Source organism: Conger conger, chromosome 11 (assembly GCF_963514075.1).
Source record: "Conger conger chromosome 11, fConCon1.1, whole genome shotgun sequence".
NCBI lineage: Eukaryota > Metazoa > Chordata > Actinopteri > Anguilliformes > Congridae > Conger > Conger conger.
The window spans coordinates 42,091,255-42,317,435 of NC_083770.1; the positions used below are offsets into that span (position 1 = coordinate 42,091,255).

Sequence of the window (226,181 nt, forward strand, 5' to 3'; positions counted from 1 at the left end):
ACGTGTGTGTTTATATGTGTGTGTGTGTGTGTGTATAATGTACGTGTGTGTTTATATATATGTGTGTGTGTATAATGTACGTGTGTGTTTATATGTGTGTGTGTGTATAATGTACCTGCGTGTGTATAATCTACGTGTACGTGTGTGTATTATTACCTGTACGTCTGTGTATAATGTATGTGTACATATGTGTGTATAATGTATGTGTACACATGGGTGTGTCTATAATGCACGTGTGTGTGTATTATGTACATATGTGTGTGTAGTGTACGTGTGTGTGTGTATATAATTATGTGGCAGCAGTGCAATGCATACAATGATGTAGATACGGGTCAGGAGCTTCAGTTAACATCAACCATCAGAATGGGCAAAAAATTTGTGACTTTTACCATGGAATGATTGTTGGTGGCAGACAGAATGCTTTGAGTATCTCAAAAACTGCTGATCTCCTGGGATTTTCACATACACTAGTCTCTATAGAGTTTGCAAGCAATGGTGCAAAAAACAAAAAAAAATTCAGTGAGCAGCAGTTCTGCAGAAGGAAACGCCTTGTTAATGAGAGACGTCAGAGGAGAATGACCAGACTGGTCAAAGCTGACAGGAAGGTGACAGTAACGCAAATTAGCACTCATTACAACAGTGGTATGCCGAAGAGCATCTCTGAATACACAACGCATCATAACTCTAAGTGGATACGCTACGGCAGTAGGAATCGAAAAAATAAGTCTAATAAATACCTAATAAAGTGCTCGGTGAGTGTATGTGTGTGCAATGTATGTGTATATATGTGTGTGTGTGTGTGTGTAATGTATGTTTGTGTGTGTGTGTATGTGTAATGTATGTGTATGTGTGTGTGTGTAATGTACGTATGTGTGTATATGTGTGTGTGTAATGTATGTGTATATGTATGTGTGTATAATGTACGTATGTGTGTATATGTGTGTGTAATGTATGTGTATATGTGTGTGTGTGTAATGTACGTATGTGTGTGTGTGTGTGTAATTTACGTATGTGTGTATGTGTGTAATGTATGTGTATATATATGTGTGTGTATATTGTACGTATGTGTGTATATGTGTGTGTAATGTATGTGTGTGTGTGTAATGTATGTATGTGTGTAATGTATGTGTATGTGTGTGTGTGTAATGTACATATGTGTGTGTGTGCAATGTACGTATGTGTGTGTGTGTGTGTGTGTGTGTAATGTATGTGTATATGTATGTGTGTGTATAATGTACGTATGTGTGTATATGTGTCTGTAATGTATGTGTATGTGTATGTGTATGTGTGTGTGTGTGTAATGTATGTATGTATGTGTGTATAGGTGTGTGTATAATCTACCTGTGTGTTGCAGAGCGCAGACACGGTGAAGATGCTCTCGGCCAGTCAGCAGACTCAGGAGGAGGTGGCTCGGACCAAGCAGCAGCTTTCCTTCGAGGTCGACCGCGTCAGGCAGGAGGCCGACATGAAGGTGAACGAGACTGCCGGGGTCAACCTGGGGTCAACCTGGGGTCAGCTGGGGTCACTTCAGGGTCACTCCGGGCTCATCCACCCCTTTAACACTAAATCGCGGTCATACAATTCACCTGCAAGTTCATTCAGTCTCTTTGCGTTTATTCAGCTGTATGCGTGCTGTACCCTCTTGCCCAGCTCTCCCTTAAAAAGGAGAAAAATACATCTTTCTCCCTCTGACCTCTGACCTCTGACCCTCAGCTGGAGGAGCAGAAGTTTGAGATGGACAGACTGAGGCAGGAGCTGGAGGAGCGGAGGGTGGAGGTGCTGCGGGTCAAAACCAGCCTACAGAGCAACGAGAGGGTGCGTCTCTGTCCGCCCGTCTCTCTGTCCACCTGTCTCTCTATCCGCCTGTCTCTCTGTCCGCCCGTCCACCTGGACTCTACCTGCTTCACAACACACCTGTACCTGTGTCAGAACACACCTGTACCTGCTTCACAACACACCCGTACCTGTCTCAGAACACACCTGTACCTGTGCCAGAACACACCTGTACCTGCTTCACAACACACCTGTACCTGTGTCAGAACACACCTGTACCTGCTTCACAACACACCCGTACCTGTCTCAGAACACTCCTGTACCTGCTTCACAACACACCCGTACGTGTCTCAGAACACACTGGTCTATGTGAATGGGGGTGTGAACACACGACTTCAGAAATTCAAAGCAAGTACCCCGGTGCCCCTACCACTGAACCGAGGGGTAGTTTCAGTCCAGCTGGAGCCTGACATGTAGATGGAGTGAGTCACGTCCTCTGGTGGGACAGGGAGGCTGCATGGTAATTGGACGCCGGCCGCAGATTGCTTGTCTATGCAAATCACACATACAAATTGCCCGTCTTCCCAGTAAATGCAAATGTACTGCGCCTGTGCTGGGCAGGAAGGGGAGGAGCTGAGCGGCACATTAGCGGCGCTGCAGGAGGAGAAGGAGGCGCTGGCGCGTTTGGCGGTGCAGCAAGAGGAGCAGCTGGCCTCCCTGCAGACGACTGCGCAGCTGCAGCTCACCTCCCTGCAGCAGGAGAGAGAGAGGAGCGCCCGGGAGCTGGGCGAGCTGCAGGGGAAACTGCAGGAGAAGGTGAGCCAATCAGAGACTGACACAACATCACAGAGCCAATCACAGGCTGACACAACATCACAGAGCCAATCACAGGTTTACACACCATCACAGAGCCAATCACAGGCTGACACAACATCACAGAGCCAATCACAGGTTTACACACCATCACAGAGCCAATCACAGGCTGACACAACATCACAGAGCCAATCACAGGCCAACACAACATCACAGAGCCAATCACAGGCTGACACAACATCACAGAGCCAATCACAGGCTGACACACCATCACAGAGCCAATCACAGGCTGACACAACATCACAGAGTCAATCACAGGCTGACACAACATCACAGAGCCAATCACAGGCCGACACAACATCACAGAGCCAATCACAGGCTGACACAACATCACAGAGCCAATCACAGGCTGACACAACATCACAGAGCCAATCACAGGCCGACACAACATCACAGAGCCAATCACAGGCTGACACAACATCACAGAGCCAATCACAGGCCGACACAACATCACAGAGCCAATCACAGGCTGACACAGACCACACTACTACTGAATCACAGACCCTGGTGCTGGGGCTATTGAAGTGCTGGTGTTGGTGTCTGTGTCCATACTGAAAGTGTGTGTGTGTGTGTGTGTGTGTGTGTGTGTGTGTGTGTGTGTAGCTGAGTCGGGAGGAGCAGCTGCAGCAGAAGCTTCTAGAAGAGCAGTTTGTGCTGCTGCAGGGGACGGTCTCCGAGGCCGAGAGCATCATACAGGACGCAGCAGCCAAGCTGGACGACCCGCTGCACATTCGCTGCACCAGCTCTCCAGGTAAACGCCTCCCCCAGGTGACCCCACTGTTTCACACAATTCAGACCGGCGTGCGTGGCTATCTGGGCCTCAGCAGTGGCTGCTTATGGGATCTGGGGGAAATAACCGAAGTAATTATCATAAGTGTTACCACATTTATTTTTAAACCTGAAATCGCTATTTTTAACATATGCTCCTCCTCTGTCCTCCTTCCACCCCCACCCCCCTTTCTCTCCCCCCCCCTCTCAGATTACCTGGTGAATCGTGCTGAGGCGACTCTGGGCTCTGTTGATAAACTCAAGCAGGGTCACACAGACTACCTGAGGAACATGGCAGGTACAGAGCGCTGCTCCTCTGTTGGGCTGAAGTAGGGCAGGGCATCTTGTGTTTCAACCCCGACCATGCTGGTCTGTGCTGCCCCCTGGTGGTAGGAAACCAAACCAAACGCCAACCCGTAAAGTATTAAGCTTAAGTTTAAGATCAGTCTCATTAACCTTTTTAAGGCGTGAGGTCACAAATATGTGAATAGAATGTTCTTATCTGAACATTTTAATGCTCATTTAGCAGTCACTGCTGGTGACTAATAGCACTGGAGTTAGAATTTAAATGTTGATAAAATGAGATTTTGAAGATTTAGAATGTATGTGTGTGTGTGTGTGTGTGTGTGTAAAGTTCCTGTGTGTGCGTATGTGTGTGTGTGTGTGTGTGTAAAGTTCCTGTGTATGTGTGTGTGTGTGTGTGTGTGTGTAAAGTTCCTGTGTATGTGTGTGTGTGTGTGTATAAAGTTCCTGTGTTTGTGTGTGTGTGTGTGTAAAGTTCCTGTGTATGTGTGTGTGTGTGTGTGAGTGTGTGTGTAAAGTTCCTGTGTTTGTGTGTGTGTGTGTGTAAAGTTCCTGTGTTTGTGTGTGTGTGTGTGTAAAGTTCCTGTGTATGTGTGTGTGTGTGTGTGTGTGTGTAAAGTTCCTGTGTGTGCGTATGTGTGTCGTGTGTGTTTGTGAGTGTAAAGTTCCTGTGTGTGTGTGTGTGTGTGTGTAAAGTTCCTGTGTATGTGTGTGTGTGTGTGTGTGTAAAGTTCCTGTGTCTCTGTCGTTTCAGACGCTAGCGGATTGCTGCGGGCGGTGACTCAGTTCTCCCACCTGGCCTCGGACACCATCGTCAACGGCAGCGCCACAGCCCACATGGCCCCCACTGACCACGCGGACCGTGAGCCACCCCCACCCTAACCCCACCCTAACCCCCACCCCCACCCCCACCCTAACCCCACCCTAACCCCACCCTCACCCCCACCCCACCCGAACCCCACCCAAACCCCCACCCTCACCCCCACCCCCACCCCCACCCTCACCCCCATCCTGTGTGACATTACCCAGCATGCTCTCTGCTCCCCAGGGCTGATATGTGATGTGTGATGTTACCCAGCATGCTCTCTGCTCCCCAGGGCTGATATGTGATGTGTGATGTTACCCAGCATGCTCTCTGCTCCCCAGGGCTGTTATGTGATGTGTGATGTTACCCAGAAATGCTCTCTGCTCCCCAGGGCTGACGGAGAGCTGCAGGAGCTGTGCGTCTCAGAGTCTGGCGTTTCTGCGCGAACTGAAGGCCAAGGCCACCTTGCAGGGGGCGGATCCGGCCGCTACCCGCTCTGCCCTACAGCAGATCCTGAGGCTCGGCCAGGTGAGGCCCACACCTGGGGACCCTTCACCTCTCTGTCTATATTAGCACTGACCTCTGACCTGGTAGGAGGGCTGACCTTTCACCTCTCTGTCTATATTAGCACTGACCTCTGACCTGGTAGGAGGGCTGACCTTTCACCTCTCTGTCTATATTAGCACTGACCTCTGACCTGGTAGGAGAGCTGACCTTTCACCTCTGTGTCTATATTAGCACTGACCTCTGACCTGGTAGGAGGGCTGACCTTTCACCTCTCTGTCTATATTAGCACTGACCTCTGACCTGGTAGGAGGGCTGACCTTTGACCTCTGTGTCTATATTAGCACTGACCTTTGACCCGGTAGCAGCACTGACCTCTGACCTCATTGCAGCAGGGCTGACCTTTGACCTCTTGGTCTGCCCCACTCAGGAGCTGAGGCCGAAGGGCTCGGACATCCGGCAGGAGGAGCTGGGCGACCTGGTGGATAAGGAGATGGCAGCGACTTCGGCGGCCATCGAGGAAGCCGTCCGGCGGATCGACGTGAGTGGCGGGTGGGCGGGGCCTATTTCAGCCAATCTACTCGCCGTTCACCGAACAGCTTTAATTATGGAAGGCTTTGATTAATATTTTCTGGTTAATATGGCTTCTCACGTGAAGGCTTCAGTGTTGATTGGGATTTCCGACGTGCTCCGTGTTTATCGACAGGACATGATGAACAAGGCCAGGACAGGCACCACCGGGGTCAAACTGGAGGTCAGCGAGAGGTCAGTATGGGGTCGCGCCGGTGCAGGGTTTCATACAGAGACGTGCTGTCGGGAGGTCCTCCAGAGTGGAGCTCTGTGTGATGTGCAGGAGGAGCAGGAAGCTTGGTCACAGTTCTGTTTACTGTTTTTCTTCCAGAATCCTAAACTGCTGCACAGACCTGATGAAGGTAATATGGCTTCACTGGACAGGGTTTTCACAGGAATTGTTCAAATATATCTCTCTAGTCAGAGGAAAGTTTGCATCTATGTACACTAAAGTAGCCCAATACTCCCGCCTCCCTGACTATTGCACTAAAAATAACTACGAGAAAATGTTTTGTATTTATTTTTTTGTTTTCATTTATTTATTATGAAATGTTATTTGTGTGGGAAATCTGACTACAGTGCATGTATAGTGTCATCATTATATGAGGTCAGGCTGCAGTTCTGCTATGATGTCATCAGTGCGTGAGGTCAGGGAGCTGGATTTCTAACTCAGAGATTTGAATCCTTGGCTGGGCCCCAGCAGGTGCTAAAAGTGCTGCAGTAAATATTGTGCTGTGTGTAGCCCCATGAACCAGGCTAACTATGTCTCTTTCCAGGCTATCCACATCTTGGTTCTGGCCTCCACTGACCTGCAGAAGGAGATTGTGGAGGGAGGGAGGGTGAGTTAGTGCTTGCACAGAGGACGCAGAAATGTGGAAATTCCTCAGCAAATTGACTCGCCAACAAACTCACACGCTGTTCTCCAGGGCGCAGCAACGGTGAAGGAGTTCTACGCCCGGAACTCTCGCTGGACCGAGGGGCTGATCTCTGCGTCCAAGGCTGTTGGCTGGGGGGCCACTCAGCTGGTGTGAGTGTAGAACACACACACACACACACGCACACACACACTCACACACACTCACACTCAGACACTCACATACACACACTCACATACACACATATGCAACCACTCACACACATACACGCACAGACTCACACACACATGCGTGCGCACACACACACACACACACACACACACACATGTGCACACTCACACATTCACACACAGACACACACACACACACACACACTCACATACACACAAACACACATATGCAACCACTCACACACATACACGCACAAACTCTCACACACACACACACACACACACACACTCATGCACACTCACAAACAGACACACGTGCACATTCACACACATACACAGATGCACACACACAGACACACGTGCATATTCACACACATACACAGATGCACACACACAGACACACACACACACACACACACACTCACACACTCACACACACACACACACACTCACACACACACACACACACACACACACACACACTCACACACACACACACTCACACACACACACACTCACACACACACACACACACACTCACACACAGCCGTAACCGTGACGCTGGGTCTCTGCAGGGAGTCGGCTGATAAGGTGGTCCTGCACACGGGGAAGTATGAGGAGCTGATCGTCTGCTCACACGAGATCGCCGCCAGCACCGCCCAACTGGTGGCTGCCTCTAAGGCGAGTACCTGCCCTCTCCTCTCTCTTTCTGCCCTCTCCTCTCTCTTTCTGCCCTCTCCTCTCTTTCTGCCCTCTCCTCTCTCTTTCTGCCCTCTCCTCTCTCTTTCTGCCCTCTCCTTGGTCTGCGTTAAATTGGATGCGTGCGGCAATAGGAAGCCAGTGGATGCCAATGAGGAGTGGGGTGACATGAGCCAACCTGGGCTGACTGGTGATCAGGCGGACTGCAGCATTCTGGACCAGCTGGAGGGGCTTGATGGCACAAGCTGGGAGACCGGCTAGGAGGGAGAATTGTCCTCTCTCTCTATCTCTCTGTCTTCTCTGTCCTATTCCCTTTCAGTCCTCTCTCTCAGTCTCTCTGTCCTCTCTCTCAATCTCTCTGTCCTCTCTCTATCCCTCTATCCTCTCTCTCTGTCTTTCGCTGTCCTCCCTCTCTCTGTCCTATTCTCTCTGTCCTCTCTCTCTTTATCCTCTCGTGGTCCTCTCTCTCTCTCTGTCGTCTCTCTCTCTGTCCTCTCTCTCTCTATCCCTCTATCCTCTCTCTATCTTTCGCTGTCCTCTCTCTGTCCTATTCTCTCTGTCCTCTCTCTCTTTATCCTCTCTTGCGGTCCTCTCTCTCTCTCTCTCTCTCTCTCTATCTCTGTCCTCTCTATCTGTCTGTCCTGTCTCTCTCTCTGTCCTTTCTTCTTTCTGTCCCTCTCTCTCTCCCTCCTCTTCCATTCTATCCTTCTTTCTATCATGTGGTCTGTTCTCCTCTCCTTTCTCTCGTTCTGTTCACTAGAGTCAGTGAGTGTCGATTCAGTAAACGATCATGAATTCAGCTCATTGAAAAGGAGCACAGAGCTGTATTACTGAGCTCAGCTGACGGCAGTGAAATTAAACCAGCGTCTCACTGCACTGCTGCTATGATGGTGAGAACTCATCTCTTTACTCATCCTCTCGCTTCACAGCGTATTCATTTAGCAGGCGTTTTCAGCTGGAGCACCTTACGAATATTAGCACGTTAGAGCCACGGGGATATGGCGGAGGATAATTAACACCCTTGCGCTAATTAACCAGGCAACGAGCAGTGCTGGAGTCAGCTGTACGAACAGCGCAGTCAGTCCTCCTCATGGGTGCTGAGCTGGCCTGAGAAGGGACTGTCAGCAGGTCTGAGAGAGCCTGAGGAGAGGAGGCCGGGGCGCGTCGTGAAGAGCCACAGTACACGTGCAGGATGTCCGCAGGGAGCTCCTCCTCCCACCAGGGGTCATCAGAGAGGCAGTGGTGCCGGGGGGGGGGGGGGGGCAGATACCAGACACCCCGATACCCTGACGTTCCCCAACAACACCCTTCTTCCTGCGTTTCGTTCTCTTTCTCTGTCTCTCCCTCTCTCTTTGTCATTTTTATTTCATTAAAATGAAAAAGCGGTTGAGTTGCGTACACCAGCTCTGTTTCAGACCACGTAAAGTGTTTGATACAGAGAAAGCGTGTTAAGCTGAATGGTCTTCACTCTCCCCTCCCCCCCCCCTCAGGTGAAGGCGGACCCCGGCAGCGTGAAGCTCTCGGCCCTGCAGCAGGCCTCCCGCCATGTTAACGAGATGGCCGCCAACGTGGTGGCCTCCACCAAGACCGGCCAGGAGCAGATGGAGGAGAAGAGTGAGTGTCACCGCCTGTCTGAGGGAGTGAGAGTGGGAGAGAGAGGCACAGACTGCGACAGTTTGGTGTGGTTTATATTGTAGTTTTACTAGTTGCCGTTTTCTTTTTATTGTTAATGAAGCGCTTATGCCAATGAAACCGATTTCAGTTTGAGTTTGTGCCACCCCCCAGGCACCCTGGACTTCTCGGGCCTGTCTCTGATCAAGCTGAAGAGAGAGGAGATGGAGTCACAGGTCAGTGTGTGTGTGTGTGTGTGTGTGTGTGTGTGTGTGTGAGTGTGTGTGTGTGTGTGTGTGTGGTTCCAGGTGAAGGTGTTGGAGTTGGAGATGCAGTTGGACAGTGAGCGTGTGTGTGTGTGTGTGTGTGTGTGTGTGTGTGTGTGTGGTTCCAGGTGAAGGTGTTGGAGTTGGAGATGCAGTTGGACAGTGAGTGTGTGTGTCTGTGTATGTGTGTGTGTGGTTCCAGGTGAAGGTGTTGGAGTTGGAGATGCAGTTGGACAGTGAGCGTGTGTGTGTGTGTGTGTGTGTGTGTGTGTGGTTCCAGGTGAAGGTGTTGGAGTTGGAGATGCAGTTGGACAGTGAGTGTGTGTGTCTGTGTGTGTGTGTGTGTGGTTCCAGGTGAAGGTGTTGGAGTTGGAGATGCAGTTGGACAGTGAGCGTGTGTGTCTGTGTATGTGTGTGTGTGGTTCCAGGTGAAGGTGTTGGAGTTGGAGATGCAGTTGGACAGTGAGCGTGTGTGTGTGTGTGTGTGTGTGTGTGTGTGTGGTTCCAGGTGAAGGTGTTGGAGTTGGAGATGCAGTTGGACAGTGAGCGTGTGCGGTTGGGTGAACTCAGGAAGAAACACTACGTTCTGGCCGGGGTTCCGCTGGACCAGGTTGCCGAGGGCAACGGCTTCACTAGCACCCCCCCGCCCCTCTCCCCCAAGCCGACCAAGCCCCCCCTCATGAAGAAACCTGCCATTGCACAGAAACCCACCATCCCTCCCAAAAGCACAGTAAGGTCCGCCAAAATAACATCATAAAATAACACCATCATTTGCAAGTCAGGCTTTTGTGGGGACCCTCATCTGGCCCTCCAATCCAAATCCAGCCCTGGTTTTCTTTATTCATGGGCAATTAACTGAATGATTATTGCAACTGATTGGCCAGACTGTCTTCACACCTGACTCCCAGAGGGAGGGTGGAAAACCAACCATTCTCGCCCTCAGGGAACATGATTTGATGGTTTTGGTTATCATGTGGGCACCTGTATTACCACACACTTTTCCTTAATCCCTCCCTTCTCTCTTACCCTACTTTAGTTCAGGTAAAGACACCTGCCAGGAGGCTGCTCCGATTGGCTGACGTCCCCTCTCTGGCTCCGCCCAGCATAGATTGGCACACTGGTCAGCATGACAACTTCTGTCACGCAGTCTGGGACACTATGTCTGAGGAGGCAGAACATCTCCAGTCTCATTCATCTCCATCCCTTTACCTCTCTAAACTGAGCCTCTCTCTCTTTCTCACTCTCTCTCTCTCTCACTCCCTATCTCTATCTCTCTCTCTCTCTCACCATCACGTGACCTTACAGCTGGTGAGGTGAAACCTTCTAGAGAAGACATTGATAGGCTGTCAGATAGAACGCGATCTGGAACTCGAGCAAACTGCTTTTTTTTTATACAGCCACACCCTTTAATGTCCCTGCGTCCATTGTTCCCGAATGGTGTAAATTTTCAAACAAGGGTAAGTTTTTAAGTGTACTCGGGGTGCAATACTACGGATGAAGATGTTCATTTCAGGCCCGTCTGAGTGAACACTGGAACACGGACAGCAGTGTGGAGGTCGAATCACAGCAAACGTTTCTCGGCGTGACGCAGTGACTTCCGCGTAGCGGAACGCCACGTCCACGTGTGAACGGGCTGTTCACAACACTTTACTCGCTGTTGTTGCTGTAACGACTGAGTCCTTGAATGCACAATGCAAAAGAACCAGTTGAGTTCGCTCCTTTCTCTTTTCACTACAGGGTGCTGTGAGCTCTGAAGGGTTCTACCTGCCTTTTATAGCGTCACATAATCACACACGGCACACAGAAGTACTTGTTCAATGACTTTTTTTTGTAGAAGTCTCCTCACATGCTACCTACTTATGTTTTTCTGATGAGACTCTCCAAATATCTGTCATTGTTTCTTTTTTTTTTTATATGTAGAATAGGAAGTACTAATTCTAGTCATTGCAGTGATTGTCTGCTGTATCGGTAAGAAAAGAATGTTGGCACACCACTTTGAAAAGAGACCACCCGAAACCCTCAAGTTATTTAGTTCTGTTATGAACTTCACCGCTCTCAAACACAACCAAACTGGGCCACATACAATCCTGAAATGCTTTAGCTCTTTAGATTCAGGTAAAGCACTCCCGATTCTTGAGAATCTTAGATAAAACATTTTGCCACTCAAAACATAGAACTGATTTGAAAGAGTAATTTTATTCTCAATATTTGGTAAGAATATTTTGGCTGCCCGTTTGCATCAGGCGAAAGTTATTTGCCGTTTCTCCAGAGTCTTTTCCTTTCGGTTTTCTCATGACGCTGTTGTACGGAGATCTTTGGACACCTCGAGTGCTTTCTTAAAAAGGGTTTTTATTAAGTGCTGCCCCCCCCCCCCCTTTCTCTTTGTTAAACATGTCTTTATACTCTCAGATCTATTAATATATTTTAGTAAAGATTACTGTGGTATCCTGTAATAAGTGTAAATGTCAGATGACCAATAAATGTTTAAGAACAATAAAGTTTGGCCCGTGTTCATTTGGGAGATGTGATGGCTTATGGGAACTCTACCACCATGAAGATGAGAAAAGTGCTGTAAACTGAGGCTACAGTACAGCAGGGCCACTAAGGAAGAGTCAGTCATATCTCAGGGATAATGCTTGCGTCTGTCCGTTGAGTTTAACGCAGATGCCAGTTTTATCAGAGTAACTAGCACAATGTATTTTGTGCTCGACTCAAAAGACCTGCACCAAATACCGTATGTAATAGTTTTTGGATTTAAATATTTTTACTCAGCTTGCTCAGATAAAGTGTTAATTCACAAAGAATCAGTTGTCTACAACCATGAATATCAAGTCTAGTAAATAGTGGTAAATAGTCCAAGTCAGTAAGTAATGAGGTAAGCAACTACAGTATCAAGATGAACACAAATGCGACAGTCCTAGCTTAAAATATAAAGTAAAATACAAATGTATCCTGTCACCCTATGCCGCCCCCGCCCCCCACCATTCTTTGAACTCAGGGGTTGCCGGGTTCATTCCCAGGTGGCGTGCTGTGCCACAGCAGCAAATCATAATTAAACATTCAGCTGTACAAATTAACACCATGTTAAAAGTTTAATTTACTCGGGGTAGGTGTGTCGGCTCAGCAAGTAAATAAAGAATGTTAATAGAAGATTAAGCCTTGCTGAGTTCAGCTGCGGTTTTATTCCGTGTCTCTGACACTATCAGACCGCATGAGCATACAACACAGCAGCCGGATATTTCTTAAATAGATTTTTTTGTGAGATTAAACTCTTGCTTAAAGCTGTGAGGGAATGACATCTGGCAGCTTGCAGTGAGGTTATTGGAATGACACGAGAAGGGCGGGTGGAGTCGGGGCACGTGATTGGAGAACACGGCACACATTCCTGCTCTATTGAAGCGTGCTGCTGGTACACATCACATGAGAAGAGGTCGGACCCCCCCCCGAACTGAACCATAGCTCCGTCTCATTATTGATGCCTTTTCTAATGCCCCCGCCCCCCCCCCCCCTCTTTCTCACTAATTTGGAATGTCCCACCGTGTCTGTCCACTCATCCGTGTGAGGTCAGTTTGGGCGCAGACGGGCGTGGGCTCTCTCGAGCATCACCCGTACCACGCTGCAGACCGCCGGTCAGGCTCACACAGACATGAGTCACAGGAAGCCTCTTCATGTACAGCTTAGCAAGGGAACTTACAGACTCCTGTTCCCCCAGCAGGCACCTCCCCCCACTCGCTGGGTGTCACCCTGCTGGGCGACCAGCCAGGTGGAATTGGCCAACTTTCACAACAGGCTGATGCACACAGGACCTTAACAGGATTTACCCTGTAGTTTAATTAGCTGATTGTTTGTTTTTGCAGCTGCATGACCTACTGTCTATGGCAATATTTTCCCTGGCTCTGGATAAGAGCGTCTGCCAAATGCCATTAATGTAATGTAATGTAATTATTATTTCTTCCACATGCTTTTGTTATAATCACCCCCTCCCCCCCTCCCCCCACTCTCATGTTCTCCCCCACATATGGTAAATCATATTGTATTTCTACAATACCATGATATGGTATATGTACAATTGATGCTTCTCATTCACCCATTCATAATACACGTGACCGGATGCCATGCAAGGTACCAACCAGCTTGTCAGGAGCATTTAGGAGTGAGATGTCTTGCTCAGGGACGCTTAGACACACCAAGGACAAACCCGACTGCCAGACGACTGCTCTTACCGCCTGAGCCAATGTCGCCCCACGTAGTGCATAACTCCCACTCAGGCTTCTCTCAGACTTGGGCCTTTAGTTTGGAGGATGTGCAGCTCACTGTGACCACAATGCACGGCAGCATTTACCTTAGGTGAATCATTCACCTTAGGATATTTAAACATCCTTTCTCATTCAGAAATAGCACGAGATGTGAAATTGTACTTACCTCTAGGGTCTTTCAGCGAACTTATCCCTGGTTATGGGTATGCACTTTGTTGTACGTCGCTCTGGATAAGAGCGTCTGCCAAATGCCAATAATGTAATGTAATGTAATGTAATGTGAAACCCAACACATCGAATGCTTGAAGTGCACAATTGACCCTTTAAGCCGTCGCCAACTAAGACCACCATTGTGAGAAAATATTTTCCTGGAACTTCTTGACCAACACAATCATTATTTCGAAAACTATGTACACACATAATGTATTGTTTTAAAAAGAAATAAACAATTGCATTTTCATTGGCTGTTAAATCAGCTTGGGTTTTTACTTTGAAGTCAATGGGCGAAACGCTCTTTTGCACTCAGCAGCCATACTTCCGGATGCTTCTCTGCTTAGGCTGGCCAAGGGCCTGCGTTCCTGTCCAGTTTATATGCATGTCTATGGCAAGTAAACATCAAATTCAATGGAAGTACTCTTGTTGTACTTTGGAGGACCAAAAATGCTTCAGAGCACACTTTCCATTCCCAGGAGTCATTGCGTTTTCAGAGCTGACAGCAAAGAAGAATTGGACTTTTAAATAATCAATCAAATACAACGGAATGTAAGCTATCTAGCTAAAAACTACATATGATAGCTAACGTCACCGACTGGAGATGACTAACGTTAGCTGCGAATATCACGTTTTCTCTCATCTTAACCACAAATTTGTATAGCAAATATGTTCTTCATAGGTAGCTAGCTAACTGTCACTTCAGATGTCAGTCACTTCTGCTAGTCACCGCGCTCAGGGCATATTCATCAAAATCAAAGAGTGCAGACTGTGGAGAGCATGTGAGTATGGAACACTGAAGTATGGGTCCCGTGGGTCAGGATTCTTCTGATTTGGGTGCCATGGCAACAGACTAAGGGAGGTGAGCGTTTTTAGAGGTGAGATGGTTTTAAAGAGAATGAAAGATAAGAAGAACAATCAAAGAAATGTTAAATGTTAAAATGACGCAATACAGCAACTCAGATAAACAGTGTGTGCAGCAAAGGGAGCCAGGAAAGGAGGAAGTCCATACGAACAAGAACAGGAAGTGAACCTGAAACAAGCTCAAGGATCGTCTCTGGGTGAGCTCTGACTGCATGCCGACATCCCCGGTCTACTTCCAGGTTGCTTTGCGGTTCTGACCCGATAACGTCTTTACAGATGGCAGCTCTCTTGTGTTGTTGCGGTGAGAAGATAAGAGGGGTTTCACTAACACTGTGGACAAGTCTGCGAGAACACTGTGTGTGAGAGTTAAAGAAATCTGTCTATTAAGAACTTTTAAATCACATTTACCCACAGCGACAAAGTCACAGTTGATCACCATTTTGTTTTGATGATGCAGGACATTTTTATTTGTTTTTCAACTGGAAAAAGGTGTTGAAAGATGACAGGGAATCAGTCTTTTTTTTCCAGCGGTGTTAGCTTTACTTGAGGGAGTTCATGAATTTGGCCACATTCTCAAACACCTCCTCTATCGTACCGTCACCAGCAACCTGATCAGAGAAGAGAGCAGGAGATGAGTGACAGTATAAACATAGACGTATTGCAGAAAATACCTATTTCCCCATTTAAGGCAGAAAGTATTTCATTTTTTTTCCTGTCTTAAAGGTGAGACACTGAGATAAGATATCAGATAGAAGAATAAAACAACCAATGTACTGTACCACAATAACATGACAAAGCCCAGCTTAAATAGAACGTATAAGTGACAGAGCATAAATATATTATGCGCCACTGGGATGGTGTGTTTTTAGGGTCTCTCCCGTCACTGTTCAATATTCAGATATTCAGTCAGGCTTAAGCGGTGGCGAGTCTTATTTGGGATGTTATTTTGAGTGCATAAAATGCGTAATTCTCCACTCTATTATGTCGGCACGATATGATTATTATTATTTTTTACATTTCTAGTCACTGGAATAGTGGGAGAGGGAAAAAGAATGCTAAATGAATTCTAAATTGTTACCAAACCATGTAGTTATTGTATTACCTGTAACCTATACATATGAATCCATAGTTTATTGTAAGATATTGAATATATTTCCTTAGATATTTTCCATCAATATATTGATATTGAAAAAAAAAACTAAATCAGGATATTGTTGGACCCTACTGAACAGGACTAATCGGCCAACAGACCTGCATTTGCATACAGCCGAGAAGGCGGGACAGCATTAGGGACCCACCTTACAGACGATGCCCTTGTCTTTATAGTGGTCGAGGACGGGCTCCGTTTTTTCGTAGAAGAGCTCCACCCGTTTCTTGATCGTGTCATAGTTGTCATCGGTACGGCCGCTCGTCTTCGCCCGATTCAACAGCCTCTCAATCATGGTCTCCTTGGTTACGTCAATGTACAGCAAAAGGGTAGGCTCTCCAACCTGCCAATCAAAGACCAGAAGACAGATAAAAGAACTATCCACCAATTGGCACTGTAAGGGTAATTTTCTTCATCGATTCCTAATTGACAATGTGTGTTAACATAGAGACCACGTGATTAAAAATAACCTTTTATTTTTTATCTTGATTACAATTAGACCACTTTCTGATTTAAGTGTTTTCTTAAATCAGATTGTCTGCTGAAGTGATTTACACAAAAAATATTGATTTGATTCAGTTTTTAACTATTCTGCCAAATGACTAAAATGTAATGTAAAATGTATAGTACATTTATTTAGGACCTTTCATTGAATTATGAATCTTATCTGTACAGAATGTTATACAGGTGCCAACAACTTTTGCACAGTACTGTATATAAAAAAGGGCAATTTCCCTAACAGGCACACAGCACATGCACTAGCTGAGGTGAAAAAAAATAAAAGCACCACCCCACTATAAACACAAATGAAATTTATTTCATTTGACCTGCTGGTACTAGCTTGTGCATTAATCCTCAGTGATGTAATTTAAACCAGCGTGCATTTAGCTGATTCTCAGTAAATCGACAGATCCATAATGACCTCTATTTAGTGGCTGACTGACTGTTTTATCTTTCTGCCTTTTTTTACCTCACAGGTGAGGTAAATTCTATGTTTGAACTCATTTGCAAGTAAAAAAGCATCTGCGTACTGTATGTGGGGCCAATCAGAAATGCATGTAATAGTGAGTGAAAATGGACTGTCTGTGATCAGAAATCACTCCAAATGTACGCATATTTCTGTTTAAATGCAACATTTAAGTGTTCAATTCAGGATCTGCGAAGTTCAGATTCAGAACTTGGGTTGTTAATGAACAACTAAACTACCAGCTCTCTATTTGTATTTAAAGGTACAATAGGTATTTTTGTGTTAAAACATTGTTACAAGACAACTATAAATCCCTTCCTATCCTTGAAAAAGGCTCACTGAAATGTTTACTCTGCCTGTGTTTATTGTCCTTAAATTATGGTTTGGAATAAAGTGTTGTGCTTTGCGTGTGTTTTTGCAGCAATTCCTCTCTAGACCGTTAGAAGTCCGAGATTACCGCACCTTTACCTTTACTGCACCTTTAGTGTTATAAAAGTTCACAAAGCTCAAACTGCGTGAATATGGTTCAGAAACTATATATGGTGCTTAATAAATATAATCTCTCTGTAGCATCTCCTCAACCTCAATGTATGTAAATAGCCTACAATGTGGACTAAACTAAAATAATAAGACTGAACATCCCCCTGACCTCTTTTTCAAATTCCTTTCCTTGTGTGACATTTCTGGGATATCCGTCGATCAGAAAGCTACTGGAGGCACCAGCCTTCTCGATCATAGCAAGCCTAAGCATCTCCAAAACGGTTTTCTGTGGGGAGACAGAGAAACACACATGTACACACATGCACTGACAGAGCTACAGTATTGTAAAAATGTCTGAGGCAACCCTAGACTTTATTATATATATGTTCATTTTTTTGTGTGTTAGTATAAAATAACACATTTCAGATATCCAAATATTCATTTTCAAATGTATTTAATTTTACTGTATTACTGTATTTACTGTATTTACTGGTCACAAAAAATATTGATTTGATTCAGTTTTGAAGTATTCTGCCGAATGACTGAAATGTAATGTAAAATGTATAGTACGTTTATCTAGGACCTTTCATTGAATTAGTTTTGAAAGAATCTTGTATGTATAGAATGTTGTGCAGTATGTATATGTGTCCCTGTGTGTACATGCCTGTGTGTGTGTGTACACATAGTTGTATTTATTTGTGATTAGGCGTGTATGTGTACATATTTGTGTGTGTATGTGAGTGTGTTTGTATGCCTTTGTGTGTGCACCTGTGTCTGTACGTGTGGTGTGTTTGCGTCTGTGTTTTTCTGTGTGTGTGTGTGTGTGCGTGTGTGCCTGTGTATTGTGTGTGTCTGTGTTTCTTTGTGTTTGGTTTTCTCTGCGCTTCCTTGCTGAAAAAAACAAACAGCTGGTGACTGGTGTACCAGTTCAGACAAGCTACCAGCACTAGCTGGTTGACCAGCTCATACCCAGCTAGACCAGCTTATGACCAGCTCAATTTTCAAGTTGGTCCAGCTGGCATAGCAGGATTTTACAGCAGGGATGTGTGTCCTTGCTTCTCACCAGGGGGACCAATTGTCCCTTTTCCATGATGGCTGCCAGCTCCTTGCCCTTCGCGGACCCAGACTTGACCTCAGCACGCAGAAGGTCACCTGTGGACAGGTGAGTGTAGCCATAGTTGGCCACAATTTTCCTACACTGTGTGCCCTTCCCAGCGCCAGGTCCGCCTGCAGAACAGAGGAGGATTACGGAACAATGAATCACAATCATTTCAGCTCAAAAGCCTCCAAAAGTCCTCTTTCTGAAAAGACCATACGCTGTAACAGAGTATCAGTGTGTTCCAGTGAGTTCCACTGATACTGAATGGGGAGGCTACCATAAACATGAATTGGTCAGTTGCTAATAGTTTGCCCTAATTATTTGATATGTTTCTGAGCTACATTCAAAGCTTCCATACATGTCCAACATAACCATTCATTTTTCTGAATCGATTGAAAGAACAAATTGCAAATTGGAGCAAATGGTAAATGGACTGCATTTATGCATTTTCCAGAAACTTGGCTACACGAAACACAATTAATGCTTCTCATTCACCCATTCACACTCACAGTGAAAGGCTGCCACACAAGGCATCCAAAGACAAAAAACACAGATTAAAATTTAGCAAGCACAACTGCCAATCATGTTTTAAGGATGAGATGCTTGACTTTTAATAACTTTAAGACGAGAACCTGGTCATATAGCTTTTAAAAAGTATTTAAAGACAAGCTGAAATCAAAATGAACTTTTACCTCAATTTAGTACATAATTTCGGTTATTGGCAATGAGTGGGCAGACCAGCCCTGCACGTGGTTGGTGTGCGAGTCTGACTGAGCAGCTGCTGCAGTAACAACTTTGTACCACCGGAGGGAGCTCAAACCGAGGACATGCCTCCAAACGTTTTAAAATACGGGAGATCTTTCCGGGGTGGTAGAAAACAAAAACAAACAGCTAAGACAATGTTAAGATGGGAAAAAAAGTCCAACCACACTTTGGTATTGATCATAAAAATAAAAATAAAAATTCACAATGAAATTGTATCCACACAGCTACTTGTGATTTATGTCTTTGGGAGACAAATTTTTTATCCCCAATGACCGATACTGAAGTCTATCTAAGCCTTGCATGATGTTTAGAAATACACTCACCGAACACTTTATTAGGTATTTATTACTTATTTTTTAGACTTCTACTGCTGTAGCCTATCCACTTAGAGTTATGATGCATTGTGTGTTCAGAGATGCTCTTCTGCACACCACTGTTGTTATGTAATGAAGTGGATGGGCTACAGCAGCAGAAGATCAATAAGCCTAAAAAATAAGTCTAATAAATGCCTAATAAAGTTCTCAGTGAGGGTAAGTAGTCTTATTCTTGCTTCACAACACTAAAGAAAAAACCCTTCACTTTTATACAATGTGTTTTCCAGCTTTTGCAGCACTGCCTAAATTGGTTGTCTAGTATAATGAATAAAACATTCTCCTTTAATGATTTATATATGTTATATTACATTCATTTAGCATGGTAGGGGCTAAACCAGTCAGATGTAGCAGATGGCTAGGTGGCCAGTTTCTTTATGAGAATTCGGTAAAGGACAACAAAATTGCTCTTTTAAAAAAAATGTGCCACAGTATCTTAAATAACCAACGGTTCAACGTGTTATCCAAAGGATGGAACCTTCCATAGTACGGTGCCCAGGTCACTGACGAGTTCCCTCTACAGGTCCACCAGCACCTCTTCTAGCATCAGCTTACCGTTTTACAGGTGCCCCATTCAAGCACTAAACAAGCCCACACCTCCTTAGCAGGATCAATGTCAATGTCAAGGGTAGAGGGTTGTACAGATGCTGGCCACACATTTTGACACATTTTGGCCCACTTTCAAATGCTGTTTCTATAGCGTTCATTCTGGCTATTTTCATCAAACCACTGAGTTTTCCCTGGTTCATATCCTAACCTTATCCATTATGACCTGCACCCACATTGGCCCATTTTGGATAAGATCGGACACCCTATATATATTTGATATGACACAGTCACAGTTTGAAGAAAGCAGTATAGTACAGTAGCCTGACTTAGACTTACCCACAACAAAGATTATCTTGTGGTTCTTCAGTTCCTCTGAAAGACATGCAGAGGAAGGAGAGTGAGGCATTGCTTCTGGTTTTGTTATTGTTATAGGTTATGCATAGGGCGTTTGTTCTGAAATGATATCTGATGACAGCCTCCCTTGACTTATTTAACTTTCTCTGCTCTGCAGGGAAAGGCGTTCACAGTATCAGAGCCAGACTTGGGTCAAATACATAATTGTTTTCGATTCAAATACTTTTCTACATTTACCGAGCTTGTCTGGTGATTAGTTACCTATGACATACTCCTAAAAAGAGCAAAACTCGGCTTCTGGTCGTCTTGGTTGACTCAATTGCACCAGGTGACAAAGTATTTTGAATCCAAAACAGTTACGTATTTGACCCAGGTTTGGCCAAGACGTACATTCCAATGGCTCCTGTGCTGCTCAAAGGCATTCCAAGTGTCACAGTGGGTAATGTCTTTCTCCTCAACTCTTTCTGCTGAGGTCTTGTCTAAATGTGCATACAGTAAATGTGGATCTGGATTATCTGGATTTGAAATATCTAGTCACTCCTGAAATATGACACAGGAGTTCACTGTTTCTTTTGGGATTGAAAGCTCCAAGTCTTTTTGACTGTAATGGAATTCCTGTCTGAACACATTGCCAAAAGATTTGTATCTTGGTTGGTTGAGACTTGTCTGTGCTGGCTGAGTTGGTTTGTGCAGAACTATGTGCTTGGTTGTGTTTGACTGTGTAGAACTTAGTACACAGTTGTCTTAGTTTGTGTTGTATTACTTATTCGTGTGTGGTCTTCGTGCCACCCTTCCAAAGAGTTTCTTGGTATAGAGGTGCCATTTTACGGTTCTTTTTGAGACTTGCTGATCCCAAGATGCAGCCAATCTCTGCAATTCTTAAAACTGTGATGCTTGGGTTCTTTATGGCCTCCCTCACTATCTTCCTCACCATCAGTGGGTACAACGTGCACTTGGGTCCTCTTCCTGACAAGTTGGGAACCATTCCATATGTTTAAATTGTTTATTTTTATTTACATTTATTGCCCTTACATTGCTAAGTGGTATGTTTAACCATTTATGTATATTTTTTAACCATTACCAGACTTGTGATGGTCAATTACCGTCTCTCTCTTTTGAAATGACAGTTCTTTGGCTTTTCCGATGCTGCTGGATGGCAAACATAAACAATAAACAACCTCTCTGCTGCCACTGATGGGACTGTGTTAGCACTGCATCTGATTTGTGAAGATATTTGGCTGTGAGGAAAAGTTTGTTGAATACTTACCTGCCATGGTGATCTGCTGCGTGAAGAGAAGTCCCCCTAACTGAAACCACAAGAGACAGCGTAGGGCAGTTAAGCAGAAGCTTCAATGTGCTGGAGTACAGAACCAAAACAACAAAAATGGTGTTACTCTCAGAATACTTATGGGCCAGACTGTAGATAATGTGTGTGTGTGTGCGTGTGTGTGTGTGTGTGGGTGAGGATGAGGATGGTATAGTTTTCATATAGGCAAAGTGTGGTATACATCTTGAGTGTATATGATGCGTTTCCATTTTGTTGCACCATGGGAAGGCTTCACAGTACATGAGTGGCCACCGTATAACTTCACAGCATGTGTTATAAACCTTTTTCTGAAAGCTTCACAACATATGTTATGGCTACTGACCATGTGTTATACTGTAGATATCAGGGATCAGTGTGGTTCTGTTGGTACTGTAAGTGCTGTTAAACTTCCACAGCATCTCAAAGCATGTCTAATAGACATTGATCACTGTGAAACTATTAGGCTGCTCTCCCTTGATAACATATCACACTCTAATCCAATTGTGTCATGTTATCAGTTTTAATGTGAAAAGTGTTCATCAGGACCTTTTCTTTTAGTGTTAGTTTGACTATGAAATGTGAAGTACTGTTCTTTTTCAAGATCATTATTCTTTCTTTAAGTTTACATGTTAAACATGAAAATGAAAAACTTGAGCTAAATACCTCAACTTTAATCTCAACAGACCACAATGTCTTCCAGAAGGCCTCTCATATGCAAAAATATGCAAAATAATAGGGATTAACATTCTTAATAAAATATGAAACTTTACATGCCTAACATGCAAACTAATGAAAATAATAATCCTTTGAAAAAGAGTACTTCTCATGTTCAACATGTAAACTAAAAACAGTAATTCCTCCCATACGAACAAGAATCTTGGGGTGACTCTTGATAACCACCTCACCCTGGCTCCACATGTCTCCTCCACTGCCAGAACCTGCAGGTTCTTCCTCTACAAAATACGCCGTATCCGTCATCTCCTGACGCTCATCACTTCCCGAGTTGCCTTGTGGCTCCCTCATTACCAGCACCAGGCGGTTGAGCTGCATGTTCACACCTGTTTTCCGTTCTGGTCCCTCAGTGGTGGAATGACTTGCCTACCACTGTCAGGACAGCAGAATGCCTCCCCATATTTTGGTGTAGACTAAAAACACACCTTTTCAGACTATACCTTAAATCCTCCCTCCTGATATCCTCCCCCCCTTCCGATATCCCTAACCCTTTATATATATATATATATATATATATATATAAAAATTGATATACATTTGCACTTACGATGACTGTTGTCTTTTGTTTTAGAACAGCTCTTCATGTGTGTTTTACTACTTATGGATCTGATGCTTTTAACCTGTGGAAGAACCTATGCACTTGTAAGTCACTTTGGATTAAAAGAGCAGATCTTGAAAAATGTTTCACAGTCAAATTACCACTAAAAAGGTCCTGATGAAGAATGCATTTGTACGCTTTTGACATTAAAAATAATCACACTCCAACCTTGTCATGTTATATGTCATGGAGAGAGAGCAGCCTATTAGTTTCTCAGTGATCAATGTCTTCTAGAAATGCTTTGAGAAGTCATGGCATCCATCCATCCATCCATCCATTATCTTAACCCGCTTATCCTGAACAGGGTCGCAGGGGGGCTGGAGCCTATCCCAGCATACATTGGGCGAAAGGCAGGAATACACCCTGGACAGGTCGCCAGGCCATCGCAGGGCACACACACCATTCACTCACACACTCATATGGGCAATTTAGACTCTCCAATCAGCCGAACCTGCATGTCTTTGGACTGTGGGAGGAAACCGGAGTACCCGGAGGAAACCCACGCAAACACGGGGAGAACATGCAAACTCCGCACAGAGAGGCCCCGGCCGACGGGGATTTGAACCCAGGACCTCCTTGCTGTGAGGCGGCAGTGCTACCCACTGCACCATCCGTGCCGCCAAGTCATGGCATTCGATACCTAATACATGCTGTGAAGTTTAACAGCACTTAATAAAAATTGACATCTATAAGACATGCTAAAAAGTTTCGTAGCACTCAATATCCATAACATATGTTGCAAAGTTACATAAGTCTATAACACATGTTGGTAAGTTACACAGCAGCCACTCCCATACTGAGAAACCATACCTCACATACAGACACTCACAGTCAACCTCGCTCTCTCATTCTCTCTCTTATTTCTTACGGACCTCTCACTGAAGCAAGTGCAGTCCTTCTTGTTCAGGCAGCCCGGGTCCTGTACTTTGCAGGTGTCCACCCCACTGCCTTTATACAAAGCTCACACGCCTTCCAGGGTGGGTGTGGTGGCACAGAAGGTGAATGCAGAACAACCTGTCTGCCTCTAATTTATCTGAGCTCACTGACTGTATGCCTTCGGCCAAGCCGTGTTTACTGTACAAAAGAACACGCAAAGAACCTCAAAACTCAAAGCCACACCGCTGGTCCTCACCTCTCCCCTGGAACACAACGCCCCTGCTTCCTCAAGGTATTCTGGGAGAAGTTCTGGCTCAGAGAATCCTGATACACACAGACACACACAATAACGAACGTGTTATTGGAATACCGAGTACAACCTGCAACCAACTAACTTTCTAACTAAATGTGCCATTGACATCCACAAACTAATGGATATAATCTACTAGCATTAGTGTAGTTACATAACATGACATTACAGGCATTTAGCAGACGCTCTTATCCAGAGCGATGTACAACGAAATGCAACATGTTATACATGTTATAGCATGTATAGCATAGCTTGTACAGCTTCATGGATCATGACATTGTTACACTGTTTGCAAACTATTTAGAATGACCAAAGATGAAATATGCAATCATATACTACACATATATCATATACTACTCTAGTGGGTAAATACATATGACTTGCCCAACAGGAAGGATTAGGTAAATAAAAGGTACAATGAACAATTTGCATCTGCAGGGAAATGCCTGTAGCGTAGTGGTTAAGGTAAATGACTGGGACATGTGAGGTTGGTGGTTCTAATCCCGGTGTAGCCACAATAAGATCCGCACAGCCGTTGGGCCCTTGAGCAAGGCCCTTAACCCCACATTGCTCCAGGGGAGGATTGTCTCCTGCTTAGTCTGATCAACTGTACGTCGCTCTGGATAAGAGCGTCTGCCAAATGCCAATAATGTAATGTAAAAATGGTTCTTATTTAATTTATTATGGCAGTTGCCTGTAGAACTTCTTGATGAAAAATGTTGTTATTGTAAGATGTGGAAATGTATGTTAATTTCTTCTGCTGGTCTTAGATGTGCACGCATGTGAGTGAACATTTTGTTTTATTATTTTTTATGAAGTGTTGCTTTCACTTTCTCAAGTTTTCACTGCATTTGCGCACATTTGATTTGATGTGTTTGACAGAAAATTATGCTGTTGATTGGTAATTGATTGGACAGTTGTATTACAATGGTCAGGCAACTATTGTACTAACCTTAAGGTGTCAGGTTTGATTTCCAGGCCGGACATTGCTGCTATACTCTTGAGCAAGATAATGTAAACTATTTCAGTACTATGTAAATTGATATTATGTAAAAGAGATGCAAGGGGCAATTCATACCCTTCTCATACCCTTCCCTGTATCCTGCAATTACATGAAAAAGCCATGCAAATAAAAACAAAGTAACAGTACTCACTTTAATCCAAATCCACTATCACAAATAAATTGCATGGAGTGTACATAGCAACTAATACAATTATGTCAATGATGTGCTTACGTTTGAGCTAAATTATTTGAGCTGTTAATGTAGCTAACATTACGTCAACTTGCTATCAATAACTAGCTTTAATGCTGCAAGCCCTTGCTTCTGAAAAAATGTCAGAAGAGCCAGAGCACAAGAAAGCAAAATGCAGCCAAACAAAGCTTTAATGTTACATCCCCACCATCCACAACTCTGTTGGAGCTGGGCCTCCCAAACCCTACAAACTTTCACGTTGAGATGCTGGAACTACCATGTCTGGAATCAACAATCATACCACGTCATATAATTTATCATGTGTCTTATGTTTGGTCAAGCAATAAACCTAAACCTATTGACCATGTCTGCATGCATTATACACTCAGTGAGTATTTCATTAGGTATCTATTAGACTTATTTTTTAGACTTCTACTGCTGTGGCCTATCCACTTCCAGTTATGATGCGTTGTGTGTTCAGAGATGCTCTTCTGCATACGACTGTTGTAATGTGTGGTTATTTGCCTTACTGTCACCTTCCTGTCAGCTTTGACCAGTCTGCCCATTCTCCTCTGACGTCTCATTAACAAGTTGTTTCTGTCTGCAGAACTGCTACTTGCTGGATTTTTTTTTTTGCACCATTCTTTGCAAACCCTAGAGACTAGTGTGCATGAAAATTCCAGGCGATCAGCAGAAATACTCAAACCACCCTGTCTGCCACCAAAAATCATTCCACGGTCAAAGTCACTTTGATCACATTTTTTCCCCATTTTGATGATTGATGTGAACTTTAACTGAAGCTCCTGACCCGTATCTACATGATTGTATGCATTGCACTGCTGCCACACAATTGACAGATTAGATAATGGCATGAATAAGTAGGTATAATAAAGTAAAAATGTTCCTAATAATGTTATCAGTGAGTGTACATTGACTTGCAGTCACAAGGTTCGCTGATTGGAGAAACGTGCTATTTGTGTTAACAAGTAGATGTACCTACAGTAATAAAGAGGCCATTGAGTGGACTTGAGTGGAATTATATTAACATTTGTATTATTAGACACACAATTGAGGCAGACCACATTCTATATGAAGTAGCCATTTTGATTTGAGCGAGGCTGAATCCACGGCAACAGAAAACCTGTGCAGTTGACTGAGGTATGGAACGGAACACTGACACTACGGTACTGACTATTATACTGGAGCCTTCTCATTGGCATTCTCTTTCACTGAGTGCGTGATCAGCAGGTCAACATGCTGGGGCTGCATGCGCTGACTGTTTTTTTTATTTTATTTCTTTTGTATCATTAATTTGGACAAAGAGTGGGGCCTCTCTGATTCCCAGGCTGGTTTTCCTTTCCATTTAAATTTTTATGACTGTTTGATGTTAAAAGAGCAAAACCAGCACACTGCTGCCCCATGGTGGTCAGATATATCCCTTTCCACATCAAGGAGGATAGGGGCCACCAGGTCTTTAACCCTTGTGCGGCGGACATATTTCTGTTACTCAGGACCTTTTCGCGGGTCTGGTGGACCCATACCATTATTGGGGTCTTAAAACAATACAGTCATAACAATTTATGTAAAAATACTTCACAGATGTTGGTCTTATCTTAATTACAAGCAATATAGACCATAACATATAGCATATATGGTTAATATGTGCCATTTACCCCTGCTAAATCACATTCATTAGTATTCGTTTTTTGGGATGAAATGTGATTTTGGTCAAACAAATCAATAATAATCAAAACTGGGAGGAATAAATCATGTTTTTCTTCAACAAATATAAAGGAGAGAAGGCTTTCTTCAATATTGGTGTTTATTGATTTAAATAAAATTGAAATTAGGATACAGAACACAAATTTAACAATGAACACATGCCCACAATAAGGCGGAAAACAGCAAAGCTTTCTGGGGCCCAGCCACAAGGAGGGGGCAAATGCAGTCCAGTCATAAAAAACTGGAGGGCCCTTTCACTGGACTTTAGTTCAGAGACCCAGTCATTACTCAAACGGCCCTGATTGAACACAATATCTACACACCACACGAGGGGCACAGTCTGACAGTGTGGATCTAAATCTAAATCTAATAATCTAAAGGAGAAAGTACACACGCACGCAGGCAAGCATGCATGCATGCATGCACGCACGCACGCACGCACACACACAAACACACACACACACATAATAGTCCAAGAAAGGAGGAAGACCAGGTAAGGGTACACAGCAAACCCTATACTTATAAAACATATAAACCTCATACTTATAACCTTCGGGTCCAGTGGACCTGAATAGCCTGTATGTAATGTAAATGTGTAGGGCGGTGCACAGTATGTACTCAATGAAAATGAGTTAATTTACATGTTCTTCACAGAAAATGAGCCAAGGGTTATGAGTCAAAGGTTGAAAAAAATATTTGTTGTATTATTTTTATTTTAGTAAACATTGAAAACGGGTCCCACAGTCCCGAACCTCTTTAGAGGGTTAAGGCAGTGTATTTCACAATCCAATTACTTCAGAGAATTTAAATTATAGTGTTCCAAAATATGAGTAAAGTATGAGCAGTCTTTGTGGTTGTAGTTTAGCAACCTGTCGACAGCAGGAATTCTTCCAGTTTACAATAAAAATTAAAAAATTACGGATCATTCGCTCCACTGTCCAGAATGTTTTTCTGTTCCACTGAAATAATTGAGTGAATGATATTGTTAACTTAATTACCACACCACTAATGAAATAATTACTTTCAGCTAACTAAATATTAGTGCCTGTCTCTAATCCATGAAATGTCACTCTGTGGAATTCCTTTGTGTGGACAGATGACTGAAAGTAACTTGTTTTGGCGTCTGTGAAAAGGGACATTGAATATTTTGGACATGTTCATCATGCATTTCGGTTTATATCTTTCTGTGCGTAAACTTCTCCAGGAGCGGTTGTGAAATTCACCAGCCCCTTCCCCCCACCTGCTGTATGCAACGCAAAAACTGCCAAAAAAAACTGGAACCCTTCCCCCAGATGCACTCTCTCCTTACCCTCTGCCTGAAGTACCTTGGGGAACAGTCTGTCATTCACCACAGAGCTGATGTCTCTGAATATGTCGTCCTCGTCTCGATCGGCATCAATCTGGATGGAGGAGAGACGGCGATGAGTGCCCTGCTTTCCTACCCCCCCCTGGGGGCGCTCTAGAACTAATAAAGCCAGGCCTCGAACTTGCTCTCCAAAATGAACGTCCAAGTGTGCAAGCTAAACAGGAAACTGGCACTAATATCTAAGAGCAATGAACTGAATGTAGTACATTGAGATAATGACACATGGTGTATTCTTTTTTTGGAAAACAAAACCTGACTGCAGATACAAAAGATTTCTGCAGTTACACTAATGAATTGTGGGAGCTTTGGGGGATGAATGGCTCTAATCCACAGAGTTAATTAACCAATAGGCAATTCTGAGGCATTGTCTGATTACTTACTAGAGAAGAGCGTTGCCCAGGCAACAAGCTTCAAAGCTTCAGGGGGCGGGGTTCAATTGAATATAAAAATTCTACTCTAGTGGGTAAAGTGTTTATCAAAATGGACCTGAAGAGGCAACTCAAACAGCCACAGAGCAACAACTGCAATAAAAAAAAAACAAAAAAACAAGTTCAATCAAATAAATCCCCCTCTGTACTCTCAGAATGTTCTTAAATAAAACTTAATATCAGTGAAGTGCGAATTTCCACTAGCTTCTCTCAAAATATCTCCTGCTTAATTTGTGGAGGAATCAATATTCCGGCGAACTCTCAAGGGGGTCTTTCAAGAGCGCGGCGCGGAGACGTACCCGGACGATAAGTGCCCTCTCCTGGTAGTACTTGGCAATCAAGCTGATGTTCTGCTTGAAGGTCTCCAGTCGTCTCTCGATGGCATGGGTGTTGTCGTCAGGGCGACCCTGCTGGGCCGCCCTCTTCTCCAGACGCTGTCGGAGCTGCTGATTGGAGCAGGCCAGCAGGACAACCAGGTCTGGGGAGCCAATCTGGAGACAGGTGGTGTGGTAATGCGGTTTGAGTGGATAACAGGGCAGAATTGTTCTATGGAACGGCACCAGACCTTGGTCAAATACGTAATTGTTTTGACTCAAATAGTTTTCTGTGTTTGTTTCATCTTGCCTAGTGCAATTGAGCCAACCAAAGAGGACCAGAAGGCGGGGTTTGCACTTTCTGATAGTACTTCATAGGTTCCAATAACCAAGACAAGGTCAGTAAAGTGTAGAAAACTATTTGAATCCCAAATAATTCTGCATCTGTGAAATACAAACACCTTAGCCTTAGATTAGCATTCTTGGTTCAAAGATTTCAAACGACAAAGTAGCACTCATTTACATTTTACATTTTAGTCATTTAGCCAAAGCTTTTAAACCAAAGTGACTTACAAGGCTGTGGTTTTCATGCTTTAGAAATGGCCGTGCCCACCTGCTCCTCAAAGGTGAAGGCTTGGGATATCTCCCGAGGGAATCCATCGACAATAAAGCCCCGGGCATCCTGCTTCTTTATAAACTGTTGCTTCAGCTCCTCAATGGTGGTCTCCTGGAGGAAGGGAAGACAGGAAGGCGGATGCTGATTTGACAGCTCAGAAGATAGAGAGGCACTGATAGGTCCCCAAACAAAACAAAAAAAATGGATTGAGGCCCTGTGTGAGGGTTGTAAAATGATACGTGAAAAAAACTAACAATTTTCACAATCATTCACAGTCAAATGAAACACTAAACCCATTGCATGCACTAGATTATTCGCAGCAGGGATGGACATTTCCAGTCCTGCAGAGGCAGTGTGTATGCAGGCTTCTGTCGTCACCAATTACACTGGCCAAATTAGCCTATAAGCTGAGCACCCATAGATTAGACCACAAGTTGTTTCATGTTACGACACTCGTGAACTTATCAAGAAATGTAGAGATAAAATATCAAACAATAAATGAATAGGCAAAATAAATATCTCAATAGCCAATAATTTGGCATGCCATCCAGAAACAGACATGGCCTTCCTTGCCCTCCCCTACCATGCAGGGAAGATTGTGCAAATGTATGTATTTAAAACCTTAAAGATAAGCTTTATTGGGAATGTTATCGTACTTTTCTTTTGTCCTCAAACTCCATCAGCATTAGAATATTCACTTAAGAACATTCTAATCATGTACTTGTGATCTCGCACCTTAAAGGGTTAAAAATTTAATTCCAGGTTTGAATGTAGGGTGGTGCCAGAAAATAAATACACTCATTAAGTAGGCCATAGGCACAGAAAGTTCAGAAGCCTCTGTTATAGAGAAGCTGTGCTGTGAACATGCATACAGTACATCCCTCGGCGAGCCCCGCCCCCCTGCCTGTGGTGCCAGCTCCCCATTGGCTATGATCTGGGCAATGAGCTCCCACTTCCTGTCGCTGGGGGCGTGGTGGAGCAGCTGGTTCCGCAGGATCTCGCCCACCGACACGCACTCGTAACCGTAGTGACCTGCCATCTTAGTGGTCTGGGTCCCCTTCCCACTTCCTGGTCCCCCTGAAGAGAGGGGAAAAAGAAGAGGGCAAGCTAACCTCAGATACAGGCATAGCTAAGGCGCACAGCAAATGGTTTGTACATCAATGTTTGGCACCATGCAAATGTGTTTAAGTGTCATCTGTAGTATAAAAGCATGAGTGATGAATTGTGATGGTGTTTGGTGCGTTCTTGCTGGTATGTGCTGTGTTACACTTGCATTTCCTGCTTCTGTGGCTTCTATCTATTGTATGTGATCTATACTTATGCAAGACGTGTCAGACCATCAAAGTTGATTATTATACAGTATCTTTCAGAGTGCACTATATCGGTACACGGCATCATTTCCTTATTCCATATTCGCCTTATCGCTCTGAACAAAAATCTGGCTCAGGCGGTAAGAGCAGTCATCTGGCAGTGCATCCTGCCCTGGGTGTGTCAAAGTGTCCCTGCGCAAGACACCTAACCCCCAAATGCTCCTGAGAAGCTGGTTGGTACCTTGCATGGCAGCCAATCACTGTTCGTGTGTGTGTGTGTGTATAAATGGGTGAAACATCAATGGTACAGTGCTTTGGATATAAAGGCGCGATATAAATTCCAACCATTTACCATTTATAACATGATTCATTTCATACACAGAGAACAGGGCCTCCTCACAGTGAGGCCCATAAGTATTTGGACATTGCAGTATTTACATCCATATGATGTGAACCGTGTAGGAATTACAGCCCTTTAAAATGTTGTCCCTGTCCAAATACTTACAGACCCCGCTGTATGTGATTTGTTTTTAATGATACTGTGTGACATCCCTGGGAGGGACATCATTTCTTGTCACTGGGAGCACTGCCAATTCCAGCTTTCACTGACATTTTATTTGCCTACAGTGAGAAAGCGAGTTAATTAAACAAACAAACATATCATATCAGCAAACACATCTTCACTGTTCATCCTCATGGGATCCTAGCAAAAATAACAAAGACAAAATAAACCAGACACAGCAAGTCAGTCTTTCCACTCTTCAGCTGTCCAGCTTTTAATCCTTGAGCTTTTCAGCCAAGTTTCTTGTACTTTCCCGCATTAGGACATTTCTAGCTAGTTCAACCATTGTGTATTGCTGTAACAGATTTCTTACTACATTTATGTTTTCACCATCCTACCTCCCCCTCTATAACCAGCTTCCTCCCTATTGGTTTTTTTTTATTTTTTCTCACCACTGATTCTTGCCACTGATTGCCTAGGAGTGCTAATGGACAACAGGCTGTCCTTCTCCGAGAACATTGCTACAGAGACCCGGGCATGCAGGTTCTTCCTGTACAACATCCGGAGAATCCAACCCTTCCTCACCACCTACTCCACTCAGCTCCTTGTACAAGCAAAGGTCCTGTCCCGCCTGGACTCTTGCAATTCTCTACTGGCTGGCCTTCCAGCATCCACCATCAGACCCCTACAACTAATCCAGATACCAACTAGTCTGGTATCCATTTTTCTCAGACATTCACGTCACCCCCCTGCTCAGCAATCTCCACTGGCTGCCTGTTATGGCTCGCATCAAATTTAAAACTTTGGGGCTCACGTACCAGGCAGTTAAGGGAACAGCACCTGTATATGTTCAATCACTTATCAAGGTGTATACACCAGCAAGACCCCTCCGTTCTGCTACTTTCGGTCACTTGGCACCTCCCCCTCGCCGCACCTGGACTACTGAAGACTCATCTCTTCAGGCTGCACCTTTCCCTCCCTACCTCACCACCATCATTATGAGCCTTGTATATGCCGTAGATTATAATTACACTTTATATATAGTTATATATATAGATAGTCGTATTGTATTATATATTCTATTATTGTACTCACGGTATTCCAGCTGCCAACCGTGGTATGCTAGTTTGTAAGCTGATGTATTCTTCAAGGGTTCCAATTGTATCTGTATGGCCACACTAGGACTTTGAACCGTACTGTCCTCTAGGGTCCTCTTCACACTTGTTCCTGTGTTCGATCTGCACTGTAATGTAATGTAATGTAATGAGGGTTTTATAGTGTGTTTTATAGGGTGTTAAATAGTTTCCTGACTCCCTCCTCCATGGAAAGTGGGCCAGTAGGCACGGCCAACAGACCTGGGTGAAATACGTTATTGTTTTGGATTCAAATCCCTTTCCGTGCTCAATTGATCATGCCAAGGAGGTTAAGTATGTCATAGGTTCCCATACACCAGACTTGCTCAGTAAAGCATAGAAATGTATTTGAATCTAGAACAATTACCCAAGTCTGATGGCCACAGATACCCTTTTCTGTAGTGACTTAAAAAGCAAATAAATTTCCTCGCTCTCTCAATAAAACTTACGTGAAGCTGTCAACTTCAGCAAGGAGGCTCTTACCAATGACAAAGATGATGTGAGGGCGTGGCTTGGAGGGATCGAAGACGTCGTACTCCTGGATCAGCCCGGAGGTCTCGGTCATGTCAGAGTCACTCTCTATGGAGTACTGAGCCTGGATCGGGGGCAGCCGCTCGTACCTGCGGTACGGCCCCGGCCCCGGCCCCGGGCCCGGCTCTGAGAGAGAGGGAGCAGAGGATGAGGAGTTAAAGACCTACATCTGATCAAGGCTGTTTAGCACCAACACATCAGCATTTTTTTTTAGATGTTCTAGACCAGGGCTGTCCAACTCCAGTCCTGGAGGTGCACAGTGTCTGCTGGTTTTTTGGTGTGTTTCAGCACGAGAGATACATTTCACAAGTCTTTCACTGGCACACACCTTGTCCTCAAGGCCTTAATTGGCTGCTGATTGAAAGGAAACCACAAACACCGGTAGACACTGCGGCCCTCCAGGACTGGAGTTTCTAGGCCATGCAAGTTACTTTCAACTTTTTACTTTTTACTCATTTTGAGTACAGTACAGTACCTCTGCTTCCATTCTATTCCATGGCAGTGCCTACAGGCTTTAATGCTCTTGAGGCACACCCAGTGCTTTTCGTTTTCTAAGGAATGACCTCCCGCTTGAATGGTTGTTTCATTGTAGATTGGAAACCCTCTCCGGATGAACATTTGTTTTGACTTATGCAGTTGTACATGCTATTTCAAAGGTACTTTGTCATGTAAAATGTGATCGTCTTCTCTCAGCTTATCTACAGTATATTGACCCTATAGGGCAGTGGTCCTCACTCCTGCTCCTGGAGAGCTGCAGGGTGTGCTGGCTTTTTGTTGTTACTCAGTACTTTTTATCAATTTATCAATTATGGCAGTTATTTGCACAGTCATCTCGCCTCTCTTGGTTTCTTGGGTCTGAATTGGTTGTTGGATATTAAGGAGAAAACACCCTGCGGCTCTCCAGAACCAGGAGTGAAGACCACTGCTATAAGAGCATAATAACTGTATAAATCTCATACTCATACTTCAGTTTGACCAGTATATTGAAGCAAATTTGAGACCTTAACAGAAAGAGATATCGGTATGAAGTCTGTCTAAGTATATAGTCATTACATTACATTAATGGCATTTGGCAAATGCTCTTATCAGAGTGACGTACAGTTGATTAGACTAAGCAGGAGACAATCCTCCCCTGGAGCAATGCAGGGTTAAGGGCCTTGCTCAAGGGCCCAATGGCTGTGCAGATCTTATTGTGGCTACACCAGGGATCGAAGCACCGACCTTGTGGGTCCCAGTCATGTACCCTAACCACTAGGCTACAGGCCGTCCAACAATGCCAATTATGCCCACGGTGGGATGCCGTCCACAGTGAGTCACGTGGTCCCCTTGCCCTTACCCGCCTTGTCGGGACTCACCAGGCCGGAAGGTGGCTTTCTTCCCCTGCCCCACGCCAATAGGGGGCAGTGGCCGTCGGTCGGGGGTGATGAAGGCGTCCCAGGGCACGCGTTCAGGCCCGCCCAGCTCCCGCGCTTTCTGCAGGCAGCTCTCCAGGAAGGCGAGCGGATCCTCGGGGCGGTGGTACATCAGACCCGTCAGCATGCTCTGTTCGGGGGGAAGTGACATCAGCGTGCTCCATCAATGAGAAGCAGCGAGGACAAGGAAGTGATGTCAGTAGGTGTGGTCAGGCAGGCAGGATTTTTGTTTTTGTTTTTGTATTTGGCAGGAAGTATTTGAACTTGCTCTATCGGGGAGAAAGTGATGTCAGTATGTTTTGCTGACATGTTCTTGGCTCTGCTATTAGGGCTGTGTGTCAAATGGTCCAGTTGTTCACTATAGTGGACTAATAGGGAACTACGACATCAAACCCGTCAGCATGCCTTGTTGGGGAGGGAATAACGTCAGCGTGCTCGGTCAGTGAGAAGGAGATGCCGACTCCCTCTTTGTTCAGAAGGAAGTGATGTCAGTTGGTGTGGTCAGACAGGCAGGATCTTTTTTTTTTTCGGGAGGAAGAAACTTAACTTGCTCTATCAGGGAGCAAGCATTACATTTTGCTGACATGTTATTGGCTCTGTTATTAGGACTGTGTCTCAAATTATCCCATAGTTCCCAACAGTGGACTAAATAGTGTGTCACCGAATTTATACCAAATAGCTATATAGGGAACCGGTGGTCCATTTCAGACACAGTCTAGTTGCCTATGACTAATAGTATGCTGTGGGACTACACAGTAGTCATGCTTGAGTAGTCGAAGTCTCCCAGATCATATCTATGCTATTTCCTTGTGGGCTGAGAGAGGAACAATATTCCCTCTAGGCTGGTTTAACAACAACAACAACAAAGGTTTTATCAATAAATTATAGCTAAGTGAGCAGTGCTGGGTCATGAGGCCCAAAACAGATGATACTTCTGTTTCAGATAAAGGTTAGATAAAGGTTATGAAAGCCTGCAGAGAATATGTGTATGCTGCATCATAACAGTTGGATAACAGGCACCTCTCCCAAATGCAAATAAACAAGCACACTCAATCGCAGGAAGCACAATGGCACACACACAAAAAAAACATGTTTCTGAACAACAGAAAAAAATAAAAAAGGACTGAAATTTCCGTGTGAGCTTGAGTTGCTGCCAGAGATTGACTGCCTGAAAAAATTAACGGAGCAAATAACTAGCTCTTCCCTCCATGTGTGCCTGCACCCCACCCCTCTCACATTCCACTGTGCCACTCTCCAGTTTTCAGTTTTCCCCTCTTCAGTAACTATTTGGTGAAACCTGACAAGTTGGAAAGCCATTACCCTCACAAGCAAGGGACTGTACAGAGACACCTGAGACTCTGCAATGCTAACAAACACGTTCAGTGTCCCACTGCAATTTTAGGGCCACGGTAGCCCAGTGGGTCTGCTCAGCTCCATAATAATGCCCATAGTCTGCTGGTGCATTTCAGAGGTAGGCTGGGAATATTAGCACTCAATGCTCTCCTCTGTTCCGAATCCCTCCCTTAAGCCAGAGTCACAAAGAGGAATGAGCGCATTAAAGAGCCTGCATAGTCCCTTTTTTCTGAATGTTCAGTATTCACAAAGACAGAAGATGGGTGCTTACTCTTCTAATTTATGAATATGAATGATGGGCGGAGGATAAGAATGAATGAAGAATTTACTAATAAAACAAGATGCCTTCATGAACATGTTGGTTTATCAATAAATGCTTCATCCGTTATTCTTCACCCATGTGTGAAATAGAGCCTCTTTTTTAAAATGTATGAGAATATAAATAATAAAATGCCCTTTTGATTAAAAGTAAGACCTTTCTAAACACAAAAATCTTAAATAAAAATCTCAAATGAATAAAAACAGGCTTAATATCACTGCAATTCCATGTGTGGGCTGATGGGAATGCTAGAAACCAGGCTCTGAAGGAAAAAACACCCACATGTGAGAGGGAAAAGTTCACACATGAGAATAACCATACCTCCCGCTTGTTTAAACGATAAAGAACATGTTACGACAAGCAGAGGAAGCATTAATCAGACCTGCTGGTGAACTGGAGTAATCGCCTCTTGAGCTTTGCAGGGACACTGTGAGCCAGTGGTCTTCATTCCTGGTCCTGGAGAGCTGCAGGGTCTGCTCGATTTTGTTTTTGCCTGAATAGCAGCAACCACATTAGATCCAAGAAACCAGGTGAGGTGTAATCAACTGCTTTCATTGATCAATTAAGTGCGGAGTAACCACGAAAGCCAGCACACCCTACGGCTCTCCAGGACCAGGAATTAAGACCACTAATGTAAGCCTAGAAACAGAACTGCAGGAGAGAGTTCAGAATGACTGCCTCCTACTGATTGGTGCATGAGCTGTTCTGCAGTCTCTCGTGATTGGTTGACACATTAGTACAGTCATAAGATGATCTGTCTGTTCCCATTCATCAGTAAAAGTGATCTCTGTTTTGGCCTGCCCTGTACGGTACTGCTTTAGTGAGAGTGTGGCTCCATCGTGTCTAGGATAACCATTGCTTAACCAACCAAGATCGATAACTATAAAAATAACTATAAATATGTTGTTTTAAAAATTGTTCTAACCCAAGTCCAAACCGCAATGACAGTGGTGAATGGTACCGTTTGGATCAATTTTTTCCAGCTGCATGAATGATAAAACACTGATTGGTTATGGTTATGGTTATAGTTCTTGGTGTGAACGGGCCTTTCATGTTGAGGGGACGCACATTGACACGCAATGTTTTTACAACCCAAAATCCAGCACAGGGTGTCCAACAGGACCCCATGACCTTATCTACTGTAGCTCAGTCAGTCTGTTCATCACACAATACAAAGGCTGCCACTCTGCCCCCTGTTGGTAATAACAGGGCATGCATATGCATTTAGCCCAAAATGGGGCCCTTGCAGTGTACATTTGATTTTGACGTAGACACGGAACAATGCTCAACAATTATGGCAAACGCTATGGCTAATGGGCTAATAAGCATTCAATCGCAGACGAACAAAGCAATCCTAACACCCAAATGATACCAGAGTCGACATGCATGCTGTAACCCAGCGCAGGTCTTCACCAGAAGATAATAAACCTGAGACAGAAGCAGCATCACACTGCGCCTCAATTAGAGCCGTGCAATCAAAATTATAATTGTTTACAAATTATGCAGAACATAAACAATCGAAGAACACGAACGCTTTGATAGGAGGCCTATTTTATTAAGTTGAGATTTTACAGGAGTATTTATCTCATAAGCAGTAATGTTGTACCGTCTGCTACAAGAGGATTTAGGCCCTTGGAGACCATTTTTATTGCACAACTTGAAGGCAACAGAGAAGAGACCGTGTAATTATCCGGCACTTGGGTTCTGAAAAGCCACACTTCACATCAAACATGTTATTCGAGCTTATTGAAAAACGTGAAAAATGCGAGTATACATAATCTTAATGTGTCCTGGTTAAGATTTGAAATCCATTTTTAACTGCACAGGGTACACAGCAGAATCCTTCTGTCAGCACCGCATCGCTCGCTGAATAAAGAGCTAGGCGCATGCCTACATTTAATCCTGTCGCATTGTTTTCATCTAACCCGGCAGTTGATTTACATTTACGTTAATGGCATTTGGCAGACTCTCTTATCCAGAGCGACATACAGTTGATTAGACTAAGCAGGAGAGAATCCTCCCCTGGAGCAATGCAGGGTTAAGGGCCTTGCTCAAGGGCCCAATGGCTGTGCGGATCTTATTGTGGCTACACTGGGATCGAACCGGCGGCACGGATGGTGCAGTGGGTAGCACTGCCGCCTCACAGCAAGGAGGTCCTGGGTTCGAATCCCCGTCGGCCAGGGCCTCTCTGTGCGGAGTTTGCATGTTCTCCCCGTGTCTGCGTGGGTTTCCTCCGGGTACTCCGGTTTCCTCCCACAGTCCAAAGACATGCACGTTAGGCTGATTGGAGAGTCTAAATTGCCCGTGTGTATGAGTGTGTGAGTGAATGGTGTGTGTGCCCTGTGATAGACTGGCAACCTGTCCAGGGTGTATTCCTGCCTTTCACCCAATGTATGCTGGGATAGGCTCCAGCCCCCCTGCGACCCTGATCAGGATAAGCGGGTTCAGATAATGGATGGATGGATGGATGGATGGGATCGAACCACCGACCTTGCGTGTCCCAGTCATGTACCTTAACCACTACGTTACAGGCCGCCCCACTCATAAACACTCATGAAAGCCTTAGATTAGCAATCGTGGTTTAAAGATTTCAAACGACAAAGTAGCACTCATTTACATTTTACATTTTAGTCATTTAGCAGAAGCTTTTAATCCGAAGTGACTTACAAGGTCGTGGTTTTTATGCTTTAGAAATGGCCATGCCCACCTGCTCCTCAAAGCTGAAGGCTTGGGATATCTACCTTAACCACTACCCACTGGCAGCATTTGCATTACAAGAAGAGATGGATTGAAGTGGAGGATATGATTTAATTCTTTTTTTCAGCAAGCCGACTGTTTCAACAGCCTTGTGCATCTACATGTGCAGGCATATAGTACTCTCAGATATTCTCCCAGTCACAAGAACGTAGAAAAACCCTTAAACAAGAAACTGTATATACAGGTAAATGCATACATCTGCATGCATGCATGTGTCCAACGACACAAACGATTTCCTCACCAGAGAATGTAATTCTATAAGTGTAGTGTACTCCATAAACCACGTAACGCTCTGAAAGGAACAGGTTTCATTTGTATTGCAATGCACTGCCTACTGGTCACACAATTGAGTGTTCATCCATGCACTCCTTTGGGACCCAGTCAAAGGACTGTCTGACATTTCCAGACCATATGCCAGGTTTTCATTTAGCTAAGATTTTCCTTTACAGTGCCTCTTTCGTTTAAACGTGCTACCTATCAATTCTGTTTCAACACTGCTGTTCATATCATCTTATACATATACATTGTCTTTGGTTTGAAGGACTGTGAAAGAGATTTTGCTACATTAATATAACATACCTCACCCAGCAGGTTGTGTACCATCATATTCAATAGGTTTACTGTATCTATGGGCAAGAAGTGTTCACGCTAATCAAACCAACTGTCAGCATAATTCAACTAAACAGTGTGTCCCTCTATGGAGACGAGCCTATGAAAGTATAAGAATTGGTGGTGAGAAAAAGGGTGGAGGGTGATCAGATGCAGTCTGAAGAGGAGAGGATTAAGCTTGGATGACAAGCGTCTCTACTGTCGTGACCAGCATCGACCTCTATTCCTCATCCTCTTCCTCCTACTCTGTTTATCAGTTCTAACTGATCTTGACCCCGACTCCATAAACTGCTTTTTATGGCTTCGCTGGTGCTACAGTGTGCCAAGTACATTTTTCTGGAGACAAATTCATATTTCTGTGATCTACCAAAAGAAAAAATCTCAGTTGAGAAAGTTATCCAAAATGGGTTGACTTACCACATGCAGTGCTGTGATTAATTGTTCCCTCTTTTTAGGTAGTCATGAAATAACTTTTCGGCCACCATTTTGAATTTTGAAAAGCAGTGTATGGAGACAAAGCAGGTCTGTCTGTTATGATGTGTGGGATCCGTGTGCGAAGGTGAGAATTGTGACGAATTTGGGCTGCACCAGTGCCAAGCCCAACAGCTCTGCAGGGCGGAAAACAGAATTTTGGATGTACCTTGGTCCAGGAAGGAAGGGATTTCAGTCAGGGGGTTTGTCCATTCATCATGCTGTATTCTATAGGGTATAAGCTTGTTGGCCTTCCATACTCTGCTTTTCAAAATTTTAAATGGTGGCCAAAAAGTTATTTCATGATAAGTCATCGATCACGGAAAATAAGCAGGGAAAGATTTATGTGATAAACAACCAGCCATACAATTAATTGGAGAGATAAAATATGTCACGACAATGTTTCCCATTCCCGACAGTAGTCAAGCTCCGTTACATCTAGCAATTAATTCAAACGTCAATAGCCGTCAATAGAATATATACACATTTTGTCCTGCGCTGGATACTTTTTGTTTGCATGGCAGCTGATACATTGACATCGCCACACGCAGTGAATATATTCAATGCACTAAACACGTGTTTTAACTGCGCTGTTTAAGATCTGCCTCTTTCGCAAAAAATGCGGCTTGTAGAGGGTCCCATTCGCTGATTGTGTAATGAGCTGTAAATAAGAAGTTTCATTTCAGGCAGACTGCAACGCACTCTCCTCAGGCTGTATTTTGCTTCATGAATGCAAATCTGGCCCTAGATATCTGACGATAACATATGTCTGCACATTGACATGCTCAAGGCCGTTGAAACGGCCGGCTAGCTGAAAAAACAAAGAATTAAATCATACCCTCCACTTCAATCCATCTCTTCTTGTAATGCAAATGCTGCCAGAAGCGGCACTGCAAATTTACATGTGAATTCCCAGGACAGGAAGAAAAAACTTGCTTTTGAGAAATCAAAACAAAACAAAAGCCAGACAGCTGTGAGAAGGTCAGAGCTCAGCGGAGGAAACTAGCAGTAGAACATGGTCTTTTCTCATTGACTCCATCAAATCCGGCCTCTCAGGCCGCGACCTACCATATTTGAACTTGAGTTTCACCGTAACACGAGAAGAAAACATTTTCACTGAGCTTGTTTTTCCTATAACTTTAGGTCATTGACTTTGATGTGAGTCATACAGTAAATTACTGTAATGGTGAGAAAACAACATTGCATTTTTCCAAAGTGTAAAACAACACTAAATAATTATAGAACAATCAAATGTATCTTCCCAGTGGACTCTTGCAGCCACCAAGATGTTAAGGTGAATTTCTATGGGATTCAGAAACACAATAAAATTCGGTCCTGCTAAGGTAGAGATGACTAAGAGACCAGTGTATGCTTGTCAGTGTGTGCATGTTGGGCATTGTATATCTTGGGGCATATGTGACTGTGTTTGTCTTTGCATGCGATTATGCACATAAGCATATGTGTTTATGTGTATAAGCATTAAAAGTGCATTTATCCATGTTCAGGTGAGTGTGTGCAAGAATCATCATCAAGTATATGAGCTTGTACATAAGCAGTAGTGCATGAGCCTATAAGTGTGTATGCACGTTGTGTGTGACAATATGTGCGTGCATGCGTGTTTGTGTGTGGCACACAGCTGTCAGGCTGAGTGACATCACCACAAAGTTCACTGAAGCCTGATATTCACCAAGCGTCTGACCTTCTCCTAATGAGAATAGAAGGTAATAGACTTTCTCCAGAAGAATCCCCAGACCGGGACTGCAGGGTCATCCTGTAAAAGTGTTGTCTCAATGCTTGAGTGGGTATGGGATCCAGCCTGTGCCGGCACTAACCACGGTCGTCAGCCCCGCGTGATTGGTGCAGTCGAGGGAACGCCTCAACCAGCCGGCATCTCTCGTCACGCATGGGCGCTTCCAGTTGAGCTACGCGTGAAGTCTCATGTCTGCGGATGAGTTAAGATACATTTTAGAGAGAGCTTCAGGAGATCTGTGTTTTTAATATTCCTTTAAGTTAGAATTTGAGAGAATTTGTCACCCGCTCTTTCATAATCGGTTGGAAGTCACGATGGCCAATTTCACATAAATCGATGTTTATGTAAAAACTTTCCATTTTTGGCTGTTTTAGGCTTTACTTGGAGTACACATTCTTACCTTTCATAATCTGCATGTCTTAATACCAAATTCAGAGTAAAACTATAGTATAGTTTTTAAGCTTTTAAATGCAAAATGTCAAAGTGAAAGTAACACCGGAGTTGTGCAGTGTTTGGCGGTTACCCAACTTCTCACCGCTCATCAGTCACACAATCACGACCACTAGCGACCACTTTTTATTTTTTATTTTTTTAAGATATTTTTTAGGCCTTTTTCAGCTTTATTGGACAGTGTATAGTATAGAGAGACAGGAAGAATGGGAGCGAGAGAGAGGGGAAGACATGCGACAAATGTCAGACGGTCGGATTCGAACCGCCGACGTCGCGGCTCGCTATGAGCATCTACAGGCTGCGCCACCGAGACACCCCTAGCGACCACTTTAATGTCTTGGCTTTCACAATTTATATGTCTCAATGTCAAATTCAGTTTTTAAATATAGTTTTTAAACGTAAGACGACCAGGTAGCAATAGAGTTTCGCATCATTTAGAGGCTAGCCAGCTTGTCACAGTTCACCAGGCTAACAAACACATCAGCTGCGTTTAAGGCAAGTCGGATTTTTGTTAAAAATGTATTTGCACTGATGTTGACCTTCTGCTAATCGATGCCCACCATCCTCTGAGGTCCACGCAGCCCGGGTTTAAGGTATCTCCGCCCGGACCAGAGCCAGTGCTGGCTAAAAAGGGGCTAGAATTGCTGTGGCCTCATTGAGACGTGGAAGAATTAAGCTGGCCTCTCCATTTGTAGGCTAAGTCACAATTCTCCTACTGTCAGACCAGGAATAAAAGAAAGGAACACGTCTCTGTGGCTGTCACAAGCCTAGTGGCATGCAGAGAGGTGGCTTAACTGCTGGGTGGTGTTTTAAATATGTACATGATTGTGGGTTTATATATGAGGAGAGAGTTGGCCAGCCTACCAGCTCCATCGCATAGCCTCCCCATTTGAGGCATATTTATACAGGTGCATCTAAAAAAAATGGAATATCGTGCCTGACCAAGTATTGAGTGCATAAATTAACATACTTTTCAGAAGGTCAACATCTCTAAATCCTTAGAAAATCCTTTTTTTCAATGGTCTTATGCAACATTCCAATATTATGAGATACTGGATTTTTTTCCATAATCCTCAAGATTTAAAAAAATTAAAAATGCTTGAAATATTTCATTTTGTAGGTAATGAATCTAGCATACCATATATGGCATACCTGTTCAACTAAAAATCTAAATTTGTACAGCTGCATTACAGCCTCGACCCATGGAGGAGTTGGAGCAGTTGCAGTTTGGGTCGGAGGATCATGGGGTTTAATGTCAGGTCAGGCCCTTCCACTGTATCCCTGGAGCCAAGTAGCAAGTGCCTATAATCAGGTGTCTGACAGAAGTGGATTGTGCCAAGAAAGGTTTTTGCACACCTTTTGGTCTCCTTGAATTTAATAGGACCCCCTTTGGGCTCTGTAACGCACCTGGTACCTTCCAGCTATTAATGGAGCGAATGTTTCTCTTCGACTCTCCAGCAGCACCCGGGGCAACTGGAAAGTGTCTTCTCTCACCTTAAACAGCAGGGCCTCAAAGTCAAGCTGTCAACATTTCTTCATTTCTTTCAGTCTTGTGGTCTCAGAACAAGGGGTTTCTACCGACCCAGATAGCATAGCATCAGTGCAAGACAGCCCAAAGCTGGCAGAGCTGCAGGCTTTACTTGGGCATTGCCAGCCATTGCTGCAGATTTGTGAATGTTTTACCAAAATCGCAGCCCCATATTGTCACTGAGCTAGTTTGGCGATGGAGAAAGGGCAAGACCCCTAGGAGCAGAGCGTTCCAACTGTGAAGAAGCCTTTCAGTGACTCAGCACTGGTCTTGGTATATGCTGACTTCAGAAAGCTGTTCATCCTGAAAATAGATGCCAGCCACAGTGGACATGGAGCTGTACTTTCCCAAAAGCAGGGGAGACAACAAAGGCCCTTCACAAGTCACGGACTCAAGCCCAAAGACTGAAACATGATATATGCTCTATGGAACTGGGAGTTTGCAGCTTTGAAATGGAAAAAGTACCTGCTGGTGAATTCCTCTGTAGTCTACACATACAGCAACCCGCTAAGCTATCGCTAAGACAGACAGCTGAGCCGGGAGCAGGGGAGCAGTGCTGGGCCCTCAACTTAGATGTGAGGTATCTACCAAGGAAGTGTCCAAGAAAATGCAGATACCAGTCTGGTTAATAAGTGAATGCTGTGGCCCCAGGGACAGCAGTACTAGTCCCACTTTTGGGACCATTCTCACTACGAGGTCAGGTTCCAGCCAGCTAGTCACTCAAAGTGCAGTTGTTGCATTCGCTCTTGGATAGAGGAATCATTGATGGAATATTGACAGAAAATTGCTGCATTGATGGAAAATTTGCTTTTAAAAGCCACAAAACAGTTTCTTTATCACAGAAAATTTCCACATAATTTCCACAATGATTGTCCATAATACATTAATTTAGGGTTAAAGTGATATTTTAATCACACTTTTCGTGTTGATTTCAAGAAAAAAAGTGGTTGCCCTCCCTAATCTTCTACTGCATCAGCTATATACCAAATGGGGGCAATGAAGTGCTGTGGCTATATTTATGACCAGGCATGGGCAAGGATGTTGAACAGTGGAGTAAAGAGTTTGAATAATGTGTTACTTTGCTGCATTGTGGCTTTGAATTGTAAATAATGACGCTTAGTTAATGACTTAATGAAATTACTGAATCCAGAATCCGCAATTAATTGTTCCAGAGCAATGCCAGCCATTGTTCTTTTTGCATTTTATTGTGTTTATACTGACAGTGTTTTTAGTCTGTGCAAGGGTTGTAATTCATCTTAAATACAAAGTAAAGTAAATTGTGGTCAGCTCTACTCCTCCGTTGAACGAGGGGGCACCATAAGTATACATTTAAGCAATTAAATAGTTCAATTTCTTTGCCTTTGCAAAAAAAACATCCATTAATGTGGTTGTTTGCTCTTTATTTTAAAGAAGGTATCAGATCAGGCACCATCTAGACACCGGTACCATTTTTAAGGTACTGTTAAAATACTAAAGTATTTTAGTATCTGCATCAACAAAATATGAAAGAAACTCATCCCTCGTAACTATCATTGTCTGAATAGTAAAGTTTCAACACTGATCCCTGGCATACGCTCCACATAATTTTCACTTTGCATTTGAAGCTTAAATTAGTTCTGAAACCACTTTGAGATGCCTATTGTAATTACAGCCAATTCCAGTTTTACAATGGGGTAAATTCAAAGCACCATTTTCAGGAGTTTAGGAGAATAGATAAAAAATTGTTTTTCTGCAAGTAAAACCTCTTATTGCTTTCTTAAAATTAAAATACTTTCCCTCACTTTTTCTTTTTATTACGTTTTGCATCTTGTGGAATTAGCTTTTGGCATAAATGTATATATTGTATTATATAATAATAATAATAATAATAATAATAATAATACATTTTATTTCTAAAGCGCCTTTCAAAACACCCAAGGTCACTTTATAGGGAATAAGAATAGAGCCAAATACAGAGACAAGCAGTACAGAAGGAAAAAAAAAGAAAAGGTACAGAACAAAAAATAATTTAAAAACCAAAAAAAAAAAAAAGACATTACACAGAGTTCAGTTACTTACAAAAGTGCACTAAAAAGGCTTAAGTCACAAAAACCTGGTTCCAAGAGTTCAGCATCAGGTGAGCCAAGATGATATTTAAGCAGGAAAGCAGAGAGGGTATCAGATGAGATGGCAGTACAGAAACTGCCATTGTGGGTTTATATATGAGGAGAGAGTTGGCCAGCCTACCAGCTCCATCACATAGCCTCCCCATTTGAGGCATATTTATACAGGTGCATCTAAAAAAAATTGAATATCGTGCCTGACCAAGTATTGAGTGCATAAATTAACATACTTTTTGAAGGTCAACATCTCTAAATCCTTAGAAACTCCTTTTTTCATTGGTCTTATGCAACATTCCAATATTTTCAGAAACTGGATTAATCCTCAAGATTAAAAAAAATTAAAAATGCTTGAAATATTTCATTTTATATGTAATGAATCTGGAATATTTTACATTTACATTTACATTTTAGTCATTTGGCAGACGCTTTTAATCCAAAGCGATTTACAAGTGCATAGGTTCTAACATAAGTTAAAGCATCACATCCATAACTAGTAAAATAAACATGAAGTGCTGTTCTAAACAAAAAATACAGTCATCATAAGTGCTTTTTTTTGGGGGGGGCGGGGGCTAGACAAGAGGGATATTGTAAAGGGGGGGGGGGGGGTGGGGATCAGGAGGGAAGACTAAGGTACAGTTTGAAAAGCTGTGTTTTTAGGGGGAGGGATTCTGCTGTCCTGACAGTGGTAGGCAAGTCATTCCACCACTGAGGAACAAAAACGGAAAACAGGCGTGAACATGCAGCTTGACCGCCAGGTGCTCGTAGTGAGGGAACCATAAGGCGACCAGAGCTGGCAGACCGGAGTGGTCTAGCTGGGGAGTAGGGAGTGATTAAGGATTGTATGTAAGGTGGGGCAGTCCCCTTAGCAACCTGAAATGCCAACACTAGGGCCTTAAAGCGGATGTGTGTGGCAACTGGAAGCCAGTGGAGGCCAAGGAGGAGTGAATGAAATTACGGGAAACGTTTCCACGATATTCCAATTTGTTTTAGAGGCACCAGTACATGCACTGCTGCCAGATTTCAGAACCTCATTCTGTCGGCAACCTGATGGTTGAACATATATTCCCAGCAGAAGGAAAATGTATTATTATTTTTAAAATATATTCCCTCGACCCCTGCCAGACCTCTCTGTTCCACTACCTCAGGATGCCTGGTGCCTCCCCCTCACACTTGCACTTCCCAGTCACGACTGCTGTCTGTTCTGGCCCCAAGGTGGTGGAATGACCTTCCTCTGGAGATCAGAATAGCAGAGACTGAACACCTTCAGGTGCAGACTGAAGACACAACTTCAGGCTGCACCTTGCCCCTCCCCTCCCCAACTCCCTGTAATTACTAATTAACCATCATGTATGTATTGTATTGTAATTATTTTTATTACTCCTTGCGTTGTATTTGGCAAAATGGTGTTATTGCTGCTTCTTGGTGGGTTTGTTCTCATCAGATTCATCTACAGGGTTCAAGTTTTTTTATATGGTGGTCATATTTATATGGTTTTTATGTGTTCACTTCTAACACTTGGAACTGTGCTTCCCTCTGTCTTTCCCTCTTCAGCACGCTCGTCCCTGGTTATGGTCATGCACTTTGTTGTACGTCACTAACCGCGTCTGCCAAATGACTATAATGAAATGTAATGCAACCTCAGAGATGCCCACCCCAGTGATGGTCAACGGAATGGTATGAACCCAGAATTAGCATGAACAAATACGCCTTTTGAAACTTAAATACTAAAATATACAGCGTAGATTCCCTCCGCTATTATTATTAGGGAGGCTTCCCTATAAAACCTCCCCCTAAAAACAATGGGGGAAAAAGGACATGCAGCAGGGCTGCCCAACACTGTCCCGGGAGATCTGGCGTCCTGCGGGTTTCACTCCAGTCTAGATATCTTGCTGAGCTGCTAATTAGTAGAAACAATTAGTGTGTGAAATTAGTAGAGCATTTAGTAAAAAAATTAGTGTGTGCCAAATTAGGGTTGATATGAAAACCCTCAGGATGGTGCACCTCCAGGACGAAACCACCTGGCTGCTGCAATCACAGGTTACGCAACAGCCGTCCGTTCAGGGGCCTGCAGTAAGTGCAGCAGTGCCTGGCCCTGCATCTCAGACAAAACCTGCGAACCGTGTTTTCAGATTACAGTGTCCTCCCATTCCTGCACACGGCCAGAGAGGACGCTCTCCAGGCACAAGGATTTATGGATGGATTTCATAACATCGTTTTTATAACATTTTATAACGGATGGCATTTATAAGACTCTAGATCACTTTTTTTTCCTTTTTTTGCTGTAAACGTGTCTGTATGCCAACTTTATAGTGAAACATTTTAATCCATGCCATCATTTCACCATGTATGAAATAATAACATTTTAGCATGAAAAAACTGGTAGAAAACTGTGTTCTGCTGCCTATAAAGTTTGAAAAATGTTTTCTGTACTCTGGCCACGCCCAAATCATGTCTCAGTGCACCCTGTTCATGGTACCTCTACAGTAGGTACTCAAGATATCAAGTCAGAAAATTGTTGACACCCACAAATTTGTCTGTTTACTATTTTCACATTCGGAAAGCTAGCTGTTACGTGTCAGTTCTACACAGAACACTACTGGCACCTGACTGGTTAGGGAATACGTGATGCAAATGAGATAGACACACCTACTCTACCCGCCCCAAAAATGCGGAGCCTAATTTCTCTTTCATTAAACCTGGAAACCTCTGTGACGTGTGACTTGTCTAGCACGATTTCGATTTACAAGCTCGACACTTAAAAGCGGACGGATCCGCGTTTCTCGATTTCGCCAGGTGAGTGGGTACAGGACAGAATGAAAGAAGACGTGCTGTGAACACACGAGGTCCATCCGTTCCTCTACAGCTCTCGCCGATGACTCTCCAGCACTGATTGCCTAAGTTAGGTGTTCTTAGTGTAACCCTGGGGACCGGTGATGCCGATAATGGCGCGATAATCGCGGCGGCGTGGCAATCAGCCTGACCCGGGGAAGGATGGAGGGAGAGGCGTGAGTGGGACGGTCACGATGATGCGGCTCTTCGGTGCTGCGTCTTTGGCAGGGGGGGGAATGAGGAAAGGGGAAAAACAGATGCAGCAGAAGTGAATTCTCGCACGTACTCAATCTTGCTCTCTTTATAAAAATAAATCCGGAGATAATGCGTTGATCCTTCAGGAGCTGGCCAGTGGTTCAGAACTTGCCCTGTGCTCTGTATTCCTACACACGTAGTATACACCAACGTGCACATACACACTCAAACACACATACACACACACAAATACACAAGTACACATAGACACACACACACATACAAAGCACACTCACACTGACATGCATACACACTCTGACACACAAACTGCACAGCAAAAATCTGCTGTGAAACAATAACGAACACTGTGTTTGTGAATGAATGCAGACAGGGGTTTGAGATCCGGTGCTGCTCACCCACACAGCTGAACCCAAACACAATATGCACAGAAGTAGGCGTAGTGCGAGTGAGCCAGCTTCTTTATCGGACAGGAACATGAGAGACAGAGGGAGGAAGAGAGAGGGGAGAGGGAGAGGGAGAATGAGAGAGGGATGGGTGGGTGATGGGGGCGTGTCTTTTCTCTACAGAGAAGCTCTTTGGCAGATATGCGTCCTTCAGAGACCCTGTGAGTAGCTCAGAGGGGGTGCTATGAGACGTGAAGCGTGTTGGTTTGGGGAAGATGAGGGGGAACGGGGGAGTCCAGATCAGACACACCAGGCAAGCTGGTGTAATAAGACTAATAAACAGGCTGCAGCCTAGTTATGGAACTGAGCACAATCATGCTATAACATGCTGTAGTTTTGAAACTACGGCAACCGCTTGGAGGAGAACAAAAATATAATTAAATACACTAAAATATAATACAGCTATTAACATATGTTTTATTTTCCAACATGTGTAAAGCAGTGTGCTCCAGTAATGCTTCAATGGTTTAAAAAAAATGATTTTTGACCATTCCTCTTTGCAGGACATTTCAGAACCATTGATATCCTTGCCTTGGGATAGCCCCCTCTTTAGATCAGACCACATGCTTTTCACCACAGCCTGGAGACTGAGATAGTCATTGCAGAACATGGTTGTTTTCACATAACCATTTGATTTTGATTTATTACCCAACTTACAGTTACCATCTGTGCCTTCGGGATTTTCCCCTGCTGATGGTTCACAAAGGGAATTTTCATGCTTGTTACCTTTTTTCCTCCATTTTTATTAAGGCTGGCAATAATTGTGGAGCCCACTGTATTTGTCAGACCTTCCTATAATCTAATATCCCTTTTTATGTGTGTTTGCTGCCATATGTGTTCATTATTGTAATTGTAAACAAATGCATAAATAGAGTAAAAAAAAAAGATAAATGATTGGCAAGTAAACAGAGCCATGTGCCGCTCTGCCATTCGTGTGTATGCAGCAGGGGGTTGTAGCCAGAATCCAGACTAAAGCAACTAATTTGTTAACTGGATTAGTGTCAAATTGATGTCTGGGTCTGACACGCTGTCCAACATGAGAACATCTGGTGTCTGTCACTCAGCCTTCTCAACACCCTCATACTTCCACCCCTGCAACCCTCCGTCTCTCTCTCCAACAGGTCTCCAACACCTGGAAAGGGGATCAGCTGCATGAAAGGTTAATGGTATAGCAATCGCAGGATTGTACCAGGTGCATGGGCTGGTCCCATTAAAGTTGGTCATATGACCAGCCTTTAACACCGGTGTTTGCTTGTTTGCTTATGTTGTTACTCCCCACTTATGTACGGAGTATGCCCCACGTTGAGTTGGAAGGTACAAATCACCTCAGATATTTGCATGCAAAATTGTTTGGAAAAAAGTGCTTAAGCCTAATTGCATGGTGCAGAAATCGCTTACTTTCTGATAAAGTGGCTGAGGCAAAGCCAAGATCCATCCATCCATCCATTATCTGAACCCGCTTATCCTGATCAGGGTCGCAGGGGGGCTGGAGCCTATCCCAGCATACATTGGGCGAGAGGCAGGAATACACCCTGGACAGGTCGCCAGTCTATCGCAGGGCACACACACCATTCACTCACACACTCATACCTACGGGCAATTTAGACTCTCCAATCAGCCTAACGTGCATGTCTTTGGACTGTGGGAGGAAACCGGAGTACCCGGAGGAAACCCACGCAGACACGGGGAGAACATGCAAACTCCGCACAGAGAGGCCCCGGCCGACGGGGATTCGAACCCAGGACCTCCTTGCTGTGAGGCGGCAGTGCTACCCACTGCACCATCCGTGCCGCCGCAAAGCCAAGATGAAAACTGAAAATGATCAGATGGAGAATTTTGTTCTCCAGTTGATTTGTTTGCTCGAAAGATATGTATATCATTGTGCATCATTCAGACACAAATATAAAGAAGAAGAAAGCATCTTGGTGATGTGGTGCATCGCTGCACTGTGAAGGTGGGACATTGGTCCAGGGTCTAGGGTCCAGCAAACCAAATCCATAGTAATTTCTAATACCCAAAAATGTGCTAACAAGAAGAAACATTGACATGTCCATTGCTTACTTAGAATTTCTCTGGAGGAATTTAATTGTTGCATACAAAAGTGCTTGTACATTGGATGGCTATTATCCACACTTTAGACAGTGGATAATAGTCCACTAATAGTCTGGAACACGATCAGCCCAGCTACGAGGTTCTCTAACCAGTACTGGTAAAGCAGTCAAATGATACAGCCAATGCCCCTCTCTGTGTGCAAGCAACAACAGTAGAACTATAAATGGAAATTTGGACACAGTTCTGTCTGGAGACACTTTTGTCGTATGCCAAAGCATTAAATCAGCCTTAAGCCTTCCTCTCAGGCTCTGCTCTGCTCACTCATCCCCGTCTGAAAGCAGTGGCAACGCTCAGAAATCTGAGGGATCAACAGGTAATCCATGACATATGGGAAAGAGGGAGAAAAGGCCTGCGGTGTGTGCATGAATGAATATGACTGCATGTGTGTGTGTGTGTGTGTGTGTGTGTGCGTGAATGCAGATAACAGTGTGTGTGTGTATGTGCGTGTGTGTGTGTGAATGCAGATAATGGTGTGTGTGTGTGTGTGTGAGTGCCTATGTGTATGTGTTTGTGTGCACATGCGCAGAATGTGCATGAATGCAGATAACAGTGTGTGTGCTTGTGTGTGTGTGTCTATGTGTGCTTGGACATGTGTATGTATACAGTACACAGTGAGACAGAGAGTTTTTCTTGATTTGGCTCTGCAATTTTTTTGTAATCAAACAATCCACATTAAAGTGCAGATTGTCAGCTTTTCTGAAATTCTGAAATTATTTTTCAATTTTGGTTTCACCATGTAGAAATGGCAGTGTAGCTTCACCGGTGTTTTGCATGGCAGCCCATTGGCGTTGGTGTGTGTGAGTGAGTGTGTGTGAGTGTGTGTATGAATGGGTGAATGAGAAGCATCAACTGTACAGTGCTTTGGATGAAGGTGCCCTGACTGACAGACAACTGCTCTTATCACCAGAGCCAATGTCACCCATGTTATGTAGTATATTTGTACATATACCTACGCATACCATCCATCCATTATCTTAACCCGATTATCCTGAACAGGGTCGCAGGGGGGCTGGAGCCTATCCCAGCATACATTGGGCGAGAGGCAGGAATACACCCCGGACAGGTCGGCAGTCCATCGCAGGGCACACACATCATTAACGCACACACTCATACCCACAGGCAATTTAGACTCTCCAATCAGCCTAACCTGCATGTCTTTGGACTGAGGGAGGAAACCCATGGGAACACGGAGTGTTATATATACATATGATTACTGATTGATATTTAATAATATGATTGAAATATAGACATTCATATTATTACCATTATACCATCACACAATTAAGATACATTTTATTTGTATACACCCCACACAGAGAGATTGTTATTATATACCCACACTGAGAGAGATTGTTATTATATACCCACACTGAGAGAGAGAGATTGTTATTATATACCCACACTGTGAGAGATTTTTATTATTTAACCACACTGAGAGATCGATTATTATTATATAACCACACTGAGAGAGATTGTTATTATATAACCACACTGAGAGAGATTGTTATTATATACCCACACTGAGAGAGATTGTTATTATATACCCACACTGAGAGAGAGATTGTTATCATATAACCACACTGAGAGAGCGATTGTTATTATATAACCACGCTGAGAGAGATTGTTATTATATACCCACACTGAGAGAGAGACTGTTATTATATACCCACACTGAACAACAGAAATGAGAGTGCGCTGCTGTCCCTAGACCAGTGAATGACTGTACTGCTGAATCCATGTCAGAATAAACAACCAGCCGTGTGTATGGGTCTGATTGACATGGAGAGAGGGATGGGAGACAAAGTAGTAAACATGACTACTTTCTTTCTGGTTCCCTGAAGTGGGGTACGTATGTATAAAGTGTGCTGTACTACATGGTGAAACCAACATATATAATAAAATACCCATTAATAAAAGCACTTTATCCACATGTGAATTGCTTGATTGCAAATCTAAGCTTGTGGAAAACAATAAAGAAATAAGAAATTGTCCGAAAAATATGTCCCAAAAAAGGCATGTGTGTGTGCATGTGCATGTGAATGTGCAGTATGTGTCTGTGTAGTGTGCCTGTTTGTGCATAATATGCATGTCACTGTGTGTGTGTGTGTGTGTGTGTGTGTGTGTGTGTTGTATGCATGTGGTGTGTATGCACCCTCTCCTCCCCATGCTGCATTTGGAGGACAAACTTGAGCACCTCTGTCAAACAATCGCTGCACCCCACTCGGAGGTCACCATGGCGACGGCTGGAACGGCTCATCGCCCTAGCATCTGTGAGAAAGGGGCTACCCACCAATTGCTGCTTTCATACTGCACAACAAGCACCTCTGCATTAGTCATACCTCCTCCAAACACATTACGCAGGCTGGCTGCATCCCTCTCTGAAGACCATGTCCACAGTAGGTAAACACAGCTGAACGCAGCCGTAAGCCACAGCAGCATGCTAATATGGCCAGCCTTGCGCTGAAATCCCAAACTGGATTTCTGTACATCCCATGCCTGTGGCCATCTGCTCATACCATGTATAATTTGATTCCACGGGCTCAGAGCGAGACTGCATTCAGCTCTCATTATCGCACGTGCAACCTAACATCTAACATTCCCTCCGCCCTGGAGACTCCTGCTCACTTACTATGGGATGCAACAGAATGTGCCAGAAGGGGATGCAAGACTTACAATAACAGGAGGTCACTTCTAGAGGTGGTTCAGATTGTGTTCAGCCCAATCCGGTCCATGTCTAAGTGCTCTATCCTCTAAACGAGTGGAAAGAAGGCCCGGGGGCTGCCAACAGTTTGTCCTACTGTTAACAGGCTTGTGGTCGCATTCTTTGTGCTACAAGGAAAGCCCTACAGAGTCTTGTTTATGAGGTAAATGGGGCAAAGAGCCTGCAATCTCTCTATCTACACCTCTTAGTGACTCTCACTTTAACTCCCTCCCTCACTGACTCATTCATTCTCTTTCTTTCTTTCTTTCTCTCTCACTCTCCCTAAAACACACTCGTTCTCTTATTGTTTCTCTGTCTGGCTCATTTTCTCCTTGGCTGCAGCTCCATTTCCCTGAAGTATTTCAGATTTCAGCAGATATTACTGGGAGAAAGGCATCCCTGATTCCCTTCCCTCCAAAGCCCCTTAAACATGGATGCCAGCCTAGGACTGTATCTGCACAACCTGCCGTGCAACACCCCTGGGAGGGAGATTCAGCGGCACAGGTTTTAACAGCAATGTTTTATTGAGAGAAACTGAGGGAGAGAGAGAGAGAGGGAGAGGGGGAGAGAGCGAGAGAGGGAGAGAGAGAGAGGGAGAGGGAGAGACAGAGAGAGAGAGAGGGAGAGAGAGATGGAGACAGAGAGAGGGAAAGAGAGAAAGTAAGAGAGAGAGCAGCCTGCTTTTTCTGAGTAGTATATAAGCATAGCTCATGTCGGTGGTTGAAGCTCAATAATGGCCTTGGCTTAACTCGTGTACATTAACTTGAGGAGGAAAAACTTCCACAGGACTCCGATGTAAAAAGGATAAAACAAGTGTTTATTCCACGGTTTGTAGTATCTTCTTACAGGAGCATTCAAAGCTAAGTTATCCTAATCAGAAAACTGTACTACAATAAGAAAACCATGTGGCTCGGTTCTTGCTTGAGCCTCAACTAAAAACAAATCCACAGGTTCACCCTAAGCAAATACAAGAGCCTATATCTCTTAAAGAGACGGTAATCTACATTACTATTCAAACATCCATGTTAAACAAAATACAGACTGTGCTTATTTATTGAACTAAACATATATAAATGCAACTTGGCTCCCACAGTAATGTGCTTGGCAGCAGCCTTTAAGAGCACAGAACATAGCAGACAACTAGGAGCTGAAGCCTTCCATTGTCCGAACCTCACACAACAATTACCACCCGCAGATACCTCTCATCAAAATTCGGTACAACTTTTCGAGAGCAATTCTATTTTGAGCACAGAGATTTCTCTGTGATTAAATGATTTCTATTGGTCCTAATAATGGAGCAATTATACAGCTCTTCGTCCACAGTGATGGCAGGTGGCAAGCGGTGACACAGCATTCTCTTCTGAACTGCTGATAAAAAGCTGCAACCGTAAAAACTTCAGTTTAACCTGCATTCTTCATTCTTTTGAACCCACAACATTACAGTGCAAGACCAATATGCCTCATTCACAAAACGTGCATACGATTAGGCATGGTATATGCCTCAGTGTCATGGTATATACCTTGGTTTGAAAAAAGGTCACAGTTCTAAAACCATTCATATCTCTCCTGTCATACCATTCCAAGTGTATGAGCTGTTTTTTTTTCCCCCCACGTTAAAATGACTATTCACAAAGAGATATCTGGAATTTGCAATATAAGGCCTGAAGTACACTGGACGAGTTGAGTTGGTGGTGCCTAGCTCACTTCCATCCAAGGCTAGAGATGTGCCTGTTTGGTACGCTCAAGGTGTGTTACAAACATACATAAAGCTTAGAGTATATAATATATAGACACAACGACGGCAGTTGAAACCTATGGGTAAAGATTCCGTCACCCAGGGCACCAGGGATATTAATGATGTTCCACACATTTTCTTTTGGTAAGCCTATTGTTTGGCCTATGTCTCAAATAATTGTTGGCAAACAATAACAATAACAGACTCCAAAGGCAATAAAAAGCCAAGAATCATCACTAGATATTGAAATCTTCCTTCCTGCACGAAGGAAGCGATTGAATACACCTGACAATTCAGAAACTGCTGAGAAGCAAACTGCCCAATTACTTTTGGCCCCCTAAAATGGGGGTACTATGTACAGTATGGGGATAAAGGGATGTCATTCCTTCATGGATCACCTGATATGGGTGTAAATACACTCAGATTAAAGGTGAGTGTCTGCGCTTTAACCTCATAGTCATAGTTTCATTTCAAATCCAATGTTCTGGAGTACAGAGCCAAAAGAACAGAAATTGTACCACTGTCCAAATACTTATGGACTGCACTGTATATATATATATATATATATATATATATATATATCCATCCATCCATCCATCCATTATCTTAACCTGCTTATCCTGAACAGGGTCGCAGGGGGGCTGGAGCCTATCCCAGCATACATTGGGCGAAAGGCAGGAATACACCCTGCACAGGTCGCCAGTCCATCGAAGGGCACACACACCATTCACTCACACACTCATACCTATGGGCAATTTTAGATTCTCCAATCAGCCTAACATGCATGTCTTTGGACTGTGGGAGGAAACCGGAGTACCTGGAGGAAACCCACGCAGACACGGGGAGAACATGCAAACTCCACACAGAGAGGCCCCGGCCGACGGGGATTCGAACCCAGGACCTCCTTGCTGTGAGGCGGCAGTGCTACCCACTGCACCATCCGTGCCGCCTATATATATATATATATTACTAACAGATATATGTTCCTAACAGATTTGAATGTTTTCCAAAAGATGCATGGATTTACTATAAGTAAATCCATGCATCTTTTGGAAAACATTCAAATCTGTTAGGAACTATCTGAAGCCCACACCAGGTAAATGGTAAATGGTAAATGGTTGGCATTTATGTAGCACCTTTATCCAAAGCGCTGTACAATTGATGATTCTTATTCTCCCATTCATACATGCACTCACACACCAACGGCGATTGGCTGCCATGCAAGGCACCAATCAGGTGACGTTCCAATGATGTAACTCTCCCTTTCTATGGCTCTGGAGTTTCCTTATGCTAATCAACAGGAACAGGCACGCGATTCCCACATGAATTTTTTTTTAGAAACTTTTATTAACAAAAGAAGAAAAGTTATATGAATTAGGCCCATATTCAGCAGAATTGCGTCTGGTTTTTGAAATATAATATTAAATTTCATGTTTCAGACACCTTTATTGTCACCTCTTCAGAATCAGAATAGAACATTGACTAACCATTTCACTAAACATTTTCTGCAGTTCTGTTTCAATAAGTCAATAAGGTCAGAGCTCCATTAGTAGTAACAAATTGCATTTCACTTTCATTATTAGGAGAATGAAAGACTCCTAATATCCAAATGTGCGATCAAAGCTAATATCCTGAGTCTATTGCAGGAGACCTAAAACCATTTAGTAATCATTTGTCCACACAGTCAAATCCTGTTTCAAAATGTTTCAGTGGATAAACCTCAAATTTTAACATCAATTTGTTACACCTATAGTTTTTAGGTTTTAGGTATTTAAATTGAAGTAAAAATATTAGGTTCATTCAATGAAGCATTTTTTCAGTCTTGATGTCTGCTTTATTTTCTTAATATATTGTTCAAAAGAAAAGAATGAAAACTATTTCCTATAACCAAATGCTGAATCCATGTCAGAATAAACGACCAGCCGTGTGACATGGAGACTATAAACCCTTTCTCTTTCATCTGAAATTGTGGTATTATAACATGCATAGCCCACATTCAGTCTAATTGGCTGTTTATGCTAAATTCTGGAGTGGAGCGTCAAATTTAAAATACAACATATTCAATTAATATGAGAACTAAGGATGCTGTGTTGCCTAAATATACAATTTCAAATGAAGGCCAAAGGGCACAGCTGGCAGATTGAACGCCCCCTCCTCGAAGGCCAAATAATGGTTCATTTCTGCTCCTGGCTCAAAGATCTGAGCAGTGTGCTGAGACAGAAAATGTGGTGGTTGTGAAGGTAAAGATAATTATCATAATAATCAGTCTGGCTTGCCCAGATCTCATCGTGGCTACTTTCACCACAGATGGAGACGGGCCCCTAGAGGTGTGTTCTGGCCTCTCCGAAGCACGACAGTATTTGGGAAGCTAGCAATGAGTAAATATCTCACCGGAGGCACTTTCATTGGTTTACTTCTTTAACAATAAAGCAAGCTAGATTCTTTGCTGTAATGATGTAATTAGTGGGCAATGTCAGTAAAAGTCTGTTTCTGTTTGTCTCTCGTGTTAATTTTTTAACATTTCGGTTTCAGGGATATTGGATTTTTCCCCCGCGTGTTTGTTAGCCTTGAGTAACAAAAGAGCCCCTTCCGTCTTTTGGGTGCGTGCACAGTGTGAAAGCAGGATGTGAGCAGCCTCTCATCCTGGATCAATGCGCCTTCCTCCATTAACAGAAAACCAGTCTTAAAAGTTTACTTTTTAAACTACCCCTGAGCAGCCTCACGCAGAGGTCAGTGCGCCAGCTGCCTCCTCCTACATCACATTTAATGAATGTCCAAAGGATATTAATATTAGCATCTGATTAATTAAAAAAGGGTTTGTCCAGCACTGCACCTGTGCCCACAACCCTGAGGCCAGGCCAGGTCACATGTGGTTAGCTGATGGAATAGACAGTGTTTTATATCAGTGTGTAGCACAAAACCCCTGCTATGATTTCTCCACAGGGGAGCTCTAGCTTACTTTATAATATACAATCAAAGAACAAAATGAGACAAACACTGAGACCCAAGTGCTTTCCTCTGATCACCCTTTCCCATTGCCAGGCTGCAGCTGCACCTGCAACACAAGCCCTGTGTGGTGCACTACTCCCTGAAGGAGCATTAGTGGTCATTATCAGGCATCGTTTTCTATTATTACTTTTTTTTTGTAGTTTGTATTTTTTATTGAACCCTTCAACCGCTTATTACTATTTTATTTTATTGTTATTATAAATTACATTATGTAATTTCAAATCATATAAATATTTATCAAGAAAAACCAGGCCCAGGGCATTTCCCCGGACACTGAATGTTGGAATGTATAGATATGTATTTTATTTTAAAAAAGAGATACCAATTAACTGTCTCCAAGTGCAGTTTGTTTGCTCTTTTTCATTGAGGGGTTCCAGCAAACCAGTAGGGGAGACCCGAGGTGCTCATTACACTTTTTACTCACTTGTAACTCACTCAATTTAAGCACGTCATAGAAGAGTCATGTCAACACTAGTGCAACCATTTAAGTCTCAGGTAATTGTATGCATACCTTTTAGCCTCTTGAAATAATATAAGAAAAAGTTAGAAACTCACAAAGACAACCTGTCACTTGACACGGTTGGTTGACATGACAGGGTTGGTTGTCACAAAATATAAATATTGTAGTCACCAAATAAGTTTTAAGTTTGAAAAAATGTGAAATATCTATTACTCAAACATGTCTATTTAGAACACACTGGCTGTTTAAATTAAAGAAAAATATGCCCGGATGTTTTTTTTTTCTTCTGGTTTTTCACCAACCTTTCAAAGCAATTTTCTCAACAAGGTAAGGTACTGCTTAGATAAAAAGCACATGTCTTTGATGGACATAACCAGATAACATTTCAAATGTGTAGGTATAGACATTTGCTTTAGGCTATAGATTTGACATGAGAAATGACATGTGACAACATTACATTACATTACATTAATAGCATTTGGCAGACGCTCTTATCCAGAGCGACGTACAGTTGATTAGACTAAGCAGGAGACAATCCTCCCCTGGAGCAATGCAGGGTTAAGGGCCTTGCTCAATATCATTGTGACTACCAACCCCGGTGACAACCATCTCCGGTCTCCCCTATGCGGATATTTAGAAGTTCAGTCAATTGGCTTCAAGCGTCATTACGCGTACAACTAATTGCATTGCGCCTTTCCACAGTGTCTCCATATTGACACTATTTCTACTGTCTACATGACCAAATAAACTTGCGTAGCTACAGTACGTCGTTGTATGGTCCTCCGACTTTGACCACTTCATAGTTTACTTACCTCTATGAGAGCGCGCTACTTTGATATCTCTCCTATATTCAACACTTGGCAAAAAAACATGAAAACCGATGTTTGTTCAATAATAACCTCAAGATTAACTAAATAAGTAGCCTATGTGAGAGCCTTTTTTTTTTTTTTTTTACTCTTGATGGATTAATACAGTGAGCGAAACAATTACAACAAAATAGGCTAATCTGCTTGTGTCCACACACAGGAAAGAAAAGTGATGGTCCAGAACAGTAATGTGAAGCGTACGGATCAGCGTTCTAATGTCATATTCGTGCATATGGAGGAAACAGAGCAGTCACTGACTGCTCAATGCTAATCGGTGTGGTCATTAGCATAGACCAAACAGCTTAGAGTAGCTGTTGCGAGGTAGCGCACTACAACTGGGTCACTAACGATTAGTAAGCTTCTGTGCAACAATGCTAATGGTAGGCATTACAAATAACGTCGGTTTGGGTTAAATTTTCGCGTTCCACCCTGAAATCTTCCAATAAACAGACGAAGCGACAGCCACACTGACGGGGTGATGTGTGCATATACAGTACAAATGTAATGTTCTTTCACCGGGTAGTTTATAAGAGGTAACCTTACTATTGTCCATCAGTTTGGTAATGGGAACAATTTTAACCATACTATTAAGTATTACTTAACTTATTATATCCAACAGGCTACCTATTTATTGAAAAAAATGCGGAAGTATTCACAATTCTGAAAAAACAACGAAAATTGTATTAGATATAATACATTCCTACCTCAAACAGCTGCGGGATCTCTCGTTTGGCGAGGTATTCTTTGGCGTCACTGGTGTTCATCGTGCTTGCTGTCCTCCGTTCTTCGCGTCAAGTTCTTGTCTGCTGTCAATTAAAAAACTTGAAGGAATCACAGTGGCCGCATGTGGTGTCCTGACTTGTCAAAAGCACTGGATCCTGTCCATCTGAGCTGAGCGTCAGTCACGCATACCGCTGTTCTTACGGCTGTCACTCACACCGCGCTCGCGCTCTTTTCGACGGAGTGGGCTTATTTTGTAATTTTATTGTAATTTTTAGTACTCAAAATGTTGCTAAAATACCCAGCATTTGTCCACATCTGAGTGTCTGTTATTCTACGCAGCTTCGTCTAATAGAAAACACTGACTTTTAAAACAGGTTGTTAGGCAACGCCTCTTTATCCCCCTATCCGGTCCGTCTCTCTCCCTTCTCCGGTACCTCGGAGGGAGTAGATGTCAGGAAATTGGGGGGTTAAATTCTTCAAATAAATACGCTCTGGAACTCTAGGCATTTTCGTTTCCTTTAATTGGTCACAGAGTATTTACGGTCAAAGGAAGAACGTTATATGGTGGAAGTCTCCTGCTGCGAATCATTTTAAATGTTTGGATTTACTGTACTGGCATGCCATGCTTGTAAAATGGAGCAATGTTCAAAGGAACAGCTGCTACAGTAGTTGTGCAACTTTCTTTCTAGTAGACTACTTTTCCCCGCTGCTTTTATGGAAACTTGTTCAGGCAGTTCAGGTAATTTTGTGTGTAAAAGTGTCCCCTGCCAATTACAAGTCAAAATGGTATTAGCTTAAGTCACCAAAAGTAGGCTTTTTGGCTACCAAACATGCAATATTTTTCTATGAGAGTGGGGCTGCTATTCAGGGTTGAGTTGATATTAAGTGTTGTGCACATTCACCTCTGTGACATATGTATTTTCCATGCCACATTTCATGGCATTGTCTGCCAGTGCCTTCACAGATACCAAAAAAGTGACAGTTAACACTTCAGTTGGCCCACATACACTGTAGCAGGGTGGCATTCAACATCCAAATGCTGTGATAAACCTTAAATCTGGCTTGTTGCAATTGATCCACTTTTGGGCCAAATTTGAAATGTCACACAAACCTTACATGTATTTGGCTGCATTTGGTCCACTTTTAGCCCACCATACATTTACCACGGCCATAACTGCCCCTTAAGTGCTAGACTCATGTTTAGCTTGGAATATTCTGCTATCTGGGTTGCCTTGAATCTTTCACCGAAACTATTCTAATATAAGTTGTATGTGTCCATAAGTGCCTCACAGCAAGGAGGTCCTGGGTTCGTGCAGAGTTTGCATATTCTCCCTGTGTCTGCGTGGGTTTCCTCCGGGTACTCCGGTTTCCTCCCGCAGTCCAAAGACATGCAGGTTAGGTTGATTGGAGAGTCTAAATTGCCCATAGGTGTGAGTGAATGGTGTGTGTGCCCTGCGATGGCCTGGCGACCTGTCCAGGGTGTATTCCTGCCTTTCGCCCAATGTATGCTGGGATAGGCTCCAGCCCCCCTGCAACCCTGTTCAGGATAAGCGGGTTAGGATAATGGATGGATGGATGGATGGATGGATGGATGTGTCCATAAGTATAATTGTCCATATGGCGTTGCAGTATATTTTCCCTTGAAATTCAAGTTGATCCTTGAAGAAGGTTCTCCTAGATTATAGGAGAACGGTTGTAGTTACGGGCTGGCCATTGGGTTGGGCATCCACATTTGATTGGGGCTTGTTAAAATGCCTCATGAAGAAGGAAAGAAAACCCTTCACAGCTGAGAGCTCTTTGATAGCATATACATTAATACCAACTGAGCATCATTTGAATGCCATAGCATGCTTCAGCATTGCTGCTGAACATGTGCATTCCTTTATGACGGGGGTGCACAACTCTTGAGGGTCGGTCTTGTTTTTAATTTGCTGACAGCCCTTTGCCAGCAGCCACACTATCCTGCACGCAGCTCCTGCCAAATGGCCGAAGCTAAGCCGGTGTGGGCTTGGTTAGTACTTGGATGGTAAATGGTAAATGGTTGGCATTTATATAGCGCCTTTAGCCAAAGCGCTGTACAATTGATGCTTCTCGTTCACCCAATCATACACACACTCACACACACACACACACACACACACACACACACACTCACACACCGACGGCGATTGGCTGCCATGCAAGGCGCAGTGCAGTGATGGGGATAATGTGCTGTAGGAGCCGCTGTCTTTCGGATGAGACATTAAACCTAGGTCCTGACTCACTGTGGTCATTAAAGATCCCATGACACTCTTCGCAAAGAGTAGGGGGTTCCCCGGTGTCCTGGCTAAATTCCCAACCCTGACTCTTTCGAACTGGCACCTAATCCCCTGGTTCAATTGGCGAAAACATTGTTCTCTCCCTCTCCACCTCAGCTGGTGTGTGGTGAGCGTTCTGGCGCAGAAATGGCAACTGTGCATCACCCAGGTGGGTGCTACACATCGGTGTTGTTTGACGCGAGTTTCCCCCTCAACACTGTAAAGCACTTTGGGTGTCTGGAAAAAGCGCTATATAAATGCAATAATCTATCTATCTATCATACATTACCCTGGTTCAAGCCTGTACTTGAGCAAATCATTAGGATACACTTGCAGTCTGCAGCTGTAGCTGGGACTCGAACACGTGTGAGATAAGATATGATCAATGAAATAATTAGTTGGCACAAAATCCTGAAATGGATTGGTCCTTGTTGTGCACCCCTGCTTTATGACCACAGTCTACAGTCCACAGTCCTTTTGCAAATGGATACTTCCAGAATGATAATGCACCACGTCACACAGCAGGCATGATTTTGAGCTGGTTCCATGAACGTGAAAGTGACTTGAGGTTGCTCCAATAACCTGGACAGCCCCAGATCCCAATCCAATCAAGCTTCTTTTCGATGAGGTGGAACCGGCATGAATGTGTGGACATAAAATCCACAGGAACTGTGTGATGCCATCAAGTCAACATGGGCCGAAACCCGTAAGGAATGATTCCTGCCCCTTGTTGAATCTACGCTGAGAGACTTCAGGCTATTATGGAGACAAAACAGGGTCCTAGATACAGTATATAGCCTCTACTTAGGTTATATGGTGCAAGCAATTATTAGAAACAAAAAATAATAATGATGGAAAAAAAGCATACACACTGCTCTGTGAAAGAACTGACTTGAGCTGCCACTGCTGTTGCTGCGAAACCCCTCGCATGCTGACCTTTAGCGAGGGGTGGGAAAAGCTGGAGGCCAGCCCGCGATGTGTGCAGCACAGCTGCTTCACGTGATGAACTGCCTGCGGCATGGCACAGCCATGAACTACAGCACCACCTGCAGGCTGTATTCGGCAATTGCTCCTTTGTGTGGCGCGCCAAACTAACGGGCCGTTTGTGACGTCGTTTACTGCTCCGTGAATCCTTTCTCTCTCCCAAGCCCGTGAGAAAGCCCAGGACTGCGTCCTGCGTCTCGTAACTTTTGCGGAAGCTCTATTTGTAGCATTTGAGTAAGCAGGCCCTGTTGTAACTTTTCAGAAAGCGGCCTCAACAAAGCCAACAACTGAAGCAAACACTCCAAACATGGAGTGTACCCTCGCCAGTAAAATACAGAGGCCGTGATTAACATACCGTATGAGTGATGAAACACTTTTGCATTATTTCCTATACTAACGCATAAATAAATCCTTCTTTTTTTTTTTTTAAAGGTTAAAGATATCCTGCACATAATATTTGTTGCCAGTCAATCTCCAGTTAGGGTTTTTTGAAGAATGCAAAAAAAAAAAAAATAATAATAATAATAATAGTAATAATAAGAAGAAGAAGAAGAAGAAGAGGAAGAGTAGTAGAGCAGTACTAGTAGTAGTAGTATACACTGAAGGGAAATCTCACCTCAATCACCAAAACTCCATCTAGCATCGCACCAACCTCACAACCAAGGAAAGACAAGAGATTTTTTGAGTCAAAGTTTTATTAAAATGAAGAGGACTGGTCCTCTTGAACAAAACAGAATATAAATACAAAGCATTATGTCCTGTACATGTGGCAGTAACAGCTGAATGTGTACCAACTGATCCCAGAACAGCCATGAGCCACCGAGATCAGATTTCAAATGGAAGTTTTTGTCTGCTTTCTCTACGAATGAACAGCAAGCAAACCAGAAATATGGCAGCTTTGTTCTGAGAGAAGGAGAACCGGGGATCTTGGCATGTTGGGCTGTGAATGATTACAGCAAGGGTCGAAGTCTTGGACTTTTTTTTCACCGCAAGGTTCAGTAAACTATGTTCCCTTTGGCTCGAAACCTGTAAGTTCTAGGAGTCCCTGTTCTTCCTCAGCCATGGTGTATCTGTTGCAGTGGGCTCTCAGGTTATGATAACACCCTGGGAACACATCAGTGGCGTGCAACACCGCCTTTCTTGAATGACTTTCTTTTGTCCTGCTTTCAGGAACATTGACAATAAAGAAATGGATTTATTCAGTCTGGCTAAAGTGGAGCTTCTCATATGTTATTAGGGGATTCGTTCATGTTCTCTTTTTTTTGTGTCAGCAGGAGGAAGGTCAACGATATGAGTGATCAGACTAATAGTACCTCAGATCTGGGATCTGTGGCCACTGCTTTCCTTTTTTTTTGGATATAAGCACTTGCCACATATGGCCACAGGTCAAGAGACTGCCCACTTGTATGCCATGGAGGGCCGAGAGTATGCAGGTTTTCACTATACCAGCTTTCACTAACTCGTTCCCTCTTCTGCGTTTGAAGCTGTGTTAATTTGTGAAATCAGTGGGTGTCATGATAGGTTGGGGGCGATATTAGCTCAGGAGAGCAGTTGGAGCATCTGGCAGTTGGAGAGTTGCCGATTCAATCCCCTGCCCTGGGTGTGTCGAACCCTAATCCCCAATTGCTCCTGAAGAGCTGGTTGGTGCCTTGCATGGCAGCCTCTTGCCATTGGTGTGTGAGTGTGTGTGTGTGTGAATGAGAGGCATTCATTGTAAAGCGCTACATAAATGCAGTCCATTTACCTCTTAGATTGGAATGAAAAGGATCCAGCTCTAAAGGAACCAGTATTCCTTCCATCCGCTCTACTTCATTTTTCTAGGAGGCTCCAGCCACCAATGGGAGTTTCCAGTGCTGGATTACAGAATAATTCATGAAGAGGGATCTTGAAGGACCTTCATTTCTACTGTTGCTGTCCTTGGCAATGACCCCATTTCAGAAATATTGCAAGAGCCATCAAATTGGAACGTTTCATCTTTCATCAAAACATCAATCAATCCTTAATTTCTTCATTGCCATTTAGTTTTCTTTTTTTTCTGTATGACTGACCACTCAATGAAATGAATAAAACCCTGGAGATCAATTGCAGCTTAAGATGAAATTCATATCTTGTAGAGTAATTGCAACACAATTCTTATCCTAGCAAATTTCCTCGTAAAACCCAGCGATTAATTTTGTCCACTTTATGGGACATAAGTCTCTAGTCTTCATCTCAACAGCCAAATATTCTACTATGCTGAAATCTCCACTACACAGGATTCAATCAAATTAAATAATGAAAGTATTTTTTCACGGCATTCAACATTTTTTTGTCATCTACGACATTTGTATTATGCCAAAAAATCAATACTTTTTTTCTGCCAGTTCTCAGGAGGATTTTGCTAAAGTGACTTGTTTTGGAAAAATTGATTCGGCTCTGAATCCCAGTATATCTATCTCGCTCCCATTGTCTTAATAAAGAATACAAACTTCCCTTTCTGAGTGTAAAACCTGTTCTCGTTCTTAGTTCAGTCTCTCTCTCTTTCTCTTCCTCCCTCTCTCCCTCAGCACAGAGCTTTTCTGATATGAGAATGCAGAGCTAACCTGGTCAGCCTACAGAATCCATATTGTGTCCATATTTGTGTGAAATCAGCACCATTATACCGCTGCACCAGGTACACTGCGACTGCATGTGACATGTATCAGTGTCGCTATAAGGACATGCTTTTGCAAGGTGCAAAAAACAACAGCTGCACATGAAGCCTGCAAACTGTGCACCTTCAGAAAAAAGGTTTCCAAAAAGAACCCTTTGATTCCAACCCTTGGGCTCCCCCGGACCAGGAGTGAGGTCCAAGGCCAGAGAGGAACCCCTAATCTACAGTCGGTCAAGGGTTCTTTCAGGAGCTTTCACACGTCTCACCTATGATAGAGGGTTCCATAAAGAACTCAAAATGGTTCCTCTGTGGAGACACGCGAAAGAACCCTTTTTTCTGAGAGTGTGGCCACACTCAGAGGGCTCAGTCTGTATTTTAAGGGGGGGGGTTGGGGGAAGATGGGCATCCCTACTATAGCTTAGAAATCTGCGTACCGTCTCTTGTTTTCACAGTAATGTTTTTCTACGTATATATATGCTCGACTAGTTAAATAAATTACGTTACTGCCCATGTCGTGCGTTCTTCCAAAGCACCGCCGTCTCAGGGATTTCTTTGCCTCTAAAACTAAACGGATTGAGAGGGAGCGAAAATAACTAGGCGAAATAAAGCCACGCCCAAAACATGCCACAGATAAATAATAACGAGCAAGCATCGCTGCTTCAGCCGCGAATCACTTTTCCTTTTCCGTGTTCCCACAATGCACTGCACCCCGTGGATTTAATTCTTTCCCTGTTTAAATGAGCAAATCCAGAGACAAAAAAAAACATGACAGAAGAGCTACTGCTTAAATTAACACTGATATACTGTACATGCTCTTTAACTGCCCACAGAAATACTGTTTCCCCACAAACACCAACTTTATTCATGCACCTTCGCTATACCCCAGAGGTGGAGAAATCCAGGTTCAGAAAGTAAAAGCTTTTTCCCCAGCACTTTGTTTCAGTTGCCTGGAATTAGCTAATTAGCATAATTCTTCAGCCGGGAGGTAGAGCTAAAGAGTAAAATCAGTTCATGGGTGGAAGGAACACACGGCACGGCTTTTGTTTTCTGAGCCCTGGACTTTCTACCGCTGTCTCCGAGACACAGATCTGATCTCCTTCACGTCTACGCTGTCAATATTGTCCTTCTATTGCCCTCTCACAGTTCCCTTGCTCCCTCGATTCTACAGCTGCGATAGGTTTTCGGATGAGTCCCTGTCCGAAAAGGGCCATTCTGGGGGACGGGGGACGGGGGTGGACGAGGGACGGGGGGTGATGAACGGGATTGAGGGAGGTTGTCCTCGAATCCCAAGGATCTGAAACCTGATCTGGAGCGACCATTCCCCCCCCCCCCTGAAAATACATTTACGGAACATGTTTGTGTTCCTCTCCTCCACCCGCGGGGAGATGAGAAATAAAAGGATTGGATTCGGTGGGCGAGGTAGGAGGGAGGTGGGGGGGGGGGAGTTCAGTCAATGCTGGGTGTGGGTCGGGTATGGGCGCGGCTCTAGCTGGAGTCTCCAGAAGGGGGCGACGGCGGGTCGGAGTCGGGCTCGTCCTGCTGGTCCGAGGGCAGGTGTACCCGCTGCTCGTCCATGCGCTTGGCCTGCACTCTCTGGATCAAACTGAAAAAGTCCTCGTCCGGAACCGTGGGGGCCCGCGGGCCCACATCCGGAGGGGAGCAGCGCTGGTCGTCTATCCTGGAGGACTGGAGAGAGAGAGAGAGAGAGAGAGAGAGAGAGAGAGAGAGAGAGAGAGAGAGAGGGATAGAGAGAGGGAGAGAGAAATTTTAAATGACCACAAAATGCTCCCCTATTTATTAAAAACATGAACAATGCATAGCGGCAAATTATGTCACAGCTTGCCATAAACGAGGAGGAACAACCAGTGAGCCTACTTGGGTAGGCCTGTACATGTGTGGCTGTAAACTGTATGTCCACATATACTGCATATTCAATAGCATATGTTAGAGTTAAAGGCACAGTCAGCAAAACTGCCTGGGGCTTCCCAGTCAGCCAATCAATTTCAATTCAACACTGTTCCTTGGCGCAAATGTCTTAACAGGAAAGACACACCTTGTGCGTTCAAATATGTTTATACAGTATGTGTAGTACGTAATAACATTGACCTGGTGCAATTGGGCAGAGGACCAGAAAGCGGGATTTGCAATTTTCTGAGAGTATTTCATGGGTTCCAATATACCAGATAAGCTCAGGGAGGTGTAGGAAAGTATTTGAATCCAAAACAATTACGTATTTGACCCAGCTCTGTTATAATCTTTGTAGAATCAGTTTTATTTTATTCATATGAGTACAAACCCGAATTTGATTTGAATCGATATGAGTGAAAGCCAAAGCAAACTGGGGCAACTAGTACAGAAAGAGAATCGGCGCGGGTGCAGGTTAGGGCACGTTCTGGTTTAGCCCAGGAATCGGGGGTGATGTTGGAGGGACGGAAACACGCCGTTGTGAAGAGGCGGAGTATGTGCCGGGAGGCGCACCAGCTCGCTCGACTGGCCTCACCTGGCACTTGATGAGCATGTTGAAGAAGTCGTCGCCGGGCTCCTGGGGGTCTGCGTCTCCGCGCAGGTGGCCCAGGTTGTTCTGGGTAATCCTGAGGCCCGGAAGGTTGCCCACGTTGGCCCGCTGGTCGTCTAGCCGGCGACTTTGGGAGCTGGCGATGAGGTCAAACAGCTCCTCCGTCTGTGGCGAGGAGATCAGGGAGCAGGAGTCTGGCCAAACAAAACAAAAGCCCCCGATAAATGAACTCAAAAACACGCAATAAACGCACAGTGTAACGTACACACACACCCAAACATGCAATAAACACACAGTGGAACATGTACACACACCGAAACATGCAATAAACACACAGTGGAACATGTACACACACCCAAACATGCAATAAACACAAAGTGGAACATGCACACACACCCAAACATGCAATAAACACACAGTGGAACATACACACACACCCAAACATGCAATAAACACACAGTGGAACATACACACCCAAACATGCAATAAACACACAGTGGAACATACACACCCAAACATGCAATAAACACACAGTGGAACATGTACACACACCCAAACATGCAATAAACACACAGTGGAACATGCACACACACCCAAACATGCAATAAACACACAGTGGAACATGTACACACACCCAAACATGCAATAAACACACAGTGGAACATGTACACACACCCAAACATGCAATAAACACACAGTGGAACATACACACCCAAACATGCAATACACACACAGTGTAACATACACACCCAAACATGCAATAAACACAAAGTGGAACATACACACCCAAACATGCAATACACACACAGTGTAACATACACACACACCCAAACATGCAATAACAACATATTGGAACATGCACACACACCCAAACATGCAATAACAACATATTGGAAAATGCACACACACCCAAACATGCAATAACAACATATTGGAAAATGCACACACCCGATAAGGACACAGTAGAACATACACACCCAAACATGTGATAAACATACACAGAACTGCACACAGAGTGACAGATGACAGACTGATAGAAAGACGGGCAGAGATAGAGTGGCAGACTGACAGAGAGACAGGCAGAGATAGAGTGACAGACTGATAGAAAGACGGGCAGAGATAGAGTGGCAGACTGACAGAGAGACAGGCAGAGATAGAGTGGCAGACTATAACAGAGAGACAGGCAGAGATAGAGTGGCAGACTGACAGAGAGACAGGCAGAGATAGAGTGGCAGACTATGACAGAGAGACAGGCAGAGATAGAGTGGCAGACTGACAGAGAGACAGGCAGAGATAGAGTGGCAGACTATGACAGGGAGACAGGCAGAGATAGAGTGACAGGCAGGCTGACCAATGAGGTCCCCCAGCGGTGAGTCAGGGCTGGAGGAGGCCCCTCCCTCGGCCCTGCCCTCATCCTGCGGCTCGTCGAGATGGCAGCGCTGGTCGTCCATGCGGCTGCTCTGGAATTTGCTGAGGAGGTCGAAGAAGCAGTCCTCATCAGAGGGGTCCCTGGCCAGCTTCTGAAACAGGGGAGCCTCTGTGAGTGTGTATGTGTGTATGTTCAATACAAAAATGGATCAGAGGTAACTGATGTCTTTTTAGACTGTTAACCTGAAGCCTGTGTCAGCCTGACAGGAGTATAATTGTTATTTGTGAATAAATGTTGACTGCAGAAATTCACAACTATGCGGTAAAAGCTATATTCAGAGAAGAAAGTGTGTGTGTGTGTGTGTGTGTGTCTGTGTGTGTGCGTGTGTGAGAGAGAGAGAGAAAGAGAGGGAGAGACAAAGAAAGGGAGAACATTTTGTGTATGCGATATGTGCACATGGGCGTAGGTGCGTAAAAGAGCAACTTCTGCATACCTGTGTGTCTTTCTGTGTAAAAGTGTTTGGGTGTATTATCCGTGTTTGAGTCGATTGTGTTGAGTTATAAGTCTGTATATGCTAACTGCATTTAGGCAGTGTGATTGAGGGCATTGTCCTATAAAACTCACCTTGAACAAACACATTGGAAACTGGGTCAGCTAGTGGGAATGTGGGCCATCACAGACAGAGAAAGAGAGCCTGGAGTCTTTGTCATTGTGTGACATTGCGCAGCTTAGAGCTTTGAGGCCCTTGGCAAGTTTAACTTCCACAATGTTGTATCTAGGCCACAGATTAATCGCTATGCCATGCCACAATCACAGATACTAACAGAACTGGGAGGACGCGACGTAAACCCAAAACTGCCAAAATGTAGAGCCGGTTATCTGCGTGCGTGAACATTAACTTCATCCGACTGATCTCGCCTGGCGCAACTGAGCCAACCAAGAGCTCCAGAAGGAGGGGTTTGTGCTTCTTGAAAGCATTTTATACAGTAGGTTCCAATACACCAGACAAGCTCAGTAAAGCCCAGAAAACGATGTGAATCCAAAGCAATTACGTATTTGACACAGGTTCAAAAGGACACGCTTTGAAGCCAATGCAAATACAGTAAGACAGCCGGCCAGACCAGACTAACACAGGTGCTATCTAATCCAGGGGGAAACCAGCAGTGTGCATCAGTTGTGGGAAGCATTATACTGGGCATTTAAACTCGCTAACCTCAATTAATTGAGGCGCATGCCCGTCCTGCACATTTGCGATAACATTTCCCCCCCCGACAAATTGCCCCTGTGTCAGTCTTCAAATAAACTGACCGAGAAGCGACGACTCATCTGCACTGGAGAAAGCTCACTCTCTGTTCTCAGCTCTCTGCCGTATGCTGTGTTGCTGGATTCTGCTACATTACATGATATCTGTATAATATACAGTACGTTCCTATCCATAACAACATAACTGACGTGGCTTCGAACTGACATTTGGAGGAGCAAGGACATTCCATTTCCACAATTTCCCTGTCTTCTTTGTCTAGCCTGTAGAAAAGGGTAGGACAGGAAGCTGAGGGGCAGGGTTAGATGGGGGAAGGTTTTGAAAGGATTGGATTCCGATTCATTGTTTATAAACGCCTGTCCTTCCATCGCCAGTCATTTTGGCCTTTTCCTGAAGGTCACATCTCCTCGCAGCCAATCGCAGCTCTGGCCTCTGCTCATTAACATGCAAGCCAAACAGCCAATCGCAGCCTGATGAAAGATAGGCAGCTACCTAAGGCACTGTGGCAATTAACATGGGTCACCAAATCCAGGAAAAAATTGAAGATTGGGCACTGAGATCGATTAGGTGGAGAGCCGTGTTTACTGCACCTTCAATTTCAGCCCCGAACAACACGGGGAACCCCCTCCGCCCCCGCCCCCCTGGGGCTCTGTTTGCAGCGCTGGTGTTATCTCACCCGCTCTGAGCTCACGGCCGTGTCGAAGCGCACGTCCGCGCGGCGTTATCTCCCGCGCAGACACGCTGTCTTCACCGCTCTTTTCATCCCGCGCACAAACGTGACCGAAAATATCCGCCGCCTCCTCCCCCGCCCGGGGTCACCTCATCCGGCATCGGATCCCGTGAGATACGGAGCTCCAGAGGTCGTTCAACACGTCCTCCACACGACGAGGCCAGGCAGCCGACGGCTCCAAACCCCAGCCGCTAGCTTCGCCGATTGATATTACGTCGCCCCCTAGTGACACCTATATTTCCGCTCCAATTTTCCTGTTGGACTCCATTTATGTTTGACAGCAAATTACAAATATTTCCGCTCATATACTGATGTTCGACCGATGCTACATATTTTTTGTATGGTCTTAAAATTTGATGCAACAAACTAGACATGGTATCTGTGCCGAAGTTGTACTTGTGCAGCAAACATCTTTGGTGCTAGCTTATCCAAAACATTTGCGGCACTTTTTTTGTCACTTTTACTTACACTATGAAAAAAATGCTTCTGCATTTTTCATTGCAACACCAGAGAAGTCATAGATCAGCGTAAACATTTTATGGGTCGATTAACATGGGGTTGACAAAACGTGACAGATTTTTATCACACCAGATCATTTTTTTCGCAGATTTTTCTCACGCCGGCTTAAATTCTTACATTTTTTACAATTATCACCAGAGGAACAGCATGCAAATGCATGCAAGCAAAGCAACACGCTGGCCATCCCACAGCCTCACCTGCAAGCCAAACGCATCAAATCAGGAAATGCGTTTCGGACTACCGATCAACCTGACAGCCAGTGACAACCAAATCCTACACTCCACCCTCCTTTTGACAATGGAAAGAACCCAAAGAAATCTGAGCCAATTGCAGGTATCGCTGTTCTGACTTACATTGACCCTAAAAGTCAATGCCTAAAAATAACCGGACAACCACTGTAGAACTGCAGTAAAAAAAGCCCCCTAGGGCACATTTGACTCCATGGAAGGACAAAATGACGTAGGGTTGTGTGCTCTTGTCAAAATGAAGGATATCAGAGGACACACTGCCTCCAGGCACCACAGAGCATCTGCCCTCCGCTTTCCGGAAGAATCCCTCAGCACCGACTAACTACGGTCCAATCCTGCCGGTATTGAAGCACCAGTCCAGCCGGTCCTGGTCAACCACAGAACCGCATACAAGAAGCACCAGCAACCAAAGGTGACCAGGTAACATCTAATCACCTCCCTTCACTCTCAGAAATAAAGGTACAGTTGAGGTCCGTTTTTTGTTCTTCAAGGATCAAATTTCACAAATGTACATATTCCGTTTGGGCACAAATGAGTTCATTTTCCAAGCAAAAAAAGGTAAGAAAAATATATATTGTTGGTATATATTAGCCAACAACATATACCAAAAGTATATATTGTTGTTTAGGGGTACAATTTTATGAACCGGTAGGGTACCGCCCCAGTGACAAGCATTTGTACCTTTTAGGTACTTTTCGTACCTTTAGTGATCATGTGGCAGCCCCCCCAGCCAGCTCCGCTGAGTGACAGCAGATAACGGCCTTTTTTAACTGAATCACATCCTAATTAACACCCTTCCCAGAGTGACCCTGTGGGCAATCAGATATGTCATTTAATGAAAACCTTTTTAGCCATCAGCCTTTTCCTTTAACACGCGGCCAATATTCCATACCTCATTAGTCGCCGTGCAAAATTTCAATGAATTCCGCAAAACGCTAAAAATAAAATGAATTTTATTTATTCAACAATTTTCTCAAATTAACCTGCCTTACTTTAATGCATCAGTTGATGAGATTTGCTGGAAAAGCAATGATTTAACTCAATTTTGCTTTGGATTAATATTCTGACAACAGTTTTAGCTATATCTTCAGATTATTAGCATTGCAAATATAAAGTTCCACACTGGTCTTACTGAGGCAGTCAGAGAGAGGCCACTAAAGGTTGTTTAAACAACAGCAACAATTAAAAAATAAACTAGGTCAGAAGGTGTAATTGGGTTAGGATCGACACAATAAACCCACGCCGGAAATCAGCCCATAACCCCACCAGGGCACACACACACACACACACACACACACACACACACACACACACACACAAATACTTTTGAAAAGAAAATCACAGCACAATCAATGGGCAACAACTGCACTGTCAACAACACACACAATTTAACTTTTAAATTCATTTTCTCACATTTGTTTGTCTGTGAAGAGGCTCTGGCTTTTTCTTTCTTAAAAATGAAATGATTCAAAAAGAACAAATTGTTTTAATCACGAGCAAGCAGGGCTAACTAGCAGCACACAGCCGGTGACTGTCGCCCATACTCTCTGTCCCTCCCTCCCTCCTTCCCTCCCTCTCTCTCTCTCTGTCTTTCTCTTTCTCCCTCTTTCTCTGTGGGACACCTTTCTGCCAACCCCCAGCCGGGTTCCCACGCTGGTAAAATGTCTCATTACCAGCCTTGGGGTTCGTTTGTCAGGGTCCCCCGCCCCCAGTCCTCCAGAGAGAGAGAAAGAAAGAAAGAGAGACAGAGACAGAGACAGAGAGAGAGAGACTGAGTGAAAGAGAGAAAAGAGGGAGGGGGCAGCAAGGGTGTCGACACTATCTTAACCCCCACCCCCTCCTAGAAAAACCCAACACCCCCCCTATAACAGAGTGTGCTCTTACTGTGCTCCTGCCAAACGTACGTACTCTCTCCTCTCTCCTCATCAAACGGCCGGCTTCGTCTCGTCCTCCGCTCCCGCTCTTTCACGCTCGCACCATCCTGATACTAATGCTGTCCTTATTATCTCACTCAGGGGGAGAGGGAGGGAGAGCGAAAGACACAGAGAGAGAGAGGGGGAGAGAGCAAGAGAAAGAAAGAGAGTGACAGAACAAGAGGAGAGTGAATGAGAGAGCAAGATAGAGACGGCGAGAGCAAAAGAGAGAGAGAGCGCAAGAGAGACCAAGAGAGACCAAGAGAGAGAAAGAGATAGAGGGAGAGAGAGAGAGAGAAAGAGAGAGAGAGAGAGAGAGAGAGGGGATGGGGCAAAGTTTCTCCCCTCAGCTTACATCACAGTCGCTATAGAAACCAGACCACCAGTTCCAAACCTTGCTGCTGGTGCACACACACACGCACACACACACACACACACACACACCCACAGTCACACACACACACACACACACACACACAAACACACATTCCTGCATTGCTGCGTCTCACTCCTGGACTCCCAGGGGACCGCTCTCCTCTCACACCATTGGCTGCTGGGATAATTGGCGCTCCCACATTGGTTCCCGTCACAGCTGAGACAGGTCCAGTTGGTGGGGCTCACACCTTTCAGCAGGAGGACAAACCTGGTTTGGGCGGGGACCTATATCCTGTATCTCACACACTGATCCCGGGGCCAGGTGAAATTTAGGAAAGCTGCGCTGGTACATTTGTCCCCCAGGGGCCAGGGGCATCACAGAGCATTCACCTCCTCTGACATCACAGTGTGTTCACCTCCTCTGTCTAACATCACAGTGCATTCACCTCCTCTGACAGAACAGTGCATTCACCTCCTCTGTCTGACATCACAGTGAATTCACCTCCTCTGACAGAACAGTACATTAACCTCCTCTGACATCACAGTGCATTCACCTCCTCTGTCTGACATCACAGTGAATTCACCTCCTCTGACAGAACAGTGCATTCACCTCCTCTGACATCACAGTGCATTCACCTCCTCTGACATCACAGTGCATTCACCTCCTCTGACATCACAGTGCATTCACCTCCTCTGACATCACAGTGTGTTCACCTCCTCTGTCTAACATCACAGTGCATTCACCTCCTCTGACAGAACAGTGCATTCACCTCCTCTGTCTGACATCACAGTGAATTCACCTCCTCTGACAGAACAGTGCATTCACCTCCTCTGACATCACAGTGCATTCACCTCCTCTGACATCACAAAGTATTCACCTCCTCTGACATCACAGTGCATTCACCTCCTCTGTCTGACATCACAGTGCATTCACCTCCTCTGTCTGACATCACAGTGAATTCACCTCCTCTGACAAAACGGTGCATTCACCTCCTCTTACAGAACAGTGCATTCACCTCCTCTGACAGAACAGTGCATTCACCTCCTCTGTCTGACATCGCAGTGAATTCACCTCCTCTGACAGAACAGTGCATTCACCTCCTCTGTCTGACATCGCAGTGAATTCACCTCCTCTGACATCACAGTGAATTCACCTCCTCTGACATCACAGTGCATTCACCTCCTCTGACATCACAGTGCATTCACCTCCTCTGTCTGATATCACAGTGCATTCACCTCCTCTGTCTAACATCATCATGTATACATGGCCTCTACTAAATATCATGCATTGTTTTCATGCAGCAAGATCATTAACTGCAATTATATATTCATTTTTGTAAATATTCATTGAGGTGAAAAGCTGACAAAATAACAAATATATTGTGCTAAAACAAAACAAAAAAAATAGTCAAAATTAATTGTATAGAATTTTGACATGAAATCTTTCAGTAAAAAAAATATATATATATCTGCCAGGCTACACCAAGAGTCAATGCCCCTATTTGCCCCAACAATTTAAGACAAAGCCATAACTGACCATTTCACTATACTACGTCAGTAGTACACCCGCTGTACTACTGACATTCAATTTGTCAGTGAATTACGGACACTAATTTCAACAGTAGGGGGAGCCCCAAAACAACACTCTCAAGAAGAACATGAACAACTAAGAATTCTAAGGAAAATGCCTGCTAATTTAGGCTTCTGCATAGCCATGCATTTGTTTGGACTTCTCATACGATGGTCTAGTCCTACTCTTAGTACCACTCCCTATATCAGGTGAGAATGCATATCTAATTGGTGTCCAGTAGTTATTTCCAGCATTTTAAACATTCTGTTTTCTCAGAGGGATTTTGGGTATATCATCCCAGACCCCTGCAATGGTCAATCTGACAAGATATGATTCATATTACGACATGCTATCAGGGAACCAATCAGATACTCATGAGCACATTGAAGCTTCCTGCTGACCCTCGGGGAGGCACCAGAAGGGGTGTACTCACCGGTGTGGCCACCTGCAGTCTGATGTCATCAGCGTCCAGCAGAGACATCCTGTCATCACCCGGCCGCCCCAAGGGCTGGCCCGTCTTATTGGCTGGCCTGGAGCTGTTGCCCCGCCCCCCTCGGGAGGAGTCGTCCAGATGATTACAATCGCCGTTCTGTTCCTGAGGGGGATTGAGATGTTTCATCAACCACACCACTGGCAAACCAACCAATAATAATAATAATAATAATAATAATAATAATAATAATAATAATAATAAATCATCAGAATCATAATAATAAATAAAAGATAGTGCCTTTCCAGAGCCCAAGCTCGCTTAGCAAAGTTAAAAGGGTAAAAAACAGTAGGTACAGCACATACAGAAGGCAAACCGGATACAAAGGATAGCAATACGGAAGGAGACATAACACAAACAAACAAACTTGTGAAACAAGGCAATAGTGGAGGTAAGGGCAAGTAATATTGAAAAGGAGGGTCTTGAGTAGGGATTTCCATCCATCCATCCATTATCTGAACCCGCTTATCCTGAACAGGGTCGCAGGGGGGCTGGAGCCTATCCCAGCATACATTGGGCAAAAGGCATGAATACACCCTGGACAGGTCGCCAGTCCATCACAGGGCTCACACACCATTCACGCATGCCGCTGGGCAATTTAGACTCTCCAATCAGCCTAACCTCCATGTCTTTGGACTGTGGGAGGAAACCCACACAGACACGGGGATAACATGCAAACTCCGCACAGAGAGGCCTCCGGCCGACGGGGATTCGAACCCAGGACCTCCGCACAGCGAGGCTGCAGTGCTACCCACTGCACCATCCGTGCCGCCATTCGAGTAGGGATTTAAAAATGTAAAAACATTCTCTACGAACACTGATCAAAGGTTAGGCAGGCTGCGGTGAAGGAGGCGATACCTTTTCAGATGAGTACTTCCACAGGTCCACACTGTCCATGCTATCTCTGGAGCTCAACTTTGGTCTGGCACCTGAGGAATGTTGACAAACAGACAGGTGACTTCAGACTTCAAATACATGAAGGTGAGATCCATAACATACAAGTGACCAACACACTGAGTTCGACTGAATTTTTAATGAAAGGAATAATTTATTTAGATTTTTACAGTTATTGTAAAATGTTATTGTACATATGCAGTCCCTATGTATGCGAACAGTTGGTACAATTATTTGGCCATGCAGTCCAGCACATTGGATTTGAAATGAAACAATACACAATGCATAGTTTACACAAAACATAGTTTAAAGTGCAGACAGTCCCCTTTAATTTGAGGGTATTTACATATTTACATCCATATCGAGTGATGCACGTACAAATCACATCCCTTTTTATTCATAGTCCCTCCATTTTAGGGGACCAAAAGTAATTTGACGGTTGGCTCCTTAGGTGCTTCTGAATAGTCGGGTGTATTCAATCGTTTCCTTAGTGCAGGTATAAAAAAAAGCTATCTAGTCTTGAATCTAGGCTTTTGATTGCCTTTGGGCTCTGTTATTGCCGTTTGTCAACATGAGGCCCAGAATTGTGCCAGTGACAGTCAAGGAAGTCATTATGAGACTGAGAAATAAGAAAAATAATAGATAATTCCCAAACTCTTCCAAATGCGAAGAAACAAAACTATAAAAATCAATAAAAAACTTATAACACCATTATAGTAAAATTAAGTTCATTGTTATTATTATTATTATTATTATTATTATTATTATTATTATTATTATTTACGTTTCTGCCACTGGATTACTGGCCTCTGATTTTCTCAGTCAATTCTGAATCCATTCTTTGCTATGCAGCTGTTGGGATAAATTAAAGTAGCGCAGAAGTAAAACAGACGGATGCCCCGTGCCAGGAGCCGTGCCAGCGGTAGTGCGCAGGGTGCCAGCTGAGTGCCCGGGGCGGGACGAGCGATTAGCACGGCACACTGAGACCGGCGATCGTTTCGGGTTCAAGGGTAACGCCACGCTACTGCCCGCGGACCCCCGCGTCCAGAGCAAAGCTGGCAAACTCGCATCAGTCACACGCGCTGGACTCTTATGGAGGTAGCTGACCCATCCGCAGACGTCACTGTGACTGTGTCAGTAGGTGCGATATAGACAAGGCTGGAAGCAACAAGAGCGCTAGTTTGTCATCCCAGCTTGGATTCAGGACACTCAAGGGAGGGTTGCAGATCACAGTCCCTTCTTTTTTTTTTTTTTTTTTTTACTGTAACTCTTTAAATTCAACAGTCAAATTGTACACAAATTAACTGACAATGGATCAGGTACAAATCAAGGTAGGGCCTATGTTTTCTTGCTTTCACCAGACCTGGGTCAAATACGTCGTTCAAATGCATTTCTGTGCTCGATCTTGTCTGATGTAACTGAGCCAGCCCAGAGGACCAGAAGGTGTGGTTTGAACTTTTTGTATATTTTATTATTGTATTCCATATGTTCCAGCACACCCGACAAGCTCTGTAAAGACTAGAGAAGTATTTGAATCCAAAACAATAATGTATTCGACCCAGGTCTGGGTTTCACTCATTCTCCTACCAGTGATGCACCACATGCATTACTCTGTTGATCTACAGATCAATTCTTTTGCTGAAATATGGGATAAAACCACAGACCACAGAGTTTGAGCATGGGTGCTGTGCTCACAGTCGTCAGAGTGCATTACTGCAGGGTGCGATTAGCACGCCACGCCGCCAGAGTTAAATGTCAAGAACTTGCTTCGGCGGACTGTGTGCACTAATGCTCGTGCTCTGTATTGGGGAAGTGTGAGCAACGCCAGACCATTTGTCGGTCTGACAAATCAAAGGCAGAGCTCCCGCTCACAGCGAGAGGGAACCCTGATCAATTCCTGTCAGAATCCCATCAGGGGATTAGGTGATGCAGCGGGTAAGGAAATATAGCGGTTGAGCTAACGGCTCGCATTGACCGGCTAAGCTAACGGCTCTCCTTGACCGGCTAAGCTAACTGCAGCAGTGCTGCCGTTGCTGTAAATGGTCCACTCCCATCAGAGCTGATTTTGTCCCACTTTGTTTTTAGTATGTTTGAGTAACTGTTGTTACTTACAGTTATGGAGAATGCATCTATCTGACCAAACCTTCAGCTCATTTATTCATACATGCACGCACTCACACACACACACACAAACACACACACGCACACACACACACACACACACGCACACACACACACACACACATTAACTTTATCTGAAGCCCAGCTGAGAACCCTTTCTCCTTACTGATAGATCACCCAGGAAAACAAAGGTCACGAGACCACAAAGCCCTCGACTTCACTGACTCTCTAAAGTACTACCATCACTGTGCAATTTCAAAACAACACATAAATAAATAGGCTACTGTGCGTGCCCTCCAGGGTTTATAACTGTATGAAAATAAGGCATGTCAAATATAACATCCAAATTATATACACTGCCACAATATGGTGTACGATTGCAGCCCTTCATGTAAAAAGTACATGTATAACCCATACTTTAGTATACAATATTACTTATTTACCAATCAGGATGGCTTGCAGAATGAGAGAAGTTAAACCCACAACATGTATACACCAATGAACCAAAACATTATGACCTTACATGCTGTTAGTCCTCCCAAGTGCTGCCAAAAAAGCTCTGACCCGCTGAGGCACGGACCCTACAAGACCTCTGAAGGTGCCCTGTGGTATCTGACACAACGAGGTTAGCAGCAGATCCTTTAAGTCCAGTAAGTTGCGAGGTGGAGCCGCTGTGGATCGGACTTGTTGTTCCAGCGCATCCCACAGATGCTCGATCAGATTGAGATCTGGGACATTTGGAGGCCATGGCATCACCTTGAACTCTTCTTCATGTTCCTCAAACCATTCCCATTAATGCCGTGTGGCAGTGCGCATTATCCTGTTGAAAGAGGCCACTGCCATCGGGGAATATCATTGCCCTGAAGGGGTGCACGTGGTCTGTGATGATGTTTAGGTAGGTGGCACGTTTCAAATTGACTTCCACATGAATGTCCGGACCCAGGGTTTCCCAGCAGAACATTGCCCGAGAGCATCACACTCCCTCCACCGGCACCAGGTCTTCTTCCCACAGTGCATCCTGGTACCATCTCCCCCCCACATAAATGGTAAACACATACTGGCCATCCACGTGACGTAAAAGAAAATGGGACTCATCGGACTAGGCAACCTTCTTCCAGGGTCCAGTTCTGATGCTCGCACACCCATTGTAGGTGCTTTTGGTGGTGGACAGGAGTTAGCATGGGTGCTCTGACCGGTCTGCAGCTACACAGCAGCATACACTGCAGGGTGTGATGCACGGTGTGTTGTGACACATTCCTCCCATAACTTTTCTGTTGGTTCAGACCAGATGGGATAGCCTTCATTGCCCTTGTGCATCAATGAGCCTTGGGCGCCCAACACCCTGTCGCTGGTTTGTGGTTTGTCCCTCCTCAGACCACTGTCGGTAGGTACACCACTACTGACTGGGTACACCACTACTCCGACCCAGTCGTCTGGTCATAACAATTTGGCCCTTTTAAAACTTGCTCAGACCTGCCCTCCAGCATCCTACACGTTGACTATGAGAACCAACTGTTTACTTTGCGTCTAATATATCCCATATCTTGACATGCACCGTTGTTATGGGATAATCAACACCTTTCACTAGTCATAATGTTCAGGCTCATTGGTATAAACAAGAAAGTATTATACCAACCATAACTTATGGGCTGCCCTAAATAACCCAGACCTACCTCATCCATTTAAACCAAGACGTGTACAACTGACAAAAATGTGTTTTTCTCTCCGTCTGTCAGCAGCCGGGAGGGAGGGAGGGAGGGAGGGACGGAGGGAAGAGAGAAAGATGGGCAATGTCACCGCACCTTGGAGGAACATGCCACGTGACAGCTGTCCGGGTGTATGCCTGGCACTCCGCTTTTATGGATTAGCCCTGTATGGCATCCTCATTCATTACATTACATGACATGTCATGTCATTATTGGCATTTGGCAGACGCTCTTATCCAGAGCGACGTACAGTTGATTAGACTAAGCAGGAGACAATGCAGGGTTAAGGGCCTTGCTCAAGGGCCCAACGGCTGTGCGGATCTTATTGTGGCTACACCGGGATCAGAACCACCGACCTTGCATGTCCCAGTCATTTACCTTAAGCACTACGCTACAGGCCACCCCATTCACATGACTACTCCAGTGTCCAATGCTATTGTAAGATGGACTAACATCGCAATGGTGCACTGATATTAACAGCTCACGTGAATGTGATTATTACGGTTATATTTTATTATTTGAGCATCCCGATGCAACACAAAAAGACCCATCTTGGGTTCTCCATTTTGTTTTTCCTCAGGATTCTTCATTGAGCTCATCTCAAGTCAACAGTCCAGTAATAGCAATAGCTTGAGCAGCCAAGACAAGCCAAACTATTTACTTCACAAACTAGCTTGTCCAAAGATGGCTGCACCCTAGTGCTAGTAGCTTCAAACAAGCAACCTTTAGTTTATTTTTCTAGCAAATACGGGTCAATTTCAGTTTTGACTGCAGGGCTGTATCTTAAAAAGCAAATGGAAAACAGAATATTCTGGTTGGAAATCCAGCATCTGGCAACCCTAGTGTGTGGACCAGGACAGGGAAGGGATGGTGTCGATATATATTTATGCACACTGACTCTCTGCATTAGGAGGATCTCCATTGGATCCTACTGTTGCTGTCCGAGCTGTCTGGAGGCGGTGCACGTGTGTGTGTGTGTTTGTGACTCCTCCGGCATATTTTGCTTTGACAGGAGTGCATGACTCTTCAGAAGAGTCAAACACAGCCATGGGTGACTCGCCCTGGCTGCCGGCAGTGCCCCATTCCCCAGTTTGTGCAGTGGGTTTCAGCCGTGACAGTCATGCGTGATGGTCATGGGAGGCGAAACTCCATCTGCTCACACATCTGCTCTGATTGGTCAGCAACAGCAATCTACTGATTCAGTCGGGATGAACAGCAATCCATTGATCTAGTCCAGCTGATCTGCAGTCCATGATTCATTGGCTCTCAGAAAAAGAATTATTCCAAAAGTAACCGTGTAATTCCATAGAAGAACCCTATCTAGTTCAAGGGTTCTTTTTTGGGCATGTTGGTTCTTTATCTGGGAGCTTTCACACATATGATAGAGGGTTCCATAAAGAACTAAAAAGGGTTCCTATGGCGACAAGCCAAAGAACCATTTTTTCAGAGAGTGTATTACATTTGGTAAAATCAGACAGCATTTTTGATCTTTAATATCATATGCATGTAGATGGAGCCCATGCGAGCTAAACAACCTTTATGCCATCAATGTGTGCTAGAGGCAGGAAGACTGAAGGCCAGATGCCTGTACATCATCAAATCTGGGGATACAGATACAGCCTACACTACATCATTTCCAACAGAATAAAGTCCATGACCAGAACATGAAATTATTACTTTAAAAAAAAAAATGCTTCACATGCGAGGAAAAGGAATAACAAAATTCATTTTTTTGTTTTCTGTCGGCCATTCTTCATTCTTGATGTCAATGCATTTTTTTCCTCAACATATTTAAATGTGGAACGAAAGATGAATGAGTGAGAAAGTGTATTTTTCTCTAGCGATGAAATATTCAAATTAATCATGAGCATTGTCTCCAATCATTTTTAAATCATTCCCTTCATGCGCTCTATGAAGAGTGACCACCAGAGGGCACTCTGAGACTGAACACCAGAGGGCACTCCAGAGAGCTTTCTTTCCTGAGAAACATTCTTTACAGTACACGCCCGGTTCATGGACATGCACCCTGCGGCGCTGGGAAAACGTTGCCTCAGGAACCTTTAGGAAACTGTTTCCACAAAATCATTGATTAATATGATATAATTTTTATGATTACTATTGTATTGCTGTGCCTTAGTCATGAAGACATACCACATAGAACTCAGTGGACAATCATTTTTTTAATTTTAATTCTATCCTGAGTCACTGACATGGTGAACTGCCTCAAACACACTAGATTCCAAAGGGCATTGCTTATTTGAGTGCAGTCGCTGTCGAAGCAGTACCCTCCTGGCACAGGTAGCGTGTGTGTGAGTGAGACTTGCCCTTTTGAGGTGGCAATAACCCTGGAGACCGACACCCTCCCTCTCTGAAAAGTGCCAAATTATTCAATGCTCTGTTTGGCTGCCAGCCACAGACATTGATGGTGCGGTCAAAATACGAAACGTGCTAAACATGCTACGTGGCTACTGAAATCAGTTATATTGTTTATTTACTAAAAGAACCTTTAACTTTTATTAAGTAAAATAACCTTTAGGGAATTACTCGACAGAAAAGGCAGCCAATAGAGCGAACGCCCTGTAGCGTTTAACGACAGAACGCCCCCTCCCAGCCCTGTAGTTCGGCAACGATGGAAGCGATGCTAACATTCCCCTTGGTCCTACCTTGAGCCAGGACCTCTTTTCCGCAGGGCGAGAGCTGGCCTTCGCTGACGCCCAGAGCCTCCATCAGCTGCTCCACGTTCATTCGAGCCGTCAGCTCTCCGTTACGGTCCCCGATCTGAGGAAGGCGGAGCATCCTTTGGACGAGCACTCTCGAACACCCACAACCCCAACAAATTTTGGCATATTTTTATCTTTGAAGCCATTGCTCGGGCAGAATTCCGCCCACCTAACCTCCTGTCGAGAATTTCGATGTCCGCAACATCGCCCACCCCCAACAGTAGCATCCATTACACACTTAAAAATTCATTACTCTACTATGAAAGACAGTAAGACCGTGGTTTTTCCCAGTATCACTAATATACAGGCACACAATGTGGCCTGCTGTGTTCTGAAGTGAAGCATCTTACAATAAGCTGAGGCTATGCGAAGACTGGAGATGGGGGAAATGTGGCTGTAGTGCAGGGGTGGGGGGGGGTTTACAGAGCATCTACAGCCAGGAAGGACACTGAATTAGAGGTGGGATACAACTGAGCAGACAGCATAGGACTTAAGACCATATCAGGTAACAGAAGAGAGAGAGAGATAGAGAGAGAGAGAGAGACAAAGAGAGAGAGAAAGAGAGAGTGAGAGCGAGAGAGAGAGGGAGAGAGAGAGACAAAGAGAGATTGAGAAAGAGATAGAGGGGAGGGGTGGAAGCGAGAGAAGGGACACAAGGCTCTCTCTCTCTGTGAGTAAGATGAAGCTAACAGGCACTTACACAGAGCCCACAGACACATGCAAGAAATACACACCCCAGCCTGAGTGCTGACCCGCCTCCCCTTCGACAACTTTTACAATTTAATGCTCGGTTCCTATCTGGGGTTTCCCGCGCATGGAGGCGCCTCTCTCCGTACCTCTTCAGAGATGTCCAGATGTTTCCGGGCGTAGTGCAGCGCCTGCCGGTGGTTGCCCAGGGAAACGTAGGCATTTCCTAAGCTCCAGCAAGCACGACCCTCTCCGACCCTGCCCACACACACAGCTGTGTTATTATGGTGGCTGGCGGCTACTCAAGGTTAACGGACAGAGCTTGGCATGGAGGTGTGGAGAAGGCGGGCTCGATCAGAAATATAAATTCTTATATAAAATGTTCTGAGGCAACTTTAAGAAGTGAACAAGGTTTGCAATATGTGCATGAGCCATTCTATGCTGCCATTTGGATTAAACCTCCCTCTTTCCTACTTTTGAATAATGTACGTTATGTACGTGGTTATACTGTATTCATTCTAATTTTAGAAAATTAGCCCCTTCATACTGTGACTAAAAGACATAATGAACAGAATTGATAATTCCCTCTTTCTCGCACACACAAACACACATGTAGGCACACACACGCACGCACATACACACATGACAATACAATTATTTAGCTGATACTTTCATCCAAACTTACAGTTGATTAGACTAAACTGGAGACAGTCCCCCCGGGAGCAATGCAGGGTTAAGTGCCTAGCTCAAGAGCAAGGCCCTTAACAACAACTGCATGGATCTTATCGTGGCTAGACCGGGGCTTGAACCACTAACCTTCCAGACATACACATATACACATACAGAGACATACACATATATACTGTACATATGAACACGCACACACACCCACACATACTGTACATACACACGCACACACACACACACACACACACACACACAGACATACACACAGACACACACAGAGACATACACACATATACTGTGCATACACACGCGCACACACAAATACACACAGAGAGACATACACACATATACTGTACATACACACGCACAAACACACACACACACACACACACACACAGACATACACACAGACACACAGAGAGACATACACACATATACTGTGCATACACACGCGCACACACACACACACACACACACACACACACACACACACGCAGGAGGGGTCAGTGACAGAGCACATGGGAGCATACCTGTCGGTCAGCTCCTGGGCGATGAGGAGGTGTTTGAGGTGGTAGTCGATGGCGCGGTCGTAGGCCTGCAGGAGGGTGTAGGTGTTTCCCAGGCTGTAGCAGGCCTGAGCCTCCATCACCCTGTCCTTCAGCTGGCGAGAGAGCTGCAGCGTTTTCCTGAAATGCAGGTCGGGGCCAAATTTACCCATGACACACATTCGAGGCAATATTGTCACTTTTAATGGCAAATTTTATGTCTCTATGTCTTTCAATTATCCATTCTGTATCAGTTGCTAAAGGCATGTTATCGAAAAAGCTTGATCGTTATAAAATCAAAAAATGCTTCAAGCACTTGGAAAAAAATGTCAAAATGTTATCTTGAATTTTGAGGAACTTGTTCCACACATCCCTTCTCAGTGCCTTGCATCGACAGTAAAGTTTTGCTGGTCATTTTGCTGCTCAGCGGACATTTCGACAGATTACATTCTGTAATGGCTGGCTGTGGCTACACTTACATCAGCATTAAGCCTGTTTATTGGGCCTGTTTATCGAAAGGCCTCTCTGATGTCAGACCGTCTGCTCACCTGTAATACTCGGTGGCGGCGTTGAACTGTCCCAGGAAAATGAGAGCGTTGCCTAGGTTACTGTAGGCACGACGCTCTGCTGCCTTGTCACCAAACTCCTTGGCAATGGAGAGCCGCTGCAAAGGTGGGGAAAAAGACAAAAAGTGACCTTGTGACCATCAAGAGCCAACCCAGCTCCGCAATAGGGTGATGACCGGAGTTTTACTGCCCTGCTTTAGAAATAAGAGGCTGATTAGCATCTAAACTGCTGTTCTCGCTAGCAGTCTTTTTAAGAATTGCTTCTCTGCGGTTTTATTATGTCACAGTTCTTTGCATGATATAAATATGAAAACATAATAATAATTATAATTTGATAATAATAATTTGATACATCGACAACTCAACCACAAGGGGGCCGAGTGGATAGGGTTAAGTAGATTAAAAGTTTCTCAAAATGCAGTGTACTTAAAATCCCTGGATTTCCAGAGTGTGGTTATGCCCGAAACTACTGTGTCCTGAAAATATGTACTATCGAGTATGCATATTGCATACTGTAAATCCATACTATCCTCCATAAAAGAGTGTCTGAGAAAGGAATGTAGGAGAGACTCACCTCCCTGTGGAACTTGATGGCCTCCACAAAGTTTCCCAGCAGGTAGTGGGTGTTCCCCAGGTTTCCAAAGGCTCGGCCCTGAGCTGCTCGGTCTCCCAGCTCCTTCACGAGGGACAGATTCATCCTGAAAGACACACCAGGGAACAGAGAGCTGCTATAACAACAACAACAAAAACAACAACAACAGCTAACAAACACAAGCTGAATTAACAGATTTTATTCAGGTTCCATGCATAATTTACAAACTGTTTATTTATGCATTTATTATCATGATTATGAGGATTATGTTGATGAAGAAAAAGAAAAAGAAGAAGAAGATGGTGATGATGATCATGATGGTGATTAATTTTCGACATTTATTTTTTTTAAAAACAGTTTGGGAGGGGGGTGGGGGTGGGGGGGTAGGTGTGAAGTAGACGCCTCAAAAAGATGAAACAGCAAGAACACAAAACAATAACACGTGTATAAATAATGAAATAACACCTCTCTGATAGTGTCAACCCCAGAATCCCTTCTTCAACAACCTCGCACAGAAAAAGAGAGACTGTGTATGTGTGTGTGAGAGAGGGAGAGAGGAGAGAGGAGAGAGAGAATTCTGTTTTGCAACCTCCAGAAGAATTGCTCTCTTTGACAAAACCAAATTAGTTAAGCCAAAGAAAATCTATGCAGTTGGGCCCTGAGCAGAGAGCATAAGTCAGAGGGGGAAGAAATGGGGCGGGGGGGGGGGGGGGGGGGCAGGCAAAGGCTCAACACACGATAGACACCATTTCTCCCCGTAGCATAACCCTGCCGTGTAATGAATATTGTTACTGTAACTGCACTCGAGATCCATACATATTTATCTCACAGTACTGACACATTGGTTGTGAAGTGTTAGTTGCAGATGCTGGAGTGCTAAATGACAGTCCGGGGAGAGCCTCAGTTGTAATTGGATTTTAAAAAGCCCACAGGAGCGGCCTGCATCTGATGCCCCTCTAGCCTCCTTAATTAAGGATAATTGGTCCTGCTCAGAGCACTGAGAGGTGACAAAGACAGACACCAACGGGTCCTCTTGTGACTCCTTCAGACCGTGTGCTTAATGAGGTTGGGGAACAACTGCACACTGCAGCACAACTTGGGGTCAGCAGGGGCAGTGCTGTCAGATATACACCCTGGCAGTACTATATGTGAAAGAACAGAAATTGTAATCTTAAAAAAAAAAAAAGACTTCAAAATACAACACTCCACTCAAAAGCTAAGTGGGAAGTTTAAACTTGTCAGTGAATTAACTATAAAATAATTAGCATTCAGTGTGTTTTACGCCAAAAAAGCAACAATAAAACATTCAAATGAGTCATTTTACCAACTGCATTATATAAGCAGAGATTCTGGGAAATGGACAGAACCCTCGCAGTAAGGCTGCATGCAGTGAGTTCTGCAAAAGCATACAGTTATGCCCAGAAAAACACAAAACAATACACGCAGGGTGGAATTAGGCCAATAACCAGCACAACAATACAGCATCCCAATGGCATCCAAAAATAAACTGAGAAATTGTGTGACACGTCTTCCTATCATTTCATCACCCTGCAATGCCAAAGGCTGATCCCATGTTAAAAAAATCTTCTGCAACCTACTCCTGAAGCCCACAGGACTAACACCCACTAACAAGAAACAGCCTCAGATACATCACCCTGAAAACGGTGCGTTATCCAGCTTTGAAATGAGCCCACAACCCTACTCGAGAAAACACATAACATACACATATTCTAACAAAGTACAACAAAAGCATGAAGTACAATCCAAGAAATGAGTGTAATGATCAGAAACAGGAGGAATGAGTAGGTAAACAAATCCAGAGAGCCAAAGTTTTGTTGGAATGTGAGTTTTTTTTCTTTTGGCACGTCTGATATTTTGAACCAGCAGACGGGTTTTTGGCATGTCGGAATATAACATGCAATTTTCAAAACACTGCTTACAAAGCCATCCATACAAAGACAACTGAGTGCTACACCAACTATTTCCACCCATGCAGACGGAGACCTTTCCCCTCCCTCACAGCAAAACCCACTCTGCTCGACTATTCTTACAGCCACAGCGCCATCTGCTGTTCATCCTGAGAATCATAAAGTAAACGTCAGATCACCTGGACTTCAGTATCGCCACTAGAATCTGTGATCCTGATCCTAAAATTCGGTAATCCAATTGTACATAGCATCTAGATAATTTTTTTTGGGGTATTTCTAAATTCTAAGGTGCTCATTAGGATAGTTTTGAAAATCCTTCCTCAGAAAATGCTACATCAGCAATGAGACACACTGTAGTGAACTATTATTTTAACTAGGGAATTTTGATCAGTAAAAACATTATGCGCTCAAAATAGCTGTTATTTTTATTAGTGTTTAAAGTTAAAGTGTTTGGAACTACTTGTATTATTAAGTGAGACATTGAATTTTGAATATTAGTCCTATTCATCCGCAGTAGTACACAATACATGGGCCAAAGTCATTCCAATTTCAGAATTAAGTTTGTATAATTAGTCCAGTTCATCGGCTTGATCATACAACTGATCTTGTATCTGGATCAGAATGATCCTATCTGAAAATTATTTCAAAAAAATTATTATTTATTTTAATTCTTAATTAAAAGTTTTGAAAAGGGACTCACCCTTCTGCAGAATAATTCCTTTTACATGGTATTTTGTACACTGGCCCATGATGACTTTTGAGAGGGGTTACATTTTGCAATGGGTAAAGGATGGGCATAAAGTGGACTAACAGCTAAAATCAGTACAGTTCTAAAATAAAGAGTACAAAAACAAAACAAGTTGTAGCAAGCCAGCCCTACATTGAGCGTTAGTCAATACAAAATTCTGGAAGGTAATGGAACTTGAGATGTCAGCATAGATCATCAAGCTATCGGCAGAGATGAGCTTGAATCAAAGGAAGTGTGAAGTCTGGAAATACAGCCCAGGTCCCTAGGTATGGAAACGCACATCTGCAGGGTAGAGCGCATGCTGGGAAACTCACTCGTAGAACTCGGTGGCTCTCTGCAGGGTGTCGATGACGTCATGCGGGAGGTCTCCTGGGTCCTGGCTGCTGCCCCAGGCCTGCTGCTTGCCCTTGGCGTGGAACACATTACCGATGTTGTACAGAGCCCTCGCCTCTCCCACCTGCAGCAGAGAGGGGGAGAGAGACGCTAAAGGAACGTTCAGCGCAAACATGCAACCCTGCAGCTTGTGGTAACTGTTAAATGCAGTTTTACAAAAGCAGGTTTCATTAAATGCCCGTTGACTTCCTGCCTCTTCTCCTTGTATAGGAGAGAGCGAACATGACAGGTGAGCCAAAAAAAAAAAACCAAGTGAGAACCCGGGAGAGTGGAGAGAGCAAGAGCGAGAGAAAGAGAGAGAGTGAGTGAGTGAGACAGAGAGCGATTCAGTCCCTATGGATATTGAGCCCTTTTTTTTTGCTATCCGAGATCAAATTGATCTTGTTGGTTTAATCCCGGTTTTTCAAATAATTATCAGAGAGGATCATTCTGATCCAGAAACCCCAAGATCAGGATTACAGAATCTAGATTTTCAGGAGAGAGGAGAGGGGAGGAGAGAGCGAACATGACAGGTGAGACAAAAAAAACAAGTGAGAATCCCAGGAGAGTGGAGAGAGCAAGAGCGATAGAATGAGAGAGAGTGAGAGAGACAGAGAGAGATGGATGGACCTTGTATATCCCTATGGATATTGGCCATGTTACAAAATGTAAATCTAAAGGCAGAGAGGGAGGAGGAGGCTTGAGGGAGACTAAAGCCATTTTTCTCAGACTCCGACAGCACGTATGGGAAGAGAAGCCCAAGCAAAATGTCCACTTCTGAGTGGAAAATAAAGTTTAATTATATTTCAAACCAACAAACCATGTTTCTGTACTAACAAGAACCAACAAATTGTTCACCAGCATTATTTTTAAACAGTCTACATGCACACATGCAAATATTTTCCAATGACCAATGAGAAACAGGAGACAGGCAGAGGGGAGTTTTTTTTCCCCTGAATCTGACCAATGAGAAGAGCAGAGGGTGTGAGGGCGGTGTGCATACCTTGTCTCCTTGTTCATGGGAGATGTCCAAGTGCCTTTGGCAGCAAACCACCGCCTCATCAAACCGCCTCAGGACCTTCAGCGTGTTCCCCAAATTCCCGCTGGCCTTTCCCTCCCCGATCCTGTCCCCTATCGTCCTGGAAAAATAAAATAACCAATGCCAAGTGAACACTCCTTCTTTAACATCCACTGGATAAAATGTCCTGCACTCGAATCTTAACCAATAGATCTTTCTACTGTGCTGTATCTCTTCAACATTATATATATATATATATATATATATATATATATATATATATATGGTATTAGTATTCATACAACATAAAATAATATCAATACCAAGTGTATATATATATATATATATACACAATTGTTATTGATATTACATGACATTACATTAACGGCATTTGGCAGATGCTCTTATCCAGAGTGACGTACACTTCATTAGACTAAGCAGGAGACAATCCTCCCCTGCAGCAATGCAGGGTTAAGGGCCTTGCTCTAGGGCCCAACGGCTGTGCGGATCTTATTGTGGCTACACCGGGATTAGAACCACCGACCTTGCGTGTCTCAGTCATTTACCTTAACCACTACGCTACAGGCCACCCTGATATTATTTTATGTTTTAATTTAGGGCCTAGAACACAACGTAAAAGGATAAGTTAAGCTACACTTTAAAAAAATGTTCCTAAATGTTTTGTCGGCAAAATGGTTTCCAGCTTGACTCATATGATAGAGGGTTCCAGAAAGAACTAAAAAGGGAGATAAGCCAAAGAACACTTTTTTTTGGAGAGTGCATGTTGGACAACAATGGTTTATAATTGTTATAGCATAACAGAGCTGGATAATAATTGGCTGACTATGCTCACTCATCTTAGGGGTGATTTTTCTGCTCATAATCGCTGGAATATAACCAGCCAAGCCCAGTCGGTTCATCGTGACCGTCCCGGTGGGAAGCCTGCGGGCTCAGCCCCGCTCACCTGGCGAGGGTGAGGTCGTGCCGGTGGTACTCCAGGGCCTTGGCGTACTCCTTCAGGTAGAAGTAGGCGTTGCCCAGCTGGCTGTAGATGGCGCTGAGGGTCTTGAGGTCCTCCGTGCCGACCTCTACGGCGGCCTCGAAGAAAGCGGCCCCGCCCTTGAAGTCGCGGGCCTTGCAGAGCCGCTCGCCCTCCAGTGCCAGCTCCAGGCACGATGCCTCCATCCTGGTCGGGGGGCAACAGCAGATTTCACAGTGATGTCACAGTGATGTCACAGTGACGTCATCCTTCGTTCATTTTTTTTTTTGTTGCCATTAATTGTTCGTGTGGAGCAAGGGGCCAGCTTTTGAGTTTCCCTAATTGATATGGAGTCGCCCCCATAGTTATAGCTATATTTAAATGGTTGCCATTTATATAGCGCCTTTATCCAAAGCGCTGTACAATTGATGCTTCTCATTCACCCATTCATACACACACTCACACACTGACGGCGATTGGCTGCCATGCAAGGTGCCGACCTGCTCGTCAGGAGCATTTGGGGGTTAGGTGTCTTGCTCAGGGACATTTCGACACAGCCCGGGCGGGGGATCGAACCGGCAACCCTTCGACTGCCAGACAACTGCTCTTACTGCCTGAGCCATGTCGCCCCTATATTTTCCCTCAAAAAGCTCATTTTCCTGTTACTCCATTCATGTTTGACAGCAAAATAAATATATTTCTCCTCATATATTGACACATCATGCATATATCAATATGAATGGCTGGCTCATATATTTATGTTCATACATCTATACAACTGAGCACGTGCAGTCAGTGAGTCAGTGTGTCAGAATGTAAATCAACAGAAACTCAAATGCCTTAATTTCATTGGTTATGGATGAGCCTTATTACAGTGTTTTGTTGACGTGATTGGTGGATAGGTGATCAACTTGTTTTGCCTTTTCCCAAGCTTGGTGGTGATTGATTTGACTCTCGCTAAGACAACTAGCCTGATGTGTCAAAAAGAAAACAATTCACCATAGCGTCGCTTTTCAGTTCCAAAAGAAATAGCACCGATCAAAATAACTTGTTTTTCCCCATATTCGTGCTCTTTCTGTAATACTACAGAGGGCCATTAGTATTCTTATAATTGGTAAGATCCCCAGGAAAATTCGGAAATATTAGTTTTTCTGACTCACTCCATAGTTATGAGAACAGAAATAAATCCTGGGGCCACCCCTGTGTGCAGTGAGTCAGACTATGGGCCTGTGGCAGAATATTTCCCCATGGGTTTCTATTAGCATCGCTATCTCTATATTTTATATACTAACAATTTCTGGATTCACCCCAGTGCTGCCCCCACTTGTACACAAGGGGAACTGCAGCTGATATCTGTGAGTCAGTTATTATTGCACAGCCTACAGTCAACACAGTACAACCCGACAGAACCATCACCGATCGGAGGAGATGTATCTCTTGCTGATAAAGGTGGCAGTGTAGCATTTAGGGATGAGCAGTTAGGCATCTTTATGCGTAAACTCAGAAGTTATGGGTTTCAATCCCAGGTGTAGGCACTATTGTGTCCTTGAGTAAGGTCATTGCTTCAGAAAAATAGCTGTAGACTACAAATGGATTGCATGCAAACATTTGAGCTGTAAAAGTGGAGAGAGTTTGGAGGAAGTTTGTATATATATATATATATACACACTTGGAGTGTCAGACAGGGAAACGGGCATCAGTTCTCACGGTCTCATTGACACGCCCACTCTCATGAAACAGCACAGCAGCCGGCAGTGCCCACAACCACGTCCCTCTGAAAACACTGGAGCCCAACGCGAGGAGAGAGCAAGGATCCCAGAGGATCTATCCCCTGAAAAACACCCGCCGTTCCCCTATTCTCCATCTCCACCCGCTGCCTTACAGCCCTGACCCCCCCCCCAAATGCAATAATCCCCTGAACCCAAAGGCGTATTCTCACTCTCTGACCGCTCCCTCCCCTTTCCTGTCGTTGCTCGATCGGCACACACGCGAACAGAAACCCCGCTGCACTTCCTGCTTCGCGTCCGTACAGAGAGAGTAAACACGGGCGTGCGGTGTGCGTGACACTCGGCAGCCTGGCTCGCTCGCGGACAAACAGCGACGTGAGCCAGAACAGACCGCCGCACCCCCTGACAGCTTTTTCCAAGGGCTGCGTTTTTTTCACCCACGGCCACATAAATACCAGAACGTCCACAATTAGTTTCCACGGAGGCAGCAACATTTTTAGCAACGCAGCCCGGGCCAATGCTCCTGAAAAGGGGATTTTGACAATGAAGCGCTGCTTTCGCTGCCGTGTCAGAAGGACCAGAGATGCTCCATCGTCACAGAGGGAGCCGAGCTGTGTGGCGTTTGCCGATTATTCATCAACTTACATTTGGTTCTATTGCTGTACGCTTTGGCTACATTTACAAATGTATTTGTCTGCCTGTTAAGTATGTGGAATTTGAATTCGAGAAGAGACATTCGATTAAATCTAGCAGACTCTGGCCCATGGTGCCTGACCCCAGCAGGTCCTTGGTCACCATAGTAACCATGCTACTGACATCAGGTAGGAGAGAAAGTTCCGCATTACAAGCCATCAAACAATTATACACTCTTCCTTCTTCAGTATGTCGAATACAACTACTTTTATCCTGGACAGATGCACATTTGTCCCCAAATTATGTTTGGCCAGAAAGAGAGATATCTGTAGCCGAATTCTGTGTGAAGTGAAGACGTGTTTTATGAGAACTGAAGAGTCTTCTCGTCACCTTGCATTCCATGTCGCTAAGCAACAGACTGCAATGGGAACAGATTTAATGAGGAAATTAACTGTCAATCCAGGACCCCTTTTACCCAGGGGATTCTACCCCAAACTGAATACAGTTGAGACAGCTCCTAACAGAACTTTGAACAAGCAGCCAGGAGAGCTGAAGAAGGAATCTCTGTCTTTTTCTCAGAAGGAATCTGCTTTGAATCTTTTTTATGAGACAGACCTTTTCTTCTGGAAAATATCTTACACGTCCCCATAAGGTATTTGAATCATAGGCATAGCCAACCAAGTATAAGATGGACAAATCAATCACTCAATCAACAATGAAGGTCAGTCAGTCCATCAATTTGTTGGCCATTCAGTCAGCTAGCCAGCTACGCAGTCAACCAACCATTACATTAATCTATCAATTCATTGATTCGTCAAAAGGCAGTAATTATAAGTGCACTTTCACAATTGCATTATTACAGAGCACTGGACAGAGAATATTTTCCAGCAGGGAATCCATTAATCGACACCCCGGAGACAAATGGGGAGAAAACTAACATGTAAAAATATTCTCCATTGCGGGAAAATACCCATCACGCATTAAGACTGCCGCGTGTATCCTGCCCGATGGACCTGGAGCCGTATGGCTTTGATATCTGATACCTCCTCTTATGTTTCACGCGAGTCCTCTGCACATAGGCCCCCAGCTCCACATCCAGGGGCCCCAGGAGAGGGCTGGGCCTGGGGCCGTAGTACGCCAGCCTGCACACAGCCTTCTGGGCCCTGCTGAGAGGGCGGGGCTCCGTTTGGGATGTCACCGCTGACATCACACCCAGAGAGAGCAGCTGTCAGTGGAGGCAAGACGGTGGCCGGAATAAATTTGCAACTGACGTTGATTTCCCGGAGTCAGGTCTGTGCCATTGTTTGTAGTTCCTGCCGCCAATAAATATTATGGTGATGCACAATGCACATCTCCTGGGTCAGATGTATCCAGAAATCCAGTTAATTCCAGGAAAAGATGAAGTGAAATCCAAGGTAAACGTGACCACTCGTTCTCAGAACGTTCTGGAACGTTCTGCAACATCTGTCTGTGATTTAGATCAGCTGGTAGAATTCCTTTGTCCTGTGTGGAATGCCACAAAAGATAAGAACAACAACGCTCTCCGGCAGGTAACTGAAAAACACTCGGAAAAGATCCCGTTTCAGGTGGAACCGTCTTAATTTAAACGTTGTTCTTCACAGATTAAAACAGGGAACCGCTCCCGCTCCTCTTCAGAGTAGAAGTGAGAGTGCTTGAGAGCGCCTCTCACCTGTCACTCAGGAGACAGAGAGCGAGAGAGAGAGAGAGAGAGAGAGAGACCGGTGTCCCAGCGGGGCTAACGGCAGGGCCCGGTACAATCCGTTTTAAATCCACAGCATGCTGTGCTCAGCAAAGGACAGGGACCGCGCAGAGCTGTACCGCTAATCCGCCAACCTGCTGAGCCCCATTAAAATCCAACTGTGCCCCCCCTCCCCCCTCCCCCCTCCCAACCCGACCCACACACCTGCTGGCCGCGCAGCGGCCCAAATTACGAACCAACAAAATATATTTATTTACCTATTTGGAACACTGGGATTAGGAAACTAAAACACAAATGTGACTATACTGCCACAGGACCCCAAGGAGAGACTGTTTTTCTTCCGTCTCAGAGATCCAGGACGAAGCAGAGATAGATTCTGACCAAGTGTCAACCTTAGTGGCCACATACTGGAAATTCGAGAAGGCTGACGAAATTCTAAAATGCTACCATGTGATTAACGCAAAAAAGGGAAGTGGAAACAGATATGCATTTCCTCCTAAATAGCCTTATATACTAAAAATAAGAAATATATATTTCCAAGGATTGGAAATGCACACCCATTCACCTTCATGGAAATGAATGTGTTGATCTACTATTATTGTTGTCGTATTGGCCAACAGAGGTCTGCCGCCTCACCTAAGCTTGCGGGACCTGATGCTACATTGATTTGGGTCAGGTTGGGTCTGGGCCAGCTTGGGTTTGGGTCAGGTTGGGTTTGGGTCAGGTTGGATTTTGGTCAGGTTGGATTTGGGTCAGGTTGGGTTTGGGTCAGGTTGGGTTTGGGTCAGGTTGGGTTTGGGTCAGGTTTGATTTGGGCAAGGTTGGGTTTGGGTCAGGCTGACCCTATTTTTGCATCGGTGCCTCGGAGTCTGGTTTGGCTCAGTAGGCTGTTCTTTTCCAGCAAAAAAATATAATTAAATTCATTGGTGCCATCTGCTGTCAAATATCACTCATTCCTGTCTTCACTGACACAGCTTACGTTTTTGAAACACGAGTCTGGAGTCTGGAGGAGGTCTGGACTGAAGCCATCAGCAGTGCATGCAGTACTCAAACTCGAATCCTGGAGGGCCGCGGTGTCTGCAGTGTTTTTATGCGTTCCTGCATTTTAGTGCTTATTTTAAGTCATGTATTGGCTGTGCACCTTGGTTTCCAAGGCCAAAATTGGCTGACAATGGGAATGGAAATAAAAATAAAACAGCAGACTCTGTCCCTCCAGGACTGGAGTTTGAGACCTCTGGACTACATAATGTCTTTCTCAGCTGAGGAGCTCTACCTCAATTCCAGGGCAAGCCCGGAGAGCTGGACACTGAGATCACTCAAATGTGGCCTCTTTTCCTGCCAACCACAGTTATTTCACCATATAACCATCCCACCCTCTTTCAATATAATGTCAATGCAATTTTCCGCATGACGACCCAAAGATAAATAATGAATTACATTTTTGCCTGCTAATTACCATCCATATTTTTAAAGATATTTTAAAGATGGTAGATAATTATACACTATAACGATGTGAGATTCCTTTCTCCGGGATGCTGCTGTGTGGCATGTGACAGTTGGAGAAGAGCAGATTGGTATGCTGGATCGACACCCCTGGAGCCTTCCATCCTCCTCAATTATGCAGAACTTCCTCCATGAATATTTGAGGTCTGGCAGTTAGGTTAGACCAGGGAAAATCAAACGCTACATTTACAGGCCTCATGTTTTATTGATGAGGGACATGACAGCGATACAGAGAACTGCTGTGTTTAAAAGTCACAACCAGGTCGAGGATGACAGATGGGGACTGGTATTGTTCTCACAGTTTCAGGAGACAGAATGTAATATCTAATATAGATATGGGTACTTATAATAGATACATACTTTTCTTGAGGGCAATCTTGAAGATACTTTTACTGTTTCAAATTGTCCGGCAAGTCAAGATTTATGATGTGGCCACTTTGAATTCAACCAAGGCCTGCTATTCCCTTATTCTGAAAAAAACAAGCAGGTAAATGTATATGTATTAAAACATTTAAAATATCAATTATCAAATTATCACTACCTTATTACCAAGACCAATCATGACAGCCATTACTTACAATTAAGATACGTTCAATTCAATGCGACGAGATTGCTCTTTTTATTTTAAGCTCCCAGAACCAAAAATGGGCAATAAGGACTCTGTGGTGAGTGTGGCTACGCTGGGTTTATGTCCTGGGCCTTTGTTCTGATGCGATTTCACAGAAGTAATAAATCCGTTCAGAGATAATGGACAACAGAACAACCTACATGTGCTGGTATACAAGGCCTTCAGTGTGTCTTTAATTGACTATGGAATTCCCTTTGATGTTTGGGAATGGATGAGAGAAGACACAGACAAAAGCTGGCGATCAGGCAAAAAAAAACAACAGGCCACACTCTAACAGTTGAATATTATTAAGAATCATGAACCCATACCAAAACATGCTGTCCCACTCTCATAATACAAAAACAACAGGTATGCAACAATATTGCTGACTGAGTTGGAGAGTGGGTAGAAGGAAGGACAGCAGACAGCACACTGGTGACTCAATAATGTCATTTTTGTATGAGAGCATTGTAATGCTTCATAATAAATCAATAAATGTGCACAGAACATTGAAATAATTTTACAATTTCCCACTGATTGTTCTTCTACGAGGTTCTGTCTTAGAGCACAGTACATAACTTGAAGAAATCCAGCCATACATTGACTACATGTAAATTGTGATGCTAAAGCTGTGTGTACTGGTAAACTTGTCAATGTTGAACTCACAAATCCATACATAAGAACCAAACAACCAACGACTGCAGCTTTTAATGAGTAAAATAGACAGCCTTGTGCCAATTGGGAATTTTTTTATCTGCGCTGAGGAATGTGAAGACAAAGGAAGTGTGTGTGTGTGCGTGTGTGTGTGTGCACGCGCGTGTGTGTGTATGTGGGTATGTGTACATCATCTGACAGTAGACAGTATCTTAATACTGAGTGTTCAAAAACACACTGATGCACATTTGAAGGCACCAGACAAAAATGTTTGCATGTACACTGGGCAGATTTATTTTCCGTACATAGTGTATGTCCAGTAATACACCTCCAAAAGAGAAGGGGAAATGACTTCCTGTTTTTATTTATTATTTTTGAGGTTTTTCAACTGAAGCTTCAGTGGTGTGGTTGAAGGGGGAACTGTGAATGTCAGGAGGTGGGTGTGTCGGCAGGGATGATTTCTGTGGTCACCAGAGAACAACCACAGAATCCGCCTCACAACTCCAAGACAATATTTCTTGGCCCTCGCTTTTATAAGCATGGAAGCCAGACTAAAATAAGACTGCAGACTTTTTTTTCCATGTTCTCCTTCATTTCCAGAGAAATATATTATTTCAGAAAAACCTCAGGGTCTGGTAGTCAGCTAATTTCCCCCGCTTTATACCTGAGACTGCATAACTTTCTAAAACTGGTACTGTAGATTGTGTTGACATTGTCACTTTTCCAGTGCGCGGATGGTTTAGTTTCAGCGCATGGGCAAATGTGTCCAGCGTAGTAAGCATATATGTGGTGCTCGTGGGGCTGTTGCTTTACATCGCTTCTCAAATGTGCGTCATGTCAGCCATTTTGTGCCTTGACCCCACCCACGGCTGACAGTTGTGATCAGCTTGAAAATACCAGCTACCAGCTGTTTCAAAACCCGGTCATGGTCAAACCATGTTGAGTACGGAGCTGGTCTGAACTGGTCAACCAACTATGACCTGTTTCAAAACCTAGCTTGAGCTGTTTTTTTACATTACATTACATTAATGGCATTTGGCAGACGCTCTTATCCAGAGCGACGTACAGTTGATTAGACTAAGCAGGAGACAATCATCCTCTGGAGCAATGCAGGGTTAAGGGCCTTGCTCAAGGACCCAACGGCTGTTGCGGATCTTATTGGGGATCGAATCACCGACCTTGCGGGTCCCAGTCATGGACCTTAACCACAACGCTACAGGCTGCCCTGTTTTACTTTTCAGCAAGTCAGGTCAGGCACCAGTTGGAGGTTGAACAGTGCAAGGATGCTGGTTTCACAGACAAGCGGAAATCAGCAAAAAAACAATCATGCGCACACTAATCTCCTCACAATCACTCGGTGCTGGGTAACAAACAAGAAAAAGCGACCCACCACGACCCGAAAACCAGGACCTACTGTAGAGCCCTTGCTAAAGAAAAACACTCCTTTATCATTAGCTCCTATGGCAACACTTGGTCAATGCTCACTGTTTGGGAAACAGGTGGTCATGTGACTTGAGCGTACGCAAAGCCCATGCGGGAAAGTGTAGAATCATGGGAGAACAAGTCTGAGTGGAAATGTTGGTTCTCAAGGTGTCCCTCACCTCCTAGAGCAGACAAAAACCAACAGGTCAGAGAGGTGGATAGATTGATTCTTCATTTCTTACATTGTGCTATACGGAAGCAACAAAACAAAGAGGGATCAATGTTCTCTGCAATTAGCTGAATACACATATCAGTCTGGTCTTATACTTCACTGAACGGCTGCTTAGATCATTTCATGATATTTCCTTTCAGTCAGCGCTGAAATCTAAGGGAGAACAAGCCTTTCAGCTTCAGCTCTAAGACTCTGGAACAGCCTATCAGAGGAAATCAGCACAACTATGTCTTTCGAGTTTTTAATCTCTTTTAAAAACTCACTTTTATGAGCTTACGTATAATTGTGTGTGACACACAGTACCTCTTTATTTTTAGTTCTGCACATCTTTTGTATTGATTCATCAACCCCAGCGTTGTATTGATTCATCAACCCCAGCATTGTATTGATTCATCAACCCCAGCGTTGTATTGATTCATCAACCCCAGCGTTGTATTGATTCATCAACTCCAGCATTGTATTGATTTCCCCCATTGGATGTATGCACAGTATGTACAGTAAGTATAATTGTTCTGCAATTTGTTTAATCTGCTGGAGAAGCATATTATAAATATGTCATTATTATTATACATACATCACTGTATATATTAGTACAAAGACGTACCAGAAGAAATGTTACAGCCCAGCTATTGTAAAGATAATAAAATAAAAATATACAAAATAATAAAGGCAACTGCCCAGGCAACATCAGGAATACAAACATGAGGTTTGACCCAGATAAAGTCTTATCCAGCTCATCGGATATGCTCAATGTGAGAGCTCCTTCTCATTCTTTGTTTTTGTGCATTGTTACTTACACTCACCAAGCACTTTATTAGGAACATTTTTACTTTATTACACCTACTTATTCATGCCATTCTCTAATCAGCCAATTGTGTGGCAGCAGTACAATGCATACAATCATGTAGATACAGGTCAGGAGCTTCAGTTAATGTTCACCTCAATGTGATCTAAGTGACTTTGACGGTGGAATGATTGTTGGTGGCAGACAGGGTGGTTTGAGTATTTCAGAAGCGGCTGATCTCCTGGTATTTTTCACGCACACTAGTCTCTAGAGTTTGCAAAGAATGGTGCAAAAAACAAACAAATAAATCCAGTGAGCAACAGTTCTGCAGACAGAAACACCTTGTTAATGAGAGCTGTCAGAGGAGAAGGGCCAGACTGGTCAAAGCTGACAGGAAGGTGACTGATGCAAATAACCACACATTACAACAGTGGTACGCAGAAGAGCATCTCTGAACATGCAAAGCATCATAACTCTCAGTGGATAGGGTACAGCAGTAGAAGTAAAAAAAAAAGTCTAATAAATACATAATAAAGTGTTCGGGGAGTGTATATTACATTAATAGCTGGCATTAAGGACACATTCTGGGGTTATGAGTTATGAGTGACAGCATATGCACTCATAACCGTAGTGATCACTTTATACCAGTACACCAGCTCATTAATGCAAATGTCTAATCGACTAATCATATGACAGAAACTCAATGCATAAAAGTGAGTATGCTGACATGGTCAAGAAGTTCAGTTGTTGTTTAGACCAAACATCAGAATGGGGAAGAGATGTAATCCAAGTGTCTATGACCATGGAATGATTGTTGCTACAAAAACAGGGTGGTATTAGTATCTCATAAACTGCTGATTTTCTGGGATTTTCATGCACAACAGTCTCAAGAGTTTACAGCGAATGGTGCAAAAAACAAAACAAAAAAACCCCATCTAATGAGCAGCAGTTCTGTGGGCAAAATGAGAACAGTCAGAAGACAATGACCAGACTAGTTCAAACGGACAAGAAGCATGTGAATCATATGTTAGAATAGCGGTATGCAGAAGAACATCTTTTGAACAACACGGCGAACCTTGAAGCGGATTGGCTAAAGCACTAATAAATAAAAAAAGTCTAAAGTGCTCACTGCATGTATACCACCACCAAATGCTGTGATAGGCCAATAAATGCCATTACCCCAGCCTTAGGGTTTGTGATTTCCAAGTGTTCATTTGATCATTTTATTAGACTTCTCCTCACCTGCAAGTTTCCTAGGATCAGGGACAAATTTACACATTTTTGACCCCAACAGACCGAGTACAGGATTTCTGTACTCTTTTTTGTGTGATCCCTCTGCTAAAAAATTTTCTGAATTATTGGGTGAGTGAATTTCAAGTTAAAAGCAGGCATGAATTCTTACAGCTGTGTTTACATCCACCAGTGCCCCTCCCCCAGTACGTATTTTCTGGTTCCAAGACCCACCCACCCCTCCTCCCCAGAGGCCAGATTTTGGGGCTAGAAGATGAGCCAGCTTCTGGATCTCCATCAGCAGCGTGCAGCAGTGCATGTCAGAGACAATAAGCCCTGTAATTACACGCCCGTAGCCTTGGGCCTCGAGAAGCGAGAGGGTGTGTCTCTGGTGAACTCCCTCATTGTACAGCAGCATTTGGGACTGTGTAATGGAGATTTCCTGCGCGGTTTTAGTGACATACACTTTTATCCCTCTGCGGTCCTCGGTCTCCACCACACCACCCCTGCTGGCGTCGCCGATACGGTGACCTCACGGTCACAGACCCACCCAGGAAACCGTGCGGCATCGCCCCCGGCAACGCGCTGTAGCGTCTCACCTTGTACACAACGCCACCGACGTGACCGGTGAAGTGACGCATTGGATTATGGGAGGTTTTCACCAGGCGTGAACGTTACGGGCGTGAACTTCGCACAAACGTGAAGCGGCACGATGACACCGGCCCTGGATGTAGGGGATAGGCACGTGTGACAAGCAAGGGTCAGATGTTGTGACCGTGCGTCTTGTTTTTGGAGGCCTTGTAGGCTTTCCCATTTCAATCCTAATTAGGCAAAACTGATTCTACTTATTTGCAGCCCAACATGATCCCGAGCGTGTGAACGAGGTGTGCTTCATTAGGGTTGGAGTGAAAACATACAGGATGGTAAATCTCCAGGAACAGGGTTGGGCAGCCCTGCTCTAGCTGTTGAACGAGGTGTGCTTCATTAGGGTTGGAGTGAAAACCTACAGGATGGTAAATCTCCAGGAACAGGGTTGGGCAGCCCTGCTCTAGCTGTTGAACGAGGTGTGCTTCGTTAGGGTTGGAGTGAAAACCTACAGGATGGTAAATCTCCAGGAAGAGGGTTAACCCTTTCCTCCTCACCTCCCCATTGCCACCCAACCATGCTGGCTCTCCCCCCCCCCCCCTTCTAGGACTCCAGAAATTGGGCAGTTATTCCAAGCTAAATTTAGAGGGATGCTAGGCTCGTTGCCAGGGAAACCAGCAGATGGCCCTCGGAAAAGCTACATAAGCGTACCTCTCTCTGGCACTCTCGCTGTGGCCTCTTCCACATGTTACCTCTGTCTCAGTCTGTCACTGTGAACATTGCGGCAGTCCTTTTGTAAGCAAGGTGTGTGTGGTGTGTGTGTATGTGTGTGCTGTCTATGTTATTTTGCTCTCAATGTGTCTCCAAGTAAAATAAAGGAAAATGGAAATATTTTAAACCAATGGTTACCAACCCTTTTTCATCTATCATTCTGTAGGTTTTCATTTCAACCATAATTTCTGACTCTATACTAATTAGCAGCTTAACAAGATCTCTAGCTGGTGAATGTTGTGTGCTTTCTTTAGTCCAAGGTCCTGACTCACTGTGGACATTAAAGATCCCATGACACTCTTCGCAAAGAGTTACGGGTTCCCCAGTGTCCTGGTTAAATTCCCAACCCTGGATCTTTCAACCGGCCATTTATCTTTGTTAGGATAGATGGCCAGCAGGAGGGTAGATCTCCAGGACCAGGGTTGGTTACCGCTGTTGTAGACAGTATGCTCTGACATTAGGGTCAGAGACACATCATTTTATCCTTCCCCCAGGAGAGAGCTGGGTCAGAGGCTGAACTCACTAGAACAAAGAGGACGGTGAAGGCAGGAATTACGCTCTGTCTAAACGGTGAGAGAAAAGCTAAGGGAAAACCACAAAGAGTGAAGACAAATGCGCACAGATATAGGCGGAAGAAGGGACTGTGGGGACTGTAGGCGGTAGTGTGTATTGTGTGTGTGCCATCAGCGGTAAGCCAAAGTCATCCTGAGAATGTGTCTGCTTCTTGGCCGCTGTCAGAAATCTGCGGTGCCCTCTAGTGCCAGTGTCGGGGGGAAAACTGTGACAATGTTTGAGTCAACAGCCTTCGCCATTACGGTTTCTCTCTCTCTCGCTCGCTCTCTCCTTCCTGTTTGCTGTTCACACAGCACTCGACAGAATAAAAAGGCTCTCCATTCCTCCAAAACAAACACCACCCACCTACCCTTTTGGAAAGGGAGAGAAAAAGACAGAGGGTAAGGGGCGCTGTCTAAGAAGTGCCCGTTAAGTGTTTTAGTAAGAAGTATCTTTAGAAGTGTCTGTTAAGAAGGCTGTGGCGGTATCAAGCAGCAAGTGGCAATAAATATTCTCAAGGTCCGTGTTATTGAACTCCAGTGGCTCATTTACGTGCGAAGAAAGCAAACAAAGAACAAGCGATAGCAGTGTGCTGCTGTTGAGCTCAGCTCGGACTCACACTGATTCAACACCCTGTTACACACTTACACACACGCAGCCCGCTATACAGAGTACTGTATGTCCACACACACACGGTGGAGACTCAACAATCTGTCCCTGGTGAAAGTATGCTCATGTGAAATCCCCTTTGACAGTGTAAGCAAAAGCACCTGTGCTCCTATCAGCAGTCGGTGGGTGTAGCAGGAGGGGTGGGGGTGGGTGGGGGGGGCAGAGGAAGCTCCTCTTAACAGGGCTGTCTGACACGTATGCAAAGGCATGAATAACGGCGGCCAAACCGCCGCTGCTTCCCTGCCGCACACAGCCGGGGCCGCCCCGCTCCCTGCCTGCGCTCAGCCTGCCGCGTCCACCCACCGCGGGGTCCTCCCTGCCTCCCCACCCCCGCCCTAAACGCCTCGCGCCTCTCCAGCTCCCGCCTGAGGGGAGCCCTGCCTCCGGGTCGCTCCGTTTCGGCACCGTCCCTCCCCAGCCTCCCTCGTCCTCAGGCAGCTGGAGAGCCGGCAGTCCGCCACCGCTGCTCCCCTCCCCCCCCCTCCTCTCCTCTCCTCTCCTCTACTCTCTCTCAAATTCCCCCCCCCTTTCTCTCTCCGGTTCCTACCTGGAGTGCAGCCTCTTGCTGGCCAGGTCCTGGTCCACACCATTAGCAGACAGAGCCATGTGCTGGTGCTGATCCCAGCCTCTGTGCGCCGCGATCCCAGTCGCTTGTGTGCGAGGCGTCCGCGAGAGCTGAGGAAGTGAGGTACTGAGCAAACAGACCACGAGCCGCGGCCCCTCCCCCGCCCGTGACATCATAGCCCTGCGTGCGCATGCAGAGCTTCTGCCGGAGACAGGCCGTGCTCGCACTCCCTCGCTCGCTCTCTGTCTCTCTCTCCCTCCCTCGCTCGCTCTCTGTCTCTCTCTCCCTCCCTCGCTCGCTCTCTGTCTCTCTCTCTCCCTCGCTCTCTGTCTCGCTCTAACTCTCCCTCCCTCGCTCTCTCTCCCTCTCTCTCTTGCTCTCTTTCTCTCTTTTGTTTCTGTGGCTCATTTCTTCCCACCCTCTACTTTTCTGCTTTATTTTCTCTCTCTATCTCTCTCAGCTCTCTCCCTCTTTATTTATGTTCGTCATTCCCTGTTTACTTCTCTTCCACTCTAAAACACACAGACGGATTCTGTTGATTTTCCTTTAACCCCACAGTTCTGGAATTTAATGGAATTCTGCTTCTTTTCCAATTTTTCTCCTCCACTCTCACCACTTATATTTCAATAAAACGCCTATGCTTCAATCTTTTCCCCGTCAGATTTACTGCACAATTCACATTAAAAAACAGAATTATACTGAGGTACAAACGTTCAGCTATAAAAGGCAAATAAAGATGCATTAAGGAACATTCTGATAAAGCAGCCACACAAATGAAGCCTGCAAAATAAAATTAAACATTTTTTTAAATCACAACCAAAATGCTGAATTACTGCAGCAAGATCGCGCCTGCAAACGCTTCGATAACTGTCAGGTTCCCACACAGATGGCAGCAGTCTGACTTTCTTCAGTAGTTGAAGGCAGATTTAAAGAGGTACAGCTCCAGACTCCCGCCATTGCATGTTCACAGCCAATGGACACGGTACAATGAGCAGCAGACTTCCCAGCCCAGCCGTGTAATGGGCTGTAGTGTAACAGTGTAATTGTAATGTAAGTTCTCACATGCTTATTCCTCTTAGTTTGGACATTTTTATTTACACATTATTATTATTATTATTATTATTATTTTTTTTTTTTTTTTTTTTTTGGTAAATTACCCTGGGATGTATGCATGACGAGGGCTATAAAATAGATTTTTGTTGTTTGCCCGGTTCAGGAAACCCTAAGTGAAGTGCGTTTCCCCCTTCACTGCAAAGCCCTTCGAGTTCATAAGTTGAAAGGCACAAAATGCACCCCATCATTAACTGCCCTTTGACTCTGGAGAAAATTTTGTGGGCTTAGAATTCCAGACATTCAACAAAAATCCAGAAAGCAAACCAGCCACAAAGCGCTGAATGTACTGAATTAACTGAAGAAAAAAAACTTAAAAAATCTGGAGATTCTCAACTATTCAGACCTCCAATCCGTATTTTTAAAAATGAGATTCAAGTTGCTCTGCTTACAGTGTTATTCTTCTGACCATTCTCGTGGCACGCGGCACGAGGGTAATTGAAGGGTATGCTCCGAAACAGATTCCAAAACCGTGAGTGCCTGTTTATATTGTCTCCCAAAAGGAATATGTCCCCGTTCAGGAGCAGAACAGCGAGCCCTGTGGCTTCCTCGCCCTGGCCCTGATCCACAGCACCACCACAATCAGCCCGCGGACACAGCTGCACACACACATTTATATTCCACGGTTGCCGTGGGGACTCTTAATGGCTGCACTGTGCTCTCGGGGCGGGCGAAAAAGGGACCGTAACACAATTTGCCTGTGTTATATTCTTTTTAACAATAATAATTCGAGGAGGAAATCGGCACACGACAATAATTACAAAATTGAATTTACTGCACAGCATCTTCTTAAGAGCGATACTATGTGCAAGACTCATCAAATCTGGACCCGTATTTTTCTAAATATCATAATAGCAGCAGGGGCACTCGAATGCGATCCTACAGCGTGTCCCTACTGCATATGCTAGTGTTTTTGCTGCAGTCCTTTGATCAGGGAAGGGAACACTTATTTTGCATTCGAAGTGTATTTAAATCTATTACCAAAATATGGGTTTTCACTTTCATTGGTTTTGAGCTTGTAATTCCACAAATTGTTTAGTTTCAGTGACCTTTTCTGAAATTAGGATCACACAGAGTTTAGAATTACATTATTTGAAGATTCTTACCTCCATCTAACTCCACCACATGGGCTGCAGCTATGGTACAACACATGGAGAGATGTTACAGAAGCTATGCATCTAAAAACAAAACTTGAAACCGTATGGTTATTGCTTAAAAGAAGAAAAAAAAAAACATTATTATTATTATTATTATTATTATTATTATTATTATTATTATACCCAATTAAAGTAAAAAAAGTTTTTACACGAAAAGTTTAAAGGCTATTTAACGTATAGGCTATTTATTAGCTATGCAAATATTGATTCCATATTTAGTTTAGCCAGTCCAATGACAGGATCAAATTTATCATAAAAACAGTTAATTTATACTAAATCTACAGAAGCTTTAATGTACAACTTCGATTTTTGTCAGTGCTCTAGAACTCTATTGCTTTCCATTACCTTGGAAAATCAATTGTTACATCAGCAACATCCAGTTAATAACATTCTAAATGCATATTTGTGATCTTACACCTTAGGTAAACCGAAACAGAAATACAACTTAACATTTAACCGGCATCTTGAAACAGCTTTGCTGATGCGAGAGGTGCGTTATGGTAAAATCAGTTGTCCAATCTTGCCCTCTAGTGTTGGGAAATAACAATTGCAGTTTTTGAATCAGGAAGGCCCCAGTAGTGGATTGCGTTCTTAAACCTTTTGCGCTTGTGCTCCCCTTTATGCTTCTAATACACTGAATAGGTGCGTGATAAACGTATGTGTACTATACGGTGTATATTACGTTAACTTAGTGGACTCTCTCATCAAGAGCGAAGAGAACATCAGTGCTGCTCTCAGACTTAACATTACAGTGTTACATGCAATATTTTATTGCGTGTTTTGAGAAGCTCACACAGGCAAATGGAAGGCCGGAGCACACTTCTCTGGCTGGGACCTCCGTCACCATAGTGACAGCACCATGGCCTGCAGCAAGCTTACCAATGCAGATCCCGATACAAAACTCCTGTCTCTTCATGTTTTTTAATAAGGAATTTGACACGCTCACACACCCGGGTCAAATACGTAATTGTTTTGGATTCAAAAAGTTGTCAACACTTTATTGAGGTTGTCTGGTGTATAGGAACCTATAAAATGCTTGCAGAAAGTACAAACTCCACGTTCTGCTCAGTTGCACCAGACAAGGTCAAACGAGTACAGAACATTTTTTTAATCCAAAACCATTGCGTATTTGACCCAGCTCAGACAAACACACACACACACACACACACACACACACACACACACACAAACACATGTGCTTGTGTTGTCAGCATTCAGTGAACAAGGTTCAAGGTCCTTAAGGCAGGAAGCGCTCTTTAATAGTCCCTTTTCCCATACTCCTTCCTCATCCTTTCCACTGTAAATTGATATTTTCTTGACAATGTCTTGTATTCCTCAATTCTGCTTTGCTTTGGACTCATTAGAGTACCCTCTACCTTGCCGTGGCTTCTCGGCATCCATTCTGGACAGATTGTTTGTGGCCCTTCCATGTTTTCAACCAATCATGCTGCAAATACCAATCCCAGACTGCAGCTTCGTCAGTCTTCTTAGGCCTCAAAACAAAACAGGATTTTAAATGAACTGTCATACTACAATAATTCATCCGTCTAGCACTGACGTCAAATTGAAACAATTGTAGGTGAATTCATATTTAATTTTTGAGTGCATCACTAGCAGAATTACTGGACAGGTCAATTATAATTTGAATACCTTCACCATTACGTTATCAACTCCACTCTGAACTAGATTCAGGTTATATCTACTTTTCGCATTACTCTATCTGGTGTCACAATTAAGTATTGCACATACATTACAGTCAAGAGGGCAGGGTTCCCCAACTGTGGGGGGAAAAAAGTACATTTTTTGTCTCTATAAAATATGTGAATGTAGGCTACTACATGTCAAACATCACAACAACCCAACTATAACGAAACGATGAGGCACGACAGGTTGTGGTATATCGTCAATAGCGTCATGGCTAAAAAGGTGTTGTCGAGCATGCGGCAAGTGTGAGTGGGGTGGTTTTTTGTGAGCATGTATGTGGGGCTGCCTCACCATAATCAGGCCTTAATGCCACATTACATGGTTGGCATTTATATAGCGCCTTTATCCAAAGCGCTGTACAAGCGCTGATGCTTCTCATTCACCCATTCATACACACACTCACATACACACCGACGGCAATTGGCTGCCATGCAAGGCACCGACCAGCTCGTCAGGAGCATTTGGGGGTTAGGTGTCTTGCTCAGGGACACTTCGACACAGCCTGGGCGGGGGATTGAATCAGCAACCCTCCGACTGCCAGACAACTGCTCTTACTGCCTGAGCCATGTCGCCCCTACATGTGAAGGACATGTATTGTATATTCCTGTCCACACAAGGGCCAGTCAAACCATGCAGTCCAGTCTCTCACCACTTCAGAAATATGCCTTTTGATGTCGATGATACTCGGATATAGTCGTATGCAAAAATTTGGGCACCCCTGTTCAAAAAGCCTTTTACAATTAATATTTTGGTGAACAGGCGCAAACCTGACCTCAAAATGGTACAACATTAAACATGATACATTTCTTCACATTTTAAAGCAAGATTACTTTTTGTTTAAATTCTTTACAGTTTCAAAATGATAAAAGAAGGAAAAAGACCCTTTGCAAATGTTTGGGAATCCTGTCAGTTTGTACTTTGTAACTTCTCCTTGGGCAACTATAACAGCTTACAAAAACGATTTGGTGGAATCCATTCTTCCTTCCACTCGCACAATATTTCCTATGCCACCAGATGCCACACCACCCCAAAGCATAATGGATCCACCTCCATGCTTCACAGTTGGCAAGGTGTTCTTCTCTACAAAGGCTTCACCCTTTTTTCTCCAAACATACGTTCTTTGGTGGTGGCCAAAAAGTAACATTTTGGTTTTTTCAATCCAAAGCAGATTGCTCCAAAAGGCTTCTGGCTTCTAAATGTTTTCTTTCGCATACTTCAGACGCTTCATTTTGTGTTGAGGTCGTGGGAAAGGCTTATTTCTGGCAACTCTGCCATGTAGGTCTTTGTTGTTTAAAGTACATTGTATTTCCGTCCTGTGAACAGCGACCTGTGCCTGCTACTCTTTTTTGCAGCTTTTCAGCACTGATGTGAGGGTTCCTTCTCACCAGGTCTCGGGCCATTCTATCTGAACATGTTCTTCGTCTTTTCTTAGACCTTGCCTTGTCTTCAACTGTTCAATTTATCTTCCATGTTCTATGCTTCTGACAGTGGAAATAGGCAGTTTGAAACGTTTTTTGAAGTTTTGGAGTTTTTTGAAGCCTCCTCCTTCTTGGTGGAAATGAACCACCTTCATTCTGAAATCCTTGGAGGAACCATTGGTTGTTAACACCAGATAGAGCAGCCACTGCAGTTGGACACATTAGAAGTCATTAGGGGCGGCCGGTAGCGCAGTGGTTAAGGTACATGACTGGGACCCACAAGGTCGGTGATTCGATCCCCAGTGTAGCCACAATAATATCCGCACCGCCGTTAGGCCCTTGAGCAAGGCCCTTAACCCTGCATTGCTCCAGGGGAGGATTGTCTCCTGCTTAGTCTAATCAACTGTACGTCGCTCTGGATAAGAGCGTCTGTCAAATGCCATTAATGTAATGTAATGTAATGTAATGTAATGTAATGTAATGTAAAAGTCATGGAGTTATTTCAGAATTAAAAGTTAAGTGCTGGAATTACATTCACTTCACTCACTTGAAGCACTAACAAGTAAATTACCTGCGTCTGGGCCTTAGTAAAAGTAACAAGGAATAATCCAAAAGGGTTTCCAATTTTTTGCACAGGGCCCTTTTCCTTTTTTTAAAGCATTTATACAGTAAAAATTTAAATAAAAAGCAATCTTGCTGTACAATTTGCAGAAAGGTCTCATCTGTAACATTTATATTTCAGGTTTGCTTCTGTTCACCAATATATTAATTAGTAAAAGGCTTTTTGACCAGGGCTGCCCACATTTTTGCCTAAGCAAATGCAAACTGTTACTGTCAGTAACTCAGCATCTCAACCCTGGTTCTGAAGCCCAAGGTCTGTTGGCGTTTATTGTTGCACGGCACGCAACTGATCAACAAAAGCAGCCTAATACATAGTTACTGCAGCTCAGCTCCCCTGGGTCGTTGTGTTTGAATTGGTTGCTAATGTGCCAATGAAAACCAGCAGATCCTAGAGCAGGCTGTCCAGAGCCTGAGTTGAGGTCTGCTGATTTATAAACGAAGCATGATCGTCGCACAATTACATTACATTAATGGCATTTGGCAGACGCTCTTATCCAGAACGACTTACAGTTGATTAGACTAAGCAGGAGACAATCCTCCCCTGGAGCACTGCAGGGTTAAGGGCCTTGCTCAAGGGCCCAACGGCCACAACACAAACCACAACACTACAGGCCGCCCTGTATTGGCTTACTCGACTGCTAGCAAGACATTTGCATTGCATTAAATAAGAGTCAAATAATTAATTTGAGCTAGTTTTATTAACAGAGCATGTACTACAGTGGGTAATATATTTCAAGAACATTGCACAGCGCTGTGATTTTGACAGGAAAAAAAAAACTGAAGCTATCATTTGCAATATAAAAATAGTGTAGCTATAAAGTATAAATTAAGACTACTGCTTATTAAGACATTAGATACAATAACCAATGAGGAACAATAAAAACAACTGCCATGACCTGTGGAAAAAGGCCCTATAATTGAATAATAGGTAACAAGATGAAGGCATCAAAACACTATTCAGGTATAGGTTACAGTAAGTAGAATTCTGCAATCCAACGTGAAATCATGGGGAACGTATGATGAATAACTTACTATTGCATTGACAATAAAGCAACACTGAGATATATGCATTTGTGACAGGTATATATATTGGTAGACTATATATTGACATGGCAACAGAATATTCATATTTTGATTCAAAACATTTGCAAATGAGCCTTCCTTTGTCCCAGAAAACAGACAAAACAAATATATATATATATTTCACTCACATTTTTCTAAGTAAGCCATATCTTTTTAGAAATTAAACCTTGAGATAAAAACTTTAAATATGCTAAAATCTAAATATGATCTAAGTTGTTCCATAACGGCACAATGCATTCCACTCTGAAGGGCCAGAAACTTTGAATACAGAATGCCAAAAAACCTTCAGACAAACGTGCTTACCCCTTTATAAAATATTCTTCCCTCCGGCTCTTAAAAAGCAACATACAGTAACCAAACTGGCCCAATGTGACACCTTTAAAGGGAATGCATTGCACAAGCCTACCATGTGTGTTTATAAAAAGGCTGTGAATGTCTGTTGCTTTAAAAAAGAGGTACGGTGTTATCAGACTAGGGAATCAGTAGCTCTGGATTACAACAGCAGTTGATTTTTCTTATGTACACTACACCCCCACCCACACCACAACCCTACATTTAAATACAGTTATTCAAGAGGATATCCCAAGTTTAAAAATATGTAGCTACTGTTTACGTATGTATAGATCAGCGTACTTTAAATTCTCATCTTTTATTGTCAATGTCTTGTTACAAACTGCATGCATAACTCGTAACTCATCTTAAGAGTGTTTAACAGGCAATACAAGCACTAACAATTTGAGAGCTCGTCTATTTTCTAGTTTTTTGATTTACAAACGCACCCCAGAAAGCTGACTGCATGTAGTTACTTGCACAATAATGCGACGTCACCTTTAAAATCCCTTTAGTGTCAAATTTCCAAAGACAAGTTGAGGAAGACACCTACTACCATTCACGTGGCTTTAGAAGAGGGATCTCCTGAGCTTTACACAATAAAATTTAATGGTTTAGATTTGAGTAAATAACCATGACACAAACACTAGGCCATGAATAGTGTAGTGTATATACAAACCATTCAGTCCAACAATAGTACTTAACAGTCCATGATGAAATCATATTTGGCCATAAAAATCCCTTTATTATTTCTAGTAACTTAATATTGCCCCATATGAATGGCATTAACCTGTAGTTACCATACTATGACAATATTATGACTATCGTTTACTTTTTATGGATAGGGACAATATTAATAATCGTAATCATACTCATCAAAACAAGACGTTGCTAGAAATGTCTGCACACAACAATTATCAGCAGCTAATTCATATTATCTAATATGAAATCTGTTACATAACAATACGTTATCGTGTCCTCTCAGCGCAGATAGTTTAGCGTATTCAGACACGTCCTATCGAGCAGCGAGATGGCACTGCCTACACGCTTCTGTCCCGAGAAAGACGGCGAAACCCTAAATCAACGGCGTGCTGCGCAGGGTGAGGAGGAAACCCGCACTCCTTCCGCAAAACAAGCGCATCGCGCAGACGTCCTAAAAGCCAAAGTCCTTCTGCCAAACACAATCCAGGCAGCTCAAACCCTGAACGCCTCCAATCGCATCCCGCTGGCTTCCCTGCTGTCCCCCCCGTACCTATCCCAGCATGCACCTCTCTACTATTAGCTACTTTGAAGCCGATAAGAACTCTGCAGTTTGTATTAGTATGAAGTGTGTCACACAGACGTGTTACAACTCTCATGTCTTGTTCTTCGTGCAAGCTATTAAAATTATTCCCCGCCAGCGAGCTGTTCAGTCGACGGCTGTCGAGCAGAGAGGGCAGAGTGTTTGGGAAACAGAGGAGCCGCGATGCTGGTTGGCGAAGCCAACACCACAGACACAGATACGTTGCGCTAAATGAGGCAGAAACTGGAGTCCCGTCTCATAAACAGAATCCTGCATTTCCTAAATATGAGTTTGAGCAGCCATGTGTTTTTCTTTGGCATATTACTGAGTGTAAAGAAACTCTGCACCCCAATGATGGTTGTCGGTTGTGTAATACAGTTTAGTTTTAAATCATCAAGGTTATCAAGGAAGACAAAAGGTCAGAAAAAGGCTTCTTCTTCCCCCGAAATAAAATAATACATAAATGAAAAAGAGTGCGACAACTGGTTTGTGTGGTTGTGGAAAGGATAACATAACTGTGGTTACAATAACAAAAGCAAACCATGAGAATAATGCTTCGCTGAGTCAAAACCAACAGGGTCGCGAACCAGCTTCTGAACCACCGGCCAGCACACTTGCAAACCACAGAACTGACAGTGAGCGTGACCAAAAGGCAGTCTGGGAACTGTAGTCATTCTGCGGGGGTAAATAATACAGTCAAAACAGTAGTGGAACTGACTGAGTCGAATGCTGGCCACAGCAGAGAGCGAACCTCCACTCGATCCACAAATTGAATTTCCAACAATGACGGACACAGAGGGGAAAGAAAAGGTCGAGGTAAAAAAACTTTAAGGTGCGTGTGTTCGTACGTAACATTCAAGCTCCCCTCTGGTGTGAAGACAGCTGACAAGCCAGAGAGACAGCAGCCTCTGCTTCCGACAGCACGGCCTACGATAAAAGACGGTTCAAGTGTTTCCTAAGCGGGAGAAAACGAACGGAAAGACGTTCTGGCGATGAGGGCCGCGTCCGCGTGTCGGCACTCCGCACGCCCGCTCGCGGGCTGTCGAAGGGGCAGCGTTCGGTTCGGGAGGTTTGTCGCGCGCTCTCTGCTCAGGCCATGTTCGATTTGAGGAATATGAGTTTGTTGGCCTCCTCCGGCCTGACCTGTCGCCTGTTCTTCATGGCGAGGGTCTGCTGGCAGACGGCGGCGCAGTCGCTGCGCGTGCCCACGGCGGGCACGGCCAGGAGCCACAGCGCCAGGCGGGCGAGCCTGGGGAACTTCTCCGCCGCGGAGCTCCAGTACTGCAGGAGGTCGGGCGCCGCGTGGAACGTGGGCTCGGCCAGGTACTGGAACAGCTCCTTCCTCACCTTGGGCTCGTCCGCCCGCGCGGCCCCGCCCTCCAGCCGCGGCCTCTTCTTCCCCGCGGGGCCCTCGCCGGCCCCGCCCCCGCCTCCGTCGTCCCCGGTGACGGCCGCCGCCCCGCCCGCCTCCCTCATCTCGCCCGCCGCCTCGCACACCTTGGCCATGATCTCGTCGTGCTGGTGGGTGGGCACGGGCCGCAGCTTCAGCTGGGGGTCCAGCACCATGGCCACCTGGTGGGGGCGCTCCACCCTCAGGTTCTCCTTCAGCGCCTCCAGGAAGTAGTGGCAGACCCGGCCCCCGGTGCCCGACTCCCCGGCCTTGGAGGTGTAGAGCTTCTCGAGCCGCAGGTAGGCCGGCAGCACCAGCGGGAGGGTGGGCCGGCGTTCGCTGCTCAGCTCCAGGACGGCCTGGCGCAGGGGGGCCAGCAGAGAGGCCAGGGTGCCCAGCAGCGGCTTGTTGAGCCCCTGCAGGATGGGTGCCGCCCGCTTGCCCCGCCCGAACGCCTCGCACAGCTGCTCCAGCTGCTCGTGCACCAGCAGCAGCGTCTCGGCGCCCTCGTCCCAGCAGGGCGGGGGCGCCTCGGGGATCCCCTCCCCGCCCGCCGCCTCCCGCGTCAGCCCGGCCACCGCCGCCACGTCCCGGCACGTGGCCATCAGCTCGCCCAGCTCCTGGAGCCCCCGGGCCTGCAGGCTGCGCTTCCCCAGCACGGCCTGCACCACGGCGGCCAGCGAGCAGCCGGCGCACCGCAGGCAGGCCCCCGCCCGGCCGCAGAAGGGCACGCCCGACACCCGCGGCTCCGTCACGTAGATGGTGCGGATCTCCGACATGACGAACTCGGACAGGACGTTCTGCACCCACTGGTGGACGCTGTCGCCCGCCTCCCGCAGGTCGGCCTCCTTCACCCCCAGGACGTAGCGCCGGACCTGCGAGCCCTCCGCCTGGTAGGCCGTCAGCACGTAGCAGGCGTCCGGCCCCACCGCGTGGGAGTGGCAGGTGACGGCGATGCCCAGCGAGGAGCCGGAGCCCAGGGCGCACGTCACCTTCACCTTCACCTGGTTGTACATGCGGGGCAGCTGCCGGAGGGCCAGCGAGCTCATGTCCCCCAGGGCGTCGCGCAGGGAGTAGGCCCCGTGCCGCGCCCCGGTGTCCACCAGCGTCTGGGCCAGCTTCAGGAAGTCCTTGCCGCTCAGGACGTTCAGCACACCCAGGTCGGCGCACATCACCCTGAGCAACCGCTCCGCTACCTGCTGCCGGTCCTTCTCTGGGAGGATGCTGCTGACTGCATCGATAAGGGGGAGGGGGTAGGAAATAGAAATGCACTGCACTCAAAAAACTTGGTCAGGACATGTGTAGAAGTTGAGGAAAAACCTTCAGCAGAATCTCGGAGAATATGGCACAATAGCGTGTTGTTAAAATTCAACATGACTCTCCTGACGTATAACTTAGCACGAAGTCTGATCGTTGTTTCAATTGTAATAAAAAATTATGTAGCAATAAAGAAGAGACGAGAGAAACTTTTAGAACAGAGAGAAAGGAACATGGTTGAGTGAGAAAGTGAGAAAGAAGGAGTGTGAGAGATGAAGACTGGGAGTGAGGGAGAGAGGTAGAGGAGGGAGACAAAGAAACCTTGAGTGGTACGTAACCTCAAGTGCTTCAGTTAAGAGTATGATAGATGCTATAGTGTGATATGTCAAATAAAAACAGATTACATCATTCGGAACAAAGGCAGGTACTGAGAAGGCAAATAAGGTAGGTAATGTAATACAATGTGACAGTGAATAATAAGGCCAGATACACAACAGGTTTTAACCTGCACAAATGGTGTTAGCTCCAGCAAAACCAACATTTCTACCATTACTATTGAGTAGTTTACAATTCACATGTGCAAATACCTTTTTACGTGTGCTAAAATCTTCAGTAAATCTGGCCTTAAATTTCAGGTATTCAGTAAATGGCGTCAAAAGGACGGATACTCACGGTTAGTAGCATGATTCCTCTGGGCAGGGAGGGTAGGGGCAGGGGGGGTGGGAGCGGGGGATGGGGTAGGGGCAGGAGCGGAAGTGGGGGTGGGGGCAGGAGCCGGGGCTGGTGCTGGGCTTGGAGAAGGGGTGGGAGTCGAGGTACGGGCGGGGGATATTCTGGGGGGATCAACGTTGATGTGGTTTTCGTTGTCAGCTGTGGACACAAAGAAAATAATAATACGACTGCGTCAGAAAACATAAAGAAGCAGCGTGAAGCTGAAATGAGGAAAAGCTATTCACGGCCGGCCTTCAACTGACTTTGCTTCGTGAAAAGCTGCAGGAAGTCTCTTTAGTGGCAGGGGCGGCGGAGAAACGAAGGTATTCTTTTTAACTCCTACGATGCAGTCAGCCATTCCAGTTACCTGGCAGTGCTGCACAATTATGGACAGCAGCTCCACACATAGGCCCATACAGATGATGAGGTTTAGGATTCTGCTCGGGTCTTGCTCATTACATTTCCTCATACTAAAAAAAGATACAGCCAGCCATGCCCTTCAGTGTCAAGTCTTGTACGGTAATGCCTTCGATTGCATGTAGTTATGACTGGAACTTTCCCCTTGGGTTAACCCGGTGCTAGGTACTTTTCTGTTACAGTATGATGAGTTTGAGGCTTAATCTCTGCTCTCTCGTCCAGAATTAGCCTGCCCGTATCCGCCTGCAGCAGGGCATAGCGCTACGTCCGTGCCCTCGCGGACGTGGCGACTCACCTGCGTGCGACTGCATGTGCTCCAGCAGGTTGTTGTAGAACTGAAACTGGATCCCACAGGCACCACAGGTGTAGGGTTCTGGAACACAAAGGAACGGGTTCTGTTCGGTGGCCGGAGCACATACCCCAGCTGAGAAAACAGCTCTAGCTAGGTAGCTGGTTGACCTCCAATCCGTGATATAGAATGGATATAACATGTAGACGCAGCAGCCAATGTTGTGTCCTGTGCACCGCAAAACTCAATTTCCGCGTCAACAATAAGGAACTTGTGACTTTTTCTACCAAACTAAGATATTATTTAGAATATTTCAAACACAGTTATGCTCAAAACATTGACTAGGTTTCAAGCAATTCTGCCATATAGTCAAATCATTCTGCCATTGAAACATCATCAATTACGCTGTTATTCCTGGAAAATGGCTAATATTAAGTTTATACGTCGGGTTACGCTGTTGTAATAATAATAATAATAATAATAATAGATTTTATTTGTGGGCACCTTTCAGAGCACTCAAGGACACCTTACAAGACACAGTAAAAACATCATACAAAAACTAATCAATCAATAGCACCAACATTTTATATACTACAAGACATATAAAATTGTTGTGTGGTGCAATACATTTTATTTGTGTGAGTTGTAACTTAGTAGCGATTTAAGTTACAACCAGGCTTTGTACTTACTCATTCACAGACAATCTACCAGCACTAGCTGGTTGACCAGCTCATACCCAACTAGACCAGCTTATTACCAGCTTGACCAGCTCGATTTCCAAGATGGTGAAGCTGGCAATTTACCGGACCTGGTTCTGGTCAGCTCTTACTTTCACCCATTGAACCCTGCCTTAACCTGCCATCTGATCATCCCCCAGTTAAATTGGCAAAAAATAGTTCTCCCCCTCTCCACCTCAGCAGATGTGCGGTGATGTTTCTAAAATGACTGCCGTACATCACCCAGATGGGTGCTACCCATTGGTGGTGGTTGAGGTGAGTTTCAGCCCTTATCACTGTAAAGCATTTAGATTTGAGAAAACTGCTACAAAAATCAAATCAATTATTTTTATACATTATTGTGGAACAGGCGATGGACTTGTTATTGCAGTTACTAAGCTGATTTAAGGAGGGTCAGATCCTCCCGATGGCTCATTTTAATCCCCTCCCCTCTACATAAGTCAATCAAAATGCTACAGAATTATGTGAAAAACAAAAAACAAAAAATTTAAAAACCACATTTGTGACACAGACGATGGAGAGAAGGTCAACTTACTCGGCACCACAGGAAATGAAGCAGGCACCATGGCTTTTTTAGTCCCTGAGAAAGAAAGACACTGTGATCACAACGAGGGAACAACAGCTGCAGGGACCAAGAGCTCTTGAGCACTCAGCCTTTCACCCTTCACCTTCCTGTCTTTCTATTTACCTCCCCAACTCTTCTCTCCTTCCTCTCTTTCACTCCCTCCTCAGTGCAACACTCTCTTTTCTGAACAACCTTTCTGACTCGCTCGCTTAAAGGAAAGCTGAAATCAAAAATTCACTTTTTCCTCACTTTAGTTAATTCTTCATAACCATACACGTCTTGAAGTATACATTCCACATCTAGCGGGCACATCTACTACATGAATTACGGTGGTCGTGATTCTTAAAATACACCCTGCGTGGTTTAGAGATGGACACTACATATAAATAAAAGTGCAGAACAAAAACAAGCAGAAAACGTCACTTTACCCGTCTGAAAATAACATTGGCAAAAACGAAACACAGAGCCGTAATGACCTCTCAAGAACAAACACGGCAGGAAAGCTCACCGCCAGAGTTCTGTGAGCTGTTAGTCTCTCCCACAGAAGTCTGAATTTTCCCCTCCATCTTCCGACAGAAAGCACTCTCTGAGTCAGAACACAGAGGACTATGACAGTGTGCACTAATGGCCGCGCCACAGCAAGCAATGCGAATTACAACATGAAACGAGTGTAAGTGGACATCACACATAGTCCAGCTGCGATGAATGAAACTCCAGGTGCACAGCGTGAAACATCTGGGACTGACATTAATCACAGGGAATTGACCGACCCTACTGCCCAACTGTGGCACACAATGCAACCTGCAACTGCTTCATCACAGCCAAAACTGGTATGTCTCCCACAGCATCAAGCATCCTTAATTGAAACTAAGATGGTGGAAAGAGGAATAGCTTTAATCGCGACTTTTTACAGATTAGATAAAATCACAAAGACTTAAAGAGTGAACGTTTCTGAATTTAATGTCCTGGCTATCCACTATCCACCCTGGCTTTTCCTGTATCGCTGACGCTTAAGTGGAGCTTTGTTCTACTGCTGTTGAGCCTGCGGCACAATAAACATCTCATCTGTGAGAGTTTTGACTCCAGCCGCCCTTAACATTTGGAATTAAAAATGCTCAGCCAATTAGCTGTAAGGAGGTTGTTCTGGCACCGAGAGCATAGCCATCTGGGAAGCAGTTACCTCGGCTGTCTCGGTTTTACCTTTAGATGGGATGACAATAATAAAATGTCATTGAGACAGCAGTATTATAGTGCCATGTTGACTGTTAGATGTCGTTAAAATAATCTAATCTAATAATCTAACAACAGCAATGCTTAGAAAGACCTCTGTGACAGAAGCCAGTGGAGTCTGTGGGTGGACAAACTACATTACAAGCCACTCATTTACTATTTAGTATTTATACAACATCAAAAACAGATGGGGGCCAAGACTACCTGGATAGCCCGCAGCGCGCTTAGCTGGAGTCTTAAACCTCTAAAACCTGTGAAGCAAGGATTAGTGGTTCCAGCTGTAACACAAGTTTTGGTTTAAACCCAGAGAACCTGGGTTTAAACTACATCTAAGAGTGCTGTAGTGGATCCCCTCTGATAAAACAGATTTAAATGTCACTCAGCAGAAAGGCGTAGTATGGTCGTTTATTTTCAAATCTGCCATTCTGTTCATCACACGCAGCGTTGATAATGTTAAATCTGAGTGTATTTAAACACTATACAGCTGCCTCTTGTCCCTACACTTCCTCTGACCTATTTATAAGGCAGAGACAAACTTTAAATAGACTGTAATGACAAGCACTTCAGCCCAGATTTAAAAAAGACACTCAGGCAGAGGAAGAGATGGGGGAGAAGAGTGAAAAAAACAGCATGTGAAAGAGAGAACACATATCCCAAAATGAGACTTTTACAGAACTTTTTACAGAACAGAAGCACAGAACACAGCTATTTTGTATGAGTTACTGCATGAATACTAATACTTGTGGGTGTGACCTTTTGTATCTTTGATATATTTAATGTCATTATCTTATCCTTTTTTGTTCAAGAAATTGTTCATCCATTTCAGTGCTAACAGTGTTGGAAGAAATTTTCTAAACTCTGTACAGTTCACATACAGTACATGCACTAATCTAACTGTCCCTCAGTACACAGGTACAAGTTCAATGGTGCTAATGTTAATTCACACAAGCACAAATGTAACTGTGCTGATATTGACTGCACATGGACACTAATATAACTAATTTAACTCAAGTTTTTTAAGTCATTTTAACTCAACTGCCAGTCAAACTAAGGTTTGGTTTTTACCTGTTTGGTTGGGTCCTGATTTGGGGTGCCCTGTTTTCACATGTTTGCTGACATCGCCGCTACGTTGTTGGGAACGAGGGGACTGCAGGTCACGGAGTGAACGATCTGCACAAACCGTCAAAATCGTTAGACATTACATTATTGGCATTTGGCAGACGCTCTTATCCAGAGCGATGTACAGTTGATTAGACTAAGCAGGAGACAATCCTCTCCTGGAGCAATGAGGGTTAAGGGCCTTGCTCAAGGGCCCAACGGCTGTGCAGATCTTATTGTGGCTACACCGGGATTAGAACCACCAACCTTGCGTGTCCCAGTCATTTACCTTAACCACTGCGCTACAGGCCGCCCCTGTAGTTAGAAAGTATTACACTGTCAGAAAGGAAAGAAAATGGCTGACAAAAAGAGAACAACGAGCTTGGACACCTACTTATGGGGGTGTGAAGGGCCACGTGCTCCTGGTAGGGGTTGAAGTATTTGTACTGTTTCCCACAGTACTCACACACATAGCTCCCAGTTTCTGCACAGAGACAAAGCCATTTATAATGTCAGGCCTTCAGGAAGAAAAATGCTGTTGAATATATTCCAACTGAAGCTTTTCAATTTCTGATTGAGCCATGAAGCATACTTTACATAAACATGCCATCACTCCATTCCAATAGAGGCTACATTATCACCACAGCTAAGTGGAAAATTAAGAGATGGGAACAATGAGAATCAGCAATACAAGATAACCAGACATGCTTCTTATGACATGCTTTTATCCAAAGCGACAACACTATTAGGAATACATACATTGTTTCACCACCTATAGTCTCCTGGGCTTTGAACCTACAACCTTTGCATGGTTAATGAAATGCTCTACCAACTAAGCCATATAATGGGCACCCCTAAATTGAATGAAGGTGTTGTGGTCAGATGAGACCTATAGTATGAACATATATGGGCCTCTACATAATTATTAACATTTGTCCAAAAGTAATTGACCAATTAAATAAAGTCATGGCTAACCACTGTGCATTCGCAGTCTCTCAATGATTGTGCCACCCACAATTCACTTTGATTACCATCCAACTAAACAACGGCTTTCTGTTTTTTGTTTTTTTTCCAGTTTCATTCCAATGTGTGGTAAAACAGCTGGCCGGAAATTCCCTACTGGAATATTCCCAAGCAAACCTACAGGGGACTTCCCAGGGGTCGTGAGGAATACAAGCTGGGCAGAAGTTTATTTTACATCATGGGAGCACACAGGCTTTTTCAATATCGTCTATATCTGTAATTACACCCAACCTTAATAACCTTCACTGAAACTGGGCCCTACAACGCTCTCATTTTTGGAACATTTGCTCCTGAAAAGTGATGTGTGCTAACTGGGAAAATTGGAACTAGTAGGTAGTAATTGGAACACATAAGCACAGTCCTACATTTTTCAACTCAGGAGCACATGCACTCTTTGGGAAAAAGGTTTAGTATCGAGCCCAGCGGACAAGGAGTTAAGAAGTGTTTCGTGTTTTACAACAAGGTGTACGCAAAAACATGCTGGTAACCAGAGCCATGAAGAGAAACAGTACCTCGTCATTAGTGTATTGTGCGGCAACACATCAACTACGACTGTCTTTGTGAGGAGACGCTCATGACTGACTGCACAATAAAAATATCCTCATTGCAAGGCACCCAGAACTCAGCGAGATTGATATACTCTCATTTTTAATCTTTAAGAATTAAGGCTTCACAAACTGAGGAAATACCAGAGGAACACCAAATGGACAAAATCAGGAAACTGGTTGACTAGATTACAGGAAATGCCTAAAGGGCTACAGTATATGCATCTAAAAGAGCCCCTTCGTGAATGGCCTTCACACGTGGCTGAGGTTGTGTATGATGTAATCCCAAAGATAGCGTCATTACATTTCAGTACATCACAACGCACACACTCCATTTACAGCAATGAAACCGGAGGAGAATAAAAATCACATCCTGGCAAGGCCATGTTTATACATATGAACAGCTGCTGAAATACGCTTCCTCTATCCACTGCAGTTGCCATCATCCCTTTCACACCCCAGCATCTGTACTAGCAGCGGCGAACAGGCCCTTACTCGGTCCCACTTTCTGGAAGGGCTCCACCTGCTCTTCATCTTTCTGGTCATCCACCGGTATGACGACCTGGTCATAGGGGTCTGGGAGGTAATTTAAACAGGAAGAGATGAAGGAAACACACAGCAAGTGGCCAGGGAGAGAGACAGGAGGAGGCAAGGGACACAGTAAGTGGACAGAGAATGAGGACACAGAAGACAGACAGGAGGAGAATAGTATCAATAGTAGGAAAGAGCACCAATTCAGACACGGCCAGGGTTCTGCTTTTTCTACTTTTTCCAGTGAAATAATAAGCCGATCGAAGGGTCTGTAGTAAATACAGTACTGTGCAAAATTTTGTCTTAGGCATCGGCATAACATTCTGTACAGATAAGATTCTTTCAAAAATAAAATGAAAGGTCCTAAATAAACGTACTATACATTTTACATTACATTTAAGTAATTTGGCAGAATAGTTAAAAACTGAATCAAATCAATATTTTTTGTGACCACCCTTCGGCATTAAAACTGCATCACTTCTCAGAGATAGCCAACGCTGTCCTGCAGTTCTATAAGACAATCAGGGAGGTTGTTCCAAGCATGTTGGAGAACTTGCCACAGTTCTTCTGCAGACTTTGGTTGGCTCCTTGCTTCTGATCTCAGACAGCCTTGATCAAGTTTTATGTAAAAAGTAGTCAATTGCTTACAGTAATATGTTACTATTTTTTATTAAATACAAAAATGTCTCTGTAAAATTAAATCTTTTGGAAAATGAATATTTGGAAATGTAAATCTCAAATGTGTTCTTTTATACTAACACACACACAAAAAAAATAAACATATATATAATAAAGTCTAGGGTGCCTAAGACTTCTGCACAGTACTGTACATCAAGCACTCTTGGGCCGAATAGCCTGTTCTGATCATCATGCTATGCTACAGTATGCTATCCTAGGCTATGTTATGCTACGTCACATTACGTTGAGCTATAGGAAGCAGGGCGGGAGTACCATCGACAGCGTGCAGATCCCGATGCTCTTGAAAGCAGCTGTAGTACTTGTACTTCTTTCCGCAAATATCACAGGCATAGCGGAAACTGCCTGCAATGAAACAGAGAAAGAGAGAATTCACAAACTGTCTGAAAGGTATCCTGCCAAATATCTCATCTCATAGCCTAGGGCCTCCATAGCCCTTTTATGATGGTATTCATATTTCGGAATACCCAATATTTTATGAAAACATTCCCTTTGTTTGTACAAATTCATAACTATAACCTCTCCATAATATTCCCAGAATCATTCTGTTGAAGATTCGCAATGTAATGATTTTACCCCATCTGCAAACTGTGACTAGGTGTTCCTATGACATCACACCTTCATTATAATTCACTATAACATCAGTTTATTTCGTAAAGACTATAAATGGTTCATTTCTGAATTTTCAAGCCCAGTAATATAATACAGTGATTTGGCTTCTAAGAACAGAATTAATTACAGAAAATTTTATTCAGGGAAGAAGAGCCCTTTAAAATGAAAGTGGTAAACGCAGCATCAGTGAACTGTGCTCGCTGTTAAATGCAGATTTAATCTGGGTTATCGCCATGTCCGATACTCTGTCTGGGAAAGAGTTAGCCTTATCTAGAAGCTGTATATGTACATGGGTTCAGGATGAGGCGTTCAATAGTAATCCGGCCTTGGAGTACAGTCGTATCAGAACGGAAACAGACAGCTTTAGTACTCACTGTTGAGGCTTGGTGTCACACCCTCTCTGGCGCTACCCTCGGTCTCTATGGACAGAAGGAAGAGGCGGTCAACGGCAAGAGCCTCTATGAGACCAGTACTACAAAGAGCCGGTCATATCTGAAAACACCAAGAGATATTTCTGCAATAACAATAACACTGTGTCTCTCCTACCGTAATCAGCTCACGAGCACTACGCACACCTCAGTGCCCATATTGGGCGTTGTCTTAACAAGCCCCTGCTCTCAGATGTTACACGGATTTGGGACCCAGACAAACAGGGCGATGAAAAGAAAAGAACTCGAGAAAGGAAAGTAGGATTATGTTGTCCTTGGCTTTGAAGCATAAAAAATGTATCGGTCTTAATCCTCATGAATATCCCAGAAAGTATGAAAACATATGAAAGCACAGAAAGCTGGAAGACAATGTCTTCAGTCAACCTTGGAAAAGAGCAGTTGCATAACATTACTAAAGTCCCTACATAAAAACAGGGAGTGTTGGTACCGCTGTGAGCTCGAACGTGGGTCTGGTAGCAGTTGTAGTACTTGTATTTCTTCCCGCATATGCCACAGACATAGGAGCCTGGGGGTAGAGAACAGAGGTAAAATCTTTTTTTAATTTTTTTCAACCTTAACGCAGACATGCAGTCCCAATCCCAGCATGCACTTAGTGTCTCCCATTTAGCGGTTTTCTTTCTCTGGAGCTGCATCAAGCTTGGGCCTGCGTACTCCCTTTTCAAAAGCTCACCTTCAGGCTGATGACGACCAAATACATTTTATCCTAAAAAAAGCCCTCTGACTCCCAGCAAATCTGATCTAAAATCCTGAACAGGGCTTTCTCCCGTAGATTGCTGGGGCCTTGAATAGTGTTGCTAGGCTGAGAGAGCTCTGACTGGTTGAGGGGCGTCACGGAGACGTCAATCAAATCGTGGTTTTTAGTCCTGGCAGCATACACGCAGATTTTCATTTCAGCCTCTTAATTGTGTAGACTAATCAGTACAATCAGACAGTGTGGAAGTCAGTGGATGCCATTATGCTGCACTCTTGCCTTCCAAGAAGCAATATGATTAAATGAAATTCTATTTTTCGCTCCTCCATAGTGAATAGAAATGGGGGCATTTTATTGTACGTGCCACAGAGCTAAGAGAGGAAGGAGGCACGGCTCTCAACTGACTAATGATGGAGAGCATCAGCACCAGATAGATGTCACTATTCTGGGCTTCCACGGTGGCTTGCTGAGCTGATGAACACATCAATCAAAGGGCATGTGCCCCTTGGGTGACCCGCGAGCCACATTAACTGAAATAACTTGTCTTGAGCCCCTTACAATACAAAACTATAATAGCAGTTAGGCAGGGCCTGCAGCAAGAAGTAAAAAAAAAGAAAAAATCCTGAAAACAAGACTTCTGCATCTTTTTCGAGAACAAGCAGGGTAAAGAAGAAAGAAGCCAGGTCCTCTGACACAACCTGTGTGCATGAGTCTCATCCTGTTCAGTGCTTAACCTGCAGCTGATAAACTATAGATACAAGACTCATGAGAACACAGTGCTCTGGCATCTGAAGAGAGAAGCTGCCAATTTTATAATAGAGAGAAAAGAAAAACAAAATCTAAGAACAACTACATTTGTTCTTATGTCTGAGAACAATGTAAAGCAATAGGGCTGAACGGTGTATGAAAATAATCAAATTGCAATTTTTCAGTCCAATATTGCGACTGCAATTTGATTTGTTTTTAAAAGTCCCTTCCCTTGTACAGGTCCACCTAATAAACTACTCACTGAGCGTACATGAGTTAAATTATATGAATAGGTTTGTAAACATATTTATATGATAACATTTACTCAATTAACTTTTGAATCGAAAAATCTAAGTTCATGTGTAGAAATCTAAGCATTATGTAAAAAAAACATTTACTATACATTGCACAATTAAAAACAAAACTAAAGCCAAGATTTGATAAAAGTAGCCACAGAAGCAAATACTGAGCTAGACAAGAACACAAAACAGAAAATTAAAAAAACACCATATCATGGGTAGTATAGAGTGGACAATTTCGAATTCCTTGATGCTCTAGGACACTAGTTCAGCACCCTAGCATTACTGTGGTTTCATCAACCAACGCAATGCACCATCTCAATAACCGTGAGATACCAAAACAAAAAACGCAGGCATAGGTATTATACATTTACTGATGTTATCTTAAGGGGGGATGTGTTAGAAATCATTTGTATAGCCTAAAGCTTCTTTCAAGTGACAAGAATCGAAAGCGGTGTCTACACAAGAAGAATCGAGTGCCGTCAGCAGCTGAAACTTGACATCATCCATCCAGCAAGGCAGGGCTTTGGAAAACTGAGAATAAGCTTCCATGTTTACATCCGCCTGTGTCACACAAAGCTAGCATGTAATTGGACGTGCCACCGAAAGGTCAGCATTAAACTTGGAGCGAAGTTCAATAAGGTTGAACTTTGAACGTCTCGACTCGCCGTTAATTTTGAGCTATGCCGTGCGTCGGGCATAACGCTGCCCCCAAGTCGTGCACCAACGCTTCCTCCATAGGAAATGAATGGTTTGACGCTAGGTTGTGCGTTCTAACACTGATGGTACACAAGCAGCAGAAGACATCCCACTGCGTAACTACACCAACGGTAACTAAACCAAAGCGGATTCTTCAATGCATTTTAATTCTGTACTCTGTAGGTCTGTTGACCACAGGAGGTGGAGGGGAAGGGGGAACCGGTCTCGGTGGGCAGGGTTAGGGACAATTTAAAAAGACCTACATCACTGCTCTTCCTAACGATTCGTGGGCATTTTTGACAGTAAAACCAGGAAGAGAAAGCTGATGTGTGCGCGCATCTAAGGGCAGTGTTAATCTCAGACAGACTCAAACGGCCAGCGGAAGGTGGAGGGGCATTACCCAGAGTTTGAGTGTTGCGGGACCCTCCGATGACCACACAGATCTCTGCAGGGAGGCTGCTGTCCCCCGCTTGTCCGTTGCTGGGTGTGGCCGACCCCGCCTCCGCCTCCGCCTTCTCTGCCGCAGTGGGGGACCCCTGGGTGGCCGTCTCCACTGGCTCAGAATCGGGGGTCTCCTGCACGCTCCCAGACTCCCCCTGATCTGGCTCATCACTAGGACCCTCCTGAGTGCTCATTCCTCCGCTTGTCGTTGGCCAGCACACCTACAGCAGATTGAAAAAGGAGACAAGAGACAAGGGGCTCATTGCAATCACTTATTTCTTCCTTTCTTTATTTCCGAGCTCCTAGCTCAAGGCGGGAGGGACGGAAAGGCAGCCAGGAAAGGAGGCGAGGAAAGGGGAATCGAGAAATTTGGCAAATGGAACGTCCTTGCTTCTTCATATGTCCGTTTGAAGCCACGTTAGTTACAGACATTGCAAATGCATGGCAGATGGGGAGAGGTCGATTCACAGGTCGATAATTTATGTCTCGCTTTCAGAAAACATACTTCTGGAAAAGATATGCGCATGTTTCCTTGCTCAAGAAATCTTTGGGAGCCTCCTGGCTCCTTGACGGAACATTTAACGGATTGGAATTTCCTTAAAAATGGACCTCTATCGATTTCCGGGCCAAGTGATTTGAATGAGCCCAATGTCACATGATCACTGCACAAAGTGTCAGATGACTACAGCAGAGACCGTCATGTGACTAAATAGCAGAAAACACTGGGAACTGTTGTCCACAGTATATGCTACATACCGTGCCTTCCCTATCCCCCATGTTTGAGACAAAGACCCATCATTTATTTATTTGCCTTTGTACTCCACAATTTGAGATTTGTAATGAAAAAACACATGTGGTTAAAGTGCATATTGTCAGATTTTAATAAAGGCCATTTTTATTATTTGGTTGCAGCATGCGGAATTACAGCAGTGTTTATACACAGTCCCCCTATTTCAAAAGTAATGTTTGAGACATGTTATGCCAACGAAAGTAGTCATGTTTAGTATTGTGTTGCATGCCATGTCTGTGACCTATCAAAATCATCAGATTTCTTATTTTCAGGTTGTCCTCCAGGCAATAATAATACTCACTGCATTTGAATGGTTCTTTATGGGAATTGGTGGAGGGGGTGGTGCATGCTGTTGCCTAATTTTTATACTCTAGTGCAACTAGGAGGCAACAGACTGGCAAAATATAGTTCCTTTAGACCGGGATTAACTAAATTAAGTAAAATTATATTATTATATTTTTTAACATTTTATTAACAATTATTTCTAGGGGTGCCAATAATTTTGACACCTATAGTTTTCAGAAAAAAATAGATCACTTAATAAAAACCATTTAAACATGAGAGGTTTTCCCATATGTTTGAACATAACATAACCTTGTGTATCATATGCAGCTTTTCTCTCAATTTATATTATTGTTGGCCAATAATTCTGGAGCCAACTGTAATTTAGCTCATGGAGGATAGCATGGTTTTTTTCATGCATTTTTTATGAAAACATCACTTATTTTTATAGCATAAATGTGTTTCTGATATCAAAATAGACGTGTCACATCATTGACCTATATCCACTTTCATGAAGGCAGACATTTTTTCCAATCTATATTTTATTCCCAGATTGTTTTCCCCGTTTTCCCAAACCCCAAACTTGTTGATCTCCCGCCGGCAGCCGTTCCTGCCAACGTTAGGAGGAGACGGCAGACACGTGACTCCTCCCACCCCTGCGACGCCTATTCTGGCCATTTTCCACAGCTGCCCGACCAATCAGAGAGCGATCACACAGCGTCCGTGTCGCTGGAGGAGAAGGAGGTCAGCGTATTCATAGACCGGGGGTCCGCAGGCAGACGCTACACAGCCATGACACCCTTACTAAAAATGAGCTCACAGTCGGTACGTGAAGCTGAAATTAAATCAAGTTTCGCAAATTAATAACCTGAATTTTACATTGGTGAAAATAAAATTGCGATAAAATTACAAATTAAGTATCACTCAAATTTAAGGAACAATTTCAAAATATTATTTCATGACCCAAATAATACTTGTATAGAATCTCACAAGCGCCACACACACACACACACACACACACACACACACACACACACACACACACACACGCACACACACACCGCCACTGCTGGAAGTGGCCACACCTACTGTAAAAGGTGCATCATTCTGCACTGGGAGGAACAATTTCTGATTAATGCGACTCAAACTGAGCAAATTTCCAGGAAAAACGCTTGTGCCTTCCACACTGCGCTCAGGTAAACATCGCTGTATTTTGACGCATACGTAGCCTGCAGTGTCCTTTAAGAACAACGGGTACAAACACACTGATGGCACAGCCTTCCAGGGGGGCTGCTTTGTTCACCGTCACTCGCAGAGAGGTACTGCGACAAATTAATGTCATTTCATTTTCCACAGAAATAAAAAAAAGTATATCAGAGAAAATCTGAAATCCGCGATGACAAAATCCATCACGTTTTTTTCCCCCCGCCTGCCATTGAACTTTAATTTCTTTGTGAAAACACCTTCTTTTTTTTTTTTTACACCGCCTTACTTGCAGCAATACGTACAGTAACTAGTTCTCATTAAAATGAAGTCATGAAGATGAAAACGATGCCTACGGACTCCTACAGGCATCCTACCTTCAAACACACAAAAAAACTAATTGAGCATGGAAATGGAATGAATAAAAAAGTAATTTATGCAGGCCTATAAAATCCAGCGGACTGTCAAATGTAAAAAGCATTTAAAAAATGGGGGGAGAGGGGGGGGGGGGCTGTGTACATGGTCACATGCAGCACGGCGCTGCTGAGTACGGAACTACCATCGCTCCACATTGTCTGACAATTAAATGAAAGGCCAAAGATCTCCACTCCCAGCATCCAATTTCAGTGGATCCGGTCTGCTTAACGAACGACGCCGGCCACTCCTGCAGCGAGCAGTTTGATTGAGCTGTGGCTAAAGCAGTCTCACGTCAGGACTAAGGCTGACGTACACAACCAGAGCAATCCACTTCTCAGTAGAGATCCCTGCCTTCTGGCCCTCAGGAATCTGGGTTGAAGGCAGGGTTATAGACTAACACAGGGCTACCATGGCACAATGACACGCTGTATCAATGTGTGTTGTCCCCTTGAATGTGAAAGGGAGCATGGCTAGTGCCGGAAGACAAATTGACAATAAAGTATAATCTAATTCAATCTAAAATCTAAAAACAAATAAATGTATGCGTCTTCAATAGCATATAGTATAATAATAGAAACAAATAAGTATTGTACAAAATAATATTTAGTACCGTCCGTAGGGATAATGTGCACTCGCATGGCAAGTTTTCAGCCATTCCATATGTTTTACCCCTCTTTATTATTGCACTTACAGTGCTGTGTGTTCTGTTCTTTAGCTTTTCCCATACTGATGGTTGACAAAGGGATTTTGCATGCTTGTTACCTCATTTTTTGGATGTGATGGACTAACACAGTATAGTTCCTTTAGACTGACATTAACTAAATGAAAGTAAAATTGTATTGGCAATTGATTTTATTTACAATAATTGTTAGGGGTGTCAATCATTTTGGCACCTGTGGTTTTCATAAAAAATGTGATTACTAAATCAAAAACATTGAAAGATGAGAGTAAATGGATTGAAATAAAAGTATATAGTTTTCCTGTATGTTTGAAGATGAAATATAGGTAATTGTTCATCCATCATTATATGCAGCCTTTTTCCTCCATTTTCATTCAGTGCCAATAATTCTGGAGCCCACTTATATTAAATTACACATTGACAGGTCTCTATTTTCTCCAAATGCCTGGCTTTATAGGAGTCTTTTTACTCCCCCTCACCAACACAACATTACCTGCTATGCATTAAAAACTATTTCAAAACAATAAGGAACTGTGCAGTTACCCTGGCAACCAAAAAGAGAAGAATAAAAAGCTAATCACTGAAAGAACCCTCGGGAATAAAAACAATGCATTCACCGTTGTTGTTTTTTTTTTTCCTTTTCCTCTGCTCTGCTACAGCACCATGGCAACCGCTAAATAAGGGGACTGCAGGCCAAATTAATATTTTACAGAAAGCATAAAAGGGGTTAAGCCATAAAAAAGGCAATGTGACCTCTGGAAAATACTTGAGACTGGTGCAAAAAAACAAAAAAAACATTCAACCAGAAACCCAGATGTTTTCGAAAAAGTGGATTTTCGAAGAAGGGCAAAATGCAAATGTTTTTCTGCATAAGCATTGTGACATTTTGATTCGACATGCAGAAAATAAAACACAGTAAGAGCAATAAATCAGAGGATGCCTTCAAAACCATGAAAACAAGCACATACATATTGCACCATTGGAACAAAGGTAAGTTTCCTTCAAAGACATCCAGAACGCATAATTACATAATTGTTTTGGATTCAAATCATTTCTACATTTTCCTGAGCTTGCCTGCTGTTTTGGAAGGAACCTATGAAATACTCTCAAAAAGTGCAAGCCCCGCCTTCTGGAGTGTGCACATTTTAAAACGCTGATAATACATTGTGAGGGGATATTCACTGCTCTTATAAAGATTCTATCTGCCAAGAATCTTGCCAGGATGAACTCTTGAACCCCAGCGACCCTTGGACTTTTTATTTTTTTTACAAAAGAATGTAGAAAACATAGGCCTGTATAATGTGGTATTTGATTAGGGGAAGCAAGCAAGCACCAACATGAAACACAGCAGACCAAGAAAGCTCTCTCTCTCATACACAAACACACACTCACACACACACACTTAATCAGCCATTAAAATGAATGGGAATAAAATAAAAGACCCAGAAAACCATTTGATACCAGATGATGCTGACCCTTATCACTTACACAGGTATACAGTCACAGATGACACACTGACACAGTGAGGGACTACTACACAAACCTTTATGTAAAAAAAGAAAAAATATATAATGCCACTATGCCTTGTATGCAGTAAAACAGACAAAAGGAAACAAACAGCATTACAAGATGATGTTACTGTTACAAGCAGTAAGATAACTAATAGCTATATGTGTGTGTGTGATGGGGGGGTGCATAAAATAGATACAGAACAATGACATAATCTGCAGGTTGTTTCCATAGAAACAGGTCTTCTATATTCCACTCCACTGAGTTATTAACGGTCCTATACAAATATCAATCTCTGTTTTACAGATATCGCAATAACGGAATGGCCAAATCTCATCTCATGCGTACTTAGCAATGACATTAGAATGACGTTTAATAGAATACATGTTTAAACCAAAAACCAATGAAGTTGGAACAAAGTATCAACTTGAAGCTTGACTCAAACAACAACTACATAGGTCAGAAGTCAAGGTCATATGGCTACAAGATGTGCAGCAAAAATTGGCACTTTTTTGGCCTACTGTCTATACTGTATTGTTTACCTGAGTTGTATATTTACTGAAATTGTGCAACTATCTCAATGTGACCACCTATTAAAATAAAGGATTAATAAATAAGTTATAGAGAATCCTTTTTCCGGAACATTAGCCTAGTCTAATGCATTATGAATTGCTCGGAAGTTTAATTGAACTGCTAGCATACTATGACAATAATAAGATGTTTTGAAAAACAGTCAGTGGCGTGAAAACGCTGATTGCGCTGAAAACGCTATGAATATGAAAAAATAAGGCGAACACAAAACATGGCAATTCATTCCACGTTGAACACCATTCTGTAATTTCTCACCGAAGACAGACAAAGTTGCATGAACGGGCGTCAAACTATTTTTACTTTACATTATTATATAATAAAAACAAATTACTTTGACTTATTATATGTTATAATAACAATACTATTCTGATAAAGACATAAACATTTCTAAAGTCACAGAAAAACGACATTAAAAAAAAAACTATTAACAAAACTAAACCCCGTCCATACTCTCTGCAATTGATTCCCCCCCCTGATACCGATCTTCAATTCCACCATCTTCTCCATCAACTGCTGCCATTACCGCAGCCTCACCACCCTAGGTTGTTCTACACCAAAATATTAACAATCAACAATCATAATAATTGCTTGTGTCATACTATGCTGACCTAACATTAGCAAAAAAACAAATGGCCCTTTTGAATATTTACATTTACATTTACATTTTAGTCATTTGGCAGACGCTTTTAATCCAAAGCGACTTACAAGTGCATAGGTTCTACCATAAGTCAGAGCAAAATACACAGGAAATGCTGTTCTAAACATAGTTGTCATCAGTTTTTTTTTTTTTTTTTTTTTGGGGGGGGGGGTTAGACAAGGATAGGGATATCAGAAAAGGAGGGGCAGGGGAAATCAGGAGGGAGGACTAAGGTAGAGTTTGAAACAAATGTTGATACGTTCGAATATCTCGAACGTATCAACATATTTACATGTTATGCAGACAAATTTGGGCTTGAGCATAGCGGTAGAATCTATGTTGTATTGCGTATTCTTTTAGTTTCCTGATTCAATTTCTGGTGGCCAGTAACTTGTGATGTCTTTGATGTGTAACTTTGCCTGTGCTGATTGGTCCACCACCGGTGAGTCAGTGAACGGTCTTCCTTCCTGAAGACTGTAAGGAGAAGATGGCAGGCTGATGCCGGTGAGAAAAGTGGTTGAGGAGGCAATTACCATTGGTCATCACTTGCAGGTGCATTATTAAACTGCAATTCTTAATTGACTGTCAGTCCTCACCCTTCTTTTCCTTTGCAACACATTTGCCAACCAACAAAAGAAACAGGATGTGGTCCATTTTTGCCCTGTGGTGGTTTTGGAGGATGTGGTCCATGTTTTCCCTGTGGTGGTTTTGGAGGATGTGGTCCATTTTTGCCCTGTGGTGGTTTTGGAGGATGTGGTCCTCTTTGCCCTCTTTTGTGGTGGCAGTTGCTTATATCATTGAAATTGATACCTTGAGGAACATCTATAGCAACCCCACTGCCCTGCAAATGTTGCATGGCTCTGACTCAGTCATCAGTTGCATGCTGGTATGCCAAAGCTCGGGCTACATGGACAGGACTGTACACTCCTCTACACTATATTGCAGCGGGAGGGTCCTTTGATGTAACCATGTCTCGGCCAGGCACAGCATCAGTCTCTGATATATCTCCACTTCTGGCAATGACCAGCACATCTGGAAAGTGTTTCCTCATAGACTGGACATTGTGGAATTGTATACCCAACCGAGCCAGTTCTACGTCCATGGCCTATTTCAGGGGAAGAATATACTGTGGTAGGGTCCCAGTCCAGTATATATAATCCGGCCAATTTTGCATAATTCTACTGTCTATCATGTCAGGATCTGCTGGTTCCAGTTCTCGATCCTCTGGCTGCTCGTATACTCTGCCCAGCATTTCAGCAAATGGCTTGTGGGAAATGGTGCTACAAGCAAAACCGCAATCTTATCCGGTTCACTCTGCATTTCAGCTGCTAGCCTTGTAGTTTAGTAGTTCACAGCTTTTATGAGGGGACTCATGTGGGGACCGCCACCCGATGTCAGGAACAGGAGTGGATCTTGTCGATGAGCCAAGTACCAGGCTCTTACTTTGTAGAATACCTGTTGCTGCTTAGCATTCAGTGTCCTCAACAGAACTAAGCCTTCCTCTCTAGGCATATTTAGCGGTCGGACATCATGGCTCCAATCTGCTTGAGGCTCTCTTCTGTGTTCACTGTCGCTATCACCAAGGCTTCGGACTGTCCTTCCATCTCATCTTCTTGCTCTACATCATCAGTATCTGCACTTCCTTCTTGAAGCGCTTTCAAGTGGTCAACTTCAGCTTCTGGGGCAGTTTGTGCCCAACCATCCTCCAATGGTGCACAACCTTCCACTAGTTCACAAGCATCATCAATTTAAAAATGTTTTCTGATTCTCCTTTAGGATATAATTTACTTGTTATGGTTCTCCGTCCATCAGAGCAACAGCGCCGGTAAATATGAAAACCTTGTATGTGTCAAATTTCACAGGTTTCAATTGGTCAGCTGTTCAATGGGGAAGGTACAGTTGCAACAAGCAAATGCTCTTCTGGATTCTTCTCTACTGCAACCCTTGGGTATCGAATGACTGCTACATCACCCTTTCTAAGTTTCTTAATGAATCCATGGTCACCTTGCAAAAAATTTTTTATTCTTCCGACATTCCTCTTGTATCTGGGTGAAGTGTACACTGGAAGACAACATCCAACACCTCAAACTCCTAATTTTGTGGTCTTGCGAGATATCTTTCCAGAATGTTTGTCATCCAGATCTTGTCTGAATCCCCTTCCTCTTCCATTTTGCTCTAGCGTGCTCAATCGTATTGGATTACTGCCAACAGGTGGAACAAATACCTGCCATGTACAGCGTTTCAACTTCATTCCAGTGAGTCCATACGCACTCTTCATGACTTCACGACAGTACACGGCCAAAGCTATGTTTGTGGTGCCCTTTGTACTCTATTTTCCTCTTCAAACAAATCTGCACTTTCCATCCGTCTTGGCACGGCTTCTTGTGGCTTCCTGAAATTTCACGGAACAAACAGGGTAGGTCCAACAACTCCTAGCTGTCCTCCTTTTCACACTCACGTAGTTTTTGGTGGCTTGTGGCAGCATGCTTTCCTTCATGAGATATCTGTTGCATGTTGGACATATGTGCATGTCTGCACTATGACTGATATTTGGTCAAATTCATATCTGGCTTCTGAACAATAACATTTCATGCAAATATACTGAGGCCCACAAAATTGTTCCGTTATGAACTGCATATCCTGTTGGTGTGCGCCTTCCAGTCTAAGTACTCTTTCTTCTTCATGAACGTCATCTTATCCTTTTCCTTTATTCTCTTGCTCGGTGTTGGAATTGGTACTCTTACACTTTTTCTTCACCCTCTCCTTTACTTTTTCACGAGTCTCTTCATAATAAGTATATGTATATGTATATGACTATATACTTCTTGCTCTCTCTTTTTTGCCCTCTCCTTTACTTTTTCACAAGTCTCTTCATTAAAAGTGTAGGCATCCATTACCAATCCCAATCTCCAATACATCTACGGATGTCCTCCCTGTGTCTATATCTCCAATACATCTACGGATGTCCTCCCTGTGTCTATATCTCCAATACATCTACAGATGTCCTCCCTGTGTCTATATCTCCAATACATCTACGGATGTCCTCCCTGTGTCTATATCTCCAATACATCTACGGATGTCCTCCCCATGTCTATATCTCCAATACATCCACGGATGTCCTCCCTGTGTCTATATCTCCAAAACATCCACGGATGTCCTCCCTGTGTCTATATCTCCAATAAATCTACGGATGTCCTCCCTGTGTCTATATCTCCAATACATCTACGGATGTCCTCCCCATGTCTATATCTCCAATACATCTACGGATGTCCTCCCTGTGTCTATATCTCCAATACATCTATGGATGTCCTCCCCGTGTCTATATGCATCTCTGACTCTCTTCTGCACCGTCTCTCTAACTGCAGCATCTTTGTGGTAAACTGTTCTCTTTTGGACATTTTTACACGTCAGGTATGCCTTTTTTTGCCATTTCTCACTTTCTTTTCTTTTTCATAATCTAGCTTTCTCTTCCTACACTGACTAACTTTATCGACACACAAGCAATGTGTGCTTTCTCTTTGTTAACACTGACAATAGTTTTCAATCTTTTCACCCCCTATCATTGCAGCATTATTATCTTCTCTAGGTTGTTGTTTCTTTTCTATTTTTTATCTCTTTTCATACTGTTCTCTTGATTGTGTCTCACAAACAGCTTTAGTCTGGTTTTGTTGTCTTCTGCTTCTTTGTATATACTGACAGACAGTAGAATAACCAAAAAAGAAATACTGGGCCTTTTCATCAGTAAAGGATCTCACACCAATCTAAATTTCACATTGTTTTCCTGTGTCTCTTGGCCTGACCACTATTCATGAGAGATGAACAGTAAGTGACCTAAATGCGTTGGCTTGAATCTGTAGCATTAATGTAATTAAAATGCATATGACCTTAAAGCAGGTCAAGATAAATGTCAAGGTCACTCATTATCGATGACTGTAAATTTGGGGAAGTTTACTTGAATTTGTAGCATTAATGCAATTTTACATGTTGGTTTGAAAATAAAAGACCTCAAAAGTATGTCAAGAAATAAGTCATGGTCACTCATTTTGAATATAATTCTAAAGCCTTCCAAGATACTTAACAGTAAGGGAAAAAACATTTATCAGCCAGGTTATTTTTTACATGAAAATGTCCAGTGGACCAGTAATTTTGGCAATGCCTGAATCTAAGCATATCTTATTAAGTGGTGTTTATCACAGAGCTAATTGCCTTATTTCAAATGTGGTCAACATTTTTCGACTTAGCTGGAGACTGTATTAATTATCAAGTTTTACCTTCACATTTTCAGTGAAACTAGATGCCGAAGGTTGTTCATTTTCAAGCTTCAATTTATTTTCTGCTGGCTCCTCACTCGAAAAGCTGCACACTTCTATCAACTTTGACTACAAAATTTAAAAAATAAAATTAAAAATTTGTTTGGAAATTTCCCCATAGAATAAACAACTACTGACAGAGGGCCTGATTTACAAAGCTTGATGGTAAATATTCCTGTGCAGTTTATTGGCTGTTTGGCTACAGAACTATATAAATGGCTAACATGATTTGAAATAGGCTATTAAAGCACAACAGAATCAGCATTAACTATGTCACCATATCCCATTTTGTATTGTATTGGCTCACAAATGTTAAAGGCTAGCGTTGTCCATGAATACTTCAGAATATATTATGAGCAAAACAAGTTTCTGCTGGACAGATGCCAGCAAGAACAGGCAAGATCTATAATTACACTGCACTCAAGTTTAAGTGTGTTTTATTGGGTCTAATCATAATACACAATATTATATATACGATATATAAATCTAAAAATGAAAAAAAAATTTGACTCTGATGGGTCGTTGCCATTCATGCGACCCTCTAAGAATTGTGAGCATAAAAATCACAGAAACCACTTTCACAGGTTTCATCAACCAAATTGTGCCAAGCAAAGCTGTTGATCAGTCTATCATTAAATTGGCACTTTTAGCATTTAATTCATAATATACTTCTAATATCAATTACAATTTTAGATTAATGTCACAATTAATCAACATCAATTATAAATGCTCCTATCGTTGATTACCACTGTCTAGTGCTACTGGACTTACCCTTTTAGCCCTGGCCTTTTTTTCTTCAAGCAGTGCCCTCACACTTCTCTTTTTTCTTACCATTATGGCCCAGTGAGCCTTACACCCTTAAGTTCTGTACATAAACCGCAACACACACAAGTCATACACATATGGCAGGTCCCAGTAGAGTCGTATGTATCAATATGTTAATTTTAACGTTTGGCAGTACATTAACTCGTATAAAAAAGACCGATCAGACTGGATAGAAGGGGGGAGTGGCATAAAACACGGACACAATGTCTAATAATTAAGCTATATTATCATATATTATATTACAGCTTCATGGTCTAACAGACATGTCCCCTCTTCAGCTGGCTGAAGGAATGTGTGCAGTTTGTTCATCTCCCTCCTCCCCCCGCACACACAAAGAAATCTGTCCTGGACCCGGCTGGCCTGGTCAAACCTTCAGGTCAAGAGACAACAACGCAATAGAAGAGTGCCATAATACTCTGGTGTGATCAGACGGCATATCAACATAAACCATTATTCACTAATTTAACCAAGAAGGTTGAACACAGAAGAGTCTATTTTCCATAGAAAGGGCAGTGGCGCACGCACACACACACACACACACACACACACACATACATACACATACACACACAAACACATGCGCACACACTGCAATGAGCAGTCTGAGCCAGAGATTAACTTCCTGTCTACTCCCTAACTACTTCAGTCTAAAATTCCACGCAAGCACATATCAATAAATTGGAATATTAAAGATGCTCACTCTTTCTACCTCTTTGGCCTGTATTCCATGCAAGCACATGACAATGAATGGGAAAACTCGCCTTCTACCTCTACAGAAATGTTTTCCTACTGTTGTAGGAGCAGATTATGTATTTCACTGCTGAGGTAAAACATATGCCGATTAATGACAATATTTTCCATCTTTCAAAAACACGTCACTGTGAGAAGAATAAAAAAATGGGTAATCGTAATCATCACCTCAAAATATTTTGTGACTTTTTCACAGGTTGGTCACATGTTGTGCTTGGAATTTGCCTAGGCATATGATAAAACAAAATTCTGCCTCCAAACTGTGCCTTGTAAATATGCAGATATGTTGGGACACAGATTGGTAAATTATGCTCGGCTGTTAAATTGAAATCCATCTTGAAAGTATATTCATGTTCAGATTGAATAACTATATACATTCCACCTATTTATGCTATGGCATGGATTTAATGCAAACCATCTAGACAATTTTAGTCCCAAAAAGTACCCATTTTTGCACCTCTTTTTGAATGTATCCATATGATATTGACCTCTGAGCTATGTAGTTGTCATTTGAGAAACATGTTCCCAGTGTCAAGTTTCAAGCTGATACTTTGTTTGTCCAAATCAGATACACAGTTACTGAGTTATCAGCAAAAACATGTTTTCTAAGATGGCTGCCTTATCGGACAAAAAGTAAGTTGAGGTCACAAAACAAATAGATGTTGCACAACTTCAGTAAATATACATCTCTGATTAACAATGACATACAGTACAGATGAATGTAGGCTTTTTCAATTGCCCATTGAAATTGTAGCCTATACATATTTATTTTCTGTATGCCTGTCGCAACGAATCTGAGCCTTGTGTACAGTTAGCAGCAAGTGTGCTGGCTTGTAACGATTGGTACAGCAGCCTACATTACATCAGAAGGTTTCTACGGGGGCCTACATTTAATGGCTTGCTTATGTCAGTAGATTGTAAACAGGAATCCACTTTTGGGCCTCCATTCACATCTTGGTCAATGGACAAGAAGGGCAGACTGACAATAACAATAGAGACTCACGTGAAAATGTCCCGGCCAAGTGAGAGAGAAAACAAAACCCTTCTCACATATCAAATCAGCATATTAGCATGTGAAATGAAATTATAGCAGGTTCCCATCGACAATCTAGAGACATCACTCGTAAAATAACCTTTTAATAGGTTCGCACAGAGCCATACTTTTCCCCCTACAGCTTAACACGACAGTTTAATTTCCTATATAGTTTTGTATATGAAGATATACATTTTGTAAATTTGACAATAATATTCAGCCCGCCTGCACATTTTATCTTTTTAATCTGGCCCCCATGAAAAAGTGGTTGACATCTGTAGGTGTAGGCCTACATTTATTTGTCTGTATGTCAGTATAGGCACTATTATAAATAATGGAAGTAGCTCAATACAAATGATACAAAAACTAGGCTTACTTCAATGTTGGTATTTGAATGATAGAAGACTTTCATTTTGAATAGCCACATAAATACAAATTAGGTCAGAGGCCAAGGTCACATGAAACAATTGACACTTTTCGGGGCTAAAAATAAAATTGTCTATATATACTCGTGGTTTGCACTAAATCTATGCCGTAGCGCAAGTAGGTGAAATGCATACAGCCCGGTTATTCAATGACCATGAACACGACATGGACCGGACATGAACACAATTTCAAGATGGATTTCAAATTAACAGCCCAGAATAATTTACCCGTCTCAGAGTCCCAACATATCTACATATTTACAGGGCACAGTTCTCTGTGGTGAGTCATGATATGCAATATAAAAGGGACTCATATTGAATTGGAATTGCAGTGCATTGGGAAGAAAAACAATCCAAGGCAGTGAAAGGGCAGGCGGGTGGAGGCTTTTTTCCTGATCGCTCAGCGATCGGAATTTCTGGTTTTTATTATTATTGGTAAGGGGCTTAAAATAGAAACGTGTCAACAGAATCTCCATAAACATCTTTTCAATTTATATGATAATGCTCCAAATTAAAATTTCATAGCGGTGGATATTGAAAAGCAGATTTAAATTATATGAAAATAAATCCTGGAAGAAAGGCCAGAATGAGAAATTCAGAACCGTGTGCATGTGGCCTCCTTCTAAGCTCTTACACAACTCGAGATTCAATTCTTGATGAAAATGAAAATTGCAGTGCAGACAGTAAAGCTGATCTACTGTGACTTATGTTTCACTGAACAGAAGAAATGCCTTGTTACTGCAGAAAATTCACATAACCAGACCATTATCAAACGTTTGTCTGTGTACACCATAGCACCATAACTACGTACTGTACGTAGACCTAGAAACAGCGCAAGGTAAAAAAAGCATCCTAAAAATAATTATTCACAGTCATGCATAACTAAACATTGCTACAGTGTACCCTTATAACTTCATCTTACATATCTAAATTGCAATCAGAAAGAAGTGAAGCTAAGATACGCAAAAATAAAACCTGTGTTGTTTTATACCAGAATGTACCCAAGTGGGGCCCTTTTTGGGACCCAGTCTGGCATTTATCAGAACTAAGTGAAATTTCAAAGGGGAAGTGAAATTTCGACATACATACATTTTCCACTGCCAGGTTCAACGGTGAATAAATTCTCACAAATGCAGCGTGCAGAGAAAACGGCTAAGATCCTAGCACCTTCCGACACTTCATTTTCTAAAAAATTTAGTCACTCGCCTCCACGTCATCTTCCACTAAAAGATTTAGACCTTTGGACACACTCCAGAAGCACAGCTCAGCAGTAATTCCACGGGGTTTCATACTGTACATAACTCACACCGCACTGTAACCACTCAGTCTGAAGTTACCCCCTTTCCACCATCCAAGCAGGAGCACAATGACTTAACAGAGGCAGGTAAAGGTCGGGGAAGATGGGATCCATCGCAGCCACACAAGTCAAATCTCCATACCCCATATGCAGAAGCGAATGATGTGAGCTTCTGAACAGTTTTTCGTGAGATTAAGGAAATCCACGTACAACAAATATCAAGAAAAGGTTTGAGATAATAAGCTGTGACACATTTTGTCCGTTGCAAACTACTGTTGAATGAACCTCTTTTCAATTTGATATTTCTTCAGAAAGTGTGCTCTAGTCTCTCAAAAGATAATCACTTTGCATCTTATTTCACATAGAAGGCTGAAGCGATAACAGTGCAAATTATGAATAATGCCATGCTGATAAATCTGGACGTGCTACCATAAATGGTCTGAAAACATAGATAAAAAAATCGTCACATCCTGCTTATAGTTCCTGCATGTCACAATAATCAAGTCCAATGTAAAAATATGAATTATATTTTCCCCCACAATACATTATAGCGTGGAAAAGGTGCACAATCGAAAAAAACTGTTACTGTAAAAAAAAAATTATTTCTAATTTTTTGTTGGATTTTTAAAATTCCCGACAGATGGCGCCAATTTAGTATGAAATTATCTTTAGAAACCAACCTTTAGTAGCATGTAAGCTACAAGGCGACATTTCCAAAAACAATGCATTAAAACTCAATAGTGTATAATCGAAAATGCACTCGGCATCACAAACGGCCAAAAAAACATATGTTTCTATGCACATGCGGAATGTTCCATACGTTCATAAATAAGAACTCCAAAATTGTATGGGGAAATGCCAGTGAATATGGCCGCGCGTGCTTTTTGTGTTACCGATAGCGCTCCAATTACAGTAACATTCCATACGCGAGCTCTGATAGTTGTGCAAAAGGCAAAAGATCGTTTCCTAAAGTAACAAGCGCTAGCTATATACATACTAATACAAAAGTTGATTCCGTTAATGAGAACTGTAAACGGATGTTTTTACACACACATGCATATCTTGATTTCTATAGTTAGGTTACAATTCATTTATGCATTTTTTATGGCACATCAAAGTCGGGCGGCTTGAAAACTACCGCCAGCCCAGAGTAGTGCATTCCAGTGTAAAAATGTCGAGATAGGCTAAATCAGAAAAAAAAAATAAGTACAGTAACAGTGTTAGCTAGTTACCTCCCAAAAGGATGCGGCTCATGCGGTTAGGCTCGCGAGCGGTCTCCACAAATAAACCTGGGCGGACGGCACGAGTGTTTTTTGTTGTTTGTTTGTTTGTTTCTAGAATTAAATTGATAACACGGACGATTCCCACTTGGTTATCCTTATTCCCTAGTAGGAAAATCTATCTCCGTATCCATGAATGTTCTTCCGGGTGTGCTACCTCAAGCAGACGGACTGTCCAGCCGGTACAGGGCGCTGTTCCGCCGCTTGCAGTGCGTGTATGTTGCGGTGGGTACACACGTCCGCCATCATACGAGGGCAGAATCGCTTCTCCACTCGATTTTTTTTTTTTTTTTTTTGAACAGACGAAACAAAGGGATGAACGACCGTAAAGTTACACGGGAAAATGTAAATCACATTTGAATATTTTTGACCTGGAAAACTGTGAAAATCGGAAAGTCACGAAGAAATTTCTTAGGAAATTAGAAAGTTGACTGATTCTATTCGTGGTTGAGAGTAGTCTAATAAAAACGTTTTATCACTGGGCAGTTGAAAAAGTGCCATTTGGACAGTTGAAAAAGTGTAATTTTTAAATGTATGATACTCTTGTATCAAGGTCAAAGCAATTCAGAATATTTTCAAAAGTAGGCTATTAGTAGGCTATAACCGGTAGCCTATTTGAATTTCCCTCTTGTGTCAAAGTTTGCATTGGCAAATTAAGGAAATTATATTTTTATCATGTTGTAATAGATTTGAACATGCTTTATTGTACTGTTATTTATGAAAAGCACACCTTTTCATTTTGTTCAAAATAACCTGCTCAGTAGACATATACCAGACTTGCCAGTGTGAACAGGACACACATAGACTCTGATTGAAGTAGGCACTCTGCTGGTCCTATGTGGCCAAGCCAGGGTTGACTATGACCACAGTCTGATCCCAAGACTTAGTGGGTCGGCCTTAACCTATTTAGAAATCATAGCACTTGAGGAAATTGACTTTAAAGATCAACTAGTTTACAGTAGTATACAACTACCACACATGGCTTGATGATATATCTGTATAGTGACTTGGTCAAAAATGGCACCTAATAATATTCCAATTAAACACTTGTCCCAAAATATTGGTGTTCTTTTTATGAACACATTTCTAATAATGTCCAGATTGAGTAATTTCTATATGCATGGTCTTACCACCCCTGTGGGAAAAGAGGCCATTATTTACCTACTGTACGGATCTTGTGAAGCTGGTGACTAGACGGCCAGTTAGGTGCGACATGAGAAGTAGGAAACAGACACATAGGCCTGCTTTGCATGGAGAGCCTTGGATGGTTGTGGGAGGGCACCCTTTATGATCTGGACTGGTGACAGGTGGTGGAGGTCTGAGAAGTATGCTAAGCTATGCCAGAAAAAAAGTAATGTGTAGGCAGTGCCACTGTCACTTTGTGTTAGTTATTATTTTTGGTCGTATCAGGTTTTATGTGTAAAACCAAGAAAATGGAATAACCCATCCTTTCTCAGTTTCTATTTTAAAATTGTCATTATAGTTGTATGTACGTATACAGGGAGAAATATGACAATGCCATCCATCCATCCATCCATTATCTTAACCCGCTTATCCTGAACAGGGTCGCAGGGGGGCTGGAGCCTATCCCAGCATACGAAAGGCAGGAATAAACCCTGGACAGGTCGCTCAGTCCATCGCAGGGCACACACACCATTCACTCATACACTCATACACTCATACACTCATACCTATAGACTCTCCAATCAGCCTAACCTGCATGTCTTTGGACTGTGGGAGGAAACCGGAGTACCCGGAGGAAACCCACGCAGACACAGGGAGAACATGCAAACTCCACACAGAGAGGCCCCGGCCAACGGGGATTCGAACCCAGGACCTCCTTGCTGTGAGGCGGCAGTGCTACCCACTGCACCATCCATGCCGCCTATGACAATGCCACAAGAGAAAAATTTACCTTTGGTAAAAATTGCCTGTTTCTTAACTCTGATATCCAAGCAACACGTACACCTGTACACCCATTCTCATATTCCTCCTAAACAGTCCACTAAAATACCCTTCTGAAAACATTTGAGCTGAGAAATATATATATTTTTGTTCATGACATGTGCATATGCATTAATGTAATGTAATAATATGTAAATAAATTAGCAAAAATAAATAACAAAAGAAAAAATTAATGACAAAACATTCCGAATAAAGATGTAAAACTGTAATCAATTGTCTTTCCTTTTTCACCGTTTGTTGGGCATTATGAAAAGTTAAATTAAGATGAAAAAAATGCTCGGAAAATATTGTGGATGAAAATTTTATTTAATAAAGCGATCATGCTTAAATAAATGCTTGAATAAAAAATCAGTGATTCATCTCAATTTATACAAGTCACTAAAGAAGAGCTTCTGTACGGTACATTTTAAAATTGTAATGCAACATTCTTATTCATTAAGAACCTTAACCAAAATAAAATTTTCCCAAAATGCAAATTAGCAACATAAGAACAACACACATTGTACTGTACTGAATAACTGTACTCCCCACCGAAATGAGCTCAAGATAACCTATTGCTCCTTCATAGTGTACAATTAAATCCAGCATAAGACCAAGAGCTGGTGGAAATAAAAACAACAATGTACATAAAGTTATATTACTGTCCCTTCTTTATGCTTTTACAATGTGCATGAAACCAAAATACCAACAATTAGGTGTAGCATCTTTATGAAATCTATAGTGATACAGCTTATAAAATATATTCAATCATGAACACAATTAGCAAAGGTGACTGAGGCCAAGTGTCACTTTACTAGCAGGTAATTGCAGCTCGCTACTTTACATCTGCAGTAGCAATACGTTATGAAATTCTCGACAAAATCCTTGGTGGGTGCTAATGATATGCTTTAAAAACTTTACAGTCGGGTTTGTTATTTTTATTTACTTTGACCGACTCCAATGCACTGCAAAAAGTGTACATGAAAACAAGATTTCAGCGTGAAAAAAAAGAAGTAAAAGTTCTTCCATTTTTATAAACAAATGCAATAAATAAAAGACTATAACTGCAAATACTATCTGCTGTATATACAGTGGGCTCGAGAATTATTGGCACCCCTCACCAGCAATGCACAAACAAGGCTTAAAAAAAAAGAATAATATAAATATAGAGAAAGGAAATACACCAACATGTGCCAAATACTGTACTTTATTAATGTTTCAATGGAAAAAACCAAAATCATAACAATCATTTAATAAAAAATAAATTTCAACAAAATCAAGGTTTCAGATTTATTGGCACCCTTCATCTAGTACTTAGTGCAACGACCTCTGGCAAGGATAACAGCATGGAGTCTCTTCCTGTAATTTTTGACAAGATTAAGGAACACATTTGGAGGGATTTTGGACCATTCCTCTTTGCATATCCTTTCAAGATCCTTCACGTTCTTGAGTTTGTGCTTATCAACTGACCTCTTCAACTCAGCCCACAGGTTTTCGATTGGATTGCGGTCTGGTGACTGAGATGGCCATTGCAGAACGTTGATTTTGTTGTCACGGAACCATTTCTGTGTGGAACTTGAGGTGTGTTTTGGGTCATTGTCTTGTTGGAAAGTCCACCTACGACCAAGTCCCAGACTTCTGGCAGAGGGAACCAGATTTTCAGCCAAAATTGCCTGATACTTGCTGGAATTCATTATGCCATCAATCCTAACCAGTGCCCCTGGACCTCTGGAATTAAAACAGCCCCAAAACATGACTGACCCACCACCATATTTCACTGTGGGTATGAGGTGCTTCTCCTTGTATGCATCTCTGTTCCTACGCCAAACATACCGATGCTGTATCTGACCAAAACGTTCAATTTTGGTCTCATCTGACCAGAGAAGCTTGTTCTAGTCATAATGTAAATGACATTTGGCAAACTCCAAGCGCTTTCTTCTGTGTCTTGTGGTCAGAAAAGGCTTTCTTCTGGCAACCCTTCCAATGAGGCTGTGGTTATGACCCCAGGATGCCACCAAGGCCTGCAATTCTTTCACTGTGATCCTTGGGGATTTTGTTGCTTCTCTCACCATTCTCCTCAGTATCCTGGGGGGCAAGATGCAGTTGTGTCCTCTACCCATGAGATTTTCAACAGTTCCATATCTTTTGAACTTTTTTATAATGGCTCTGACAGTGCTCAGTGGTATATTCAATCGTTGTGGTGACAAAGGGATATTGCATGTGTGTTTCCTCATTTTTATACCCTAGTGAAACAGGAAGTGATGTAATCACTCAATACAGTTCCTTAACACATAGATAAACTTAAATAAGTGGAATTTAATACCTGGTTTAATTTTGGTAGGTGTTATTTACAATAATCTTTAAGGGTGCCAATAATTGTGAAACATTGATTAGGAGGAAATTGATTTTTAATTAAATCAGTAAATGATTTTTGTTGGTTCCATTGAAACATTAATATAGCACGGTATTTATCACATGTTGGTATTTCGAGTTTGTCTATAAATATATTGTTTAGAATTTTTTTGAGTATTCTTTGTTCATTTTCTGTCAGGGGTGCCAATACTTTTTGAGCCCACTGTAAGCATAGAAACCTATAACTTGAATCTGCAGCTCTGCTATATACATGTAAACTTTTTTAATAGTTGAAGACATCTGTGTCCTCATATGATAGTCCTGCCTTATTTTTTTGTTTCCAATCTACAGTTAGCTGCATTGAATTTCATCTGCCCAGTTTCCACCCACTCCTAGATTCTCTTTCAATCTTCTTGCTTTGCTTCCAGGGATTCCAGACTGTTTGTTAAACCCTTGGTTTTGTTACATCATTGTGTCAGTAAAGGGTCTGCATCTCTGTTGGTGTTCTTGCAATATCACATGGATATAATTTTTTCTGGATGGTGAAGTGATTTCTCCTTCTCGCTGGTCTGGACCATTGCAATACTTAAAGTCCAAGAAGGCTTGCACACTTCTGATACTTTGAGATCACACTTGACAAAAGCAGACCATTAAGAACAACAGAAACAGAAAAAGTAATCATTTGACAATTGGTTTTAGTCAAAAGACAAAAATCCTTTGCTGCCTTGAAAAACAAAATGGATCCCCAAGTATTGCCCACAATAAAAGCGAAAAAAGTATTTTTGACCAGATCTCAAATTTCTGTCGAATGTCCTGAATCCAAAGTAAAAGCAAAAGTTCATGTTATTTAATTACATGGTTAAAAGACTACATGTTCAGGGGCATGTTCTCCCTGTGTCTGTGTGGAGTTTGCATGTTCTCCCTGTGTCTGTGTGGCATTTGCATGTTCTCCCTGTGTCTGTGTGGAGTTTGCATGTTCTCCCCGTGTCTGTGTGGAGTTTGCATGTTCTTCCTGTGTCTGTGTGGAGTTTCCATGTTCTCCCTGTGTCTGTGTGGAGTTTGCATGTTCTCCCCGTGTTTGTGTGGAGTTTGCATGTTCTCCCTGTGTCTGTGTGGAGTTTGTATGTTCTCCCCGAGTCTGTGGAGTTTGCATGTTCTCCCTGTGTCTGTGTGGAGTTTGCAAGTTCTCCCCGTGTCTGTGTGGAGTTTGTATGTTCTTCCTGTGTCTGTGTGGAGTTTGCATGTTCTCCCTGTGTCTGTGTGGAGTTTGCATGTTCTCCCTGTGTCTGTGTGGACTTTGCATGTTCTCCCCATGTCGGTGTGGAGTTTGCATGTTCTCCCTGTGTCTGTGTGGAGTTTGCATGTTCTCCCTGTGTCTGTGTGGAGTTTGCATGTTCTCCCCATGTCGGTGTGGAGTTTGCATGTTCTCCCTGTGTCTGTGTGGGTTTCCTCCGGGTGTTCCAGTGTCCTCCCACAGTCCAAAGACATGCACGTTAGGCTACTTGGAGGGGCATTAGCAGGGCATTGCTGCACAAGAGCTTGTGTGCTCAGTCAACTGACCCTGTATAAATAAAGGTTAATTAAATTAAATTAATTTAATTCCATAGATTCCTATGGGAGCTGCTCAGTGGCACATGCAACCTTTTAATGGCGGCTGCCAGCTTTCACGATGGGCTTTTTCAGCACCAGAGCACACAGTGCAGTGTGCAGAGGATCACCCTTTTACAGTAGGATGCCCAAGGAATCTGAGCTCCCTTTAAAGTGGCAATCTTTAAAAAGTACCATATCTGAGACATATTGCCACTTGCATTTCTCTAGGAATTACCACTGAGACTATTTGCATTTCAATATTATACTATTTTAAGTTAGCAGGTCTCCTGCCCTATATAGAACTGGACGCAGAGACCATGTAAGCTTATGGATGAAATGAGTGTTGCGTTGCGAGTGTGGAGGTGCGCAGTGTTCATGACACGTACCTCCGGCAGTGACACTTCAGTATCTGTACAACAATGGAAGTAGTAAAGTGACCGTAAAAAGGAAACCACACTGACAGTCAGAAGAAGGAAAACATGTGAGAAGGCTGAATCATAGGTTGCCACTTTAATCAGTGAGGGGGGAAAAAAACAGTTTCTTAATTTAATTAATTAAATGAACAGCACTAAAGTTATTATGGTATTCTGGAATATGACTTGGCTTTGGGCTTACTGTTTGTAGGGCTGGTTCCAAGTCTGTTCCCTCACAACTGCATCATTCTGTCGCTCAATGTAACAAAAAAGGAAGTGTAATATCACTGTTCCATTCTTGGAATGTCCAATCATTTCACTAGTATTCAGGTATTCTGAATAACAGCGAGCCATTGTTGTCAATCGGCGGATTTTATTGAATTGAAGGCAAAAGAAACGGGAAGCATGACAGATAAGAGCAGGATGAGCAGGCCTGTGCAATTCGCGCTATATCCACTAGAGGGCAGTATAATACCAGCAGCAGCAGCACGATTTAATCTTTGCCAAGTTCCCCTTTTCCAAAACATACAGGAGGATTGATGATTTAAGCATTTGTGTCAATGTGATTGCACTAATGGTGAAAAAGGTAACTCAATCCGTTGCAGCATCATCACTCGAAACTGCACAACATTATACGTAAACAAAGTCCTATACGCCATTACGCCCTACTTTGCCTACACAAAAATACCAAGGAAGCAATATTGAACAAAGAGCATGTAACAAGCTCGGCTGAATGAAGGTGACCTGTTTTTTTCGGTTCCTTTTGCCCTCTAGTGATAAAAACGTGCTATTGCAGTTAATTCTGAGACCACTCAGGGAGCAAGAGATTTTTTACAATCATTTCTATGTCATTCATACCATTTCTATGACTCAATTTATTTTTGTACAAAAGTTATTCAGCAGCAAATCACTCCAGATGTCAGAACAGAAAAGGCACTTTTTTTTCTCGATAAAATAGTAAACAAAGTAATTGTTGTGTTACCCTGAGAGCCGTCTTGGCTGTTTACAGTTCCATAACACACTTCGTTAGTTCAGTAATGTGTCTCAGCATGAAGAATCCACACACTGTACAAAAGCTAAAAGTACCATGCTCACCCTGTAACAAATAACCATGAAGCACATCATTATGGACATGATGGCTGTCATACATTTTTCCTGGCCAATACTGCCGATTTCACTTGTCTGTTTGGGTTTATCTGCAGAACAGCCTGTGTCTATTGTAACTTGATCACTGTGCTACACCAGAATGAAACATCAAGTTTGTTGCATTTGCCTTTTATGTGTAATGCACATGTGGTAAGACAAATGCATTGCATTAGAATTCTTTTGATGTCATCGTGAATAAACAGAGCATGACCGTGATGCCATGATAGATTAATTGTGATGTCATAATGCTGCCATCCTTACAGAGAGATGCAGTATGAGAAACAGATGAATAGCATTCCTCTGCTGTGCTGTATTGGAGAGACGTATTATCAGCACGATCCAGTGCAATGAAATGTTAAAAGTGGTGAAATTGCTTTTTCAATTTTTTGTGGCAAAATCACTGTAAGCCAGCCACATGTTTTATGGTGCTGTAAAGAGGAAAACATTTAATGTGGTTCCAATCCAGTGTATCTTTCCCGTTATCAGAGGGGTGTTTGAGAGAGAGGTCAGGCTATTTTGGGGTTTGAGTGTTGCATACTTGGTTTGCTTTGTTGATTGTGACATAGACACATCACTGGCAGAGCACTGACCAGCCAATCATACCAATCTCCCACAGCGTGAGCTGGCAACAAAACTGCAAATTTGTCGGTTTGAATTTTTTGATGCTCAGGGGGCTTAAAATAGGGCCCTTTAAATGAAGTACCTGATCCCTTGACCCTCATAGACCCACTCTCCAGTTGACCCATTCAGCTCATTTATACCTGGAGCTATAGGTCAGGTGACTTCCTAAATGAGCAAGACCAGATTTGCATCAATGACCATTCACTTGCAGATACGTACGCTGGCTGTGTCCGAAATAAAACACTACACACGGCACACTACACTATGTGTAGTACTATCATTTGGCACACACAAGCCAGTTTTAGTATATGAGCAAAAAGAACGATGAACTACTGTTAGACGTATTATGTCATCATAGGACACCGACACTTTAGTGAGCATTGATCACGGCAGTTAGGCGATGTGACTTTGCGTAATGATAAAATATATGTAAATATATCCATTGATTTTTATTACGTTCCGCTAAACGAAGTTAAAGGTAATTCTTGCGTCTAAATTTCTCATCTCTTTCGCTGCTTTGGTTTGAAGATCGCCCTTGTTTGGGTCTTAACGCAGCGCAATGCACTGTGGGATACTCACGCCAGCATAGTGTCCAAGTGTTCACTCAGTTTGATATTTCACCGAATGTAGTGTGGCATCCGGGTAGCTTTAGCACTCGTATAACACGCTACATAGAACTCGTTTATACAGCTATGCTTTTGGACATACTAATACTATTTTGACACCCTAAATAGTAAGTAAATTGTCTCGGCCCACTGCTCCCAATAGCTGGAAATTCTCGTTTGTCCTCTGTAGGGGACACACGCCTCCTGCCATGGAGCACAGGTCTGCTCCAGGTCACTGCAGGTCCCAAACCCTGACCTACCCTGGGGGGGGGGGGGGTCTAATCTTCATGTGGGCTGCTCAGGCTCAGTCCACACTCACTGAGGATGTCAGTGCTTTAGAACAGTGCTTCTCAACATTTTAGCCCCCTAAGCCCACCCTCACCCCGCCTTTCCATGGAAATATTCAAAGGCCCCCCTTGTCCTTGTGTCCATGGAAAGTTTTAACCCTCCCCGAGATGAAAACCTGTCTGCCTGTCATCATCGTGACTCCAACTGTACACACTCCAATGAAGTTAGTCAAGCTTATTCCCTTTAACCCCATTAAAGCATGAAGTATAAATATAACGTATAGAAAACATTTATTTTTACATGATTATAGACCCTTCTATATATACTTTTATATATAGTGATCTGTATGACATGCAGTTCTATAAAATCCAATTATGAAGTGCCTTATGTTATGTTAGAAAGCTAGTGATCATGTAAGAATTAGTTATTTAAATATGCATGCATTTGACATTGTCCTTATACTCCATATGCATTTCTATATGCTTTTTCACAAATAAAAGTGGCTGTAATAATATGAAAATAAATGTTTTCTATACATTTTGTAAAACATACTAATCAACATTATTTTTACATAACATTCGACATGTGGGAAGGCCCCCCTGGCAGCTCCCTGAGGCCCCCTTTGGGGCCCCGGCCCCCCCCGTTGAGAAGCAGTCTGGAGTCTGGAGGCCTGGAGTTCTGGAGGCTTGGAGTCTGGACGCTAGAGTCTGGAGGCCTGGAGTTCTGGAGGCCTGAAGTTCTGGAGGCCTGGAGTTCTGGAGGCCTGGAGTTCTGGAGGCTTGGAGTCTGGACGCTAGAGTCTGGAGGCCTGGAGTTCTGGAGGCCTGAAGTTCTGGAGGCCTGGAGTTCTGGAGGCCTGGAGTTCTGGAGGCCTGGAGTTCTGGAGGCCTGAAGTTCTGGAGGCCTGGAGTTCTGGAGGCCTGGAGTCTGGACGCTAGAGTCTGGAGGCCTGGAGTCTCGAGTCTTGAGTCTGGAGTTCTGGAGGCCTGGAGGCCTGGAGCATGGCACTCACGGCAGAGTTTCCATAGGCATTACTGGAATGCAACGGGCACAAGACCAGAATGTGATCAAACCCATCTGAGATACAGTCAGCTCCTGCATGGATGCACTCAGTACAGCACAGGGATGTTCTCTGCAAACACAGAGAACATTTGGTTTCTTCTGTTGACCTATTTCCTGATATCTACATCAATAAACCATGCTGCCCTCACATCTCGCCGCCGTTGGACGAAACTGGCTTGTAGAAAACCGGGACACTGAAGGCCGGCCCACGCCAAGAACAAAAACTACATATGATAACTGTAATTAAAAAAACTGGTGGAGGGATTTTGAAGCACAAACAAGGCGATAAATACACCGCAAACAGTCACATAGAGACAACTTCCTGTTAAGTGACATCATCACTGTTGGCGTGGGATTTAATAGCTCTACTCTATGCCGTCAGCAGACTCAATGACTTACTGTTTGTTCTTTCTGTCTGGTCTGTCCTGCCCTTCTGCATTTTACTGTCAAGTTTGGGATGTGCAGTATGTAATGCCGAGTTTTGCGCATAAAACACTGTGTTTTTGAGGCCCCGACATAGCTTTGACAGACAGACAGACAGATAATTTAGGAAAAAAATGTTTGTTTGACCTCACAGGTCCAGCTCTATTACAGTTCAGGCTGAACTAAAATGTTTTCCAAATGCAAAGCAAAGTTCAAAGCCCTGTTATGGCTGCTGTAAACAGTCTTCAGAGCTTTATGGAATTTACTTCACTACTTAGCATTCTTACAGTAAAAAAGGGTAGTCGTATAAAATGTTGTCCACTAGTTGGCAGTGGGCAGCTGTCTCTTGGGGATTTCAACGTTAATTCCTTCATTACTTCACGAAATGGAGCTTGAAGGTTGCTTTGAAATAATGAGGGGAAAAGTGTTGTGTTTTTGTCACATTTGCTATCTTGAGTTAAAAGTCAAAACAGTTTTTTTGATGTGAGAGTCTCATGCTATGTTAAGCTTGTTGATGAATCAAATAGCAGCTAGTTATTTTAGGGCGCCGGGACCTTGCTCCAGAATTTACTGAGCATCGACAGAACTGTCTGGGCGTACTGCTATATGCTGACCCAGACGCTTGGAAAGGGCAATAGCCTCTTTATTTTTAAACCTGCATTACCCCGAATTAAATGGGCAAAATAGAAAATGGCCACTTGCTATTTATACCTTGCTGCTAATAACTGCATGGTGGACAGAGGGGTGAGCTGGACTGGGCTGCTCACTGAAGCAGAACCTCCAAGGTGGAGAGAGGAGCATGACTGGCATGCTGTAAACAAAATGGACGCTCCACTTAGGTGTGTTTGTGTCTCTGTATATGTGTACGTACTACACACGTTTGTGTCTCTGTACATGTGTACGTACTATGCACACATGCTTGTGTTTGTGCAATATTTGTTTTAAATCTTTTCACTTTGAAAGTACCATGATATTCTAGGAAGGTTGATGTGGTCAGAAGGGAAGCAACAGTACTTAAGTGTGCAATGGAAACAATGGAGACAAATGATACTGTACTTTAATAACAAGTAAATTGCTGGCAAAGAATTGAAGCAAATAAATGCTACTGCCTTCGGTTTGAAATCTACTGGCCATTTTCCATGGAGAAATAGCATTGCATCATATGAATGCCAAAGAGCCTGTCTTTAAATTGAACGAGACATTTCAGTGTGGAACGGCCACAGTGTGGCACCTTCCATGGCCAGGCAAGCAATCTCCATTTTGTTTCATGCCCTTTATAATCCGGTTATAACACACAGCTTCACAGTAGTCATTTCAACAAATGTGCTTTGTGTTTACTCAGGTTCCCTTCCAAGCACAGTTTTGAAATACTTTTAAAAAACTATTTAAACCTCTCTCTCTCTCTCTCTCTCTCTCTCTCTCTCTCTCTCTCTCTCTCTCTCTCTCTCTCTCTCTCTCTCTCTCTCTCTCGTATACAGCATGTGCTAATGTTTCTATTTTCTTTGTGACGCAGTATCGTTTTAAATTGTAATATCTTAAAGTTTTGTGTTAGCCAACCACAGGACGGCTGAATTCATCCAATGTGTTTTTGATAGATTCTGCATGTGTGACACAGCCAAACAGAGGGAGGAAGAGGGAGAGAGATGAAAGACAAATATTGCGACTGCGATCGAGCAATCTAAAAATAATCTCAGCCAGATGCCACTTGTTTTCCTTGCTTCACAAAATGCATGAAAAATAAATGATTTGCGAGCGGGGATATTTTTAGCCCTCTGCTTTTCCTTTAACTCCTCCAGGTCCGTCTCCAGGGCACGGAGAGGGGGTGTAAAATCTGAAAAACCCGTCCATCACTCAGCCCCCATCCAAGCTTTTCATTCACACAATCACGGCGATTGGATCATGCTGGGTGCTGGGGCGTAAGAGCCGAAATTTAGTCGGTTAGACACTCGCATACAGAAAGGTGCACTAATGAGCCCTGGGCCCCCCGCGATGAGGTCAGCAAACAGGAAGCAGCCACGCCCGTACTCGACACTGAGAGGCCCCGTGGTGTGTCCGATCCCCTCCCAGATCCATCGCTAACCATATCGTACACCGATCGTGTAGAAAGTCACGGGAAACCAATGTACTAAGAAGGTGGATGTATGTCTTTCGTCACAAATCTTTCAAACGAAGCACAAAGATTCCCGTTATGTATAGTTTCCCCCCCAAACACCATGACTAATCACAGGCAAGCCACATTCAGCAAAAAACACATATCCATTTTACCATCTCTTATCATGAATGAAGTGTGAATGCTTCAAACTGGATGAATACAGCGATTATGAACTATAACAACCGCAAGGAGCCTGACCTCCTCTCCACTAATAAGAGTTGCCAAACAATTACTGATTTACCCATCAATTTTTCCCAAATAAGGACCTCCTTGTACTACACAGACAGAAATAGGCATTTCCTGTTAGTCTGACCACTTCCAGTTTTTAAGCCATTGTTTGGTCTAGTTGAGGAATTCCTCTACTGTGGCCATGATGACTGCACGTAACCGCACCCCTCAGCAGGTTCTGACATCACCCACTGCCCTGCTGGCCTGGCAGAAAAGAGAAAAAAAGGCTCATTAACTTTTATTGACTCTGCAGTTTCCTGTTTTACACTGAGTTTGTGGGCAACCTCTTCCCTCAGCTGCCCTAATTAGAGCCCAAAACCCTCCGGTGACGCACCGTCCACTGCAAAGCTCAGTGTATTGACTTACACAGTCTAGGAAACTAATGTATTGTATGTATGTATGTATGTATGTATGTATACATTCACCACATACATATTTGTTCCAGTGTATATATACAGTTAAATGCAGAAGTCAAGTTAACTAATTTCCTCTGCACTCATCAAATGTATATTTCAAATCAAACAATGACGGAAATTTGAAATTCACAATATTTACATTTATCTTATGTGTTTTCAAACAGATGATTTGACAACAATGACAATCAAGTATGGAGTGGATCAGAAATTGTCTTAGTGATGTTTTTACTTTTATGAACGGCTCTGTGATTGCTTTGAATGTTCAGGAATTTTATTTGATTTACTTTTGATTTACATTTACTTTCTAAGTTGAAGCGCTTACAGTTATTGATATTGTATTGGTGTTGATGAGTTGATGGGTGTACCAGGCAAGAAATCCAAAGGTTATTGTGTTTTCAGTAAATTTTTGTTTAACTTGTTTTTTTGTGTTTCCCAGAAGGTAACGGGCACTCAAACTCGGATGGCCACCCATCCAGGCGATCATATGACACTCCCACGAAAATACCGTAACGTTAGCATACAAATATCACAGGAACCTACCTTGGCTAGCCTGAACGATATGACAGACAGCTCTGACTTCATCGAGTGAGAGGACAAGCTTTTTGACTTTGATGAAAAAATACAACACCTTACAGTTTTGAACCAGGATTTACAGAAGAATTGCGTGAGTGAGAGATACAGACAACGGAGAAACATGGGCAACCGCACATGGAGTTTTCATCACTGCCAATAATGACTTTGAACCATTGCTATATCCTGCAGTGCTTACCAACTTCTTCTGCAGCGATAGGACGATTAATTGGAAGAGGTATCCACAGCCAAGATTTTGATACAGCTTGTTAGCTAGATATTTACTTACTAGTAGCTTAGTTGCCCTCCTGGACCCCTTGTCTCTCTCGCTCAGGCAATTCTTCCTCTGTGGATTCTGGTTCAAAACTGCAACATCAGCAATCGCCATCAACCATCGGATGAATCCATTGTAATTAAAGACAGCGGCTCCACTGTAGCCAACTTGCTGAAAGATTAATTTACGGCCAAGCTTGAACTATTTGGCAGAGGGAGCCAGTATTTCGGACAAAATGTATTGGTATTTGCCGGTGTTCATGATCCCATTGACCTTACCGAGAGCCACAGGACCAGAACCAACCATACAGTCACACCAGGCCTCCTCCGTGCCCTCTGCTGAAGACAGGGGGGGACATTCCTTAATCTCCTGCGAAGACAGCTGAAATAACACACATCTGCCTTTCCAGTCAGGCCCTGGCTCAAAGCTTCAGCCCGGTGCACTGAAAGATGGGGTAAAAAAGCAAAACTGAATGGCTTTACAAGATAGCATTAACTCCGGACCCCAACCGTCTCGCAGCTGTCAGAGACCAGTGAAACGGTGTGCGAGCGGTAGGAAGATGAAATACTGCCGGTGGGGTCTGCAGTGCACATTTTTCTTTAACTTGTTTTATGGGTTGAATCTCCCGTCTGTGTTTCCCAGAAGGTAACTTTCTGACAAGTGTAATGTTCTTCTTTTGCTCGCAAAGAACAGGCAGGAAAGTATTATTCACAGGTGGACTCAGAATAATGACTGACACAGAAACTAGTATTTGTGCTTGTATTGGGCAGTGCCAGTTTAGAGATCGGCCAAGGGCTAACCAATAGCACAAGATTTTTCATGACCACAGTGAACTGGGACGTCTCATCCTCTTAAGCTCTCATCCAAGGGAAAGCACTGTGCCCTAGTAACTGTGCTATATAATTGTTTTTGATTCAAATACATTTTTGCACTCGATTGAGCGTGCAGAATCCCTGGTGCAGAGGGCCGGAGGGGACAGGGGTCGCATTTTTTGAGAGTATTTCATTGGTACCAATAAACCGGACAAGCTCAGTAAAGCATAGGAAAGTATTTGAATCCAAAACAATTACGTATTTGTCCCAGGTCTGATCCAGAGAAAAAGTGCTCCCTAGTGGTCTAACACCTTGTTTTCCACCCAAGTCCTAACCAATCACACTTCTGCTCAACCGTGAAAACAGGTACAGGGTGTGAGGGTAAGGGCATTATCTATCAAACATCACAACATAGTATTTTGCACACTAAAATGCCTTTTTAGTGTATTTCTCAACACAACAACGGATTGATTTATTCACAGATAACAGTGCAGTATTAACAGATATACAACCCCCCCCCCCCACCAATCAATAGTTTGTGAGAACGCAGCAGCCCCTCAGGGTGATTCAGTGCAATCACACTCAGGAAGAACTTAAAGCCACACATCATGTGTTTACAGTGTCTGTGTAGCACGTAAGTGCCACTGAGTGGAGTTTACATTGTGTGACCTTGACAGGAGGGCAGGGGTTTTCTTATTAGCATCTGGTCTGGGCCAAAACAAGACGACAAAACACCGACGTGAAGCACCAGTCTCTGGTGTCTAACAGCTGTTTCATTCTCCTTTCCAGAGGTTGGCCGCATTAAATGATATGACCCATACGCCTCAGATGACGTACACAATAGTTATCTGACTACTCAGCACTCAGCCTTAGATTGGAAAATTGTCTGAAAATATGTCAAAACATTTTACGTTGTTTTTGTCTGTTCCCTAGACTACTGATAAGAAAAAATTACGCTTGGCTAACTTTGAACTTGGCCACTTTATTTCTGCAAATAAGGTAGCTGGCTATCTATCAAACCCATAATTCAAATGACATGTCATAAGTACAGTCATGCATGGAGTCTATTAAAAGTAACATGCACAATTTTAGTTGTTGTTTCTACTTAAATATCTACTTCCATTGGTTGATCACACACATTTGCGATTTATTGAAAATGAGTCAAATATTAAAATACAACACCAGACACGAGCTGGCGTTGTATTCTTGTTTTGTCATGAAAATATTTCAGTCAATAATATTTACATAGTTTAACATTGCTGGCATTGCTAAAAGCATTGCTTATAAACAGCGGTCATGAATCGAGCAACATTAACTCAGGAGATAAGAGCGCTTATCTCCTGGCGGTCGGGAGGTTGCCAGTTTGAACCCCCGCCCTGGGTGTGTTGCAGGGTATCCGAGCAAGACGCCAAATCCCCAATTGCTCCCGACAAGCTGAATGGTACCTTGCTTGGCAGCCTATTGCTGTTGGTGTGAGAGTGTGTGTTCTTTGGATAAAAGTGCTATATAATATATATATGCATTCTACAAAATAAAGAATGGCACATTGTGTCTTCAGTGTTTAAAGAGCATGCACCATTCAGTACCTGTCACCACATCATCATTAACAAGCTCTGACAAAGGACTGATTAGGTGACTCAGGAGAGCACCTGCTTGTCAGTCTGTTGACGAAATCCTCTCAATCAAATGTCAGTTTTAGGATCTATTAAAACTTGGGAAGCAGGTTCAGGTAAAAAAACAACAACACTGATTTGTGAGTCAATTGATTCAGCCAATGTTATCAGTAGGCAGGATTCGCTCCCATGATTTGACTGCCCTGGTGACAGTCTATAGACCTCCTGGGCCTTACTCTGGCTTCATCCATGACTTCTCAGAAATTATCACGTACGTGCCTTTGGCTTGGTCCTAAGCTTTGGTGTTGACATTGATGAGGTTGAAATTCAGTCACATAATCCTATTCTGTCTGACCATTTTCTTATCACATTGCATTTAGAATTACTCCACCCTGTAACAGCTGAAAAAAATGAGATTACTAAATAAGACACATTGAGGCATGAGAATAATTGCGTTGAAATAAAAATATATACATAGTTTTCCCATATGTTTGAACATAGAATATAAATCATTATCCATGTTGTTTATTATATGCAGCCTTTTTTCTTCATTTTCGTTAAGGGTGCCAATAATTCTGGAGTCCACTGTATGTACTGTCTACAGAAGTTCATGTACAGTAGCTATTATAACTGTATAAATGACATAATGTATGCATAGCATTACATCAACATATTACCCAGCGTGCATCACAGAAGCTATTTAACATACCAATATTATAGCATCGGATTAGGACTATCCACAGGCAGCTATTTCCCTAAATTATCCTGGGGCCACAGGCTCATTGTTAATACTCCAAAAAAGCACACAAATAATCCACATTAATCCTGTGTGTACTGCATTCCATTGCAGTGGTATTTTGAGTCTGTTGTTTTGCATGTGCTATTTCTGGACTAAGCCGTGGAATAATTCCTCCACGGAGGATAATAATAAAAGAAAATGTCATCTTTAGACGCCATGGCCTTGTGCTACTTAGGGGGAAACGGAAACATGGCCCCTGACAGAGCTCCGAGCAGGTATGCATGGCAGCGGTAGGTCTTAGCCTGGGTGTGGTCAACAAATAAAACCTGCGGTTGACAGCCGACCGTGTACTGTCTACAAGACAATGCCCAATAAAATGTTTTAATGTTAGTACAGTTCCGCAAACTGAAATACAAAATGTCCTCCTAGGAGAGAAATCCTCCTTATTTCCAGTGAGCTTAAAATCTGTTCCGGTAACTGTTTCCGAACGGGCTCCTTCTGTCTCCTTCTCCCTTCATCTCTGGCTCTTTATCTTCAAAAAAATCTTTGTTTTTCTGGGGAGAGTGTGGCAATGCAGGCAGAAAATTGACCCAGTGCCACAGAGTGAGCGGTAAACAGTCCGGACACATCGCCCGTTTGACATTGGCTCTATCAATAGCCTCACTGAAATGTTTGTCATGAGGTTCAATGGCCTGAGCTTTGTTGCCTTGCTGTCAGTACAGTTCTGTACAAATCACAACATCAACATGCTCATTCAGGGGCGCTGTATGGGGGGGGGGGGGGGGGGGGGGGGGACTAACAGAGGCCCTCAAAAAACATTAGAACATGGGGGCCCAATGTGAAATTTAATGGGGACCAAAACCCGTAGTGGCACCCTTTGCACATTTACATTACTGAGACCCAGCAGAAAAAAGTTTTAAGCATTTACAGTACATTTTTGACACAATGCAAGAGTCTTGGATGACATTGTGTAGTAAACATGTTGCAGTAAAAATAGTTTTTTTTAACGATATTTTTATTGAATGTCCCTTGTAGTGTTTCGGGTATGACACATGGTTATTGTGCTTAGACCAGAGATGTGTCTACCTAGAGCAGATCCATTTCATTGACCTGTTCACAAAGACAATTGTAGCAATCATTTTAACTTCTTCACCACAGGAATGGCTCACCCCATGTGCAGCCCTCCTGGGCATTTGTCAACCTTGAGAACAGCGCTGCTGGGATCAGTAATGTCTTATGCCATTGGTGGGTATCATTCCTTCCTCTAAAAGGGATAGGATTAGGGGTTAGGGTTAGAGTCATAAGCCACTCAACGAGACACTTTCTTTTCTGGCAGACACAAAGGGCAGGAGCAGACCTGGGTGGAATATGTAATTGTTTTGGATTCAAATACTTTTCTGTGCTGGATTACTTTGGCTCCATCCACATTGAACAGAATGGGCCTCATTTATCAATATTTTTGTTACTATCGATCGGAAACGAACGAACAAATTCCGCCCGATGTATCAAAAATAAGTAGTCAATTGTACTCATGCAGGGTATTATTAATCGTATTATTATTGTTATTATTATTATTATTATTATTATTATTTAGATTAAGTCTTCACAAAGTGATGCATTGAGTACAATTCATGGTTTGTTTTTCTTATCGCATCAAAGCTTTTATGTCAAGGACATTTATTAATGCATATTCATATTGAGCCCATGATATTACATTCAATAAAGTAATCCATATCAAGATGTGTGTATACATTAAGTCATCTTAGAAGTATTATGTAATAGCCATTGTTAGTGCATGAAAGGTGGTGTGAATGGTGTTTTTGGCATTGTACAGTACGTACTTAGATGTACTTAGTCTTATCAACTGTATGGCACTTTGGATAAAAGCGTCAAATAATTAACATGTAACATAAAAGTGACATACTGTATTGCCACTGGAAATATGTGTGGTGAAGTATTATTTAGATTTTCACAGGTATTCTTGGGGGAAAATGTACAGTACTTGCTTTGTGACAGGCCAGTTAAATTTGGTTTGTAGTAAAGACTCACTGACATGAACCTGTGATCTGACCATGTGTGTGATATGGACCCTCACCAAGGGAATTTATAAAGAGGAATCCTCTTTCTGTGGTCACGCCAGCACAAACAAATTATCGATTGTGTCTTGAAAGGGACATTGTGAAGCTGTTATGATTGTGTGTTTGCTTTTCCTCATGCATGGAAAAAATAGTACATCCAGGTTACTGACCTCTCCTCCTCTCAATAGTAAAATAAAATAAAAATTGAAATCCAAGTCTGAGGTAGGCTACGTGCTCCCACTGACACACTTTGTGCTACCACTGTGCATCATAAATAGAAAGGACGGAAAATGTGGTGCAAGAGATCACAGGGCATTGGGCTCAGGCCAGTAACACTGGAGTTTGACTTATTTCAAGCTCCACAACAACCAAAATAGGAAACAACTCTTGTCAGCCACTGAAAGAGCTACAATTACGCCTTATGGGCAAGAAAAAAGAGTGAGAAATCATAGTCCCCTCTATAGATAAATGAGCCTTCCTGTTTAGAGAGGAAGTAGGTGGGCATTCCTGACTGGCTGAGGGCAATATGACGGGATTCAGAGGCACAGAGACCTGGAATCACCTCTGAAGGAAGGCATGGTCTTTGATTTTCAATTATCCCATTTTTTTTTCGCGAGTGGGACATAAACTGTATCTTTTAATATTTCTTCAGGGAAGCAATTTTTGAAAAAGAAATTACTTAAAACTCATTACTTTGTATTCTGTTAGTCAAATTGATGATATTTCAGTTGTTTTCATAAATGTTTATGAAACAAAAAGAAGAAATATTAAAGAATACTCCCGTGGCCAGAATTAGGGTTCATAGTATGGTTCAGTTATACTGTAGGGTTATGGTTAGGGTTAGATTTAAGAAAGGTATATGCGCTATTTGAGTGGTGGTAAGATTTTGGATTGCGTTTAGGATCTTGGAAGAAGGTTAGTACATGGTTTGTATTAAGTTTTTGCTAGAGGGACTAACACTTTCATCATACATTTATCTTTGGACATTTGTTTTTCAGTAAAATACATTTTGAAACATATGACTGTAATTATTTAATTATGTTTTTAATCACTTAAAAGAGGGAGAGAGGGGGGAGTGATAGAGAGAGAGAGAGAGAAAGAGAGTTGGTAATGTCCTCATGGCTGGATAAATCCATGACCTTGTATTCCACCAGCCCACATCAACAGGTCTGTCATTACTGCCAACTCAGAGGAAACCAAAACTCTCTGTCTACAAAGGGTTCACGCTTTCCCGCGTCTATATTTACACCATCTTCCTTCCTTTCCTCTTTTCCAGTACTCAAATTTAATTTAATTCTACAGTATTGCAGAATAATGGTCAGCTTTCCCTCGCCTTAGATCTTAAATGAAGTGCGGTCACCCACATCAGCCTCAGATATACACATGCATGTGACATTAAGTCAGACTGGTAACGTTTGGGGCTCAGGAGGTACGAAACGGTCGTCCGGCAGTCGGAGGGTTGCCGGTTTGATCCCGCCTGGGTGTGTCGAAGTGTCTTGACGAGCTGGTCGGCGCCTTGCATGGCAGCCAATTGCAGTTGGTGTGTGAGTGTGTGTTTGAATGGGTGAATGAGAAGCATCAACTGTACAGCGCTTTGGATAAAGGCGCTATATAAATTCAAACCATATGCCATTTACAGTTTCAGAACGGTGGTTTTTCTCTACCGTGATGTTTGTTCCATTTGTCAAAAATGTTTTCCCTGAATTCACACTTTACTCTTAACAACATGTCCTTAAAGAAGAGAGAGAGAGAAAGAGATAGAGAGAAGGCACTGAAGGTCCACCATAAAGAATTAATGGGAGGCCCCAAATTAGTACAGTAGTACTGTTACTATACCTCTAGTTTGTGTGACACTTAACTGGTGTTATTGTGATATGTGAATGTGTGCGGGTCATGGATGTGTGGATGTATGCGTGCTGGCTGGTGTTATTGTGATATGTAAATGTGTGTGGGTCATGGATGTGTGGATGTATGTGTGCTGGCTGGTGTTATTGTGATATGTGAATGTGTGCGGGTCATGGATCTGTGGATGTATGTGTGCTGGCTGGGTGAGGTTGAAGGTGAGGGTGTCGGGCAAACACAGACAGACAGAAAGGCATCTGCAGACCTCCTGCTACATCCCCAGCACGTGGGTGTGAATCCAGCCGGCTGGCCCCGGAGGGAGAGGGGAAACGGTCACACCGCCCAGGTCCTGGCCTCACAGCGGGCCAGACGGCCAGATCCTGGGCTCATTCCAGCCACTTATTTTCCCCTCTGTTTTCTGTTCCCTGCTTCTGACCTGGAAATCGATTGCGGTCCGCCATCTTTAAGGACTTCTTTAAGGACATAGCTGTTCCTTCTAGGAGCTAGAAGGAGAAGTTAGGAACTCCCAAACTTTCTTTTGAACGACGAGACGTGAACGTATCTTTTTGCGGAAGTAGTTTTTTTTGGAAAGCCTGGCGTATACTGTAAATGACTGACCTGTGGATCCACCTCTCCCCGTCTGCCACACATCTGCCACGTCTGTAACTGACGTGGCTCTGGACTGACGTTTGAAGGAGCAGGGACATTCCATTTGCCTAATTTAAATTTTCTCACTTATTTTTCTGGGGAGCACACTAGCGGTGGAAATTCCATGTTTGGAAAGTAATAGTCCTCCCAAGTCCTCCCCTGTATTTCATTCCAACCACCTGGATTTGCTAATTAGCACAAATCTTCAGCCAGGATGAAGAACTAATTAGAGAGGATCAGCTGCCAGGGCTTTTATTTTTTGAACCCAGGAATTTTCACCCTGACCTTGGAATCATCAGGTTCTATCTGCGTTCTGAGAGGTTTTGACACCAAAGTGAATGGGCTCCAAGCGGATAAAACCTTTTGCATTTGGTCATACTTTTAAATAGTATTTTTGTGCAGAACCTCACACACACAGCGCCCTATAAACAAAGTACTATATATGACACAAACTGTTTTCTGTAAACAATGTCAGTTAGAACCGTATAATTCTAAGGTCTCAGCGGCGCAGCTCACATGTCTGACAGTGACCAGTAATGATGAGAAAAGGACGAAGGGACGGTGATTCACACACGTCCGACGCCCCTCTCCTTCCCTGTTTGCGATGGTGCTGCCACATACATCTCAGCATAATGCAATTGCCACCGGGAAGCCGAAAGATGCAAACATTTTTAAAAGAAAGCACACTTACATGAGAAAATAACATTGGTTGAAGGTCACAGGGAAAGAGAGAGAGTGAGAGAGACGGTTATTTCTGCACGTAGAGATGGACAGGAGTGGAAACAGGTCTGATAACGAGCCACGGCGTGGGCTCATTTGGCAGGAGAGGGTGAGACTTTAGCTGAAAGATCTGCAGCGATGAGACCATGTTCACACCCTGCTGGTGTGAGACTGGGAGCGTCTATCACTGAGAGTCTCACGTTCATCCTAAAGGCAGAGAATGTAGCGTGCAGGGGTGCAAACAATACTTTCAATGCATAGTCAAGTGAGCCAATTTCTGTGGCTTCTAACCAGTACAAAGTAATGTGTTTCCAGCATTACTACTTTATGGGGATCAATACAGTGATTGTGGATGTTTTATTCCTCATTTTGATTGCACTTTGTCTGCAGACCAAACATAATGTAAGCGGAAATAAGGTTCATTGGATGGATGTTTTTTAGGCATCTTTTTGCAGTAGGTGCAGAGACCCCTGGGGTGTTGAAGATGGGGGTTTGGCGCAGTGCTGGACACGTCTGAGGCAAAACTGCCTACACGGACTCAATGCCCTTTCCTCTCCAAATATGTTAATGTTCTTACGCCTGGCTCAGCCCCAGTCTTTGATCTGATGCTCTGCAGTGCAGACGTGGGAGGGATGGGTGCAGTGCCACATACTCTCCTCTAGGGGGAAACAGCACGCTACCAAGGCCTGCAAGCCCCCGAGAGTTCATCTGCTGCGCTGGCCCTCCTCCACACACATCGCCAGGGAAATGCTTAACTTGGCGCTCTGTGCGACGGTCACTTATTAATATAAACGCAACAGAGCAGCTCCTTTATCTGTAACAAATGAAACACTCCGTTATTGGAATATTGGAATATTCATCCTGGAGATGAGCAGATATCCAACAGCAACAACAGCAGAAATGAGGTGAAAGTCCAAAATGGACTTTTGGTTTAATTTATCAATAAATATTTATAAGCCTGCGCACACTTTAAGTCAAAATGTCAAATTTTCAACCGCCAAAGTAATTTGCTGAAGGGAACTCCCTTCTTTTGTGGTGTTCCGTTTTCGCTCAAACTGAACTACAGGTTTTGTTTTGGGTGAAGATTCCGGTTTTTACATACAGTGTGTGTTTCTCATGTTCATTCCATTACATTACATTAATGGCATTTGGCAGACGCTTTTATCCAGAGCGAAGAACAGTTGATTAGACTAAGCAGGAGACAATCCTCCCCTGGAGCAATGCAGGGTTAAGGGCCTTGCTCAAGGGCCCAACAGCTGTGCGGATCTTATTGTGGCTACACCGGGGATCAAACCACCGACCTTGCGTGTCCCAGTCATGTACCTTAACCACTACCTTACAGGCCGCCCTGCTGTTCTCATGTTCAGTATATTTTGAATGAATGAAGAAAATGGCCTGAAGGCAATACTAATTTGACCAGTTTAAAGATGCACTGTCGTAACTATGTTTTTCAGTTGTTTCAGTCTTGTCTCCTCTGATAACTAAAAATGTCTTAATTAAAAAAAAAATCTAAAAAGTTCACCTTGGGGTCACTTTGCCACCTTGAATTTGTTTATATCTACTGTATGCAAAGTGATTTTAGCCAACATTTCCTCTCTTGTGATCGCTATGCACCTAGCTCCAGAACAATAGGCCAACAGCAGACTGGTAAATGGTTGGCATTTATATAGCACCTTTATCCAAAGCGCTGTACAATTGATGCTTCTCATTCACCCATTCATACACACACTCACACACCAACGGCGATTGGCTGCCAGCTCGTCAGAAGTATTTTAGGGGTTAGGTGTCTTGCTCAGGGACACTTCGACACAGCCCGGGCGGGGGATCGAACCGGTAACCCTCCGACTGCCAGACGACTGCTCTTACTGCCTGAGCCATGTCGCCCTTCATTGTGCTGTACCTCAGGGCTCGATTCTCATTTCATTTTAACTGTATATTCTTCCTCTTCCATATCATTTGTCAGCATGGTATCTATTATTACATTACATTGCATTTTATTTATCAGACACTTTTATCCAAAGCAAGGTACAAAACCGTGCATATCAAGGTAATACAACAAACAACCAAACATGCCAGGTAAGATACAATTCATATAGAATTGGTTATAAGGCCATGAACATATGTCCAGTTCACAAAGTAGATGTGAAACTACCATACCAAGAGAAACAACAACTTGAGGAAGTTTGGTATTTCAGTTCACATGACTATAAACTTATTGTTACGTTTGACTCACGTCATATGCCACCACAGCATCGTCTTATATAATCCCATTTGACTTACTCAGTCATTATTAATGACTGTTCAGTCTTAGAATCAGTTGAAGGCATTTTTATTTACATATTTCAAAGTGTTGCATATTTCAATTTCATATATTGCTGCAAATATACAAATATTTCTGATCTATCAACTATAAAACGTTCCAGTAGGATCTTATGATCTTATGCCCTCTAACCCTTCTCAGTTTATTCTGACATGATTCATTACTTTGACCTATTAATTTATAAATAATAAAGGAGAACATTTATGTAACAGCCTTACGTGGGTTTTTAAGGGGCTGGCTAAGCGGACCCAGGAGAGTAGGAGGCTGAAACCGATGTCTTCTCCAAGAAAATGAAATGAGCCACATCCGCAAGGAGTACTCCATGACTATTCTTTACCATAATTAGAAATCTCATTAGCTAAAAGAAAGAAGAAAAAAAACAGATGATGGAGTAATCTAATAAATTGCTGTGTTCATACATTTCATGATGGGGAGGTAGTTTCTGTTCTCCCCCAAACCTGTTCCCCACAGCCACCCCTGTTCCGTACTCTCACTTCTGCTCTGGGTGAAGAGCTGAAAACAACACAGAAACTTTTAAACAATTAACAGGGGGAAGTGAAGGGCAAAGAAAAAGGCCTTTCCTCCTCTTTCTGAGACGTGCGTGAGGAACTCCTCTTGCTCTGTGATTTCGCTTTGGCCTCGGCCTAGTGAAGAACATTCTAGCAGTGTCAAAATAATTACGAGTGTATTTTTGAATCGGAACTTCCCCTCACTCAGAAAGGCTGTAATTTGACGCCAGACTTGCACAGGAGAAGGACACTGTGATGTCTTTTTCCCCATAAAACACTAAAGAAGAACAATGAGAGAGAATAAGAGAAGGCAGTTTGCTTTAAGTGCAAACTCTTCAACTGAGGAGCCAGGGCTGTGAAAGAGATTTAGAGACACAATCATGCCGAACACTGTTTTCCCCCTAATACTACGCAGCTCTGTGGAATGCACACTATTTAGTTACGTTGGCAGTCAATTTGGTCCTCGTTTTGCATTTTATAGCCCCCGTTCTCGTCAATAAGGTGCAGCTTGTGACAGGAATTGAGATGGAATGGAAGTAGAACGCCAAGCACTTAAGAGACAGTGCATTCATTCACAGAAGCAGTTAAAGATGCCAAAGCATCTGACAGTAGAGGCCCAGTGAAGCGAGAGTTTATCAGGGCCTTGTGATACCCGCGTCCTTCAGGTGACAAATGCCCCTCTCCCCGTCTTTTGGCAGGGACCCAAGCCCTGGGGTTAGCTGAAGGAGAGCTGGGACCAGGCCTTCGTACGGTACGCAGGCAGGGCTCAGGTCTGTCCTACAGGAAAAGGGGCCGCCATCGCTGGGTAGCTGCATGAGGGACCGCGGGATGATTCACAGAGCTGACGTTTCACTGGGTAAAAATAGCCCAGATCCGTCTGAAGCTCTCAAGGGTGCCCCTCGCAGAAAATAAATGATCCTTTATCAACCCTGTCCACAGGAGAGCGTGCCACATTTCTCCCTGGCTTATCTCCTCTCTCACACAGCACACTGCCAGTTCCCCCCACACTCCCCCTTTCAATGCAGCTGATGTTCCCACACTGACGCGCAGAATAACACAGACACCTTCAGCAACAATGCCATTTCTGCAGATGGACATAGGGAGAGTAGACTTCACAGAGCAATCATGAGCCAGCAGAAAATTAACCAGGGTAGGGTGGACATGAATAAAGGGTCATGGCATGGCTGAGTGCTCTACCCACCCAGCCATCCTCCACCCCACCAGATACATTCAGAAACATGCACGTGCACATGTATACACACACACATACAAACATGTATGCACATCACACACACACCCTCTCACACACATACATACACACACACGTATACACATCACACACATCACACAGACACTCACACACACACACACACACACACATATACACACATACACACACACGTATGCACATCACACACACACACACACACACACACACACACACTCAAAATGATCAGTCATTCTGACTCGAAATAATTAAATTCCTCATAGGTTAGAACAGCTCTCAGGTAGGCAGAGGTTTATCATCCCCAAAGCTAGAGAAGAACTGCATCCATAAATAATTACAGAATAAGAAGGAATAGAAACTGGTTCATTTCCCAGCGTAGGATGCCCGTGTCCTGGAAAGCCCCTTTCATGTGGTGGAAACTCAGACTTTCCATTTCAAACTGCCCTCAGGGCTGGTAAATGTGTCACAGAGGGTATTCAGTTCTTTAAAAAAAAACAAAAAAACAACCTAACTGGAAGAAAGACAATAACAACAAAGACCTCAGGCACACGAGCACCAGCAACGGTTCAGAAGTTATACCCTAACTCTGGAGGGAGACCTGCCAACCGCCAGTCATCACATTGGTACAGGAAATGATGCATGAGTGATCTCCCATGCCAATCGCAGGACACTCTTTCAGAATAGCATCAATCTTATGTTTTTTTTACTACTGAGACATTGGTTGAGAGTGATGTGCCCACTTATACACAAATGTTCAGGTTAGTTTTCTTTCATCTTTTTCTATTTCTGCTTGTGTACTGCCTAAACACTGTGTACATATATTAACTGAAGTGATTTGGGCTAAGCATCCCAATCACACACACAAAGTCGGTATCCCACAGGGGAATCAAATTGCAAACCTGGTATTTTGATTTAATCTACCCTGCGGAAATTCTGGGCCAAGGGTGCGTCTGCCATGCCTCCCTCCGGCTGGTGACTAATCGCCATGACGACCTGAAGGTGTGGCACGGCAGTCTCCGCTGGATGTTTTTGCTTGAGGGCGAAGTGAAGATTCACCAGCCGCATAACGGGTGGGGTTACCACTGGGCTAATCCCAACAAGTCCACGTAGCGCTCCAGTTATAACGCTGCATTGGCAGCACTGTTTTATTTGCCCTGCCATTAAAGCTGCCATTGAATTTGAGTTGAGTAATAAGATGTAGGCCTGTAGTCAATATTTCCATAACTGTAACGCAAAGTCTTTTTTACAGTCTTGGAAACAATTCAGAATATTGCATGAGATTCGCTGAACTGTCTCTATGAAGGAAAAGGATACTATTTAACTTGCGAGTCAAGGATAAGGATATGCTTGATTCAGTCCAATCCATCCATCCATCTGCGGAGTGAAAAATGCTGAAATTGGTTTGGCTTTTTAAGTTAGATATTGACCCCATTTCTGAGGGTTTGTGGGGCTTTCCTGTCGTGCCACAGGGACTCACAGGTAGGTGTTATGTCACATGACTCCCCCACCGGAGCGAGCCTTCACCCACCTGACTGAGCCTGAACATTTCCGGAATTTTCCTATTGGTGCGCTGGCATACGCTGCTCACTGACTGCACTCAATCTGGGTTGGCCTATTTTTGGTTCGGTGGGAAGCTGTGTGTTATTTGTGTCATTACTCGAACCCTGTCAGGTGAAGGTTTGTGTTCTGAAGTGTATATGCGGTATATGTGGGGTATGAGAGGTGTGTGGAGCAGTTAGTTTTTGATGGGAGGGGGGGGGGGGTATGAGGTGTAGAACTAGTGTGTGGTGGGGGAGGGAGAGAATTCACATGGGGTGTATGGGGATATTTGTTTTGTGGGGCATGTGATATGGGGTACACACGGTGAATGAGGTATGTGGGGGATATGTGCAGTGGGCTCCAGGACTATTGGCATCCTTCATAAAGATGGAGAAAAAAGGCTGCATATAATAAAGAACATTGATAATTATCTATATTCTCTGCTCAAACATACAGGAAAACTGTATACTTTTATTTCAATACATTTGCCCTCAGGTTTCAGTGTTTTTCATTTAGTAATCTCACGTTTTGGCCATACATCAACATGCTATGTTATGTTACATTAAAATGCAATGCATACAGGGAGAAGCACCTTTTGTCAAATATGGCGGTGGGTCATTGATGTTTTGGATATGTTTTGCTGCCAGTTGTCAAGGGGCACTATTTAAGATCTGATTTGCTCTGAAGTTGCTTCTTGCTCTTTGAAGTTGAAGGAGACGCAGCACCTCAGGAGCAGGGCCTCCTGTGTCGTGTGGGCTATGGCGGCTGGAGGGGCCACTTCCTGTCCTATCGTCCTAGGTCCCGGTCCAGGAGCACTTCGGGCCTCCGCGCGAAACCACAGGGAACCTGTCGTCTCCACATCTCACCTGAAAATACTCCCAAATAGCAGGTACGGGGGCCTCATCCCACTCCACATGCCACTGAAGCCTGCGCCGCAGGGATAAATATGCCTAAGAGTGCATTGAATCCCATCGCATCTGCCCCCTAACACGTGGCCGCCCCTGTCAGAGGGAGTGCGAAACACGCCCTCTCCGTTATGCAACTGCTCAAATCGGAATGATTCGTTCTCCACGGCCCCCGTGCCTATTTTAGGCATTCTGGGACAGGGTAACAGAATAGAATAACTTTCTTTTTTCGGCCCCCGAGGGGAACGTCAGGACCTCACCGTAGCCGGGAAACCAGTTGCGGGAACGCTACGCCACAGAATGAGCGTATTGAACATTTTTCATCTCACGGATGCCCTGGCCTGACCCCCACATTAAGTGATATTGACCGAAATAACATCGTGTGACCAAACAGCCGAAAGAGGCGATGCACGGATACGGGAACGACAGGCGCTCATCGGCACGGCAGGCGGCGGGATTCCTTCCGTCCACCTCCGACCTGAGAGCGAGGGAAAAGGAGAAGGAGAAGGAGATACGATAAAAGGACTGGGAGCGCTCAGTGCGGGGAAGGCCGGACGTCTGCTCAGTCCTGGTAACGCTGCGGAGGATTGATGCCGGAGCGTTGTTAGCATCACGCGCTAGGCTCAGGTGGGGCTTTTGCGCTTCAGCCAGGTTTAGCGGCGTCACAAATCAAAGGACAAGGGCTGCCTGATAAAATACAAATCGCTGACGCTGTTCAGATGGCACAAAGTCTCAAATGAGCCTTAAGATGAGGTTCAGGAAGGGGGCCTCACCTGCCATGAGAGATAGCAGGCAGTGGTGCCTAATGGGGGGATGCTTGACAGGGGCCCTCAGTAACTGTGCAGGCATAGGGTGGCATGGGGTGGTGGGGCCTCAATGTGAAATCCTTTCATTCTTCGTGATGGCCAAAATCCCTGGCATCAGGTGTGATACTTTGCTGTAAATGAATAATACATAAATGGCTTGTTTGTTCCAGGCGCAACTTGGGCAGCTCTTTGGAAACTCATCAACATCACTATGGAGGGAAGTGATGTCGTCACAGCAAGCTTAATTTGTGCTTCTTTCAAAACAACTGTTCTTTTAACAAAGTCTAATTGTGTAATACAAAAATTATCATGGCAATAAATGACAGCAATGCTCCAAAATCTTTGTCTAATTATTCAGATTTTCAGTATGCTCTATGTTCTCATAGCACAGATGAAGTGGGTGTACATTTTGACACATACAAGACCCTCATTAATGTATCAGTGGGGGCCTGGGGTAAATGGGTTCCATTTTGAATGAAAATGCAGACCCTGTTTAAATACAGATGTAAACCAGAATTACAGGAGTTACACAACCAGGAACTGAAGTCATCTGCATCCATTCACAATTCCCTGCAGAAAAGTTTTTTCCAAGATTTTCAAAAGTTTTTTTTTTTTCTTTACCACAGTACACAGCCACATGAATGGAAATAGGGCTGGAAGCTGAGCTTTCACATTATAAATGATCGGCCCAGGGAAAAAATGAGGGAAATCGTGTATTTCAGTGGAAGTACACATTTGGGACTCCTCAGCAGTAATGAAAATGTCCTGGACATTTTATTGTACCCGATCAACCTATGACAGAAAGAAAAATAAATAAAACAAATAAATAATAGAAAAAGAAGTGCAGGGACAGATTGTTGCACGTGAAAGGAAACGGACATGGATGAATCAATTCAAGAATGCAGGAGAAACACAAACATGTGAAATGGATGCCGTGAGAGTCGTGACTGAAGCTGTCGGCCTCTCAGTATCTCAGAAGGAAAAAGTGGTAAACGGTGAAGGAGGTAAAGAGGTTATGGGTGCAGGCTGGAGTCTCTGGGGCGAACAGTGGTGCATGCGCACGCCTCACCACGTCACCAGGCCTCTCAGTCACGCCCGTTATGTCCTCCCCACTGGGGACAAACCGTTATAAACAGCAAAACAAACAACAAGCTAATTCTCTGGTCTGATGGAAACTACATGATTTAATACAAAGTTCTCATTCCAATATTAGAATCCAATCTAAGTGAAAAACATTGACGTCCCTTTATCTGTCAGACCTAATAAAGCCTTTTTGGTTCCACGTAGGGTTGGTTTTTTTTATAGATATTGGATCACTTGTTCTGTTTTATAAATCAAAAGTGCCCTTTTTATATTGGCTGTCCTGATGCATTTAACATTTAAAATTATTATGTGGTATTTGTGGAGGGAAATGGAGGCACTTTACTTCCAAAAATTAAATTCAACCCATATGCTGTCACCGAATGAACGCAGCTGGCTCCACAGTGTAAAAGATGCTTAAGTGGATTTTTATTTTTTTCATTTCCAATGGGTGTTTTATTCGGCAGGGGGAACACTGTGTCAAACTAATATTTTGTTCATATTTATGAGTTCAGAAACAGGGCAAACAGAAAAAGTATTTTAGAAAGCCCATGGACTGAAAAAGAGCCAGGAATGCTCTCCCTCACATTGTGCATTCAGCTTTAATGAGCATGCAATGGCCGAGATTAAACTCTGGCTACTTTCTGAACTAAGAGTGCCATAGATTAGTCATTTTTTTATTTCTTCTGTGGGGCAGGGGCAAAGTGACCTTATAATTCAGCAAATTACAACATTTAAATTTCAATGGACTTTTTCCCAGATCTGACGACCTTGCCGGGAGAATATTTTCTTGGATGGTGGCAAACGTGTTCCTAGCTGCCTATCAAATGGCATGCTACTGTGGGGTGCAAAAATGTGACCACCCCTGGTTTAAATGTCTGTTACAATTAATCTGTATGTGATCGAATGCAAACCTGAACTCTAAATGATAAATGAAGTTAAACATGGGACCTTTCTGCATTTGTTTTAAAGCAAGATTGCTTTTTATTTTCATTTTTTACTGTTCAGAAAGTTTTTTTTTTAAAAGGAAAAGTAGAAAAGTGGATTATTCCCTGCTACTTTTAAAAAAGATGATTACTAAGGCTCAGACCTAGGTGATTTACTTGTTAGGGCTTCAAGGAGTCAGGTGAGTATAATTTAACTTTTAGTCTGAAGTAACTCCATGCCTTCTAAAGTATCCAACTGCAGTGGCCGTTCTGTCCGGTTTTAACAACCATGGGTTCCCTCTTAACAGTTCAAGGATTTGAGAATGAAGCTGGTTAATTTCTACCAAGAATGAGGAGGCTACAAAAACTCTCAATGTTTCAAACTACCTAATTTCCACTTTCAAAAACAATATTAGAAAACTGAAGATAAATGGAACAGTTGAAGGCAGTTGAAGGCAGGAAGGCTGGAAGACTTGTCACATTGATGTTTTACTCTTTTATGTCACTTTTATTCCTTTTTTGGTGATTTGGTTTTCTTGAAGGTCTCAACATCTGCCTTGGGTCAGGTGCAGAGGTGACATCACAGATTAAACCACCAGAGTGAGGCAGAGGGGTCAAAAGACCAAACACAGTAACCTAGCAACCAGTACATCCAAAACTTAGTCATTGTCAAAACATAGCACTCAGTCGAAGATGGTTTTCACTTATTAAAACAGCACAAGAGACTGGTTTTTAGCTAATGTGAATTGAGTATTTCAGTAAGAAGCAGGCATGGTATTCATTATACAGATGGATGCAGATAGAGCTAGCCGAAGTAATTTAATGATTCATCAGGCTATATTAACCCCACCATATGCAGTGAGGTCACCTTCCGGAATACAGTACTGTATGTATTGTATGCATATAAGCATATGCCAGGAAGGAAGTAAAGATCACTGTTGGAGAAGGATAGAATAGTTTTCAGACATTCAGACCGTACAACATTTGGGTCAACTTCACTTTAGTTTGCACTGTATGGATATTCTAGTTGCAATGGCAATAATAAGCATACTGTATTTAAATATGTAAATTAAACATATTTTGCAGATAGTAAAAAGTACATTTGAAAAGATAATGCAAAATATAATTTGCCGAAGCAGAGTCTGTTATCATGTTTATGCTGGGACAAATGCACAAGAAAATACACCTTCACTTCCAGTTTTATAAGAACAACAATAACAACAACGCTTGCCAGGGCACTGTTCTGTTTTATATACACAGTGTCTTTCCTAAAAGTAAACTACAGCCTAAAACGATTATTTCTAGACATGTCCTTCATATGACATAACGCAGTGGAACAGCAATCGGTATCCAAAAGCAAAAAAGGCCTCAAACTGACAAAAAGTTTAAGAAGTAAAACAGAAGTCTGTTGCCTGGCATCTCGTCATTTGTCATTCGTAATCTCGGTCTGTGTATTGTGGCGCGTTGTCATGGAGACAGTGGAGTGGAAATGAAAGGCGGGACGCCCGGCTCTTTGAAGTTTGAGGGAAACCTGGTGGCCATCAGCCAGACGGGCGGCAGTAGGTCACAGAGTGTGTTCTAGGCACTGCACACTGAAGCATAAAACTGTGCACAGAGTGTTTTACGCAGTGCTAAGTGAGGCAGAAAAGTGCTTCACAGCGCGTTTTACACAGTGTGGAGAATAGCCGGGAGAACAACTGGCCCCGGTAATTTCCCTCTTTTGGCAAAACAGGCCCTCGCAGAGGTGAAATTGCAGGTCTTTTACATTCATCATCGGGGCACGCATTTTAGAGAAACCTGAGGGAGCAGCGCACCCCATCTGTGCTTCATCGGACCGTCGCACGCCCTGCGGTATCTGGACTCACATTAACGGGCTAAATGATTCCCATGTGGCCGTGCAAATGCGTTGCCGTGCTACGTCACCCATCCGCGGATGGGGTATCACTGAAGCAGGCCGTTTCGAGAGACCGCGCCCAGAGAAAGCAGGGGGCGGCGTTCACCGATTCACACCTGTACCCCATAGCACGAGGCTCAGGCTGCTACGCATGCTGCTTTTTCAACCCCGGGCTGTGGCAACTACCCTAGACTGTGGCATGTATCACAGAAACAAGTTTATGTGAAAAGAAACAACATGGGCCCAGAGCCCATTCTTTGTGCAAACATAATTTGAGCGGTTACATGAACAAGGCCTTTATGTTTCTGTCATGGCTTATTGAACAAGTGATCACCATTAATGCTCTATGTAGGATTACTGGTCATTGAAGCAAAACAACAACCATTCAATTTCTTTCCATTACATGAATCCTCTTTTTATTTGCTGTCCATTCATATGGTTTAAAAGTGACCCCAGGAGAGGGCACCGATGAACATAAAAAAGCTGATTTCAGTATTTATCACTCGTGGTTACCGGGACGATGCACCCCCTCTCTCTTATAAAATGTTTTTAGTCTTTTCCCACTATTCCATGATTTTTCATTAGAGAAGATTAATTGGCAGTATTCTATGAAAATGAAGGCAAAGGAGTCTATCTGACCCACAGAATGAGCAATGACGATGTGCTCTGCTTGACATCTTACCTATGTATCACCCTGCCTGAAGCCTTGTAGCTCCTGTAACACTTCCCAGCTTGACCTCTGACCTACAGTGTGTAACATCCTGCCCCATGCCCAATAGATGCTGCAATTCTTTCCTGCAATGAACTAATAAACTAACAAACAGAGCATTAACGCTTTCAGGCCCGGGACTGCTATCTCAACCGAAGCAAAAAGCCATGGAGCCACTTCATATTGGGTTTGGGACTGAAAGAGTCAATAGCTATAAATCATAAGGATTCATAATGTTATAAATCAAACACCAATGTTGACAAAATCATAAAAAATTGTCTTCATAAAATTTACTAGATGTTTTACTGAAGAGCAGGCCAGAGTGAACACACACTGCCTTTTACTGTCCCGAGAGGCCCGTTTTATGAAGAAAGGAAACTTTATCATTTACATATTACATATTACAACTTTATCATTGCTTTAAAATTGAGTTTTGCTTTGCACCGTTTTTTGCCGTCCGGTCTGTGAAGTGCACCCGGTGCCTGTCACGGTCCGTAAAAAACTGGTTTCGCAAAGAGACAGATTTTTTGCAGGAACACATGGACTCGGGCAAGTTCGCTGCGCCTTGACCGCGAAGGGAGCGCCGGGGGGAACGGTTCCGGGCCGAAACATCTGGGGAACACTGACATAACAGCCCATTAATCACGGCCTCCCGCTCGGTGAGGTAACATCCCGCGGCCTTGTGCCAGGGATCCGTTCCCGGCTCCGCCGAGTGGAACATCTGCGGGGCCGGGCCGTGCCAGATTCGGTCCTGCTCGGGCGCGTCTGCCGGCGAATCGCCTCGCGTTTTAGTCAGGGCCCCCCGTTCGCCCGGCAGCGCGACACAGGCCGCGTCATCCGACACTGGCACCGCCCCCCCCCCCCCCCCAACCCCCCCGGGCGGAAAGTCCTCTGAAGGGCGAAACGCAGCCGTGGCGACGGGGGGGAGAACGTCCGCCTCAGATATCCACGGGAAATATTTTACCGCCTCCGTTTATCCTCCTCCTTGGCAATTTGCCCTTGAATGTTCCCCCCCCCTCCTCGAGGCTCAGAGGCGGGGTGATCAATACTTGTCCAACATGGCCGTCAATCAATGGCCCCTATCTCTCTCCACAAAGACTTGAGCATGACCTACTTGCTGAATAAAATATTGCGGTTGATGTGCGCTATATTTATCTCCGTAAAGGGAAATGAGCGGGAAGGCATTTAGAATTATTAAACGGACAAGGATAGCTGGACGTGAGCTGCCTTAAATGAGGCCATGAAGGTCTTCTTAACACGTAGTACATCTCTAAACTAAGCAGAAGGGGAGCCCACACATTATACCCCGTATGAAATAACTCTAGCATGTTTGTAGTATTAGTTAGGGGATTCCTCCTTAACTAACAGGTTGCAGGTTCCAGTTTCCGTTGGGATATTGTTATTGTCTATTTACGCCAGGAGCTGCACATACATTGCTTATGTATATATACAGCAGTATAAATTGATGTTGTGAATGAACTTGTGTAAGTAGCAGCAAGTAAGTAATATTGATAACATTAATAATATTAGTAATAAGAGATCCAGTAACAAATCCAACAAAAGGATTATTGTATTTCACTGATGAACCTGTTGCCATTTTGAATTTATTTATTTATTTCTTGCTTTCAAATTTAATCTGAATACTGAGTGTAAAAATCAACAGTCGAATCAACATTACATTCTCGTAATGGAGAAGTGTGCACCAGCTGTGGATTGCAAAAGCCCTGGAATGCGCTGCTCTGTATAAACACAAAGACATTAAGGGATATTAGGCCCATCATCCCAGCTGGCCGTCTGCTGAACAAAGATAAAAACTCATAACCATAATCATAATACGCAGGACTTATCCGTCTCAGTTGCGAACCCCGAAATAGGACAAACGTGACTGGCGATAATCCGCTCGAGCACAGACAATTTGCATGCGGCCTCGTTCGGCCGAGCCGCGCGTCACCAGCCGGGCGTGTGCACAGCGCGTCTACGCAGCTGCAACGACAGCCGCCAGTTAAAATGAAAGCTGTGAACTTTTGTTTGTCCTCCCGAACTCCCGCGTTTGAAGTGCAACGGTCAGCTGTGCAGGTAGGGATAACCTTGACCATACAGACCATAGTGATGCCAAAGGTTGAGAGCGGGCTTCTTGGGGAGATGCTGCCTGGGCCTTCTCAGAGCCCGGTCTTTGCAGAGCACTGGACCCCATGCCTGCATGTGCAGGGCCTCTGTAGTGAAGCACTGTTGTTCATTACCGTGTGTAAAAGACAGATGGAGACCGAGGAGTTCAGGCTCAGCACACAACCCGCACACACACATGCACACAGACATACACACACAAGCAGAAACTCACAATCACTCAATCCTGCCGAGATACACACACGCTTAGCTCACAACCACACATGCACACAGTCAAACATTACACTGATCTGCAAATGCAGCATAACATCCATGTGCGCAGTCGTAATTCATTTTTAAAACCCTCCATTAATGTTCTGGAAGTATAGCCATACACATAAAAGTAATGCATTTTCATTGCTCAGTTAACAGGTTTGTGATGGAGTTATTTATAGCCACTCTGGGTTTATGAATAGAGTGCATTGGTTTTATGCAGCGTGTTTTAGCCATTCATATTAGGGGGCTTAAGCAACAGCCTTCTCTGTGATGCAGATGGCATTGCATGCTTCAGGCCACTTCCAGACTTTCATCTGCGTTCGTCTCTGTGTTATATGGCATTAAGGAATCTGCAACACTTTGAACGCCAGTATGACAGGATGTGTTAATATGGGCGGGCACTGTGGAAGAGTCGTGGTTTATGTCAACAGTCGATCGAAGAAATGAAGGAGCAAAAGTTAAGTCTTCAGTTTCAGTGGCGATCCTTCAGCCTTAAACTGAAAATTAAGCCAACAGCTTGTAAGGAATGGCCCTGAAGAGTTATGTCTCAGACGTTTTCTCTCAGCACAATCCAGGAGATGAAGGTCACGTTCTGTTTTCAATCAATCTTAGCCATTCACTTTGGCTTGTAATTAAATCAGCATGTTTTTCCTCACTGACACAGTTTGGCGAGTTTATGTTGGCGATTGCTTCACTTACTGCACTGTACTGGTGCTGAAAAAAAGCCCATGGTTGCTTTTAATTGTGAGTTTAGGGAAAAGGTTAAATGAATCCAGCATTGTCACAAAGTTGTTTGTGCTAACTTGGTTTTATATCACTTGTCACTGCTGTATAGTGTGCTCAATTTCTTAGTTTGTTAACAATTAAACATTAGCTCGCTCTTTCTTTTTGACAGACAAAAACAGAACAGTTAATGTAAGGTATGTATTTAGGGATAGTATGGCTCTATTCAGACTGGACAGAATGAATGATGTGAATGTGTGACACAAACCCAAGTGTCTGCGCAGTGAATCTAGTCATAAATATGATTGCAACTCATTCATGTCAACGGAACTGCCTTAAGGACGGACTCTTTAAGGATATTCTCAAACCCCATGATTCTGTGTCTTAAAATAATTCCTAAATGAATTATCCGTCATTAACTTTGCGTTACACAGTTTACTTGTGGCTTCTCCTGCCATAGCTGTTTGGCACGGCTGTATGTGTAAGCGGAAATGTGTCACGCATTTCAGTTTTAAATTAAATCTGGTGCCTTATTAATATCACGTCAGGAGGCAAGCTTAATTTGGTGTTAGTGAGCTCAGTGCTACCAAATAATGTAATATCCTTCTCTAAGAGAGCATGCACATGAACAGGCCACTTACGACTGCCTCTGACATGCTGAGGAATGCTCATTGGTCAACAAAAAGATCCGCCAAGTACATGTAGTCCAAGCTAAAAGCATTGTCGAAATGCTCACTGACTTACTGGTTCCTATTAATTCATTGAGGAGAAAAACCTTCAGTATTCCGGATTTTTCTTTCTTTTTTTTTTTGGTGTCACGGGTCCAGTCCCACAGAAGGGATATTTCACTAACCGTATAGTTGGATAACTTACAGATGTGATTTAGGTTAGGGAATTTGCTCAAGCTTGAAAATAGCAGTGCTATTTTTAACAGTAATGTTAAATGGTTAAGTAAGTGAGAGAGTGAGTGACTGCGTGAGGGATACTGGCATCTCAAGGGCTACTTATAAATCCACTTCACAGACAGATAAATCAAATAGAATGTGTTTGCCAAATAATGTGAAAAAACTCAAATCTACTTTGTTTCTGATGCCAAATAAAACCGTGCAGCAGCTTCAGGGACGGTACAGCTCGTGGATGCTGAAGACCACTGACATAGTACGGCCTGTGAATTACCAGCGTCAGGCACAGTACAGCCTGTGGAGCCTAAAGGCTCCAGACATAGTACTGCCACTACCAGATGTAGTGCACCCAGTGCCTCACCAGCACCAGATGCGTAAAGTCGGTGCATACCGCAGTCACAATGTGAAAATATCAACAGTACACGCTCATGAAAAATGGTTCTTGCCTCCATAGAGGACCCCTTTTTTAGCTCTTCATGTAACCCTCTACCGTAGTTGTGAAGTGTGAAGACTCCCAGACAAAGAACCATTTTGCCCAACAAAGAAGTAGATGGGGTTCTTCTATAGAAGCAGAAGGTTCCTTTTGGAACCGGTTCTTCCTGAGAGTGTGCTGCAGAGTGCAAATGTGCAATTGTTTCCCTCTTCCTGTCCCTGCAGCAGATGCCGAGCTCCTGAAACGCAGACACACAGCCCAGTTTCACTCTTATGTAAGTGTTATCCTGGCAAAGTCACATTCACATGACTCTCATGTAGCAGCAGAGGCCTAATTCTAGATCCGATGCCGCGATGCAACTGGGAACCGCTCCGTACGCACGAGCCACGAGTCTCACACATTACACTCTCTGTCAAGTTTAATAACGAGCCATTATTAGGGCGTCCTGAAAACTGAGCTAATTGAATCAAAATCCCCTCTGAACCTTCCATGGACTCTTTAGGAACAGATCAGCGGAGAGCGCGGCTAATTCTGTACGGTGGGTCATTTCCTATCCACTGCCGGATTCTGTAACTTTTGTATCGTGTGTCTTGCGGCACCCCGTAAAAAGGTCTCAATGGAAGGCATCAGCGGGATTTATATGGCTGCTTGGCACTAATCACACTGATGAGCTACACATGCAGCAGATATGAAAACAAATATCTGACATTAAAAAGCCTCAAGAAAAAAGCAAGATAACAAGAAAAAGAAATCTAAATTTGAGAACTGAGAACCAGTAGAGGTGGAGGTCACTGGGGAAGAAGGATTCTTGGCAGCCCAGGCCTGCTGGCTCCATGGAGTTCACCAGAGCTAGGTTTTGGACAGGATGACACAACCCCCCGGCATCTTCAAATGAGATCAATCAGTGAAATGGGCAGTAAAATTTACTCTGAAACTCTGAACTTCCTATTCAGCCAGCTACAGTTCCCTCCACAGGGAAGCCCGCATAGTTTACCGATTAACCATTAACAATGACAGTGCAGTCGTAATTCAACCGGGAACTTGAGCAGAACCACATTCCCCAACATGTGTGTGTGTGTGTGTGTGTGTGTGTGTGTGTGTGTGCGTATGTGTGTGTGTACGTGTGTGTGCGTGCGTACGTGTGTGTGGGTACTTGCGTGGACCGCAATGACTTTGGAGGTCAACGAAGCCTGGCATGAGGTCTAAAGTCAACAAAAGCATATCAAGCTTAAAATTCACTATTGCATCACATTTCTGTTATTTCTACATAAAAATACAAGTCTAATGGGAAGGTTACACTCTAACCTGCTTATTTTCTCAATAGTGGGAGGTCTTTCTTCTCTCGCCGAAGAGCACTGTGCATGGGCTAGAAGTAGCAGATCATCATTTACAGCTCTTCAGTGGAAAACTAAAAACCTGCCTTGTACTCAAAAAATGAGTTCAACAAGCACTCCAACAAGTTGATCCAGACAATAAACAATAAGCTGCGATCATGTCCAGTCTAGCTACAAGTCATCCCAGGACTGAAAAGTGGAGGGATTAATCAAAAGTGAAAAAGGAAAGTAGAAGAATCCAGAGAGCATCTTGACCCACGGCAGTAAATGAGCAGTATCCTATGCCTTTCAGGAATCCAGGGGTCATTTTTCACGTTGAGGCGGCCACCTCCTGGTGAGATGAGCAGGTATTAGTCGATACCGGCGGTTACATCACCCTGCCTGCGGCGTCTCTAGGACACGATGGCCACAGGTTGCCATGTTTTTGTTGGAACCGAAACAAGGGGGATCATTAGTTGGATCTGTTGTACAAAATAGTCTGGTAATTCAGTATCGCCAATGGTGCACAGAACGAGGAGGCTGTTACTCATTGATTCATACCAGATGAGTAAGCACTGTGTTCATCACTTCACTGCGGTTAATTGAGAAGGGAACTGCGAGGGTGACTGACTGACAGTTATTGACCGACTGGTCGTTACGGGATTTTGATGGGGGACCAGGAAAAGGTCCACCTGTGAATTTCACATTTAATTGGTCAGGAATGCAGAAAGAAACAATTCTGAAATCTGGCCAAGAAGTGAGTAACGGCAGATGCGATTTCCTGTGGCTATGTGCTTCTCTCCGGAGCGGGGACTTTCACAGAATGTTCCAGAACAGAGAAGAGAAAGGGTACCGAGAGGCCATTGTGTAAGCAGTAGCCCCACGTCCATGATTTGATTTCAATGGCAATAGCAGATCTCAGGAAAGCGCAGTTTATGAAGCCAGCATCCATTACGTAGAAAAGCTTCCATAATGACAGATTGCTAATTATTTTTATTTATTTATTTTTGTTCTGGTAGAATGGCACAGATGGTGCCAGACAGGCAGACAGGAAGTAGCGTGCGAAATTACAACCCAAATGCATTAATTGTCATTGCATTTTCAGCACTGCAACCTGGATGTAAATATGGTATGCAGTCTCAATATTACACGCACACACACACACACACAAATACATACACACAGACACACACACACATCATGTTGTGTGATTACATTCTTGTTTCAGTCTTTCAGACGTAGCTACTTTAAAGGTGAATTTTGCACTCGCAAAGTAACATAGCTATATTTTTATTCATATCAAATTTGTCCGAAAGTTTCTGACAGATACTTCCATTGCCTCTGTGATCTTCATTATTTATTTATTTATTATTATGCGATATCCACATGACATACAGTAGACATTGATTGTATGTTTCCTGATCGTTCCTTTCATTGGGAACTCATATATAATACCACTTACAGACACCAACAACCCACAAGAGAAATACACTTAGATGGATGCACATTATTTCATACTTCTCCCACTTGTCAAGGACATGTCAGGGAAATTGACATGTAATCAGCCACCTATGGCTCATACAATGACTTACATTGTCACCTCTTGGGTTCTGGATATTATTGGGAGGCAATTTATTCTAGCACTGCCAGGCTTGACTTCATCGGCAAGGTGCTGGGAACTACGTTCTTGTGCAAAAACACCTTGGGAGAAGAGATATACTCTCTTATCGGTTTCAGTTTCTTAATGAATGCCATGTCATTTGGTTCATAATCTGGTCACTGTCAATCTCATTGCTAATTAATGAGCAAGAAACTAACAGCACTGGGATGAATGCCGGCACATTGTTAGATACATTTCATAGGCTCAACCTGGAGTAAAGGGTCCTACTATACTGTAAACCTCCTTTTCCTTACAGGACAACATTTATTTTCCGGCACACATTGTCTGCAGTGACTTTTTCAAATGTAACCACTCTGACACTTCTGAGTAATGTTTATTCTAATAAATAACGGCGAATGTTTTAGTGTTGAAAATTCTAGGACGACACCCCATGAGCGTTTTTTTTTACTTTCACCCCTTTGAGGACACCTCACCTGGAAAGGTCGATACCTCCCTGAGACAGGGGGTATGAAGGAAGAGTGATATCTTCTTCTTCAGGAGCTGGCGCGAAGGCGTGCTGGTGTGGTCTCTCCCACGGAAACACGCCCAACATAGCCGGGATTCCAGCGGGCCGATGAGCGGAATGTGCTGGAATTGTCCAGAAACCACAGCTGTGGGCCAGACTCCACACGGTCACACCTGCATGTGAGATTTGCCTCCTCGGTTTTTTTATTCCTTTTTGGTGCTGGGAGGAAGCAGAAACTGCTGGATGCTGGAGTGGAGAGAATTTGTCAATTTCAGTGGTGCTCCAAATGACCACGGGTGGGAAAGAAGGCATTTTTTAGGTATTTTGGATTTTTGTTGGAAGAGGGCTAGGAGGGGTTTTTTTGTGTCAAAAATGTGTCACAATAAATATAGCAAGGTGAGCTCAGTCCAGAAGATAAATATATTTTTAAAATCCCACAAAGGATTTGTCGGTAGCTCTTTCGTATTGTGTCACTCAAGCTTTGTGGAGTACAAAGTTCTTCCTGAGGTGCTGATTTTATGTCTACCTACGTATGTTGCTGGGATCATCAGCCTGTCACATTCACCGTCCTCATCCTCATCAGGCTCACCACCACCCTCTTTCCAGCACCTGTCAAGCTGCCGCTGGGCCAAAAACACACCCAGGATTCAAACAGTACTTAGAGTAAGCCCTGGATGACTGTTAAACAAGCACGGTGACATTTACACAATGCGTCACAGGCAGCTCAGCACCACCATGATTGCACCCTTCCAGGAAAGCCTGTTTATGCTTTTTCCAACCTTGACGAAAACACAGAGCAATTTCCTGCGAGGTGTGGCGCTCGTTAAACTCCTGACGCTGAACTGGAACTTGCTAATTGTGCTCTTCCTCTGTTGTGCATTAATTTCCCCAGACAGGAGTCTGACGTGCGTTACTGTCCTGATGGTGTCCTTTCCTCTTGCTGTAGAGGGTAAAGGAACAACCTTAAACTCACAGCTTGCATTGTAGCTTCCACCCCCCGCCCCCCACCTGTTAAAAAATGTGACAGGTTAATTCTATCGAACAGCGCTACTCCAGGACCTGACTGATTTCACTAATTATTTTACCTGCTTGGTTCAGGAATGTTAGTTCATTAGTGAAATCAGGTGGTGTAGTACGTGGTTGGAGCAAATACCTGCAGACACTGCGACCCCCCCAGGACCAGGAGTTGAGTAGCCTGGCAATAGAAGAACTATCCAGTTTGAGGGTTCTTTGTCAGTCAAAACGGTTCTTCCTCTGGGAGCTTTCACACTTAACACCTATGACAGAGTTAAATAGAGTGTGTAGTGTGACATCATGACACAGACAGAATCCTCTTCATCGTAACCTGAAGGCCGTATCTTTTTTATGCTTATGATACTGGGGACATGCACAGTAATATGTAATCAAGGCACTCGTGTTTAGTGCTAGTAGAATTAACACAATATGTATTTATGGTAAATCTCTCAAAGGTAAATGTTATGGGAGCAAATACAAGAAGGATAGTAGCACCTATGAAATAGCCAATCCTACTTTATTCTTGTACTTAACGGACATTAAATGTCTTGTCTTCTCTCCTCATGTGATTCTAAGCCAGGGGGCAGCCTGTAACATTTTGGCTAAGGTACATGACTGGGACCTGGAAAGTTGGGTGGTTTAAAACCCTGGTGTAGCCAGGACAAGATCCACATTTTTTAAATAAAGCCTTCAAAAAATAACATTAACAAACCCACAGCAACACTGAATCTTGAATGGGGACAACTGACAAATAAGCAGAGACAAAGCAGAAGAAACAAGCATGCAGTTGCAAACATATGAACACATACGAGCGCACAAACGCAAGTACACAAGAACTAGGCCTTAGCCCACATACATGCATGGGTACACACACACCCCACACACACACCCCACACAGACACACACACGCCCACACGCACACGCACACACACACACACACACACACACACACACGCACACCAGAATCGAAGGCTCCCTTGGGTGAGGCATATCAGATCTCCAGCACAGAATGCTTGAGCAGGATGGCTCCCCAGAGCGTTATGCAACAGCCATCTGCAACACTCTCCCTCCCTGTATCCTTCACTCAGACTCAAACCCCTCCTCTCCTTCATCACTCTTCTCTCTCTTATCTCCCTATCCTCCCTTCCTTCTCATTTCTCTCTCCTTTCTCCTCCCTCCATTCAACATCCAACAAGCCTGGAGTAATGCTCCTCTCCCTTGATGAATGGTTGTGATTATAATGTTCCTTAAAACACCCAAGAAACAGACCAGACATGAAGCAATCTTCTTATTAAAATATACTGCCTCTATAAGTCCAGATCCCAGTCATAGCCCATTAGTATCACTGTGCATACGGAATTAATTTGCCGCTGCACGGATTACATTCCCCTGGCATTACAATGAAGACAATCACCCCCCACCCTCCTCTGCCCCCCAATGGCTTTGCTGATGGAGCACCTGGACAGTGACACTAAGAAAAACACACTTTGTCCTGCCAATGTGTGCAAGCGCTGATTATGCAAAAACCTTGACAGCCATGTTATTAATAGTATGTTGTGTCCAGGAACCAATTTACATCATTGCTGAAACTCAGAGCTGGTATTTTCATGTCTGCTACAAGGGACGTATCAGGGATGCTTGTTCTGCAAGGACATTGGATTCGGATGCATTAGCTGGAATGAAAAGGCATGGGAAAGCTGGCGCAAGTGCAGTCACTGTGCTAGCTCTTTGTAAATAACATGTCAGATGTTGTGTGACACAAACACAGCTGCTGTTTTGCACCAAAATTGGGCCCAGACCCCAATCCTGGGCCTGCGCCCTAACTCTACTGACATCTTACAAAACCATCCACGCTTGAATGATCAGCTCATCGCATGAAAGGCCCTTTGAGCGCTGCCAATTGAGTAAGAAGTATCATTCCTCTGGCTCTTTCGTGCTTCAAAATGGAGCTAAAATGGAAGAAAGAAAGAAAAAAAAAAATTTGAATCCGGAGGGAGAAGCGCATTGTGTCAGGATGACCTCATCGTTCTTGCTGAGTTGATTTAAATAACGAGCTCGGTCAATTAGAGGAAACGGAGGGGGCCCCCGTGAGGGCCGTGACCCCTTTCACACAGAAAGCACAGCTGGCTGTGCTCCAGCTCACGTGCACTGCCCCTTTCAGCCCTGACCCGGTCACACGCCTCCCTCCAGACCCCGATGAACCGGCAGAGCTGACTGACCCACTGCCCTTTGCCCCGTTGCTGAATCTACACATTTTTCCTCTATCCGTGCGTGCACGCGTGCGCATCAGAGTTCAGAATACCACGTGAGGTAATTGCCTCCTGGAATCATTACAGTGGTATGATTGGTTCGCGGATGGCCTGAGCCATCATTATTAAGAGGCAGCGGTGTTGTAACCAGGATGCCGGGTGCATGCCTCTGCTTGAGTCTACGTGTGACTGCGGCTAGTGACAGCTCTCTCTGTGTGTTAGGCTGAGTTAGTCTCAGGGAAAATGTGCTCCTTCCTGGTGGAGAGGGACTTCCCCTCTGTGTGAAATATGTAACAGGATAGTCCAAAGGCTGCAGTCCACTGCACTTCACTCGATCACCTTCATCACCTCCAAATCACACGAGCCACCTACAGCGATGTACGCCCCACAGCCCGACCCATTCCGCACTGTCAGAGCAAGCTCTCAGAACAACTCAGGGATGGAGAAAGGATCATTAAAACGGCCGCTTTCGGGACTTCCTTGTTAATGCGGTACGGGGCGGTGAGGTCCCACTCCACGCTTACATAAGGCTACCCTCTGCAGCTTCCCCCTGCCTATCGGCGAACGCGTACAGAATAAGACGGCGCCCGCTGACCCGTTAAGCGCCAGAGTCACTGTCATGGGGGAACGTGCCGGCACGGCTTCGACTCTCGGAGAACTGCCACATCACCAGTCATGCCACACTCTCTCCTACCATCCTGTGCCCCCGTGGGAAGACTGAGCTCAACCACAGCACCGGGACCTGCTTAGGCCACACATGGACAGATGTGCCGTATAACAGGGTTGTTGTTACTTCGATTTTAATTCAGTGAGCTCATGAACAGAAATTCAAACAATTAATTGATAATTTTTTACAGGCATTTTCAGTTCATGAATTGAATTACAATCGGGTGGGCAATTCGCAATTTTGGGAATGGAAGACGATGTTTTGACGTGAAAAGTTACTGTTTTTTTTGCATTACCAAGCGGCATTCTTAAAATGATAACTGTTCAACTCTTAGTCACATCTTAAAGTGAAACATATATTTTTTTGCCCTCCTAATTTAGAAAGTCTAGTTGTATGTGGAGGCCCATCGCACCGGTGCAGTGTCTTCCATAAATTTTGTGAAGCTCGTACGAGTACTTGCTCTCCTCCAAATGGTGTGCTGCCAGCCTTCAACGCACAGCCTGTGTTAGAGAACTACAGCTATCATCATGCACAGCAGGAGAGGAGTCTCTAGGGCAGATAGGGACAATACTTCTGACTCCATCCCTGTGAGGCTACTGCTAACTGAAGCAGGGCTTGAGAGGATGCATGCAGCAGCCCCGACGTGAACATTTATTTTTCGCATCGTCACCATCAGGGTGAGTTGGGTTAGCAGAACGAGGGAGCTTAAATGGAAATGGGCAAAGGATATATTCCACACACACATTAGGAAGTATATTTTCCACACAGATAGTGGTCACTATGTGGAATAGCTTGCCAGGATATGTAATGTAGGCAGAAACAGTGTTAATAATAATAATTTTAAAAAATATATAATAAAATAAAACAATAATAATAATAATAATAATAATATTATTATTATTATTATTATTATTATTATTATTATTATCATTATTATTAAATTCAATGTTCAAAATTATTATTATTTTTATTTATTATTATTTATGATTAATTATCATCATTATTATTATTATTATTATTATTATTATTATTATTATTATTATTATAATTATTATTATTATAACCAGACTGTGAATATTATTATTATTATTATTATTATTATTATTATTATTATTATGTCGTGGTACCATACTGAATGTACCTTTTCAGGCTCTGGGCCCAGCACCAGGAAAGAGGCCTTTCAGAACAACTGAACACAGGTAGCAGGAGGGAGAGCACCAGGAAAGAGGTCTCTCAGAACACCTGAACACAGCTAGCAGGAGGGAGAGCATGAACACTGCGATTTTATGAATGGCAGTAGGCGCGCATATGCATCTTCCCCTGGAGTTTGACGTGGCGCGGCCGGTCTCGGGGCTATATTTAGAGTGGGATCGATAGCTCATTAGCGGCGCGCACCGTATGGCCGCTGGCGGTGTGACTCAGCCTCCCGCGGGAGGTGGGAGCTCGGAAGGCTTTGCGAAACGTCTCCGCTTATGACACGCTGCTGCAGGGGTTATTTTCGCCCCGTGTGTTTTTAAAGTCAAAGGACCTCTGCCGTGGTTTCTTTCCTCCCTTCGCCCCACACACGCTGCGCGCGTTCTTTATAGATTCCGCTGCGTTTTAGCGTTTGCCACTCTGCGAACTCTCCCTCTCATTAGCTCTGACAGCGTCTGCATGGGGCCAATACCGCCCCTTAAAGAAATGTCCCAGACCACAAAATGCCTCTCTCTATTGTTCTCTAGCTAAAACGCTTTCTCTCTACGGCGCATGCTCTGGCCACTCATTCTCCTGTGCTGAGACATGCATTTCCATTTCAAAGACGGAGTAGCGCTCTTTTTGCAAATTAAAGCCAAGCTGTCTTTTTATTGCCATTACAGCATTATTAAAGCATTCTCATGAATGTACAGTACATTAGAACACACAGTGGAATGGCATTTTCCTCATATACTCAGCAGTGTGGTTCAACCAGAACCGGCCCTGGCATGCCATAATGAATGCCACAGTACAAAATTCAAGAAATTTCCCAGGTGCGCAATGACATATCTACACTTTTCCGATAATGAGAAAACTCAGTTTATGAAACTGGCTCAGAAGAGAGTATGATCAGTAACAGCAGGGATGCTATGGATAGTACCATCGAGGGAACACGTCTGAATCATATTTATTCGGTTATTTTATGTACTTCAGGGAAAGAGCCACCTTTGCATGGGAGGATTGGATACAGTACCAACTTGTTAATCTTGACTTCAAAACTCTTTTTTCATCTCTAGTAGAATCTCACCATCTGTCACACTTAAATTAAATTAAATTAAATTAAATTAAAGTCTGCGCAATCTGCACTTTATACGCTCATTAGTTAGATTCAGAAATATCTGGAACAATTTAATTCGTCCAAGTTGTCTTACTTGAAACCACATTAAACATGCGCCTACCCCAGAAACAGTGACACATTTCAAACTCTGTCTGTCCAAACACATGTCAGAAATAGCTCCTAATGAGTAAATACTAGGGGTGCCTAGAGACAGCTCGATCTGTGTCTATATCTGTATATGTTCAACTAACAAAATTATCTGTATCTGTCTCAGCATTCAGACAGAAAACCAAAAGTGGGCGAACTGTAGCTAAAACCAGAATTTATGTATGCCAATTTATCTGTTGGGCTTTCAACGCAAAAGCACCAAGCTTTTTCACAATGACATATCATTAACTATGAAGTATAATAACACAATTTTGTTTAAAAAGCTTTACTTTTCCAATAACACTAAGCTAGATGTTAGAAATGATTAGTCACAATATTACAGCTGACTTTAATAAGAGTCTTTGTGTGAGCAACACCAGCCCTATCTCTGTCTGCACCAGTCTCTGCAGGGGCTGTGGGAGTAGACAGCTCTGTCAAATCGCTACATCTCCACCAACTGCAAATATTACACCTTCTCAGTCCATTGCTAAAAAGGAAGCTATTGCTATTGTTAGCAACAAATGGTTCCAGAAGGAACCGTGATTTCATAGAAGAACCCTATCTAGTTCAATGTTTCTTTGTCTGGCAAACTGGTTCTTTATCTGGGAGCGATCACACTTCAAACCTATCAGGACATATAGAGACAAGCCTTTTTTTCTTAGAGTGTAGCTGTTGTGTGTGTGTGTGTGTGTGTGTGTGTGTGTGTGTGCAGTATCACCAATTAGCTTCCTAGATATGAACCCATCGGGAATGGGGTTTGTTCAGAATTCTGAAATGTAAATGATCATAACAGTGAAAGTAAACATACACAGCTTTAATTTGAATAATGCATTGTTGTAATGTGGGATTTCTACAAATCAACAAATTAAAAAGAAAAAATCTTTATACTACAGTAAGTCATTGGTTTTGAGCCAACCAAGAGGACCAGAAGATGGGATTTGTACTTTGTGAGAGTATGTGAGACCCAATACACCAGAAAAGAAAATAAATAAATCCAAAGAATTGACGTATTCTGCTTCACAGAAACACAAAAAAGTGAAGTCCAAGGGCTAACAGTGAGCTCTATCTCTGCCATGAGCGCTGTCTCTGAAGCTAAGCAGGTGTCCACTTGGTTTCTGACTTGAATGGGAGACCTTCAGGGATAACCAGTTGCTGCCAGTGGCACCCTCCCCACCTGATGAGTGGTGAGCTGTCACAGGCAAAATGGCTGCCGTTGCATCACCCAGGTGCGTGCGACACATGGTGGTGGTTGAGGCGAGTTTCCCCCTCATCACTGCAAAGTGCGTTGAGTATGGGAAAAGTGCTATATAAATGCAGAGATTTAATTCATTTAATTAAAACAATCATGTATGTGAACCAGGTCTGAATTACTGTGAACCTTCATCATTTGGGATGTATAAAGACTGTAACGAGGGGCCCAGATCCAGCCCTGGTTTCACACATGCACACATCTGGAAAACATTACTTTCTCCCCCTTCCCTACAGGACCCAGTTGGCAAGGTCGAGCATTAGAAATTTGTACGTTCACCAAGCCAAGAATGGGGAGCCGGGGAGGCAAAAAACAAAGCAAGGGGCTGAATTTAAAGTCCATACAGTGCAAGAGTATTGCATGGCCCCCCTATAGCCCAACTTCCTGTTCCAACTATTCGCGAAGCTTCAATATTTACATGTCGCTTGCGTGTGTAATTACGCGAGTACACAGCCTCGGTGAAAAGTGACACAACAATATAATAAGGAGCAGCAGTGAGGTCTCTGGCAGGGAGTCAAGCACGGCCCCCAGTGAGTGGGGAATTCGGTCCATTAACTAAAAAAAGGCTTTTTATACTTCTGAAGACTTATGGGACACATTACACTTATTGACATTTTAGGTCAAAGTTCAGTATATGGTAATATTGGCTTAATGCCTCGATAAGTAATGGCAAATTACCTTTATGTATGTGTGTGTGCGACAGAGAAATGGAGAGATAAGAATTGCACAGTTTATGTGAAATGAATTTTTACAGTGAAAAATGCCTGTTTAGAATTCATGGCAATCTGTTCATGAATCCGTTCAGAGAAACAGGCACAGAAGATAGCTCTGATGGCTCAGCTCTCGCTAACTCTCTGCTAGCCCTCGAACTTCACTTTTCTTGCTTTTATTTGAAGCAGATCTGGGTCAAATACGTGATTTGGAAAATCCATCAATCACAGAAAAGCATTTGAATCCATAACAATCACGTAATTGGCCCCACTTCTGGTGTGAAGGTCTATAAATGCAGCCAGCTCCTTCCATATCACTGAGGAGTGATTCTCCCCAACTTATCCCCTTGTCAAGATGTCACAGTCTGCCCTGTCCTCACAAGCTGTACCTGCTAATTACTCCGCCGAACTGCGCCTTCCCCACAATTACTCCTCTATACAGCTCTGACGTCTGGCAGGAGGCATTTAACCCGCCCACAGCACGTCTGTCAGAGTAAGAGCAGTGCTCGGAAGCGTTTACCTTTCGATTGAGCGAGCTCAATCGGCTTTTCACTCGGCCGAATACAAAAGCTTAAAAGGGCTTCGGCGTCCGGTCAATCAGGTAACATGAAGAGGAAGAGGAGGAAGACGAAGGAGAAGAATGAAGAGATTAAAGGTCGAGAGGTTCGTTCCGCCGCAATCGCCATAGCGATGGATTCCCGCTACGCTCAACTTCTGTTTGAAAGATCAAAGCGGCCATTACTGAGGCTATGTGTGCCCAGGGACTAGAACAAGTCCATTATGCAAATGTCACTGGTTCCAGCCAGGAACTGTACAGAGGAGGAATATAGAGGGGAGTAAAGTAACCCTGCAACCCTGTTCTCCTCTACTCTCCAAGAGTGAGCTGAAAAGTTAATGGTTTTTCTGCTCCACTGAACCAATGTAACTACTCTTTGAGAAGCAAATTAATTACAAAAGAACCACATTAATCTTCTGAGGTTCACCATCCCGATTGTGTTAACACTATTACATTACAGGCATTTGGCAGACGCTCTTATCCAGAGCGACGTACACTTGATTAGACTAAGCAGGAGACAATCCTCCCCTGGAGCAATGCAGGGTTAAGGGCCTTGCTCAAGGGCCCAACGGCTGTGCGGATCTTATTGTGGCTACACCGGAATTAGAACCACTGACCTTGGGTGTCCCAGTCATTTACCGTAACCACTACGCTACAGGCCACCCCAACACTATAGTAGATACCTGAGCAATACCGTGTTTACATTAGTCTTCAGTGATGCTGTGTTCACACTGTAACAACTCTATCTTTGTTAGTGCGCACACATTTTTTTAGCGGAGACAGATGCAGACACAGGAGCGAGTTCCACTGGCTGTTGAATAGACATGCTGGAATAGACATGCTGCCATTAGTCATTTTGACAGTGGCCTTGTTCTTATCTTATTTGAGCCGATTGGGATCTCTTCAAAATGAAAAGGCGAGGTGGGAATAAATGAAACACGATAGACAGGCGAGGAACATCACTCAAGCCCTTCTTTTTGTGAAGGCTGCACAGATCCCATCTCGTCAAAATCCTAATACTGCTCCTGGCTTCCTGCTGCTTGTTTTTTTTTCATATCTCACCTTACCGATTCAGCGGCATACAGACTTCACATATGAGGTTTAGAACCCTTTTGAATTTATACAGACCTGGGTCAAATACGTAATTGATTTGGATTCCAACTTTTCTATGCTTTATTGAGCTTGTCTGGTACATTAGAACCAATGAAATACTCCCAAAAAGTGCAAACCACCTCTTGTTTGGCTCAGTTGCACCAGTCAACATGAACTGAACACCAAAAAGTATCCAAAGAATCCAAAGCAATGACATATTTCACCCAGGTTTGGATTTTATTACATCAACCTGCAGGGCAATTTCAGGGCAAAACCATTTGGGGCATGTGTGGTGGGAGGTGTGCCTTTTGTAACATGGCTGTCCTTATTTTAGTGCCCTCATTTTAGTAATGATTATAATGGGAAAGAAACATAATACAATATGGAAAAAACCCAAGAAAGCACTTACTGAGTGCTTGTGCCAAGAAGAATAAAGCATACAGTTTAATCTTTCTATGAATGCATCTGAGTGTAGGTTGTGATTGTGTGAAGTTCTTATTCTGTTAGGTTGTAAAAGTTGTAATCTTGCATTGAAAGGCATTTGTTAATCTTTCTTACACCATGCTCTCTGGCTTTGCAGACTGTGAAAATTCCTAAAAGTCGTGCCCAGCGCTTGCGGCCATGGATGTGAAAAGTCCCGTGTAGTCGGAAGCCGAATGAGATGTCAACGTGATACTGCACGCCACCAGGGACAAGGATTTCTACAAAACAAATGAACCAAAACACTTCAGCATAACTCACAGGCTTCTGACAAACATTACTTCTAAATCAGAATGAACCCGGGTGTAGCTTTTCCATCTCAAAACACAAATGAAAGAAAGTCCAGGAACAGTGTTTTGAGTGAGAAGATGCCAGAGAATCCACAGAGATACAGACCCAGACAAGAAGCTTCGGGATTTAGTTCTGGCTCAGCGGTGTTTCAGAAGAATGGCAGCCTATGGCAGTGGTCTGGTCTTGCTGATCACAGCGACTCCATCAGGGGAAGATTTAGGCTGGATAGCAACGTCTCCGGGTGTCTGGACGCACAGCGGGGATGTCGTGCTACAGTTGCTCATCTGACTTGGGCCTTGGAAAAAGGAAGGACAGCTGGGAATGTGTTGCATTTGTTCTCAGTGCCAGATCCTCATGGTGAGGGTGGCTTTGATTGAGAAAATTTACAAAGTTTAGGTTTTAATATGACTACAATATAATAATACAAGAATACAGTAGCATAGCAGTAATTTTGATTGGTTGAAAAGGTATAAGGTTGTTGGGACTTGAGTGGCACTGTTGGCACTGAAATGGATATGGTGACAGGAGCAGTAAAGGCTTTCGAAACTTTACAAAAGCTTTTACCGTGAACCCCACATCAATATGCTATGTAAGATACAAAACAAAACAAATAACTTACCATACTGTATGATCAAAACAAAAAAATAACATGAACAAAAAATGGAAAAAGTTGTTCGCACCACAGATGAGAGAAGGAGCGCTAGATAAAAAAGAGAGAAAGAAAGAAACAGAGCCAGAGAATAACAAGAAGAAAGAAAGTACACTTGAGTAAATATGGGATGCATGCACCAGTGAGAAAAACTTAATCTCTCGGCCTGGCTGAAGTTGCTCAGCAGAAGGAATCCCGAGAGGCCTTTCATGCATTATAACCTCCTCATAACCAAAATAACTATAACTATAGCAGCAGAAAATGGCCCTCCCGCCACTGTCCCCAGCCACTCTGTACATACTGAAAATATGCCTTACACTGTTGCCTGGTGACGCTTTGTCCAGGGGGTTCAGGAACGAGTAACAAATGCTAACAAGTGACTTATTTCCCATGGCGAAATTGAAGGGAGCCCCCCCCAGTGCGGCTGTAAACACACAAAGCCCCCATTATCTGCGGGTCCCGTCCACGCGCGGGGGAAACTGTGCTCTGCGGCAGAAACGCTGCAAAACGAATCACCCTCGACAACAGGACACCAGCGCCTCGGCTGTGGGTGGCTCCTGGATGCGCTGAAAAGGGCTGCGTTCACGTGAATTACAAACATTCCCCATTTTAAACATTAAACGTAGGGGCGGCCTGTAGCGTGGTGGTTAATGTGCATGACTGGGACACGCAAGGTCGGTGGCTCTAATCCCGGTGTAGCCACAATAAGGTCCGCACAGCCGTTAGGCCCTTGAGCAAGGCCCTTAACCCTGCATTGCTCCAGGGGAGGATTGTCTCCTGCTTAGTCTAATCAACTGTACGTTGCTCTGGATAAGAGCATCTGCCAAAATGCCAATAATGTAATGTAATGTAATCAAAATAATTCAATTGTTTATGTTTGTGGTTAGTTGTAACCAACTGGATAAAAAAGAGGGAGGTGATCTAACATATTTTAAAATTGCAAACGTCCCTGAAAGAAGGCTGAAACGGGCTGAACATTCAGTTCCTCAGTGATTCAGATGGTTATCCAACAATACACGTTGCATGTAAATAAAGATGGAAATTATCTCACTGTCTGGAACATTCCCAAGCAGAAATGATGGAAATATTCATATATCAAGTTATTTTAATTGACATTTTTACACCATGGAACTGGAACTGGAACTGTCCATTTTACACCGTATGAGAAGCTTTTGTGCACTGAACAACACGTTACATGTTTTACTAAGCAGTTTAAATTCATTGCACAACTGGAGTTCATCCAATGATGTCCCCTGATATTTACTGCTTTATGGTTTTCTGTTTTGGACTTTTTTGCCTTTTCATTCTGTTTCTTTGTTCTCTCCAGTTCTACTTGCACTGTCTAAACTTAACTTTTATTATCACTTAAAAAAAGGATTTCAAATGTCACTTCATGCTAGTGTAATGGTAATTGTCTTAATTGATTCTTAATGGACAATGTGTGTTAACATAAAGACAATCACGTGATTAAAAATAACCTTTTAATATATTCTTTATTACAAATTACACCATGCATGCTGAATGAAGTGCTTAGGAAATATGCTCTAAGAATCTTCCTCTGCCTCTCTCTCTCAAACAGACAGGCAGCCTGTGAGATTAATGTCTCTGCTTTTCCTAGCTTGCACATTCAAATCTTTTGGCAAGGTTGGAGTTTATCTGGAGACTAAATAATAATAATCCTAGGTTGTCAGCATCATGTCTTCCTTGTTTTTGTCTCCGCTCTTGTGGAAAAGGGTATTTTCTTTAACACTAGTAATACTACTACTGTAATAATAATAATAATAATAATAATAATAATAATAATAATAATAATAATACTAGAGATGTGCATTTCCTACTGAAAATGCGGAGTGTGATTGCAGCAAATCGGTGGACTATTGCTACAACTACTAATACAATGGTGTTTAAATATTTGCATTTACAAGTTGATGTGTACCTAATAAAGTGTAATAAATGGGAGTATTGAAAAGCTATGAACAAGCACACCATTCTGGACATTTTTTTTCGATTTTGTGTTGATATCTTGAAAATAGTTGGAAGAGTAGGTCATCAAAAAAACGACGGAATAATAATAAACTTGAATTTCAAATAACAGTATAAGGGATGTCTAGAACTGGTGGCTCAGATGAGTGCTACATCTTCTCTAATCTTCTCCAGATAAACTCAACTCATCAACATTGACTCAGACTATTTCTATATTTCTACCATACTGAGAGCTCTCCATGAAAAGCATTACTCACTTTGCCACTTTCATATTTAGTCTGGTTTGAGAAGTTAATGTGAGAAATAAGGAAGAATGAGCAACATTTGGTCTGAGAAAAGAATCAGGCACTCAAGAGCAATTCAGATAAATGTGCCCTTTAATTGCATAAAAGTGAACAACACCTTGGATTTGTATGTCTTTTCAATCACATTTGTTTTCCCATGGCTGGCTGTATAATTAAATGTCCCTTCATTCTGTCACAAACATTGGGTCTATCTCTTCAAAACAGAGATGGTGTACTTTACTTTACTCAGTATTTCAGCTTACTTACACAGGAGAGAGGCTTAAATGGAGTTTGGGCTTATAAAAATGCAGTACTGATTGTCAGGAGGGAAATTAAAATGCTAATGTGATAGAATATGCACCATCATGTGATGGTAAGCTAGCGCTCATGAATATTGTCTCCTGCATGTTCCAGGTCAGGAATTCAGAAGCAATTTTTTAAAGGGCCATTATGTTGTGTCTGAAGAGGAGTCTGCGAACACTGGCCCATTTCATAAATTGTCATAGTGCTGTCCTGATTAGGCACGAAAAATCAGCTTCAAAAAGACTTTTGAATAACATTTTGATACTTTGAGGACTGGAGGATAAAACTCAACTTTAGAGTGAGCTTTGGGACAAAACATATTTTATTTCATAAGACATAATTTTATGGGGGGACAATATATAAAAAGAGCAGCTCACTGTACACTATCTCTAGTTTGGAACAAAATATTTTTTTACTTAGTGGTAGTTGTAGTATATGGCTAAGGCTCAACATTTTAGGAGGATTTTTTATTTAAAAATCTGGGAATTCTTGGGGTTTTATTTTCCATTTGAAAAAACAGGTGACAGGATTATAATATTTATTTGCAAATTGTCTTTCTTTTAACCGTAGGCTTTGTTCATTGAACTGCACATTTAATGACGTTCGCACAGTGACATATACAAGAAATAGGCTTAACATTGCCGTAATAATGACGAAGTCATTATAATACAAAATACTTACAAATCCTGTTCAATCTCTTAAAATGCATGGCCAGAGTGCATTTATTTCCAATTATTTCCCTGATCCAGAGAACCAAATCCATAATAGATTGTAATTTCAAAGGCAGAGAAACATCAATAAGAAAATCAAACACTGTCCTTTTTTAAAAAATTGGGAAATTTGGGGGGGGGGGGGATTGGTTAAAACCAACAACGATTTGCCTTGCATATAGCAAAAAAATAGCACCTGAAATAGCGGCCTATTCCTGAGACCATGTAATGCATTTAGTCTGATCATAATCTTAAAAAAGCTGTCCATCAGATACATTACCTTTGCAAACACAGGAATATGCATACATGACCGTGTCCTGTACTCTGGTTGTGCTGCACAGTTGTCATGCAGCAGGTCAACCAGAGGAGGCACTATTGAGCTTTGAGGTGGGGAATATCTGTATGTGTATGGTCACGCTAGGACCACGCTGTTCTCTAGGGTCCGTCCTCTTCACACTTGTTCCTGTGTTTGAACTGCACGTTTGAACTTCATTGTACGTCGCTCTGGATAAGAGCGTCTGCTAAAAGCCTTGTAATGTAATGAAATATCATGGGTCTTGCTTGGCACTGGTGTAAGAATAGCAACAAGTCTGTGGGCTTTAGACTTTTGGATGGGGAAACCATAATAATTTGTCACTCAAAAGGTACGGAGATTAGTTTAAAGTTTACTAGGGTAATACATCGCTGAGCAGATGTCAAACCATAAACACTTATAGACAGCACGCAGAACAAGCAGAACATGCAAACATTTTAAAAGGTCATTACAGTTGTCCCAGTACATTTTGTTTCTCTGGCAGGGGTGGTGTGTATGTGTCAACATTTCTCTATTGCTTAATGATGAGAAATGGAACGGATAAAAAAAAAAAAGGTCTTTGACTCCAGAATCAGGTTAACACTGAAACCACCATTTTATAATGCTCTAGGTACATGAAGGGCAGTACAACCCTGTTGTGCACGTAGACTAGTAATCCGATTTTGTAAGTAGACATTAGGGTGCATGCTATTCTTAGTTCGTCTTCCACAAATACAGATCAAATTAAGAGATAACTAATTTAAGTGTTCAAAGTATTTGTTCCCCATTAGAGTCGGAGTTACAGTGGGTGTGGGAGGAGGGGAGGGGGGGATTCACGTAATGCAAGTCTACTGGTTAGCCTGTGTGCCGGACTTGAAAGGGTCACAGTAGGGGTCAGGGTTTGCATATTGCTACGTACAGTGAGTCTGCCCGTTGGCTGGGGCAGTGGGTTCTGCCTATGAACCGTACCAGCCATGTATAATCAGACAGTGAGACAGTGAGACTCTTTGATCTCTGGCCTTTGACCTGAAGACGCAATGGTAGCATTCCTTCAGGTACACAGTAATAGCAGAACCTGCTTCAGGGGTGGATGCACAAAAGAGGCCCTGGAATTTAAGATGCTCCATAGTAAATCTATTAGATACCAGAGCATTTACCCAGCTGCAGAATCATAGATAAGTGCACAGTATGCTTGAATAATGCTTGAATAATGCTTTGCTATGCTAATAAATAAAAAACAAAAAAAGAGCCTGTTTGGAACCAACAGATTTAGAGCTGACGAAACTGGAACGTTACTCCCTGATGTCAACGACAACGTGAATTTGCGCGCGTGTGTGTGTGTGTGTGTGTGTGTGTGTGTGTGTGTGAGACTCCTGCGATAAACACTTGGCCACTCGTATACTCGACGGTTTGAGGTTCGTGTCTGTGCGTTTCCGCGAGGCTCTGTCAGCGGACGCTGGCGGAACATTGTTTTCCTCCACCCTTTCTTTGAATTGATTATTCTCTGGGAGCGCAAGACTCTTAGGTAACCTGCTCATTGTCTCGACTCCCGAGGGGGAGCACACAGCGAGCGGACTTGCTAACATCGACCTCTCCACCTCACTTCACCGCTGTTATGTATTTACTGTTGAACAGGCTTTTCTGCATCTTCAAGTGTTTCAAGCACTTATGGTCACAATGGCTATTGTTCGAATGAAGTCGTTTCATGTGATGCTGATATCAACATTAATCAGATGCAGTGACACAATATATTTTATGATTGGCTTTATTTTTCTGTTGTGGCATGATCCTCTACATGGGTAATTGTATTGTTAATATTTGCTACATTTGTTTATTTTATTTGTTTAATGTTTATTACCAAGTGAAAGTACAGACATGAATATTTAACAAAATAACTCATGTATGTATGTAGCATGTATGTTCTCTATTGGAAATGCCAGCGTGGCCAGCTGGTCAGCTGGTCAAGCTCGTCATGAACATCTAGGTAAGAGCTGGTCAATCAGCTAGTAATGGTAGCTTGTCAAAGCTGGTACCTGGACCTCCAGCTACCAGCTGTTTCAAACCTAGCTCGATCTGTTTTTTCAGCTGGGTTGAGTAAGGTTACAACAACAGTGCCCTGTCAGGATATAAAAAATAATAATAATTGACCAAAAAGGTAAATTAATCTTGCCTACTGCTGTGATATTTACTGGATTTAGTTCACTCTCAAAATTGAAACGAGTGATGCATTTATTTTTAAGAATAATTCAAGCTTAATTCACAATACCACAGCAGAGATCATGACCAATCAAAACAGCTTAATGCAAAATGAATGACAGGTAATCGATTTAATGGTCATTTTCAGGCCTGGAATTGTGTAGTATGGCAAAACTCTATATAAAGGGAGTTCCTGAGAGAAATTAAATCATATGCCATCATATTGATTACTGCATTAGTACCTTTATAATGGCTTAATAATTGTATTTGAATACCATTACCATTGGCAGGTATTATGCATTTGTTTAAGTTCTTATTTGCTAGAATAACTACAAACCACAATTTTTGGTTATTTTGTTCTCAGACAATAGGAGCCAATGGTTTTGGTGGGAACAGTCTCACATTGAAGGCTCTGTGTCTGACACCCCTGTAGAAATCACAGCCCCCCCTAATGGTTTTTAGATTCAGCTCATTTCACAGTTATGTTTCTGTCTATACCCAGATGACTAGGAACGGTAGCCTCAAGGCTTTATTTAGAACACACACTATCAGAAATGAAGGTGCACAGAGCGCCTGAAAATACTTGTCATTGGGGCAGTAGCCTACGGGTAAATAATATTGTACCGCTAGCCAGCATCATATGTCCGTCATATTGCTCAGGCTAGCCAAGTTAGGTTCCGTGATATTTGTATGCGAACGTTAACGTATTTTTGTTGGAGTGTCATGTGATCGCCTGAATGGGTGGCTGTCCATAAACCAGTCTCTGTATTGAAGGGTGGAGTTTGAGTGCCCGTTACCTTCTGGGAAACACAGGCTGGAGACAGTGACATCACTGGACATGTTAGAAGTTTTGCCCCATATTTAGGAAATGATCACACTGATAGTGATTTAAAAAAAAAATGTCTACACACATAATTTAAGCATTTAATCCAAATAAGCTCAACTGAAGAAAGAAGAACATTTTTTATTTCTTTCCTGAAGAGTCTCAGGAGGCAAATTATTTTTTTCAATTTACGCCACCCTCTCTCTAGAAGAAATGTCAAAATGAAATGAAAGGATAAGCTTATGGTAATATAAAGTGAATTAATTTCCCTGTATCATCACATTAAAATTACCGTGGTTGTAATAATATTCTATAATGAAGTGCATTGTCTGAATTTTTGGTACAGCTAAAAATGCTCTAATCTGATGGGAAACAGACTTCAGGATTATTATTTTAATTTGAAAATGGAAAGAGGAGCTGGATACAGATTAATCCTAAGAGATGACTTTTTATTGTCCTCTGCTTTACAGCAGTAAAATAAAGTCACTTGCAATGTAAAATAACAGTAGTGGGAAATTACTTGAATTTACGCATTCAGTAAAGCATCCACATCCACTACTCAATGTCCAATTGCTCAAATTTTACATGTACGCTGTGTATACAAGTATGTGCTTGTGTGTGTTTGTGTGTGTGTGTGTGTGTGTGTGAGAGAGAGAGAGAGAGAGAGAGAGAGAGAGAATATTTAATATTTATTTTCTGATATTATTGTGGAACACCACGGCAGGTCTCTGCATTGGAACTATCTAGAAGGTCTCCACTGTAAATCAGCAGCCCTGCCATCCTGCTCCTAACTCCAGTTCATCCTCTGCCTTCAGTGCTAGAGCGTTTCTCAGGATGACAGTGTAGTTCCACAATTCAGACTGCGAGAAATGAATCACGGACTGGAAGCATGGTTTCTGTTTAAGCAAAAACACATTAATTATGCCAGTCTGGTTTCATGGACAATTCTGCCTGAGCAGCTTGCCGCAATGAGCTCATTTTCTCGTGCCCAATAGGAAGTGGTTGATTGTATACTCCCGTCTTCCTCGCAGTCAAAGCGTTTGGAGACACTAGCAGTTAGGTTTTACTTTTTAATGAACGAAAGCCATGTGGCTGAAGCTCACATTCAAACCCCACCTGGAGGAAATATGGTATCTCTGAATCTGAACATCTCAGTGTTATTTACCAATCTGTTATTACTGCTCCTACCACTGGCTTCTGGTAATTATCCCAGAACAAGGACATCTGGGCTGTTTTTCCGCATATTGCGAGCAGGAGCCAATGCTGCTTGATTTCTAATTTTAGCCTGAAACAGAAGCAGGTCTGACTCATGGACTGAGAGATACTCTGACAACCCAACTTTCTTTGGCTTGGCGCGTGCACAAACCACACGTGGAGATCGTTGTCCATGTGTTGACATGCCCCTTGTTGTTTGAATTCTCTGTGTAAACCATGGCTGTACAAAGGTAAAAAACAAAGGTAAAAAAAGGTCAATATAAAGACCAGAATTTGTCCTCCCTCCTGATAACCTCCCCCCCTTCCATTATCCGTGTCTAACCGTAACCCTTAAAAAAAAAAAAAAAAATAGGAAAGAAAATAAATTATGCTTTTAACCTGTGGAAGAACCAATGCACTTGTAAATCGCTTTGGATTAAAAACTGCCAAATGACTGCAATGTAAATGTGAATGGGAATGTAAGAACCGCGCCTCCAATGTGGTTCAAAATTGACTTTCTGAGCTGTGCAGAAGAGCTAGCAGCTCGTCCCCTAGCTGTTTTAAACAGGAAGAGTCTGGGAACAGAAGGTTCTGTGAAATACTGCAGGTATGTAGATCCTAACCCGTGAAGTGCATCCTGATGGCCGGTTTCCAACCCCACCATTCCTCAGCACTCCGTTCCCCCTCTGTTAGCAGCCAGTGGCTATCTTATCGTTCACCCCACTGTTTGCACAGACTAGCCCTTGAGGCGATTTAGTTTCGACCACAGGCAGAATTAATGGTTTTTACATAACATAAGGCCTTTGAAGTCTGTTTTCATAAAATTTGGCGAGAGCACATTTTTTATTACCAATGGCAAAAAATGTTCTGTTCTTATTTTCTTTGGGTCATTCTTCATGAAAGTTTTGATCACAAATTCTGGTTAAACTGGCATGACCCTCTTAAAAACCCACAATTCCTCTACATTCCCATGTCACCAGTGCACCATGCATCCCAAACCCCCCACCCCTTCTCCTCACTGTGGATCCAACCTCCAACAATGAAACACATAGCTGTACCAACAATTCCATTCCCATTTAAACTGGAGAGTTGTTCTACCCCAATGATATACAGTACATACTGTATATCAGTATGGTGGTTTTTGCTATGGAGAAGTCTATGGCTGGCTCAGATGCTTCAGCGACTACACCCATTGCCCATACACAACATTGACTTATACCCATTACCAGGTCCGTAAGGCCCCCAATCACCCAATTAAGTAAGCAGCTTTAGGGCATTCCTTTGTTTGCAGATTCTTTAACTAATCACTTTCATCAGGTTGCTTTTCTGAGCTCAGTATCAAACACTGGCTGTGTTGCATCGACTGACCTTTGATTTTCTGAGCCTAATTGAGCCTATAAATGAACTGGACTGGCTGCCAGCTGGTTTTTCCACCAGTTTGTGTCTATGAACCTGCACTACGTGCATTTCCTGTTCCTGGAGAGCAGATGGCCAAATGAATATGGACAGGTTTTCAATCAGAAAATGACTCACACTGAGGGTCTGCCCCCTGCAATCGTTACATAACATTCGTATGATGGTGTTTTGCTTTTTTCCATTATAACATTCAGAAATCTATTGAAGGGATTGCACATTTGTTTACTTATATTTTTCTTCCCAGAGAGAGAGGGAATGGACACTATACTCTATGTGTTTTAGCTTTATTCAGAAAATGTAAAAGCATGGAGGGTGACAGATATACCTGTATGACACTACAGTGCAAAACGCCATGGCAGGGAAACAAACCCCTAGCTTAACAAGAGATTTTTATATCGGAGGCTCAAAGGCAATTGCCCTACAGAGCAAAAAACAAAACCAAATTATGTTGAAATGTAAACAAAATAACTGTAATCTTTAAGCATGTTAAACTGTTCCAATCTCTAGTTAATCAAAATTAGAATAATTTGATGGTGATCTTATTATTATTATTATTATTATTATTATTGTTATCATCCATCCATCCATCCATCTATTATCTGAACCCCTTATCCTGAACAAGGTCGCAGGGGGGCTGGAGTCTATCCCAGCATACATTGGGCGAAAGGCAGGAATACACCCTGGACAGGTCGCCAGTCCATCGCAGGGCACACACACCATTCACTCACACACTCATACCCACGGGCAATTTAGACTCTCCAATCAGCCTAACCTGCATGTCTTTGGACTGTGAGAGGAAACCCACGCAAACACGGGGAGAACATGCAAACTCCACACAGAGAGGCCCCGGCCGACAGGGATTCGAACCCAGAAGAAAAGAAGAAGAAGAAGAAGGAGAAGAAGCCACAATTCAGCAACCAGTCTGAAAATGTCATATTTTCACACTTCTGTTCAGCTACTCTCTTCAGACTAAAGAAAAACCAAAACTGCAACACCCAAGTCAGATTCCATGGCAACCAACCCAAATGACTTGGAAATTCATAGCTGTTGAAATGACATGGTAAAAATAGCTCTGAGGTACAATGTGGAGCGAGACACGGGCCATTCACAATCTTTCAGCCCAGACAGCCTGAGGATGAGGACGGTGGCGATAAAGATCATCTATCTGCTGGGAATGTGGGCTCTTTCACATGGCTGGATCCGTTCAGTAGGTTCGTATTTTAAAATAAAACCTACAGAATAAATAAACCATGTTTCAAGGTGATGCATGCAGACACTACAATATAACCAAATGTTCTGGTTCAATATTATTGCCAATGGGACATTGCTTCTATTGCTTCACAATGATAGTAGTGTGTCTGAAATAGACTTTTGTTTTTGAAACTCATGGTTTCTCTTACCTTATAGCACCCACATGTGTATTACCTATTAAATACATTACATCACATTCAAAAATATCTTTAACTGAAAATGTTACATAATAGCCTGCCTCCTCTATTTAGTATTTTAGTGAATTTCAATTCTTATTTGAATTTATGCTATTCTATTTTTTATATCTTTTTATACATTATCTTGGAAATGTATAGTACTGTATACCATGCCAATGCAATTGCCAAATCTCTTGCCTCTGTGTTGCACTTAATTTATAAACACTTAGAGTAATTGTAAAGTAAAACTGTTTTGTGCTCCAGTTTGGGCAGCGTTACAATGAAAGGTGCACGATAACATCACGGTGAAAGAGAACATGGTTTCAGTCTTTTTTCCTTGATAAAGTAAAAGATAAATGAAAGTGAGTTATGGTTCTGCCAGACCCCAAGCAGAATGTTACTGCAAGGAAGACGCTGTGAAATGAATTTCTTTTACCTACAGCAGTCAGGTATTTGAACAATTCTGGGTAGATTTTCTTATTGAAAATTAGTTCCTTGTGTGACGAAACACTGATGGCATGCCCCCAATTCCAGAAAGGTTAGGCACAAATACATTTATATAACAGCACATTTTACAAAGGTTAGCTGCACCTGGCTAACTTTCCATAGCTTGCTGTAGAGGTACAGTATATGAGTTAACTAATTTTGGTGGAAAGAAATACACAGTGAGTACCTTTAGCAAAAGAGCATAGAAAACCAAATCTGAAATATGCATGGAGTACATATACCATACATTTTACCCAGAATTTTTACTCATACTCATTTTCACGTAATTTGTATAAGGGCTACATTGACTCCTACTTGAATACATTTTAATTAAAGTAACAATGCTTATGTTTTTGAGTACACCACCTACTTGTATACATTGAAGGTGCGTATGGCTCTTAAATACAATGCAGTTTACTACTTTATCTGTTACTATTTAGTCATATTGGTCATTTTAGCCCACGGTCCGAGTTTTAATTCTTGTTTTAATCATATTTACCAGATGTGAGCAGCACTATCTTGTTATTGAGTCACCAATATATATTTTTAGTTATTTCATGAATAAGCAATTAGCCCATGGTCATATCAAGTAGCTATTAATGCGGCTGCAGCAAGGAGCCCGGGCTGTTTTTCTTCTTCTTAAAATAGCCCTGGTTTTCTGAAGAGACTGCATAAAAAAACACAGATAATGATCCCGGCTAATCCTTTATTCTCGTGAGAAAATATATATGTTAAACTCCTGCACATCATCCCACAAGTCTCTCGGTACGACACCCAGGAGCCATGTTTTACAAAAGACTGCAGGACGTGCTTCTTCCTGGCATGAAAGAAGGAGGAAAGAGCTGAGGGTTTTAATGTCGTACCCAGAGCCCGGAGAGAGTCACAGGATTCATTAGCGAGCTACGTGACCGGTTTGAAATGGAGAAACTCAGCCTTGGAGATTGCGCCAACCTTTCAAGTGCAGTGTGTTTATTTATAGCCTGCAGATCACCTGGCAGTACCAGGGAAATGGATCAGTGTCAGGTGAAGGAGAAGTGAAAGAGAAAAAGCATTTTATTTCAGTCCAAAATATGATTGTTCACAGATATGTTGTAATATTCAGCATCGGGATAGAGATGCATGACAATCACATGTAAAATAGTCTGTTGAAGTATACTATTTTATACTGCTGCATAATTGTAATATAATTAAAGTTTCTATACTTGTACTTTGAATATGGTGAACAATAAGATTTTCCACATGGAAGTTGCACAATATGCACAGTATTTGACCGTTTGAATATGTTGCCGAACGTTAGCTAACATTGAAAGCACGTCTGGTAATTGTAAACAGTGGAGTTCTAGAAGACTGACTGACTTTTGACATTCCAAAAAATCTACTAGTGTTCAAAGGACAGTCAAGCCCCTGGCCAATCCCGATGCTGCATTGTGTGTATGGGCTGGTGGCACGGAGAGGTGGGGGAGTGGCCCCGTGAGGGGGTCAGAGGTGAGGATAGGGTTACAGCACTGAACCCATGGAAGAGGAAAGGGGTTCAGCGTTGGGCTGACTGGATTTATTTCTGTCCTTCCAATTCCATCCACACCAAAAAGAGTCAAGCTCCACAGGCCAGCTGAAACACAGTGTCATTACCCTGTCTCAGGTTTCCAAAAAGGAAAAATGTTAGGTCTATTTAAAGACTTCTCACTTCTGACAGAAGCCGACACTGTTTTTACATTTTTGCACAGCAAAATGCTTCCAATTACACCATAATTACAGCCGGCAGCCACTAACTGCCACAGGATACATATAAGCACCCACACAGGTACACACATTCACTTATGCGTGCTCACACACACACACACACACACACACAGGCACACGTTTACACATACATAAACACACAGGCAGTCACACATAATGCGCATACACTGAACAAAAATTTTTGTTCAATAAAGTACATTGTATCCTGTACTCATACAAGCCCTGTTAGAGTTGAACTAGTATTTATTACATTTTTGGTTTATCCCCAGGGGTGATTGACACAGTCATTACACTTTTCTAACCCCATGAATAGCAGTCAAGCACAAAAATACGGTCATGACTGCTGAAAGACCCATGTTAATAAGCTTGGAGGCCAAGCAATGGTTTTCATATGGATCAGAGATGGTCTTACAAACATCATCCACTACATTCATAACCCTGAGGCATGAACTTCATCGCAATGAGAACAGTTGGATTTCTCTCTCTCTCTCTCTCTCTCTCTCTCTCTCTCTCTCTCTCTCTCATATACTGTATGTATATACTGTTTATTTGTAAATTGAGATTTGTAACTTGAGGGCGTTCTTCTGGTACAAACAGTTTTTTTTGTACAGATGTTACCTCTTGTTTCCAAGTGTGGTATATTTACATATGTAACAGGAGTCTGGATGCCAAACATCTATGGTTACTCTCTTTCCACAGATACTGGATAAACCAGCCGTTATATGAGCACTGAAATTCTGGCAGGGCACAAACCATTATGTAACTGGTGTCATTCTGTTACAAAGAGATACTGCCCCCAACTGCTCCTCTTAGACTGTTCTCATCCCACATGCGATCCTCCGCGACACCATCTGAGCTTTCCAAAGAACCAACCCCACCTCCAGATCCTCATCTCAGAAACATAAGATCTCTAAAAACACATCATCACCCAGATTTATGCCATTCCCTCGTGTTTGACTTAAAGGTACAATAGGTGAGAGTTTTGCGTTAAAACATTTTTAGAAGACTATTGTAAATCCCTTCCTATCATTGAACAGCTCAATAACATGTTGACTCACCCTCTGCCTGCGTTTATAGTCCTTAAATTTGGGTTTCAAAATATACAGTTGACAGCCTGGCACTCTGTACCAAAATATTGTATAACTGTACAATCATTAAAGCTCATCGGTTGAAAATTGGTTCTAATTGCCACAGCCAATGCCGTTTCGACATCAGCGTGTTTACAGACAAGGGGGAGGGATAAACAGTGTTGTGGTTTGAAGGTGTTTTTTGCTGCTATTCCTCTCTTGACCGTTAGAAGTCCGAAATGACCGATTGTACCTCCAATGCCACCACTGTCTGCGATTTCTGACCACATTTTCACAGTCCTACTAACCTGGGACCTGGTCTGCGTTCCAGATGTGGCTGGCGGTCCGGACACGGCTCTCAGGCGAATGCGCAGCCTACTCACACATCACCACAGGCCTCGCAGGAACACCAAGGCCCACACCTGTAAACACAGTACACATAATCCAACAGCAACTCCACAATAAATCTATTAGTCTGGTATTAATGGCCGACAGAGAACAACTTCTTCTCTCCCTGCTTCAGTGTGACAGATACGGATTAGCCTGTCAGACAAAAAGTAGCATCTTAATTAATAGAGCTGTTTTGCTGTCAACACAGTGTTTGGAGAAAGAGCACGCATGCACCCTGGCTGGAGAAGCAAGAACATTTAGAATCGAGGCGGCCTTGCTTTGGTCTGAGGGTAGGACAAGATCTTCAGCCATCATTAAAAGCACAGCAACATTCCAGGTGTCTGAGTTCCACCTGGCAAAGTACAAATTGCACTCATACTAGTAGCACTAGTAGTATTAGTAATCTATTTATTATCATCATTTCATTTGCTGAGTTTTTTCATTCGCCATGAACCAGAAACAAGAGAATCCATTTACTAGAAATAACCTTTAGAGCGGAAAGGTTGTTTCTGTGTTCAGCTTCCATTGCTGCAGTTACTCTGTGATTAGCACTGGAAGGTCCCATGCTGCAGTCTTGGTTTGAACAGTCAAACAAACACACCTGACCTTTCCAACTTGCTGATTCCCTCCTATCCAACAGTGTACATGCCCAGGGGTGTAACGTCACCATGGAAACATTTTAGCTGAGCCTCCTAAGACACACCTCACAAACGTCAGTTGCAGCCTGCTCTCCCTGTGCCATTATGCACCTTCAAACATAGCCATCACCAGGATGACATCATCAGCATGACGTCACTAGTTTAACGTCATCAGAGTGGCATCATCGGTATGACATCATGAGAATTACATCGCATGAATGATATCACTGGAATAACATCACCAGAATAAAACCGCAAGTAGTTCTTCGGCGAGTACGGGCTGCTGGTTTCCCTCACCCCGGCTACGGTGGAAGCAGCTAATGATGCGATTTCCTTGTCTCTTTGTCTCTGTCCTCTGACTGTGACTGCACGTCTGCACAAATACATTTCTGGACACACGCGGCTCTTGTCTAGCCTTGTGAAAACACCTTCATTCCAGCCACACCAAGCTTGTTATTACACATGCGTCCTATTACTCCTTTTACCGTGATCTGGATTCCAGCATTCCGCACAATGTAAAAGCTTATGTCTATATCTTTTCCTTCATCCTTACCCCTTTGTTCTCATGTTTTCTAACTTACTACAGGGATTTTGGCTACGCAAACACAGAGATATAAAAGGAGAGAGATACTGTAGTAACCCTGCTGTAAAATCCAGCTATGCCAGCTTGAAAATTCAGCTGGTAAAGCTGGTCATAAGCTGGTCTAGCTGGGGGGGGGGGGGGGGGTTGGTACTACCCTGAAAGCATTCTTTCCCACCCCCAACCCCTTATAAATACAGAGATAGGGAAGAATGAGTGAGAGAGAGAGAGAGAGAGAGAGAGAGAGAGAGAGAGAGAGAGAGAGAGAGATCCCTCTGTAAAGTGATTGCCCAGCATTAAAACTATGGCATTAATAAATAAAGCAGCACATCCATATAAGTGAACACTGAAAGAGAGGCTCGCAAACTGTTTGTACGGATGGCCACGTGGGGTCATTCTACTGTATTTCGCAGAGGACTGGCTGAGGTCTCAGCATTTCTGGGCAGCTGCTTTTGCCTAAGGAAATCCCAAAGCTAATGAAAAAGATCACAGTGGGGGTTTTGTGGTTACACGTGAAAGGGCCGTATTTTCCTCTGCCGTCATTCATGCTTGGAGAACGCCAAGGAGGCTACGAAATCGTACAGAAATTCCACACGATTGACAGCCATGGCATTCCTAATCTGACCCACAGGTAAAACTTTGTGTGTGGTTCAGTCAAAATCGTGCAGAAATTCCGCACAATTCACAACCGTGACCTTCCTAATCTGACCCACTGGTAAAACGTTGTGTGCGGTTCAGTCAAGCAGAACAAAAAGCCACACAAATCACACAAAAGTATACATGGGTGAACAATCTGGTCACTAAGTGGACAAATCAGTGCCTGATCCAACACAGTAAAGCATGAAGTGGTGTCATTTTAGTAACAGATGTATGGTGTGTGCATGTGAATAACATTGCTTTCTATGTTGAAAACCTTTTGATGAGATTTTATCATGCACTGTACACATATCATACACACTGGCCTGCGATATCATTGCTATTTTAACCTTGCTCTGTGTATATGATATGCATCTATCTACCTCCAGATATTCCTAAACAGCAGTAAAATATGTGACTAATGCTTGATGTTAAAGCTACGATGTGATGTTGGGCATCAAAGGTTTAAGACGTTCAGCACAGATGTGCATTTCTACCATGTTCTCTTTCCTCATGTCTTGTAGCTGCTGTACACAAATACAAATAAACACTGCTCGCACACACACTCGGATCCACACAGAACTTCTTACCCACTGTACTCAGCATAAAATTGCGAAAACAAAAAAAAAGACGATGAACATATTTTTTAAAGGAAGACACAGACACATTATTATTATTATTATTACAAGGCATTTAGCAGACGCTCTTATCCAGAGCGACGTACAACAAAGTGCAGATCAAACACAAGTACAAGTGCAAAGAGGACCTGAGAGGACAGTACAGTTCCAAGTCCTAGTGTAACCATACAGATATAATCGGAACCCATACCACAGTTGGCAGCTAGAATACCCCGAGTACAACAAAACAATAGCTAATACAAAAAACAACAATCTCTATACAACTATATAAGTGCCATTACAGTCTATGGCATATATAAGGCTAATCATGGTGGTGAGTTAGGGAGGGAAAGGTGTAGCCTGAAGAGATGAGTCTTCAGTCTGCGCTTGAAGGAGGTCAGAGACTCTGCTGTTCTGACATCCACCGGGAGGTCATTCCACCACCGTGGGACCAGGACAGACAGCAGTCGTGAACAAGAAGTGCAGGTGTGGCGAGGGGGAGGTGCCAGATGGCACAAAGTGGCAGAACGGAGGGGTCTTGTTGGTTATCATTATGGTACAGACATATTTCCTTTCATTGGTTGGCTAAGTGCAATTACGCACACCCTTTGAACCTTGACCTGCTTTCATGAATGGACAAAGCCAGGCAAATATGACAGAATAGGGAAATAACTACACATCCTTGAGCACAAATTCCAAGTCTGACTCTATCAAGCTGTTCATTCTATCAAGCTCTATCAGTATCCTCGAGTTGAACAGGCTAAATAAATTCCTCCCTCTCCACCTCAGCTGATAAGTAGTAAGCGCTCTGCTGAAAAATGGCTGCCATGAATTAGTCGTGACCTCTCACACAGAAAAACAGCCGGCCTGCATACTGGCCGCCCAATTTCCCAATGTGTTAGCGTTAGCTGCTGTCTTATTACCGTAGCACCCAACACCATTATACATTTGGAACAGACCAAAATGTGAAAATGGACAAAACCCCATGACCATGGGACGATAAGCTAGTTAAAAAAGGCAGGGTCATTAAAGATTATACACATTTCCTTCTACTCTTTATAATGATTCCAGTGGGCTAAATATGCACATTACCACCTCCTTAAAGACAAACATCTTCAGACTGTACCTTGAACAGTAAACAGCAGACAGCTACTAATGTTCAACAAAGTTTCAGTACTCCTGGAACATTATTAAAATGTAATTGACAGTTATTTCCCATAACATTTGAAATGACTCAACCACAAACACTCAGGGATGTTTCCGGGAATTTTGTGTGCAATGTGCCTGGAATGTTTTTTCTATGACTTTGACAGAACTCGTATGGAATGGTAAACACATTTGATGACCATTTCGGGAATGTTTGTATCAAACATTATCTCATAACCAAAAGAGAATCGAATGTTGATGTTCCTCCAAAAGTATTTTAACATGTTTCTTGTCAGCTAAAGGGACGTCTGCCAGATAAACAAGTAGTAATATCACTGCTTTGGGTGGATCTTGTCACTCAGAGATCACAGTCTGGGCTGCACTGTATGCTCTGTGCGACCCCTTCCTGTTGACGTGCTAGATGGAGGGGGTCCTATGTTAGTTAACTTAAACACCCCCCCTGCCCACACACACACAGATACCTCCCCCCCAATAGCCACACTCTATGTCTGCTGCACGTCCGCTAATATTGAGTCCAGTTATTGACGTTAGTGCTGCTCTCCGTGAGGTAACTACACGGTCACTTGCGAGAAATAGAGCTTCAGATAATAAAAGCAAAGAGACAAAAAGAGAAGGAATGTCTTCTCATCCTCTTTGTGGTCATGGTTAAGAAACAGAGGAGACTGGGCTCATTATCATTCCTGCCAGGGTGATCAGTCACCAGTAACTCAGATCACACCACAATGCTTTCCTTGTTAGTGTAATTTATGTCTGATTTAATGGACTGCTTCCTTTTCTTGTTGCTTTATTTCCTGAACTAACGCTAATCCACTCTATATGTTAATTTTATGGTTTGTATATACTGGATAACTGTGATCCTAAACCTTCAGAGTACATGATACTACATAACTATAAAAAAACAGTTACAATGATAGTTGTTCCGGTGTCTGACAAAGCAGAAAACTTAATAGACATATGAGATGGAAACATTTGGGATGGAAAATAGACTAATTGAACAGACTTAATGCAGGCTGAAATTTTCCAAGACCCTGAACTGATGCTAAACTGACGCTAAGTGATCCGTGTAGAAGCAAACCACGCTTGTCAGGAGAGACAAATCTGTGCCTGTGTGCCAGTTACGCAATAATGCAGCGTAAATGTAACCTATGGGAGGCTTATTAAGCAGATATCCTGATCGCTGACCCCTCTGTGACCACAGGTCATTGGGTTTACACTCTGATTACTGATCACAGTGAAGACCCCATAACAGCACAGCTCAGTTAGGCCTAGCTGTTGCAGAGGGGTGCGCAATACAGCACTTCTTCAAGTCTTCTTGAGTAAGTGTCTGCAAGCTTGGAATTGGGCAGTTTATCCCATTTTCCCGGCAGATCCTCTCAAGCTCCGTCGGATTGAATGGGAAGCATCTGTAAACTGCCATCTTCAGGCTTTTGCTGGGCCACTCCAGCTGTGTGCTTTGGGTCATTGTCATGCAGAAAGGTTAACCTTCGCCCCTCCAAGAATTGATCAAGATCTTACATCTTACAAATGTTGGTTGATTTTGAAATATGCTTTGGATCTTTACCATGGATCATTGTGGGACACATTAGTATTTTGCATTTAATAAGCTTCAACAATAAGTCTTAAAACACCCAGTCATCACACAGTAGAGGAAAAACACCACACTAATGCATTTTCAGTCTTGGAATAGCATGAATGAACATTTCCTTTCCAACATTAAGACAATGATGTTCTGTCATTCTAGGACGATGCATTTTCTTGGCTTGGCTGGCCAAATCGCCTCTCGCCAATGACTCACTGTGACTGGAGTTGTAGAAATCTCCTATGTGGTGAGAGGTCAGTGACCAGTCTTCTGTACAGATCTCCTGGGACACAGTGAAGGGATTATGCACATAAGCCTTCATTTCCTTCATCCATTCCTGAAGGAATATTCTGGTTAATGTCCTGCCTGATTTGTTTTTGGTTCCACGAAACACGATAACTGAGTAAAACCTGGACCCTGCCCAAATCTGGAATATGTAAAAATAGTAAAAATAGTTGTTCTGGGTATGGCTTTGTGCAGCTATCCAACTAACTCAACTAAATCCTACTTTGTGGAACAAGCCCCAGGTTACCCCAATGAGTTATGACTGGCTTTTCTTTGGGAGACGATAACAGCACATAATACACCATTTAACCAGAACAAATGCATAACTGCCTACATATAACATATATTTCTGAAACTATATGGAGGTAAAGCAGAAGTCCCGTTGAATGGCATTTATGGTATACTGCTAAGTGCTATGCTAGTGGATTTCATCATGGACGGCAAGAAGCAGCTCGTTCGATAGTTTTAGATAGAAAAGGAAGAAGAGATACCGGGTGGTAGTCCTGGATGATAGAGGGGTCCAGAGTAGCCTTCTTTTTTTTTTAGCAGCGAGGTGATGTGGGCCCTCTTGGAGGATTATAGAAAACAGCCAGAAGACAGGGAGGAATTCACGAGGGAGGTGACAAATGGGAGGATGTCAGGTGTGACTGTCTGGAGGAGAGAAGAGGGGATAGGGTAATGGTAAATGGTAAAGGGCAGGCATTTATATAGCGCCTTTATCCAGAGCGCTGTACAATTGATGCTTCTCCATTCACCCATTCATATACACACTCACACACCATGCAAGGCCCCCGACCAGCTTGTCAGGAGCATTTTGGGGGTTAGGTGTCTTGCTCAGGGACACTTCAACATAGCCCGGGCAGGGGATCGAAACGGCAAACCTCCGACTGCCAGACGACTGCTCTTACTGCCTGAGCCATGTCGCCCCCTGGGTCAAGGGTCAAGGGCACAGGTAGTAGGGCAGTGGGAGAGCAGGAGTTGAGAAACATCAGAGTCTGTAAGCAGAGAGAAAGTGGAAAAGAAAGGGATGCGCCTAGAGGGGGGGAGGGGCAGAGAGAGGGGGGCGGTGGTTGCAAAGGATCTGCGGATGTCTATGATCTTCTCATCTAAAAAATCTGCAAAGTCATCAGCAGCGAAGGAGGACTGAAGTGGAGGAGGCGGTGTGCTGAGGAGAGAGGAAAAAATAGAGAACGGTTTCTGGGGGTTAGAAGTGGAGTTCTGAATTTGTGTTTGATAGTATTTTACATTGGCGGCAGTGACAGCAGAAGAGAATGCCGCCAGGAGAGACTGGCAGGTTGTGAGGTCTGAAGGGTCTCTGGATTTTCCCCACTTCCTCTCCGCCGCATGAATGCTGGCCCTGGAGGCACGTAGGGTGTCAGACATCCAAGGACTGGGAGGGGATGTGCGAGGTGGCCTTGAGACAAGGGGATAGAGAGAGTCAAAGGCGGAGGAGAGAGATGAAAGGAGGGTGGCAGATGCAGAGTCAGTGGGGAGGTTGGAGAAGGATTCGAGAGGGGGGAGAGAGGCGGTGACAGTGGTGGCAAAGGAAGAGGCTGAGAGGCAGTTGAGGTTATGAGGGGTTGAGGAAGTGGGGGTGGGAGGAGTGGAGGGAGGATGGGGAGAAAGGGGGAGGGAAAAAAAAAGAGATGAAGTGGAGATCAGATGTATGCAGAGGGGTAACCGTGAAATAGGAGCATGAGCAGTTCCTTCCGAAGGTCTAGGACATTGCTCGCCTTGTGGGTTGGAGGAGAGTGTTGCAGGGAGAGGTCGAAGGAGTGGAGTAGTGGTAGGAAGGCTGGGAGGCTTGAAGGTGGATGTTGAAGTCTCTGAGGAGAATCAGTGGGATGCCATCCTCAGGGAAGGAGCTGAGAAGTTATGTCATGTCAGCTAAGTCAGATTTTTTTAATCGCAGGAGTCAGGACAATTAATGAGTACGTCAGTGGCATTAAGATGGTCCAATTGTGGACATTTTATCACAATGAAAGTGGAAGTATTATGGGAGACTGAGTTTTAGCCTATCTCAGCAATCTAATAACGCATAATGAAATTTTTTGTGAACTGAAATTCCATCGTATTCAATGTATAGCTATGTATTTAAACCATGAAAGACATACTTTGAATCCAGGATTCAACATTAGTTTGCTTATATTTAGCTTTCGCCGTGCTATTTAATAGGGAGCAGTATACCAGAAATATTGTATGAATAATATATAGTATGTAAGTAAGCAGTAGAGGCCTTGCTCATAGGCCTATTATTCATCAATGGTAGGATGTATTTTGAAACAAATACACACCTGGAATAATCCTCTTCTACATGATGCTCCAGGCCAAGGCCAATAGTACCAATGCTTCCCTTCCTGAATCCACTGTGAATCACAGGGAGAGCAATATGAATACACTGGGGCAGTATAGGCTAGCAGTTAGGAAACTGGGTTAGCATAGAAATTGTAGGTTCAGGTCCCGGTTGGAGCTCTGGCATTGTACTCTTGAGCAACGCACCTCACCTGAACTGCTTCAGTACACATACAATGCTATAAATAGATCTTGTGTAAAAACAAATGTAGTGTGTGTGTGTGTGTGTGTGTGTGTGTGTGTGCGTGTTGCTCCGGTTCACACATCAAAGGAGGTTTTTATGTGCTTTTATGTGTCACACATTGGCCATTCTTAAAGCTTAACAAACAACAACAGTAATAGCAGAGGTAGTGCACTGTTTCGAGTTCATTTTGAGTTCAGTTTAAACAGTATGACTTAAATCCATATGTCCTTAAGATTATTTTGCCCGAGTCGTAACCCTGTGTTCTTTTTTTGTTTTCGAGTGTGTGTCCATATGCCCTGTGAGTTTGCTGTGACCGCTTCGGAATGACTTTCGCGACAGGGTGCTGGTGGTCTCCCTTCCTTTTTGAATGGTGAATGCTGAAAGCCCAGCCTGTGCTATTTCTGATGCGGTGTTTACATCATGCAAAAGCTCAAACGGTTCACAAGTCATGCTTCTCCCACTGTCCGACTGGCTCAGCAGTTAAAGACTGTTTACTGACGACCACCTAAGACTCTTCGTGTAGGATTGAGGGACAGCGGTTTTTGGAGGCCGACCGTTCACAGCCCACTGGCAGGGCACAGCGGGCACATTTTCTGGGCAGACTGTCTAGATGTCCACAGTTTACCTTGCCTTTTATTGGCATAAGAAAAAATCTCTGGTATTTTAGAATGATACACAGCATAGTACTTGCACAAGGGCAAGCAGTTTGGCATCACAAGAACATTTATTTGCAGTCAGATAAGATTGAATCCTGGATTGGTTCCACTAACATGCCCCTGACCAAGGGACTTAGTATATATTTAGCCAATGAGAAACTCTTGATACAAATAGCTGGCAGCAGATTATTGTAGCTGTATGTGTGTGACCTTTTCAGGTGATGCAAGAAGTTCCTACAGTGTTCAAAGCCTCAATCATGCTTGATTGTAGTACTGTACATGAAACTACCATGCTAAGAAGTTATATCGCAGAAGCTGCAGTTAACATCATAAGGTCTGTGGTCTGGACCACTCAGCCTTTGCCAGGGATCTCAGGCCCGCTGAAAAGATCTCACAGTTCCCCCCCCCCCCCCCCCTCATTCCACACTCCCTTAATTCCCTGTTTTTCTCTTCAATCCGTATGCTCGATCCTAATTGTAAGCCAGTCCCACAGCAATCTTCTCTGTCAGTCCTGAAGCGCTCACGTTAATTAGCGTGGGTGTGCATTTATTGCACCAGTGGACTCTAGGCTCTAGCAAAACCAGATAGTTTATTTTTTGCGGGCGAGGCCAGGGATTTCTCTGTCAGTAATGCGGCTCCAGCCCAGGATAATGATATGGCCAATCGTAGGCCACCCCAAGGGACTCAACTACCTCACTCAGCACGGCCCGCTCACAATTTGATACCAACCTTACAGCTACAGCTAGGGCCGTAAAATGCATTTACCAGATCCATCAGTGGGGAGGGAATGCGAGAAAAACACACGTTCACACACTCACGTGGACACGGCTGCATACTACTACAGCCAAAAATAAATTACGCACTGATTGAAGATATAACCGCCGCACACAATTTCATCACATTCCAATGCCCAAATAAGTGCCCAAGCCTTTGGCTTCTGCTCACAGATTGTTCAGGTTGGTCGAATTGAAGAAATTAAGAGAACCAACTGGACTGAACAATAGACCCGCAGCCAACCGATCTGAACTGAATGATATAGATATGTAGCATGTCTCAACTGTAAGACGTACATAGGGGCATAGGGACCAACTGATCTAGTCACTGCAACAGTAAACAGAAAGATGCCTTCGAACATCCAAAATTCCCTGTGGATAGTGTTGACGGTGTTGTTTAACATGAACTGCCATTGTACTGAATAATGTGTGTGTGTGTGCATGTGTGTGTGTGTGTGTGTGTGAATGTGTTGGTGGGGGGGTGAAACACAGAGTGCAGCCATAACTAAAGCAGCAGCCCTTCTGCTCACTGAGAGTCTGTTTTTCATGTCTTTTCTGTTAAATAGAGAGAATATTGTTTCAAGTGAGCACCTGCTCCAGCAGACAGAGGGACAACAGCTGCTGAGAGACTGCTCTCTCCCCCTCTCTCCCTGGTTCCCATGCTAACCTTGAGGGTCTATTCAACAAGTGTCCTCCTCTGATTGCACTGACCTCCAGCTTTGCACCAGGACAGGGGCTCTGTTCTCCAAGAGCCAGCATGGTCACTTTCATGTGGAGTATATCGGTTCAATGGCAAATGCTAACTATGCATATTTAAATGTGTGGATTTAAATAAGCATATAAACAGTCCTTCTCCCAAAACATTTGGCATGGGCACTCTTAAACAAGCAAAATGCAGGATGTTAAGTATAATTATGAGTATAATTATATCACTATAAGTATAAATACCATACATTGATAAACACGTGTGTATGTATTCTCCCAGTACTCAAAGGATTTTATAACGGCCAAAAAAGCTTTTCGGATACCAACTAGGATACCATTGCTATGGCAGCCTGCTTGCCATTTTGAGCATGCGCGTGCAGTTTCTTCTGCATCGGTGACACGGCAGCTGCGCAGAAGAGCACGTTATACTTGACGCTTTGGGATGTCCTGAGAGTGAGTAGAGCGGAGATGGATGACAGAAGAGGACAGCTCTTAAGAACAGCTCATCAGTGACCGCTCCAAAGCAAAACAAACAGCCAATCTACGGGCGGTCTGTGCGTAACTGTACGAGCCGCAAGACACTGCACAGACCACGGGGGAAAGCAATGCATGGGAAAGAGCAACTGACGAGAGTCCCCGGCAGTGTGACTCACCCTGCGCTGACAAGGTTTCTTAACAAATGAGGCCACGGGATTAATGAGGCAGCGGGATTAAGCGTCGTGCAGGGCCAAGATCTGCCTTGACTGTGCCTGGCACAGCTGCGTGACCAATGCACCAGTCATGGCCCACGCCCCTTCCATAACATTTGTATCATTCAAGTATTCCATTCCCTTGATTTTTCATCTCTCTGTTTAAAAAAAAAAAAAAAAAAACCCAAACAAAACAGGCTGGCAGGCGCTGGTACCATGGTTACCTTGAAACGTGCAGAGGCAGAGAATGCAGTCGACAAATCAATATTGTACAGCTTACTGCCGCTCTGCGGCTGCTTCCGTCTGAACAAAAGGAAGAAAAGCCAGCTGTTGGAAGACAGGTTAGAACACATTTAGAAATTATTTTTATTATTGGAAAAGGTTTTCGGAGGCCAGCTGGATTTCAGCTCCGGTTACGTCAACGCGCAGGGAGGGTAGAGTGTGAGAGTGTGAGAGCAAGTGAGAGACAAGGACTGAGAGAGGAGATATGTTTTGAAGAGTGTACACACCATTTTTCATATATGTATCCCATACAAGGCCAGATAAAGTGCTGCAGAGGGGACAGATATTTTTTAATCAATGTATGAGAGTAACCCATTAATAAAGATCATGCATGCAAAGATTGTTATGCTAGTAAAGTTAAAATGACTGAATGTTTGCAACTCATACCTGATATAAACAACAGCTAGAAAACACTTAGAAAGTAAGTTACTATTTTTTGTTTCTTTTTTTCATAACCTCGTAATGTTATGCTAATTGGACAAACATCCAAAACATGGAGTTTGATTATTTTCAAGCGTTTTCACACATCATGACCTTTGAAATGGAGGGCTGCTTAATATGAGATTTTTTTTCAGGTCGTAAAAAGCGGGCGCAGTATGAGAAAATTGACAAACGTTAAAGCGCGTGGGGGTTTGTACAGTTTCGGCAGGCAGGCGATAGGTGG

The 226,181-nt window shown here is 43.4% G+C and overlaps 4 protein-coding genes across 6 annotated transcripts in view; 1 reads left to right on the plus strand and 3 right to left on the minus strand.

Moving 5' to 3' along the window:
* hip1rb (huntingtin interacting protein 1 related b) overlaps nucleotides 1–10,785 on the plus strand; it is a 37,854-nt gene extending 27,069 nt beyond the window's left edge. Inside the window, exons 16-32 of the mRNA XM_061259989.1 lie at nucleotides 1,355–1,471; nucleotides 1,714–1,815; nucleotides 2,395–2,589; nucleotides 3,250–3,397; nucleotides 3,626–3,712; nucleotides 4,472–4,579; nucleotides 4,914–5,050; nucleotides 5,457–5,567; nucleotides 5,733–5,791; nucleotides 5,928–5,958; nucleotides 6,373–6,435; nucleotides 6,523–6,623; nucleotides 7,217–7,322; nucleotides 8,831–8,954; nucleotides 9,126–9,187; nucleotides 9,726–9,947; nucleotides 10,254–10,785. Of these exons, the coding sequence (XP_061115973.1) occupies nucleotides 1,355–1,471; nucleotides 1,714–1,815; nucleotides 2,395–2,589; nucleotides 3,250–3,397; nucleotides 3,626–3,712; nucleotides 4,472–4,579; nucleotides 4,914–5,050; nucleotides 5,457–5,567; nucleotides 5,733–5,791; nucleotides 5,928–5,958; nucleotides 6,373–6,435; nucleotides 6,523–6,623; nucleotides 7,217–7,322; nucleotides 8,831–8,954; nucleotides 9,126–9,187; nucleotides 9,726–9,947; nucleotides 10,254–10,262 (1,782 nt within the window). The 3' untranslated portion in view covers nucleotides 10,263–10,785. The remainder of the gene's footprint in view (nucleotides 1–1,354; nucleotides 1,472–1,713; nucleotides 1,816–2,394; nucleotides 2,590–3,249; nucleotides 3,398–3,625; nucleotides 3,713–4,471; nucleotides 4,580–4,913; nucleotides 5,051–5,456; nucleotides 5,568–5,732; nucleotides 5,792–5,927; nucleotides 5,959–6,372; nucleotides 6,436–6,522; nucleotides 6,624–7,216; nucleotides 7,323–8,830; nucleotides 8,955–9,125; nucleotides 9,188–9,725; nucleotides 9,948–10,253) is intronic.
* Nucleotides 10,786–14,985: 4,200 nt separating this feature from the next.
* LOC133140366 (adenylate kinase isoenzyme 1-like) lies at nucleotides 14,986–61,428 on the minus strand. 3 transcript variants are annotated; one of them, XM_061260270.1, is made up of 14 exons: nucleotides 61,043–61,428; nucleotides 34,572–34,758; nucleotides 33,169–33,342; nucleotides 30,645–30,817; nucleotides 29,738–29,851; nucleotides 29,110–29,301; nucleotides 28,326–28,416; nucleotides 24,048–24,115; nucleotides 21,547–21,586; nucleotides 20,262–20,297; nucleotides 18,205–18,368; nucleotides 17,311–17,427; nucleotides 15,846–16,037; nucleotides 14,986–15,155 (listed from the first exon to the last, which is right to left on the minus strand). In XM_061260270.1, exons 1-14 carry the CDS (start codon nucleotides 61,100–61,102, stop codon nucleotides 15,087–15,089), a joined length of 1,677 nt encoding a protein of 558 aa, XP_061116254.1. In that variant the 5' UTR covers nucleotides 61,103–61,428; the 3' UTR covers nucleotides 14,986–15,086. The 3 variants fall into 3 exon arrangements, with proteins under 3 accessions (XP_061116254.1, XP_061116255.1, XP_061116256.1); XM_061260271.1 differs by lacking the exons at nucleotides 24,048–24,115; nucleotides 28,326–28,416; nucleotides 29,110–29,301; ... (3 more) ...; nucleotides 34,572–34,758; nucleotides 61,043–61,428 and adding an exon at nucleotides 23,788–23,842; XM_061260272.1 differs by lacking the exons at nucleotides 24,048–24,115; nucleotides 28,326–28,416; nucleotides 29,110–29,301; ... (3 more) ...; nucleotides 34,572–34,758; nucleotides 61,043–61,428 and adding an exon at nucleotides 23,788–23,830 and having other exon boundaries at nucleotides 21,547–21,636.
* A 4,996-nt stretch (nucleotides 61,429–66,424) lies between these two features.
* On the minus strand, nucleotides 66,425–107,288 carry LOC133140698 (G-protein-signaling modulator 1-like). The gene is made up of 14 exons (XM_061260827.1): nucleotides 107,164–107,288; nucleotides 93,513–93,734; nucleotides 92,534–92,669; nucleotides 91,473–91,615; nucleotides 88,465–88,588; nucleotides 87,873–87,988; nucleotides 87,310–87,465; nucleotides 86,242–86,350; nucleotides 85,349–85,463; nucleotides 78,823–78,893; nucleotides 77,908–78,069; nucleotides 70,841–71,009; nucleotides 69,475–69,683; nucleotides 66,425–68,660 (listed from the first exon to the last, which is right to left on the minus strand). Exons 1-14 carry the CDS (start codon nucleotides 107,220–107,222, stop codon nucleotides 68,460–68,462), a joined length of 1,992 nt encoding a protein of 663 aa, XP_061116811.1. The 5' UTR covers nucleotides 107,223–107,288; the 3' UTR covers nucleotides 66,425–68,459.
* Nucleotides 107,289–113,870: 6,582 nt separating this feature from the next.
* LOC133140423 (zinc finger protein 618-like) lies at nucleotides 113,871–146,579 on the minus strand. The gene is made up of 14 exons (XM_061260380.1): nucleotides 146,499–146,579; nucleotides 130,273–130,534; nucleotides 127,864–127,941; nucleotides 127,362–127,406; nucleotides 126,631–126,720; nucleotides 125,644–125,724; nucleotides 123,975–124,064; nucleotides 123,548–123,652; nucleotides 121,761–121,838; nucleotides 121,223–121,267; nucleotides 119,957–120,034; nucleotides 119,353–119,403; nucleotides 119,202–119,313; nucleotides 113,871–118,503 (listed from the first exon to the last, which is right to left on the minus strand). The coding sequence occupies exons 2-14, from the start codon at nucleotides 130,505–130,507 to the stop codon at nucleotides 116,976–116,978; spliced, it is 2,616 nt and encodes an 871-aa protein (XP_061116364.1). The 5' UTR covers nucleotides 130,508–130,534; nucleotides 146,499–146,579; the 3' UTR covers nucleotides 113,871–116,975.
* Nucleotides 146,580–226,181: the final 79,602 nt, after the last annotated feature.

What these genes read in the sequence shown, in the direction of transcription:
- LOC133140366 (XM_061260270.1), bottom strand. Translation starts at nt 61,102, where the DNA reads ATGAACACCAGTGACGCCAAAGAATACCTCGCCAAACGAGAGATCCCG. An exon ending in CCTTCACCTTTGAGGAGCAG is followed by an intron (nt 29,302 to 29,737) that starts GTGGGCACGGCC and finishes ACCTGTCTCCAG; the next exon opens with ATTGGCTCCCCAGACCTGGT. An exon ending in CGTTGTGTTCCAGGGGAGAG is followed by an intron (nt 21,587 to 24,047) that starts GTGAGGACCAGC and finishes TTGTGGTTTCAG; the next exon opens with TTAGGGGGACTTCTCTTCAC.
- LOC133140698 (XM_061260827.1), bottom strand. Translation starts at nt 107,222, where the DNA reads ATGGCTCTGTCTGCTAATGGTGTGGACCAGGACCTGGCCAGCAAGAGG. An exon ending in AGAGCCACCGAGTTCTACGA is followed by an intron (nt 88,589 to 91,472) that starts GTGAGTTTCCCA and finishes TGTGTCTTTCAG; the next exon opens with GATGAATCTGTCCCTCGTGA. An exon ending in GGAAGTACTCATCTGAAAAG is followed by an intron (nt 78,070 to 78,822) that starts GTATCGCCTCCT and finishes AATCCCCCTCAG; the next exon opens with GAACAGAACGGCGATTGTAA.
- LOC133140423 (XM_061260380.1), bottom strand. Translation starts at nt 130,507, where the DNA reads ATGAGCACTCAGGAGGGTCCTAGTGATGAGCCAGATCAGGGGGAGTCT. An exon ending in CTTCCAGAAAGTGGGACCGA is followed by an intron (nt 124,065 to 125,643) that starts GTAAGGGCCTGT and finishes GTCTCTGTGCAG; the next exon opens with AAACTGGGAGCTATGTGTGT. An exon ending in CAGCTCACAGAACTCTGGCG is followed by an intron (nt 121,268 to 121,760) that starts GTGAGCTTTCCT and finishes TTTCTTTCTCAG; the next exon opens with GGACTAAAAAAGCCATGGTG.